At 37.1% G+C, this 288,358-nt stretch overlaps 2 protein-coding genes and 1 pseudogene across 7 annotated transcripts in view; 1 reads left to right on the top strand and 2 right to left on the bottom strand.

Moving 5' to 3' along the window:
• Positions 1-41,574, bottom strand: part of CD226 (CD226 molecule) — a 106,718-nt gene extending 65,144 nt beyond the window's left edge. The window contains exons 1-3 of one of the 3 annotated variants that reach the window (XM_077135255.1): positions 41,257-41,574; positions 3,641-3,801; positions 3,019-3,357 (exon numbers count right to left, since the gene is read on the bottom strand). In XM_077135255.1, coding sequence (XP_076991370.1) covers positions 3,019-3,357; positions 3,641-3,686 — 385 coding nt within the window. In that variant the 5' untranslated portion in view covers positions 3,687-3,801; positions 41,257-41,574. Of the gene's footprint in view, positions 1-3,018; positions 3,358-3,640; positions 3,802-18,736; positions 19,148-25,802; positions 26,226-41,256 lie in introns of those variants that run through there. The other 2 variants (XM_077135257.1, XM_077135256.1) reach the window with 2 other exon arrangements.
• Positions 41,575-56,582: 15,008 nt separating this feature from the next.
• Positions 56,583-259,380, bottom strand: RTTN (rotatin). Of its 3 annotated transcripts, XM_077135252.1 has the most exons (49): positions 259,068-259,380; positions 258,573-258,760; positions 252,024-252,201; positions 250,128-250,217; positions 248,120-248,210; positions 246,875-246,989; positions 245,756-245,906; positions 243,800-243,965; positions 242,162-242,343; positions 239,684-239,799; positions 219,128-219,298; positions 209,676-209,888; positions 208,306-208,418; positions 206,905-207,031; positions 189,100-189,225; positions 188,466-188,582; positions 187,437-187,576; positions 185,501-185,672; positions 183,479-183,578; positions 182,651-182,739; positions 182,169-182,286; positions 177,676-177,772; positions 176,952-177,020; positions 172,569-172,757; positions 171,697-171,936; positions 169,113-169,257; positions 158,334-158,488; positions 154,207-154,426; positions 150,192-150,320; positions 149,623-149,733; positions 148,222-148,380; positions 146,958-147,029; positions 131,874-132,063; positions 125,938-126,029; positions 118,262-118,355; positions 110,700-110,892; positions 107,903-107,993; positions 104,636-104,789; positions 101,019-101,156; positions 97,538-97,755; positions 84,232-84,337; positions 77,199-77,296; positions 75,489-75,566; positions 70,928-71,054; positions 67,257-67,459; positions 64,251-64,518; positions 60,084-60,187; positions 58,940-59,009; positions 56,583-57,876 (listed from the first exon to the last, which is right to left on the bottom strand). In XM_077135252.1, the coding sequence occupies exons 1-49, from the start codon at positions 259,240-259,242 to the stop codon at positions 57,791-57,793; spliced, it is 6,834 nt and encodes a 2,277-aa protein (XP_076991367.1). In that variant the 5' UTR covers positions 259,243-259,380; the 3' UTR covers positions 56,583-57,790. The 3 variants fall into 3 exon arrangements, with proteins under 3 accessions (XP_076991367.1, XP_076991368.1, XP_076991369.1); XM_077135253.1 differs by lacking the exon at positions 101,019-101,156; XM_077135254.1 differs by lacking the exons at positions 56,583-57,876; positions 58,940-59,009; positions 60,084-60,187; ... (2 more) ...; positions 70,928-71,054; positions 75,489-75,566 and adding an exon at positions 75,645-76,767.
• On the top strand, positions 216,216-219,402 carry LOC143661961 (programmed cell death protein 2-like; annotated as a pseudogene). Its single transcript, XR_013165039.1, has 2 exons — positions 216,216-217,266; positions 219,139-219,402. The product of XR_013165039.1 is annotated as a programmed cell death protein 2-like (transcript).
• Positions 259,381-288,358: the final 28,978 nt, after the last annotated feature.

The raw sequence follows: 288,358 nt of genomic DNA, 5'->3' as shown, positions 1-288,358 counted from the left end.
TAAGACCAGAGGAGCCGGGTACAGTTATTTCCTCACAACCTCACTCCACAACCACGCTGGGGAAGGACAGCCTTTGAAGTCTTACCTCCAACTGGCCTCAGCATATTCCCCCATGAAGTAGTAAAACAAGGACATCTTTCTTGCCATTAAGTCTCCCAGATCAGTTGCTGATAAAACATTGCCTCTTCTGAAGTTAGCATGTTTTAAAATAATTTTGCATTGACGCAACTTTTAATCCAGATGAAGATGTCCAATTTTCTCTTCAGTTCTAGGCTGGAAAGCTTGAAGGGGGTGAGGAATGAAAGGAGCCGCCACGGCGACGGCTTCTCCTTCGAGGGCCCCCTGGAGGCTGCCCTGTCCCCCAAAGTTGTCACTTCCAGCCGTCTGATTACCGCGTTAACCTACGAGGTCAAGAATCGTCCACTATGTTCCTCAGTACAAACTTTCTAATAAATTTATCTCCAGCGTGGGAGCTCCCTGAGATTAGACTTTCTAGAAACAAAAAGTGGGAGGAAGTGCAAGGACACAGGGCCCAGGGAGGGGGTGGCATGGCCGTGAGAAGGAACGGGACTCGCACGTGTGGCGTTTGAGGGCTTGGACAGTTACCAGGACTCATCACACGCCACAGTCCTCCTCTGTAAATTCAAGGCTGGATCACACCGAAGTGCGCAGAAGAGTTCAGTGAGAGAATCTACATAAGAGACGGACAAAGTTCCTCACTCATGATGTGCTGCCAGTAAATAGCAGAAACCAATATACTGTGGGTGCATATGGCTCTGTTCCTTCAGCCTTTTGAAGCTGTTACAATCTATTATAGATATTAGAATTTCTGGATGCCAAATCCCATTTTTGATCATCAAATTGATCTTCAACTCCCCCTTTATGTTACAGAAAAAAGGCAACATGTTAGATCCTGGTACACTTTTAACAGAGCATGTAAGGAGATTTTAAGTATATTTAAGGTTAATTTTGAAAAACAGCAATTATAATTTTTTTTCTTTGGGGTGCATGGTCCGGGAATTGAATCTGGGTCTCCCACATGGAAGGCGTGCATTCTACCACTGAACCACCCATGGACCCAGCAATTCAATTTTTAAATTCATTTTCATTATCACTTTTTTAAAAAAATGACTTCCAAATCTGGAAAGCTGGTAGAGCACCCTCACTGAAACTTTACCTCAATCTGTTCTTTGAAACGTAAATAAATAAAAACAACCACAATGAAACATGTATCAGGATGCCGTCACAAAGTATCCTAACTAGTGGGAGAACTGGGCGCCCTTACTCTGATGGTCACTGACCAAAAACATTACCATTGTTTGTGAAAAAAAAAACTTCATGAGGCAGAGATTCACATTTCCTCCTTTAACAACATATCAGAAGCAATACATCTGGATGATAAGAATAGGCAAATATTGCCAAAATTTTTCATATATGATGCTAAAAATCCTACGTTGCTGTTGTAAACAAAACCAATCAATCACCATCCTCTACCTTGAGCCTTCAGAAGACGTCAGCCACCTGCCTTCCATCGGTTGCCCTTTGGACAGATTTCAGAATCCCTAATCAGGACCCCCACTGCAGAGGCTGGTCACAAGAGGCAGGGAGGGGTCCATCTCTACCTTGGTGACTGTGTTGAATGCTGAGTGTCTCATTCTACTTCAAGACTCTCGCCAATTCTCACCTTCACTGGCAGAACTCAACAGTGGATATTCACTAAAAACTTGCAAACAGCACTTAACAGATGACTGCAAACAATACCAACACAGGGAGGGCCTACATGGCAAAATGAATCCTTTGGTAAATGAGTGTTTGACTAGAGATTTTGCTAATTGACTCTATGTAGCCCCACCCCCACCTAGATATGTAACATTATTCTTGAACTTTAGCTACAACTAAAGAGGACACAAAAACTAACACAGGGAATTTTTTCTTACCTTCTGATCACTTTCTACTCCTTATATAACACTGTTAATTGTTCGTTTAGAATATGAACACCTTAAAACGAAAGCATCAAATCAGATGTCATGCAATGTCCTCCACTGAACATCCATGGGCTATAATTTGAGAGACACCAGCTGAGAAACATACAGTTTCAAACTATTTCCTTCCCTAGGCTGTCACTTATATCTGAAAATTTCATCATTAGTCATTTTGTATCAAAATCATAGGAACTTGTAAAAAACAATAATGATAATAACACCTACAATTCTCTAACTACCGTGGGCCAAGTTTTTTAAATATATTATCCCTAACCCATTCAACAAAGAGAAAGGAATTATTGATCTAACTTACTGTAAAGAAACCTGAGATTCAGAGGGACCAAGCAATTAACACAAGGTTATATAGGAAGTAACGGCTATAAAACCCATTTTTCCAATATAACATTCTCACTCCCTGGAGCTGTTACTAGAAGGTCTGCCACACCAAACACCAAACTGAAAAAAACTGCTGCTAGATATAGCAGAAAGCACTCCAGGAAATTAATAGACTCTTTCTAGGACCTTCCACAGAAAGGGACCTCTCTGGCTAAACTTGGATGAGATGAAAACTGAAGTCAGTCTTGGACTCCTGTCCAGCATGCACTGGTAAATGTAAACTGAGTGCTGCAGAAAGGACCCAAACATCCAAGGGCTAAACTAACACAGAACACCTAGTGAAAAGGAATTTTATCCCATCACAGGGATAAAGCACTAGAAGGGGTGATTCCTGTCTCCTGAACCCAAACATTGCCAACTTTGGTTTAATTTGGGCTCCATGTACCAATATGACAGTATAAGACCTGTGCTTTCTCTCATTGCATTCAAATTTTGAGACACTTCTGCTCAGAGATGAAAGCATCTTAAGAAAAATGAAATTGATTTGCATTATTATTCTATTAAAAGAATATATTATAAAATCTATGAATAGAATTGGAAAATGCTATAAAATATGATAAAGTATTTCATCACTTTTCCTCCAGCTTTATAGATTCAGATGTTGTAGGTGGGGAAAGGAGAGAATAAAACTTGCCCTTACCTGACTGAACCACCCAGATCACCTTTTGCCAAAGTCCACCTGGGAAAGTATGAAGACAGCAGGAATAGAAGCCAACATCAGCTTCGGAGGCATTATGGAAGGAGAGAGTCAAGTCATTGGAAGCCATGGTTGAATTTGAAAAGTAAACCTTATCAGCATATGGCTTTCTTATGATCACCCCAAGAGTAGGGCTGAAAATGGCCATGGACTGTTTTGCCGTTGTATTGATCTTGAACCATTCCATCTGGGTTAAGCTGTCCACTGATGGATACAGACATTCTAGAGACATGTTCTTGGCAAGTTTAACAGTGGTGTCCCAAAATATCTCTTCACAGACGGCTGAAATATACAACATCATATGAATTCAATTTGACTTAATGACTGAAACAGCACCTAAATATCCTAATTAAATATCTTCATCTGCTAAGACCCAGTGAGATAATAAATTGAGGTAATAGTAAAGGCTAGCAGTTTCTACCTTGATCTAGAAAAGATTTCCCCACTGATCATTTGCATTTGTAACATTAGCTTTTTTGAACACGTGAGTAATCGTCCAACCCAACTATTGTAGGTCCATAGAGAGACTAATTGCCTAAGATGAAGACACAGAGATTATTTTTACCTTGGTACACGTGAAGAATAGCTAAAAGGAAAGAAAAATAATCCATCTCTGGAAACCGTTTTGGAGGCTGATCGGTGACAATTCTATGATGTTACATGGAGACACCCTGCACGGTGCACTGTTTCCTTCCTCTCAGATGGTATCAGTCGTGTCTTCTTTTTCTGATGTATGAACACAGGAAAAAGGTCTTAGCTTCAAAGCCAAGTCTGTTCTTATACAAGGATGGGTAGATTTGAATTACTTCTCTCTCGGGGAAATAGCTTATTGTCAAGCTTTCATTTTCTGCAAAGATTCATTCATTTGACCAATATTTACTTGCTGCATGCTCTGTGCCAAGGTCTGGGCAGTGAAGACACAGCAATCAATTAAAGAAATAAAATCTTGCTCTTGCGGAACTTATATTGTAGCGGGAAGAGACAGAAACTAAAATCGATAAGTAAAAAACATAGTATATTAAAGGTGGTGAGTGCCATGAAGAAAAATACAGCAGCAAAGCAGGGATAGTGAATTGTGCATAGTCTCCCCTTTTAGGCATGAAGACGGCTCCCAAGACTGAAGCAAAGACCGGGGGCTTTGGGGATGAGCCTCATGGCTCCGGGGGCTTGGGGGCTGAGGAGGTGCCACACAGAATGGACAGCCCATCAGGCAGGGTCTCACTCCCCCTCCACCTCTTTGCTGGCCTCAGTGGAATGGACCACTGGAAGCCCTCGCTCTATGAAAGCTATACCTTTCCCCTGTCTCCCCCAATGGTTATCTCTCACAAAACTATAGTACAAGATCAAAGTGTGATTGAATTTTTAGGTTTAGGATTGCTCCTTTCCCTCTCTCATAAAATAACAGTTAAATTCTTAACTTGTTAGGAACATACTAACTTGTCAGTATGAAAATATACTGTCACCTCTAAAACTAGAGAAGTTGCATGAATGCGTTTGGCCCATGAGAAAAGGGTCAAAATAAAATGTGGATAAAATTTGGGAAAAAGAGAAGCAGGAACCATTAAGGTCAATTTTGCCCAGTGCTAATGCTGAACTTCACATGTAATTCTATCCCTAGGCATCAGCTACTCAATAGCTGCATAGAATGTGGAAAGTGTTTTCAGGAAACGTGAAACCAACTATGGAAACCACTATATAATGACAATCGGAGAAAAATAATGTATTCATATAATAAAGTATAGTGCTGCCCTATTGTGATGGTTACTTTCATGTGGCAACTTGATTATACTGTCCAATTGTTTGGTCAAGCAGTGGCCTGCTTGTTATACTGTGAAGGTATTTCACGATGGGATTTATACCTACAATCATTGATTACATCTACAGTCAACAAAGGAGATTGCCCTCAGCAATATGAGATGTCTCCTCATCAATCCAATTGGATGGCTTAAAGTCAGAACTGAGGATTTCAGAGGTCAAAAGAGGAATTCAGACTCAACTTCAGCACTGGCTCTTGCTGAAGATTTTCAGCCAGCTAGCCTACCCTGGGGAATTCAGGCTAAAGTCTTAGTCTGTCATTGCAGCCTGCACTAAGGAGTTGGGGCTGGCCAACCGCCATGGTCCTGACAGCCAATTCTCTCTCTCTTTTGCCGGCTCTCTATTGATTCTGTTTGTGTGTGTGTGTGTGTGTGTGTGTGTGTGTGTGTGTGTGTTTGTGTGTGTATTCTGTTGCTTCTCTTTCTCTGGAAAATACGGCTAATATTCCTATGTTTATATAAAGTATTCTGTTTTCCAAAAGCTTTCACATTGAGGCTACTATTTTGCCTCTTAATAGTTTCGTTTCCAGAAAATGGCGCAGCTACGGTTTAGGCGTAACCACCGTCCATGGAAGTGGGTCAATGTCCTGCAACTTACCCCCTCCACATAGTGTGTGTTCTCTCAGTGCAACTCCACACACGCACACTCATGCACACATGCGTGCAAACACATGTGCACACCTATGCACACACACGCTGCAGCTGGAGGGACCTCACAAGGACTGTGCAGTCACACCACTCTGGTTTTTTCTTTTTAATGTAAAGATAAAGCTCCTGAAAACAGCCACCAAGAGCCTGAACCCTCAGCCCAGACCTGCCCTGGATATTTCTGCAACACTCTCCGTTCCTTACTTCCAATCACTTCTCTGTCTGTGGCCCCCAGTAAGGGGGCTTGGCTCTCTGCTCCTTCCTCCTTGGGCAGCCTTCCCTCCCACCTCTTCTCAGTGACTCCGCCTCCTCATTGAGACCCCAGAGTCCGTTTCCGCTGAGAAACTGTGCTAACTGCTTGCCTAGAGCCAATGGCTTGAGCACAGACTCCTCACAGAGGTATTATTTTGTGTGTATGCTGTATGACAGGGGTCACATTTCATTCTTCTTCCATGTAAGTATCCCCTTATTGCAGCACCTATTTGTTGAATGTTTTTTGTTTGGTTTTTCACTTATTTGTTTGCTTGTTTGTTTGGGACGTGCATGGGCCAGGAATCGAACCCGGGTCTCCCACATGGCAGGCAAGAATTCTACCACTGAACCACATTTGCACCCCCTCGTAGCAATTTTACATGCTCATACCCACACCCGCCCTTTTCCCCACCATGGTAGCTGCACAGGTGAAGCACTCACTCATTTTTGGCGAATACATGCACATAAAAAAAGGAAGAAACATTGCTCAAGAATATGGGCTGGTGGGTACTGAATTTCCAACCTTTTTCCTGAGGTACAAATGGGAAAAGATGGGCAGATTTTAAGCATATAATATCCCACCAAGTGTTAAACGTTTCAGGTAAAATTAATATATACATTAAGGAACCCTGGAGAGACTCCATAAATTGCCTTACACTCATTCTGGCTATTCTGTGTGTATTTTTTTTTTCTTAGAATAGCTAAATAAAAATATACTAGCTTATGTTTGAAAAGAGGAAGGCAAAAAAATATGACTGCCTTCTGTTTCTCAGAGTTACACTACAAACAAAACAGTATATGACACCTCTTGTTTTCCTTTTCTCTATCTCAGGAAATGGGAACTACTTCGTAAAGAAAAACTGTTTTCCATGGGTGGTGATTCATTGACCTATTCATTATGGAATAAATTTGATTTTGGTCCTATCTGCCTTGAAAAGTTAGTAAGGCATTTGTTTCCCTCGTTTTCTGAATTCTTTGCCCTCAAAATGCTGTGGGTTTTCACGTGTGTGATATTTTCCCAACAACTTGATAACAGCCTTCAGGCTATGGAGCGTGCATTATAATCCAATGTCCTCCCTGGCACTAAAAGTCCTGGGTGCCCAGCACATGTCAGGTGCTCAGAAATGGATACGGGCCCCTCATCGACACAAGCTGGTATGGAGAACAAAATTTCCGAGGCCCGATACGGTGTGCATAAACCCTTGTGGATGATGCTACACAAATGCTCAGAAAATCCTGTCAGTTTCTTTCTTGGGCATCATCACATCTTCTGTAAAGGCAAAAAACACAACTTGCTTCCACGGGTAAACAGAAATGTTGTTTCTCCCCCACATCCATAAGAAATCAGTTTATGCAAAAGAGTCCTTCATATTAAAGGGAAAGAAGATTATATTTGTCTGAAAAGACAAAGCTTTCCTAGAAACCTAATAAATCAACCATTTTTAGATAGCTATGGGAGCAATTTTTAAAATAAAGTTACATTTAACCTTACAAGGAAATAATATATGCATAATCATTGGCAAAATGTGGGACAGAAAAAGTAAAAGAAAAAAAGGCAAAAGTAGAAGTTACTATAAAACCATATGTGAGGATAATTACAATTAAATGTAACTTGTTTTCTATTTATATTTTTACAAAGTTTAAATCATATTCTCACCCGTTTGTTTCTTGTTCACCTGCACTTCCCATGTCATTATCCTACATTATGATATTAAAACTTGGCATTTGCACTTTGACGGTTCCTCAGGAAACTACTACGTATAGAATTGCCCTATGATCCAGCAATCCCAACACTAGGTAAATATTCAGAGGAACTGAAGGCAAGAGCACAAAAGGACATTTACACACCAATGTTTATAGCAGCATTGTGATTGCTAAGAGATAGCAACAACCCAAATGTCCATCAATGGAAGAGTGGCTAAACAAGCTGTGGTATATACATGCGATGGAATATTACATAGCTGTAAGAAAGAATAAAGTCATGAATCATGTAACAAATGGATGAACTTTGAGGACATTATGCTGAGTGAAATTAGTCAGAAACAAAAGGGCAAATACTGTATGGTCTCACTAATATGACCTAATATTAATAAGTGAACTTTGAGAGTTGAAGTTAAGAAAACAGGTTATCAGGAGATAGAAATAGGATAGAGATTGGCATTTGGTATGGAAAGAATACAGATTGTGCAACAGGACTGATTGTAAAAATTCAGAAATAAATAGCACAATACTACCTGATTGCAGCACAATAATATAAGTACACTGAATAGAGCTGAATGTAAGTACGGTGGAGGGAGAAGGGCTGGGGGCAAGTATAAAACCAGAAGGAAAGATAGATAATAAAGGCTGAGACAGTATAACTTAGAAATGCCTAGAATGGGCAATGCTGGTGATTAAATGTACAAATATAAAAAAAAAAATATTTTGAGTAAAGGAGAACAAAAAAATGTCAACATTGCAAGGGGCTGAAAATGGATGGTATACACAAAAAGGTACAATCAATGCAAGCTACGGTCCATAGTGAACAGTAACGTTGTAATATGCTTCCAATGAATGTTAACAAAGGCATTATGCCAAAACTAAATGTCAACCCACAGGCGTCTGGGGAAAGAGCATGTATTCTTTGTGGACGAAAAGGAAATGTCTTCAAATAGATTATGGTGGCAAAGGCATGTCTGTTTACTTGGGTTGGATTACATGATGTGCAAATAGAATTGCTTAAAAATAAACAGAGAGAAACAAGTGCTAGAGAAAATGTGGAGAAAGATCTGTACCTATTCACTGTTGGTATGGAAGCTGAGAGGTGCAGCCGCTTGGAGGGCAGTGTAGTGGTCCCACAGAGGCTAGGGGTGGGGTTGCTATATAATCCTGCAGCCTCATTGCTAGGTATATACCTGGAGGAACTGAGAGTGGGGACACAAATGGACATTTGCACACTGGTGTTTATGGTGGCAGTGTTCATGATCTGCAGTGGATGAGGTGGCCCAAGGGTACAATGACTGAGGAATGGAAGGGGGAACTGTGACATTTACATAAAACGGACTACTGATTGGTTGTAAGAAGGAATGAAGTTGTGAGGCCTGCAACTAGGTGAATGAACCTTGAGGATAGTATGTTGAATAAAATGTCAAAGAAGCAAAAAGACAAGTATTATCATGTCTCACTCATATGGATTAACTATAACATACAAACTCAGAGAATTGAAGTCAAGAGCGTGGGTTATGAGGTTGGGTCTGTTGTAAAGGGCCCTAGATTGTAAGTTCTTACAGCAGTCACAAATATTTAGGAGTTGTAACTAATATTTCTAAATTCTGAGACACTGAGCTATTTGTATATTGTCTGGTTGTCCCTTGAAACTGCTGGTATTTATGTGACACCTGAGATTCAGAGTTAGAGCACTGAAGCTATAAAAATCAGCATTACCCCATTTAGCAACTGTTAGAAACGCTGAAAAAGTGATCAGACTTCATCTAGAGATGTGAATGAAGCTGATCTGGATAGGACTAAAGTAAATCAGAATACTAGATAACAGATGATATGGCCCATATTTTCAAATTTCAACTTCTGTGAGAGACCAAAGGTAGAGATGTTTATTTGGTGCAAAATTTATATTTTGGGTAGCACATTATCTAATTTAACTTGTACAGTCCACGTATTTGAATACCATAATTACTTGGAATCTTGATTAGGGCATGAGATTTTGTGGGTTTGTACAGGTTAGAGTGATGTCCTGATAGATCACAGAGTAGTTTGGGCAGAAAATAAAGAATTTGCAAAGTCCCCTTGAGTGACTTAGGGAAAAGGAGGAAATATTAGACTTCACCTTCCGGGGAATTCCTGATATTCTTACAAGCAGTGGGGACAACCAATTCAACAGGCTAAGCCTCCAATCTTAGAGCTTGGCCCATGAAGCTTATTCCTGTAAAGGAGAGGCTTTACTGATAATTATGCCTAAGAGTCACCCCTGGTATCTTTTGTTGCTCAGATGTGGTCTCTCTTTCTAAGCCAACTCCACAGGTGAACTTACTGCCCTTCTCCCTTTGTGGACATGACTCCCAGAGGTGTAAATCTCCCTGGCAACATGGGACCCGACTCCCAGGGATGAGCTGGGACCCAGATTCCTGGGAATGAGAAAGCCTACTTGACCAAATGGGGGAAGAGAGAAATGAGGCGAAATAAAGTCTCAGTGGCTAAGAAATTTCCAACACAGTCAAGGGGTTATCCTGGAGATTTTTCTTATGCATCATGTAAATGCCCCTTTTTAGTTTATGGTGCATTGGAGTGGCTAGATGGAAGTACCTGAAACTGCTGAACTATGTTCCAGTAACCCCGATTCTTAAAAAAGACTGTATCACTATATAGCTTTTACAATGTGACTGTGTGATTGTGAAAACTTTGTCCGATAGGGTATGGGTAGATAAATTGAAAAAAAAAAAAAGATAAAAATAAATAAATAATAGTGGGAGATAAAGGGCAAAAACTGGGTAGACTGAAATACTGTGAGTCAATGAGAGGGAGGGGTAAGGAGCGTGGGATGTATGAGTTATTTTATTTTTCTTTTATTTCTTTTTCTGGAGTAAAATGTTCTAAAAACGATCATGGTGATTAATACACAACTATGTAATGAAAATAACTTAGCATTTGAAAATAATTCAATTATTAAACTACTAGATTAACTTTCTATGGAAAAATACCAGTTAGCCTACTCATAACTTCTTATGGCTATCATCTAATAATGCTTAGTCATCTATCCCAAATAGCTTTTAATTCACCAACCAGAAATGACTTGTCTGCATATACAACCTCTATGCAGCCTGGTTGATTTTAAGTAAAGTAATAGAGATGGAATCTTATATTGGAGAGAGCAAAATTGTAGTCATTCTAAAAATAAGAAGAGAACATTATAAAAAAAATATTTATTGCATGTTTTAGTTTGTTAATGCTGCCTGAATGCAATATACCAGAAATGGGTTGGCTGTTACAACAGGGAATTATTAGGTTACTAGTTTACAGTTCTGAAGCCATAAGAATGTCCAACTAAGGCATCCAAAGAAAAAGATACCTTCACTCAAGAAAGGCCGATCTGGGAAGGCAGACTGCTGGTGTCTGCTGGTCCTTTGGCTTCTGGTTTCAAGTAACTTACCCAGGGCATTTTCTTTCTGCATCTCCAAACATCTCTGTCTGTGTTAGCTCTTGGCATTTTTCAAAATGGACTCCAGTAAGGGGGTTAAGACCCACCTTGAATGGGAAACCACCTAATCAAAAGTTCCTACCCACAATTCGGTGGGTCACATCTCCATGGGCCTTAATAAAACAATCCCACGCAAACAGTAAGTCTGCCCCCACAAGACTGGACTAGGAAAAAGAACATGGCTTTTCTTGGGTACATAACAGCCTCAACCAGCTCATTATACTTCACACAACCCAAGGTGCCTATAATCTAAAAGACAGCTAATAGCAAGTGTTGGCATATGAAGCAGAGAAATTGGGACCCTCATACATTGCTCATGGGAATGTCAAGTGTTACAGTCCCTTTGGAAAATAGTCTTTCAGTTTCCCAAAATCTACAGTTACCATATGTGCTGGTGTGAAAGGATGTATGTGCCCTAGAAAAGCCATGTTTTAATCCTAACCAATCTTGTGGGAGCAATGGTTTCTTCTAATCCCTATTCAGTACTATAGGTCAGAAACTTGACTAGGTGGTCTCCATGGAGATGTGACTCAACCAGTTGCAGGTGTTAAAGTTGATTAGATGGAGATGTGTCTCCATCCATTCTACACGGGTCTTGATTAGTTTACAGGAACCCTATGAAAGAGGAAACATTTGGAAAGAGTTCATTGAGAACAAAGAAGGAGCTACAGAGCCATGACAGAAGGATGAGAAAACCAAAGTCCACCAGCCAGCGACCTTTGGAGATGAAAAAGGAAAATGCTTCACGGGGAGCGTCACGAAGCAAGAAGCCGGGAGAAAAAGCTAGCAAATGCCGCCATGTTCGCCATGTGCTTTTCCAGCTGAAAGAGAAAGATTGAACATCATGAGCCTTCCTGAACTAAGGTATCTGTCCCTGGATGCCTTAGATTGGACATTTCTCTATCCTTGCTCTAATTAGGACATTTTTGCAGCCTTAGAACTGTAAATTTGTAACTTATTAAATTTCCCTTTTTAAAAGCCTTTCCATTCCTGGTATATTGCATTTTGGCAACTAGCAAACCAGGACACCATATGACGCAGCAATTCCAAATCTAGGGTTATACACATGAGAACTGAAGTCAAATGACCCTATAAAGGTTTATACATGAATGTTCATAGCTGCCTCCTTCATAATAGCCAAAAAGTGAAAACAACCAAGAAAATCCTTCAACTGATGAAAAGATAAATTACAAATGAGTTATATCCATACCATGGAATATTATTCAGCAATAAAAAGAGATGAAGTACTGATACATGCTAAAACACGGATGTACATTAAAAACATGATGCTAGTGAAAAAAGCCAGCCAAAAAAGACCATGTACTGTATGATCCCACTAACATGAAATATCTAGACTGGACAAATCTATAGAGACAGAAAGTAGACTGGTGACTACTAGGGGTTGAGGGAGGAAGGAGAAATTGGAAATGGCTATTAATGGGTACAGGATTTCCTTATGGGGTGATGAAAATGCTCTAAAATTGACTGTAGTGATAGTTGTACAACTCTGTGACTATAATAAATGACTGGAAGGCACACTTTAAATGAGCAAACTCATTGTATGTGAATTATATCACAATAAAGCTGCTATCTTTTTAAAGTAGCAGTTATAATGCCCTTGTTCACTGTGCATTGTGCATTGATCAGGCACAGTAAAATGCACCTCAAAAAATTACTCACCCTACCCTGACCTTTTTTAGTCAGATAACTGTCAGTGGCTAAACAAAAAGATATTTAAAAGGAGAAAAAGGCTTGGTATCTATTTAACTCTATTCAAAGTAATTTTGAGACTGCTATTTTTAAACACAAAATGGAAAAAGATAGCAAACTTGTTAGAGTAGGGCTCAGATCAGATAAATTTGAATATATGAAGTGGAAAGCTTTCAGAGGACCAAATCAGCTCAGTGTGACTGCTTAGTCCCAAAGTTACCCACAATGATTTACCTAACTACTCTTTTTGTTGACTTTTGTCAATGGAATGAAACACTAAGTCTTAAAAAAAAACCTGTTTTCTTTAAAACCCATTAATTAGGTGTTCCTCTTTAATTTACTCCCTTTTGCCCTAGATCAAGTTGATGCTCTCTTTAAAAGAAATTATTCTTCCTAAATCATGTTACTAGCCATATCACTGCTCTGTGCAAATATCTTTAAGAGTCTCCAATACTTCCTGACCAAAATCCTACTCCTTAGTTGGACATTCAAATTCCCTATGATCTGAACTCAGCCAATATTTTCAACCCAAATCTCACCTTGCAGTGAAATTGGACACCTCAACACTCCCTAAGTCTGCTTCCAAACTTTTAAAGTGTTCCTTCTCTTTGCAATGTCTTCCTCTGTAATTAACAGAGATGACCCACAGAGGATGAAAGAAAGAGATGGAAAAAAAAAGACTTGAGTTTCTGGTAGTATCTTTATACTATTGAATCTATCAACTTTAGAGTGTGAGTGTATTGTATAAGATGATCAATACCTTCTTTCATAAGCCAGTTAGGTCACTTTCTGTTCACTGCAGTCATCCTAACTGGTACAATCATGCTGAACACTCTATGAGGACTAGATAGGACAAAGACAAGGAAGGACACTGAACCATTAAGACACCATTGCCAAAATCTGAGCAAGTTGTGATATTGACATGAATTAAGATGATTCCACTGGGAATAAAGAGCAATGAACTGACTGCCAAGACATGGTCTATTATCATGTAGAAACATAACAGTAATAGATATCCTTAACCCTACGTTTCCCAGTTAGGGTCAGGTCAGAAAAGCAGAGTCTGTACTCAGCGGTTCAATGGAGAATGTTTCATAGAAGGAACTACTAGAAAGTATGGGTGACAGGCTAAATGGGGGGTGGGGAGGGAACTCAGAGAGGAGAAATTGGAGGAAACCATTCTCCTCTTAGTGCTAGAAGACCCAGGAGGAGCCAGACTGCCCGTGATGGAGGCTGCCTGGCTGAAGCTGAGATCATGGGAGAGATGAAGCCCTTCAAGAGAAGCTGAAAAAGTCAAGGAATGGATCTGTCAGCAAAAAGGCAAATGACAGAAGAAAAAACTGATGCCCACAGAAATTACTGCTAGTAAAGTGCATTTATGAAAAATCCACAGCTAACATCACACTCAGCAGCTTTCCCCTAAGATGAGGAACAGGACAAAAAAGCTCACTTTGGCCACTTGTATTCAACATTGTACTGGAAACTCTAGCCAGAGCAATTAGACTAGAAAAGAAATTAAAAGCGTCCAGATTGGAAAGGAAGAAGTAAAACTACCCCTAATCACAGATGGCATGTTGTTATAGATAGAAAATCTTAAAGGCTTGACATTTATTAAAAAAAAAAAAAAAAAAAAAAAAACCTCTTAGTGCTAATAAATGAATCCAACAGAGTTTTAGGATAGAAATTCAGCATATTCAAATTTTTGGTATTTTCATACACCTGCAATGAACTACCCAAAGTGGAAATTTAGAAAACAATTCCCCTTGCAATAGCATCTAAAAGAATAAAATACTTAGGAAGAAATTTAACCAAGGAGGTGAAAACTATAAAACATTGCTGAAAAAAGTCATGAATTGGAAGACTTAATATTGTTACAGTAGGAGTATATCCAAAGCAATCTACAAATTGAATGTACCGTCTATCAAAATTCCAATGGTCCTTTTTTGTAAAATTGGAAAAGCTGATCTTCAAATTCATATGGAATTGCAAGGGGCTGAAATAAACAAAACAAAACTGAAGAAGAACAAATTTGTGGACTCAAATCTCCCTATTTCAAAACTACTGTAGAGCTACAAAATCAAAACAGTATGGTATTAGCATATGGAAGGACCGATGCAATAGAATTGAGAATTCAGAAGTAAACCTGGAAGGACCGATGCAATAGAATTGAGAATTCAGAAGTAAACCCATACATCTTATGGTCAACTGATGTTTGACAAGGATGCCATGTCCACTCAATGGGGGAAGAATAGTCTCTTCAACAAATGATGCTGGGACAAATGGATCTCCACTTGCAAAAGAATGAAGTGAGATTCCTTCCTCTTACCATATATATGAATCAGCCCAAAATAGAGAAACCTAAAGATAAGAGCTAAAACTATACAACTGTAAGAAGAAAACATAGGGGTAAATCTTCATATCTTTGGGTTTGGTGACAGATGCTTAGATATAACAGGAAAAAGATGATCAACAAAAGAAAAAACAAGTTGGATTTCATCAAAATTAAACACTTATGTGCATTAAAGAATGTTATTACGAAAATGAAAGACAGCCTACAGAAGGGGAGAAAATATTTGGAAACCATGTATCTGATAAGGGACCATGTGACGAGACACAGAGAGAAGGCCGCATGACTTTGGAGGCAGAGATTGGATTATGCCACAAGCCTGGGCACACTAGGACTGCCCCTATCTCCATAAGCCAGGAAAGAGACATGGAGCAGATAACTCTGTACAAACTTCAGAAGGAGCAGAGTCCTTCTGACACCTTGATTTCAGACTTCCAGCCTCCAGAACTGTGAGAGAATAATGTTTTGTTGTTTTAAATCTTCCATTTGTGGTATTTTGCTACAACAACTCTAGGAAGCTGACACTTTGGCCATATATAGAATGTATAAAGAAAATCTTGACAACCAAAAGGCAAACAACTCTTTTTTTAAAAAAATGGGCAAAGATCTTGAATAGACAGTTTTCTAGTAGGTGTGGCCGAGAAGCCCATGAAAAAATGCCCAACATCATTCTTTAGTCATTCGAGAGATTCAAGTCAAAAAACACAAGGAGATAATACTTTATACCCACTAGAATAGCTATAACCAAAACTATGGAAAATAAGCACTGGAGAGGATCTAGCAAAAATCAGATCCTCCATACTTTGCTGGTAGGAATGTAAAATGGTACAATGTGTGTGGAAAACATTTTGGCAGTTCCTCAAAAAGTGAAAAGATGCATTGCCATATGCCTAGGCAATTCCATCCTAGATTTATACTCAGTAAAATTGAAAAGAAGGACTCAAACAAATACTTGGAACATGGATGTTTTATATAGCATTATTCACAATAGCAAAAAGGTGAAAAGAATTCAAACGTCCAGGGACAGATGAATGGATAAAGACAATGAATGGATAATGACAATGTGGTATCTACATAACATGGAATATTACGCATCCATGAAAGGGAATGAAGTACCAATGTATGTGGATGAACCTTGAAAATCTTATGCTCTGTGAAAGAAACCAGACACAAAAAGACACACATTTCATGATCCCATTTGTCTGAAATGTGTTGAAAAGGCAAATCCATAGTGATAGGACACAGGTAGGTGGCTTCTGGGGACTGGGGGAGGAGAGAATGTGCATGACTGCCAATGGATGGACGCTTCCTTTTGGGTGATAGAAGTGGTCTAGAACCAGATCGAGGTGATGCTCCTCAACATTGTGTGAATGCAGCTAACACCACTGATTTTACCCTTTAAAATGGTTCATTTTATGTTATGCTAATTGCACCTCAAAACAAAACTGCTGCTGATGACTGCAAGGATCCAAAGTCACCCAGTCTTTTCATTGCAGAGACTACGGTGTTGTGCTGTTGTCCACATGTTTATTGATCCACCAATCTGCAGATGCAGATTAAGCCGCACAACCTGTTCTGAGGGTGGGTCCAGAAGCTCACTGCTTGGCCCAACGTTCTGCTAGCACCCAGAAATAAAGGAACATAGTACTGCGAAAGATTATAGTCCTGAGTCCGACAAATGGTTTGTGATATAAAAAAAATCCTTAAGTGCTTACTCAATAAAAGCCAACACAATATTTATGTGCTCACTGCATGTGTATGTGTATATGTTCATTACTTCAAGAAAAGAAAGAGATCAGGGTCGGGTGAACTGTGGCCGAGGTGACAGTAGAGAAGTATGAGGAACAAAAGGACAAAGCAGACCTCTGCCACACATACTGGCCACGGGTCCAAAAAGAAATTAGAGCTAAGATAGCCTCATCCACTCCCGGCAAACCCTGCAGCATGGCCTAAGCCAACGCCCTCCCTGGGAATATCCGGCATGGGGGAATTATTGGAAGTCAGGTACTGACTGATAATACCTTCTAGAAACTCCTTCATGCCCGAGGCATCCAAAGCATTTATATTTAAAGGATGAAGAGAGCCTAAGTGCCTCTGCTTTCTGAAGTGTCAAAAATTGAGGGACTTAGCAGTCACAAGTTCAAATGAAAGGTGCCAAAAGCCATGTGGCTGAAAATAAATTTTAGCTGTGAGGACTTTGATTAAGGGCGAACCCCATTTATCAACATCTGGCCGAAGACAAATAGATACTGCACTTGAGCTATTTTTGTTGTGTAGGCAACCAGTTTGTTGTTTTTTGGGGTTTTTTTGCATGATTTATGAAGGAATTTTGGCTTGAGGTTTTTCTTCTAACAGAGCTGTCTGTATAATAAAAGAGCTTCATCCTCAAGAAAGCCATTAATCAAAATATTTCTGAATTTCTCTATATGAAATGTATTATAGCTAACCACAGAAGTGTTGACTCGTCTCATGAGCTGGCCTCTGACCGGGATGGGAGAGAGACCTGAGACGCACAGTCTTCCTTCTCTGAGGCAAACAGAAACTTTTCCACTCTCAGAGTCGTGAATTTTGCCATCTTTCTGCTTTCCAAGACGTCTCAACCCTTTCTGAGCATTGGGTAGATTCTGGTCTCTCCTCAATTACCCCAGCCCTACCTCCCCCGGCTCTTCCTAAGACACCGAATGTGTATGATGGGAAATTCACTCTAATTCTGATAGCTGGGATAACTACAGACAGGCTGGAAAGCAGAGGACTGCAAAACAGAAAGCCTGGGCAAGATGCTGAGAGCAAGTGACGGGGAGTGGTTGTGAGAGCTTCCTTGTGAAATGCTGTGTCCCTCTCTACTTTTCACACACAAGTCTGACCATGTGCCTTCTGCTGAGATGCTCTAGCCATCAAGACGAGCACATAAGACTTCCTTCCTCAGCCTGGGTCCCTGCTCCCTGACACAAAGGATCTCCTTCAATCACCTTTCTCAAGAGGGCTGGGTGCTTCCCTTCAGGACAGCTTTAGGACCTTGGCAAGTCATAGACCTGCTGCCAGGAGGTAGCGTACCCAAGAAACCCCCCTTCCATGCCCCCCCCAAATGCATTCAATGCAGGGACTCCAGAATCCTTTAGCAGGGAGAGAATTGGCAAACCATGACCTGTGAGCCAAAGCCGGCCCGCTGGCTGCTTTTGCAAATCAAGTTTATTTGTGACACAGCCACGCTCATCTGGCGACCTGTTGTCTACAGCCGTGTTCACATTTCATCATCAGAGCTGAGTAGTTGTGACAGAGGCCATGTAGTCCACAAAGTCTGAGAGATTCACCATCCCACCCTTTACTGAGGAAGTTTGTCATCCTCGGGTAGGATAATAAATCTGAAGGCAGCAAGCATTTATTATTAAGTTCATCCTTACTCAGGCTTTATTGAGCCTGTAGCCCAGGCAGTGGCCAAATTAGCTCAATTTTCTCCTTCTCAAGATCTATACTATCAGATCTATGAGAAATAAAATTCTAGAAATGAACAAATAGCACTACTTCTTTCAACTGAAGTACCATTAAACTTCGAGAGCATCAACACTTCAATGCGTGACAGTTCTTTCCTAGCCCTTTTCTTTGTCCTACAGTTTGATTTGCAGCTCCCGCCCTTCGGCGCACTATTAAAGCATGTGAACTCGGCTACATCCAATCTTCTTCTAAAAGTAGGTTACTAACCTTGAGAGGTGAGGGTTTTGCTCGCTCTAACACGTCTTCCCTGGTCTGCTTCTTGGTTAGGAGCTTCCTGTTTGTCTGAGCCCCTTTCAGTTGCCAAGCTCCCCTGTGCACATCCCACTTGGCTCTGCAGGTCAGCAGGGAGTTTCTGTCCCAGCTGAAGGACCCACTCATTCCCCCTCTTCAGCAAGTCCCTGCTCTTCTCTCCAGCAGAGCTTCTTCAGGCCGGAGCTGCAGCAGAGCACTGAGACTTCGTGAAGCGGTGTTTCTCGGAGGATTAAAACCCATCGAGATGTATACCCATTTCTGGAAGAATCCTACCATCTCAGCTACTCAGACTTATTCCAAATTCAGATGTAATCTTGTCTCGCTCTCCCCCTCCCAATCCCTGCCAAGATCTTACAATTTGAAAGGAGATATTTCCCCTCCTCTATTCTAATTATAAATTTGAAACCACACACAAACAACTTGAAGAGCGTGTCTCTCCCTCTCTCTTCCCCCACTCCCCCCACCTTTTTTTTTTTTTTGCCGATCAAAGCACCTCATATTCAGAAGACTCTTAAGTTCAGGAAGCCTTCTTATCTTTCTTATCTCTCACTAAATCTAAGGCTTGTGGAGATCCTTACTTCTAGATATTCTTTTCTGTCCCCTCCCGTGCTGGGACAGGAAAGGTCTGCATATTGGTGTATCCTAAGAACTCTCCCCATATGTTGAGCTGCTTCAATGGCTCACACACAAAATGGTTTTTAAGCTGTGCCAGAGAACAGCAAAGTTCATTTTATTTATTCCTTTGATTTGGGGGGTTATGGATGTTCACTGTTGGTTAAACTGTCATGAAGGATTTGGCTAAAGCTAGAGTTCATGCAACTCACAGAAGGTACTAGAAGGAAGGACTGCACTGCTCAGGTGAGAAGGGGCGAACCTGCCTGTACATCTCATCATACCATCACAGATGTAGAGACAGCCGTTCTTCTCAATGCCGTGTGAGCCTGAGAGCACGGAGAACCAAACTGAATGCCAACTTTCATTGCACAAATGCTTATTGAGAGCATGCTATGTGCCAGCTAAAATACCTACCTGACATACCCCTTTCCTGGGGTGCCTCAGTGCCCTCAAGTGAATATCCAGCCTTCCCCCTGACTTCCACAGTCCATGCTGAGCTGACTCCTTTTCCCAGCCTCGCATCTTACAGAGCTTCTTTTCCCTCCCACGCTGCACTCCTGGCGCACCCAGCGTCCTGCAGGCGAGGAGGCTGCTCGGTGTGGCAGCCCACACTCGTGTGTCCCCTTGGCCTTGACACCTCTTATCCCTCTGCCATCAGAGCTTGCAGGATCTTCCTTCTGGGTGCCACAAACTGTAACAGAAGGTGCTACTACACCTGTGGTATGAAGGCATGACAGTTTGGGTTGCCTATTCTCTAGTATCCAGAATTATATAAGCTAGGTACTTTATCCAAATTACTTTATCTTTTATGGTCCCTTCTTAATTCCCATGCAAGCACCCACACCATCATCCTCCTTATTATCACCCATACTCCATAATAAAAGTATTGTTATTGTCAGGAAGGCAGAAAGGATGTTTAGATGTTTCTCAGTAGAGATCCATCCCACCTCATTTCTTCAGCTTCTTCTTGGAGGCTCTTGAAATTTTGTAATATAAAGGACCTCACAATTAGCTTTGTATCAGTTCCCAAGGAAGGCAGACGCCCCGAACCCGGTCCCCAGAATGTACTACTACTACTCTCCCCAACATGAAGCTACCTAAGCTTACTTAGCATAAAGGGGAAATAACAGAGGAGAAATTTGAAAGATCACATGGTCTATAATGAATCACAAAGCAAACTGTCAAGGCATGCCAAGATAAGAGAAGATACCCTACGCCCCCAGAGAATAACAACCCTCAATGTTTTAAGCAGAGAACAAAATGGGATGAAGACAATGAAAATTAGTGTGGCAGAATGAAGATCTCTCCCTCCCCAAAAATGAACAAGATTCCTTCCTCTAACTTTCTTTGGCAACGCTTATTAAAGCTTTGTCAACAGTTTAAAAGTAAAACTGTCATGCAAACAAACCTGGAATGTTTGAATGATGAGTTGACATCTTTGAGTTAATTGTTTTGTTTTAGAGAATATTTCATCTGATGTTGATATTATTACACTATGCTTTTTAGTATTCGCTAAGTATTTTTTCTATGCTTCTATTTTATTATGATATATATTTGCATAATTACCTCTGTTTTATTTTGTTGAGTGTTTGAATAGTACACTTTCATCTATCCTTTTGCATTCAGTTTGAAAACCAAGATTGTATTTAAGTCCTAGAGAGTGCAAATGAGGAATATTACATGGCATGATTTATGTTACATTTTAGCAACTTTTTAGATTCTAGATCTTAGAGAGCAAGAGAGAGTTGATATATAATTTAGGGAAATATTACAATAATACCTGGGAGAGGAGATGATTCTTTGAGTAGATGGTAGTGATGGAAATGAAGATGGTTGAGTGATTCAGGGGACCTCTTGATGGAATGGATGGGGAAAGAGATATAAATATTGACCTATGAGTTTTTGGCTCAAATGACCATATAATCAGCAATATCATTTACTGTGATAAGGAAAACTATAGAATTTGGAGACAGTAACTAAAGTTCTAATTTGAATATATTAGATTTAAAATGATTCTTATCTGTATATTTTGAGAATTGTTTGCCTACATGTCCCATGTTAAGAGGAAATATTAATACCCAATTTTAAAGTTGATTGCATAATAATTTAGGACACATGGTAGGATGGGAGTCCCTAAGAAATAAATATATAGAAAAGAGAGGATGTAGAAACAGCTCTGAAAGTATGCTTAAATCAAAATGTTTGAAGAAGGAATTTGAAAAATAAAGTAAGAAGAGGTGATCAGTGTGGTAAAAATCAGAAGTGGTGATGATATAAAATCCAAGAAGGGAAACTGAGGTGAGGAGAATGCTGCTGGGATGTCAAATAAGAAAGTCAGAGATGTGTCATTGGACTTAATAACATGCTATTTTTTATCTCAACAGAAGGGATGTCAGTGAATTGGTTTGAGAGGTGGAAGCTTGAATGACATGTGAGGAAGTGAAACAATGAGCTTAGATTGAATTTCAACATAATGTCTGTCATAGAGAGGATAATAAAATATAGTATTTAGAGGAGAATACAGAATCTTCAATTTTTCTTTTTTGCATGGGCAGGCACTGGGAATCGAGCCTGGGTCCTCTGGCATGGCGGGAGAGCATTCTTGCTTGCTGAGCCACCATGGCCTGCCCAAGATCTTCAATTTTAAGGATAAGATATTCTGAAATGGCAGGGAATCCCCAGCTCTATGGAAGGTTTAGTTTAGCTATGAAAGAGGATATTTCTTCCATTACAGGAGGAAAAAAGAAGCCATGATATAAAGGCACAGGCTTGGGTTCATTTATAGGCTGATTGGTAACACAATGGGATTTACATTTTATAGAATTTACTCTAGCTGCAGTGCAAAGGATGGATCCAATGATTATTTGGTTATTTGAAGTGAGATATAGGGAAATCTTGGTCTAGAAAAAGAACAGAAGTCATGGAAGAAGAAGTAAGTTTATAGACATTAAACAGAGAGAATAAGCAGGACTTGGTTATGGATTAGAGGCAGAAAAAAATGGTAGGAAAAGGAAAAATGTGAGGGACACTCATCTACCAGTTTAGGGGATATGTGATGTTATCTTTTCATCCAGCTAAAGGAAACAAGAGTCAGGAGGGAGTTTAAAGGTAAAAACAAGTTTCATCTTGATCATGTGGAATTGGAGGTGTCAAGTGGAAATGTCCAGATGGCTGTTAGATATATATTTTTAATTGAATTTCCTTACTTTAGACCTATCCAAAAGTTTATGTACAATTTAAGCTGTGATACTATTATTTCAATTAAAATGATAGCAGTCAATTGTCTTTTTAATTATGATTTGTTAAGCCTCTAGACATATAAAAAATTAAAATCATTTAACAAATAAGTTTAAAAATTGCTTCTATTAAATTAAATAAATATTACAATAAAAATAAAAAGTAAAACTGTCATTAGCACTTGTTAACAGAAATAAGAAATAGCAGAAATCACACATCCCTGGATATATAATAGCACATTAGCCTTTTTCTCTCAAAGGTTACAGGCACAATTCACTCTAACAAATGGTAAGTAATGGGAAAGGATCAAGACTTTATCTTGTCTTTGCTGGACAAATTGAATTTAGGGTGACCAAATGTTTGATGAGGGTGAACATCTCTTTATAGAAGAATTCAGCTACGAAGAGGAAGAAAACAAAATATATATTTTAAATCACCCTTTTGCAACCCTTATTAAAATAATGGATTGAGACACGACTCCTCAATGGATGGCAAAACCAGTGTGTGAAAGATTAAAGGGGAACTTTATAAGGAAAGATGCTGCTGATTGACAAAACCTGAGCCCTCTGATCCACCTTCACGTCACTAAAAGGGGCACAACCAGACATCAGGTGCTTCGTGCTGCAATGAGGTAGGAAGGAACCAGCACCGCCTCCGAAGAACTTTAATCGAAGTAAATGTACCTTCATCCAGTGAAGCCTCTTCATATGACCGGGACTTTGTAGGAAGTACAGGGAAGAGAAGAACAGGTTAAAGGCATCATAAGGAAGCAAGTGACTGAACACAGAAAGCAAGAGATGTTACAGAGCAAAAGGCTCAAGCTCTTCCACAACTGAATGGCATTTATAATTAATGTGTGCAAATATCACTGAACCAAATAAATGCCAAAAAGGTATTTGGTGTAATTTCAAATACCCTTTCTTGATAAAAATTCAGAGTAATTTTGGAATTTCCTTCACATGAAAAATAAAACAGATTAAACATCCTACCTTCTGGTGAGAGGATCTCAGTCTGAATTTCTAGTCTAACATAAATTCTTAAATACAACAAAAATGACTGTTATTGCTGCCAATATTTAGCATTGCTCAGAAGATTTTAACTAATGCAATAGGTAAAAAAATAAATAAATAAAAACTGTAAATATTGAACAATGACTTTATATTTATTATTATTTATAGACGATCAAACTAGAAGACATGAGACAATCATATTTTAAAATAACTAACAAAGGAATTAAGCAAGTGTTCAGCAAAATAATTTTATAAAACTGAATAACTTTATTTTCTGCATGATTTTTCCATAAATCTACAACTTCCCTAATAAAAAAAGATGAAAAAAATAAAAATGCTCAATAGCTCCTATTTTATGTCATAGCCAATAAAGCAGCAAAACACATATATGAATATATACACATACATATACGTTTGTGTATGCATTATATATATATATATATATGTATGCACATGTGAATATGTAAGAATACACCTCAAGAAGGTGAAGGAATTATACAAAGGAAATAAAAGAAGTCTTCAATAAATGAGGTACTGGCTATTTTCCTCTACGGCAAAACCTAATTTTGGGAAAACCCTTCAAAGTTATTTTGAAATTTGTCTAGAATTTTATAATCTCTTACAGTATTGAGTAGGCCAGACAATGAAAGACTGAAAAAGCACATTTTTAAAATGAAGAAAAATGAAATGGGGCGCTTAAACTAGCAGAAATCAAAATGTATTAGAAAACCACAACCTTAAAGCATTTAATCCTGTAAGATCCAAAAGCTAAGAAACAGACTAAGGAATTGCAGAATTTCAGTAGACTATAAAGGAGACGTTCATTCAGTAGGGGAAGGACTGCTTGTCTAATACATGGCATCGGAGAAACCGAATCGCCGTTTGGAAACACCTAGGTTTGCTCTCCCCGTGCCCCCTCCACTGCAGCCAGCTTCCTTGGGCAGCTCAACTGCTGTGCACCCATTTGTGCCTGGGAAGTCCCTTCTCTTGGGCCAGATACCCCCTTTGCCAGCTTCCCTTCAAGCCTGGGTCCAGGCACATGACCTGCGCCTGCCAAATGCACGTTTTCTCTCCCAGTTGGAACCTCAGACTGGGTGATTGGAAGCAGGGAAGAAATTGGAGAGGGATATGTGAAAGTTATGAGACAGAAGTACAATAGTTTTTTAATGTGCTTAATTATCAACAGAAAACCCTCAAACACTCTATTAGAAAAACAGGCAATGGACTTAAACGTCAAACCATAAAAGATGGGATAGAAACAGAAAAATTAAGAAAGATAAGAAAGATAGTTCATCTTAGATCTCAGCAGGCATAATAAATGAAAATTTAAACATTGGTATACTAATTTTTGCCTATCAGATTTGCAAATATGCAAACAGAATGAGTGCAACCATTTTTATCAAGCGTGACTGGAGTCACCGGTGATGGAAGTGTACAATCAGATGCCTTTTATAAGCCATGGATATGAAAATTTTGACTTGCTATAACCTCTCCCCCAGCAAAGCCACCTCAAGATATTTTTCTTCAGGAAGGATAAATTGAGATTTAGCAAAGACGAATGTTTAAAAATGGTAAATGTTCATTATTTTCACTTTTATTACTAAAAATTGGAAACAATCCATATGCTTAACATTAGTGGACTGGTTAAATAATTGGGGTAAATGCATCTAATGGAACACTAAAATATTCTTCAATGATTGTGCCACGTTCTATTTAGCCATGTAAAACCTCTACAATATATTAAGTGAAGGACCTTTTTTTCGCTTTTTCTTTTAATGTTTTCATTATAAACAAATACAAACGTTCATGACGTGGTTACAATCAATGGCTCACAATATCATCACATAGTTGTGTTATTCATCACCATGATCATTTTCTTTTGAGCATTTGCATCTCTCCAGCCAAAGAAAGAAAAAAGATAAAACTCATACATGCCATACTCTTACTACTCCCTTTCATTGATCACTAGTATTTCCATCTACTCAATTTATTTTAACCTTTGTTCCCCTTATTTGTTTATTTCTTATCCATATTTTTTTACTCATCTGTCCATACTGTAGACAAAAGGAGTATCAGACACAAGGTTTAAGTAAAGGACTTTTTACAACACATATCCCATAAAAACAAGAGAATAAATGAGCCATTTGGAGAAGTCCTACCTGGAACAGTGATATCCTCCTTCTTACACGGTTTAGCATCACCAAAGGGCACAGGGAGCCTTGCCCAGGTCTCCTACAGCCACTGCCCTCACCTTTCTCCTATCCTAGAGTCTTCTAGTCTTCACTATCCGGATGAGCTCCAGGTTTCAAGGAAATAAATATTTGCAGAGAAGCTTTAAGGACTGGCCTCAAGAATGAGGCCCTGTAAGTGTCAAGTCCTACTTTAGCTGTAGATGACACCAGGAAGCTGCAGAGGACCAGGGCATGCACAGGGATGGGCAGATATCTGCTATCTCTTTCCCACAGGACCAGTCCAATGAGAGAGCACACTCCTTCTTCTACAGATCTCCATATTACTTTGTGCTGCTGTTATTTGATAACATTTCACTCTGCCTCATTTAGTTAGTGAGAGAGAGAGAGAGAGAGAGGAAGAGTTGCTTTCAAAAGGAAGGAGAGTGTGGACTTTGCAAAAGAGATGTGAGCCGTGGGCCTCTGGTTCTTCCAAAGCTGATGGTGACAGCCATCCCTCCTGCCCTCCCCGAGGCACTGGGGAGCACCCAGAAAGGCCAAGCTGTTTTTCGAGCTGTCCTCAGCCAGGTGTGCTCCATCTTTGCCAGGGCCCAGGTGGGGACGTTTTAGGACCCTAAGTAAGTCCTGAAGAGGTCATTTTACTTCTTGCATTCTTGATTCCACTGCACCCCATGTTGTTTAAAGAAATTTTATTTTCCAAAACAGCACAGAACATATGTGCCTAAATTAAAATAAGTTCTTGCTAAATTTTTTTTTTTTGCAAATATCTGAGCTCCTTTAGTTGCTTTTGCTTGCCTGCTCTGCTGACCCTGAGGCCATGGTAGTCAGCCAGTTGGGTAATGGGGTTCAGATTTGAGCTATTTGGTTGGCATCTCCACCACAGTCATTGCCCCATGGCCCCCACCTGACAGGGTGCCTGTGCAAGGGAGAAACTCCAGCCTCAGCCACACAGTGTACAGACTCTTCCCAGGACTGAATTAGACCTGAATAAAGTCCAATCCTGGTAGGGCAACAGCCTTCCCAGGACACCCCTGAGAGATTCCAACATTCACTGGCTGAAGAGCCCTCCATTTCACTCCCAGCAGTGTCCTGGTGTGCATGGTAAACCCCCGGGGCTGAGGGGCTGGAGTCCTGTGATCACCCTCGGTACCAGAGTGAAGCAAAGTCACCTGCTCCAGTGGCCCCCAGGCCCTGGGACTGAGCCCACCACCTTCTCTCCTGGGCAGCTCACTTGGAGGCTATGAGTCTTTCCTACCCCCACAACCCTCATCCATCAAACAGTGACTACCATTGCCAGATCTCAGAGGCAGGGCTGGAGTCTCCATTCTCTTTCTCCTGGCCCATGTGACCCCTTTGACATGTTTCCTATTCTGCTCCCAAGACCATAGCATGTTACATAGCACAAGGTCTCAGGAAGGGCAGGCTGGGTCAGCTAGAACAATAATTGTTCTATAGCTTTACCTGAGACAATGAAAGCCTACTCATCTTTCATTTATCTCCTGAAAACAGAATTATGTTCTAAGGTGACTCTCCTACATTCACTAGAGATAAGCAGCTTTTGCATAATAAATAGAAGAATGAATATATAAATAAATACTTTAAATTCTTCCCAACATGATATCACACTACATGTGAAAGCATTCCCTTTATCTTATTTTTATGTATATAATGTCTTTTTTTGAGATCCCCAACTTGAAAGAATTCTTTGAGGGCAAAGACTGCCTTGTCCACTTTTGTACTGAGGGCAACCAACCATCCTACTTTGCAAGGACCAAGGGCTTCCCCAGGACACAGGACTTTCTAAAACCAAGGCAGTCACAGGCAAACCTGGACTGGTGGTCACCTAAGCTGTCTCCCTAATACCAAGAGCAGGGCCAAGCATAAAGTAGGTGCTCAATAAACAACTGTTGATACTAACTCTTAGCGTGATCTTAACTCTTACTCTGCAGGTTTATTCTTAAAGTTAAAAGAGGGGGAGAAGGTGCTAAAAAAAGCCCAATAAACACAATAACAGCTCAAAGGAGAGTTTAAGGCTTTCTCCTTCAGCTCTGACTCGGTTCCTGGAGAAAATAGGAAGCTGTGGTTGACCATATGTACCATACTGTCTAGGAGCCATTCAATCACCATTTTCTTCTGAAATGTTCTCTCTTGTATTTCAGGTGTTGAAACTCTGCATGCTGCAATGACCAGAATCTCTGCCAGCAAAATTCCAAGTTGGATTCTGCCAATTAAAGGCATGTGCCTGAGATTTGAAAATCACTAGAGAAACAGAATTTAATTTTCATCCTATTGATGTCACACCCTATGTAAATGTGCTCATTGTTATCCCTCCGCTCTGGTGGGCATATCTGAGGGCTTTGGCATTTGGGAGGTTGGAAGCAGTTTCCCTGGATTTTCTTGTATATTCCCTGCATCTGTGCTGGAGGCAGCTGTGAATGGGTGGTAGGGGGTATAGGGGTCCTGCTGTGCCTAGAACTTCCAAACACCTTGAAACCTCAGAGTCGAACTGAGCACAAGAGCCTCCCTCCTTCAAATTTGTGTCTTCAGGCCTGTCATGGTCAGGTTCATGTGTCAACTTGGCCAAGTGGTGGTACCTGTTTGACTGGTTGGGCAAGTGCTGGCCTGTCTGTTGCGATGAAGACATTTCATAGAATTAAATTATGATCACATCAGCTGCATCCACAGCTGATTCCATTTGTAATCAACCAAGGGGAGTGTCTTCTGCAATGAGTGATGCTTAATCTAATCACCGGAAGCCTTTTAAGGAAGATTCAGAAGAACCAGGCTCTCTTCCTGCTTCAGCTGGTGAACCTCTCCTGTGGAGTTCATCCAGACTCTTCATTGGAATCATCAGCTTCACAGCTTGCCCTGCCGATTTTGGACTCTGCATTCCCAAGTTACATGAGACACTTTTATAAATTTTATATTTGCGAGTGTTTCCTGTTGATTCTGTTTCTCTAGAGAACCCTAACTAATACAAGGTCTTCAGTTTCACAACTGCCTAATCTTCTGTTTCGATCCCTGTGCTGGTTTGAAAGGATTCATGCACCCTAGAAAAGCATGATTTAATCTTAAACAATCTTGTTGGAACAACCATTTCTCTTAATCCCTATTCAGTACGATAGGTTGGAAACTTGACTGGGTTATCTCCATGGAGATGTGACTCAATCAATGTGGGTATTAAACTTGATTAGATAGAGACATGTTTCCACCCATTCTGTGTCTTGATTGGTTTTACTGGAATCCTTTAAAAGAAGAAGCACTTTGGAAAAAGCTAGAGAACAACAAAAGAGAAAGCCACAGGATTCTGAGAGAGCAGAGAACACCACAGAACCATGAAGAAGAGAGTCTGCCAGTCGGTGACTTTTGGAGATGAAGAAGGAAAACGCCTCCCAGAGAGATGGAGAGGAAACCAGCAGATGATGCCTTATTCATCATGTTCCTTTCCCAATGAGAGAGAAACCCTGACAGTGTTTACCATGTACCTTTCCACTTGAGAGAGAAACCCTGAACTTCATCAGCCTTCTTGAATCAAGGTATCTTTCCCTGGACACCTTAGATTGAACATTTCTATAGACTTGTTTTATTGGGACATTTTCTCAGTCTTAGAACTGTAAACTAGCAACTTATTAAATTCCCCTTTGTAAAAACCATTCCATTTCTGGTATATTGCATTCCAGCAGCTAGCAAACTAGAACAATCCCCTTTCTGCTTAAATGTCCAGATTTATTTCCATTTTCCTGGCTAACCTTTATGGATAACTCAGATCTAATACATTTTGTTCACTACTGCCTGTGGGGGGAGTGTTAGTTATCCTTGTTGAAAGGGGAAGCCCGTATCCATGGTGCTGGTCTCATTTTCTTTCTGCCCAAGGTTTCCAAGCTCTCAGCTTCTCTCTGGACCCTAGGCACTCAGCTCATGCCATTCTCTCTAGCCTTCTGTTCCAAGATGGCATCACATTCTGGCTATTGTCTCCTCAAGAAAAGATCTCAAGGCAGACAAACATGAACTGTTTCTTCTTGTGTAGCTTTTTTATCATCAAGGAAAGACTTTTACAGCAGACTACCCTCATGCCTCACTGGCCAGAAGTGGAGCACATCTACTGATCTATTTATATATCACTAAGTCACAGATCACCCCAAAACGTAGTGGTATAAACCACAATTCATGACTTCTCGTAATTCGGTGGGTTGACAATCTGGGAAGTCTTACTGCTGTTTTTTCCTAGGTATCTTTGTCTTTATCTCAGCCTTTCTCTTTTGATTGTTCTGTTTCTCTCTCTCTCCTCATTCCCATTTTGCATTCTCTCTCCCTACCCCCCTCTCTTTTTCTCTATCTCTTTGTCGGTAAAACAACGTAGGTATTTGAAGCTGTATCTGTTTTCTACTGTGCTATAACAAATTACTGCAGATTTAGCATCTTAAAACAATGCAAGTTTAGTATTTGTATTAGTTAGGGTTCTCTAGAGAAACAGAATCAACAGGGAACACTCGCAAATATAAAATTTTTAAAAGTGTCTCACGTGACCATGGGAATGCAGAGTCCAAAATCCAGAGGCCTAGGCTGTGAAGTCAACGATTCTGATGGAGGGTCTGGATGAACTCCACAGGAGAGGCTCACCTGCGAAAGCAGGAAAAGAGTCTGTCTCTCCTGAATCCTTCTTAAAAGGCTTCCAGTGATTTGATTGAACATCACTCATTGCAAAGACACTCCCCTTGGTTGATTACAAATGGAATCAGCTGTGGATGCAGCTGACATGACCATGATCTAATTCTATGAAATGTCCTCATTGCAACAGACAAGCCAGCACTTGCCCAACCAGAAAAACAGGTACCACCATTTGGCCAAGTTGACATATGAATCTTACTGTTGCAGTATCTTACTGTTGCATAGTCAGAAGTCTGATACAAGTCTCACTGGGATGAAGTCAACATGTGAGCAGGCCTGCAGTCTTTTCTGGAGGTTCTGAGTAGAATCTGTTTGTTTACCTTTTCCACCTTCTAGAGGCCTCCTGCATCCCTTGGCTTATGGCCTCTTGCTCCATCTTCAAAGCCAACAATGCCACGTCTTTTCAACTCTTCTTCCCTAGCCCCCTCTCCTTCTACCTCCCTCTTCCACTTTTAAGGAATCCACTTGTGATAAACATTCAACCACCTGGATAATCCAGGATACTCTCTCCATCCCAAGACCCTTAGCCTTAACACATCTGTAAAACTATTTGTGCCATGTATGGAAATAACACATTCACAGGTTCCAGGAATTATCTTTGAAGGTGAGGGAGGGCATTATTCTGCCTACCAAACCAGCCAAATTAATTTCCTTCTTTCTCCCAAAGGCACTGAGTCTAGTTTATTCAAAGTTATAGTGCTTGGCACATAAATAGGCAGTATTATCTGGGAAAATTCATTCATTTCTAATGTTTAACACTGTGTTTTAATATCCTGAGGGTGGTTGGAAAAAATGATTTGTTGGAAGAGATAATAAAAAACAGAAGGAAAGAAGAAAAATTTGATAGTTAAGCGATACATGCATACACACATTTAATGTTATTAAAAGATGAAATTAATTTATTTTTATTTAGTCCATTAAATATTTCTCATTCAAATGTTTTTGGAGTTTTTCTTTCTGATAATGGGATTTGGGCTTACAATCCCAAAGGTTAAGTTCCAAAGGCATTATACAAGAAAATGGGAAATAAAATGAAATAAAAATTGAGCTAAATTCAAACTCAAAGTAAGTACATGATTACGAATGCAAAACATGTTAAATTTTATATATTTGATTTAAGTCATTTTACCAAGTTTCCATTTACTTAAATTTTCTCTATTTCAACTACTTTTCTTTCATTCCCTATTCCTTAATTTATATAAGTTGATCTCTCAAGAGACCTTTCCAATTCTTCCTTTTGTATTGTTTCTCTTCTTCATTCTGAGCACCAGCATGCCTTTCTCTCTCTTAATTTTCTCTCAGAGGAGTGATTCTGCTATTTCAGTGCCCTAAATAAAAAGCTGAGATATCTTCAAACTTCAAAGTTGCATCTTGGGCATAATCCCTTGTATCCAAATATAGTGTGTAGTCAAATCATCCCTTTATACAGATTGATCAGATTTCAGTCATTTGTACAAACAAGCTTTGAAGCTCTCGTTTTCCTGCAGCTATTAAAATCAGAACTTAAAACAGCTATCATTTTTTCACTGGAATGCTAAAACCCTCTGGCTAAACATTGATATCCAGGATATACATCACTCACAGCGGCCGACAAACCCATGTCCGTGGTGTCTAGGCTCAGCCTTGATGCCATCCTGGTGTTGTCCTTTTTAATCCCTGAGACTCAGCCACCAAACGCTGAATAACATTCAGGAGAATATTTTTAAAGCAACTTCTTCTCCACTGCCATTCCGACCATCCTGGTCCTCAAGGCTGCCAACGTGAACAACGGGTCTCACCTGCTTCTCACTCTGCTGCTGCCTACCCTTGGGTCAACCTTCCTAATAACTGCTTTCTGTAGCACAATATCAAAAGTGAGGTGCTTTACTAATTATTTCACTAAATCCTTCAACTACAAACAACAAAGGCAATGTCTACTGAATGGTTTCTATATGCTCTTGCTGTATAATAGATGGGATCTAAACACCTTGGCTTCATTTTCAAAGTCTTACATCATTCTCTCCCTCCAACAATTTCTTGTCTGTCTCACCACCTGGGCACTTCCCCCTGACCATGATGCTCACAATGCAGTCTGGATAAATCAGCGGTCACCAGAGAAATAGAACCAATAGGATAAACATAAGATTAAGTGAGATTTATTCCAGATATGCAAAACTAGTTCAACATTTGAAAATCAATTCATGCAATCCAATATATCAACAAGTTAAAGAAGAAAAATCATATCATACCTACTGAAACAGAAAACGCATTTGACAAAATCTAACACCCATTCATGATTTTTAAAAATCTCAGCAAAGAATAAAAGGGAATTCCTTCAACTTGATGAAGATCACCTATAAAAATTCTACAGCTAATATCATACTTAATTATGAAAGACTAAATGCTTTCCTTCTAAAATTGGGATAAGGCAAGTTGGTCTACTCACATCCATGCTATGTAACATATACTGTAAGTTCTACCAACGCAATAAGGCAAGAAAAAGAAATAAAAGGCATAAAAGTTGGAAAGGAAGAAATAATACATTGTTAGAACCCTTCTACTACTGTATTTATCAGAACTCTCTAGAGAAATAGAACCAACAACAGAAATATGTAACTATAAAGTTTATAAAAGTGTCTCATGCAACAGTGGGAATGCAAGAGTCCCAAATCACAGGGCAGGCTGCTAGGCTGGCAGGTCTAATGAAGGGTCTTGACAAACTCCACAGGAGAGTTCGCTAGCTGAAAAAAAAGTGAAAATTCTCATTTTTCTCTTAAAAAGCTTCAACTGATTGGACCAAATGTGGCTGAGTGGATTATCCCATTGGCAGGCCTGCCCTTAGTTGATAGTTGTAGATGTAATTAGCCACAGCTGCAATCAACTGACTGATGATTTAATAAACCAATCATGAAATATTCTTGCTATAATGGGTAGACCAGTGTTTGCCTGACCAGACAAACTGGGCATCATTACCTGGCCAAGTGAAATGTAAAAGAGGGAAACTGAGTTTGTGGAGTTTGTTCTGCTCAGCTGATATTCACCATTATAGGACCTTGGTATCTGTTTGTAAGATGTTACTTACTGACTGCTCCAGACCACTTTGTCTAATCCATTGATTATTAAAGTATGAAGAAATATATTCTTTACACAATTTCTAAGAAAAATAATAACTGTATCCAGAGCAAGATCAGATCCTAGGGCTGAATGAAATGTGCGTATATATATGAGCTTGCCTTGCTTTGAGACTTACTGCCAGGCAGATATGAAGACACTAAGTTGTTTATTACCCAAGAGGAACACTTCACCTTTCGTGAGATTGTTCTCACCACAGAAACCAGCTTAGCTCACACATGGGCAATTGTCCATATCACAAGGTACCAAACAAACATCTAGTGATCTTTTTTTTTTGCTTGTTTGTTTTGGCATGGGCAGGGTCCTGGAGTGACCATTTTGTTTTGGTAGTAAAATGTGCAGATCCAACTGGGAGGGCTCGCTACCCTCGAGATGGGAATGTACTTTCATAAAAATATTTTAGTTCAAGGAAGTTTCTCTTGACACCTAGCCAGACACATGAGAAACACCTGAGCTTGGTCACATAAGTCAGTTGGACTGTAGCTAAAGTTACACTCTACAAATTGCCCACAAACAGCTAAACTTTGGAATCTCATCTGAGAGGAAGACACACCGCTCAGGACCATCCCAGGCAGACCCTGAAAATGCTGTCTCCAGGATTCCCCAGCTTTCTTCTTCCAGTATTGCTGAATTCCCGCCTGATGATGTAACTAACTTTATTTTTCTGTCTTCTTTATATTAATCTTTCTTATTGTAATCAATTAATACTTATTTGTTTAAGTTGGAGAGAGGTATGTTACTCACGAATCCAACTCTGTTCAAATTGAGGCCTCACCCACACTTCTTTTTTTTTTTAATACCGTTTTATTGAGATACACTCACACACCATACAAACCATCTGAAGTGCACAATCACTGGCTCACAGTATAATCATGTATACATCCCCATGATCAATTTTGGAACATTTTCATTACTCCAGAAAGGAAATAAAAATAAAAAATAAAACCTAAATTCTCCCATACATCTTATGCGTCCCCACCAACCCACCCACTGACTGATAGTGTTGTTGTGGTACATTTGTTAACTGTTAATGAAAGAATATTAAATTATTATTGTTAACCATAGTCCTTAGTTTGCAATAGGTACATTTTTCCCCACGTATCCACCTATTTTTTTAAACATTTGTTCCCCCTATTATTTATTTATTTTTAATCCATATGTTTTATTCATCTGTCCATCAGACACAAAGTTTTCACAATTACACAGTCACATTGTGAAAATTATATCATTATACAATCATCTTTAAGAAACATGGCTACTGGAACACAGCTCTACAGTTTTAGACACTTCCCTTTAGCCTCTCTAATACACCTAAGACTAAAAAGGGGATATCTATATAATGCATAAAAATAACCTCCAGGATAACCTCTCGACTTTGTTTGAAATCTGTCGGTCACTGACACTTTATTTTGTCTCATTTCTCTCTTCCCCCTTTCAGTCAAGAAGGTATTCTCCAACCCTTGATGCTAAGTCCCAGCTTATTCTAGGATTTCTGTCCCATGTCGCCAGAGAGGTTTACACCAATGGGAGTCACGTCCCACGTAGAGATGGGGAGGGCTGTGAGTTTGCTTATCATGTTGGCTGAGAGAGAGAGGCCACATCTGAGCAACAAAGGAGGTTCTCTGGGGTGACTCTTAGGCCTAATTTTAAGTAGGCTTAGCCTATCCTTTGCTGGGATAAGTTTCAGATGAACAACCCCAAGATTGGAGGTTCAGCCTATTGCTTTGGTTGTCCCCACTGCTTGCGAGAATATCAGGAATTCTCCAAATGGGGAAGCTGAATTTTCCCCCTTTCTTACCATTCCCCCAAGGGGACTTTGCAAACATTTCTTTATCACTGTTCAAATGACCCACATTTCTTAACAAAACAAAGTTGACACTAGAACCTAACAATAGCAATTACTAATAAGCAAGTTCAGCAAATGTGTAGACTGCAAATCCAACATCAACAACAAAAAAAGCCAATTGCATTTCTATATACCACCAGTGAGCATACGGAAACCAAAATTAAAAGCTCAATACCACTTATAATCACTCCAAATAAAATAAAATAGGCATACATTAAATAAAGCATGCAAGGATCAGTATACTGAAAATGACAAACTGTTGATGAAAGACCTTAATCAATGGAGAGGCACAGCATATTCATGATTGGAAGATTCAAAATAGTAAAGATATCAATTCTCCCAAAAATGATCTATAGATTTAATGCAATTCCTAGCAAAATTCCAGCAAGATTTTGGTAGACATAGATAAGCTTATTCTAAAATTTATATGGAAAAGCACATATAAAATGCCTTAGGAGAGATGAAATAATCTTGTCAAAGAAGAATGAAGTGGGAGGAATCACTCTTCCCAAAATTAGAGACAGTATGGCATTGGCAACAGAATAGATACATAGATCAATGGAACAGAGTAGAGAACCCAGGAACAGACTCAAACATATATGCCCAAGTGATTGTTGACAAAGGATCCAGAGCAAATCAATGGAGGAATTACAGTGTTTCTAAAAATGGTGCTAGACTAACTGGACATCCATAGGCAAAAAAAAAGGAAAAGAAAAGGAAAAAAGAATCTGTACCTAATCCTCAAACCTTATTCAAAAAAATTAACTCAAAATGGATCACAGATTAGTTGTAACATGTCAAAAAATAAACATTTAGGAAAAAAACATAGGAGAAAATCTCCAGGATCTAGAGCAAGACAAAAAGTTCTTAGACTTGGCACTAGAAGCACAATTCATAAAATAAAAAACTGGAAAATCCCACATGAAAAGGATGAAAAAGCAAGCAAACTACAGACTGATACAAAGCATTTTCAAACCACTTACCTGACAAAGGACTAGGGTTTTGACAATATAAAGAACTCCCAATGCTCAACAGTGAAAGACAAACTTTCGAATAAAAAGATGGGCAAAAGACACGAGCAAACATTTCACCAAAGAGGATATACGTATGGCAATAAGCACACCGAAAGAGTTCAGCATCATTAACCATGAGGGAAGTGCAAATTAAAACCACAATCACCATACACTTCTAGAATGGTTAAAACAAAAAACAGTGATGCCACCACATGCTGGTGAGGATTTATACATTGCTGGGTGGATGTAAAATGGTTCGGCCATTCTGGAAAACCATTTGGCAGTTTCTTATTAAACTAAATGTGCAATTGCCATACAACCCAGTAATTGCATTTTGGGAATTTATACCAGAGAAATGAAAATTTATGTTGACGCAAAAATGCGCATGTGAATGTTCATAACGATTTCATTTGTAACAACCCAAAACTGAAATTAGTTCAGGTGTCTTTCAACAGATGAAAGGATAAACAAACTCTGGTACATCCACACCAAGGAAGACTAATCAGCAAAAAAGAAAAAAAAATCAAGATATTATATATGTAGCAACTTATATGAATTGCCAGGAAATCATGCTGAGTAAAAAAAGCCAGTCCCTAAAGGTTACACAGTGTAGTGTTCATTTACATAACACTCTTACAATTACAAAATTTTAGAAATTATAAAGAACAGTTTAGCAGTTGCCGGTATTTAAAGAAGGCGAGGTGGTGAGAGAGAGAAGTGGGTGTGGTTATAAAAGGGCAACCCAAGGATCCTTGTAGTATTGGAACTGTTGAGTATCTTGACTGTGTTGGCATTCACAAAAACCTACCCAGGTGATAAAATTGTATAGATAATACACATACACCTACACAGAAACAAATGGGAAGTGGGGAAAATCTGAATAAGGTAAGTGGATGGTATCAATATCAATATCTTGTGATATTATACTATTATTTTGCAAAATGTTCCCATTGGGGAAATGGCAAAGTGATCACAAAAGCTGTCTGTAGTATTTTTTACAAATGCATATGAATCTACAGTTACATTAACAAAAAATTCAGTGAAAAGAGAGAGATTAGGCAATTGCAATAACGTAACTTTTATACTTCTTTGATGCTCAGACCAGATTCCCACCAAGAGTTAGAATTTGGGACTCATTCACCTTTTAGGTGCCACTGCCTATTTGTCTCCTACCTGAAGCAGATGTGTGATATTGATGTAAAGCAGCATAGGAATCACTAAATCGTGCAGTTCCCTCTTCTCCACAGCTTCTAAGAAAGCTAGAGAATTGTCCAGGAAGAGTTGGAGGTTTTATTTTCTCCTGTTTTCTCCCGAGGTTTGATAGTTAACTTTGGTATCACTAAATATCATCCCCCAGACATACTGCACATTTAGTCATGTTATACACATTGAATATGAATGATTCCTACTTCTTGAACCAAATTTTAGAAGCGTGTAATTATTATGGCAAAAATATTGCTCTTTACAGTAGAGGTCAAGAATAAGCGTTTACTCTTTTGCAAATATAAAACTACCCTGATTTTACGTGATCCCGGTGCAGAGAGCATTCTAGAAATAAGTTCCTCTATTAATTCCTTCCTATACTTCTAAGAATTCTTTCTTCCTAGTGCACTGACATTCCCATTGCTTCTACATGTTAGTTTTTCTCCTTCTGATCTGACACCTCTTATAACACCATTCTTTATTCTAGGCACATTTATTACCAAAATTTACTGTGCACAATCAGTGATGTGTTATCAGATCTGCTTCTAATACTGTATTTGTCCAGATTTAAAATTTTAAATTTCAGGAATGCTATTTATCAATTGATTCAATAAATATTTATTGATTGCAAATGCATTTGAAGAAATATTATACAGTCATTGAAACAGGATTACTTTAACAACACAAAAGTCAATATATATATATAGAAGGAATATATCCATAGGATGAAATCCACTAAATGGCCTTTAGATGAGAAAACATGAGTGATATTCTATTTTCTACTAATGAGTATATTATTACTTCACAAAGGGGAAATTTTTAGAAAATATATGTCACATTTTTCTTGCCACTAGAGGTTTACTTTACTGGGGGATTAAATAATGAAAATGATACCAAGAGTTAAAATGGTGGTTTATATCGATCTGGCTTGGGGTATTAAAAGCAATCTTTTCTACACTGTAAATTCGTGAATGTCTGTTTATTCTGCAAATTTCACATGAGAACATATAACTTTTTACAATCAGAAAAAAAATCTGAAATTAAAAAAGGAATGCATCGTTGCATATAGTTCGGATTAGGAGTGCTGCTGTCAAGTCCCGGATAAGCTGCAGCGGTGGCACATCCCACGAAAACACAAACTCTTCAGTAAGCGCCGATTGAAATGACAAAGTTCTTAGTGCACATAAGTGAGCATAAAAAGTATGTGAGTTGACTTGCTTTTTAGGACAATAAAGTCACTTTTAGAGCAGGAACACTGCGGACTCACTGAGACCTTGTGACTGCTCCCTGAGGTGGGAGTTTGCGCACGGCGGGTGCCGATGCACGTTCACATGGTCTTTACATGCTCCAGCTGCAGGGCATTTCCCGCTGTTCTTCAAAGACCCCAGCCCCTCTCAGCCTCTGCTTTTACACTGAAATGAGGAGGAGGAGGAGGAGGAGGAGGAGGACCGGAGCATCTGGTGTCTGCGGTGGGAGACGTCAGTGACCTGCGAGGTGCCCCTCTCAGCAGCTGGTGCCCCTCTCAGTGACAGAGATTGTATGGCGAGTGCACGGTGACCCTACAGCAAGCTTAGGGGAGACAGCGCCTCGCCCCTGGACTCGGGGACTAGGGGAGAGGGGACAGTGGGGAGGCAGGAAACGCCTAGTAGAAGAGTTCAGAAGGAGCTAACAAAGCTACATATGCACTCACCCTTTGACCTGGCAATTCTCATGCTAGGAATTTGCTGGAGAGAACTCCGCAAATACAAAGTAACACAGAAACGGGCTTTGAATAACGGTGGCATTCTTTCTAATAGTAAAATATTGGAAACAACTTAATGTCTATCCATGAGAAACCGGTTAAATAAACTATGGTCTGTCCACAAAATGGAGCACTAAAAACGAGGACAATTCTGTGAGTTGATACGGAGTGACTTCCCCAATACATTCTAAATGAAAAAGCAAATGACAAAACTGTGTACATAGCATGCTACCCTTTCTGCAATAAAGAAGGAAAAATAAAAATGCATATAACTGTTTTCTTATTTTTGCAGAAAGGAATACAGAAATTATAAACTACTGAAAATATTTACATGTGGGGGGTTGGTAGAAAGGGGTGGGAAAGCTTCGGTGGGAATGAGACTTCTCTGAGTATACTCTTTGATTTTGAATTTTGACCTGTGCATATGTTTTACATATCCAAAAGTAAACATTAAAAAAGGATGGAAAAAGGAAACTAAAACTGAACGTCAAGCGCAACACCAAACTGTATCTACACATGTACATCAAACGCACTAGTATCCCCCAAAAAAGATTTAATTCAAGCCACTTTTGAATAGTTTTCTGACTGTTATAGTCTAAACACCAAAATAATTGCGAAAAAATCGTGAACTTTCCTTAGTCGTAAAGCAGCAGCAACTCACTGGTAGGTAGTGCCACTCAAGAAAAAATTCTAAAACTGTTTTGTGCACACTGCAGGATAGAGGAAGTGAGTCAATACATTCACTCTGATTCAGGAACCGAGGTCTCAATATGGGGATGAGAAATACAAATGTGGACTGGAGGCAAGGAGAGAAAGAAGTCTGTCACTGGCCTGAAATTGAAGTTCTCAGGATAAACCCTGAGGCTAAGGGCCCAGAAGCAATGAGACTCCAGTAACAACGAGCAAACCTACTACCACCTCTTGGTTTCTCCAGGTTGAAGAAACAAAGTAAGTTTAGTGGACTAAAAATTTATTTTTATTTATATGGTTCTATTCTTTTTACTTCCCTCAATACTAATTGCAGCACTTGGACCTCAAGCCATAATATGAGTTAGTACAACCCCAGCAGAGATGAACGGAGACCCATCTGACCTCACTGAGGGTGAATCCGAACTGCTATCACGCCGCCCCCCATTAGTGTCCTTCCCAGAACCTCAGAACGTGATCTTATTTGGAAACAGGGTCCTTGCGGGAGTTGTCAGTTAAGATGAGCTCATTTTGGAGTAGGTGGCCCCTAATCTAGTATGACTGGTGTCTGTAGAAGAGACACAAAAACACCAACACACAGGAGACCACCAGGTAGCAAGAGAGGCAGGGGGGAGCCATGCGTCTACCAGCCAAGGAGCGTGGAAGCTGGAAGGGGCCAGGGGGGCTCCTCCCCTCGAGCCTTCGGAGAGCCTGGCCTGCAGACATGTCTCTTCAGTTCAGGCATCTGACTTCCAGGACCGCGAGCAAATAACCTCCCGTTGTTTCAAGCCCCCCAGTTTGTGGTATTCTCTTAGGGGCAGCCGGAGAAAACCATGACAGTTTCAAAACACCAATGATCACCAAAGGCGCCAGGACCCCTCGGAGAAACTGCCGATACCAGCCCCGGGATAGGGAAAGTACACAACCACTATGAAATCTTGTCTGGGTTCAGACAAAAACAAGGTGTCTGTGCCCACCACATTTACCTGCCCCCCACCCCAGCCAACTCAGCAGCAGCTGCTGCTTCCGGCCCACTCACAGCTTTAACGCGGCTCCACTCTCCCCACCTCCCATCCTTACGGTGCCCCGCACCCAATCCAGGGCAAACCCCCCTTTCCTCCAACCCTCCCTGAAAGGCAGACTCGGCAGACTCACCTAAGACGAGGTGAAGAAGTTCAGGCAGTTTTATTTCAGGAGGAAAGAGAGCCGCCCGGGCAGCGCTTCAGGAGAGGGAGAAAGGGCCGGGGCCGGGGGCCGGGGCCGGGTTTTCAGAACCTGGAGTAGGGCCCCGGGGAAGGCGGCAGCGGGTTTTCATTGGTGGGTTTTGGGAGCTGGAAGCCTTCCACTGGTGACGTTTAAAATGTAAACGCCGCCTTATAACTAAGGCAGGCTTGGAACCGTCGGGCGGACGTTGAGTAAGGGGAGTTGACCACAAGAATGCGTGGCCAGAGGATGGAGGTTGAGTAAGGGGAGGTTGTGTTAAGAGGGCAGCTGCTGGAGGGTGAAGGACGTGCGGGCTGGCGTGGATTGGGGTGGGGTGGGCTTCCTGAAATACCCGCCGGGGCTGCCTCGCCCCCTGGGGGAAGGGGCCTGTCCTCCAGGCCCCCCCACCCTCCCACAGCTGCCACGGCTCCAACGCCTATGTGATGGCCACGCCAACACCCCCTTACTGCGAGTCACCCCACCCCACCCCCATTTTGTCACCATGGGTTGTCTCCCTTCCTGCAGGAAGTGCCAAAAAACTAAAAAGACAAACCAATGTTGCTGGCGTAGGGCAGTGCTCTGTGGTCGTGGGCTGATGGTTCTCACACCTCCCTGCCCACCTCCCGACACAGAAACTTTGCAGCACTAGGTCTTGGGGTGAGGGCCACGCTGGAACAGGTAGGACCACGCGGGAACACGCTTCATGGACCTCTTCTGAGAATTATGCGGCCAGAATGGCACTGCAGTTATTTACCGGAGATACCTCGCTTATCTCCCCACTTTGCTGCTTCCTAGAGACATCCATTCTCGAGGCTTTGGCTGTTTTTCCCTCAGGTCATATTCCTCAGTTATATGCCTGTAAGCAGTTACCTCTTATTTATTAATTTTAGGCATCATCTACTGCTCTCTACCGCATGTGAAAGAAAAATGTGTTCAAACTCAGAGAAAGGCAAAATGATGATTGCTTGGTACTTATCCTCTCATGTCAGAGCATTTTCTCATAAACCCGTTTGAGCTTCACCAGACTCTCTTGGGAAACGTGTCTTTACTTTGTTCACAAAATATTTGACTAACAGCCCTCAGTTGATAGAGGTGTTTTCTTTTATACACATCCAAATTCACTACCTCTTCCCATCCTCCTGACACATGTTGTGACTTTACAATACTGATCATCAGTGTTTGTATCCTTTTGACTCTGGACCTGCTGATCATTCCTTTCTTGAACAACATCTTTAGCCAAGCACCACCCCACCTCCTCTCAAGCCTGGGAAATCCCCTTCTGTGGGCCATGGTGTCCCGGCCCCCCTCTTTGTTCCACCCTGAAAATATCACAGCTTGGTTATGCAGAAATACCACAGCTGGAATGGTATTATATCCTGCTGGTGGCCGAAGGGGGGGGGAGTAACCTCCCCTGACATACACCACAGACAAAGGATCTCCAGAGAGCCATCGAGGCAGCTACTGACCGAGGTCTAGTTGAAATGATTGCCTCACCCATTCGTCTTTATTTGATAAATTGACTGAGATTGATTTAGAAGATCCGGCCTCACTGTTTAAATACATTTGACATAAGACATTAATTCCCTCCCCTTTGGATTGCCGTTAGATGAAAGGAAAGAGCTGAAACCATTTTTTATGTGGGTTATATAGATGCAATTTTATCTTCATTTAGGAGACTCAAAGTCAATTAGTAGTATTATATATCTGATTATACAGTTGGGCATCGAGGCCCCTTTTACTTTAGCAACCCACAGAATAAGGCTAGGTTAATTATCTGAGTCCAATAATCAGAGGTCCTTGGGGAGGAAATGGGAGCAGAAATGAAGAAGGGACGATTTACTGAGAATGCTACTGCTCAGCTTATTCAGTTATGCTATCATTTTGCAAGAGCAGTAGACAGCAGAGGGCAAAATTGTTGCCCATTTAAGATTTGGAAACATTTTTAAAGAAAGGATAGACATGAACTCTAAGCAGTATGTTTTATCCCTCTTCCAACTCAGTCATTTATCTCTCTTTGTTATTCCTTAACTTCGCAGCTCCCTATAAAAATCTGTGGACAAAATGACCCGGAGATCCTCCAGATTACCTCTGGCGAGCCTCTGAAGTCCCTGCACGCCTGCTGGGCAGCTCATCGCTAACTGTTATTGTGTGGTTGTTACTGCATCAACTTGAAAGAATAGCAGTTACAGGGATAAGAGAAAATGTAAACACCTGGATGATTCTAAAATGCATTGCCTGGAAGGTGGAGGAAACATGAATTCCTCAGGGGGATGGGGCCATTTGTTTCTAAAAGGAAAAAACAAAAAAATCAGGCTGCGAGGAGGCAGATGGCTCTGGGAAGGAGCAAACACAGAACGAGGCAAAGTGTTTACAAGCCGATGTGGGGTCTTCCCAGCGGGCAATAACTGAACTCAGAAGTAAAATGACTTCATGGGGAAAGTATGCAGAGGAAAGAGCTGACGAACTTTTACAGTAAAAATAAATCAACATAACCGAGCCAAGCAGCGAGCCTCCACATTTCTAAAGGGTCCTTGAAGGCTCTGATCTTAGGGTGGGTTCAAATTCTCAGAAATGAGAACTAGTTCATTGTTTAGAGGAAGTAAAAGTGAAACCCTTCTATGATTAACAAGAAATAATAATATTTCTCTTCTACAAAACAGAGTCCCAACAGGATATACCAAATGCAGAGGAGATCTGGAGACTAAATAATAAAAACTCAGCCATCCCCAAATGCGAGAATAATAGTAAGGCTTCTCAAGACAGACAGACAGACACAAAAACAGCCTCATGCTGAATTAAAATATATGAAATGTCTGACCTAATAAATCCAAGCAGAGGGATGAATATTAGTCAGTGTTCTCGGAGTACTTGCGGCCTACAATTCTCTAATTATGGATCATAAAGAAAGCAGTAATCTCTTTTTTTATTTAATATCTGTATTAAATTGATCTATAGTCATCAGTTCGAAGCAGGAAGAAGACAGTAACTTTCATAGGCCAATAACACACAATTCAGAAAGTGAAGTTGGTGATTCAGTGCTTAGTGCCCAATCATCAAACGAGACTGAGACCACTATAGAACCCAAAGGGCCTATTGGTGGCAGCTGGGTGGACAGCCGAGCTGGGGGACCAGACAGATATGGCCCAGGACCGGGGCTTTGTTGGGGATCGAACCACGACCCGCACAAATGGCATGTTCCAACCCCTGGGTCCTGTGGGTGCGAACCCACTTGTAAACAGGACCTTTGAAGATGTCATGAGTTAAAATGTACCCAAACTGGGTGAAGGTGGCCTTAATCCAGTATGGCTGAAGTCCTTATCCTCAAAGGAAATTGGACACAGACAGAGAAGCCATAGAGCAGCCAGAAGCTGGGAGCTAAAGAAAGCAGGAAGAAAGGAGAAGGCGGCACAGTATGTATTGCCACTGATGGAAAAGCCAAGGGACCCCGAAGGTTGCTGCCTGGCCGGAGGCGACCAACCCGGGAGGAATGAGCCTTCGAACCTCTGAAGCAGCAAGCTAGTAAATCCCTGTTGTTAAGCCAACCTGCTGTAGAATATTTGTTTTTAGCAGCCTGGAAACTGAAACAGTGTTGGAGTCCCAGGAAGGGCATCTGCAGATAAAGGCAGCCCTGCACGAGCCGCTGGAGCCTGAGCCTGGGAGGAGCGCTTTGGCGCCAGAGCATAGCCTGGCCGGGTCCAGGGACCAGAGCCCCAGCAGAAGCGCCCCCCACAGGAGCAGCTCGGTGGGAGCAGTGCAGCCCGGAAGGAGAATTAAGTAATCAATCTGAAGTTGTTTGTGTTACTTGGCATCACTCCCTAGCTCCCTATATCTTCTCTGAGCTCTGGTATATTCCCAGGAGTGTCTGTCTGACTGTGGATATGTATTTTATGCAAAGGAGGACCCTACTTTCTCCTGGCTAGACAGATCCTGGGGGTCACAGCCACATGATTTCAAGTCTATCCAGACCCCACCGCTGTCCTGTCCACTCTTTAAGATTCAAGTACTTTTATACCCTCTGTGGCTTGTGTGTAAATATAAATTCAAATTGGTCTGTTTTTCTAATCCCAGAAGTAATCGGAATGCGCTGGAGGCTGCAGGCAGCTCCCCTAGAAGCTCTGGGCTTCACACCTCTGTTCCAGGCCTGCAGTGTAGACGTTTTCAGTAAATGCGTGTTGAATTAATACATGGAAAAGTCTGGAAGAATGCACAGGACCTAGTATGTAACATTTCAAAACTAGTTTCTACAATGATCCGTAAGGTATGTCTTAATAAGAATAAAATGTGAAATGTTTTTTCTAAAAAATTATGCCAGCAGGTCAAAGACCTTTGTTCTTTTATGAGTTTTAACAAATACACCATAGTAATGCAAAATGATAATAATAGGGTGGTGTGTGGGAATTCTGCTTTGTTATGCATGTTTTTCTTTAAACCTACAACTACTCTAATTAAAAAAAAAAAAAAAGTTGACCATGGGAGATTTCTCTTCAGAAGCAAACAACATCCATCTTTCTTATTCTAACCAGTTTAGTTTCACATCAATCCACAGTCAGTAACATACATTGAAAACATCTTTTCCCAGTTTATCTGGAGCTATCTGGACCCTCTGTCTGAAAGACTCAAAAGCTTGGTGGAGTCAGTGTCAGGAAGCTGGATGACGTGACAGCTCACTCTCTCGCAGGCAGGCGGGTGAATCCAGCTGTCTGTGGTGCTCAGATGCGGCCACATCCAGAACCTCTGGGCCACCTCTCTGGGCGGGCCCTTGGCTTCTCACAACCTTGTGGCTCTGTTCCATCTGCAAGCATTCCAAGAGAACCAGGCAGAAGCTGCATCACCTTGTAGAGCCTAATTTTGGAAGCTATCACTTCTGCCATAGTCATGACTGTAGACCCAAACTCTGGAGAGAAGTGTAAAAGTCATGTTTTCAGAAAAGTATGTGGCCTTCAAGATAACGTTGCAGCCATTTAGAAAACATAACCTGCTACACAAGTCTGTTTATGAACACAGTATCATACTACATTTTTATGTCGCCTTTAATATTTCTGAATAAACTGTCTGTTGAAAACGGAATCATATTCCCCACAAAAGGCACGTTCGGGTCTCACTGGTCCTTTGGATGTGAATCCACTTGTAAATAGGGCCTTTGAAAAGATTACTAGTTAAGGTGTGGCCAAACTGAATGAAGTGGACCTTAATTCAAAATGGCTGAGGTCCTTATAAACAAAAGAAACTGGACACAGATAAGAGGAAGTCATGGGGAGCAGCCAGAAGCTGGGAGTCAACGGAACACGGAAGAGAAAGAAGATGCCATGATGTCATATGATGGCAAAGCCGAGGGACCCCGAAGATTGCTGCCCGTCCATAAGACACCAACCCTGGAGGAAGCCAGCCTTCCAGCCTCTGAAACAGTGAGCCAACAACTTCTCACTGTTGCACCCACCCACTGGGGCTACTTGTTTTAGCAGCTAAGAAACAAAACTTTCATTTTACTTATAGAAACCATGCACATTTTTAGTTAGATTTATTCCTCAGTCCATTATATTCTCTATCACTATTACCAATGATACCTTCTTAATTTTTTGTTGTTTATAGTATAAAGAAATACAACTGATTTTGAATCTAACCCTTTCATTTTAAAAATAATTTATCTTAGATTGTCTATAAAAGTGATTGATTGTCATCTACAAATAATATCTTTGCAATATTTATGCTTCAGTTCTCTTTATTTCACTGCCTTCTATTTCCAATAATATTTGAATAGAAGTAGTGACAGTGGGCTGTCTTATGACATTCATTACTTAGTGAATTATTTTCTATTTCTAATTTACTAAGGCTTCATCATTAATTATAATAGAATATTATCAAATATTTTTTTCTATGTCCACTAAGGTAAACATATGGATATTTTTCTTTTTTGTTCTCTTGGTTCGATAATAATTTTGTTTAGGATTTTTGCCTCTGTTCATGAGAGAAATGGGTCTATATTTTTCCTTTCTGATACTGTCTTGGTTTAGTTTTGGTATCAGAGTTATACTGACCTCATGGGGTAAATTGCTTTTATTCCCTCATTTTCTACGATCTCATGGAGCTTGAATAATATTGGGATAATCTGTTCTTCAAATGTGCAAGAGAATTTGCCTATAATACCATCTGCTTTGAGTTTTCTTTGTAGGAAAATTATAATCACTGCTTCAATTTCTTTAATTACTAGAAGACTACTGAAATTTTTATTTTTGGTCATTCCTATTAAATTATATTTCTCCGAGAATTTGTGTTTTTCATTTTTTTCCAAATGTGCTACTGTAGAATTATTGATCCTATCATAGTGGTATCACTTTAATTTCTACTTAATCTGTAGTTATACCCCTCTTTACATTCTTATTCGTTTCTTTTTGCTTTTTATAGTTGATCATCAATGACAGAACTGTATCAATTGCCTTTTTTACCCCAAACAATCAATATTCTGCTTTATTGATCCTCTGTATTATACCTGTGATTTCTATTTCATTGATTTCTGCTCTTTTATTATCTCTTTGATTTAGTTTTGTTGTTCTGTCATGAATTTTTCAAACTTCTTGAGATGGACACTTAGCTTATTAATTTTGTGGTCTTCTTTTGTACAGATTTTAACCTAAACATTTCTCTTGAAGAGAAAAGGAGTGAAAGAAAAATTCCACTTTTGTTGCTTCCCACAGGTCTTTATTTCTAGTATTTTCATTATCATTCAGTAAATTTATTATGGTTTTTGTTTTAGCTTATGAGTCTTTTAGCAGTGTGTCTTTTAATTTTCAAGCATGCAGAATTGCTTTACTTATCTTTTTGTTCATAATTGTTAACAATTACATAATAGTAAGAATTGTTGGTCTATCTGATACCAACTCTAAAAATTTTTGAAGCTCTCTTTGCTGCCTACTATTCAGTAAATTATAAATGCTTCAGGTGGGTTGAAAAAACATGTTTTCTCATGTTTGGTTGCAGAGCTCTCTATGTATCCAGTATATCAAGGTCACCAATTATGTTATTCAGATTTTCTATATCCTTTCTGATACATATGCATGAAGATTTAAAGTGATACAGTCAGAGGCTGCATTAAGCAGTGTGAGAGATGCACACAGGCTTCTTCTGTTTCTTTTTCTAAACTCCACACTGCTGGAGTTGCAGCTTACACAATTTTCAAAAAGCTGAAAGATACACTCTACCCCCCAAAGAATACCCCAAGTAAGGCCCCCAGTATGCATCAGGTCCTGTACGTTTTGACTAGCGTCTCTATTTTATGTGGGTACTGATTATGTTTTAGAATCATTATTTATTTTTTCTTTCTCTACAGAACTAAGAAATATTTTTAAGAATTTTCAAGTGTTATTAAGCAGCACTTTCTACTCCCATTCTTTATTTTTAGCAAAAATCTATTCTCATAAAAGAAACACGTATGGTTGTGCATATTTTGACAGTCAGAAGTTTGAGCAGAACATACACCGTGAAATTCCCCATGACTCACTTACCTGGCCTCTAACAGGTGAGCTAAGACTAAGCAATTCTCCCCATTCCCCCAACAAAACACACTGGTGATGGCCAAGCCCGGGAACCCTTGGGGCTGGTGGACTCCCTCTAGCATAAGCCAATCGCTGACTTCCACCAGGTGCTTCATGTTTACCAAGATGCAGCTGTCCTTGTTCCCAGGCTATTCATACCATTCAGCCTTCTTATGGAACACAAAATTTGATTGAATATTAATGACAGTTGGGAGACCTGGGTTCGATTTCCAGCCCATGCACTTCCCCAAAAACAACCAACCAAGCAAAACAAACAAAAATTCAATAAATGGTGCTGCAATAATGGGATACTAACATGGAAAAATAATGAAATGTGACCCTGCCATACAGCATACAAATATATATTAATTACAGAAGTGCAAGGAAAAATAACTGTTTCCGTATAAAACAAAGTTGAGTGCTTTGCAAGGAACTGATAGCAAGCACTTACTTAAAACTTGCTATTGAATTTGGTGTGGCAAGTTTACTGCAAAAGTAAGTTAAAAAAGGAAATATTTGGAAAAATTCTGGAGAAAATGGTAAAATATCTGGAAGAAGTGGGGGGTTAGGATTGCTTAACAAGTCCCTTAGTTTTTGCTCCACTTCCAGAAACTGGAACTGGAAATTGTTCAGATGAATGAAGTATGATTTATGCAAAAAAAAAAAAGAAAAACACAAGAAAGGAATTATATTCAAAAAAGCCCTCCGCTATCAATCAAAAGATAAGGGAATAAATACACATTATAGAAATAAAATGTCAGAGGAACATATACATTTTTAATTTTCCAATTAATTTACTTTTTCAATGGATCGAGCAGCTTTTGACCACTGTTTTGGGAACGCTGGGAGACTGCTCATTCCAGCTGCTGTCTTCCCAGCCTTATTTCACCACCAGCCAGGGCTCTAGGACTGAGTGCCAGGAGTCTGGCTTCACACTGGAAAGTCACCTGACCATCCTCTGGAGTTAATACTTCTAGCTCCAAAGGCATCGAGAATTAATCACAAAGGCTAAATGCAGATTGAATGAATTCAATAAGCATGTCATTTTCTCATTTTTTTCCCAGGGTGATAAGAATTTTAGCCTATATCACATCTTAAGTCAAATAGATCGGTGGCCCGTGTGGAGGACACTGGGTGGTATCTAACCTGTAGAAGGTGGAACTGTCTCCCCCAGAAAGATATGCCCAAGCCGTAGTCCCTGGTACCTGGGAACGTGACATTATTTGGAAAATCGGGTCTTTGCAGGTGTAATTAAATTAAGGATCTCCAGAAGAACGGGCAGCGGCCGGAGCGAGGCGTCCACCAGCCGGGAACGCCGAGGATGGCGGCAGCGGCCGGGACGAGGGAGGGGCGGGACAGGAGCCAGCCCTGCCGACACGACACTGGACCACCCGCCTCCCAGGTTGCAGATGCGTAAACTCGCGTGGCTTAAGCCCCGCGTGCGTGTCCCCTGGGGGCAGCCTGCTCGGACCCCTCGGCAGGGCCTCCCAGAGCTGTGTCATCCAGTCCCTCTGCCCTGTCCCCTTCACCCTGCCCAGGAAGGTGGGTCGCTGGCTCGGTCTGCTGGGGCAGCTCCTCAAAAGGGCGAAGGACAGCTAGGGAAGCACTTCTGGTCCTTCCTTCCTCCTGGTATCTTTGAGGCGACTCACTGAGGGGCCGTGCATCGAAGACCAGAGCAGAAAATGGGCACCGGGGGCCTGAAGACGCGGTAGGGCCGTCCCAGGCCGCACACCTGTGGCCTCTCGGATGGGGAGGAAAAAGAAACTCCTCTCTTATTTAACAGTTTTTTGTTTGTTTGTTTGCACTTTCTACTATATGCAATCTTGGCTTTTCCTAACTGATATAAAAAATAACCTTAAATCAGGTATTATGTTCATTAACAACTTCTTTTCAATTCAATCTTTATCAATATCACCAGAAAACAATTTAAAATAGCTGTTTTCCATTTTATAATGTCTTTTGCCCTGGTAAGTCAAAGAAAGAAAGTTCTAATAAAGCATCTAAAGAAATCATGTTTTTGGAATTTGCACACAGTTGCAAGCAATCTGCTCTCAGGATGCCAAGACTCGCAGGCCGGGATGCACCGCCACGGGACACAGGCACGCCAGACGCACCAGACTGGCAGAGCCAAAGCCACAGGTGAAGTCGCTACTGAAAAAGGAGAAATGCAAGAACGATTTCTTCTCTTGGAAACTACACTAAATGCATATTCTTCTTTTGGCTTTCATACAAAATTAGTTAAGGAGAAAAATTGTCCCCATGTGGATCTTTTGTGGAACGTCATCCTAAAAAACGGATTTTTTTTTTCCTGAAGCAGATTTCTAAAAGGCAGAAGGAGTAAATGGAATGCAATGATGAACCCTGCTGGGAAATTCTAGTATTTTGCTGCCAGTCTCAGAACCCCCAGCATGTTGGCAGGCTCCCTTTCTTCCTGGGCCTACTCTCACCTAGTCCCAGATGGCTATTACTTGAGTTTCACAGGGAATTTCCTCTGAAGAATAACTTTGGACTTACAAAAAATAAACCCTAAAGTCCCCAGAACCAAGTTTCCTAGTTTGCAGAGACAACAGCATTTTATCATCTATTCTTCTGATCACAATAGGTCAATGACTGGCAGAAAGAGGAAAGGAGCTACTCCCAAGGTGATTGACAAAAGACAGTTAAGATTTTCTTTTGGCTCCTAAAGAGATTGTAATTTACTGAATTTTCCATTTTCACAAGTCAAATGAAGGAGGAGCAATGAAGACAACCTGATAAGCAGAAGATTAAGATGTACCAAAGCACCCACACGTGTTAATATCTTTACTCAGGTCTTTGCAAGAAAGAGGTTCTTTTTTTTTTTTTTTTTAATTTTTTTATTAATCAAAAAAAAGAAAAGAAATTAACACAACATTTAGAAATCATTCCATTCTACAAATGCACTCAGTAATTCTTAGTATCATCACATAGATGTATGATCATCATTTCTTAGTACATTTGCATCGATTTAGGAAAAGAACTAGCAAAACAGCAGAAAAAGATATAGAATGTTAATATAGAGAAGAGAATTAAAATAATAATACTAATAATATATATATATAAAGGAAAAAGAAAAAAACAAAAACAAAAGATACAAACACACAAACAAACAAACAAAAAACCATATTTCAGGTGCAGCTTCATTCAGTGTTCCAACCTAGTTACATTACACTTAGGTATTATTGTGCTGTCCATTTTTGAGTTTTTGTATCTAGTCCTGTTGCACAGTTTGTATCCCTTCAGCTCCAATTACCCATTATCTTACCCTGTTTCTAACTCCTGCTGGTCTGTTACCAATGATATATTCCAAGCTGATTCTCGAATGTCGGTTCACATCAGTGGGACCTTACAGTATTTGTCCTTTAGTTTTGGGCTAGACTCACTCAGCATAATGTTCTCTAGGTCCATCCATGTTATTACATGCTTCATAAGTTTAGTCTGTCTTAAAGCTGCATAATATTCCATCGTAGGTATATGCCACAGTTTAGCCACTCGTCTGTTGATGAACATTTTGGCTGTTTCCATCTCTTTGCAATTGTAGATAATGCTGCTATAAACACTGGTGTGCAAATATCTGTCTGTGTCTTTGCCCTTAAGTCCCTTGAGTAGATACCTAGCAGTGGTATTGCTGGGTCATAATCCATTCTGCCATTCTATGTCTTTTGATTGGGAAATTCAGTCCATTAACTTTTAGTATTATTACTGTTTGGATAATATTTTCCTCTACCATTTTGGCTTTTGTATTATATATATCATATCTGATTTTCCTTCTTTCTACACTTTACTCCATACCTCTCTCTTCTGTCTTTTCGTATCTGACCCTAGTGCTCCCTTTAGTATTTCTTGCAGAGCTGGTCTCTTGGTCACAAATTCTCTCAGTGACTTTTTGTCTATAAATGTTTTAATTTCTCCTTCATTTTTGAAGGACAATTTTGCTGGATATAGGAGTTGGCAGTTTTTCTCTTTTAGTAATTTAAATATATCATCCCACTGTCTTCTAGCTTCCATGGTTTCTGCTGAGAAATCTACACACAGTCTTATTGGGTTTCCCTTGTATGTGACAGATTGTTTTTCTCTTGCTGCTTTCAAGATCCTCTCTTTCTCTTTGACCTCTGACATTCTAACTAGTAAATGTCTTGGAGAACGCCTATTTGGGTCTATTCTCTTTGGGGTGCGCTGCACTTCTTGGATCTATATATTTAGGCCTTTCATAAGAGTTGGGAAATTTTCAGTGATAATTTCTTCCATTAGTTTTTCTCCTCCTTTTCCCTTCTCTTCTCCTTCTGGGACACCCACAACACGTATATTTGTGCGCTTCATATTGTCATTCAGTTCCCTGATCCCCTGCTCAAGTTTTTCCATTCTTTTCCCTATAGTTTCTGTTTCTTTTTGGAATTCAGATGTTCCATCCTCCAGTTCACTGATTGTGGCTTCTGTCTCTTTAGATCTACCATTGTAGGTATCCATTGTTTTTTCCATTTTTTCTTCTTTGTCCTTCACTCCCATAAGTTCTGTGATTTGTTTTTTCAGATTTTCTATTTCTTCTTTTTGTTCAGCCCATGTCTTCTTCATGTCCTCCCTCAATTTATTGATTTGGTTTTTGAAGAGTTTTTCCATTTCTGTTCGTATATTCAGCATTAGTTGTCTCAGCTCCTGTATCTCATTTGAACTATTGGTTTGTTCCTTTGACTGGGCCATATCTTCAATTTTCCGAGCGTCATCCATTATTTTCTGCTGGTGTCTGGGCATTTGATCAGATTTCCCTGGGTGTGGGACCCAGCTGGTTGAAAGCTTTTTCTGTGAAATCTCTGGGCTCTGTTTTTCTTTTCCTGCCCAGTAGGTGGCGCTCGTGGTGGTCGTCTGTCTGCACGGCAGTCTGCCCGGGAAACCGCGCGTGGAGGCAGGGGTCGCTGGCCACCGCGGCTTGGGAGAGTGCCGGTCCTAATTGCCCAGCTGGCTCAAAACGCCAAGCGTGACGGAAGAGCCCCGCTATCCAACGTTCCCAGTCAGACCGGGGAGCCATGTGCGTGGAGGGGACCCCAGTCGCCAGCCGCCCCGGCCGGGAAAACGCGTGCCCCTCGGGTATCTCACCGCAGCAGATTCTCCCTGCCTGTTCAGCTGTTTCAGAATGGGGTACGCTGTCTTTTTGGTCTCTGTCGTGACTCCGGGAGCTGTTTTGTATTGTTTCTGTTTCTTTAGTTGCTTTTCTGGAGGAGGAACTAAGACCCGTGCGTCTTACTAAGCCGCCATCTTCTCTGAAAGTCAAGAAAGAGGTTCTTGACAGCACCTTGTTGAATGGCTACGCGATTGGTCATCTCAGGAGGATGGGGACGTGCACCTTCACCAGAAACTGACAATCTTTCTGGAATGCTGGATATTTAGCTTTGAGAACACAACTTACCTCCTCAGACAACACCTCCCCCAACACACACACACACACACACACACACACACACACACACCCTCCAAGGAGAGAAGGGGTTTCCAAGGACAGCAAAGGTTTAATATTTTAGAGATACAATTTTTTTGAGCATTTGTTAAGGTTAATTATTGATAACATTTAAGGAACAACCAGCCATGTACCAGGTTCTGTGCTAAGCACATCAGTCTTCTCAGCACCTAAACAAGGGGGATCTCTTGGATGATCAACTTCATTTGTCAACTTGCTGAGGGGAAAGCTACTCAGACACTAATTTAGGTGTTGCTGTGAAGGTATTTTCTAACTGTGGGGAACATCGATATGCATTTGACTTTACGGAAATTATTCTCCATAATGTACGTGGACCTCATTCAATCAACACAAGACCTTAAGAGTAATAACTGAGGTTTACCTGAGAAAGACTTTTCTGCCTCAGGTCCACAGCATCAGCTCCTGCCCAAGAGTTTCCAGCTTGCCAATAGCCTGATCTACAGATTTTGCACATGCCAGCCCCCACAATCTCATAAACCAACACCTGGAAATCAATCCCTTTTGGTTCTAGTGCTTCTACTTTAATGGTTAGCTCTTGTACAGATCCTTATCCCTATGAGAGCCAAGACTTTTCCATGGTTTCCACAGGTGGGTGGTGGAGAAGGTAGGGTTCATTCTGGGATATAATCCCAGAGCCCTATATTCTTACTCTCTCATACTCTCTCACTCAGAGGTAACTGTAGGCATATCTGATGGTGGCAAAAACAGGAATGCTCCTCATTATTTTCATCCATCAATCTGTGAAATCTGAGGCACATCTTGGATCCGAAGCAGATTTAAGACCCTACCAGCACCAAGAAATAAGGGATAGATAAGCTGCAGTCACACAAATGATGGAAAATTACTAAAAATGTGTATTTTTGATACTACAAGAAAAAATCGGTTATCTGCAGTTAAATGGTCAAAACTCTTTCATTCCATTCATTACAGAACACCAAAGGAAAGTCCAACTATTCATCTTGAAAGGGATTATCCAGAGCAGGAAAAAGTCCAGCTGGGTCATGCTAGTTCTGTTCTCCTACTTGCTTCCTGTTTTCAAAACTAACAGCTGCCCCCTCCACAGAACAGCTCAGGGTCTTAAATCTAGGAACCTCAGAATTAATGTCCACACATTCTATATAAGGAGGCGCAGCCTCTTCATACATCCACGGCATGCAAACACTCCGAAAAACCAAAAATGCTAGAAAATGGAAAACCTGATGATCATGAGGCATGGAATAGTTCCATACACCTGTTTCCAAATCCTTGTATAAAGTGGGTGATGTGCAGAATTTAGGAGACCCAGATTCAAATCCTGATTTCATCATTAAGTAGTAATGAGGTAATTTCTGGGGCAATTTTCTATAAAATCAGGGAGATTATCAATGGTTCTCAAGTTGTGATGCACAAAAAGATCACCTGGAGTGCCTGCTAAAAATTTACCTGGCCACAGGCCTAAGACTTCATTTGGTGGGCCCAGGCATCTGCATTTCGACTAGCAAGCTGGTTGACTCTGATGCTGACATGTCCCCAAAGGAGAGCAAGGCAGCTGATAGGATAGTGGGTCAGTCACCTCAGTGGCCATCTGCTTAAACATCACTGTCATTGCCTGGCTGGACCCAACCTGAGGAGAGACAGGTGGGAAGGATTACTGTCCACTACCTAGGAGGCCGCGTGCTCCTGAGGTTCATGTTCTGAACACCAACAGAGGCAACAACTTGGGACACAAGCAAGTGTTCCTGAAGCCATCAGCCTGCTCCTTCCCCTGGCTTCAGTAGGTAACTCCCCTGAGAGATTTGGACTCCTGGGTTACAAATCCTCCTAAGGTGTCACCTTGCACTTCTAGGGGAAATCATCGATTCCAATTTTTCCTGGCTCCGAAGAGATAAGGCAAAGTATACCCTATGTCAGTAAATCAATGAACCATATAGGAAATGATCATTTCCTTGCAGAGATCCAACTTTTGCAAAAAAAAATGTTGGTTAGCTATAAAAGCAAAGTACCAAGACATGCATTTCACTGAAGGAAAAAAAATAAATGAAAGGGAGGCAGCATTGCAGAGTGGTTAAAACACTTTAGGCTTCTTAGCAGTTCCCTGGGTTCCAACCTCAACTTCACTGTTCACCAGCCACAGACCAGTGCAGATTAACCATTCTGAGCCTCAGTTTATTGGCCTAATAGTATTTTAAAAGAAGATAGATTAAATAATAATTTTCTGAGAATAATGCCAGGGCCATAGAAAGAACTCTTAAATGTAAGTTATAATGAAATTTTTCTCATTTATTCATCAATTATTTACAAGGCAATACAAAGAAAGTGACATGGAATATAAAACACCAAAAGAAAGGGGAGAAATAATTTCTAAGATTACTGATTTAGGAATTGGTCAATTTTTCAGAATATTGGCATTGCTGTTACTTGAAATTAACTCAGGCTATCTAGAAACTTTTTCTTTTCTTGTTAACCATAATGTGTAGATATCTGTACATATGTGTGCATGCATAGATATCATCTATCTAATTGTATATAAATATAGTTCAGCTTCTTTTTTTCTTTTCTTAGACAAATTTCTTTCAAATGTTGGGAAACTGGATGAAAGTGAGTTATATTTGAATTGATTTTAATGTAAGTACTGAGTTCAAAACTCTATGTTAGTTAAGAGCTACATAATAGAGCATTCTGCACATCTGAACAATGCTATGTTACCTCCTACTCTTATTTTCAGAATCTCATTCTCCATAGTTTAGAGATGAGCTAGGATTTGAACTCAAGCCTGTATGACTGCAAATCCTACTTCTTCCTTCTTGAGTAGACAGCAGTTCAGACGCCAAAAGGTGAAAATTATAAAATATAAGTGATTCATAAATCACAAGGGAAGGAGTTAATGTTCCTAAAAGTTGCCTAAAGAATTCCCAGAGCCTGCCCATGCCAAAAAAACAATTGCATGAAGAAGCTACTCACAAAATTATACATGCTTACACACATATATCCCTTCACCCACATGTACACCCTAGACAGTATAAAAGTTTGAAAAGTAAGGTATTATACTAACAGACAAGGGCCAAATTTCATGTTAAAAAATAAAACAAAATAAAAAGGCAATCAGAGCACAATTGCTTCTTTCAATTATTAAAATTTATATTCATGAGACTGATAAAGATTCACAAGCAGCAATTATTTTCAGCTTCCAAAAATATTTTATTTCATTAAATAACTGTTAAATAATCTCTACAAAGCAAATTGCATAGAGAAATGTAAAAATGATTATGTTCCTGGAGCTTTCTATACCTCTTTTTTCTCATCATCTTCTTGTCATATGTACAGAAAGCTGCTGCAAATGGGCAGTGCTGGAAGCCACCAGTTCCCCTTCTTCAGGGGCGCAGTGCTACCAGCAGAGAGGCTTACCCTCAGGCAGCAGGTGCTGCACGCAGCCTCAGGCTTAGCTCCTTGTCAGGTGACTGTCAGCTCAGCTTGGAGCATCTGCTGGCACTCACGAAGAACTAAGCAGCTGCACAAGGTTTTCAAGACATTTCAAATAATAGGCATTTAGAGGATTTTCTTCTGAGGTTGAGAAAGCTGTGACAGAAAAATAAAGGGAATGGAAATACCAATTAATTAAACTTAGTACTACTTAAGAGTAGATACACATAAACATATATGAATAGGATTTATATGTAATTTAAAGTTTGATTAAAGTTTTTAATGTAGTAGCATAAGAATATTTTACATTAAAAATTAAGTTAAAGCATTTATACTTATTTTTATTTTTATTAATAGCTTATCCAAATAGTATAAAAATAATACATCTACACAGTGGATATCAACTATAATTCCAAATGATATGCCATTCTTCTTTTTATGTTCTATTCCTCCCAAAGCATAAACTATAATGTAACTCAATTATTCACTACCTCTAGAAATTACAATGAATTACCTCTAATGTAACTCATTTTTTCACTACCTGTAGTTAGAAATGAACAAAGAAACAAAAAAACATTTTCTTAAAAATCAGACTATAAAAACACAAATAAATGACCAAGAAATCTGTCATAGTTCAGGAAAGACAGTTCAAGTTCCTAGCTTAGCATAAAATAAGTTCAGAGAAAAATGTTCATTGAAAACTTGTGTACTTAAAATGTGAAACTGAGTAGCGCTTAGCAACAACACCTGATCTCACACCATGATCAGGCCATGGGGCAGCCTGGATACAGGGTTAGGGATCTCTTCTTGGCAAACTGTGATTCAACCCCCTGAGGTTACATCAAAGTTTCTTTCCAAGGTCAATTCTAATTGCACCACTTCTTATCACCTTAGAACATACTTTAGCACAGTGGCCCTTGGAAAAGGAAGTTCAGTTCAAGAATAAAATGACTTGGAGAAAGAACACAGACATGTTTTAAGGAAGTATCCCATCTCAAATCTTCATTTATCAGTACATTTTCTCATTTTAAAAATATTACAATGAAAAGTACAGACCAAATATCTGCACATTTTACAATGCTTTAATTTAAAAAGCCCCTCAAATCCTAAAAAAAATCAATGTAAAAAATTGTATTTTGCTGTGGCCTGTCCAAATATCACTTAAATCAGAGAATTTACTTCCAAGTTTAACTATAAATTTCTTAATAATGAAACTTACTTTTCTTTGCTAAGGAATATGCTTCATCCACTCTTCTTTTTACTGACGGATTTTTCAAGGTTGGTTTTGCCTGGAGATAATACAGAATGATCCATTAACTAGATTTATTCTCACGTGTCAAGGACCAGGATACCCCAAACATAATTCTGCTATTGCTGACTCCAGTCATAAACGGGGTACTATACAGTATAATAATGTAGCTAGGGAATTATATATCACCACATCCTACTGAGCCATCCCCCTGACTCTTCTGGAGTCTAAGGCAACTCTTTTCATTGTCTAACCTAGCTTCTTCCTCTACCATCCCATGTTCTTTCTTCCCTCCCCTTAACTCCTCCTCTAATCTCAATTTTCTACTTTAAACTACTCAACCTAAACTATTTACACTCTCTCACACCTCAGATTGCAGATCAATGATAATGAACAATGCCAGTCAGTTGTTCAACAAAGATATATTGAGTAACACCAAAGTGCTAAACCCTGCAACAGGTGCTGAGAACACAGGTGGAAATGAAGATGGCAGCCCCATCCTCACCGGCTTCCCTCTGGGGAGAACAGGCAGCATCAAAAGAAAGCAGGGTGCCCAGCCTTGCGCAGCACCCCTCTGGGGGAGCTGTCCCTCCCACCATGTCACATGGGTGTAGGTTAATCACTCAGTTAATGCTCGGCCCTCGGCTGGGCAGGAGTGAGCTGTGGGCAACAGGGGAGAAGACCAGAGGCATGAGAAGAGCGAGAGAGCAGGTGCGGGTACCCCCTCTGCTCTTTCTGGGCAGCCTATTGCCGCAGGCTTACAAGAACTCAGCTGAGCATAAAGCTGTGAGGATGTTAGCAGAGAAAAAGGGGAAACATATAAATGGATAAAACTTGGTTTTTAGGTTTTATTTGAAGATGTATTTTTCCCTGAGACATCTTTTAGAAGAAACAATTTTGTTAGTATAATTGCATCAATATAGCAAATCAACTGAAACTAACCAGGAAAACTCAAAAGAGAAATACTCCTCTGAACTGAGAAATTAGGTTGGAGTGAGTACAAGAAAAAGATTTCAGCTGAACGGTTTACCAAGTATCTAACTGCATGAAGGATATGTCCTAAGAGGTGTGGTTGCTGGTTCCCACATATTAACAGTAATTAAACAAAACTGACCTTCTGGTAATTGTGAAGCAGAGCCCAAAGTGCAGCAGCTCCAATCCTCTGTACATTTTCATTCTCATTTTCCAGACAAGCAGCCAGCACAGTAATAACTTTATCTAATAATAAACACACACAAAAAGTTCAGCCCTGCACACTTATCTTGGACTAATCAGAGACCCCCTTTTCCCATCAGAATGTACCCAAAATTGGTACATTAGACAATAACAACAACAATCTTTAAACCCTGTGGTATGTGGAAAGATAACTTCAAATTGTTTCATTACAGGCATAGAACGGTCAGGGAAACAGGGATGCCTAACTCAACACAGACACATTCCATTTAACAGAAAGACGCAATCACACAACAAGTTGTATTGATGAGTTAGTAATTATAGCTTCCATTTTCATATGCAGAAAATAGATCTGCTCTCATGAGAAACTATAAAGACTGTTTTACAAACGCATCGCTAGCATGAGCTGAACTGCTAGAATGAACTACTATGTAATCGAAAAATACCATGAGTTAAGCCTTTCAGAAAGGACTAAATAAATGTTCTTAGAAAAATGTTTTTCTTGTGTCAGGATTTAAAGGCATACAGACAAACAAAATATGGCCCCTTTCTGAAAAGCTAGCCAGAGTAGGACTTAGAAATTATCTGTAGCAGCTTACTCATTTTATGTGAAGATTAAAATAAATCCACTCCTAAGGAAATTGTCAGGGTATTTCCAATATGGTGTTTTAAATTCTGGAACTTTATTGCTTCTTCTGATAAATCATTAAATTGTATGAAATGATTTTTCCTCTAAAATCTGTGATTTTTGAAACGTGCTACATTCTTAAGGATGGAACCCTTGTTACTAGGCTCTCTGTGTATGTATTCCCACTGGGTGCAACTAACTGAACTGTCAGTGGGCCACAGGCAGGCTCTGCGCTGACTTGCTGCAGATTCCAACCAGAAGGCTAGCATATTTTAGGAGCACAATAAACACTAGTTAGATGAAAGGACTCAGGATGAAAACAAAAATGCTGTTTAAGTGATTCTATTTAGATTTTTAATTTTTTTAAAGGAAAAGATTTTTAAGTTATTTACAGGAGAAGCCCCTGCTCTGTAAAGTAAACACTAACCGAGCACTGAAGGGCAGTGCTGGTGCCACTTCTCTCCAGACAGCCGTCTCTCCTGCCTGAACATCTTCCCTGGAGTCCCTACACCCTCGGGTTTCCCAAGCCACCACCCAGCCATAATTAGTCCCTACAAACTGCCATCAGATGTGATATCTCTCATGAGAGTAACGGTCAATATTCATTAGGGCCCATCCTCAAATGAGTGTGATTTTTTTGTGTTCCATCTGATTAGCAAATGACTTTTATACATTGTACCCAACCCTCAGAATATACAATCCCTATGCTATAAATATTTTTATATCATAACTCAACTCTGTCAACCACTTACTATTGCTGAAAGATTTCTTAATAAAGTACACATACAGGTCCACTAATGTCGTGGCCCCATCTGATAATGCAAATGGATCAACTTTAAAAACACATGCACATTTTATTGTGAAGTATGTATAACATGCCTACAAAAAAATGCACTCAATTTTTTTTTATGCTTAACAAATAGTTTGAATGAACTCCCATATAAACATGTTAATAAACTAAAGAGAAAGGAAATCGTAAAATGCAGCTACATAATTAGAAAGTTATGAATTTTTAATATTTATTATCTTCTTAATATAACTGACTTAACTATAAGATTGGGGAAGTCATTTTGGTAGTCTGAAATCAATAATAGTGAGAATATTTATATCCTTATCCTAGGACGATGGTTCTTTGGCATTCCAAGCTTCAACTAGGTAAGACCACCAAGAAGACTCCACATCTTGAAGAGTTGCTCCCTCGCCCCTCAACATTCTTGAGCAAAGCCAAGCGAACAAAGATTGACAGGTGTCCTTGAGGCAAAAGAGCTTTCTACAGGCTTCTTGCCCCTCTGGACACAGGCTTTCAATTAAAATTGGCCTGGAAGTTTCCCAAAATTCTTTCAGTTCCTTGAGTCTTGTAAACTTCACTTTAATATATTTTACCCAGCAGGTTTTTGTCGTTTCCAGGGGAAACCTAGCCTATCATTATTAGAAATAGGGAACCCTCTGAATCTATCTATAACAGCGAGGTCAAATCCCACTGCACACTCCCCTCCTGACCATCGAAACCAGGTATTTGGGTGCTACTGATCAAAGACACACAGACTTACCTGGCAGATTTTAAGCTAGCTGACTCTGCCAAGCCCTCCTCTTCAGATCTCTGAATGGAAAAGGAATCAAAGCCTTTGACATCCCCTTCACAGTTCCATACAGAAATTTCACAGTTGCTGACTCTTATCTCACCCCTGCCTTGTAAGTGCACTGATCTCAAGTCTGAGGGGTGGGGGAAGCTCCTTCCTTCCAAAAGTTTGTCCATCTGCTTTAAACTAACAAAGGAGACAAGGTATTGCTGACTACAAGGAAATACTAAAAATAAATCCAAAGGATTTACAAATGAAAAATGTGGACTCTTCTCTCAGTTCCCTAAAAGCTTATCCTTTTTCCAACTCTTTCAATAACAAAATTGCAATAGTTCCCAAAGAAAACAATCTATACAATGAGGGGTGAATAAATAATAAGAGATACTTCTGAGTAACAGATACCACATGTATACTATCTCATTGCCTGAGAAGCAGGGACTTTTTTACAAATGTGTACACAGAAACAGATACAGTGAAAGAGGATGGCAACAACACACTGATCTATATCCCCTTGCGACTGAGAACACAGAATCAGCGGATGAGCAAGGGGAAAGCTGGGCACAAATGCATAGTTAATTTTGCTAAGTTCAAGGCTGGCTGAACCTTGAAAATCTTTCTGTATAATATTTCTAGCAGTTAAATCTAATCGGAAACACAGACTCATGACCAATCCCATCGCAGGGTGGGAAGAATGACTTCTGCCCACTCTGAAAGCTCCATTTATCACAGGGGAGAAAAAAAAAGCCTCCAAGAAAAGACTAAGTGAGAACCACGGAAGGAGAAGAGAATTAACATCTCCTGAGCATCTCCAATATACTGGAAAGAGTACCAGCCCCTTCATGTATGTTTATAAACTGATTCTTACCAGAACCAAGAAAGCAGGGATTAGTTCGGAGATGAAGACACTGGGCCGAGAGACACTGAGCTGCCCAGGTGACGAGCACACAGGAGCTGGCATGTCTCCTCATGAAACACCAAGCCTACTCAACTTGACACATTCCTGACAGAAGCAGCTTATGGTTGCAGAAACAGATCTTTCCATTCCTATATTTTTGCTTCGAGGTTTCTCTGAATCCTCACCTACCTTTCCCTCCATCTAGCCCACATCTCAGGAAAAGAAGGCTTTGTAAAAGTTAACTGCACCATCTGGTCTTGGGCCCTGAATTTAAATGCCTGCTCAGAATCTCTATCCTCTCTTGGCCATCAAATACTCACTGACTGCTCACTCTGTAGCAGGCATAAATCTGGGTGCTGCAGAGACAGCATGAACATAGTAGGCAAAAATTCCTTGAACCTGTAAGAGTTTACATTCTAGTGTAGAAAGAGCAGCAGTATATATATATATATACACACACACATAAAACACATAGTCCATGTGGCTGATGTGATAATGCTATGGAGAAAAATAAAATGGGAAATGGAGAAAAGAGTGTGGGAGGATAGGGGAGAGGAGGCAGGATGAAGGGGTGCTGTTGCAAACAGGCTGGTGGGGAAAGGTTTCACTGAAATGGTAACATTTGTTAAAGACCTAGAGAATAAGAGGGGCAGCGGGAGGAACAGGGAGGGGACACGGGAGAGGGGTAGGAGGCAAGGTCAGCGAGCATGCCTCCTGCTCCTATTCCCTTGCTGCCCCCTGGACCCAATGTGTCTATCTTGAATGACACAGTGTTAGCCCTCAGAGACCTGAGGTAGTTCCTAGAAGGCAAGCCATATGTAATTCATTCCCACAGCCCCTGCCTTCCAGAGTGCCTTGAATGCAGGAGGAGGCGCTTTATAAATGCCTGGCAAATTATTTGTAACATTATTTTCAGTGTTTCAGTCTGAATGGAATAGTATGAATAACCACATATACAAGTCTGTGTATGTTCACATGTCGGGGGTGGACAGTGTGGACACTTACCATTCGCCAATATCTTGGGTTTGTTAGCAGGACTGAAGCAAATATTATGAAAAATAAGAAGAGGTATATAAGGACTGCTCTTATGTTTGCATTTGCTCATCTCTGTCAGTAAGTCTAAACAGCCATCAAGCCTCAGGATCATTTGTTGCCCATCTTCTCCAAATGATATATTCAGGAGGAGCTTCAACCAAAGAATGGCCAGATGACTGAGAGGTTTATTTCCTCCTTTTGGCAATGTCAGAGAGAGAAAGTTCTGTAAGAAGTTACTCTGTGGGTAAACAGAAAGAATATTATTTCCTTCTTCAGTCTTTTTCATTAGTCCCTTGGTGACCAATTAACTACTATACTGGTATTCTTTTCCTCAGTTTTAATTTCTCCTTCCTTCATATACACTCCAGATATTCCATCTGTGTTATAATCAGGTATAAGTGATAAAGGTAAGGAGAACAAAAACAGCACTCAAGTTTTAATTCCTACTAATTCTCTCTTGATGATGAATGAAGTAAATTACAGCCAATTCAATTATTTAAGATTGATAATTCAGTGTGGGGATATTTTCAAGCCTCTTGAGTTTTGTCTTTTTGACTGCCTTCTTGCAATTTTGCCACTCAGTAAAACTAACCTATGGGAAGGAAAAAGAAACAAAACTCATGAAAGTCATGGGTACTAGCTAAAAACTCTGGTTGTAGTGAGGATATTTTGAACCTTAAATATAAGTGCATTTTTAAAAAAAGAACTATGGATACATCTTACAGACACTTTAACCCCAGTTGCTTATCATTACAGATAATTTCTCACGACTATCACTCTAATAAACTTAGAGATAAGAAAGCTATATTACCTGTACTGTGAGAGTCCTTTCAACTTCCAAACCTCTTCCTCAAAATCCCACAAACCCTTAACTAAATGAAAGGCAATAATTTATCGTCTTGAATAATCTACATTCCATCAAAGTTTGAAAGTGGTCTGTCAAGTAGAAGCCCATAATACTTTGAGAAACTTAGCTGGAAATTTCAGTTTGATCAAGGTGCAGAAATGTGATTATTTAAATTTCATAGCTGCCCACAATGTCCCATCTCTCTCTTTTTTTAATAATCTACTCTTCCTTAATCCTAGGGTTCTCCTGTACCTAAATAAAGATGCCGATCTGACTCTACAAAATAAATTTAATGCTTTTACATCAAAGAACTCTGAATATAAGAATGAAATGAGCTACAGAAATATCAGTGACATTACCCAAGCAAAAAGCCAACTGTAAAGCTTTATGCCCATTTCAAAAAACACCTGCTGTCACTAACACCTTCTTTCTCATCTCTCAGCCTAAACGAACGCTTTTTTTTTTTTTTTAACATCTTTACCTTGCCTTTCCCATTCGGCTAGATTTTATCATGAAATACAGATCTGGGATTGGCAACAGGGACTAAACATACAGCTGTGCTTTAAAATGTACATTTACTGCTGGTGTACCTTCTTTTTGCTGTGCCTAAAGATGCCTTTCAACAATTTCCTCCATCAGTAGAACATGTAAATCGTATCATGGGAGAGAAAAACTGGATGCTTTAGCATCTTCATTGTGCAACAGTATTTCCCACCACCTACTGAGGAATGATAGAGAGCCCTGGGGCAAAGGACAACTGGATACAACATAAGAAGTCTCAAGAGATTCTTAATGAGGGCTGAGAAAAGCATCTGGGTTTGCCTCTGAAAACTGAGTCTGACCACACTGACAGAAAAATACTTTCAAGTTTAATATCAGAATCATGGACTCTAAGTTGAAAATCCTGAGATGATTTTGTTTAATTAGTTTTAAAATGAAGAAATTCAAGCTTAAGGGGAATAAGTCTCCCACTCAAAGTTGCACAACAGACTCAAGATTGGTGCTTATATTCATTCCCCCCGGGTGGGGGGGGGGGTTCTACCACAGTCCCGCCCACTGTGCTCTGGCAGGGAAAGAGGAGGAAAGCGCTGCCCAGCCTGCACGATAACATCATGTGCAGTCTCTAAGGTCGAAGGACAACAACCACATACATCCAGTTCAAGATGACCTCTCCTTTTGGAAGTGAGAGAAAACATACAGCCACATGCTGGTAAAGATACCCCAACTGGCTTGCAAAATTTGACGACAACTCATGAGCCAGTGAGAGTTGGCTCCAACACACCAAAAATATCTTTTCTTGGTAAGACTGAGCTTTCTATTTATTTGGTGACTGCACTCAAACTATTTTTCCAGGGAAGGAGAGACAGAGAGACAGCAGTGGAAAAGAAGACTGGATTCTTATTTTGTCTTGGCCTTCATTTAAAAGAAACAGTAACTACAAAATTGCTATGTAATAACAAGCCGACAGGAAAACTGATCATATCCAAATTTTAAAGGATTTTTCTAAATTAAGAATTCTGTTTACTCACATCTAAATATAGACTCAAACTGACCACCTGTACTAGAATTTGTTTAACTTTTCAAAGTATCCTTGTTAAAACTCTGTGATGAGAAGTCAAGTTCGGGCACTGAAGAACCAGGGGACTCAAAAAATTGCCTATTGTCTGTCATAAAGAAGTTAGGTCTAACTAGGGGTAAAGGTGCTTTGATTTCAAAAGCTGCTTTTTTTCATGTAAATTGAACTGAAATTACTACTGCTTAATTTGGCCTATTTAAGGACCACATATATTACTTTTATGATCTGACATGAATATTAGACAGCTATATTTCTAAAAACCCTCATTTTTGAGAGAGATAAAACACAATCTAAAGGCTAAGAAGATTAACTGGAAGGAAATGTTATGATCTCCATATTCTGGCTTCTGTCACTGTTCATGTATCATCTAGCAACTGGATTTAAACAAAGTGAATGCCTTAATCCCTTTACAATCTTTTAAAATGTCTTCAAATCATAATAAGTTAACCCTAGAAACTGAGTTCTAGACTTTTCGCATGAGTCCTTGACAGGAAGGATGGTTCATTTTACTGAGTATCTTTTATATGAGATGAAGGAGAGTTGAAGTGCTTACCTTTTGAATGACTCCTTTACAATCATGAGACAAAGCTAGGTTTGAAAGAAACATGAAAGCTATCTGCTGAACTGCGGGGTTCTCCAGAGGCGTCTGAGAAGCCAACTTGATGATGCACAACATCAGGGAGTTGCTGGGCATGCCTCTCCATGCAGGTGGAAGAGGGTAATGTCCAAAACTCGACCAACAAAGTGAACTGCAACCTAAAGAAAACAGCCTATCATAATGTCTTCTCAGTTCCACTTCTTAGTTCTTATAAGAAATCAAGTGGTAAAGCATGTCTGTCTACCAAATGGCTTGGCTACTAGCCAGTGAAGAGTACATCGGCACTGAAGGTTGGTGTGGATGTCTACATTCAACTTAACGGATCTACTTCTTTATTAAGGGCCTAATCATCTCGAGAGCATTTAAAAACACCAGATTTATTAAAAATAAAAAAGAGGATAACATAAGCATAATAGATGTTTAATAATTCCTTTTAAAAGGACATCTGAATAAAGGCTTCAATAATGAAGAACAGAATTTTAAAACTGGGAATTTTACAGAAAAGAAAAGTGAGGAACTCACTAACCCTGGGGAGGGGGGGGGGGGAGCGGGGACAGGGCAGGAACTGTATTGCCACTTGGCAGATGGAGAGACAGCTCAAAAAGCTATGGTGACTGCTCAGGGTCACCTGACTCTTAAGCAGCAAGAGCTGGCAGTGGAATCCCCTGGTTTTCCAGAGCCCAGTGTTGCTCCAGTAGGTTATGTAAGTATGAGATTTACTGAGGGAGAAAAAGAATCATAAAAGAACTTAAAAATTACAAATATGTTTTAATGTTCCATCTATAAGACTGTACTATAGCATAAACCTGAGACAATTAACTTTTAAAAGTTCATGTGAGGAGGTCAGCTTATGTATGACAAGATCAGAATCAAATATATTCTGTAAAACAAACTCACAAAAGGTGAGCAAGCAAAAAATAAAAAATACAGTGATAGTTCCTATATTCTTAACTTTATAGCAATATCCAAATACCAATATTTCCATTGACTGCTATACAAAACTGTCATTACATGATGCAGTTTTGCTTAGAAACAACCTAGACAAGAAAACAAAGTTTTTTTTTCAGTTTAGGAGCCTAATTACATTCTAATATTGACAAATAATTAAATTAATTAATTAAATAAATACAAATAATTAGAATATAAAAGTAACACAGATTTTAGTTTCAAAAGATTCATATTAAAGTATATGGTTTTTTTGTTGTTGTTGTTCAGTATTTTGCAACTGGTCCTTTTTCCATTCCTACTTCCCTAAACCTTTGGAGGGTCAGGGTAAAGAACAACAATATCCAGATTCAGACCCAGTCTTGTGCTGGGTCACATGAGGACAGACATTAAGCTGAAAGACATCTGAGAGGTGACTGTCCAAGCAGAAGTAAGGAACGGAGAAAGTCTGCAGCAGAATGAAAACGGGACAACCCTGCCCAGGAATCACATACACTACAGTGAAAATTCAGGGTTCAGGGCCTGCACGTCCGTCTCTGCTGAGGGAGCTGGCCAGGTGAAACCTGAGTGGGCTACAGAGAGGGGCAGCCTCAGAGGGGAAGCAGAGGAACAAGCTAGCACCATCATACAGGCAGGGATCAGACAGGCTCTTGACTTCCTGAGTTCTGGTCCTTCCTCCATGTATTCTTGCTATTCGGAGACCCCTGTTGCTGAGCTGTGGAATGTTGCTAGAAGAAAGCATACAAGCCTGCTGATCATAAATTTTAAATGGGTGATTAATGTTGTCAGCCATCCTACTTTACTTTCTCAGTGTGTTTGCTTTCCATCCTCTAAAACAGCTATTTCACACCTTCTCCTCTCTCTGGGAATCATCTAGACCTCTTGCCTTTGCTCACCTTTAGTTGTCAGTCTTATCTCATAATTAATGAAGAAAGCAGAAGCATTCAGTTATGAATTTCTCATCAAATCTACCAACCTCTTAAACTTATATCCATACTCACTGCCTTCCCCCTGCAACAGTAAACGAAGTTCCTCTATTCTTCTCAAAAGAGCTACTCAACTTGTGCTCGGGTTCCCATCTCCTCTCATCTACCCATAAATATCTATACCTTTCTGCACCTCATTCTCCTAATCCTGTAGATTATTACACATACCTCAAAAAAATCTTAAAAACAAACTGAAACCCTCCCGTGACTGCTCATCTATCTCTTTCCATTGCTGCATTTCTCTGTTTCCCTTGAGAGTACTTCACCTTCTCTTTCAGCCCTCACCAAGTCAGCTTCGGTCCCCAGTATTGTACTCAATTTGCTCTAAATTCACCAAGAACATCAGTGCTGATAAATCCAATGGTCACTACTCTGTCTTCATTTTATTAGAATTTCATCAGTATTTGACACATTGAGCATTCCTTTCTCTGGCCTTGTGTAACTGCATCGCAATGTAACTGGCTACTCCTTCTGTCTCTCTAGCAGTTTCCTATCTTTGCTTGGCTCCAAGTATGGCTGTACCCCAGGGCTTGGTCACATGACTCTCCTCTTCTCCATCTACACAACTTCCTTGGGTAATCTCAAACAGATTCCTGGCTGTCAGTGCCACCTCTATGACAGTACTTCTTTTTTTTTTTTTTTTTTTTTTTTTAAAGGGAAACATTTTTAAACATTTTCTTGTTTTATTATATTTTGTTTGTTTGTTTGTTTTTTACATGGGCTGGGGCCGGGAATCGAACCGGGGTCCTCCGGCACGGCAGGCAAGCACTCTTGCCCGCTGAGCCACCGCGGCCCGCCCTCTATGACAGTACTTCTATGTAGGTGGCTTACAAAGACCCCTGCCTTTGGTATTCCCGCCCCTGTGCAGGCCCTTCCCCCCACACTGGATCTGGGTTGCTCTGTGTAACTAACAGAATATGGCAGAAGTAGTGGCATATCACTTCCATATTGGTTATAAAGGAGGGAAGCTTCCATCTAGGCACCTTTACTTCTGATCATTTGCTTGTCTGCTCCTGGGGAGGGCTCAAAGCCACACTGAGGCAGCCTTGTGAAGAGACCCATGTGGCAAGGAACCGAGGCTGCCAATAGCTTAGTTAGTGAGCTCAGAAGTAAATCCTCCAGGCCCAGGCAAGGCTTTGAACAACTGCAGCCCTAGCTGACACCTTAACTGCAGCCTCAGGGGAGGTTCTGAGCTAAACCTCCAGACCCACAGAAACTGTGAGATAATAAGACAGTTGTTTAGAACTGCTAAGCCTTTATTCTTTACAATGCCTGGTCCATCGTGGGCTCTCAATAGAATATCTGTCAAATAAATGAAAGGGGAGCCCCATGTTATCAATTATCACCAGACCCATTATACCTAGAACTTTCTTGATGGTTTCCTGCTCTAGAGACTATACAGGAGTTTACCTTCATCTGGTTTTTAAGATCTTATATCTTGATTTGCACCCTCTCAATTTCCTATGAAACTCCATTTTCCACAACTGTATAGCCCCAAATGTCCCAAGGACATCTCAACATACATTAAAATATCTGTCTACTTTCGTAACACCTATAAGAAAGCTTGCCTTTGAACATGTCCTCAGTAAGGAGAAACATTTTAACATACACATACATTTTTCAAGTCCGTCTTAACATTATATAAAATTAGTATTTCAGTACATTATTATACAGGCAATATTAGATTCTATTTACCATTTGGATAATTTGCAGTATAGACACAAAGTAGCTGCAAGGCAGTTTGCATCAAAGAATCATCCATCAAAAGCCAAGGCCAGAGAGAGTGCAAGACAGGGACAAGATGAGCTTCAAAAGCGGCTTCCTGTTGCAGAAAGAAAATAAGGACAGCATTAGTCTGAATATCTGAAAACATAAAATTAAAATCAAATTTAAAAAATCTGTCTCCACACAAGGAAACAAAACTGAATTTATCTTTGGTTAGTGCAAGCTGACACCAGAATCCTTGCAGCAGATTCAGCCCCAGGTCCCCTGAGCTGGCACAGAGCTGCTCTGATTAGCAGCCTGGGACGAGGCGGCCCTTCAGCACTGGAGTGGCTGGGACAGGCCAGGTGTGTTATAAGTGCAGAAAAGCAGCTTCAGGAACAATTTAAATTAGGCAGGAAAGTGATATTTCACAATGTAGAATAAACCCTTGCAAATGCTGCGATATGATCAGAAATGGTATTTTCTGGTTAAATAAATATTCTGTTTGACTCTGAGTTATGGATGTGTACACACACACACAACAGAGATACATTACTATTTTCAAATACTATGATATAGTAAAATTCAGTAAAAATATCTTCAATCAATAAAATTTGTAAGTATTGCAGAGATCAGTTACCATTAGATAATATTATGGATAAAATACAGCTATTTGCAGTCAATATAGCAATATCTTTTTTAATGAACAGGAGTGACAGGTCATATGTAGGTCCGTGTGCATGGGTGTTTTCATGCACGTACACATGCACACCCTATACAATTTTAGGTAGTAGAATGCAGTGAGGGGGTGGAAGGTGGATGTTATTCCCTACGCTCCCACTCTCGGTAAGCCTGGAGCACAGCCCCAGCAGATGGGCTTCCATACTGTATGCCTTACACAAAGAAGAGAGAAACTGGGGTATGAGCTGCTTCTATCATCTGCTATGCCGCCCACCTTGTTTCTCCATATTCTCATCCATTTGTCCTTTCTCTCTGCCCGTTAGTGAAGGAAAGGGGTCCCTCTTTCCTCTTTTTGTCTGAGATTAATACATCCATCTGCATTTTGAACACCAGCCCCACCTGCCTCCTCAGGGATGTTTATCTGTCAATTATTTCTTTTCTCTCCTGACTCTCTAATAACTAGTCCTCGATTTTCTTTGCTCATGTTACAAGAAACAAACTAGCTTCCTTTAATGCTTCACCTCTTAAATTATCACTGCTCTCTTTTTGACCAAGCTTCTAGAAGTAGTACTCTTGTTGCTGTCATTTTCCCATCTCATTTAATCTTCAGCTCACTGCAATCTATTTCCTGCCCTGAAAATTATTAAGACCACTCCTCCAGCTGTAGCTGCCCAGACACAAGCACTACGGCCACTGCCCCGGTGGTCACAGCCCTTTTTTTTTTTGTGATTTCCATGCTGCTGCATGATCCTGGATGCTCACCAGCATTCCCTTCTCAGTTATTTCTGCCTTCTCAAAATTCTTCATATATCCTGAATATCTGACTCAGGCTTTACTCTGTACTCTCCTGGGAAACTTCAGTGATAGTCATGGCTACAGATATGATCTGACCACGGACAACTCCTAGATCTCACTTTGAATCTCCCCTAAGAGCCCCAAACCACACAACCCACGAATGGCATGACAGTTCCCACCTGGATGTCCTAAAGACACCTCATGTGGGCACGTGCATACCTGGCCACCGTGACCTCTCATGCCCACACACTGCTCTACTATACCCTGATGCCTTGTAAACCGCTTAAACTAGAGTCTGCAAGTCATTTTACATTTATCTTCTTTCTCCATATCTCAAATTAACTCCCCATCCTCCTGCCCTTTTCTACTGGCCAGGTTAAGGTCTCTTCATCTCCTGCCTGCACTCTTTTTGACTGCTGGCCTTGCCCACTCATTGGTTCACTGTTCACTTTGTTTAGCTCAGAGCCACCAGTGATCCTGCCAATATGAAACTCTCTAATGTTACACATATACACACACTGAGGTGCGTGAGGTGTATGACTCTGTTGAATTACTACAACAGTGACCAGCAACAAGAAATGGGAGTATGTCTCACATTTTGGATAAGGTAGGATAGGAAAAAAATTAAGAACCTCAGTCTCATAGGATTATATTTATACTCAAGAGTGATCCAAAAATTTTTTGGATTTATTCCTTGTTAAACAAGGAATGCTTTGACTTATTGAGAAATTATACTGTTATAGTTGACTGTTCTGATGTAATCGTGAGCACCATGTTTATAATCAGCTCTCAGGTTAGCATCGTAAATCTTTAGAGTCAGATTCTACCTGGAAGGTAGGTATTATGGATGAATATTAACTGCTTCCAGTCACAATCATATTATTTGGGATAAGGGACCCATAAATACAATAAATAGCATCTCTATTTTGAGAAAAAAACTCATACATTGTAAGATATATTTTTTTAATTCTCATATTTTTAAAATAATTGTTAGTCATGTCTTAAATTAGCTATGTAATATAGCCTAAGAAATATATGTTCAAGATGCTCTTTTACCAGATACAATGTTTTTTCCAGTTTTACCATACATAAAATCAGAAAAGGTAAGAAATTTTTTAAAAAGGAGACACTTCTATAATTGATGCTTGTCTTACCCATTTGCACAATATTTGTAAATTAAAGCATTGGTCTACTGTCTCAGAATGATCGTATCACTATAGATGAAGCAAATCCAAATATTCACAAGATTACATCCTATGTAGTAACATTAGCACATGTCTTAAACCTACAGTATCAACGCTTTATAGACAAAGCAGAATATCTCAACAGTTTTCAGAGGCTGAGTAAACAGTCACAGAGAATCATCTGCAACAGCTAAGGGCACTTTCTCCACTGAAACAGGAAACACACTCATCTTCTTTTTTATGGGAAAAAAACACCTCCACTTATTCCCTGGAGAGTTGCTCTGACACTCTCCTTTGGACAAATCCAAACTTATAAGATGAACACAGTCATTCATTCCATTCCAGTAAAGAAACAAACTGATGCCTTATTATACTTAATTTCCCCCTTTTGATCCAGAAGGCATTGTCAATCTCACAGTGCCAGGGCCAGACTCATCCCTGGAAGTCACACCACATGGTCAGGGAGATTTTCACTCCTGAATGTCATGTCCCATGTAGGCGGGGTGGGGGTGGGTAATGATGGCCAAGAGAGATCAAATAGAGTCAAGAAACTATGCTGTAGGCTACTCTCAGGTAAGCTTCAGTTAGATAGTGCTAATTGCCATGGTTGCTAAACCCCAAACAACATCACTCCCACTGATTCTTAAAGGGCTCAAACTGAGACTCTATAACGGTTTTGGGTACCAAATTTGCTTTCATGGAACCTATAGTTTCTGGACGGTTCCTAGGTCAGATAAATCCTGAAACCTAGAGGGACAAGCCTCTCCTAGATTATCAATTGATTACATCCCCCTATCCTTTAGTGTCAATACCCTCTTCACAACATGAAAAAGTCAGAATGGGCATTGCCTAAAGATCCCTATAGATTGGGAGAGGGATCAGAGAAGGAGGAAGTATAATAGAGAAAATAGGACTTAAATTAGTATGATTGCTGAATCACTATATTAATATTCCTTCTAGCCTCCAATGTTTTGGAGCAGCTAGAAGGAAAACTCTGAGATGGTAAAATGTGACATGACATGACAAACTCTGAGATCTGTTTTGTAACTATGTAGCACGAAAACCAGGAACGAGACCGCAGGCCTCCAGGACGTTCCGCGAAGTTAGAACAGGCTGAGACTAAGGATCCGTAGTTTCAGGAAGCAGGTTTTATTAGACTTGTGCCCACGAGGACCCAGATGAGTCACCTCCAAAGTCTGAGCCCCAAACAAAAGGCAACCTTAGCTTTTATAGACTTTTTGACATGATAAAGACAAGGTACACAATTGGCTGATTTAAGTTGAGAATGGCCCAGAGCTGAACCGTTGAGAGGCCCCCACCCCAGGAATGTCTTCTTTTGCCTACGTGCATCTTTACCAGTTCCTGAAGGCTGGGGGAGGGGGTTTCTATACCGGGAAATGTGCCTTATCTCACTTGCCTGCAAGGAGAGGGGGTTTGGGGATTTTTCACAGAGATCACAGCTAAACCAGAAAGACAGAAAGGCCTGCCTGCTACAACTACTTGTTGAAAAGTGCTTGGAAAATTAATGCTTTTTCTTTCTTTGCTTTGTATATATATTTTACAACAAAAAAGTTAAAAAAAAAAAAAAGCAGAGACAACCTAAGTGCGTAAAAGTACTGAAAATCTGTTCGCTTTAGCTGCCTGATATAAAAGTTTCAGTAAGAAAGTTAAAACACTGAGGTAAGCAAGAAATATAATCAGTGCTGAAGAATAACAACGCGATTAGGTACATCCATTTTTTAGAATTAATACTGTTTATGGACCAATCAACTGTGCTCCTCAAAAAAAATAAAATTCCAAGAGTTTTCCATTTTCCCTCCTTTCTTATCTCCTATAATAAACTGCATAATACCAGCACCTGCTATCAACATTTTGAGAACAGCTTTACTTACTTTACATTCTTGATTTTGATAAAGACAATTTCTTAGGAGCTGCATGGCAATGCTTAACTCTTTAACAAAACCATCCTCCTGTTAAAACAAAAAACATTGAAAATTGTGAGCATAACAGGATAACCTGCTTTTTGCCTACAGTCATTCCCTCCCTTCTGGGTCATGTCATACTGCAGCAATGCTCTAAGCAGCCCTAACCACCATAACTTTGAGGAGAATGACAAACCAACAATCTCTGAATGATGACCACATCTCAAGAAACTCATCCACCACAAAAAGCCATTTCTGCTCTATCAAGCATGGAGAAATTAAGATGTATAATATGCTCCATGTTTCATCTCAGTAAAGCAAGGCAGGTACTAACTGGTTTTCAATCATCTCTGGTGTGGCCTGACTTTCTCAATGATGAAGTAAAAGGTCACTGTCTAGAGAAGAAAAGGAAAAGAGGCAAGAAAAGAAACTGACAAAAGTAATCCCTTGAATTCGTCAAACTGTTAAACAAGGCTTTGTCTAAGTTTCTTATCAAATGCAGAATCTAGTTAAGACTGCTATTTTAATGGCTTGACCCATACACCTACATATTACCATTTTTTAAATAAATACACACAAATCATAGACATCTTCATTTTCTGAGTAATCCTGTGTGGCAGATATTACTAACCAGAACTATTATTACTGTGATCAATCTAGCAGACTTGGCATTAGAAAGAGACACTCAGAAGTCATGAAAGCAGATGCACAGAGATTAGAAACATGGGCGCTGCTACCACCCAGAGGGAAGGGGAAATATGGATTCATCAATTACAGCTGAGGGACTATTATGTCTTGAGTACTATGATAGTTTGAAGCTGTTATGAACCCCAGAAAAGGCCATGTTCTTTTAATCCATTCTTGTAGGTACAGACCTATTTATTATGAGTGGGACCTTTTAGTTAGGTTGCTTCAATTGTGATGTGACACACCCAATTCAAGATGGGTCTTAATCCTTTACTGCAGCCCTTTATGAGAGGATAAAAAGCAGAAACACTGAGAGAGTGAGTTTAGAAAGACACATCCAGAGATACCAAGAGAGGACCCACAGATGCTTAGAGAGAAAGCCACTGGAATCAAAGCTGAAAGCAATGGAACCTGGGAGCAAAGGACCAACAGATGCCAGCAATGATACTTCCTACTTGACAGAGGAACCCCAGATGGCAGCAGCCTTTCCTCAGAGAAGGTATCTTCCTCTTGATGCCTTAATGTGGGCATTTTCATGGTCTTAGAAATGTAAATCTGTAAACTAATAAATCCTGATTGTAAAAGTCAACCCATTACTGGTATATTGCATTCTGACAGTTTGGCAAACTGAAATAAGTACTAATGAGAAAATAAATATGAAATGCTTAGAATAGTGCCTAGCATACACAAAATACTTAATAAATATGCACATGTGGATAGTCAAAATACAACAAAAATAGATAATGTAAAAATCCTATCTAAAGATCTTCAAGTGAAAATTAAATTAAGACAAAAACAAAACATACAGAAGAATACGCACAAAACCCCAAGCCTGCTAATGTAAAAACTTCATTATTTTATCTGACATGCTGCACCTCTCTTCTAAATTAGATATTCATTGCAACCAAATATTGGCATTATTTACAAGGGTATGGGAGAGATGGCCTCTACATACTCCACCCCTTATACCAGAATTTTAGAATTTGTAGTTACCTTTTTTTTCAATGCTGCTTTCCCTGGCCTCAGAGACTCCAGGTTCAATTGTGCACAAACCTGCTTCATCTGCTCCATGCAGTTGTCTATCAGGTTAGCTAAAAGGCAAAATCTATAACAGTCAAAAGAATATGTCACTTTTCCATGGGACTGAATAATACAGTGAATGCTACTAGGGATGAGGAATATGATAAATGCTTCAAATATAAGAAAGTTTTTCCATAAATTAGAACAAATGTATGTCACTAATACAGAGTGTTAATAGGGTGGGGAAACACCCTATTATATGGTGTATATGGGGGAAAATACACCTAAGGCAATCAATGGACTATAGTTAACAATAATATCATAATATTCTTTTACCACCTATGGTAAAAGTACCACACCAATGCTAAGTGTAAATATTAGGTAGGTATAAGGTGTATGGGATTTTTTTTTAACTTTTTTTATTGTGTAGTATAACATACATACAAAGCAAAGAAATAAAAAACCAATAGTTTTCAAAGCACTCTTCAACAAGTAGTTACAGAACAGATCCCAGAGTCTGTCATGGGCTACCATATGATCCTCTCATATCTTACTTTCTAGCTGTATCAGAACATAGGAGGCTAGAGGGCTTCAATACTTTTTTATCATCATAATAGACTTTTTCTTCCTTCTTTTTTTGTGAACAATAACATATATACAAAAAAGCTAGAAATTTCAAAGCACAGCACCACAATTAGTGGTAGAACATATTGCAGACTTTGACATGGGTTACAGTTTCACAATTTTAGGTTTTTACTTCTAGCTGCTCTAAAATACTAGAGACTAAAAGAGATAGCAGTTTAATGACTCAGCATTCATATTCATTTGTTAAATCCTATCTTCCATGTATAATTCCACCATTACCTTTGATGTTTTCATATCTCTCTTTGGGGTTGTTTGGGCTATGGCAATTCTAAATTTTTTATATTGGTAGGGTCTGTCACTAATATGGGGTAGAGAGATGGAACTATCTGATGTTCTGGAGAGGGTGGCCTAGGTTTCAGGATTTATGTGGATCAAGGACCCATCTGGAGGTTGTAGGTTTCTGGAAAGTTACTCTAGTGCCTGGAACCCTTGTGGAATCTTATATATTGCCCTAGATGTTCTTTAGGATTGGCTCGAATGGTCCTGGTTGGGGGTTGGCAGATTATGATAGTTAGCAAGGTCCAACTGAAGCTTGCATAAAAGCAACCTCCAGAGAAGCCTCTTGACTCTATTTGAACTCTCTCTGCCACTGATACTTTATTAATTACACTTCTTTTTCCCCTTTTGGTCAGGATGGAATTGTTGATCCCAGGGTGCCAGGTCTACATTCATCCCCAGGAGTCATGGAGTCATCTCCCACATCGCCAGGGAGGTTTTCTTTCTTTCTTTTTTTTTAATCTACCCTTTACCATGTTGAGTAAGTTTCCTTCTATTCTTATCTTTGAAATGTTTTAATCAATAAACAGTACAGGATTTTGTCAGATGCCTTTTCTGCATCAGTTGTGATGATCATGTGATTTTTTCCCCTTCAGTTGTTAATGTGGTATATTTATTACATTATATGATTTTCTTGTGTTGAACCACCTTTGTAATATAATCAAAGAGCACATTAAAAGAATTATACACCAAGTGGTTTTTATTCCAGGTATGCAAAGCCAGGGAGATTTTCACCCCTGGAAGTCATGTCCCATGTTGGGGGAGGGCATTGATTTCACTTGCAGAGTTGGACTTGAAGAGAGAGTGAGGCCACTTCTGAGCAACAAAAGAGGTCCTCCAGAAGTAACTCTTAGGCATGTGTATGGGTAGGCTAACCTTCACTACCTACATAAATTTCACAAGAGTAAGCCTCATGATCGAGGGAATGGCCTATTAATTTGGGTATCCCTAAAGTTTAACACAGTATGAGCGGATTCCCTGATGGTAAGGTTTAATAGTTGCATAGTCTTTCACCCCTCCCTCAGGGGACTTTGCCAATAATTTTTGATTATCTCCTTAATATTCTCTAGGATGTTTCCAGGCATTACAATATTCTATACAGGATTAAAGGACCTCTTTCTTATTCTGTGCTTCCTGTGTTTCAGTTGTTCAAATGAGCAATACAGATAGGTTGAATTAGATTATGTACTACAGAAAAATTTCAGTTCCAGAGCAAATAAACCTCTCTTCTGTTGGTCTCAAAAAGTATGTGTGGTTCTAAAATATAGGCACTGTCTTCCTTATCCCTATGTTTTGAATTACTTTAACCCCAACCTGTTCAGCTTCTTCTTATCTCTAAATATCAGGTTATATATAAAAAACAGCCTCTCAAAATCCAAAAATAGGGTAGGCCACAGTGGTTCAGCAAGCAGAGTTCTTGCCTACCATGCCAGAGACCTGGGTTGAATCCTGATGCCTGTTCATGCAAAAAAAAATCCAGAAGTAATAATCACCACTTCAGTGTCTGCTCTAAAAGCTTACAATCTAGGCCCTGTTTCCTGTAAGCATTTTCTAAAGGTGACCATACCATCGTCATTTTTTTGTTTCTGGCTTATTTTGTCTCACCAAATGTCCCACATGTTCATTCACAGCATTGCATGCCTCACAACCACGTTCCTTTATGTAGCAGCACAACCTTCATTCATAAGTATATACCATCGTTTGCCAATCTACTTCTCCATCAGTGCATCCTTCAGCCACCTGCACTCATCAGGCATCATGTAGAGGGCCCAAAGTCCACAGTCCATCAACATTCTCAATTTTAGATAATTTCATTGTTCCCAAGAGACAGAAAACCAATAAACGCACCCTCACTGTCATGGTCAGGTTCATGTGTCAACTTGGCCAGGTGGTGGTACCTGTTTGTCCAGTTGTGCAACTGCAGGCCTGTCTTTTGCTATGAGGACATTTCATAGAATTAAATCATGATCACGTCAGCAACATCCACAGCTATTCCTTTTGTAATCAGCCAAGGGGAGTAATGCTTCTTTAATAAGTAATGCTTAATCTAATCAATGAAAGCCTTTTAAGGAGGATTCAGAAGAGATAGGCTCTCTTCCTGCTTCAGCCGGTGAGTCTCTCCTGTGGAGTTCATCCAGTCCCTCCATCAGAATCGTCAGCTTCACAGCCTACCCTACAGATTTTGGACTCTACATTCCCATGGTAACATGAGACACTTTTATAAATTTTATATTTATGAATATTTCCTGTTGATTCTGTTTCTCTAGAAAACCCTAACTAATACACTTAACAAACAGGAGAAATCTAAACTTCCTCTTGACTCTTCTCCATCAGCCCATTATTTACCTGTTGTTGCTGTGGTAGTGATGATGGTTTCCTTTTGAACACAGCTCAGAGCATGCAATACCAGTTTTCCCCCTACATCCTGGACTTAAACACTCTTTATACAAGAATCATATCTTTGAAGTAATTCTCTTAAGAACTCACTCATATTTCTAGTGTGAGTCAGTGGGACACGTAGGTCTATACAACCCCTTTCAATCTTGTCCATCTTCAATATAGTAATATTATTTCTAGACACACTAGAGAACTGCCTTCACTTCTATCTATTACCTTACATTTGAGTTCAACTTCATTGGCTAACGGTTCACCCATCTCTAGCTTCTACGTATTTCTAAGTCCCCTATATTCTGTATTATAAGCCTCTGATTATACCTTTATGCTGTTCATAAAAGTAGAATCATGTAGTATCTATCCTTTTGTGTCTAGCTAATTTTGCTTAGCTAATTTTGCTTAACAAGGCTCATCCATCTTGTCATGTGCTTCAGGATGTCATTTGGTCTTACAGCTACATAATATCCCATTATATGTATATACCACATTTTGCTGATCCACTTGTCTGTTAATGGGCATTTGGTTTGTTTCCATCTTTTGGCAATTGTGAATAAAGCTGCTATGAACATCAGTGTGCAAATGTCTGTTTGTGTCATTGCTTTCAGCTCTTCTGGGTATATACCAAGTAGTGCTATTGCTGGGTCATAGGGCAACTCGATATTTAGTTTCCTAAGGAACCACCAAACAGTCTTTCATAGTGGCTGCACCATTATATATTCCCACCAGCAGTGCATAAGTGTCGCAGTTTCTTCCCGTTTGTTTAATAGCAGCCAATCTTAACAGCGTGAGGTGGTATCTCATTGTAGTCTTGATCTGCATTTCCCTTATAGCCAGTGAAAATGAGCACCTCTTCATATGCTTTTGAGCCATCTGTATTTGCTCTTCAGAAAAATGCCTATTCATATCCTTAGCCCATTTTATAATTGGATTGTTTGTTTTTTTGTTTGTTAAGTTGTATGATTTCTTTGCATATACAGGAAATCAAACCTTTGTCTGATATGTGATTTCCAAATATTCTCTCCCATTGAGTTGGCTGCCTCTTCACCTTTCTGACAATCTTTTGAGGTGCAGAAGCATTTGATTCTGAGGAGTTCCCATTTATTTATTTTTTCTTTTGTTGCTTGTGCTTTGGGTACTTGTGCTACCTCCTATCACTAGGTCTTGAAGTTGTTTCCCTACATTTTCTTCTAGAAGCTTTACGGCACCAGTTCTTATATTTAGGTGTTTGATCCACTTTGAGTTAATTTTTTTGTGTAGGGTGTAAGATAGGGGTCCTCTTTCATTCTCTTGGCTATTGATATCCAGTTCTTCCATGCCCAATTATTGAAAAGACTATTTTGCCCCAGTTCAGAGGATTTGGGGACCTTGTCAAAAATCAGTTGACCATAGATTTGGTGGCCTATTTTTGCACTCTTGATTCGATTCCATTGGTCAATGCTTCTTTGTGCCTGAACCATGCTGTTTTGACCACTGTGAATTTATAATGGGTTTTAAAGTCAGGAGGTGTTGATCCTCCCATCTTGTTCTTTTTTAGGATGCTTTTAGCTATTCGGGGTCTCTTTACCTTCAAGATGAATTTGGTAGTTAGCTTTTCCAAATCTTCAAAGAAGGTTGTTGAAATTTTGATTAGTACTGTGTTGACTCTGTAGATCAATTTGGGGAGAACTGACATCTTACCTATATTTAGCCTTCCTATCCATGAGCAGGGAATATCTTTCCACCTATTTAGATCTCCTCTGATTTCTTTTAGAAATGTTATGCAGTTTTCTGTGTACAAGTCCTTTTCATCCCTAGTTAAATTCATTCCTAAGTATATGATTCTTTCAGTTGCTACTTTGAATGGAATTTCTTCCTTAACTGACTCCTCAGCTAGGACATTGCTTGTGTATAAAAATGTTACTGATTTTTGCACCTGTTACTGATTTTTGCACATTAATTTTATATTCCGCCATCTTGCTGAATTTATTAGCTCAAGTAACTTTGCGGTAGATTTGTCAGGATTTTCCAAGTATAGTATACCATCTGCAAATAATGAAAGTTTTACTTCTTCCTTTCCAATCTGGATGATTTTCATCTCTTTTTCCTGTCTGATTGCTCTAGCTAGAACTTCTAGCATAATGCTGAATAATAGTAGTGACAGTGGGCATCCTTATTTCATTCCTGATCTTAGGGGAAAGGCTTTCAGTCTCTATCCAGTGAGTACAATTCTGGCTATCAGTTTTTTCATATATTCCCTTTATCACATTGAGGTAGTTACCTTTGATTTCTATTTTTTGGAGTGTTTTTATCAGAAAAGGATGCTGAATTTTGTCGAATGCTTTTTCAGCATCAATTAAGATGATCATGTGATTTTTCCCTTTTGATTTGTTAATGTGTGAAAGTGCTGATTATGTTAATTGATTTTCTTTTGTTGAAACATCTTTGCATTCCTGATATAAACCCCACTTGATCATGGTGTATAATTCTTTCAATGTGCTCTTGGATTTGATTTGCTAATATTTTATTAAGAATTTTTGCATCTATGTTCATTAGTGAGATTGGCCTGTAGTTTTCCTTTGGGATTTTTGTTTTTAGAGAAATGAACATGTTCTAAAATTGTGGTGATGAATGCATAACTCTATGATTATACTGAAATCCACTGATTGTATGCTTTGCATGGATTATATGGTGTGTGAATAAAACTGCTTTAAAAATAATAAAGAGAACAGTTGGGCTTAAAAAAAGAAAAAAAAAAGAATATGCTTTTTTTTTTGCACATAGTTGTAACAACCAGAATTTCAAACATATGATATTTTACATTGCTGACCAACTTCATTTTATTATCGTCAGTGAGATTAATGAGTCAAAGAGGGTGAAAAGCAAAGGGAATTATAATTCTCAAACATGTCTGTTTTCAAAATTCCTAGTAAAATACTCCCAAAATCTAATCTATGTTATTGAATCATGTATAATCAGTTTTAGTAGCAAATCACTTGAAGTTATTATCCATTTTCAACTGTAAGACCTGTGTTCCCCAATGTCCTGATGAGAAATCACAACACTGTAGGAAAGAAATGTATATAAAAATAGAAGATCATCAGATAGTTTGTTTTAACCTTCAAAGCTAAGTGTTTTTTGGGGATGCAAGTGTAGTTCAGTGGTATAATTCTTGCCTGACATGTGGGAGACCCAGGTTTGATTTCTGGCCCATGTACTTTTCAAATCAAACAATCATGCAAACAAACAAACAAAAAACTCAAACAAACAAAAATTCAACAAATGGTGCCTCAATTACAGGATATTCACATGGAAAAAGAATGAAATGTGACCCCCGCCATACAGCATAGAAAGAAAAAAAAAACTAAGCAGTTTTTTTTAGGGTATGCAACATGTTCTCATGGCTATTAATATTTAGCTATTAATGTGAACTTGAGTAATGTGTTACTTTTTTAGCTTCACTAATATTTATAGATTTTCTAAAGTAAGAATCATTACAGATTAAACAAAAATAAATCTACCTGTATGATCTTTGTATTTTAAAAATAATGTAAACTCACTGTGTTTTGATAGGAAGAAATGATTTTTCCAGTGATACTAAGATTGTACTGTGAATTCTTTACATTTGAGTCCAAAGAAAATTAAAATCAACAAGCAGTGAAATATATGAACTGACAACACACCACAGACACAAGTGCTGCGCCACGTGTCTCACCTTTCAGTGCGTGTCTCTGTGCTCTTTGACTGACAGCCAGGAGTGACAGCAATGCATTTGTGGCAACTTTTTTGAGGATATCCTTGGAGGATTTTCCTTCATAAGACTGCAAAAATACAGAGCAACTTTCTTGTAGAAAAAAATTAATCTGGAGCAAAACTGCTGTGAATAAAAGATGTGTTTACCCAAAAGTACTGCTAGGTATTACTTATTCAATGAAATTCACTGGAATCTGATAAAACATTAAGATTGGAGAATGTCTGTCTGGATAAAATTGTACAAGGAATAAGAACATGCAAATGACCAGTAACCATTCTCAAGGTCTCATCACCAAAAGAAAAATCTTTACTTAGTATTAAATAGCAAAGGTACACACTTAGGCAAATTGATAATTTATTAAAAGAGGCCCCAGGAAAACTGCTTAGCGGGGGGTTGGGGTGTCGGTGGCTTCCTCCCTTCTCTAGGACATACTCCTCTCCCTCCATTTCCACCTAGCATGCCACTGTACCTCAGGTATCGTGAGTCTTTCTAGCTTTAATTTCTACAATAACACTTCCCTGTCATATGACATACCTTTTTTCCTTCAAAAAATCTCTTAATTTTCTGAACTGAAGTGAAAAATCACTTGTGATTTTGACAATACCAGTGTTTTTATATCTTTCTTTTATACATTCTTTAGGCTTTTAAATTTTTCATTGTAAAAAATTTAAACACACACAAACGTGGAGAAAACAGTTTAACAAACCCTATATACTCTTCAAAAATTTTGTGATGCATTTTAAAGTAAATACTAGATATCACAGAATGTCATCTTCTGGTATACACAACCATAAAACCATTATCACACCTAACATATTTAACAATAATTTCTTGGTATAACTAATAAATAACCAATCCAAATTCACATTTTCCCTCTGTCAGAAATCAAGACCCATACAACGTATTTGTATGTTTCGTCTTCTCAATTGAGAGCAGCTCCACCCCCGCCCCTGCCACCACCAGGAGTGGGGGTGGTTGTGATTGTGGGGTTGTCCTCTCATGTGACTCAACAAATCATGTTATTAAATAAACCAGGTCAGTAGCTCTACAGAATGCCCCATAGTCTGGGTTTGTCTGTTTGCTTCCTCATGGTGGTTTAGTTGGTCCTCTTGGGGAAAGATTCCCACGTGGAAATACGTATAAATTTGTATTACAATTTCAAGTTCAATTTCAAGGAGTTCATGACTCCCATCTTAAATATAAAGAATTTCTTCATTTGCTTGATAAATATCAGATATAATTCATAACTTTTCCTTCTAGTCAGGAATATTTTTTCAAAATAATCCAGCTCTATAATAACATTATTAAACTTCAAATCATACAATTTTATATAAAATATAGCACAGCACAATTACATGCAGGCAACTTCACCTGTATTAACTGATGGACCTGTACCTGGCAACATGGCCCTGGAAGAGGGACTGGCCCAATGGGGCACTCACTGCTCTAAGGGCCAGGAATTCTGTCTACAATACCAGACTCAGGCTGCTGCCTCTGACCAGGCAGACCCCTATCTGGGCAAGAGGATGCAAATCCAGGCCCAGGATTCTTGATAAAGATTATTCTGAGTGTTACCATACAGAGGATAAAAAGAAAAGCAGAGAACTACTACAAAACAATGAATACATTTGGAGCATAATCATTATGGTTACCTATGAAAACCATAATCATTATGGTTACCTAATTTGTCTATAAACTTAATCTTTACCATTAGTAGGAAAATAACTCTCCTATACACATTCTTTTTGAACCTGCATGTTTAGTGATTTCAGAAAAACCAACCTGATCCCATTAGTATGCACCAATGAAGAAAAAAAAGACCTAAGACTTCTGAGGAAACAGTCGTGTGCACAGATGTGTATTTCATTCCTTCTCAAAATCCCATTAAAAGGAGAGAAATGGATTAAACACACACACAACTCCAAAAGTTTAGAAACTAGAAGGCAGGTAGATGAATGGCAAATGCATCAGAAGGCTTGAAAATCCTGAATTCTTAGCAGTGAGTGGAGAAAGCTGAATGCCATCCCAGGCTATACCACTGAATTACCAAAAGCTGAGGAACTTTAGTACCATGTACCCATAGAAGTGAAGTGAAGGAGGACTGTTTGAAAAACTCTAAGAAGTTATATTCCCAGACACCTACACCTGACTGCTCCCTGCTCTAGTCAACTTTTTGCAGCAGGTAAAATTTCTTTCTTTATTTTCTTTATGTTATTCAGGGAAGTTGTAGGTTTACAGAAAAATCATAAATAAAATACAAAGTTTCCATATACCACCTGTGCTGGTTTGAAATTATGTATCCCAGAAAAGACATTTTCCTTCCTAATCCAATCTTGTGGGGGCAGATATTATTTAGGGTGGAAGCTTTGTTGTTTCCATGGAGATGTGACACACCCAAATGTGGGTGTGACCTTTTGATCTGGCTGTTTCCATGGAGATGTGGCATACCCAATTGGGGGTGTGATCTTTTGACAGATCTAAGATGTGATTCTGCCAATTTAAGGTGGATCTTGATTAGTTTACTAGAGTCCTTTAAAAGGGGAAACATTTTGGAGGAAGCTCAGATGCTTGGAGAACAGTTGCTTCAGAAGCGGCATAGATGCAGACACTTGAAGATACTCAGAGTGCCAACAGAGAGAGCAGATGCCTAGACACAGATGTTTGGAGATACAGAGCCTAGCACACATCGCCATATGCCTTCCCATGAGACACTGAGGAAGCTAGAACCTAGAGTTGTGCCCCAGCAGAACTAAGTGAAAATCCACAGACAGAGAGAAAACCACTGTCATGAGAAGCTGGAAGCAACGAAACTGGGAACAAGGATCAGCAGACACCAGCCACATGCCTTTCTATGTGACAGACATCGGTGTTTCTTGAGTCGAGGTATTGTTTTCTGGATGCCTTAGTTTGGACATTTTTATGGCCTTAGAACTGTAACCTTGTAACAATAAATTTCCTTTATAAAAGTCATTCCATTTCTGGTATATTGCATTCCAGCAGCATTTAGCAAATGAAAACACCACCCTATACAAAATAACACCTTGTATTAATGTGGTACAATGTTACAAGTAATGAAAGAATACTTTTATGACTGTACTATTAACTATGGTCCATGGTGTACATTAGGGTTCACTGTTTGTGTTGTAGTCCTATGGTGTTTTGTTTTTACTTTAATTTTTATTCTGTTAACATATATACAATCTAAAATTCCACCCAATTAACTATATTCCAACACTATTAATTACATTAATAATATTGTGCTACCATAAGTGCCATTCATTACCAAAACAATTCAAACAAATCAACCCAAATAGAAATTCTGTACAATTTAAGCATGAACTCCTCATTCCCTACTACTGCCCAACCTCTAGTAACCTATATTCTAGATTCTGATTCTATGGCTTTGCTTATTTTTATTATTTCATATCCATGAAATCATACAATATTTGTCCTTTTGTGTCTGGTTCATTTCATTCAATAATGTCTTCAAGGTTCATCTACGTTGTCATATATATCAGGACTTCATTTCTTTTAATGCCAGAATAATATTCCAGTACATGTATATACCACATTTTGTTTATCCACTCATTGGTTAATGCACACTTGTGTTGCTTCCATCTTCTTGCCACTGTGAAAAATGCTGCTATGAACAACAGTGTGTAAAATGTCTGTTCAAGTCCCTGCTTTCAATTCTACCTGGAGGTGGGATTGCTGGGTCATATGCTTCCTGAGGAACCACCAAACTGTCTTCCACAGCGGCTGCACCATTTTACATTCCCGTCAACAATGACGGGAACCAACACTTGTTATGTTCGACTTTTTTTAACAGTAGCCATTCTGGTGGGTGTAAAATGGTATCTTGTGGTTTTGATTTGCATTTCCCTATTAGCTAATGAGGCTGAACATCTTTTCCTGTGGGTTTTTTTTTTTTTTTTTTTTTTGCCATTTGTATATCTTCTTTAAAGAAATGTCTATCCAAGTCTTGCCCTTATTTTAATTGGGTTGTCTTTTATTGTTGAATTGTGGGATTTCTTTAAATATTCTGGATAATAAGCCCTTATTGTATATGATAAAGTCCTTTAAGGCACAAAGGTTTCTAATTTTGATGAGGTCTATTTTTTTCTTTTGTTGCTTGTGCTCTGGGTATAAAGTCTAAGAAACTATTGCCTAACACAAGGTCCTGAAGATGTTTCCCTGTGTTTACCTCTAGGAGTTTTATAGTCCTGGCTCATATTTAGGTCTTTGACCATTTTGAAGAGATTTTTGTATATGGTGTGAGTAGAGGCCTATTTGTGAATATGGATATTCAGTTTTCCAAGCACCACTTGTTGAAGAGACTATTATTTTCAATTTGCATGGATTCTTACACTCTTGTCAAAAATCAGTTGGCCATAAATACAAGGGCTGATTTCTGAACTCTCAATTTGATTAAATTGGTCTATACATATGTCTGTCCTTGTGCTAGTACCATGCTGTTTTGATTACTGTGGCTTTGTAATAAGTTTTCAGATTAGAAGTCCTTCAACTTTGTTCTTGTTTTTCAAGATGGCTTTGGCTATTCAGGCTAGCTTACCCTTCCATATAAATCTGATGATTAGTTTTTCCATCTCTGGAAAGAACGCTGTGCTGAATTTGAAAATTTCTTGGGCAGAACTGACATCTTTCTTTCAATGCATGAACATGGAATGTCCTTCTCTTTATTTAGGCCTTCTTTAATCTTCTTTTAGCAATCTTTTGTAGTTTTCTATGCACAAGTCCTTTGCATCCTTGGTTAGATTTATTCCTATATATTTGATTCTTTTAGTTGCCATTTTGAATGAAATTTTTTTCTTGACTACTCTATTAGTTTGCAAGCTGCTAGAATGTGATATACCAAAAATGGAATGGCTCTTTAAAAGGGAATTTAATAAGTTACACATTTACAGTTATAAGGAAGTGAAAATGCCCAAATTAAGGCACCAACAAGAGGTTACCTTCACTAAAGAAAGGCCAGTGGGTCTGGAACACCTATGTCAGCAAGGAAGTCACATGGTTGGCATCTGCTGGTCCCTTGCTCCTGGGTTCCTTTGCTTTCAGCCTCTGTTCCTGTGGGGATTCTTCACTTTGCCTCTCTAGGGCTGATTTTCATCTCTTGGCTTCCCTTGGCTTACTCCAGGTTCTGGCTTGCTTAACACATCATGGTGATATCTGCTGGGCTCCAGGCATCTCCAAATATCCATGTCTCTGTCCTCTGAAGCAACTTTTCTCTAAGCGTCTGCATCTGTTCTCTCTGTTGGCTCTAAGTCTTCTGCTATTTCTGGGTCTCCCCAAAACGTTTCCTCTTTAAAGGACTCCAGTAAACTTATTCAAGACTCACCTGGAATAAGTGGAGTCACATCTCCTCTAATTAATAGGTCACACCCACAACTGGGCATGTCACATCTCTGTGGTGACAATCTAATCAAAAGTTTCCAACCTACAATGTTGAATCAGGATTAAAAGAAATAGCTGCCTCTACAAGATTGAAACAGGATTAAAACATGGCTTTTCTGAGATATATAACATTTGCAAACAGGCACAACTACTTCAGATTGTTTATTATGTGTATAGACCACTTGATTTCTGCATATTCATTTTGTACTAAGCCACTTTGCTGAATTTGTTATTTAGTTTTTTTATTCATTAATTCTTTCACTTCATTAGTTCTTTCGCTTATTAGCTTTCTGAATTTTCTATATATAGAATCATGTCATCTGCACAAAGGGTAAGTTTTGTCTCTGCTTTTCCAGTTTGGATGCCTTTATTTCTTCCTCTTGCATAATTGCTGTATCTAGAACTTCGAGTAAAATGCTGAATAACAGTAGTGACAGTGGGCATCCTTGTGTTTCCTGCTCTGTCAATTTGACAGTATTATGTACCTCAGAAAAGCCATGGTTTAATCCTGATTCAATCTTGTGGGGGCAGCCATTTCTTTTAATCTTGATTTAATACTGTAGCGCAGAAACTATTGATTAGATTATCTTACAGAGATGTGGAGCACCCAACTGTGGATGTGACCTTTTAATTAGATACGACTCTACCCATTCAAGGTGGGTCTTAATTAGTTTACTGGAATCAAAAGAGGAAACATTTTGGAGAAATTTCAGAGCCAACAGAGAGTTGATGTGGACCTTTGGAGATTGAGACAGAAATAGCCCAAGTGCTAAGCAAGGACACATGGAAGTAGCCAGAACCTGAAGAGAAGAAATCTCTGGCCCCAGATACTCAGGTAAGATGAAACCCAGAGTTTCATACTGGAGCAGCTAAGTGAATGCCCACAGATGCTTAGAGAGGAAGCCACTGGCATCATAAGCTGGAAGCAACGGAACTGGGAACAAGGACCAGGAGACACCAGCCATGTGCCTTCCCAGATCACCCTTCCTTGAGCCAAGATACCTTTCTTTGGATGCCTAGTTAGAACATATTTACGGCCATAAAACTATAAACTTGTAACTCATTATATTTCCTTTTTAAAAGACACTCATTTGTGCTATAATGTATTCCGGCAACTGAACAAACTAATACACCTGTCTTAAAGGGAAAGATTTCAGTCTTTCACCACTGCTGAGACCAGTTCAGCACGAGGAGTCAAGGAAGGCACCACAAATATGAAAAATAAAGACATTCACACAGAAGAGTCTTTTAAGATGAGAGCAGGGCCTCATGTCTCAAAGGACAAGAGCCTCGACCCTGAGTTCCTGATCGTATTTATTGAGAAAATTCAAAACAGAAAGTATCTTTCAAGGTTATTAGTAAGTTGTTTTTCGCCCAAACTGCCACATCAACATTAATCTCAGGCAAGCAGTACAAATTCAGAATGTTTCCTTCTGCAAACAATCATGTGTTCACCAGGACAGTGTTCCACCCTGGCAGGACCTGGTGTTCCAACGTCTGCATTATGGAAACATTCTGACCTTCAGCCATTTCCCACACACCACTGAGTATGATGTTTTTCAAATATGCCTTTTATGATGTTGATGAAAGTTTCCTTTCATTGTTAGTTTTCTAAGTGTTTTTATCATGAAAGAGTGCTGGATTTGTCAAATGCCTTTTCTACTTCAATTGATATCAGGTAGTTTTTATCCTTGGTTACCATGGAGTTAAAATTTAACATCCTAAATTTATAAAAACCATATGTGCTTTAATAACAACATATCTTCAAAAAGACACACATACACCATTTCTATACCCCTCTGTCCCTACACCTTCTATGGTGCTTATTACAAATTATATCTTCGTATAATGTATGTTCAAAACCATAGATTTTTCATTACTTTTTATACATTTACATTTTAGCACCTAGAAGAATTAAGAAGTAGAGATACATTCCAAAAAAACACAACAGTATTGCCATTTATAATTACCCATATGATTACATTTATGGGAGGTCTTTATTTCTTTTTGCCACTTTGACCTACTGTCTACTGTCCTTTTGGTTTAAGAACTCTCTTTAGTACTACTTGTAGCATAGGTCTAGTGGTAATGAACTCTCTCAGCTTTGGTTCTATCTGGGAATGTCTTAACCTCTCATTTTTGAGTGAAAGTCCTGTTGGATATAAAATTATTGGTTGACAATTGTTTTCTTCCAACACTAAATATTTCATACCACTGCCTCCTTGCCTCCACGGTTTCTGATAAGAAATTGGCCCTTAATCTTATAGGGATTCCCTTCTATATAACTTATTGCTTTTCTCTTGCAGCTTTCAGAACCCCCTCCTTGCCTGTGACACAAGATAATTTGATGTTATGTGTCTTGGTGTCGTTCTCTTTGAGTTATCCTGTTTGAAGTTCATTGGTCTTCTTGAATGCACATATTTGTGTCTTTAAATTAGAGAAGTTTTTGCCATTATGGAATAGTCTTTCTGCCCCTTTTCTCTTTCTTCTCCTTCTGGGAGCCCCATGATGTGTATACTGGTATACTAGCTGGTACCCCACAGATCTCTTAAGCTATGTTCAGTCTTTTTCTCTTTCTGCTTCTCAGCTGAAATAATTTTAATTGCCTTGCCTTCAAGATCACTGATTCTTTCTTCTGCCACCTCCAATCTGCTGTTGAGACTATCTAGGGAATTTTTCACTTTAGTTTTTGTGCTTTTAATTTCAATATTTTGGCTCCTACTGAGAATCTCAAAGAGATTACCATATCATTCATCGTCATTTTCTTCACATCCTTTAGTTCATTCTCTATGATTTCCTTTATCTCCTTGAGATAACTGAGGCTCTTTTCTTTTCTTTTTAAAATCTCTGTGTAAGTCCAAAGTCTGGTCTTCTTCACTGAGAGTTTCTGGATTTTTAACATATCTCTGGATGCACCATCATTTCCTATTTCCTTGCTTGTCTTGCAATCTTTTGTTGCACAATGTACTTTTTTTTTTTTGTATGGGCAGGCATGGGAAATAAATCCAGGTCTCTGGCATAACAGGTGAGAATTCTGCCACTGAGCCACTGTTGTCTGCCCACAATGTATATTTTTAAATTTTAAAGTGTCAACTCTGGGATTTGAACCCTAAGCTTTTTATTTCTTAAGTTTGTACCCAGCTAGTAATATGACAGAGATGTTCTTAAATGGCAGGAGTTACAAAAAAAGAAAAAGAAAAGCAAAAAGCACTTTTTCACTGTCTTCGTGAATTTTCTCTGCTTTGGCTGTTGGTCTCTTTGAAAGCTTCATCCTCCCATCAAGATAAGTCCAAGGTAAAAGTGAAGTACAAGTCCTCTGTGTCTTATCTGAGCCTGCATGGAACCAGGGAGCCTGTTTCTTTTCCTGGGACTGTGGTTACCCCTTCTACTACCTTTGAAATAGACTTTCACCACTTCCTGCGTGCTTTCTTGAGTGACTTAATACAGGTAGTCCTTTGCCCCAGGCTGCTTCAATTTAATTGTTTCTTACACTGTCCCAGCTATTTGCAAGAGACTTCTCTGCTCTCAGGACAAACTCAGGGAGGCCATGCCCAAGACAAGTTTCAAGCTCAATTTCTCAGACTTCCACTGGATAGACTGGAACTGACACACATGCACAACAGTATGTCCAAAGAGGCCACTCTGCTCCCTTTGGAACAGGGCCAGAGACCCACAGTGGGAGTGCAAGTTGCCCCACTTCACATTATGGAGGGGGTGGGAGAGGAGACAGCAAGAACACCAAAAGCCTATTCTGTGGCTTTTGAAGCTGTTTTTCCTTGATTCAGCACTTGCCCAGTTAATGCAGCCCTTTAAGTGTTTTCTACAGTTTTGAGGAAAATTACTATCTTTAAGATTCTTCCGAAGCCTTTCCCTGAGGAGGGCTGGAACAATGGTCACCCTCAAGAGCCACCCCTAGGAATCTGGAGTAGCTAATCAAACTCAGGGGCCAGCATCAGACCACCTACCACCATGTTTGAAAGACCAGATCTTTATGTCCCATCCTGGCGACCAGTAAATCCTGCCAGGAGCCAGAGCTCCTGTCTGCACTGCTGCCCACCACAAGACCGGGGATAGCAGCCACTGCAGGGAGTTTGGGACTCAACGGGTATTCATTACAATTTATAGTCTCTTCCTCCTCTTCCACCCCTGAAGGTGGCACAGTTTTCTGTCAAACTCTAGAGTTTCAAAATAGTTGGTTTAGACAATTTCTGCCAGTTCAATAGTTACTTTGCTGGAAGAACTAGCTCCCGGAGCTTCCTACTCTGCCATATTTCCATAATCCTCCTCCCTTTCTTCACTTTCTTTGTCTCATACCTTGCTTGTGCCCTTCTAACAAGTGCCTTATAACCATAGTCCACTTTTTATATGACATGAAAGGTATGATTTATTAAGAAACATGGTTCAAATAATTTGGTTAATGTATACATATCCATACAGAATACATAATGTCTTTGTATTTTGTAAGAAATGGAGAGGAAAATTAAGCTAGTCATCAGAAAAATCGGGCTCTAAAATAAGTAATTTTCTTTGATCAAAAAGGTAGTATCAAAAACATTATAAATAGTAACTTCTGGAACGTATAATTAATTTAGAGGAAAGTAAGGGCAAAGTATTTAGCAAATTCCTCTGGCATAGTATTTTTCATTAGTTCTCTATTATAATATGGCTCACCATTCCTACATGGACTCATATTTATCATGGATCTAATCATGGCTCCTAGAAACACAGCACCACTAATAAGCAAGATAAGATAATGCTGGGAAATAAAACAACCCTGGTGTGGCCTGTCCAGAATGCTTCCCATCTCATCAGGTCCAGAAGGACCGGCTGCAGAATGTAAGTCATCCACAAGAATTAAGACTCAGATGACTGGTTTTCTCTTCTCAGAGTCTTTGGGCATTTTGGCCTAGGAAAGGGAGGAAAGAGGTCAGGAAACTCTGAGATAAAAGGATGCAGGACTTAAAGGTCACTTAAAATCCCCAGATGCAAACACGAGCAAAGGTCCTTTCCTTAGGGGGAAACTTTGTTCAAACCAAAGTTAGGAAATTAATAATTAGACTGAATCGTAGGGTGTAGGGGGGTGGTGGACAGTAGAGAGAGGAACTACTTTTGAAATGATTTGAATTTGAGTTTTCCTATTTATATTCTTCAAAAGTAAAAAATCAGACCCAGTTAATTACTGGCATAGAAAGCCTGTTGTTCTCCTGGGAAATGAGACAAAGGAAACAGTGTTCAGTTTATTATCATTTTTTTTTTTTGGCATGGGCAGGCTCTGGGAATTGAACCTGGGTCTCCAACATGGTAGGAAAGAATTCTGCCACTGAGCCATCATTGTACCACCCTGTCTAGTTTCTTTTTAACTAAAAAAAAAGTTAAGAGGAATGAGTGAGATGGTAGCCACATGGAAGCTGTGGCTTACCCAGAAAAGGTGACTTCTAGAGAAATGCTTTGAGGGCTTTTTTTTTCCGTAGATTCAGGCTTCTGAAGGAGCTGCTGGAGACAGATGAGAAAATGTATGGGAGCTGACTACCAGAAAATATGTCTGCTATAATTAGAAGGAAATTTTTTGTCTGAGGGCTCCTGGTCAAGCTCCTTATCCACGCTTTGAAGGCTACTGCAGCATACTGGGCACTGGAGACAAAAGGAGACCCATCCCACCTTCTACAGGGAAGGGTCTAGCTGGGTCAGGGAGCGAGCGGCCCTCACTTCTCTTTTGGTGGGTCCCCTCTGCATTCCAGTACAATCAAGGCTGGTTTTCCAGATACATGGTAGTCATACCAGGACATCTGCATGAAGTTGGCTCTCCCAAGTAGAAAAGGGGAAAAAATCTCCAAATTCTAAGCAAAGGGGGCTGTAATAAATCAGCAGACAAGAACAATCCTTCTGTCTTTGTAAAAGTGTGGATGGCTGGTTCAGAAGCTGAAAAAAATTCTTCAGTGTACAATCCTACTACTTTCCATTTTCAGTTAGAATACAAAACAAAACAAAAAACCATGTTATGGTCAAGTTCATCTGTCAACTTGGCCAGGTGGTGGTGCCCATTTGTCTGGTTGGGCAAATGCTGGCCTGTCTGTTACTATGAGAATATTTCATATAACTAAATCATGATCACATTGGCTGCATCCATAGCTGATTGCATTTGTAATCAGCCAGGGGGAATGTCTTCTGCAACGACACTTAATCTAATTACTGGAAGGCTTTAAGGAGGATTCAGAAAAGACAGTCTCTCTTCCTGCTTCAGCCAGCAAGCCTCTCCTGTGGAGTTTGTCCAGATACTTCACTGGAGTTGTCAGCTTCAGAGCCTGCCCTACAGATTTTGGACTCTACATTCCCATGGTTATGTGAGATACTTTTATAAGTTTTATATCTATGGATATTTCCTGCTGATTCTGTTTCTTTAGAGAACCCTAGCTAATACACACCATGATTATTTTAAAAGAGAATTCTTAATATTGAAAATCTAGTAATATTTCTATTTGTAAAAATACTTGAGGAACCTGATCTTGGGATTTAGTGTTTTTATTGATGATCTATTTATAAAATAATACTACTTTTGTGATTTTAGAGTACTTTTGATGAACAAATTCCTTATGTCATGTTTGGGATTGCAAAACAATAAGTTTTAAGAAGAAACATACAGCTTGAAGGGGTGTTTTCTCATAAATTGTCAAGTAAGTCCACCTATGTCTAGATGCATAGCCACCCACAAAAGCATGTAGTACATTTATAGAAATCAAATCTCATTTCAGTGAATATATTTTCAGAGACATAGATATATCTTCTAAGTGGGAATACATTTTGAATTATACCTGACTTCATGAAACATACTCACTTTGGTCATTGATAGGGGCAATTGTATTAGACTTTTAAGCTGCTGGAAACTAATATACCAGAAATAGAATGGCTTTTAAAAAGGGAATTCAATAAGTTGTGAATTTATAGTTCTAAGGCTGTGAAGATGTCCAAATTAAGGTACCCACAAGAGGTTACCTTCACTCAAAGACTAATGCTGTCCAGAACACCTTTGTCAGCTGAGAAGGCACATGGCACCATCTGCTAGCTTTCTGTCCTGGCTGCTCATTTCATAAGGCATCCCTGGGGGAATTTTCCTTCTGAATCTTCAAAGGTCTCCAGCTGTGTGGGCTCTGAAACTTTCTTTTTTTTTTTTTTTTAAAGGAAAGACAGAGAGAAGGAAGGAAGGATAGAAGGAAGGAAGGAAGGAAGAAAGGGAAACATCTTTAAACATTTTCTTGTTTTATTGTATTTTGTTTTTTTTGTTTTTGTTACATGGGCTGGGGCCGGGAATCGAACCGAGGTCCTCCGGCATAGCAGGCAAGCACTTTGCCCGCTGAGCCACCGCGGCCCGCCCCTGAAACTTTCTTTAAAAGACTCCAGTAAACTAATCAAGACCCACCTGGAATGGGTGGAGCCACACCTCTATCTAACCAAAAGGCCACAACCACAATTGGGCATGCATCTTCGTGGAGATAATCTAATCAAAAGGGTTTCCGCCCTACAATATTGACTCAGCATTAAAGGACATAGCTTTTCTGGGGTACCCAACACTTTCCAAACTGGCACAGTCGTGTTTCAGTAAACACCTAGATTTTGACAACTAATATTTCATTTGGAACTTCTATATCATATTCATTAAAGAAACTGGTCAACATCAGAAGGCAAGACTGGAGAGGAGACGGTTAATTTAACTTTATGTAATTCTGTATTATTTCAATGGTTATGAATATTAATTACTTTTGAGATTCAAATGATTGAAAAACCTTTTATAAGACCAAGACTAAAAGTCAATACATTTAAACAGTACACAAAGTTTGAAAAAAACCAAGAAACCATATACCTGAAAAATAACTTCATTAAGTTGTTCTAGAGATTTCTGATTTTCCTCACTTTTATCAAGAAGTGAAGCCATTGTTGGACTGTGGCATACATTTGGCTTATCCTTATCCTGGAGACGTCCTTTTGCTTCTTCAGTCAAGAGAATAGAAAGGAATTGCAGGCTGGCAGTATACAGAGTAGGGCATGTGACAGATAAACCCACACACTTGCAGAACATATCTAAAAGAGAATTTCAAGTATAAATGTTTTATGATTTCTTTAAAATTAAAGAAGTGAATATGACTGATTTGCAAAATTAAGATTATAGCTCTTCTTATTTCTAATGAAGTAAAACTATCAACAGTTCAAGTATTGCAAATATAAGTCCAGTATTTAAAAGTAGTTTATTCCTAAGAGTCACCTCTGGAGTCCTCTTTTGTTGCTCAGATGTGGCCTCTCTCTCTCTCTAAGCCCTGCAAGTGAAATCACTGCCCCCCCCCCCCAACATGGGACATGACATCCAGGGATGAAAGTCTCCCTGGCAGCGTGGGAGATGACCCCAGGGATGAGTCTAGCCCTGGGACTGTGAGATCAACAATGCCACCCTGACGAAAAGCAGGAAGAGAAGTGTAACACATAAGGTATCAGTGGCTGAGAGAGTTCAAATAGAGTCGAGATGCTACTCTGGAGGTTACTTTTATGAAAGCTTCAGTTAAACACTGCTACTATCATAACTTGCCAAACCCCAACCAAAACCATTCCTGCCAATTCTAAATTCATTCATTAACAAATGAATATGACTACTGAATCAATATATGATATTTCTTTTGGTCTCCAGTGTCAAGGAGCAGCTAGAAGAAAAAATGAAAAATCGTGGAACCGTAACCCATACCAAACTTTAAAATCTGTTGTATAACTACTTGTTAAAATGTACTTGGAAACTTATTGCTTTTTTGTACATGTATTATTTTTCACAATAAAAAAAAGTTAAAAAAAAGTAATACAGTCAGTATTAAGATAATATACTGAATCAAGGAACTGACATAATTTTCATTTAGTTTGGGTTCTTTTCTTCAGTAATAAGTGCTAAGACCCCAAATGAGAGGAATATATATAATATAGATAAGTACTGGTCCCCTAGAGTCTACTGGGATCTACAAAGTCTCTAGACTTTTTAACTTTTTTATTGTTATTTCAGTGCTAAACTTACAAAAAAAAAGCTCATGTAACTATACTCTGGATTGTTTAGATTACCACCATGTAAGTGTGCTTTTATTTCTGTTTTCAAACAAGTTGATGCCAGTTAAGACTCAAAAGCAAGACTTAGCATGCACTGTTGACATGAGGTTGGAACAAAGGTTTCATAGTAGTTCAAACAAAGAACAAGTGTGGTTATGAATTGATTTGCCAACATAATACAGATGGAAAGAACAGGTAAATCAAACTCAAAAGAATCTATAGTCAATCAATCATTATTAATTTCCAGTTGTAGATAATGATTTAGTTTAAACAAAATAACCCTTGTTGCTTAATGTTAACATTGGTTTAAAATTGTGCTGCATTTTATATTTAAGTTATTTTTTATTTATACTTATATAGGGTTATTAGTATAAGAAAATCTACCTAGATTTAGGCTTATACAAATTGAACTAACATAAGAAAAGTAATTTTAGTCAGCAGTGGATTTTCACAAGAATTATGTTCATTTAAGTGAGGTCCAACTATTAGTCAGGTTAGAGAAAAGACTGTTCAGGATAACATAAGTTATAGAGTGATCAGAAGATGTGACAAAGACACATGGGATAGGCAAGATTAAAAAAATAACACCATGCAGGGCAAGGAATGGCAATCATCATTTTTATGAATTATGTTTACACAAATATTACTATTATCAAAGCTGTTTATGTAGTATAATACAATTGATCAGCACATTATATAAAAAATGTGTTTGTATCTTACAGGGAGGTTTTGAATTTAATATGTTCTTATTTTATCACTAGAGAAATCATGCATGTAAGGGGCCAGATAATAAATACAAGTGTAGTGGACCATACCTTGGTTTTTTTTTTTTTTTTTTGCACGGGCAGGCACCGTGGATTTAAAAAAAAAAAAAACAAGGGAAGCAAAGCTGGTTCTCCAGCATGGGCGAGAACTCTGCCACTGTGTCACCACTGCCAGCCCGGACCATACATTTTTTCACAACTATTCAACTCTACTTTTGTAGCATGAAAGCAGCCCTATTCCAATAAAACTTTACTTAGCAAAGCAGCAGTGGGCCAGATTTGGCTAGCTGGCTGAAGTGTCTCACGAGAGTAGATTCTTGCCATTTATTGTTAGTGATTCAGTAAACTGATTTCCTCTTCCATGGATGAAAGAAGAAATCTCAGTCTCAATGACAACCTCTCTCTCAATGTCAGTCTTTTCCATTTCTATCTCTTTTAACAAAACAATGATCAATACGGACAGCCTGCCCTTTGGGGTAGACTGTGAACTCCCACATCCAAGCACCTAACAATTGTGTTTCTTGTTGAATGTATATTTCCCCCTAAATCTTCCTTCACAACTACTACTCTGGGGTGCATCGGTGGTTCAGTGGTAGAATGCTCGACTTTCATGCAGGAGACCCGGGTTCGATTCCAGGACCATGCACCCAAAAAAAAAGCTACCACTCTAGTTAAAAACAACTTTCACATACCTGTGTTTATAGAAAGAATAACTGATAAAATGTGAAAAAAAAAATCTATCAGTTGAATTACTGGACAATTTGGAAACTTAAACACAATTCTGAACTCATGTAAGGGTTATTAAAAAAAGGTAATATACATGTTAGTCATAAATTTTTTAAAGGCTCTATGCTCTGCTAAAATTTAGAATGAAGGAGACCTTCTGAGAAATTATAGCAATTATTTTTTTGTTCATGTGTTCATTTTAGTAGGCAACTATTATATGGGAAGTATCTTATAAAAATAATTAGGGTGGTGCAATGGTGGCTCAGTGACAGAGTTCTCGCCTGCCACGACGGAGACCTGGGTTCAATTCCTGGTCCCTGCCCATGCAAAAATAAATAAATAAGTAATTAACTACATTGTCCTCTTGGAATTCTGTCCTAAAATAAAATGCTGGTGTTCTGAAAGAAGACAATATTTTATTATAACTTTCCATGTTATCATGTATGCAGGGTTTTTTATATGCAGATTTACCCACATATAGCATACATGTGTCCAACAATAGAGACACATCTATACCAACGTAAGAAAATCTCTCATTGTTTTATAATCATGTCATATATCTTAATAAGACTCCCCTCGCTTGTTTTTATGGCATTGTGAAATGTGTTTCAGTTTTTCAAAATGCATTTTTGGACCACCTCACATATACATTATACTTTTCAAAGCCAGAACTCTGGTTTATATTTCACATGTCATGCCATCTAACTGTGAATGATAATTTTCTTAACTTTTATTAGCAGAAAGACCCTGAGCCCTGTGAGACCATCTTCTTACCAATAAGTGCTGCCCAGTGCTTGGCCAGAGCTGTTGTAACAAATGGGAGGGAGACGACACCAGCTTTCCTCAGTAGTGTGGCCAGAAGGTTAAACAAGTGTGCCCACGTGTGATAAAAAGCTGATATTATCTCCATATCTACAAAAGTAATCCAAGCATTTCAAGTTATTAACACAAAGAAGAGAAACCTTTAAAACACTAAACTCATCACAGATACTTCAACATATTTAAAATAAGAGGGATGCACTTGTCAAAGGAAGAGAAAGGTAATTTACCACGATCCAAAAATTATTTCAACTAACTTCTCTTTTCCATTGCTTCTAAAGGCATCTTCCTTCCACCATTCTACACACAAACACACTCATAATCCCTCCTCTTATTAAAGGATATTCAGCAACAATCAGGAAGTATGACAAATTGAAAATTAAACAATAAACTCAGAACTATGTATTTGGCACATTATAAAAACATGCCACTGTATGTGCTACTTCCATGAAAGTAAAGTTTCTCTTGTTTTTTTTTTTAAATCCACTCTAGCAGCTCTGTGCAAGGGGAATGTGCCAAGCTGAAGGCAAAAAAGAGAGAAGAACTTCTCTGAAGAATCCATAATATTACTTCACAAAGAAAACTATAATACAAAAAAGGATTTTGCAGCTTTGCCTGTGGCAAAGAAAGTAGCACTTAACCTTCTCAGGCTAGGATATATTTCCCTTTCTCTTTTTCCTGGGTAAATGGCAGCTGAGAACAGTGGCTACCTTAGGACTTGCTATCTACTCTGGCTAGCTCAGCAGCAATATTTACCATCTTTTGTCATACTCCATTACAAAGTAAACTGAAGACTTCTGTGGGGGTGTTCTTCAGCATTCATTAGACATTTGGAAACAGAATTTGGATTAGAGGAATTTCTGGTTCTAATTCAGTATCTGCATTTTTTTTGTCATTATCAGCTATCTAGTGAGAACTGTTTTCTAATCACCATTCCCATGAAAATGTAATTCCACAGATATACCGTATATCTGTTTATGTACTATACATATACCTATGCTTAAATGTAAAAAGAGTAGGCATCCAATGTAGGTTTAACAATGGCTCAATAAAATATTTAATTGAAAGCTAAATTAAAAATATTTTAAAATTTCAACTTAAGTGTGAGACTAAAGCAAAAAATGTTTATTTGGTACAAAATTTATATTTTGACCAGTGCATTTCCTAATATAACTTATGTCGATAGCTGGACTGAACACCATAAGGACTTGGAACCTTGGGTAGGACATGAGATTTTGTTGGTTTGTCCAGAGTGATGCCCCAACGAATCTCAGAGTGATTTCATCAGTGAGTGAAAAAGTATTTGCAAAGTCTCCTTTGGGGAATGGTGAGAACAGGGAGAAATTCAACTTCCCCAAGTTGAATTCTTGATATTCTCACAAGCAGTGTGGACAACCAAAGCTATAGGCTGAGCCCTAGTCTTGGGGTTTGTTCATATGAAACTTAACCCCACAGATAGGTCAAGCCTACTTAAAATTAGGCCTAAGAGTCACCCCCAAGAGAGCCTCTTTTGTTGCTCAGATGTGGCCTCTCTCTCCAGCCAACACAACAAGCAAACTCACCACCCTCCCCCATCTATGTGGGACATGACTCCCAGGGGTGTGGACCTTCCTGGCAACGTGGGACAGAGATCTTGGAATGAGCTGAGACTCAGCATCAAGGGATTGAGAAAAACCCTAGAATGAGCTGAGATTTAGCATCAAGGGATTGAGAAAACCTTCTCAACCAAAAGGGGGAAGAGGGAAATGAGACAAAGTGTCAATGGCTGAGAGATTCCAAACAGAGTCGAGAGGTTATCCTGGAGGTTATTCTTATGCATTAAGTAGATATCACCTTGTTAACCAATATGTAATGGAGAGGCTAGAGGGAACTGCCTGAAAACGTAGAGCTGTGTTCCAGTAGCCATGTTTCTTGATGATGATTGTATAATGATATAGCTTTCACAATGTGACTATGTGATTGTGAAAACCTTGTGTCTGATGCTCCTTTCATCTACCTTGTCAACAGATGAGTAGAATATATGGAATAAAAATAAATAACAGGGGGAACAAATGTTAAAATAAATTTAGTTTGAATTGCTAGTGATGAATGAAAGGGAGGGGTAAGGAGTATGGTATGTATAAATTAAAAAAAAAAATTGAAACATTAACATTTAACTTTATAGCTGTACTTCCTGAATGACTCAATGTAACTTATTTACTTATGCATATAATGTATCAAATAACATAATCAAATTATCAATTTATATAATACATAATAGTAATATAACTTCAAAATATTCAAATTTTTTCCAACAAAAGTAAAATAATTTAAAAAATTAATTTTTTAGAAATTACTTTTAATAAGCTTAACTTTTGCTAGATATGAGAACATAACTTTAAACTTAACGAGCTGCTAGATATTCATTAATATAATACTGACATTTTTTCTTTTCAGCACTTGACATAACTGATGATTGACTGAATAACTTTCATAAAATTAAACAATACATACTCATTTTGTTTACTGATCCAAAGCCCAAGTCAAACGCAAAAATAAAAGGATCAATACACAACATCTACAAGGCAGCAAGAGGAGCCAACAGACCTGTGTAGCCTTCTCGGACATACAGATGGGATCAAGCTATCAATCAAAAGTCCTCCTATTACAGCCATCTCTTCACCAATAGCTCAGTAGCGCTGATCTTGCATATATTTTATGTGTCTGCCATATATACAACATCAGTGATACTCAAGAAAACCCAACAAGAAAAATTATATACTAAATTATAAGGTTTTTGGGGGTAGGATTGAGCTTTGGAGGGACAACCTTCAAATACAGATATTATAACCGTTATAATATCTAAAAAAAATTATCCTTTTCCCTATCTCAAAGAATCAATTTTTGTTCCCTTGGGAAAGTGGTAACACCCTTCTTGAGAATGGCTGGTCTAATCTAGTAAGCTTAAATTTCCAAGCTAGGGAAGACTGTGCCACTAAGACTTGGTGCAATAATTTTAACACCAAGGAAGCCTCATTTGCTGGGTATCGTAAAATGCTTCACACATCTAACCTACAACCAAGCAAATCCATCAACTTCAAAGGACTACATAAGAATGAAAGGCAAAGAAAACTACCCATCAGTTACCTCATTATAAACTATTTAAACAATAACCAGATTTGATTTTGACCAAGCTTTTACATTTAAAAAAATTTTCTCTACTACTAAGCAATATATTTCATTTTTCATCACAGTATATTTACCAATAATTTAAGAAACTGGGAAATTTTTTGTCATTCTGAATGATTTATTAGTAGCTAATTTGGCCTTAGCCATTGTTTATACAAATAACTGATACCTCAAACTCACTGTACTTTCTAAAATTATATAAACAATTTTGCCTTCATTTAAATTGACAGAAGTGAGATTGGTCCTTTATTATACTGCAGAATCACCTCAAGTGGATCTAAAGACCTCCAAAATATTGGCACAGCACAAACCAAAACATAACTTTGACGTGAATATCTGGTGCAGAATAAGATCTTGTGCCTCGATATTATTCACTCTCATCCTAAATAAAAAATAAAGCCTACCTCCTATATCTTTGGTGCATATGGTGAGAACTCTGATGACGTTTGCGAGCAGAGGTTTCAGGAGATCGCCCTGAATCACAAGGTCAGGATCTGCCAATAAACATGACTGCAGAAGCCTGGACAAAGAGGACAGGTATTCTAAAAGAAAGGTAACCTATTTAAAAAAAAAAGGAGATAAAGGAAAACAAGACATATCATATGAAAAGCCCATCTCAGTGATAAAGTATTTTACTTTTCTAGGCATTATAAAAAACCACTTCTTTGAAAACTAATGAAACAATATAATTTTAAATGATTTAAAATTAATACAAAGCAGACAAAGCATTATATTTTTCATATTATAAGCATGTCACTCAGGGTCATAGTAACACTGACAACTGTAATGACATCAAACAAAGCAATATCTTCAAAGTCAAACTGTGAATTCCACTGAGAGAAAAAAAGCCTTTATATTTTTCAAGTAGCTAAATCATGGAATCAATATTCTGAAAGAAGCTGAAAAGGGCATTCTAAAGCCATGAGGCCTACAATTTTGTAAAATATGAACGATTGTAAAATTCTCTTCAAAATGACAATGGTGGCAGGGAGAGGGGAAGCTAGCCTAACTACTGCTATAAATAAAATGAAAATATGTTCTATTTTTTGCTCCCAATTATCCTTCAACATAAAATATAATTCTTAATTATAAACGAAAAGATTCACTCTTCCCGAATATGATCAACAAAATCATCTCTGGATTGTTGCTTCATACTAATATTACAATAAGTATTAACTGGCAAAGTATTTAAAAAATAATTATCTGAATATATAATAATCTAAAAAGTTTGGCTCATTTATCCATCATCTTCAGGCAATGAGAGAGTCCATCTAACCACGTTTATATAGATATTCTCAACTTCTCTCTTTCTTTATATACATATACTCCCCTCCCATCTTATTTTGATGCTATCTTATAGGACAGTCAGGGACTATTCAGCGACTATTTGTAGAGGAATATGCACCTTTAAAAGGAAATGGCCTCAGACTATTTCAAAACAGTTCTTCTGTCCTACTTCTCCTGATGAGTATGCTCTCCTTTTATCTAATTGGCCAGATTATCTTATATAAAAGTATAAGTAGCTCTACACTTCTCCTATTGGGTAAGATACAAACATTTTGTAAAATTTAATTTTCTTATTGCCATGAATTCTTTTTTGATCACTTTAAAATCTTGCACCAGTGAAGGTGAAGCAAGTCTGACCTCTGAGTGCATGATGTGTCACCATGAAGAGACTGGCCATGAAGGCAAGAGCCAGTAAGAAGGATTAGAAAGAGAAGTTCAATTGCTGAAAAATCTCTTATAATTCCTCATGTACAAGATTAAAATAAAATATTGATATAGTAGCTCATAAAGTCATTCTTCTTATATATGGAATTCCTTCTCCAAGAAACAACCAACCGAACAACAAACCCCATACTCGGGTACACTCGTATCCCAGTGGACTGTCACCTGCAGGGATCTGCCCTAGACGCCTCAGGACCTGTTCACCTCTTTGGGTCGCTACTCACTGTCACTTTCATGAGGACTTTTACCACGACCCTATCTAAGAGGCACAACCTCTCCCCCTACTGACACACCCTTTGACCCACCTGGACTCCAAGTGGACAGGGACCTTTATCTACTCTGCTCATTGATACGTAACCAGCACCTAGAATAGGACCTGCCAGAGCAGATGCTCAAAAACTTTTCTGGAATGAATAAGTAGATGATTTGAGTGAATGAATGATTTTGTGAAAGCACAAAGAACAAAGAGACACTTAACCAACACAAAGTCACAGCACAGTGGTTAAGAGTGACAGCTTGAGAACCAACTTGCTTGGGTTGAAGTCTGGCTCTGCAATTACTGTGTAAATGCCTTTGGACAACCTAGTCACCTCCTGGGGTCTCAGTGATTTCTTTTATAAAGTGAGGGCACTAACAATACTTCAGAGGATTACTGTGAGGATTACATAAATTCATATAAACCAGGACCCAGTAAGGATCTGTGACTGCAATTATTCCTTCATTCCACAAGTATCAACTGAGGGCTGCCACGTGGTGCCAGACACTCAGATGCAATGGCAAACAGAAAACAGCAAGCTTCTAACTCTGCAGGCTTACTGTACCCCTCCAAACCACCTTCCCTCCAGAGTCTGCTCCAGCCATACTGGCCTCCTTGCTAGTTCTTGGATAGGGTCACACACAACCACTCTCAGGGCTCTTACTCAGTCCCAGAGGACTAGGTTCCTCATTACTTGCAGTCACGTGTCCCTATCTGAAAGATCCTCTGTGACCATTGGGTAGAAGAAACCCACCTTCCAACTCTGATACCAGTTCCTGTTCCCTGCTTTAGTTTTCCTCCTAGATGTTTTCATCGTCAGGCATATATGGCTTGTTCAGTGTCTGTCCTCCCAACTAGAAATAAGTTAATGGGGAGGAAGGGTATTTTTCTGATCTTTTATGGAGAACCCCTTAAACAACAGGCCCTAAGTAAATGTTTGATGGGTAGATAGAGGGAGAAGATGGTCATTTTCAAATAAGCACAATCACAAATGAAAACACCACACTGGACCAGCCTATGAAGGATGATTACTTCTATTCAGGGAGCTTAAAGATGACTTCTTAAAAAAAGATCCTGGACTAGTCTGCCTTTAATTCACCACCTCAAATTAATTGTATAGGCCTTCTTAAAAAGCCCTTCATGAGAGCTTAAAAAATCTACCCAAGAACTCTGTTAAACACACCTGTACATATACACTAGCCACAGACAAGAACTAAAAAATGTTTAATATCTATGAAAGATCAAAGGTAAGTTTATTCCTATTAGACTGAGTTTTGAAAATACACAAAGCCCAGCCACTAAGCATTTTAACAAACTTAACTCAGGTGCAAATAACAGACGCAGTCGAGAGAGCCTAAAATGCCAGAAGGGGAGGAGCGCAGTGCCAATTTCCCCTTTCTTTCACGTGGAGGTCACAGATATCCAGACACTTTAAACATTTATAGCTCTTAATGATGGAGTCAGGAATAGACATGGGTCTTCAAACTCTACTTTTCTACCATCCAAAGATACCTCATATTAAAATTTTAAGTAATCTATTTTAAATAACCTCATTATGCCATGTATATTCTGAGAGATTTTCATTCCCCTCCTATGCTTAATATCTTCTTAGCAGAATATCTGTTTTCATACTTAAAGCAAAGAAATACAAAGACACAATGCTGACAGGCTGATGTGAGACCCTTACCTGAGCTTGCGTGTGTTCAGTTGGAAATGAAGAAGGAAACGGGGTCTTCAGTTCCTGGGCACACTTCTCTATTAGGGTTGCATCTGCCATACTGTTAAGAACAGAAAAGAAACCTTTTCAGAAAATTAGTTTGCTTCTTAGTAAAGATTAATAAGTAAAATTTTGAAGTTTGAAGCCAACCTTGAATAGCATTCAAGAGAAAGAATTTTTAAAAAGAAAATAAATCCTTATAAAAAAGATACTTCACAATATATCTCTAAATAGGAAAAGATCTTATTAGATAAATGAGAGAAGCAAAGAATTTCATTGCAGAAAAGATGACAAATAAATATAAAAAAGAAAACAAACACCTCATTGCACATTATAAATGGTAAAGTAAAGGAGTGATCACAATTGAGTGAAGTACAGCAAGGGATGCTTCTTTCTCCTTAGTTTTCTTAATATCCCAAAAAGAAAGAGAAAGCACTATGATTGGCAAAGACATTTCAGACAGTGAATGTTCAAAGGCAGAGAGACAGAGGCAGAGAAATGCAAATGAATCTGTGGTTTAAAAGGCAGTAGGCATGTATGGCTTGAAAAAATTAATCCTCACGATAACTCCATCAAAGAGTACAACGAAACTGAACAGGTTGGGGTTAAAGTAACTCAGAATATAGGGGTAAGGAAGACAGTGTCTATATTTAGAACCACACATACTCTTTGAGACCAATGGAAGAAAGGTTTATTTGGTCTGGAACTGAAATTTTCTGTAGTGCATAATCTAATTCAACCTATCTGTATAGCTCATTTGAACAACTAAAACACAGGGAGCACAGAATAAGAGGTACTTTAATTCCGTATAGATTATTGTAATGCCTGAAAACATCCTAGAGTATATTAAGTAGATAATCAAAAAGTACTGGCAAAGTCCCCTGAGGGATGGGAGAAAAACATGGAACTATTAAACCTTACCATCAGGGAATTCCCTGATACTGTGTCAAACTTTAGGGACACCTAAATCAGTAGGCCATGCCCTCAGCTTACTCTTGTGAAGTTTATGTAGGTAGTGGAGAAGCTTAAACTACCTATACACATGCCTAAGTTACTTCTGGATGACCTTTGTTGTTGCTCAGATGTGGCCTCAGTCTCTCCAAGCACAACTCTGTGAGTGAAATCATTGCCCTCCCTTCTACGTGGGACATGACATCCAGGGATGAAAGTCTCCCTGGCGACATGGGAAAAGACTCCCAGGGATGAATCCAGACCTGGCACTGTGGGACCAACAAATTCCAGCCTGACAAAAAGGGGGACAAGAAGTGTAATTAATAAAGTATCAGTGGCAGAGAGTTCAAATAGAGTCGAAAGGCTACTCTGGAGGTTGCTCTTATGCAAACTTCAGTTGGACCTTGCTAACTCTCATAATCTGCCAACCTCTAACCAGGACCATTCCAGCCAATCCTAAAGAATATAAAATTCCACAAGGGTTCCATGCACTAGAGTAACTTTCCAGAAACCTACAACCTCCAGATGGGTCCCTGATCAAGATAAATCCTGAAACCTGGCCCAGCCTCTCCAGAACATCAGATAGTTCCACCTCCCTTCCCCATATTAGTGACAGACCCTTCCAATATGAAAAATTTAGAATGGCCATAGCCCAAATACCCCTAAAGAGAGAGGGGAATGATTAAAGGTGATGGTGGAATTATACAGAGAAGATAGGATTTAACAAATGAATATGAATGCTGAACATTAAATAGATATCTCTTTTAGTCTCCAGTTTTTTAGAGCAGCTAGAAGCTAAAACCTAAAATTGTGCAATTATAACCCATATCAAACTCTGAAATATGTTCTATAACTAATTGTGGTACTGTGCTTTGAAATTTATAGCTTTTTTATATATATGTTGCAGTTCACAAAAAAGGAAGGAAAAAAAGTTGATTGTGATGATAAAATACATTTAAGCCTCCTAGCCTCCTATACTCTGGAGCAGCTAGAAGGAAAAATATGACAGGATCATATGGTAGCCCATGACAAACTTTGGGATATGTCCTGTAACTACTTGTTGAAGAGTGCTTTGAAAACTATTGCTTTTATTTCTTTGCTTTGTATATATATGTTATACTATACAATTAAAAAAATAATAAGAGTACTGACCCTCCAGAGAGTAATCTAACTTTCCCAAAGATATAAATCCACAGAACAAATGATCGACAATTAGACCTTAGGTCAGCCTGAATTCAACATCTGGACTTTTTCTACTCTGCCATAACAAATAAGAAGATCGGGAAAGAATTATGTCAGAGGTTCAATAATATTAGATAATTAAACAGTAAAACTTTGAAGAATAAAATCATGATTTCCCTAAATTTTATCAAAATATTTCCTGGTGAAAAGTTGGTAACAAAGTATCTCAGTGAATTAAATGAAGATTTTTCAACCCAGGGACATTAATCTGATATAACCACTAGGGTCATGAATCCTCCAACTCCCTCCCATTTATTAAGAATGACCAATGGGATTATATCTTATTCTTTGAGTCTGCTGGAAGAAAAATAAGCTTTGAAATGAATGAATTTTAAAAATCAGGATTTTTTTTGCCCTTAATAGACAACATAACAAACCAATATAAGCCTTTTAGTAGGTGTAAAACAAAACCTGTCGAGACAATTTTGGCAAAAGCAAACACCTGAGGTCTAATGCACCTTAAAAAGGATAGAAATATATTCTCAGTATACATGAAGTCTACACTGAATCACGGATATAGCCTGTGCAAATTTATACTGACCACCATGCCTCCTTCAAAGGATTTCTCTCTTACCTACAGAGAAGCTCTATAAGACGGGCTTGTCGAAAAGCATTTGCAGTATCTCTTGGAGCAAACACCAAGAGGTTGTCTAAGAGGCTGCAGACTGCTGAAAGAAGGGCTGGAGTGACCAAAACACACTTTTTGGGCAAAGGAGCAGAAAGGGATGAATCATGAGCAGGCTGTGTGGGTGAAGTTTCATGTTGACCTGTTATTGAAATAAAGCATACAAATTATAACCAGTATATTTACACTTGCGGCTATGTACAATAGCCACAAGTTCTTAGAGACAGAGAACAGTTCTTGAATATGCCGAAAATGGTTGGGAAATTTCCCTAACACTCAGCTTAACCCTCTTTGTCCTTCCCTCGCCCTCCCTTCTGTGTGTGTGTTCACATGCACATATGCGCACCCACATATGTAGGTCTGTCCCGAGTGAGAGAAGAGCTGAGGCAGAAAAGGCGTAACACAGCTTTGTGCCCCATGCCTTCAAACACTGAGGAATAAAAAGATGGTCCACAATCCATTTTTCTGAAACTGAAGGGACCACAAGTGTTTCAGAATACAAAATACTGGGGATTTTAGAAGAGTAGAAAGGTATAGCCACCATGTATTAATTAACACCTCCAGTGAGATATTGGGCAATACTTCCTAATGAAATAATTTAAATGAATGTAGTACAGCATATGTACAACCACAGTAAGCAGGATAAATAAAGAAACAAATAAAGAAGCAAGTAGGTTTTATAGCAAATGTATTCAGTGGTGGGTAAATTTTGCTACCAAGTAAATTTTAAGAACGCTTTCAACTTCAGGGATTTGGGAATTTTAGAATAGAAAATACAGGATTATGGAACCTTTCAGAGCAGACTCAATAGGGGACTGTTAATAAGAAAGAGAATCTGCCTCAGGCCTTTCCCTGATGACCCTCACTCCATAAGTCTTTCTTTAAAGAAAACTTTCCATTTTTAATAAATGTATACTTACAGAGAAGTACAAAAGTACAAAGCATTCCCATATGCCTTCATCCAGGTTCCCTAAATATTAACATATTACCACATTTAATCTATCTATCTATCTTTTTGAACCATTTGTAAGTTGCAGACATAATGCCTCTTTAGTAAATTAATTTTCTAAAAAACAAAGACTGTCTCTTTTATAACCGCATTAAATAAGGAAATTAACATTGTTGACACACAGTGTGGTATTATCTAATCTACAGCCCTTTTTCAAACTTTGCCTTTTGTCCCACTAATGTCCTTTACAGCAAAAGAAAAAAATTCTTTTCTTATTCGGATCCCATCAGGGTCACTCTCTGCATCTAGCTGTCACCTCACTTTGGTTTCTACTGGAGGAGCTCCTCAGTCTTACTTTGTCTTTTATAACCCTGACATTTTGTGAAGAATATAAACCAGCTTGTAGAATGGCTGATGTTTCCTCATGATTAGACTTTCACTGTAGCTTATCAGGAAAAATGTGATTTCTATTTGTCTCATTATTGCTGATGTTAACTTTTACTACTTGCTTAAGGTGTTGTTTACTAGGTTTCCGTCATATATTACAATTTTTCCCTTTGTAATTAATTCCTGAGGGGAGATCCTTTGAGGGGAGGTACTTTGACATTTCATAAAGCATCTCCCAATCAGTTTAGACTCTGTGGATGATTCTTGACTGAAACATGTACTGTTATTTCAGTTGTCAAATGGTGACTTTCTAATTCCATCATTTCTTTTACATTTTTAGTTTATTTTCTACTGTATGAAAGAGCATTCCCTTCTCCCTTAATCATTCATCTATTCACACATGCATTCATTCATTCATTCACGTCAATATGGTCTCAAGGATTCTTATTTTATTCTGCATGCCATATGCTGTTACTGTTATTATTAATTTTGATGTTGAAATTATGTGAGGATTTAGCCCACTCCCACTATATCCTTTCATCACAGTCTCATAAAAATTGAGCATTTTCATTCTTTATGGCACAGCAATGTCAAGTTTCATCTTGTTCTTTCCTAGCTCAAGTCCTAAAATCAGATTTTTGTTTAGAAGAGTCCTGATGTTTTGAAGTGGAGAATGGTACGTAGAAACGAAGATCTGAACACTAAGTAATTTACGCCACTACTTCTAAATTCTTTCAATGGACAGAGCTAGGAAACATATGTATGCATATATGGACGCCTGCATATACAGAATATCCACTTGTATCTCTATCTACACACTAAAAAGCATGAGTTCTAACCGAAAGCTTCAATTCTAATCTAATGCCTCAGAGTTATTAAATACCTTTCTTTCATATTTGTAATTCCTATATCTGAAAGTTAGAAACCTGGCTTTCACTAGTCACAATATATTTACTTCCTTGCCCAATCCTAGAATACACATTAAGTAATTTCAGAATTGCTAACCCCGTACTGCTACAAAAAATAAAACTATTTTTTATTTTTAGTGTTTGCCTACCCTTTAACGTTAGTCTGAAGATTAAAGTCTTAAGAACATGCGTGAGAGTTTCTTGGGTTAATTCCTCTTTCATTTCAGTGTTATTCATTTGAAACACAGTGAGACAAATTTGTTTGTATTCCATTTTATTTTTTCTTATTCTTTTTTATTTTGTTATAATAAGGTTATAAAAATCAAAAGTATAAAAAGGAATATGCAAACAAGAGTCACTAACCTCACCCCTCAATCCCTTCTACCCTGTCCTATCCTTTCATATTTTCTACCTCACTTTCATGTATCATCGAAACTAATCTCATTAGTTTCTGATGGATCTTTCCTGTATTTTCTTTCCACATAAAAGTAAAAATATATATACATGTACATTTTATTTCCCCTTCTCTTACACAAAAATATAACTATAAATCTCTTCTGCACTTTGCTTTCTTCATTTAACAATACTGCCTAAAAATTACTCCACAAAAATTCAGAGATCCTCCTCAATCTTCTAATGGCTCCATAGTTCTCCACTGTACAGATATAACATTTATATCAACAACTGCTCTCCTACTGAGGGGCACTAGGCTGTATCCTATATTTTATAGTTATAAACAATGCTATTCTGAACAATCTCATGTGTATTTTTCTATTTTTGGAGCTGAATCTTAAGGGAAAATTCACAGAAGTGCAACTATTGAATCAAAGGTAAATATATATATCTAGCTTTGTCAGACTTTGCCAAATTAGACTTTGCCAAATTTCCTTCCAAAAATGGTTCTAAATTTGCATCCCCGCTAATAATGTATGAAAAAGTATTCCTTCTCTACAGCCTTGCCAACAGAAAGCATTACCATTTCTTTTTAAGTATTGGCAATCTAATAAATAAGAAAGAGGATCTCAGTGTAGTATTAATTTGTACTTAATCAGACAAATAGAGCTACTTTTCTATTTCTTTTGTGAATTATCCATTCATGTCTTCCACTCACTTTTCAAAGGCATTTTGTGGTCCCCTCTCAAATAGTAAAAGAGTACATTATATGTTAGGGATAAAAGCTATTTACCTATGTTATATGTTGCAAATATTTATGCCAGTTTGTCAATTGCTATTTTTATTTGGTTTATGGTGTTTATTGCCATGCAAATGTCATTTTTAAATTTTAGTTGTCTGTAGTTAAATTTCTCTTATTAAATCTGGATTTTGGGGCATAATTAGAAAATCTTTTACTATATCCAGGTTATAAGGGAATCCATATCTGTCTTCTTCTAGGATCTGAATGATCTCATTTTTTACTTCCAGAACTCAGATCTACTAGGAGATCACTTCTGTTTATAGTGTTAGAAAGATATCTATTTTATCTTGTTCCAAATGGCTAGCCAGTTTCCAACACCATTTATTAAAATGTACATGCTTGTCCCAGTGATTTGAGATGCCACATTTATCATTGAGGATATATTTTCTATTCTATTCACTGGTCTGTTTTCTCATATGCCAATATCACACTAATTTAATTATGCTCTAAAGTATAGTTTAATATCAGGTAGGACTTTCAAACGATTTTCCTAGCTATTTTTCTCAGGCTTGTTTTTCATATGAGTGCTAACAACTTATCCACCATAAAGAAGTTTGTTGGCATTTTTTATTGGGATTGCACTAAATTTACAGAGTAGGTAGAATGACATCTATTACAATGCTAAGTCATCCTAACCAAAAATAAGAGATATTTTTACATTTGTTCAAGTTTACTTTTGTGCTTTTCAGGATCATTTTAAAGGTTCCCTTTTAGGCATTTTGTACATTTCTTATTAAGTTTATTCCCAATATTTCATCTTCTTTGCTACTACTGTATGTGGGGATTTGTTCAATCATTACATTTTCTAATCGGTTATTATGTGTGCATGTGCATGTATATGTGTGTGTGTGTGTGTGTGTATATGTGTGCGCATAAAAAAGCTATTAATTTCTGTATGTTAATTTTATACCATGCTAGCTTACTAACTTCTTTGACTGTCTGAAAGAATTTTATCATTAATTCTCTAAAGATTTCCAGGTATCCTATCATATCACATATGAATAGATATACTTTTACTTGTTTCCTAATTCTTTTGCCTCTACTTGATATCCATTGTTTAATACCCAGAATACAATTCTGGATATTAGTGGATATAGTAGAAATGTTTCTAATACTTTCCTATTGAGAAAGATTCTTGCTTTAGAACAAAGGCTAAGAAAATATCCATTAATTTCTACTCTCTTAAGTATTTTTATCAGGATTATTTTTCTCATTTTTTTAAGTCATTTGCTTCAATTTCATTTCAATCTCATTTGCCATATCTACTTTATCTAAAATAGTAGCCTGTACTGCTCTCTTCTTTTGAACAATTTTTCATTATTTTAAATACCTTTTATTCTCTCCCCTCCCCTTTTGATTTGCTGAGGATCCATCCTGATAATTTCTACAGCCCTAGATCCCTTTTCCTCATCTGCAGAGTGGAGAAGCTGAAGCCAGTAGTCAGGGTGGCCATGAGAGTGAAGGAGACGGGTGTGAAGGGCCCAGCACAGTGTGCCCCGCCTCATAAGCACTACATGATCCCCACAATTATCTTGAGGTGTGATATGTACAGGAATATTCCTTAATATCAAAACTTGGAAATAAGAGATCAGAGCAGTAAATGTCCTGCACTTAATTTCAAAAATAAACTGGCAACAGAATAGAAACATGTTTAATTTATATTCTGAATAGCTTTCCCTATAGTAAAACTGCATATCCTCCAGAAAGATTTGCTATTTTGAATCAAATAAAAATTTGAAAATTAAATTGAGGTGGTTCCACAGAAATAGTTTAAGAGTTTTCAGTGGAAAAATTTAAATATTCACAAAATATGTATTTTATGGCTTTGCCAGTTCTAAGGCAGACATATAGAAGAAAAAATATTTTTTAAAAAAAAGAGAGAGCACAGCATTAAAAAAAAAAAAGAACAAAGCATTTCAAACTCATTCAAAATATTCAGTAAAATATTTATATTTTATGTGGATACAATTAACCCAGTTATATATTTTATATATGTGTATATATGGTAGTTGTCAAATATATTTAAAATTTGATTAATCCTTTCAACATTGTATATCAAATGTAGACTAACAGATCATGAGAGACTGTTAGAAGTTATTATTTCATATAACAAAATAATTTCTCTTTTACAAAGTTAGAAGCCACATTTAAAAACTAAAATTTGAATGTTTAAAGTGGCCCTAATACATGTGCTAGACAAAATTCTTGTCATCTTGTTCCTAATCACTTCAGGGCATAATAATATCCTGGTTAATCAAGAATTAACACAACAAGAAATAAAAGGAGTAACCAGCTTCAATGCCACTAAACATTTCAGGCGAGGGGCCTAAAATTATATTATCACCAAAAAAATCATATTTTATCTTTTAATACTGTTTTTAAAAGAGGGAATTCAGGAAGATATTTAATCCCCCCAAAAGATTGCTTCAGGTTTTAAGGCTCATTGACAATATATATTAAAAGCCCTGCAGCACAGTTTAAAGATTCCTTTTCAGGTTCAAGAAAAAGGACTAAATGTTTTTTTGTTGTCAAAAATATACACTGTATGGCTGGCACAAGTACGCAATGAATCTACATTCTAAGCACAATCCTCGAAAATAAAATGCACCTGAATAATGACTAATGAAACCAAAAAGAATCCATATGACTGTCCATGAATGTTCACAGTAGCATTATTCATAATAGTCAAAAAGTAGGAAAAACTCAAATGTCCATCAACTGATGGATGAATGTATACATAAAACATGGTGCATTCATACAATGGAATATTATTTGGCAATGAAAAATGAAGTTCTGATATATGCAAATATGAATGAACCTTTGATAACATTATGCTAAGTGACTGAAGCTAATCACAAAAGACCACATAGTGAATGATTCCATTTATATGAAATGTTTGGAATAGTCAAAGCCACAGAGACAGAAAGGAAAGCAGAAGCTGTTCAGGGCTGGGAGTAAATAAGGGGAAATGGGGAGTGACTGCTAATAAGTATGGGTCTCTTGGGGGAAGATAAAAATGTTCTAAAATTGACTACAGTAATCATTGAATAACTCTGTTACTATACTAAAAACCACTGAATTGTATAATTTGAATGAATTGGTTGGCATGTGAATTATATCTCAATAAAGCTGCTGAAAAAGGAATAAATTAACATGCATTTACAGATAAATGTTCACAAAATTCATGATCAAATTTCATTTCACCCCATGTTCTCAGCTATTCAAGCAATGTGAGCTTGCTCCTTCTTAAGGGGAGCGAGTATTTTCTACAATTAAATACTTCTGTGTATCGTTAATATGAAATACTAAAAATCAAAATGGAACATTGCTTAGGAACTTATGGAACAAATATTGTGACGAAATTCATAGAATTTAATCAAGCAAGTATTTCTGAAAATTTTCTTAGCACATGTTAATAATTCAGTATTTAAAATTACCTTCATTTGAGGTAGTACATTCCTGACAGGCCAGGAATTTATTGCTATTGAATAAAGGCTTACTCTAAAATAAATAAAAGCTAAGTTGTGATTCTCAAAATATTTATAAAGTTTAACATAAAAATAATGGAGTTGAAGGCAGTTCCTAATATAAGGGGTAAAATTAATATACTGCTATTAATAAAAGTAGCTCCAAGTCCAATCATTACACACTTCTAATAAAATAATCTATATATTTTGCTTGTTTTTAAATGGAAGCACAGCCTTAGAAAATAAGATGGGAATCTCTTCATTTCTTCATTTTCAAGTAGACATCTATGGTAAATTTAAATGTCTTACCAAAAGGGGTAAAATGAAATTTACTCATTATTCATCAGTCCCCACTTCAAATATCAAAAATCTACACTTAACCATAGGGAGTCAATGGCAATCAGTCTACTTATTTGATAATCAAATTCCCATTTCCTAGTTAAGAGTATTCGTTTTGTTAATTTCTGATACATGCATTTTCATCAAGCTCTGTGACTTATTTAATTAACATTTTGTTCTTATCTGGTCATTTACTTTCAGAATATCTGCATGGACTAACTTGTCAATTTTCTCCTTGAAAGTAGAATATCTTTTTAAAAGGATACCTTGAGCTACAAGCTGATCCCGTGAGGCCTCAGGTATAAGCACTGTTGGTGGCACAAGTACCTGAAACTCGGCACTCCCTGACGAAGGTGTCACCTATGAATCAGCAAAGAAAATTATTTCGGTAATTAATGTTACAAAATGGAAAATGAAATACAAGCAAGATATCCTTAAATGAAGAGCTTTAAAATTAAATTACATTATATGGAACTATTAAAATATGGAACTATTAAACTTTACTATCACAGAATCCCCTGGAACTTTGTCAAACATTAGGGACACCCAAATCAATGGGCAAAGTTATGTATGCGAAGCTTATGTATGTAGCGGAGAAGCTTAGCCTACCAATAATTAGGTACACCTAAGAGTTACTTCTGGAGGACCTCTCTTGTTGCTCAGATGTGGCCTCAGTCTCTCTAAGCACAACTCTGCAAGTGAAATCATTGCCCTCCCCTCTATGTGAAACATGACATCCAGGGGAGAAAGTCTCCCTGACGGCATGGGGGATGACTCTCAGGGATGGGTCCAGCCCTGGTACTGTGGGATCAACAATTCCAGCCTGACCAAAAGGGGTAAAAGAAGTGTAACTAATGAAGTATTAGTGGCTGAGAGAGTTCAAATAGAGTCAAGAGGATACTCTGGAGGGCACTCTTACACAAGCTGCACTTAGACATTGTTACCTATCACAACTTGCCAACCCCCAACCAAAATCATTTCGGCCAATCCTAAAGAACATCTAGGGCAACATATAAGATTCTAAAAAGGTCCCATGCACTAGGGTAACTTTCCAGAAACCTAGAACCTCCAGATGGGTCCCTGGACCAGATAAATCCTGAAATGAGAGGAACCAGCCTCTCCAGAACATCAACTAACTCTACCTCCCTATTCCATATTATCAACAGCCCCTTCCAACATGAAAAAGTTAGAATGGACATAGCCCAAATACTCCTAAAGAGTGGGAGAAAGATCAAGGGAGAAGGTGGAATTATACAGAGAAGATACGGTTTAACAAACGAATATTACTGTTGAATCATTAAATTGGTATTTCTTTTGGTCTCTAGTATCTTAGAGTAGCTACAAGTAAAAACCCAAAATTGTGGAACTGTAATCCATACCAAACTCTGAAATCTGTTCTACAACATACTGTTGTGCTGTGCTTCGAAATTAATGGTTTTGTATATATATTCTTTTTCTTTCACAAAAAAGAAAAAGAAGTCTATATTGTAATGATAAAAAAATATTTATGCCTTCTAACCTTCTATATTCTGGAGCAACTAGAAGGTAAAATCTAAGAGGATGGTATGGTAACCCATGACAACCTCTGGGATCTGTACTGTAACTATTTGTCGAAGGGTGCTTTGAAAACTATTGCTTTTTTCTTTCTTTGCTTTATATATGTTATATTATACAATAAAAAAGTTAAAAAAATTACATTAGTCAGCATAACTAGGAAACCTACTATCTTGATAGTTGGAAGAGTTTTTAGAATGGCTTTTCTAACTCTCATTGTAGGACCTGTTAAAGGTTTACATAAATCAGCAACTCAAAGGAGCAAAGTTTTGATTTGAAGCCCATTTAGGCTTTTAAAGATCTAGGAGGGCCCACTCCCTCTTATTGCCATTATTACAATGGTAAATATTCTCTTTGCGATCAGAAATTGCAAGTGAAAATAGCCTTAGTTTTTGCTTTCATTTTATCATATCAAGTCGCACGCACCCTACCTTAGGCGTTATGATGTATACACAATAAACACACATATACTGTGAGTGTGTGTGAGCTGAAGGGCTAAGATAATGCTGAAGGGCTAAGATAAACTACTTTAACTATAATTTACTGTGTTCTTGAGATAGTTTACATTTCTTCATTCTTAAAAGGATTTTTTTTTGTTTCAAATGACAGTCACAAATTTTAATAGTGCCTTTAAAAATTAGAAGCATTTTCCTATACCTCTCCCCATATCAAAAAAGAACAAAAACAAACAAACAACAACAACAAAAAGAACAGGCAACATGCTGACACCATGTTTCACAATACATTTTTTAAAAACATTAAATATACCGAAATTCTATAGAAAGAAACACAATTTCACTTACGGGTTTATAGATGAGCAGACTGCATGGCTTCCTAAAATTGAAAAAGCTCAGGCTGATGTATTTGGCACCTCCCTTGCAAAAAATACCTTATCTGGAGAGGTTAAATAACTCTTTCTTACCATCAATTTCTTTTCTCTGATATAGCATGAACTTCCTACACCCTGCATGTCAAAACATGCACACAGCATGAGCTAGCAATGTAATTTATAAATCAATACTATTTCAGATTCACATACACTCACAGTATATGTGTGTTTATTGTGTATATTTCATAACGCTTAAGGTAGGGTACATTCGACTTGATATTATAAAATGAAAGCAAAAACTAAGGCTATTTTCACTTGCAATTTCTGATGTAAAAAGAATATCTACTGTTGGAAGAAACAGAGATGAAATTAACATAATTTTTAAAAAACCCTTTTAACTTAAGACTTGTTAATCATCTCTTGCCACTTAAAACATGTATAGAAGGTATGATAACAAGAAATAAGTGGGAAAAAACTGTAGCCAACTAATTAAGTTAAGCATACTATGTGATCTATAAAGTAAAACTGGATACATTTCAGTCTAAATAAATCACTCACAAACAAGTCGAATTAAATACCTTATCCTACATAAATTAGATATAGGAAACAGAAAAAAGTAAATGAAAATTTATTTTTAAAAATATATTTGCCTATGGTTGTCTGAGAGAGACATAAAAAAACTTCCTGTCAGCAAATACCAAGATCAATTTTACAGTTCTGTAAAGAAAGCAATCATGCATCAAGATTAGTATAACAAACTATGTAGGGGCTGACTAATACATCTGGCTTCTGCTACAAATTCCTTTGGTTGTACCAGAAAAGTTAAGGTGATGATGCTGGAATCGTTTATCTTTTCACTGAACATTCTTTTAATTAACAAAGACTAAACGAGTGCCTACTATTGACAAAAATAGAGCAGAGGTCTGGTTTACATTTTAAGTATTCAACACAGGAAAAGGAAGTTCATCCAAAATAGCAGGCTCATCAGAAGATAGCAAACTTGCAATCCTTGACCAAAGGGAAGACATTAATTAAAGCTGTAATTTTCCTCAATATAGCCCAGGGAAGAGACACAAAAATTTAGGAAAGATGTTTTTAGAAAGCATCTACCAAACAGCTGTTATCAACAGCTGTATTATCACTTATCCCAATTGCTGAGGAAACACAAGGGCTTCTTTATACAGTAATATATTGTGTTTTAAAAATTAAGTAAAAACCAAAAAGTATTAAACTCAATTGCTCTAGTTCTATGCTCAAATCCTTGATTTTTGAGAATAATTTCAACAGCTATTTATTACATTTAAAATTGTAATAAATGTTGTAGTTACATTGATATCACCATACAAATATTTTACTTTTTATCTTGAAATCCAAGTAACAAAGTAAACAAATTTTGGAATTTAAGTATTACCTATTGAAAGATGCAGGCTTACGTGAACCTACAAAGCTGTATAGGAAAAAGCTCATCTAGTTCAGGTCCACATTTAGAGATACGGATCGGAAGCTAAGGGATTTGTTCAAGGTCATAGGCTAACTGCCACTTTAGACTCTAACTAGGATTCTCAGTTCAGGACTGCATTTGTGATAACATAAGCCCACCAGGGTCAGAGAAAGCTCTTAGACAAACTGCTTCAGAAAGGTGGCTATCCTTCGTTTAGAGGACATTTAATTTCCCTCCACTCCTTCAGATTCCTTGTGGAGGAACTTCACCTGGACTAGGACTTCTGGTAGTGGGAGCTGCTGAGTTTGGAAGAACAAACTGAGCGTGCTTAGTTCAGTCTTCCCTTCCCTCAACAGAAAACACACATTGCTGTCTGCTCTCCCCCCACAGTAAGTAGGAAACCCAGGCCGAAGGCCTAAGTTGCCCAGGCATAACCGTGAGTCTGTCTAATTTAGGAGTGAAACATGGAAGAGCCCACTTGGATGCATATCTAAAGCTATGTTCTTCAATCAGCTTCATAGGTAATAAGAGTAATATTTTGATTTATGGGTCCCACATTACTATTTCAACTTTTCCTATATATCTAGAATCATGCCAGAAACCTCTTAAAGTGATTTTACATTAAGCATCCCAGGTTGCTTCCTAACAAAGGTCACAAAGACAACTCTCAAGTTCTCCATTGTGAGTGGTTACTTAAAATCAAAGCCAGTGTTATTTCTAACAGTTCAGGGTGGGAGGAGAAAGAGAGAATCTAAGGATTATTTTAATGAAATCAAAAGTTTCTTATTCTTAATCTCAAACTCATTTTTGGCAGTCATGATCTTTATAGCTTATGTGAGCTCATATGTATCACTTGCTCTACTGATTAAAATGGTCTTAGTACAAAGCAATAATATCACAAGAGACATTTTCCTCACTCTCACACCTGCTACATGACATATCATGAGATCTTCAATTTAAAATCTCTTGATAAGACAAATAAAACTGAGTTTTATTTTAATTGGCATATATACATATCACACACACACACATATCTGATGATCTTCTAGCCAGGTCATCTTACTGATACTTTAAAAGGTAGAAAAAGCTTATGAGTATGGGTACATTAATGCTTTAAAATTATTGTCTCAAAACAGATGCAAATATTCCTGGTAAAAACCAAAACATTAATAACCTTTTCTTCAATGTGTTTATAAACAGATTCAATAACTAAAGAAGCTTTCTAAATCATGCTTCATTGTACAATAAGCAGCTACAATTAAGAAAGCCTCTTTGAAATAACAGAAAATAACAGTCATTTACCAATTCAATCAAAGTTGAATTGGAGCTTTAAAAACAAACCAATTTCTACATTGATTCAAAAATTACTTTCCTTATAGTCTGCCTTACAAAAACAAAAAACTTCATTGGATACTTCAATTTTTTTGAAAATTAATTCAGAACATGGATATTTTATTTGTCAAAATGACTTGACTCTTCTCTCATCATAAGCAGTATTGGTGTCTGCATAAGTAATTGAATTAAAAAATTGACAAAAGAGACAAAAGAAGAAAATGAAAAGATAAGGTACAAATCAGATCTTATTTTTTAAACATGGCAAAATATGAAGCATGACAAGTTTCTAAAGGATTCTAGGCTCCATGTATTCAATTTTATAAATATCTTTCTCTATTTGCCCAGGAGCTGAAAAGCTTTGACAAGCTTCACAATTTGGAATTATTAACTCTAATCAAAACTGTAACAAGAAGTTTAAATCACTTCAACGGTTATAAAGTCATGATTCAATTGGATTGTGCTCAAAATGAAAAAAAGAAAGCTGGAGGAATGAACAGATGATGGTGTAAGGTTTTTTCTTGCATGTAGAGCTTGAAGACCATTCACCAGCATGCAGGGGTTTACCACCACCACACCATCCAGAGCTCAGTGCCACACTGAGCAGAACTTAAGAGCACAAGCTTGTCCTATTCCATCTTGTTAGTTTTATGATCTTGGGCAAACACTGAAATTCTCTTAGATGATGTTTCTTCAATTGCAAAACAAAACATCCCTGGGGCGGGAGGGAGATGCGAGTGTAGTTCAGTGGCAGAATTCTCGCCTGCCAAGTGGGACACCCGGGTTCGATTCCCTGCCTGTGCACTTCCCTGCCATCAAAAAAAAAATTCAACAAATGATACTACAATAACGGAATAGTCACATGGAAAAATAATGAAATGTGAACCCCAACATACAGCATACAAAACAAAACAAAAAGGTACCTCCCTCAAATGGTACAAGATTTAACAATTTAACCCATTATAGTACTTAACATGGGTTGCAGCACATAGCAAACTAGGTAATACAGTCATTCTGAACTCAAAAGCTCAAAAAGTTGGCTCTCTCCACGTACCAAAATTTAATATATAAAATGATCAAGTTATTACCAAAATTAAGAAAACAAATTTTGGTCCAAACATAAAATAAGCCCAAAACCTATTTTACTTATTTCAGTTATGGATACTTGCTTAATAAAGTTGCTGAGCTCCTAATTCAAAATGTTTTTTGTCAATCTTTTTTTTCTAATGTTTGCACTTCTTACAGTAGTGGCTATAACTATATACTCATTAATTGAGAAAACATCAAAATATACTAATGTGAGTAAAAATTGTAAGAGAAATAAACAAAAGAAATAGTTACTTGTGCTGACTTTTAAAAAAGAGTAAATATTTGTTGAATACTATACACTGTGCACACTAAAATGAATATTCCATTTTTGCCTGCCATTGTACCCATTCTAATGTCACAACTAAAAATTAGATTAGGAAAAAACTAATGTCCTACATATCAATAACTATCAATATCTATGTTTTATTGAGTCAATAACAAAGGTGATCTAAGATTTACTTTTTAGCACATACTAATGCTGACCTTCTGTGAACTAAATTACCAATCACTACAACTCATTTTGGCACTTAATCATGTTATTATTTCTCTTGAGACAAAGATACATGATACCTAAAGTATGGAAAGAAAAGCATGACATCTAACGGGACTGGGTAATTATTCTACTTTTCCAAATAAAAGTTAAATTTATCCCTAAACACAAACTCTTTTGAGTCTACAAAAAAAACAGACCCTTGCTACTGTAGTACAAATTACTATTCCCTTGAGAAACCTTAGAAGGTATATCTTATTAACGCTTGTATAATTATTATACTCATATTATCTATTTTTGCTCCTGCAAGAAGGGATATCAAACCATGTCTTCCTAAAAGATCCTACAATATAGTAATTGCTCCAGAAACATTTTAAAATTGAACATAATGTTTTTCAGTTGAGAATGAAGTCTAGCATCAGCTCATTATAGGAAATACTTGATTTCTAAAATTTTCTAGGAACAAAGCAACTTATAAATGAATGATAAAGTAAATAAATGAATAAACGAAAGAAAGAAAAAAGGAAGGAAGGACAAAGGCAAGAAGGCAAGAAGGCATACATATATATATATATAGTTTAAGCATATCAGATAATCAAGACCAAATTCAATCTGATGCAAGTATTTAAAAATGTGTTTAAAATCATCACTATTATGTGATGATTATCACATTCACTGACATCATTTGAATGTGTCAAGTTCCCCTAAAATTGCCCTTTTCTTAGCAAAATTTCAGGGTGATCAAGCATTTTTAATCATACGGGAACTATTCTCGTCTTCTACTACTAACAAACGTCTAGAAACTTTGTGGTTCTAATTCTAACAAAAAAGGGAGGCTGAAAATTTTCACCCAAAAGGAAATACTCAGGACAGTCAGTGCAGCTACGGTGGGGCAAGCCGGCCCGGTTTCACATTCCAACTCCACCACTCAGAGGTATTACAGTTACTTAACTTCTGAGCAACCGCCTCATACTTGAAAAAGTACCCATGATGTATGTTCGAAAACCTGAAAAAGTCCCCGTCATCTATGTTTGTTGTATGGATTAGACAAAATAAGTTACGTAAGCATCTAGCAGAATTCTGTACAAACAGTACTTCAAATAAATCACATATGATATACTTAACATTCATACTTATCTCCCAATTATTTAAATTCAAATTTTTCTAGAGATTTAAAATGAAGTACTAATTCATTCTTTGGAAGTACCGTTGTTTCCAAGGTGGCAAGTGAACTTGGATCTCGATCTTGGCTGGACATCCGAGATGGAACCCTCCAAAACTTGAACGAATCATCTAAACCTGCAACAACAAGAAAACTGCTAACATATACCCCCATTCATACGGTACCATTGTTACAACTGATTAAACAATATTATTATAATTATACCATGGTATATATATATATATATATGGTAACTATTTTCTGCCTGATTTTCCCATAAACCTACAACTTCTCTAATAAAAAATTACTTAAAAGAAAAAAAGAAAACTGTTAACACAGACATAATGATTAATGGAATTAATCAAAATGAAGGAAAGAAGTTTGCCTAATTCTGATTATTTTTAATTTATATATAAAGTTAGTTTCATAAAGAATTTGTTGACAATTAGTTGATTTTTCTTTAACTTAATATAACACAAATTATCTAGAGCAACAGCTTTCAAACTTTAAAGTACATAAAAATCATTCAGAGCTTGTTACAGCAGTTTCCTCAGCTTTATTCTCAGAGATTCCAATTCTTTAAATTGGGGTGGGGGTTGAATTTGCATTTCTAATTGCTCACAGAAGATGTCACTACTGTTGACTCAAGGGCCACACTCTGAGTAATACTGACCCGGAGGAAACCAAGCAATAGAATGAGTCACTATCCTAAAAGGAACATTTATTTGGAATGCTCAAAAACCTCAACAAATGTCATTTTCCCCTTAATTCCTAAAAGAAGTGAACAGCAAAGTAAATTAAAAACCTTGTATGGCGGGCCACGGAGGCTCAGCAGGCAGAGTTCTTGCCTGCCATGCCAGAGACCCGGGTTCAATTCCTGGTGCCTGCTCATGCTAAAAAAAACCTTGTAGAAGATACAGAAAGCAGTCCATCAATCATAGTAGGGCTACTATAGGGGGAAAAATCCCCACTTTACTTCAAAGTAAATAGGCCTATCATCTAGAAGTTAAAGGATACACTTTGAATAATTCTTTGGGAAAAAAATGGAAATTACAAACTATGTAGAATGAAGCAGCCCAAAGAACACTAAAACACTAGGGAGCAAAACTTAAAGATGTAGAAAGAATAGTTCTCAGAAGGAAATGTATAACTTAAATACAAATTATGAGGAAATAACAATTTGTAATAACTGAACTTAGCTTTCAACTTAAAATGCTAGGGGGAAAATGATGGAATTAGAAGAAAGTAATAGAAATATTCACAGAAATTGATGTACTAGAAAACAAACACAAATCAGTAAAATGAAAAGCCCTTTTTAAATATCATTAAAACAGACAAACCTTTAGCATGTATGATCAAAAAAAGAAAGACATTAGGAGCAAAAATGAAGGTGTTAACTCCACTTGCATAATCATATAAAATGGAGTGTTTTTAAAAATTAAAATTTCAAAACTTGATGCATAATGTAGAAAACCTAAATAGGACAATAACATAGGAGAAACTGAATTGGCTAAAAAATTTCTATCCAAGCACAATAGGAAATGTACTTGGAAATTTATTGCTTCTTTGTATAAATGTTATATTTCACAATTAAAAAAAGTTTAAAAATAAAATAAAAAAAAAAAAGGCAGCAGACCAACTCTCTCTCTAAACCCAACTTTGCAAGTGAAATCATTACCCTCTCCACTACATAGGACATGACATCCAGGGGTGAAAGTTTCCCTGGCAATATGGGATATGACTCCCAGGGATGAGTCTGGTTCTGGCACCATGGGATCAACAATGCCATTCTAACCAAAAAGAGGGAAAAGATGTGTAACAAATAAGGTATCAGTGGCTGAGAGAGTTCAAATAAGGTCAAGAAGCTACTCTTACGCAAGCTTCAGTTAGACATTGTTATCTATTATAGTTAGCCAAACCCCAACCAAAACAATTACTGCCAACCCTAAAGAACACCTAGGGCATTATACGAGATGCTACAAAGATTCTACACACTAAGATTACTTTTCAGAAACCTACAACCTACAAATGGGTTCCTAGACCAGGTAAGTCCTAAAATACAGACAGGCCAGCCTCTCCAGAACATCAACTAATTTCATCCCCATCCCTTATTATCGACAATCCCTTCCAACATGAAAAAGTTAGAATGGGCACAGCCCAAATAACCCTAAAGAGTGGGAGAAAGATCAAAGGAGATAGTGGAGTTATAACAGAGAAGATAAGTTTTAACAAATGAGTATAACTGCTGAATCATTATATCGATATTTCTTTTACTCTCCAGTGCCTTGGAGCAGCTAGTAGTAAAAACTTAAAATTGTGGAATTGTAACTATACCAAACTTTGAAATCTGTTCCACAACTAATAATATGGTGTGCTTTGAAATGTATTGCTTTTTTGTATGTATGTTATTTTTCAGAAAAAAGGGGAAAAAAGTCAATTATGGTGATAAATGAACAGCTATATGATGATACTATGAACCACTGGCTGCACACTTTGGATGATTACATGGTATGGGAATATATAGAATATATCAATAAAATTGCATTAAAAATTTTTTAAGAAATGAAGGAGGAATTAAGACATTTCTAAATAAACAAATTTGAGAGAGTTCATCACAACTAGATCAGCCCTACAAGAAATGTTAACAGGGAGTTCTGAGGTGGAAAGGAGAGGACACTAGACAACGGGTTGAAGCATGAGGAAGTAAAGCCCTCCAATAAAGATAGCAACATGGGTAAATACAAAAACCAGTACTATTGTATTTTTGGTTTATAACTCCATTTTTACTTTCTACAGGATCTAAAAGGCAAATGCACAAAATATCATGATAAACCAATGGTTCTGGACATGTAAAAACATGTAATTTGTGACAAGAACTACGTAAAGAGGAGTGACAGAGGGATATCGTAACATAGGCTGTGTATGGTACTGAAACTGGTATCAAAGCAAACAAGATTGTTATAGGTTGAGGATGTTCTTTTGGTAAACAAAAAGAAAATATCAGAGAATAGGCAAACTCAGAGACAAAAAGGAGAGTAAAGGCTACCAGGAGTACAGGCAGGGGCAAGGGGGAGTTAATGAAAAATGAGTGTAGGGTTTCTTCCTGGGGTAAAGGGAAAATTATAGTACTGGTTGGTGGTGAGGGTACTGCCACATTGTGAATGTGATTAATCTCACTAAACAGCATGCTTGGGAGAGTTTGGGATGGAAAGATTTATATTGTACATATGTTCCCATAATTAAAAAAAAAGAAAGAGAAACTAAATAATGGAAATTAAATGCAATACACGATACTGGGTGGGAACTAAGAATGGAGGAGAAAAGGTCCAATAGAACATTATTGGGATGTAAGAAAAATTGGAATACAGAATATAAACTATCAACATTAAATTTACTGAACTTGAATACTGAAGTTCAGGTAATTACATAGCTAAAATTCTTATTATTAGGAAATACACATGGAAGTATTATGCATTCTCAGAGTATAATATGTACAACCCACTCTCAAATGTTCAGAAAATGAAAGAATGAAAGACAGACGAAAGAATGATATGACAAAGTGTTCAAATTGGTGATCCTAGGAATATGGGATAGGTGTAGGGGTATAGGGGTATGTTAGAGGTCTCTGTATGGAATGTGTATTATTTTTTGCAACTGTAAGTTTGAAATTATTTCAAAATAAAATATTTTTTAAAAACAAACAAAAAAAAAGGCAGTAGGCCAAGAAAACTCTACATAAACTTTAAAGAATTAAGTAAAATATCAATTGATATAATCTGTTTCACCTTGAAAAAGATGAGCACCAATTCAATTCATTTTATGAGGTTTTCAAGATCCTGATACACAAATCAGACAAGGAAAGCAGAGGAAAAGACCATTCTTACTTGTGTAAACAGATGAAAAACTGGCAAATAGATTATTAGCAAAAAGCTGATCTCTCCATTGTAAAGCTTTTTAATGTTAGAAAACTTATTAGTATAACTCATTAGGTATCTGAAAAAAGAACCAAAAATTCTTTAATCACATGACCAAAAAACAAAAAAAGGGTAAAGCTAATATCCATTAATTATTTACAGAGCAAACAAAATAAAACAAATGAGCAAATAAAAATAACGAATGAGCAACCAAAAGATCTCCTAGCCAACTGGAAATAAAGTGAATTCAGTAGAACTATCTAGTCAATATCTTACTTAAGGGTAAAACATATGAACATGGAAAACCTTTCCTGGAAAGTCAGGAAGAAGACAAAGACACCTGCGACTATTCTCTAGTCTTGCCCCTCCACACTTCACAGGATCTAGCCAATGGATTAAAGATAGAACTAGAAATACAAAAGAATTCTAACAGACTACCTAAAGTTGGAATCCACAGTCCACACCAATGTAAATAAGTAAATAAAGAGAAAGGAAAGCTCTTCTTGACAATAGCTAACCAGTAAAATGTAGAAGGAATGCAGATCAGAACATAGTCACATTTGTCAACCATCATCATAACTGAGGCAAGAACCAAAAATAGATGCCAAAATTAACAGATAAAAATTTGGAGCATCTCAAAGTATATCCACACAAGACACTTTTTAATTACAAAGGGCCAAACAGCAACTTCACAGAAGAGAATTCTAATAAAAGCCACTTTAACCAAATTATCTAAGGCCACATTGCAATTCTGGGACTAAACACCAGCAGGTGCCTCCCAATACGATGCACTGAAAAAAGCCCAGCACCTTTTCTAGAGTATTTCCAGCAAAGTTCTTAGCCTGAATCTAACCAAGAGAAAATATTTCACACACCCAACCTGAGAGGCATTCTACGAAATAATTGTCCTATTCTTTTCAAAAATACCAATGACATGAAATAAAGAAAAAGGCTCAGAAATTGTTTAGAATAAGGAAACTTGACATCTAAATGTAACACATGATCTTGGATTTTCTTTTTCTATACAAGACATTACTGGGACAAAATCTAAATGAGGTCTACTAGATACAATATTCTTTCAACGCTAATCTTCTGACTTTGATAGCTGGGCTGTAGTTATATAAGAGAATTCTTTGTGTTCAGGAAATTCACACTCAAGAATTTGGGGGTAAAGGAACTTCAAGTATGCAATTTCCTCTTTAATGATTCAAAAAGTATACATAAATGCATACATATATGTAAGTAAATAAATTTTATTTATATACACATATATAAATACATATACATGGGAGGCATAAATATAACAAAATGGTAATATATGGGAAATTCAGGTGAAAGATATCTGGTAGTTCTGAGCACTATTCTCATACCTTTTCTGTAAGTGTGAAATATCAAAAAAAGTTTAATTACTTAAAGAAGCTATTTTATTTTCGAAGATTTTTGTTTATTATTATACGAGATATAATTATCACTTTTTATCTATGCTAAGACCTTATACTTGGCAAATCCAAGAGAATCTACAAACAAATGGAAGTAAAAAAGATTTCAAGCAAGATATTTTGGTAAGTAACATACCAAAAAAAAAACAAAACAGTTTTTTGATACATTAGCAAAAGTGAATTAGAAAATTTAGTGTGAAAAGATTTTATTTGGAAGAAAGAAAAAAATCGACTACAGACCAACTAGGAATTAACCTACCAAAAATTTTTAAGACATTCATAAAGAAAAACAAAACTATAAAACTTTACTGAAGGACATAAAATAATTTATCAAACATTAACTAGATATAAAAAATGGCTTCCATAAAGAATTTATAACATAGAAAAATGGAATAAAGAAATGTCCATAAGATATGAACATAATTATGTAAAACAAACAAAAACTATATAGAGAAAGAAGAATAGAAAAAACTACAACCTAACATAGAAATCTCTAGCAGTGAGACTAGGGATAAATACTTTTCCTATATATTTTTCATTACTATCCAAATATCTCGTAATCAACACGTTTTTGAAAGTTAAAATAACTGACATTTTATCAAATAAAGACACATATAATTGTATTTACCATTTAAATCATTGCGTTCTGGAGCGCCATCAAAAGCAGTGCAATTCAAATCAAAAGTATACCGTTCTAGGTAACAGTGCTTCACCATCTGATGCAAATGCTCATAAAAATGGCAGTGATATAAAAGAGCCTGAAGGGCAGGTTTTCCTATGAGGGACAGGCCAGAATCCTCATCATGGACACAGGGGCCCTGCACAGAACGGGGAGGGAAAAAAGAGAGTGGTGGTTTATCACATATTTCTTCAAAAGGATGGTCCAGTCTCTGCCCACATTCCCCCAAAGAAACTAATGAGCCCAGAGGCGCTCACTTCCCCTTCATTCTTCCCCTGTCCTGCAGCTACAAGGGGCATGACTGAAGGCAAATTATGTCATAATACTATAGGTCTTTGCTGCTTAAAATCCCCTGATGGCAGAAAGCTGATCAAGTCTATCTCTGGAGGCCCCATTTAACTTAAAACATTTCTTTTAGCTATACCAATGAAATGTATTAGCTTAAACCTAATAATTATATACATAAGCCACAAAACATAATAAAAGCAGTATTAAAATATTTGAAATAATGCTGTCCAAGTAATTTTGTTTAAAATTATTTTTTATATCTATCATCAATAAGTCAGATAAGAGACTTCCTGGAAGATGGCGGCTTAGTAAGACGCGCGGATCTTAGTTTCTTCTCCAGGACACCTACTAGGGGAGTAGAAACGATACAGAAAGCGCCCAAAGCCACAACAGAGATAAAAAAGACAGCGTACCCCATCCTGGAACGGCTGGCTGGCTGAGAGAAGCAGCTCGGGTGAGATCGCCGAGGCGCGCGGGCCTTACCGGGCGGGGTGGCAAGCGGCCGGAGTTACTCCCTTCCCCCTTCCCGGGCCGGCTGGGAGAATTGGAGAGGCGGTCCCCTGAAACAAAGACGGCTGGCGCCCACACCACGCGCAGCCCCCGGACCAACTGAGAGAATTGGATCGGAAACCCCCAGGCCGCGGAGAACGGTGACGGGTGGGGGAGGCCCCTTCCAAACCCGTGACTCCCGGGGAACGTGCACTCTCTCGGGCGGGCCACTTCCGCTGGCGCCCTCCCGCCACGCTTGTTGCCCAGGGCCGACTAGGAAATTCGGACGGGCTCTTTCCCGGGCTGCGGCGACCAGCAACCCTCCCTGCGTTCGGACCGAGGGCCGGCTCAAGCCGCTTCGGCTAGCGAACCCCCAGGACGGCGAGAGTTTTCCAAAGTTTAAGGTCCCACAGCACCTTTTACTGGTGGGACCCGCAGACAAACGTGTGCCACGAGCGCCACCTACTGGGCAGGATAAGAAAAACAGAACCCAGAGATTTCACAGAATAATCTTACAACCTTGCTGGGTCCAACACCAAGAGAAATCTGAATAAATGCCCAGACGCCAGCAGCAGAAGATAACTGTCCACGCTCAAAAGATTGAGAATATGGCTCAGTCAAAGGAACAAACCAATAGCTCAAATGAGACACAAGAGCTGAGACAACTAATCCTGAATATACGAACAGAAATGGAAAACCTCTTCAAAAATGAAATCGATAAATTGAGGGAGGACATGAAGAGGACATGGGCTGAACATAAAGAAGAAATAGAAAAACTGAAAAAACAAATTGCAGAACTTATGGAAGTGAAGGATAAAGTAGCAAACATAGAAAAAATAATGGATAGATACAATGATAGATTTAAAGAGACAGAAGATAGAATTAGTGATTTGGAGGATGGAACATCTGAATTCCAAAAAGAAACAGAAACTATAGGGAAAAGAATGGAGAAATTTGAACAGGGTATCAGGGAACTCAAGGACAATATGAACCGCACAAATATACGTGTTGTGGGTGTCCCAGAAGGAGAGGAGAAGGGAAAAGGAGGAGAAAAACTAATGGAAGAAATTTTCACTGAAAATTTCCCAACTCTTATGAAAGACCTAAAATTACAGATCCAAGAAGTGCAGCGCACCCCAAAGAGATTAGACCCAAATAGGCGTTCTCCAAGACACTTACTAGTTAGAATGTCAGAGGTCAAAGAGAAAGAGAAGATCTTGAAAGCAGCAAGAGAAAAACAATCCATTACATACAAGGGAAACCCAATAAGACTATGTGTAGATTTCTCAGCAGAAACCATGGAGGCGAGAAGACAGTGGGATGATATATTTAAAATACTAAAAGAGAAAAACTGCCAACCAAGACTCCTATATCCAGCAAAATTGTCCTTCAAAAATGAGGGAGAAATTAAAACATTCTCAGACAAAAAGTCACTGAGAGAATTTGTGACCAAGAGACCAGCTCTGCAAGAAATACTAAAGGGAGCACTAGAGTCAGAACCGAAAAGACAGAAGAGAGAGGTATGGAGAAGAGTGTAGAAAGAAGGAAAGTCAGATATGATATATATAATACAAAAGGCAAAATGGCAGAGGAAAATATTATCCAAACAGTAATAACAATAAATGTTAATGGACTGAATTCCCCAATCAAAAGATATAGATTGGCAGAATGGATTAAAAAACAGGATCCTTCTATATGCTGTCTATAGGAAACACATCTTAGACCCAAAGATAAACATAGGTTGAAAGTGAAAGGTTGGGAAAAGATATTTCATGCAAATAACAACCAGAAAAGAGCAGGAGTGGCTATACTAATATCCAACAAGTTAGACTTCAAATGTAAAACAGTTAAAAGAGACAAAGAAGGACACTATATACTAATAAAAGGAACAATTAAACAAGAAGACATAACAATCATAAATATTTATGCACCGAACCAGAATGCCCCAAAATACGTGAGGAATACACTGCAAACACTGAAAAGGGAAATAGACACAAATACCATAATAGTTGGAGACTTCAATTCCCCACTCTCATCAATGGACAGAACATCTAGACAGAGGCTCAATAAAGAAATAGAGAACCTGAATATTATTATAAAGGAGCTAGACTTAACAGACATTTATAGGACATTACATCCCACAACAGCAGGATACACCTTTTTCTCAAGTGCTCATGGATCATTCTCAAAGATAGACCATATGTTGGGTCACAAAGCAAGTCTTAAAATTTAAAAAGATTGAAATCATACACAACACTTTCTCGGATCATAAAGGAATGAAGTTGGAAATCAATAATAGGCGGAATGCCAGAAAATTCACAAATACCTGGAGGCTCAACAACACACTCTTAAACAACGAGTGGGTCAAAGAAGAAATTGCAAGAGAAATTAGTAAATACCTCGAGGCAAATGAAAATGAAAACACAACATATCAAAACTTATGGGATGCAGCAAAGGCAGTGCTAAGAGGGAAATTTATTCCTCTAAATGCCTATACCAGAAAAGAAGAAAAGGCAAAAATTCAGGAATTAACTGTCCACTTGGAAGAACTGGAGAAAGAACAGCAAACTAATCCCAAAGCAAGCAAAAGGAAAGAAATAACAAAGATCAGAGCGGAAATAAATGAAATTGAAAATATGAAAACAGTAGAGAAAATCAATAAGACCAGAAGTTGGTTCTATGAGAAAATCAATAAGATTGATGGGCCCCTATCAAGATTGACAAAAAGAAGAAGAGAGAGGATGTAAATAAATAAGATCAGAAATGGAAGAGGAGACATAACTACTGACCTCACAGAAATAAAGGAGGTAATAACAGGATATTATGAACAACTTTACACTAATAAATACAACAATTTAGATAAAATGGACAGGTTCCTGGAAAGACATGAACAACCAACTTTGACTCAAGAAGACATAGATGACCTCAACAAACCAATCACAAGTAAAGAAATTGAATTAGTCATTCAAAAGCTTCCTAAAAAGAAAAGTCCAGGACCAGATGGCTTCACATGTGAATTCTACCCAACGTTCCAGAAAGAATTAGTACCAATTCTCCTCAAACTCTTCAAAAAAATCGAAGTGGAGGGAAAACTACCTAATTCATTCTATGAAGCCAACATCACCCTCATACCAAAACCAGGCAAAGATATTACAAAAAAAGAAAACTACAGACCAATCTCTCTAATGAATACAGATGCAAAAATCCTCAATAAAATTCTAGCAAATCGTATCCAACAACACATTAAAAGAATTATACATCATGACCAAGTAGGATTCATCCCAGGTATGCAAGGATGGTTCAACATAAGAAAATCAATTAATGTAATACACCATATCAACAAATCAAAGCAGAAAAATCACATGATCATCTCAATTGATGCAGAGAAGGCATTTGACAAGATTCAACATCCTTTCCTGCTGAAAACACTTCAAAAGATAGGAATACAAGGGAACTTCCTTAAAATGATAGAGGGAATATATGAAAAACCCACAGCTAATATCATCCTCAATGGGGAAAAATTGAAAACTTTCCCCCTAAGATCAGGAACAAGACAAGGATGTCCACTATCACCACTATTATTCAACATTGTGTTGGAGGTTCTAGCCAGAGCAATTAGACAAGAAAAAGAAATACAAGGCATCAAAATTGGAAAGGAAGAAGTAAAACTATCACTGTTTGCAGATAATATGATACTATACGTCGAAAACCCGGAAAAATCCACAACAAAACTACTAGAGCTAATAAATGAGTACAGCAAAGTAGCAGTTACAAGATCAACATTCAAAAATCTGTAGCATTTCTATACACTAGTAATGAACAAGCTGAGGGGGAAATCAAGAAACGAATCCCATTTACAATTGCAACTAAAAGAATAAAATACCTAGGAATAAATTTAACTAAAGAGACAAAAAACCTATATAAAGAAAACTACAAAAAACTGCTAAAAGAAATCACAGAAGACCTAAATAGATGGAAGGGCATACCGTATTCATGAATTGGAAGACTAAATATAGTTAAGATGTCAATCCTACCTAAATTGATTTACAGATTCAATGCAATACCAATCAAAATCCCAACAACTTATTTTTCAGAAATAGAAAAACCAATAAGCAAATTTATCTGGAAGGGCAGGGTGCCCCGAATTGCTAAAAGCATCTTGAGGAAAAAAAAACGAAGCTGGAGGTCTCGCACTGCCTGACTTTAAGGCATATTATGAAGCCACAGTGGTCAAAACAGCATGGTATTGGCATAAAGATAGATATATCGACCAATGGAATCGAATAGAGTGCTCAGATATAGACCCTCTCATCTATGGACATTTGATCTTTGATAAGGCAGTCAAGCCAGCTCACCTGGGACAGAGCAGTCTCTTCAATAAATGGTGCCTAGAGAACTGGATATCCATATGCAAAAGAATGAAAGAAGACCCATCTCTCACACCCTATACAAAAGTTAACTCAAAATGGATCAAAGATCTAAACATTAGGTCTAAGACCATAAAACAGTTAGAGGAAAATGTTGGGAGATATCTTATGGATCTTACAACTGGAGGCGGTTTTATGGACCTTAAACCTAAAGCAAGAGCACTGAAGAAGGAAATAAATAAATGGGAACTCCTCAAAATTAAACACTTTTGTGCATCAAAGAACTTCATCAAGAAAGTAGAAAGACAGCCTTCACAATGGGAGACAATATTTGGAAATGATATATCAGATAAAGGTCTAGTATCCAGAATTTATAAAGAGATTGTTCATCTCAACAACAAAAAGACAGCTAACCCAATTACAAAATGGGAAAAAGACTTGAACAGACACCTATCAGAAGAGGAAATACAAATGGCCAAAAGGCACATGAAGAGATGCTCAATGTCCCTGGCCATTAGAGAAATGCAAATCAAAACCACAATGAGATATCATCTCACACCCACCAGAATGGCCAGTATCAACAAAACAGAAAATGACAAGTGCTGGAGAGGATGCGGAGAAAGAGGCACACTTATCCACTGTTGGTGGGAATGTGAAATGGTGCAACCACTGTGGAAGGCAGTTTGGCGGTTCCTCAAAAAGCTGAATATAGAATTGCCATACAACCCAGCAATACCATTGCTGGGAATATACTCAAAGGACTTAAGGGCAAAGACACAAATGGACATTTGCACGCCAATGTTTATAGCAGCGTTATTTACAATTGCAAAGAGATGGAAACAGCCGAAATCTCCATCAACAGAAGAGTGGCTAAACAAACTGTGGTATATACATACGATGGAATACTATGCAGCTTTAAGACAGGATAAACTTATGAAGCATGTAATAACATGGATGGACCTAGAGAACATTATGCTGAGTGAGTCTAGCCAAAAACTAAAGGACAAATACTGTATGGTCCCACTGATGTGAACAGACATTCGAGAATAAATTTGGAATATGTCCTTGATAACAGAGTCCAGCAGGAGGTAGAAACAGGGTAAGATAATGGCCAATTGGAGTTGAAGGGATACAGATGGTGTAACAGGACTAGATACAAAAACTCAAAAATGGACAGCACAATAATACCTAATTGTAAAGTAATCATGTTAAAACACTGAATGAAGCTGCATCTGAGCTATAGGTTTTTGTTTTGTTTTGTTTTGTTTTGTTTTGATTTTACTATTATTACTTTTATTTTTTTTCTCTATATTAACATTCTATATCTTTTTCGGTTATGTTGCTAGTTCTTCTAAACCAATGCATATGTACTAAGAAATGATGATCATGCATCTATGTGATGATGTTAAGAATTAATGATTGCATATGTAGAATGGTATGATCTCTAAATGTTGGGTTAATTTCTTTTTTTCCGTTAATTAAAAAAAAAAAAAAAAAGAGAAGGGATAATTGGAGCTGAAGGGATACAGACTGTACAACGGGACTGGATATAAAAACTCAGAAATGGACAGCACAATACTACCCAATTGTAATGCAATTATGTTAAAACACTGAATGAAGCTGCATGTGAGGTATAGGTTTTTTTTTTTTTTCTTTCTATTATTGTTTTAATTCTTATTCTGTTGTCTTTTTATTTCTTTTTCTAAATCGATGCAAATGTACTAAGAAATGATGAATATGCAACTATGTGATGTTATTAAGAATTACTGATTGTACATGTAGAATGGAATGATTTCTAATTGTTTTATTAATTCTTTTTTTAATTAATAAAAAAAAAAATGTCTTCCATGTCCATTTCCTTATATACAAGATGGGGATAACTGTACCTATCTCATAGAGTTGTAATGAGGATAAAGTGAGTTAATAAATGTCTATTCACAGTGTCTGGTGCATAATTAGCACTACATGAGACTTTGTCATTATCATAAATTAAGCCTTTACTCCCCAGATTCATATATACAGCCATTTTATATTTCCACTAAAGTTTGTACTTCAAACATTTAAAAGCACATCTCTTGATTTTACTCTCAAATCTGTTTCCGTCTTGGTCTTCTCCAGGTCAGTAAACAGCACCACAATCTGTAAAGATGCTCAGGCCAGAAAGCCTGGGAGTTATTCTTGATTTCTCACCTTTTTCTCATTCCCTAGATTCAATCCATCAACAAATCTTGTTGGCTCAACCTCCAATATATATATATATTCATTACCCCCATCCACTTTTTTCTAACTCATGCCAAACTGTAAGTCATGATTCTCTCCCGCCTGGACTTTGCCTTGGTCTCCTAGATGATCTTCTTGCCTCTACTCTGACCCTATTATAACTCACATTCCACAGTACACCCAAAGTGACGTTCTTAAATATCTGTCATTTCCTATGTTTTCAAACAACCCAGTAGTTTCACGATACAACCGGAGTAAGATCCAAAGACTTTACCAGGTCCATTATAGGATCTGGATTTTGCAAACTTATAGTGTGATTCCAGTAACATCTACATACCTTAAATTTCATTAAGCCTATTTCTGATGTCAAGTAAACATTAGTAAAAAAGATCTTACAACTAAATTGCTGACCAAAATGTGAATTGTGAAGTTTTGAGGAAAGTAAATTGGGAGCATCTGTTAAAGTGAAAATATTTATACCCTTTGATACAGCAAGCCTGTTCCTACAAATCTAATTTATAGAAATAAAAATTTTGTTAAAAAAAATTCACTCAGATGTTTAATATAGTATTGACTACAGAAGCTGGCAAAGTGAAAATACCCATCAATCCAGCAAAATAAGAATAACTGACTAAAATATGATAATGTGTGGATTATATAGTTATTTTTAAAAAGGAATTAATGAGTTATACCAGTTGATACAGACAAATTTTCACTAATATTGGAGAAAAAATAAGCAAGACACAGAAATGTGTATAAAATGATCCATTTTGTAAAACAATACCATAATCCCCTTAATTTATGTTAAAATCTTTGGGTATTAATCTATACTTACACAGAGGGGGGTATCTGTGTTTCTGTGTACACTTGTTGGTGATTATCTGAACAAGAAGAAAACACTAAGGATAAATATTAAAAAATCAAGATGAGTTATTGGCTGATTGGGAGAAATTTAAAACAAAGGCAGAAATATTTGAAAATGCTACAGCTTTACAAAGCACTAAAGAAAAAGCTACAGAATACATGAAGGGGAATCTGGAGCTGAAATGGAGGCAAATTTTCCCAATAGAACCAGAGAGGGTTTTAGATTTTGATACTGCAGTGAAGCCTCAGTTTAAGAATTGGCTTCTGATCTGCTAATCCTGCGAATAAAGGGCTTCCGATCAACATGGATATTAGCTTAATTAAACACAAGGAAAATAAGATGAGTCAGATAATAACAGAGGGCTTGCAAAACGAAAATTAAGCAAAGAAAAAAGGGGTTAAGAATCAACAGAGATAACTTTGAATACTGAAGAAAACCACTAAAACTATAAATATATAAAAAATATAAAATAAAACTAAAAATAAAAAAAAACACTCCAACTGGAATTATGAGAGATTGAAAAGGATATTATATTCACAAAATAAGGACAAGATGCTAAGAAAGATGAGTAATCACAAAATCGAACAAAGTTCTTAAAAAGCAAAAATAAAATTATTAAATTCAAAAAATTCAAGAGAAGGGTTAGAAGATATCAAGAATTATCTCAGAAAAGAATGTAGGAAAGACTAAGAGATGGAAAATATAAAAGAAAAGGAGACAGAGAGACCCATTCAAGAGGCCTAAAATGGGAGACTCCTATGATTCGAAGAAAGACCAAAACAAAGAAAAATGAAAAGTTATGTTTAAAAGAAATAAATATGAAAAAACTTGTCCAAGCTAAAAAGACATAGAACTTCCAAGTCATCAAATTAAGGAGCTTAAGGAGTGGCAAGCAAGAGGAAAAAAAAAATCATCATAGAATTCTGGAACATCAAGAATAAAGAAAATATGCTAAAAGAAACCATTCAGGAAAAAGAATCAGACGGGTATTGGTAGCACTGGATGCTAGAAGACTGTGGAGCAAAATTCTATAAGAAACGATTTTCAACCTAATATCTGGTGACTAGCCAAACTATCAATCCAGTAACATTAAAGACATTTTTGAATATGAAAGAACTCATGAAGTTTTTCTTCCATGAATATTATTAGTTGTAAGTCCAGTCATCCTGAGGATGGTTTCTAGGAAAATGGGCCCTAACTGAAAAGACAGGATAATTAAGAGCTTAGAAAAACTTGAGATATCATATGGATTCACAATACAAGAAAAAACTTAACTCCAAGAAAAAAATCACCCATATCACTTTTTTAAATCCTACACACAGACACACACAAATGTATATAATACTAGGAACACTTTTCTCTGAGGAACACCATAGCCTACTACTAAGTGGCTCTGAGGTAAATTACCATTTTTCAATGTTTAGAAACAACCTATAGGCAAATTCAGACTGCAAAAGAGAATGTAAACATACTCAACCCTCAAAAGGCAAAAGTAAAGGTAAAACTGGTAAGAAGTAGAGAGGAGAGACTCAGGAAAGGGTAGGAACACCTTAGCCACATCTTACTCATCTTCTAGGTGGGGGTCAAGAGATGCAGTACATAGGCAGCAAAACCACAAACGGCAGGGGGGTCCAGTGGAGAAACTACAAACAGTGATAGAACTCAATCAGCAGGAATGATGCAATGAGCTAAATCCTTATGCATCAATGAAGAAAGGAACAAGCCTATTATTACAAGCATTTAGTTATCACTTGTTAGTTAAATTTAATTAGCTAATTTCTAGTGCCTGACAAATTAAAATCAGAAAGAGGCAAAACTGCCTCTGTTAATGGACAGGGGTAGTAAATTCCAGTAGAAGCTCTTTTTTAACCATCTGTGATTATCACTTGAAAAAACAATTTTTCTAAAAACTTCAAACAATAAGTTCTTTCAAAATATTTTTTGACTTCTCAAAAATAAAATCAGATGATCCGGAATATGTGCATATTACATAACCATTACTTATTATTTTTTAATGAAGCAGGAAGTCGGAATCCTCATTATTCACAAGCCAGGTTTCCTGGTGGTGACGGCATCTCATCAGCATAGTTTTCCTCACGGCAATGGAGCAAAGCCCAGCATATGCACAAAAGATGGTCTCACTCAAGCCTTGACTGATGGTACAAGAGCCAGCACAATGGATTCTTTCATGTAGGCACTCGGTTCTGCTCTACAATCTATCAGTAATTCATAGGACTGTCTTCTGGCATAGTAAAGAAATTAGCACAGTCCAAGTGCTCTGTCTAAAGATGTCTATATCCTTACCAGCCTTGGCAGGGAGAGCGGAAAAGGACTGTAGAAAGAAAGGTCCTCAAATCACCAGGTGCTATTCGAAATGAATTTGTAAAGAAAACATAAAATTAATTTTGTCACAGAAAGTGCCAATTAATTTGAAAATACTGCTCTCAAAGATGCAATAAAGAATATTAACTTTAAAACATGTATTTTACTTCCAGTACCACAGTGCTCATAAACACATTATGTATGATTGCAAAATAACTAGAAGCAAACTTAGAATTTACATCTTAAGAACAAGAGAATTAATTCTTTCAAGAAAAAGAAATCCTTTTGACATATATCAAAATTTTTAAATGGTACAATGCAATTCACAGACTAGAAAAAATGACCCCAATGACATCAGAAATCTTTCTGTATATAAATTATGAATACTAAAATGATACTGCTTTTCTGACACGATTTACTGTTTTATGAAATTAGTATTAATGATGATTCATAATGAACACATTAAAAGATAAAATGTGTATATTAATCTATCAATATGAAAATGATAAATACTATAACTATAAAATGGTCAACTATCTATCTAAAATAACACACAAACAAAGAGACAGAGACACTAGCTCTGTTCATGAAGGAGACACAGAAGCAGGAACAATGACTTCCCAGGAATAATAAGCATATCTAGAAGCCAGATCTTGCTCTCTAAACCCATTCTCCACTGGATGGAATCAAGGGTCTTTGGACAAAAATCTGATTTCAAGAGCTGGAGCTGGGAAAGACCTTGCTATGCCAGAAAGAAGGACATACTCAAAGAATGAGGAATACAGGTCAAAGGGATACACAAGCCATTATGAAGGGGCACCCCCCAACCAAATCTGGGACAATCTGAACATCAAAAGAAATAATGGTATGGCAGATTATATGGCATGAAATAAACCCAGCAGTCCATAGTTGAATGAATGCATGAATACATGCATTATACATACAGACAGACATAAATACAAATGACTGAGAAAGGAAAGCTTTTCCTTAGAGTAGAATCAAATAAATGTAGCAGGAATGAGAGAATTAGAAAATTGTCATTTGGCAGACATTATGTAATAATTGTTTGGGACCAGTATCATGAATGGAAGTTAAAACTAGTGCAAGAAAAAAAAAAAAACACTAGTAAAAGAAACTATGATGAGAAACAGATACTTACACATTCTCAAAATGTCTCCACACAAAAGGAAAACCTATAAATCTACCATGGAGAAAGCAGGCAGACAGTACTTTAACCAAGTAATCAAACTTAATATCATCAGTAATGGGACAAAGAGATATGTCTTCTGAGGGGATTCACTGAGAAGAATACAACATCATATTTATGTCTTTTCTGCCAAAAATATATAATCTATATCTACGAATGAGGAAACATCTGACAAACCTAAGTTGGAGGATATTCCAAAAAAATTAATGTCCTGCAATAGTGCAAAGTGCAACCATCACCAAGCATATGCTACTTTATAATGTTCCTGCCTTTGTGTTCATCTTTCTCTGTGGACCACAAGCACCAGAGCCACTAAATCCTCTTAAGAATCCCCAACATTTATGTGCTCAACAAATGTTTACAGAAAGGAACTGAAAAACTACATAAACAATCCATATTATAACCAATTCTAAAATTCTATTGTGATTATTAAATTTGCAGAGAAATGGACTGATGACAATTAGCATAAGAACCATCCAGATTTAAGAGTTTAATTTCATTCAGTTGTGGGAAACCAATTTACAGATGCTCAACAGCTGGGCATTGCAATATAGCTTAGGGTTGCTTGGATACTGATTTAGTTTCCTCTTCCTGAAAGAAGGATGTTATCATTGGGTGAAGCAGAATTTGACTACAAAACAAAGACAGACCAGTATTTATAAACATCCTTCTTTAAAAGAATTGCCCTGGATCTAAAAAGGCTGTATTAAGATAAGGCTTGAAGTACCAGAGTGGGCTTCTTGCACTCAGCAGTGACCTGGCCTCCACGTACCTCTTTGGGATGCTGGGGTTCAATCTACACAAATATGCAAATTACTTAGGAAGATTATTTAAGTGGTAAAAAAATAAAGTGAGGCAGCATAGGTAATATGTGAAAAGAATCTAATTTAATGACATAAACATTAAATGCTAGGGTCTTTCAGAGAAGACAATGATTAAAATGGATTGAAGTGGTTAGTAAAAGTGTTACTTTAATCCTTTTTAAAATAAAAAAAATGTTTTAAATGATTTATGTCTCATTTTGCTTAGGTTTAAGGTCTTTGACAAGGATAGGTAAATTATAACATGATAGTAAAAATACAACTGGGATAAAAAAAAAATTGAATGTATGAAAAAGGTGGTTCCAGGAATAAGGCTAAAAAATATATGCCAGAAGAGCCACATTTGACATAGAAGGGCTCTGAACTTTCTAGCACCAACAATAAAAAGGAAACCCTGTCAGTTATGGAGAAGTTGTTTGTACTTTGGGATTTAAAGTACCATCAAATTTTTTAAAACTGGGGGGGCAAATGTTGGGTTGCTACCTACTTAAACTGCTAAGTGAGCAAATTTAATTTAAAAAAGAAGCAATAATAACTAATAAAAGATTTTTTTAAAAATTATGAGAGGAAGAAAATCTGAGTTTATTAAAAGCACACAAGACTACTCTTATTTTTCTAATTTTGTTTAATACCAGACAAAAGTTTCATCATCAAGTACCATTTGGAAATGAAGTGGCTTTCAAACTTTTTGAACTGAGCCCATTTAAGCAAGGCAAAAGACATCAAAAGCTCACTTAAGAACACCACTTCAACTTTTCAGTGGAAAATAAATTCCTTGATGAAGAGTTGGAGAATAATAAAACCAATAAGTTGTAGTAAGCCATGTCACCAGAAAAAAATAGAAGCTGTTTATTATTTAATTTGTAAAAGAAAAATCTAAATGTTTCTACAAATAGTTTTATATTATAATTTAATGTCCCAAAGGCTTGAATATAATCTCATTATTCTTGCCTTTATATAATTGTGGTAGTTAGGTTCTCAGGTGTCAACTTGGCTAGGTGAAGGTGCCTAGTTCTATTGCTGTGGACACAAGTCAATGGCATGTGAACCTCATCTGTTGCTGATTATATCTGCAGTTATTGGAACCCAGAAGCCTGGAGAGAAGGCCAGCAGAGATTGCCCTGTGCCTTCCCACATAAGAAAGAACCTCAGTTGAAAGTTAGCTGCTTTTCCTTTGAAGAACTATATGTTAACTAAATAAATCCCCTTTTATTGAAAGCCAATCCATTTCTGGTGTGCTGCATTCCAGCAGCTAGCAAACAAGAACAATAATATTAACCTCAACAATAAAAAACTACATGGCCAATATATCCCAAGCCATCACTAGATGTCAACAGATGTCACTAGTTTAATAATGGGACTAGAAATGACTTGTATTTGAATCAAAACAATATCTTTTAAATTCCAATTTTTGGATATTAGACACTAAAACTACTATATTTTTAATATCACTATTATTAATATCATATTAACTATTATTAATATAATAATAATAATATTATTATATTCCTTTTTTATTCCTAAGGTTTTATTAAAACAGAGAATGCTCAAAAGGCAATACTGAACAAATGACTAGAAACCAGTAGAAAGTGGCCTGGGGTTCACAATAACTGGCAGAGCTAACATTCCAGAGTTAAATGCAGTCTGGGCTTTGACAGCCGCTGCCTCAAAGTTGCCTTCAGCACAGCTGGGCTTGATTCAGTAACTTCTCCAAGGAAGTGTTCCAGTGAAAACTTAAAAATAAACGTCAAATTTATATAGGGTCCTGGAGAGTGAGGTGTAACATTATGATAAATAGATACTTTCAGAAAATACATGTGGATAGGCAAAAAGATAGAGAAAGAGCATATCTCATCTTCCCAATGAGAGCATTTTTGCATCCTCTAAATATTTAAAAAGCAATGGGCTATAAGAATGTTAGGTAAATATTTACTGATTTCATATTCAGAGCATGAAATAAAAAATTAATCCAATATAAACCAAAGAAAGATCAATTATGATATTGTGTATTAGCAACAAAGAAAAAGAGGTGTTAATATCAGTGCAAATGTAGTTATAAACAAATCTGTCTATTGTTATTATTATTAAATGAGAGAGGCAATCCAGTGAGGTGGGTGAGAGCCAGGCTCTAGAGTACAACTGCGAAAAGGCTCAACTTCCTTTAAAATGAGGAAAATAATAGTTCACAACTCAAATAATTACAAGTTAATATGTGTTAAGATCTATAAGAGTATCTAGTACTTAGTACACACAATGTTAGCTATTGTTATTGTGTAAAATAATTTAGCACCATGGAGAATTTTTAACTCTCATCAAGCTTAAGAAAGTTTCTACACTCTTTTTTACACTTTATATATGGCTTGTTTCATCAGTAGTGAAATATACATATGCTGAACCTTTATCACCAATTAATCTCAAATATCTACTATGTTGATAATTCTTTAAGTGACTTACCTGCCAAGTATAATCCTTTATGATTTCCGTAGGCATTGGAATTACAAGGAGATTCTGAAGAATGAATGCAGCCTGAAAATAAAAAAATGTCAATGCTGCCATCTTGCTGCCACCTCTGAAATAACCAATACACCATGATTTAAAACAAAGAACATATCCCTGATCAATTACACATTCCAGGAGGTCATTATGAAACCTGTTCAATTGTATTTCTTGTTAGATAAGATGATGACCTAATAGGGAATGAGATTATTTCATCACGAAATATATTTTTTCCTATTTCAGAATTAAGTATTTCCAAAAAAATGATATGTATAATATAAACTATTCTGACAGCATTTAAGAAATATAGTTTCAAGTTTCTATTACCCCATTACAGATATCTCTCTCTCACACACACACATTCTCTCTTTCCTCTCTCACATAAACTCCTTGCAATAAAAACTTGCTAACTATAAATACAAATCACCAATATCCTAATTACCTTGAAGTAATACCTTGAAATAACAGGCCTTGAAAAGGATCAAATTAAATAATCATACTACTATGAAAGCTGATTGTCTATTTAATGCAAGATTATGATTTAACTATAGTGGGAAAATGACAGGGTAATAGGCAAGATTCTAAGAGTCAAATTTTTAACTATCTTAACTGGAAATCAACGGACAAGATTTTAAGTTGATAAATCAAGAGTGAACCATAAGTTAAAGCATTACTATTTAGAAATATGGAGGCAAGAAACAAGGAGACTATAGCCTTGGAGTCTGGAACTAGGGACCGGCTAACACTGGGTCCAGGAGTTGCTGTTTTCTTCACCAGTCCATAAGTACTATTTGATTATTGATTTTAAACTATCTGCATGATTTATCACTTTGATAAAAGTAATAGTTAAAAGAAAACCATAAACTATTTACAAAAATTAAAATAGGATTTAGGAGACTCACAAAGACTGAGGTTAATATAAAAGTAATTTTTTACATAAACTTTTTTTCAATGTGTTATGAAACAGAAGAGTGATTTTTAAGATATACCACATTCTACTTTGATCTAATCATAATAAAGAACTCTGGTTTTCATTTTGAGTTAATACCTTTCTTATTCCTACTGCCATTTCAAGTGGTTTTTGGCACTTTTAAAGGTTTTTGGCAGGTAGGAGAGATAATGGTCAGTGGTTAGTCCATCACATTAAATAAAGAGTTGAAAGCGAACAGATTGGATTTCTAAGGGAAAAATAAGGGGGCAGGGGCTAAGTGGACAGCCATACCTCTCGGCGCACCATACTACATTCCGAATGGTCCAGAAGGATGTTCACCGCAGTTCCCCACAGCCCACCAGAAATGTTCTGACAACTGTTTGCTAAGGCCACACAGCCAGCTTCTAGGGTGGTTAGCGCTGAGCCTAATCCGAGTGATGTGAATCTCACCTATTCAAATTAAAGAGGAAGGTGTCAAACTAAAGTATCTTATTTCTTCACATGAATTCTTCTTAATAGTCCTGGTATGTAAAATATCATATTTTTATAATTACAGCATTGGACGCTTGTAGATGATAGTGCTCTGTACGTTTTTGATGCTTCAAGCAAACAATCATATAGCAAGAAGAAAAAACTGTTTAGTAAAACCAAATGTCCCAAAAACGTGAAACCAGGTATAAATAAAAAGTATAAAAGTTATAGTTCACAAGCCTTTTTCTAGGGAAAGTATAGAGCTTACATATCTTTAAAGAACACGATTCCGATTCATTTTCTTCATCTTAAAGAGAGTACCTATTACAGTATTCTAAAACTTTCTTAATTTGTTAGTGTTTCTTCAAAATAAGCAGTTTAAAAATTTTTGAAAAGGCTTTAAAACAAAGAAGTGACTGAATTATCTTTTTACAACGCATTTAATATTTTCTCTAAAATTACTTTAAAAGAAAAATGCTTGGGTGGGCAATGGTGGCTCAGTGGCAGAGTTCTCGCTTGACATGACAGAGACCCATGTCCGATTCCCGATGCCTGCCCATGAAAAAAAAAAAAAAAAGAAAGAAAGAAAAACCCTTAAAGTAAGATTGATACATTGTAGTATGTTTACCCTTACACTGTTGCTGCTGAAGCTATGCATTTTGGTGAACTTCTGAATTCCAATCCCAAAATATAGTTTCAATGACATACAGCATAACAAAAAATAATGCATTCTTAAAATAATCAAGCAATGAGTTCTAGTTCAATATACCTAAATAATGTAATCTTTAATTTTAGGTTAAATAGTATTTTTGCAATTCAAGGGCTTTTATTAAAATAGAATGTAATCCTTTCCTGCTTGAAATTAGTGGACAAATGGCTAAAACTGGAAAAATTTGCACTGAAATGGTACTGTTCTCTTAAATGACAAATATCACTTTGCTTTTTAACTTAATTCTCAGCTATCCTTTTAAATTGTTTGAAAAATTCATTGGGTTCTTCCAATAATTTTTCACTATTCTTTCTGAAAGTGATAGATTCTATATTCTTTCATATATTTTCAATCTATCTTCTAATGATCTTGATTGGAAAGGAGGGAAGTAAAATATAAGGTATAGCCATAAAAGTAGTCTCATTTTGGAAAACATGAATATGTACATATGTCTTGCTTCATTTTGTTTTTTAAAATCTATAAAAAACAGATTAATTCTCCTTCACACTGACCTCTGGGTCCCGATCAACCCATAATGGAATCAACCAAGCCAATCCTTGTTGAATGGGACCATGTTCCTCACAGTGACTACCCAAAGGCAAAAACCAAAGTGACATCCAATCCTACAAAAACAAAATGGGGAACAGAAACACTTTAGGTAAGGCTCAAAGAATAAATTAGAGAGAGTTTAAAAATAACTAAATTTTTAAAGATTAAGTAAAAATGCATTCAAGACTTGGTTTTAATCTATTATTTACCCAAAACAAGGCAAACAAAAATCTCAACTTTTCCTTAAAATGTTAAAAAAAATAATTTTTCTTTAACTATTTTCCCAAGGTTTAGAAAAAGCATAGCATTTTAGTGCATAGATAGCTCAATCAAATTAAATGTCAAACAAACTTCAGAATTATGTAACATACAACTTCTAAGAAGCTCTTAGTTAAAAAACATTTTTTGTCTCCCAAAAAGAAAAGTCAAAAGAAACAGTTACATGCAATGAGCTTTTCGGCTTGAAATTGTTAGTTACAACACATTCATTTCCAAGTTACTGCTCAGACCAAGCAGCTTGTAATCCTCTCACCATGCTCGGGGCCTGCGCCATCATCTCGTGGGATAAGTGAAGCAAGCAAAGAACTGTGCTCTTTGTGACACCTTTTCCCATGAAGGACATAGCGTTTCCTCCACGCTCCACGTAAAAAGAAGTAATCACCTGAAAAACAAATGTGAACAATTTCATGATGCTTTTACTCTGGTACAGAAAGATGAATATAAATATTCTACTGACTTGTCTGAATTGAATCTTAACCACATAAAGGTAAAATATTCTTAGTTTAAAAAACTTTCCCTTTGGAAATTCGGACAAAGCATTTGTAGTATCATCTTAGGATATTTTTGAGATTTAGAAGATTTAGAAGATGATTATAACGTGTTTCAAAAAGTTACAGTATTCTTTAAACTCTCACTCAAGTCAAAGAATCTACAAATCATCTTGTTGGAAAGTATACACAGAAATTGCTCACTCTAACACCCTTATTGACTGCCAGGCTTAAGCTGGATTTTCTAGAATTATGGTTAATTTAAGTTGACATTTTCCTCACTTCTAACCAATCAGATTTCTAGTGCACATTCAAGTATATGTTTATTAGTTAAATCTTTGGTTCTCATCTTTTTTTCTCCTCCATATATCTAAGAGATTTGAGAAATTACCATCAACAACAAAGAAGTGTTCCTCAATTGTAGGAACAAGCCTTTAATTGAGAGATGGAATCAGAACAAACATGGGAAGCTAGGCCACAGGAGGTTGGGGAAAAGTCCATCCGCCTGACTTTTAAAAATCCTCAGAAATATATAACTCTCCTGGATTATTTCTGTATAAATCATACATTTATGCTTCCCTCCTACATAGTCCTACAAATAGGGGTTCAGTACATATTTATTAACTAAATGAACAAGAACTTTTATAGCTTTTCAACTCTTAAACAAAAAAGAATTTGGAGACAAAAGATTATGTAATTCACAAATTTTTAATAGAACAGAATGTTAACTATATTTAGGTGCCAATATAATTTTGAATTAAAAAATTGTCATAAATCAAAACACTCAAAACTATTTATCTACACTAAAACAACAAACAGCATTTCAATTTATCCAACAAAGCACTCTGAATATGTTTATTCATCATAGAATCCTTCAATGTAATCCAATCTATCTTATAATTGAGTCTACTTTTCAGTTTGGGTTTTTTGAAGCTTATGTAGCAAGACAGATTACAACAAAAGAGGCCATAAATCATATTACGCCCAAGTTATTTAATGAAAGCATTTACGTACAGATAATTTGGGGGGCTTTGACACAAATCAGAGTTTTCACAAAGTAATTATTTTAAATTATGTCTGAAAAATGAAACAATATTGATGGGTTAACAACTGTGGGTGATAGCTGGGTGATAGTTACATGGGCTCTACCATTGCAAATTCTTTCTATATGTATATACATTTGAAACTGTTCATGATTTAAAATTTAAAATTTAAAATTTTTAAGGAACCACTTTAGAAATAAGACACCTGAACAACAAAGACCTTTTTTACCTTCTAAGTCATCACTGCAGAGAGCTATAACTAACAGCTGTTTAATGATTTTATCTCTAGCTCATAAATGATAAGCCAACAACTTTACCTCCTTCCAAGCTGACGTTTTGTCAGATCCCTGGAAGTATATATGATATATACTTAATTAATTGCGATCAACCCTATGTGAGCTATGCCTAATCAATGTGAACCCCTGCATTGGATGCTAAAATGGCCTGGGAGAGTACCAGGTGCTCTGGAAGTAAGAAAATGTGTATTTGCTGGTGGGCTTGGATTTTTCTGTGTTTAATAAGTTAAATCTACTGACAATGTATTTAAATATTTCTGAAACATGTATTTGTGTTCAACCTTAAATGTGAAAGTAAATCCTACTTTCTATAAAAGACAAAACAACAACAACAACAAAAACCTAACTGCACACTGACTCCTCCAAGACCCTTTCCTGAAGTCCTAATACAATTAAGGATCCCAACCTCTGGCTATCATTGAATCTTTCAAAGCAAAACAAGGCAGACAGTTTTGACCAGCAAGCAACCAGTGAGACATTTTAGATTCACATAGTTTTACTGCCTTACATAATCAGCAAAAGCAAGAGCAGCCAGAGGTGCTGGTTCCCTGAGTATCTTGTGCCTTTGTGCCGGGTGACATGGAGGCAAAAAAGGGCAGATGACAACAACAGTAATGTTAGAGCACTTACCTGCTGCAGCTCCTTAGAGGGGAAAGAGCATTTCTGATAAAGGCTAGAAAATCAGTAAGGTAAGTCTCTACCTTAATATCTGAATGAAATGGGATCTCATCAAAGATCCAGTAGACATTTTAAAAATCAGAGGATTTGATGAATAATTTTACAGCAAATTTTATCTGAATTTTCAGCAAATTTTAGCTGAAAACCATAACAAAGACTGGCACAAAAGGAAATGTGATATCTAAATAATTCTAAATCTATTAAAAATATTCATTTCATAATTTAAAATCTTCCTCCCAAAAAAACCTCAAGATCCAAACTGCTTCACCATCAAATACTACCAAACATTTAAGGAAGAAATAATGCCATTTCAAATAAATTATTCCAAAGAAGAGAAGAAGATAAAATAATATAAAGAAAAAAAAGTTATAAATTTTAGAAAGGTTGACAATTTTCATATTAAAACCTGACAAAAGTTTTATGAGAAAAAAGATAGTTGCAATAATTCTAACAACATTTTTTATATAAGAAAATAGCACTATCGCTTCTCGGCCTTTTGGCTAAGATCAAGTGTAGAAAATAGCACTAAGAGACTAAATTCATTAATATGTCAAAAGAATAACACATCACAACCTACTTGAATGTTTTCAGAAATGTAAGGTTGTTCAACATTTTAAAATCAATCAATATAAGTAATAACTTTAATGAATTATAGGAGAAAAAGCATATAACTATCTCAAAAGATGTCAGGAAAAGCAATATACCTTTGTGATTTTATAAAAGCTCTTAGCAAAGTAGGACTAGAAGAAAACTTCCTTAATCTGATTTTTCTTTAATTACTTGAAAAAAAACTTCACCACAAACAGCAGACCTAAAGGTGAAATATTAAAAACCTTTTCTGTGAGATTGGAAACAATTATCGCTGGGTACATGGACAATACAATAAAATCAAAATATAAATCCTTATATCATGGACAGTTAAAAAATAAATTTTCAGAAAAGATACAACGTACACATTTTCACTAAGAGACAGTGCAAGAATGTTCATAGCAGCTGTATTACAAAATAGTCCTAAGCTCAAAGAAAAAGAAAAAACAAATGTCCTTCATTGTTTTAGTATATTCACTTGGCAAAGCCACTGTAGTACCGAGAACATTATATATAAGTGAAAAACTAACTTCACCTACAGGTAGCAAAATGAAGAAATCTTATAAGCATAATGTTGAAAGAAGCGCCAGACACATAATTTCACTTAAACAAAGCAAAAAACAATGAGGAATTATTTTATAATGGACACATGCTTAAGTGGTAAAACTAACAAAAAAATGCAATGAAGTGAACACAACAAAAATCACTGTTGACATAAACCTTTCGGGGAATGAAGACTGGGGGCTGTGGCAATGTTCTCGTCTTAGACTGGGCGGGGGGGGGTTTACAGGTATTCACTATGTGGTCAGCTTTCACTGAGCTACATATTTATGTTTTGTGTATTTTCTACATCTTTTGTATTTTACAAATAAAAAGCTTAAACAAAGTAAGTAAACAGATTACTCTAATGAAGAGGCTTAAAGTTATGCCTTGGTTTACTTTTCTTCAAAATGGGAACATTTATAAAAGTGATCTTACTGACATATTTGTTAATAAAAATCATTAAACTATTTTACCATTATGATGAATTGAATAACGAATAGCAAACTACATTAATTACAGTAATATACATAATGTACTTCATATCATGCCTAAAGTGATCTGTATAAGCAGTAAACCACGTTTCTTGGCAGGGTGATATTATTACTGTTATAAAGTTGGTTATTTTTACTCACCTCAAGGAGGCCTGACAAGTACTTCATACAAACTTCGAGAGGCTTGGTGAGAGGGGAATGTGCGCTCCATCCCGGAACCGATGTGAGGTGAGCCATCCCTCTTAAGGTCCGCTCAAGGGAAGGCAAGCCATAGAAATGGGGAGCATCTGTCACTCTCAGACACTGGAGCAGTTTCAGAGCCAGTTGTGTTTGGAAAACGTAAAAAAGTTCCAAGCACTTCCTGTGGAAATAAAGGGTGGGGGTTAGGATCAGACACAGAAAAGTAGAATGAGCTTACTGGGCTGTCTTCATGGCTGTTAAGGGCTACTTGTAACTTACTCTATCAGAAAAGTAGGACTGGGTGAAAACAGCAGAAAAATTCCCTACCCAAAACAAGACTTTTCAAGGAAAACATAATTAAAAGACTGGCTAGGTATATGATATAAAAAACAATTATTACACTGAAAAATATATGAATGGATTTTGGTATTGCTACCCAATATAACATATATTACATATTTATAATATGTATATTACATTAGATTATATATATATATATATATATATATATATATATATATATATAAAGGTTAGAAAGAAAAACCGCATAATTTAAATGAGTTTAATTGGCATTATTAAAGCTATATTTTAAATCATTCAGTGTCATTAAAAAATCAAATGACTTTTTAATTGGCTAAAATTATTTGTTTTTTTCAGAAAGTTAAACTAAAAGGAAAAAAGGGTTGGGTGCATGGGTGGTTCAATGGTAGATGCTAGCCTTCCACACAGGAGACCTGGGTTAGATTCCCGGACCATGCACCCAAAAGAAAAAAAAAATGGTTTTAATGAGTTTGACAAAGATGTTAGACAAAATTGTCAGAAATAAAGCAATCAAGAAAACATTTCTTGTCAGAAAGAAAAATTCATCAAATTAGGGCACTGGGCATGGAACCAAAGATATAATTCCTGGAAAAATATATCTTTGTGGAGTAAAATTCTGCATAAAATCTGACATTTCTTTGCTTATACAAAGCTTTAGACTTCTAAAATTGACAACTATTAACTTTTATCATTGCCTCTTCCATCATTAGGTATATTACATCTTTAAACATCATAATTGTTATACATCTTTTCATTCAGCTGCTTTTAAAGTTTAGAAACACAAAACTTAATACCAAAACCTAAACAATATTTGTATAACTGCATATTTCTCCCAGGTCACCATCACAGTTATCCAAGCGACCGCATTAAAAATGTTCTTGTGGGCTTGGTTCCCAGACCATGCACTCAAAACAAACAAACAAACAAACAGTTGCTAATGTCTTTTAAGTATAAATACATAATAAATACAAATCACTCACATTGTCTGCTCCTCTTCCCTGAATCACTTCAGACTGAAAACCACACAACCAAAGGGACCAGTGTCACTGCAGATGTCTACCTCCGCCTTCAGTAAAGCTCTGCCTAACTTCAGTCAGTTTCCCCTTCCGGCACATGCAACCCTGCCCAGGCTCAAAACCAACCTGTCTCACTCCTATGCCAGTCCCTTCATAGTGAATGGCCCTACCCACTACTAGATTAAAAAAAAATTACAACTATTAGAAGTGAGATTCCTCAACATTTCTCCCCCACGCCTACATATTTATCCACACACACAACCCTCCTCAGCTTTCTTCTCACTTGTAGCAGCAGCCTTCCTCCTGTACAATTTCTTTCACCGTGCTCTTTATTCCATGTCCTTCCTAGACACTATATACTCAGTTTCCTCTCTCTTCAAAACATGCTTCTCTCCTCCTCCCCTCATTTTCTCATTTCCTCTTCTAAGCCCTTTATCTATTTACCTACCTGTTTCTTCCCTTCTCCATCTCTTTTTCTCTTTCTCACTCCCATTTTCCAATATGGGCACATGTCCAGCATGCATAAATATCTACCACGCTAAAACAAAGAATCCTAACCTATGCTGGGACCCTGAAACACAAAAAATATCGTGTCTCTTGCCCTCACACCGTTCCTTACCATCAAATTTCTATTAGCTTACCCTCTAAGTTCATGAACCCTCTCTTCTACTGTGTCTGTCTTGCTATTAAGCCCATGTTATACTTTTCAGTTGTAGAATCTGCATATAGTTCTTTTTTGTAATTTCCATTTCTCTGCTGCTGCTATCTCCATATTTTCATTGGTTTTGTCCATCTTTTCACCCTATTCCTATTTATTTTGACTATTTACAATAGTTATTATTTATAATAATAACTTTTAACAGTCTTTTCATGTTTGACAATTGTGGATCTACTTCCAATTTTTTGCTCTCAATGATGGGGTCATGTTTTTTTTCTTCACAATTCTTGTCATTTAAAACTATGTGAATTATTTGTTGATAAGAGCTGCTGAAATTGAAGCAGAAAATTTTTCCACAAAAAAGGGCTTGTCATTTAGTTGCACAACTTGAGTTTGGGGATAACTTTTTTTTTTAAATTGTTTAAAATTTACAAAAACTCTATACCCACTAAGCATCAGCTCCCTCTTCCTCCTTGTTCACTCCCCTAGTAATCTCTAACCTACTCGCTTCTACAAATTTGTTGTATCTAGATAGTTCATGTAAGTGAAAACATAATTTTTGCTGTTATGTGTAGAGCTTATTTCACTCAGCATAATGTTTCCAAGGTTCAACTATGATGCAGAATGTATCAGAACTTCATTTATTCTTACAATCAAATAATACTCCATTGTGCCTATGCACCTCATTGTGTTTATTCCTCCATCAATAAGACACTTGGGCTGTTTCAGTCTTTTAGCCACTGTGAATAACGCTGCCATGGACACTGGTATACAAGTACCTGTCTGAATCCTTGTTTTGAATTTCTTTGGGTGTATACCTAGGAGTGGAATTGTGGGGTCACATAGTAATTCTACTGAGGAACCACCGAGACGATTTCCATTTCACATTCCCACCAACGAGTTCCAGTTTCTCCACATTCTCTCCAGCTCTTCTTTTTTCCATTTTTTAATAATAGCCATCTTTGTGACATTTCAGTTATATGATTTGCAAATAATTTTTCCCATTCTATTGGTTGTCTTTTCACTTTTTTATAACATCCTTTGGACAAAAGGTTTTAACTTTGATGATGTGCTATTTATCTATTTTTTTTCTTTCGCTGTATGTGTTTAGTTTTGTATTTGTGAATCAGTGCCTAACACAAGGTCACAAAGATTTACAACTATATTTCCTCCTAAGGGTTTCATAGTTTTAGCTATTACATTTAGGTCTTTGCTCTACTTGCAATTCATTTTTGTGTATATGTGAGGTAAGGGTCCAATGTCATTCTTTTACATATAGATATCCAGTTTTCCCAGCATCATTTATTAAATACATGCTGTTTTCCCTTTGAATAGTTTTGGCAGCCTTATCAAAACTTAATTGATTATAGGCTAATTCCTAATAAAGAATGAGTATAACACATGCTAAAAACATAGATGCACCTGAAACAAATTATGCTAAGTGAACGAAGCCAGACAAAAAGGGTCATACATCATATGATTCTGCTTATACAACATGTCCAGAATAGGCAAATCCACAGAGACAAAACACAGATTAGTGGTTGACAGGGACTGGGGAGAAGAACAGAGAAGGACTACATTATTAATGGGTATGGAATTTCTCTTCGGGGTGACAAAAATGTTTTGGAATTAAATCTTGGTGATGTTTGCAAAACACTGTGAATTTACCCAAACTACTCAACTGTATGCTTATTTAAAATGGTTAAAATAGTGAATTTTATCTTAATTTTAAAAAGTCAAAAAAAAAGAAGTTAACTAGAAATATACATCTGATCATCAGGTAAAAATAGTCAGTAAAGTCATAATAACAGATATGTTTACCAATATAGATGTGTAAGGAAAAAAGAAGATCAAGAACTAAACCCCAAAGAATAACAAAATGTGTGCGTGTGTGTGCACATGCATGTGTGTGTATACAGTGAAAGAGTGAGAGGTGAGAATCAGGCTGTCACAGAAATTCACTGAAACAGATCAACGTAAATGATTATTATGAGTCTTTCTTCCTCCTAATTTGAAAGAAGTAAGAAGGTAAAACTCATTGAAAATAAAAACAAAACTAAATATACCCAAACCTTCAATGATACAAATGGTACCTGTCAGTAACTGCCATGAAATTGAACAGCAAGGTATTGAAAAGAGCAATCAATTCTTTCTGAAGTTGTTGTCTGACAGCAGTCCGGATGTCCTCTGCTTCTTCTCGTGCCTGGGACTCTGTCAGAACCAGCAGATCTAATAGTGGATTTGGATTCTAGAAAATGAAAATTGTAAAAAATACATATATTTATTCTCTAATTGAGCTATAGTGTTATTTTCTATAAGGATTTTGTTGCTAATCATGTTCTAGATTAACTAACAATTACAGTACCTAACTAATAGACATGAATCTTTATTGCAGCATGCCAAATGGTTACAGCATTAGTAGAGATGCTCTATACTCAAAACACACTCAATTTGTTATTTCAACAAAAGGAAAATCTATCCATTGTAGAAAATGGGGAAAAACATAGAGAAGCACAGTAAGAAAAACAAAAGTCACCCATAATCACACCTCACAGAGAAAGCTACTATTAGCATTCTGGCACATAATCTTGCTTTTTTGTGTGAGTATAAATATAAGAATAATCTTAATTATATGTTTTTAGCAAAACAGAATTTTTTGTAAGTTTTTTCTACTTGATATTACCAATATTTCTTCAAAAACATTATTTTAATATCTGATTGTTTTCAATCACAAGAATTCATCACACAACTACTGGATAATCAGTGATTTCTAATGTCAATGAGCTACAATAAACAGTGTGGTCATCTCTAATGATTTCCTATTCACACAGATCTGAAGCAAACAAATTGCTAAGTCAAAACATGATAATCATTTTAATGTTTTTGATAAATATTGCAAAAATGTTCTGCAATAGGGGTGTACTAGGAGTTTACACTAGTAAACAGGGTATGAGAAGGCATACAGCATCTGAACCAATCCTGAGTATTAGTATTACTGCAATCTTTGCTAACAGGCTAAAAAACAAAAGTAAACTAGTATTTTAAATATTTTTTCTATTTTTCCAACTGAAAAAAAAATTGTAGCTAATGAAACATAATAGGATTATTTCTAATAATCTTAAAACAGTAGAAAACACTACAACCAGCAGCATAAACAGACATACAGAACAATTATCCATCACCTATAATGTCAAAGGCTCTGTGCTAAAAGGAGAAAGAACAAGAATTCATTAAATTTTTTATTAAAGTAGAAGGTATGCATTTTCACTCCTATTTTACAGAAGGGCAAACGAGGCTTACAAAAACTAACTGGTAACTGGTTAAGAAACTGGTCGGCAATCATAAAATTGGGAAGAACAAAGATTCAATCTTTGAACTATGAACCTCCAAAACTAGTTCATATTCCATCCTCAGCATTATATCACCTCAATTGCACACATAATGGCATATAAAAAGAGGGAAAATCAAAATGTTATTACTGTTGTTATGAAATCCTTCACTAAAGAACTCAACACGAAATTAACTGTATTAGGTAGAATAGAGAAATAAAAAACATGGAGAGAAAATTCTGAGTTGCTTATATTATGGAGTATGTCAAGAATATTTAAATCGGGTACACACAATTATAAACAATATAATTTAGAGCATTTGGAAAGTACTGAGAGTCTATTTTGTTTTTAACTGATTTTACTATAGTTTCATACCAGAGTAGTATATTTTTTTTGAGCTTTCCTTTTCATCCTGAGGAAGAAGTAACTTGATTAAATGAAGTAAAATGGTATGAAACTTAACTGCAACTTCTATATATGTCATAAATGAATAAGAGAATCAAGATACACATTTAGTAAAATTATAAAAATAAATTTATTTCCTATTTTAAAAATAAAAATACATTTATTGTTAGCCCCAAATAACTCAAGTCTGATTTACACACCCACCCTTCATTCAACTTCTATAAATACAGACAAAATAAATAAGCAGCTTCTAATGGAAACCCCATCTTGGTAAAAATATAAATTTACTAACAAGAATTATTAATTCTGATATACAAATAAAAATTAAGAAGCTAATGATTAATGTATATGCAGATATTGAAACAGTATGTGTATACCTAAAATTAAGATTCTTCTAAAGAACCTCATCACATTAATAAGCTGTAAATTGCTTGTAAACTGCTGAGATTCTTCCCTCTTTACAATATATCTTCAAGTTACATGTTAACAGTAAGATTCAGGGTAGGCCACGGTGGCTCAGCAGGTAGAGTTGTGGGCATGCCATGCCAGAGACCCGGGTTCAATTCCCAGTGCCCACCCATGTGAAAAAAAAAAAATTCAGTGAACCTCAGCTACATCATTTCTAAAGGATAGAATGAATTACCACTCCTCAAGTACAATGGAGACTAGAATAGACATCTCTAGTAATGCCTATTGATCTCAAGAACTTAATCATACCTGAAGCTTTTGTCCTTAGACACTACTATTCAACATTAATCTTAAACCAACTACTTGGGTAGTTACTTTGTCACTGGTGACCTCCAAGAGGCAGCAATTTCTATAATAATCACTCACTTTCTTTATGCATACACTGTTACCATTCATCCTATCCACTCAAGTTTTTGCCTATCTTATCATATACTTTCAAAACAATTACCAAAAAAAATCCAAATTTCCAAAAAAAACTCACAAAACAACTGCTTTGGAAATGCTACCTCACTGATTTTCTTAAATAATTTCTCACTTATTTTACCTACTTCAAATTATAATTAAACTTTAAAAGATACTTGACTTTCTATTTCCAGGCTCCGCTAATCTTGAACACTGATTCTTACACCGATTTAATCCTTGTAGCATAGGACTTAGAGGGTGAACCTTCTTGACAGTGGATGGTTAATTCCATTTTGCTCATGTTTAAAAGTATTTTTATAGCCTTAGTGATAATAATATACAAAGAGATAAAGTAAAAAACTTTCCAAAGAGGGCCCAGATACCATAGGAAGTCAAATACATAAATTTAATTTAAACTGAAAAATCTTTTCTGAAATTGAATTAAAACTATAGTGAAATCATCTAGAATCTAGTCGAAGTTTTTTTTTTTTTTTTGCATGGGTGGGCACTGGGAATCGAACCCAGGTCTCTGGCATGGCAGACAAGAATTCTGCCACTGAGCTACCATCGCACTGCCCAAAATCTCATTTTCATTTCATAACTAAGAATAAGTTATACAATTACATCAGTACTCATTATATAGTACCAAATTTACAATTAAATAAATTTACAGCTTTGACTAGCTATATATAACTTAATTTAAAAATTTTTAATATGTGCAGTGATTTTTCTATTGTTATGCACTGTTAGAGTCTTATAGTCAAACAAATAAGGCCAGTTACTGCATAATTTTTCAAGAAAAGATTCTAAAACTAAATCCATTATATCTGCTATTTTCATAATCCAAACTGCTATAATCCCTAGAAAAACAGAACCTATAACTGAAAAAGGCTATTTTTCAACTTCCAACATCTTTTATTTTTTCTAGAATCTAGATACAATAAACTCATTTATTCAATATTGATATATACATAACTACACAAAAATATTCTATATGCAACACATGGCCTCTATTATAAAAGTTGGCCTTCTAAGGAAGCTTATAAACATTACAAATTACCCGCTGCTTTTCCATAGTAACCAAAGTTGCAATCAACAAAAAGTTTTAGTAAGTACTTAAAACAGCGTATGTCATGATCCCCCTTCTCGGAGGTGAAAAAACCCTTAATTTCTGATCTAAAACTTTATCCTGAACTATTTAATTTCAGCAGATAGAATCACAGAAATAGGTTATGAGCAATTCAAGTCTTTTGCCTAAGCAATTCAAGGCTGATCTTTCAAAAGAAGACACAGATTTCTTATCAAAATTTGTTTTAATGGGTCTCAAAATTCCGTGACTGATTTTTGGTCATTGTTTCCATTTAAAAAGTAATGATTTTAAAAAGTAATAACTTAAAACTGCCACATGAAAAAAAAAGGTCCACAAAACATTCCTTTCCTTCTGAAGGTTTTAAGATGCATTGTTATCATTAACCAGTCTTTTACTATTAAACTTAAATGGTCAATTGAGACAAACATTCCTGAGACCATTCTTCTTCCACCATTGATTCAGACTAGAGTGGCAGGTGTTATGGGCAATATTCACTTACTTTTCTGAGCTTTCTGGGCAGACTTGGTGACCTGTTCAGCTCCAATAGCCTTCTTGCCTCTGCCTTGATGACACCCTCAGCAACTGTCTGTCTCATATCAGGAACAGTAAAAACAACCCAGAGGACAATAATCAGAGAAACTCTCAACACACAAGGGCTTGCTAGGAATTATACAAAGATGGAAGCATCACCAGATTTCAAGAATTTGGGGCCATCTTCCAGCTTGTTGACAAAATGGTGATCAATCTTCTCCTTTAGCTCGGCAAACTGGCAAGCAATGTGAGCTGTGTGACAACTGAGCACAGGCATCTAGCCAGTATTGATTTGGCCTGGATGGTTCATGATAATCACCTGAGCAAAGAAGCCAGATGCTTCCATTGGTGGGCCATTTTTGCTGTCACCAGCCACACTGCCATGAAGAACATCTTCTATAGACACATTCTTGACATTGAAGCCCACAATGTCCCCAGGAAGAATTTCACTCAAAAGCTTCATGGTGCATTTCAACAGACTTTACTTCACTCATAACGTACACTGGAGCAAAGGTGACCACCATGTCTGGTTTGAGAACACTAGTCTCCACTCAGTCAACAGGCACAGTACCAATACCACCAATTCTGTAGACATCTTGAAGAGGCAAATACAAGGGCTTGTCAAGTTGGACAAGTAGGTGATGCAATCTAGAGCTTCAAGCAGCATGGTTCTACTGGCACTGCCATCCTTACAGGTGACTTTCCATCCCTTGAACCAAGGCATGTTAACACCTGGCTCCAGCATGTTGTCACCATTCCAACAAGAAATTGGCACAAATGCTGCTATGTCAAGGTGATAGGCAATTTTCTTGATGTAGGTATTGACCTCCTTAATGATTTCTTCATATCTCTTCTGGCTATAGGGTGGCTCAGTGGAATCCATTTTGTTAACACCAACTATTAGTTGTTTCACACCCAGTGTATAAGCCAGAAAGTCATGCTCTCGGATTTGCCCATTCTTGGATATACCAGCTTTAAATTCACCAACACCAGCAGCAACAATCAGGGTAGCACAGTCAGCCTGAGATGTGCCTGTAATCATGTTTTTAATAAAGTCTCTGTGTCCTGGGGCATCAATGATGGTCATATAACACGTGCTGGTCTCAAATTTCCACAGGGAGATATCAATGGTGATACCATACTCACATACAGCTTTTCGTTTATCCAAGACCCAGGCACACTCGAAGGACCCCTTTCCCATCTCAGCAGCCTCCTTCTCATTTTTCAATGGTTCTTTTGTCGATTCCACCATATTTGTAGATCAGGGGGCCAGCAGTGATGGATTTGCCCGAACGTACACGTCCAGTAATGACAACATTGATATGAATCTTTTCCTTTCCCATTTTGGCTTAAAATATAGCAATGGTTTTCATGACACTTGTGTTCTGGTGACAAACCCATAGTTAAAAAGCAGGATATTTTAGAACTTATTTTTAAAATGAAACAAATGAATAAAATAATTATGAAGCTATAAAAAAATAATTATGAAGCTATTTTTTGGTCTATACATAAAAAAAATGTATAGACCAAAAAATGACTTGAATTATCAAAAACTCATGCAGAGGAAAAGTATAACAGAAATTCCTTTAATAATATTTTAATATTCAATCTCCAAAAGATCTGTCTGCTTGAAACCTAAGAAGAAAAATTATAATGGCATTAGGTTCCACTGTTTTGGTTTATTAAAAATGTTCAGAAAACAACTATGAAAACTTCTTAAAATTTAAAAGAGGTACTTTGAAATTATCCTTGAGAAAATAACAGAGGACCAAACATTATTGAATAATGAGTCTACGTACTTTGGAAGTTCAATTATCTTATTAAGGATGTAATAAATGAACTTTAAATAAATTAGCCCTTTATCTCTCATTTGTGTTATATTTCTCTGTTTATCATGTCTTTTTAACTTTAAGGCATTGCTTGCCAAACATACACAAAATTCAAAACTCTCATATAGATGTTCTCCCATTGACAACTGTTCTATAGTTTCACAAAATAAACATAAAGTTAATCTGGAGGAAGAAAAATAATCAGAGAAAAATATAAAGAATAAAGCCTGAGAAGAAACTTGCAGCAATAATTTTAAAATGTAGTTCTTCAGAAAATATTAGGATTTCAAAGGAATACAAAGCCAAATTAAACAGCCATGTATAGACAAGAAATTACTTTATGATTAAAAAGTAGAGATGATAATTCAAACTAGGGAGATATACATGCTATTGTGAAAACTGCTTAATTCTGAAAATAATCTTAACATACAAAAAATTCCAGATGAATACAAATATAAAGAAAAATAAAACCTTAAAAGTTTCAAAAATACTTTGGAGGGGAGAAGATCTAAGAAGATGAAAAACCACAGAACCTATAAAGAAAGAAACTGATAAATTTGAAAACATAAAAACAACATAGCATTGATTAAACAACAGCCTACTGTTTAATCCTGTCCTCATGAATTCTATATTACTGAGCAGTGAAGTAGAGAGAAAATAAGCAACAATATTCTTCAGGAGGTAGTCATAAGTGTAATGAAGAAAATAAAAAAGCCTAGGGAGGCAGAGGAAAAGAGGGATGGAGGGGCACTATACTAGAAAGGATGGTCAGAGACGACTTATCTGCTAAACATGCAAACAGAGCACTGGCTTAAGTGTGGAGTCAGCCCTACAAATGTCTAGAGAAAGAGCATTCCAGCCAGAGAGGAAAGAAAAATGCAAAGGCACTCACGTGGTTGTGAGTAGCATGTTTGGAAAACAGGAAGGAGGCTACAATGAGTGGAGTACACAGGAGAAAATGTTAGGAAGACACTCAGAATCAAGCTCAAGGAGCCTTGGAGGCAATGGTACATACTTGAGAGTTTAGTATGAATCAGATATGTGGCTGACAGAAGATTTTGATCAGAAAAGTAGCATTATTTGACTTTATTTTCAAAACACCATTCTGGCACCTGTCTTGAAACATGGGTGGAAGCTGTATGCCCTACAATAACCCTGGGAAAGGTGATGATGCCTCAGCCTTGGGTAGTATTTTGGTTTGCTAATGCTACCAGAAATGCAATATACCAGAGATAGATTAGTTTTTATAAAGGAAATTTATTAAGTAACAAATTTACAGTTATAAGGCCATAAAAGAAGTCCAAACTAAAGCATCCAGGGAGAGATGCCTCGACTCAAAAATTAATAAAATTTGACTTAATTTTCAAAACATTGTGTGAAGTTTTGTTTTACTTTGAGTGAGGTGGAAATATTTTTCTGTTTGGGGATTTTTTGTTTCCTTTTCTGTGAATTGTTTACGTCCTTACCAGTTTTACCCCATAATTGGGTTGTTAGACTTCTTAAAAACAACAACATGGGTACTCTTTATAAATTAGGTAGATTAGCCCTTTATCCATGACAGGAATTGCATATATTTTTTCTTTTTGTCAAAAAGTTTCAGTGACTGAGAATAAGCTTAATAAATATTTGTGGTATAAAAGAATGAGTGAATGAAAGGCACATCTATACACGGAACAAACAGATAAAATTATAGAGAGCAAGCTTTGGGGAACCCTCCTAGTCAAAAACAAAAACAACAACAACAAAAAATGCAAATGAACCTTGTGCCCTACTTCCTCTTTGAACACCCTCATGAGTTTCCTTTTGAAATCTTTTGAAATCCCCAACCAAGGCAGCTAGATGACCCAGATGGTCAGTCAAGTTTCTAGTCACATAAACTTGACCCAATACAAAATAAAGCCCACCTAACCTAAATCCACAATTCCCATAAGACAGACAAATTCCCATCCAGTCAATAGAACTCAAGCTAACATCTTTTTGCTAAATAAAAAAATCACTGCCATCACTATAAGATTGAAGTTGCTCCCATTTTCACAAGTGATCCAGGTTCCTTGCTGCAGCAAAAATTTCAGTATCCCAAATAAAATGCTGTAATCTGCAAACTCTCCTCTGCTTTGTCTTTCAACACTGCTTAGTCCTTAGGAAGGATAAGGCATCTCTATATGCATCCATATAGAAAAATGTACTCAATATACTGATAAGTAGGGGAGGAAAAAGGTACAGAACAATGTAAATAATACACTACTATTTGAGGTAAAAAAAGAATATCGAGTGATATAAACACAATAGATAAAACAAACTCAGCCTAAAACTTTAGTTTCTTTCTTCCTAATCCAGGTCACGGCTGTGCTCTTTCCCAAAACCTATCTGCCCATCAACACTCAAAGCTTAAAACTCAGTCTGCATATTACTTGACATATAATAAAAGCCTACTAAACAAAGGAATATATTAGTACCCTTATGCATACAAGATTTTTAAAATAATAAACAACCAACTAATACTCTGAGGGTGTATACTATGTGAAAATACTACACTAAGCACTTGACCTACTTGGAGAAGGCTGCCTCTAGTGTTTTTTCCTTAAACACTCATGTTAATGTAGAATTCTTTTACTTATTTTCTTAAACATTTTTATTAGGAATTATTTCATTTTCTACTCCCATTCTAGTACTTACTGGTTTATCAAAATCCTAAATTTTATTATCATGTTTTCCTATTTGAACCAACCTTGTACTTCTGGGATAAAACCTACTGGGTTTTGCTGAGTAATTCTGTTTATACAGACTTAAGTTTGATTTGTTAGCAGTATTAAGTTTTACAACCTATATTTATTAGTAACCTTGAGCATGGTTCAGTATTTCCATTTCTGTTATACTTTAAGATGATATTAAATTAAGGTTATGTGTATAGCTTGCTTAATGTCATATGCTTATTACTGAGTTAATAAACATTTATCATAAGTCCACTAGGTACAAGCCACTATGTTAGATGCTGGGTATGCAACTGTGAACAAAACAAATTTCCCTATTTTGACGAATCTACAATAAGGAAGAAGATAAAAAAACATGCAGACAAGTTTTATACACTCACATTCATGGAAATACTAAGTAGGTTTTAAAATAACATTCTAATTAAATTTTCTAACTTTTAACAAATTGGCACTTTTATTTTTGGAAGCGACCAAATCTTTAAATAAACTTTGCAAATGTAATAATATATTTGCCTTATAAGGTCTACTATCTTCTATACTGGTTTAGGCCCTCTTTTCAAATTTTATTTGCGTTTTTTTTTCCTTGATTATTTGCACAAAGGGTCATCTTGGCCAAATTAAGTAAATACATGTATTGCAAAAATAACAAAAACACACAGATAAATCATAGATAGCAAGTTAGCTTCCTGGGTTCTTAACATTTCTTAGAACATAGACAACTAAAAAAGTTGACAATAGTAGTGAAAAAGTAAATACTACAGTAAGCATATTAAAACTTGACAACTGCTTTCTTTAAAAATATTTTTATTGAGAAAAAGCCACACACATACAGTCCAACCATATTATACAATCAACGGGTCACAATATCATCATGTAGTTGTGTATTCATCACCATGATCATTCATCACATGTGTATCATTCCAGAAAAAGAAATAAAAAGAAGAAAAAAGAACTCATACATCCCATACCCCTTACCCCTTCCTCTCATTGGGTATTTCAATCTAGCCAATTCTTACCCTTTATCTCCCTCTTTTATTTATTTTTTATCCTAAATTTTTTTTTGTATTTATCTGTCCATACCCTGGATAAAAAGAACATCAGACGCAAGGCTTTCACCTTGCAGTTATATAGTCTTCGTCAGGAATCAAGGCTACTGGAAGATCGTTCAACAGTTTCAGGTACTTCCCTCTATTCACTCCACTACAGCATAAACTAAAAATGAATATCTAAATGATATGTAAGAATAACCTCCAGAATAACCTCTTGAGTCTGTCTGAAACCTGTCAGCCACTGAGACTTGATCTCATTTCTCGCTTCCCCCTTTTACTTAAGGAGGCTTTCTCATTCCCATGATGCCAGTTCCCAGCTCATTCCCGGGAGTCAGGTCCCATTGTTGCCAGGGAGATTTATATTCCTGGGAGTCATGTCCCACATTAAGGGGAAGGGCAGTGAGTTCATCTGCCAAGTTGGCTTAGAGAGAGAGGCCACATCTGAGCTACAAAAGAGGTTCTCTGGGGGTGACTATTAGTCATAATTATCAGTAAGCTTAGCTTCTCCTTTGCAGGAATAAGCTTCATAGGGATAAGCCCAAAGACTGAAGTCTCAGCCTATTGAATTGGTTGTCCCCACTGCCTGTGAGACTATCAGGAATTCCCCAGATGGGAAAGTCAAATATTTCCTCCTTACTCCCCAGTCCCAGAGGGGACTTTGAGCATTGCCTTTTACTCATTCCTTCCAAACTCACCATTACTAATCCCAACTCATTGCCTTGGACAGGCTTGCTATCTTCCTCTCCACAGTCCAACTTGAACTGCCCCAAACACACACACTGAGATCCCTACTTAAAAGCAGTTGTAGCAGAAAGCTCACATATAAAATAAGTTTTGTTAAACACCAAGACTGAAGATCCCATTTAATCTAAGGAATTTTAATTGGATAAACTTAATCACGATCATCTCAGGAAGGCCAGGTGGCTATGAGTCACCTAGTATAGCAGGGGAACTACTTTACTAAGTTAGCCTATATAAAAACTACCCTTTTCTCTACATGATTTTTACAAATGAGTCATCTGTCAAACCTAAAATCCAAATTCCTTAACGATACTTACATGTCTAAGAAGTAATTCTAGAATCCAGTTTAGAAGTTCTACAGATGAATTTTTCCTCTGTTCCTTCATTAACTTATTTAAAAAATGTATAACATCTATTAGTAGTTTCTCATCTTCAATGCAAGCAGGAAGCACTTGTAAAAACCTACAACATGAAGACAATAATGGATTAAATCTCTTAAAATCTGCATATTATAACTCTTCCTCATTGATCCATGCATTCAACACATTTTTCCTGAGAAAGCTATGTTAAGCGATACTATCCTAGGTGCTATGATGAAGACAAAGTATATGCCTTCAAGAACCTAAGCCTGTAAAGGAGAAAATGTGCAGTCAAGTGACTAACTTAAAAACCAGAGGTAACAACAGAAGAGAAAAATATCAAATTCAAAAAAAGTACCCAAGGAGTACAGAGGAGAAAAATATTGCCTTCAACTTTTTCCAACTATGTGAGAAAAGTTGCTGGCTGAAAATTTCATGTTCCCTTGATAAGAAAAATTGATATTTCAATCCTAATTCTGACCAATTAGGAAAAAGAGGATAATACGGTGGGGGAAAAAAGAATCTTGCAAATAAGTGATTAGAGTCTTTAACAGGAAGAGAGAACACTTAATAGATTTAGGAAGGAATATCTTTGAAATTTCAGAAAGAAAAAATACAAATCAATTTTATGAGATTCTTAAAAGAAATTTTGATATAAAAGGCTAGAAGACTAGATAAGAAGAAATCTTTTATTTAAAAAGAGAAGCAGCGTTAAAAACTTTTTAAAAAGGAATCAATGAGAGGAAATACAAATGGCCAAAAGGCACATGAAAAGATGCTCAACTTCCCTGGCTATTAGAGAAATGCAAATCAAAACCACAAGGAGATACCATCTCACACCCACCAGAACGGCCATTATCAATAAAACAGAAAACGACAAGTACTGGAGAGGATGTGGAGAAAGAGGCAACAGAAGTAAACACATATACACACACACACACACATATTTTTCATACCAAGAAAACTGGATTGTTGTAGATATTTTCTGACATATTAATTAGTAAAACATAGTACCACAGAAGAGCATGTGGTGCAGTGATCAAACATTTGAGTTTATAAACCAAATAAAACCATACATAGCACATACACACTCTTTGTACCCCACTTGTGTTAGCTCTGGGGAGATCTACAGTAGAAGGCGATGCCCACAGTCACTGCTCACTAGCACCAAGCACACACTAGAGGCTGCCGGTCAGCTGCACTGACCACTGCTTTAATGTGGTGTTGCACAATATTTCCATGGTTTTAAATCACAAAAGAAGAGAACTTAGTACAGTGATTTCAAAATACAGTATTAGCTTTAACTTTAAAAAATGTTCTTTTGTAAAATGAGAATATATCAAATTTATTTATCCTGTAGATTAGTTTAGCAAAAATGCTTAAAATCACTGGTGGGTTGGTAACATTAACACTTGGCCAGGACAAGGGAGGTGGGAGATACGGAATGGTTGAGTTGATTTGTCATGTTTATCAACTTTCATGGTGTAAATAACCCTACTATGGCTAACTTCAAGTCACCAACACAATATGGGGTTGTGAAGAGATGCAGAGTAGCACCCCATTATACAGCATTTGCACAGTATTGAAATTTTAGATGCAGAAAACCTCAAGAACAGGGATGAATGTAAAATGTTTTAAAATAATTAAGAAGAGTTTTGCAAATTCATTTTTTCCTATAATTTCTTTAATTTCAAGTTTATATAATTTAATTTTAATAATGGCTGTGCTTAAGATTAGCTTCAAAAATCCTAAAATTTGTCTTGCAAGACAATACTTAGTTGGCTCCACTGGAAAATTCTGTCTAATTAGACAAACGAATTTTTAAGGTTAAATTAAATAAAGGAATTTACGTTTCAGAGATTCAACTTAGCATGCTAAAAACTGCATACTTTAGGTTTAATAAGAAAGTTACAACATTTTAAACTAAAGTCACATAAAGACTAAAATGAAATGCTGCTTGCCAAGGCAGCCTGTCAAGTCTTGCTTCAAAAGCAGCCATCTGCTACCAGTTAAACATGTTAAATTTGTAAGCTAGAACGTTCCCAATAGCTACTAAAGGATTTCCACATGGCACTCAACTTCATAAAATGCAGAGTAAAAAGAAAAATGAGATAATTTATTTAAGAATAAAACAAAAGCAGAAAAAAAATAATAGAACAGTCTGCTGCAGGTGTACAAAGCCTAATCCATCCACTGATGTCCCCACTCATTTATCATCTTGGCAGGAAAAACACGCAGTTTGTCCCCATCCACATCTGATCCTAATTATTTAATTAGAAGGTAAAACTTTCTAAGATAAGACAATAAAGTTGTTATAAACTTAATAATTCTTTCCAAAGAGTGGTGATTAAGTTTAATATTTTTCTCTTTTGCTACTATCAGATATTTATTGCAGATATTTAATATCTAGAGTTTTTCTTTCCATTAAAAAACATTTCTCATGATAGCAATAGTGAGAATACATACTTCTATCTTCAAAGGTTTGGCAATAAACCCAAATACGATTCAACCTTTGAATTGGCAACCTTGAGCCCACACTGACCTGTTCAATGTCGTGTGCCAAGCCAAGGACTTCAAGGTAACCCCACAGGGACCAATGCCATCCTTTAACAACAATTGGTCATTCAGAAGATAAAAACTCATCCTAGTGACAGCAGCCCTAACTTCCCTGTGGGCTGCTGCCTGAACGACGCAATGGAGGCAATCCTTCAGCCCACTAGCTGTGTGTGTTATCTTCAGAATGAGGATGTCCTCCGTGGATAACTTTAGTGTATCTAAAAATCTAAAAAAAAAAAGAAAAGAAAGGGCAACGTAGAGCTATTTAAATAAAAGCTCATTTTTATTCTTATTATAATAAGATACAATAAACTCTCTCCAAAAATTATGACATCTTCATTCTTTTCATTAAAGATTTAATCAAAGTAGAGAGAAAACTGTTATATACTGGATAATGTTAAGAGTTTTACACTAGTAACCCAAGTATTCATACTGAATTTTTCCTACTATACAGAAATACAATTTTTATTCATAGAACAGTGACAAACTAAAAAATTTTTTTAATAAATTCCAAATAGTCAAACACAATCATCACCAAGCAAACAATATTTATACACAATGCTGAGCCTTTATTCTAACCCAGCGCATTTTTCCTAGTTATTTACATCTATTCACTGACCAAACTCTATATATATAATCTCTAAAATAGCATAAAAGACAATGCATTTTAATGTTTCCTTGAGATATCTTTTAAAATAATAAAAACATGTAACTTTAAACAGTAAAAATTAAAATAGTTAAAAGGCAGAATCATATCCTAACAAATGAAGAAGCTATCAGACCTAAAGAAAAAGTGAAATCCAATTAGTCATAATTACTTAAAGGTAAATATTTTTTCCACTAAATCTAACAGCTTACTCTTGGACTTGAGTTTCAGAGTTCATTTGCTTCAACAGATTCTCGGTCCCATGATACCATGACAGATTCCAAGCTATTCTCAACATCTCTGTAACCGGCTTCAAGGCCACATATTCAGCAGACAAAGGCAAAACTATGGAGTAAGGACTCACAGCATGATGGCCAACTACATGTACTGGGAGATGATACCTAAAGAAAATGGGTAAGATAATTATAGTCTTCCAAACTCTTGTACGCTACTCAAAAAGATGAGTCAGAAATGAGGGTTCACTCTCTGCACTACAAGGATTTGCCTCTAATCCAAGGCAGTACAAGGATTGCTCTAATAGCCCCTATTCTGAATAGTTATCATGCTTTATACAATATTTCAATCATTCTTTCACCCTCCTCTAAAGTCCCACTAAACATTTTTCTGAACTCTTTTCTGAGGACTTACTGCATCCCATGTGTATCACAGCTGTCTACAGAGATAACTAATGTCCTGGAAATGTTTACACAAAACATGAAGGTTGCTTCATGCCAAACACTGTGGAAAGGGCTCCCATCATGTCATCTATAACTCATTAATAATTACATGGCATGGGAATTATATCCATTTTATAGGTGATGAAAATGAGGCTTAAAGAGGTTAAATGAATTGCCTATCACCAAACAGGTCCCTAAGTGACTGAATCACAATTTACCATTTTCACCAGGGAATATAGCTGCTTCATTAACAAACTCAATCACTATGTATCAGCAAGAGAGCCCAGAAATATTTTTAGATATAAGAAAAAATTCAATGACGCCATGAGGGCATGGAACCTTGAGTAGGACATGGGGTTTTGTTGGTTTGCCCAGAGGGATGCCCAGAGGGATTTGAACAATGAATGGAAAAGTGTTTGCAAGGTCCCCTTTGGGGAATGATGAGAAAGAGGGAAGATTCGACTTTCCCAAATTGAGTTCTTGGTATTCTTGCAAGCAGTGGGGACAATTAGGGCTGTAGGCTGAGCCCCAAATCTTGTGGTTTGTTCATGTGAGACTTGACCCCACAGGGGATGGGTCAAGTCTACTTGGGGTTGGGCCTGAGAGTCACCCCCAGGAGAGCCTCTTTTGTTGCTCAGATGTGGCCTCTCTCTCCAGCCAACATGGCGGGCAGGCTCACCACCCTCCCCCTGTCTGCGTGGGACGTGACTCCCGAGGGTGTGGGCTTTCCTGGCAACGTGCGACGTAGATCCTGGAGTGACTGAGACTCAGCATTAGGGGATTGAGAAAGTCTTCTTGACGGGGGTGGAAGGGTGGGGGGGGTGATTACGGAGTGTCAATGGCTGAGTCGAGAGGTTGTCCTGGAGGTTGCGCTTATGCATTGAATAGATATCACCTTTTTAGTTAGGCTGTGATGGAGAGGCTGGAGGGAACTGCCTGAAGGTGTAGAGCTGTGTTCCAGTGGCCATGTTTCTTGAAGATAATTGTATAGTGATGTGGCTTTCACAATGTGACTGTGATTGTGAGAACCTTGTGTCTGATGCTCCTATTGTCTGCCTTGTCAACAGACAAGTAGAACATGTGGAATGGAGATGAATAATAGGGGGAACAAATGTTTAAGTGAATTTGGAGTGAAGTGCTGGTGATCAGTGCGGGGGAGGGGGAGGGGAATGGTGTGTGTGAATTTTTTTCTGTTTTCTTTTTCTAGGTGGATGTAGGTGTTCCAGGGGATGATCATGGAGATGGGTGTGCGGCTGTGTGATGATGTTGTGAACTGCTGATTGTGCATGTAGAACGGAATGATCAGCACTTACGAGTGTTTACGTTTGTTTGCTGTTTTTGGTATTTTAAGAAAAATTTTAAAATTAATAAAAAAAAATTAGACCTAAAAAGAAAAAATTCAATGGCAATCTCTCTTAAACCAGTCAAATTTAATTTAAGTGTTTAACAAGACAGCAATGCCCAGCATGTGCAAATGCTGAACAATCATTTCACTAATAAAACATATCCCAAGCCTCTACTCCATGTCTTTGTGATTGAGAAATACAATCAGGTGAGATTTCCAAGGGTACCCACATATCCTTTTTCATTTCATGTACCTCAGTAAAAGAGGGTAAGAAAGAGTTCTATACATGAATCAGGGTGGATAATTTAAGTAAAAATAATACTCTTTAAATGTTGGAACTTTCCACTAAAATGAAAGAGAACTCCTTAAAGAAATGTCACCCAACATCTACTGCATACACATCATTTATTATGTTCAAGTACATACGGAACATTTACTAAATTTTTCATACGTTGGGCCATAGAGCAAAATTCAACAAATTCCAAGGGTTTAAAATAAAGTTATATATTTTATGATGATACTATTAAGCTAGACATCACTAATAAAACAACTAGAAAATCCCAAATTGTTTATAAATTAAGCAGTAAGTTTTTAATTAAGGAGTTACGTCCAATAATTCTAAGTAACCCACAGATCAAAGAAGAAATCACAATGTAAATCAGAAAATATTGTGAATCGAATCACAAAAAGACAGCATATCAAAATATATGGGATATACCAGAAGGCATACTTAGAAATACTGATAGCCTTAAATGAAATTTAAGCCTAAAGAATGTATGAGGAAGAAAATCATAAAAAGCAAAAGGTAACATCACCATGATCAGTTTGAGATCCTCTACAAATACCCCAGATAGGCAACAATTTTTAAAATGACAACATTACTGTGAGTAAAGGAATTAACAAAACCTTTTATCGTCTCTGACAAATCTGACCTTGAGCCAATTTTTTGTTTCTTTTTCACAAGGAAACCAGATAAACATGGAATGTCAACAATTTTACAGCAGGCATTTTGCCTGTGGTGAAAATGCCTCTTGCTTTTGGACTGGGAGTCTGGGAAAAAACAGTAAATGTATGGAGAGTGGTCTCTTATAACTATAGGCCCGGCAGGAACCTAGAAACAAGGCCTACAGCACATTTACTCAAGAGCACTGTCTATTTGGGTCATAGGGCTTATAAGCCAGGGTAGCTATTGCACCCACAAATGTGAGCTTGTTCCCTTGCATCACCTGAGCTGTCACTTGATGGGGACAAGAGAAAGCCCAGAAGGTCAGCTCTCAATTGCCATGCAGATGTTATGAAAACTCCCACAAAAAAGAAATTCCTGGTACTGTCCTGCCAGCATGGTGTCTCTCCTTCTAAGTGAATCTGATGTAAATGTGGCCCACCGCAGTCAGCTGAGTTTCATTTAGCCAAACCTAAAGACCATCAAGAGTGGGTGATGCAAATTATAAGGGAAGTGAGGATGCCCGGCAGTTGGCGCTCCTGCCCTGCTGGTGGAAGGTGAACTGGCCAATCATTTTGGAACAATGCTTGTCAGTAACTAATAAAGCTCTCTATATGTGCATTTCCTATGATCCCACCATGGCATATGTTCCAGATGCTCTTATCAGTCATTTGTTCAAAAAGATCTAAAAAATGGAGGCAAACCAAATGTCTGTCCACTCTGGAATGATACATATTGTTATATACTCTTACACAGAATACTCTATAGCAATGAAAATGAACCAACTATTGCTTCATACAACAATCTGCATGACTCTCACAAAGGTGTGCAAAATAAACCAAAAAACAAGGATACTTTCTATTTACAAAATTCAAAAACAGGCAGAAATAATCTGTGGTATTAGAAATCAAAAGAGGATTACCTTGGTAGGTTGGTGGAAGGTAATGAAGAAGCAGGAACAAGGTTTCTGGCATGATAGCCATATTCTATTTCGGGTGTCAATTACACAGTTGTATTGGAAAAATTCAACTAAATCCTTAAGACTTATACACTCTACTGTATGCATGGAAAATTAGGGAGAAATTAGTCCATGTAACAATTATTTTTCTTTGTCTTATATGTAATCATGACCTAGTACTCATGTAGGTTATGTAGGAGAATGTCCTTAATCTAAGGAGAAACATGTTGGAATATTTAGGAGGTAAATAAAATTACATCTAAAAAATTTTCAAATGGTTCAGGAAACAAACAAGTATAAACAAATTAAGTATAAATTTTAAATGTATAAAGTATATATATATATTTAAAAAGAGAAAGAGAAAGCAAGTAAACTCATGTGTTAACAACTGACGAATCCATGGTGAAAGGAATGCAGGTGCTCACTGAACAATTCTCTCAACCTTTCCATAGATTTAAACAATTTTAAAATAAAAAATTGATGACCTAAATAGGATCTGGAAGAGAGAGGACTTCCTGACACCTTCAAAACTGCATTGTGAAAGAAACATGAAAGCACTACATGAGGTGATTTAAATGTGAAGAGAAAATTGTGACAAATTGTAGGTTTTGATTTCTCTTTCTGCAACAATATTTTTACCCTTCAAGAAAATCAGAGAAATAAATGCTTTACCTTCTAAGTACTGAGATGGGCAAACTGAAGACTGATGGAGGAGAAGGTTTATCAGAAGGATTAACAGACCTATATTATAAAAGAAAAACAAAGGAAAGGAACAACTTAGAATATCGTAATTTTGTCTGACAATACAACCTACCTCAGTTTCTTGACTGAAACTTGAATTAAGAGTTGCAGTTAGTTTTATCATTTTCTATAGCTACAACGTAGATTTTTCTGTACTGAATTTGTTTATGAAGAGTAAATTATGCTTTTCTAAAAAACAGAAATAAATAATTCACATAATTTAGCTATTGTGGGCAGATAACTGTGTGTCCTCTCCCATTAATCCTGCTCAATATCAGTATAAATCATAAATGTTTATCATCCTAAACATCATCCCAACATCTGTTAAATAAGAATAATCAAATATTAAAGAGAACAAACAAAATTAAGAGTATGTACCAAAAATATATTTAAAAGAAAAAACACTGCAGTGATTTTTAACTTTTGGACCTTAGTAGTGTTTGAAAATAAAATTTCAGAGTAACTTTTTGAGCAAATTAGCTTTTCCATACTGCTTAATACTCACATCAAAAAAAAAATCATACTACGTATGTCTAGCACGGAAAACATAAGCTTCATAAGTCAGAAATACCCATGCCTTGCAATAAGATTGCATCAGAAATCTTAGATAAATAATTCCTTACATTAAAAAACTTTTAAAATTCTTATAACTCACCACATGTCCATTCTTGATATTTCATCAAACAAGAGAAGACAAAATAATGCTCCTACTTCAGTTACAACAGTACGATCTGCATGAAATATCAAGGAAACTGTAGAATAAAAAGAAACATAATTTTATGAATAGTTTTACTTCTAAAAAGAATAACCTTCATGTTAAAAACATCTTAACTTGAAGGGAAGATATGCCATTCTCAGAGAAAGGCAGATTCAACAACTAAAATAAGGCATCATTAGAGTACTGACTCTCAAACTTTTCAATGTATCAGGATCATCTAGAAAGCTAGTTAAAACAGCTTCTGATTCAGGAGGTTTGCAGTGGAGCCTGAGAGTTACCAGATAAGCTCCCACATGATATAGAAACTTTGAGTTCAGGAACCACAGATCCATTTATTAGATGCTGCCAACTTTTGGCTCATCAGAGGTGAACAGATCCAGTTTCCAGGAAGGATTTATCAATTTTAAAGTTTCCTCATTGGAAAATCTTACTTTATAATTTTTACCCTTTTTATCATATAACTTGGATGTGAGTTCAAAATGTCGTTTCATGTTTACTACTGCAATAGGGTAGGAAAAGGAAAGCACTGTGAACTGAGACAGAACACTAACTTTATCACTTACTATTTAGTTAAGTAGCTTGGTCCAATCTTTTAACATTAATAAGTCTCTGTCTCCACCTCTGGACTGCTCCCAATGATACCAATTTCTCAGAGTTTGGGACTTAAGAAATATTAAACAAACAGGTGTGGGGGTGGTCCCCATACACAGGAATAATAACTAAATGCAGGGTTAGCAAATTCAGAGAAGCAGCAACAGGAAATTAGTTGTTCAAGAGTTTTTCCCTAACTGCATGAAAAGAAAGGCATCCTTAAGTAACTAGCCTGATAAAAACAATAAGGAACTGAAAAAGACAAAAAAACAAAACAGTATCTAAGTATTTAATACTTAGAATTTAAGAACTTTGCTATGTGAATTTGTAGATTATTTCCTTGTTGCCTTAATTTTAAATTGGTTTATGAAACTCACTGCACAAACAGAGGCTTTAAAATTACTTTATGGATACTTTATTTAAATATGCCTATGGTTAAGCTAACTAAGATATCCATTTTTGGTGGTTCTAACCGTATTGTTTGCTTCCTTAAATTAAAAAAAATTAACAATTAAAAAAAGGCAAAGAAAGAGATATATGTAAGAATTTATAATAGACATTTCATATCAGTGAAGACAGCATAATCCACAAGATTTCTGAATGCATAAGAAATTGTTGCAATGCAATTTTCTATAATAAGGAAACAACAGATTTATATTCCTACCATATACTACACAACCAAATCAATTCCAGATAGATTAAAGATCTAAAGGTGTTAAATAATACTATAAACAAATTATGAGAAAGTACAGGAGCATACATTTCCAATTTAGAAATGGAGAGGGCCTTCCTTTTACACATAACAAAAATTCCAGTTGTCATACTGGAAAAGCTTTATACACTTCCATCAAATATTTACTTATTTAAGGGTCAAAGATATAATAAGTACTTCAAAAGATCAGAAAATCTCGAAGAAAATATTAGTAACACAAAAATCAGACAAAGGGTCATATCTAGTTATGTAAAGAAATGCTACAAATCACTATAAATAAGATATTAAAAGCAACAGAAAAACAGCAATTCATAGTCTAAGAAATAAAAATATTAAATAACATATGAAAAAGATAATCGATTACCCTAAAGATAGAAATTAAAGCAATAAGATATCATTTTCACCTAGAAGATAAAAGAAAATTTTAAAATCAGAAATATTTCTGATTTTATCAGAACAGTGTTCGACAAAGTTGTAAGGAAAATACACATTTCCATATACTATTGGGGGGAATGATTTGGGGGGAATCCAACAGTATCCTATAAAATCGTGACGATCCAGCAATTTCAATTACAGTATATTTGCACAAAGATGATCATAAAACATGACTATTTGTCCTAGTAAAAAATTGGAAAAAATATTCATTAGTTTGGTAAACTGAAACTGACATATTATGCAGTATTTTTTTTAAGTAGGTTAATACATATGTAATAACACGGAACAATATTCAAGGTATATTTTTAGTTGAAGAAAGAAGTTACACAATACTGTAGTATGATAATTACAAAATGTATGCATAAAAAAGATCATTTTAATGACATAATCCAAATCATAACTAGAACATTCTCCTCTGTGGAAAGTGAGAAAAGAAAATGAAGGAAAAACTTCTATTACAATTACTTTATATAGTTTTATATTGTTTGAATTTTTACCATGTGATGTATAATTTTTATAATTATATAAAACACAAACAAATAAAGGTAAGGAAGTTTGGATTCTTCTACTGCTTCCACCATTATCTGGGTATGACCTTGGGCAAGTAACTAAATCTCTCTTGTCCTCAATTTCCTCACCAAAAGAAAAAGATGGTATAATATAAATTCTAAGTTCATTTTTAACCCTAAAATTCATGAACATAAAATTTATAATTCAATGCATTGTCTAAGAAGTTATTCGATTACTGTACCCCTTCAATCTATTATTCATGCAACAGACAGAATAATATTTCTAACACACAGACTCCCCCACTTAAAAGTCTTAAAATGGTATCCCAATACAGTTTAGTCTTAACTTACCAGACCATGTATGAAGTGCACCTCATCCCACCATTTTCCCCTTACACTGGACTTCCAAAATTTAACCACATTTAACCAACTAGTCCTCAAATACACCATTCTCTTGCACACACAATACTGGTTCCCCCAACTTAGAACTTAACCTCCATCGTTTCTTTGAACTCCTATTCATTTCTGAAATTTCTGCTTAAATGTCACATTCCCTGGAAGCATTCTCTGATGCTTTCCTATTCCCCAAACTATTCAGGAGCCCTTCCTTTATGAGCACTATTATGCTATATTATGTATTTACTTGTCAAATTCTTCAACTAAATTATAAACTCTGTGAGGGTCATTAGCCATCCTCACCAATATTATCTAAGGGTGCAGAGCAGTATCCAGCACCGTATGTGCTCAAGAAATGTTTGCCGAGGGAATGAATTTTCCATTTGAGTGGCTGGCAAAAAAAAGCTAATTTTGCCCTGACACTAACTCCATTAATGAAATATATTATAATTCATTTTCAGATTAGTTGAAGTACTTTTCACAAACAGTGACAAGAAAGAAAAATTGTTAACTACAATTTTGTTGCCTTAGAAAGATCTTCTGAACCAAGTATGTGTTCATAATAAGTTGAATGGCTTAATAACTTAAATCAAGATTGTAAATGAAAAGGTAAGCCAGGGACTAAATTAAATTGTATAAGGTTAATAGGAAGACAATTATCAGGATTAAAGAAAACAAGAGATCCATAACTGCTGCTCTTCCAGAAAATCAGTGTTTAAGAACTTATAAAAAATTTACACCATACACAAAATTTTATGAGCCTGAACACAACTGAGTCCGTTTAGAACTTTTCCTGGATTGGACCTTCACTGATGCTACTTAAATAAAATTATTCCTAATTATTTGGCAAGCGAAAACCATCAGAAGAAAAGAAATTATTTCATTCTAATAATATATTTTGAACATAAACCTCATTTATCGCCAATGTATGTGGATGCAGACAAGATCAAGCATACTGAGTCATGAGATCAAAATGCCTCTTAGTATTTAAAACAGCAGCCTAAACTTCTACGAAAGAAAGTAGCACAAAATGGGCCCAAGCCCTCTACTGAGAACAGCCAGATGGGAAGAGGAAAAAAAAAAAAAGGTAAAACTACATGGAATTTCTCCATGTAAAGACATTACTACGTTAAAACCTAATTAAAATAGATTAAAAAAAAAACACACAATCACACTTCATAAAATATGATAAATCAATGCCTGGGATGCTCTAGTTGCTGGTCCCCTTCCCAACCCCTCTCCATGCCTGAGTCCACACTCTAAATGTCAGTCTAACAACATAATCAAATACCACATCAAAAGTCCTAGGATCTAAAGGCATGAGCAAAACAATAAAAAGGAACTAGGCACTGGAAAGGCAATAATGACAGCAGCTTTATCCCTTTTTACAGATAACTCTTAACTGTCTGGGCACCAAACGATAGACACATCAAGGTGCAAGGAACACTCAGAGGCTTCAGCTTTTCTCAGCTCTTAGGTCCATTCAGTAACAGGAATATAAGAGAAATTTCCACAAAAGTATTAAGGATTTTCCATTGTAACAGGTTTTTTTTTCTTTTTGCGTGGGCAGGCACTAGGAATTGAACCAGGTCTCCGGCATGGCAGGCAAGATCCCTGCCACTGAGCCACCGTGGCCCGCCCTGTAATAGGTTTTTTTAGTGGCTTATTCACTAACAAACTTTGTTATTCTAATGGTAAAAATGGAAAATAAATGTTACCTACAGTCAAAGAATAAACAATTAAAGCTTAAGGCTAATTTCATCATGAGCAGAATTTATTTTATTCACCTCTGAATAACAGGATCAAGAGAGCAGACTGTTGTGAGAGGGAGGCACGCATGACTGGATCAGCACATAAAACTTTTCTCAAGAGTGTGAGGCATGGTTGTATCATACGTTCTATCACCTGGCCAGCAGGAAAAAACATAGTTATTTTATTACCATAAATTCTAAAGTGAAATAAAATACACTCTAGTATAATCTTACTCTAAATTTTATACTTTTTTCATTAAAATCATATGAAACTAAAATGAAAATAAATAGTAAGAATTATTTTCCACTGAAAATAAGCTATACATATACTTCTGCTTATACACCTTACAGAAACTTTAAATTTTAGAGGGACTTCACTTTGAAAAACAAAAAAATTAAAAAAAAAGAGAGACGTACTGGGTGTTATCCAGGATTTAAAGTCCAAGTACTTATACAAATTCAGCTGAGTTCCATTTCAGATCTGATTAATAATAACACCTTTAAGTACACAGTCTTACCTCACCATCTTGACCCACACATTGATTTAAATACTCAATTATCTTGTCAATTAAGCATAGCCTTTTCACCACAGCATGCATTTTAATATCTGTAAACAAAAAAAAAACAAGGTTCGAAAAGTTAAAGAAGCTATTTTGTAGTTTTAAAAAACTTATTTTGAAATGTACAGAACAGGTATCCATAACTTTCCAACTGTTAAAAATAGTTATAACCGCGTTGAAATTAGAGGACAAAACTTTTAATTTTCTACTTTATACACAGTTGTATAATTTGAAAAATTTTAAGCAATAAGCATACCTTCTTTTGTAATAATAAAAAACTATTTGAGACTATTCTAATTGCTCTGAATGAGAGTGAACGCATAACTATGTGATTATATCAACAGCCATCAAGCATACACTTTGGATGGGTTGTAAGGTGTGTGAATAAAACTGCTTAAAAAAAAGAAAAAAAGAACAAACAAAGCTTTGGGCTTTGGCAAAGAAAAGAGAATATCAGAGTGGAGAAAATAATATTTCATAATAAAGCGATTCCTCCCTTTCTAAAAAAAAAACCTTTAAAAAAGAATACTTATATAAACTACTCCAGATTGAAAGTACTAGATATTCTAGTGTAATGAATGTTCTGTTTTTCACAACTCTTTAAAATAAAAAATAATCATAATAAAAATAATTTAAGAAACACTCTTAGTTTGCAGGCTGGACAAAAAACAAGCCTCAGGCCAGATCTGGCACACAAACCATAGTTTCCCAACCCCTGAATACTAGACATGGCAATCTAAACTGTAATATCTGCAGCACAGCAATCATTTTCCTTAAAGATATTACCTTGCATAATTACAGCTAACTGTTCTGCAGCTGACCGTCTCAAAACAAGATCAACATCATCTGAGATAAAGATTTCATATACTTTTTCAACAGTCTCCACCTAAAAACAACAACAAAATCTGTTATTTTTCACCTGCTTCCAACTGCCCCATAAAATTTCATAATTCATGCTAGAAGAAAAGCTCAAAAGGTTCAATTTACTTACGAATCTAATATACTTATAGTAAGTTTGCAGCAGTGACCTGCCTAGGTAAGAGAGGAACTTAGAATCTAAGATAAAAACCATCATGTCAGATAAGCCTCTCCTTTTATGATTGGGTATTTTTGCTAGAAGGTCATACATAACCCAATATCCCATTAGCCACCTTAAGAACGTCACAGAAGACATCCAAGTTATATAACATCTCCACGTCTGCTAGGCTAACCTGAGAATGGCAACCCCAGACAAGTGACCCCAGGAATTCCCCGCTATTCCTAGAAGCCACTAGAGGGTATTCCCCAGTTCTCACGCTTTGCTTCCCCCTAAGAGAGGCTGAGCAGAAAGTCTCTGGAGCCTGCAACCCAGCACTCCAATATAGCCACCAACACCAGTCCCTGACTGTCACTTCATGCCAGGACAGAATCTGAAGTGGCAAAACTGGCCACATGAAAGAGAGGAAAGGAACAAAGATGATACTCCTCCTTTCTCCCATTCACTCTATCTCCTAGCCCTAAGTATGGACTCACACAAAAAAAAAAAGAAAAACAGTTCTAGAACCTCTCCCCTCCTCCATGCCACCCAAGGCACACTGTGACACCAGAAACCTAGTCTGTGACTGGTGGAAGATTCTCCAGTCCTCCTACCAGGGCTGTCATAACCCTGAACATAAAGGTAGAACACTGAATGTGAGTCCCCATAAAAAAACACATATTACATGTGGCTATACAATTCTACCACAGGATTTGGTGTGCTGGTCTAAATTTAAATAAAAATTGAGAGACTGCACACTGAAGTGACAGGAGAAGCTATAAAACAAAAATGAGTCAGTGAAGATAATGGTTGGCTTTTCTTTATAGAATTCCACATTAGTCTAGAACCATCTGAGTGCAGTCCTTGTTAAAGACAGGAAAATGGATGCTAAAGCTCTGAATGTATGTAAAAAGCTAAGGATTTAGAAAAGAGATTAACAACAAAATCTCAAAACCACTGTGACATTTTAGAGAAAATATCTTTGCCTCCTGTTTTTTTCTTTCCCTCTGGTAGTACAGAGGCTAAAAACTTTAGTCAGAGGATTTTATTTTTATTTTATTGCTATTATAGGCAATTTCCAAGTTAAGAACAAAAAGAATTCCCAACAGATTTAGAGTCAATGGTATTTATTTTTAAAATTCATCACAAAATTTATTTTGGCTAGAATGGCCTTATGTTGTATTTAGTATGCTACTCAAATCAATTTGTATTTCCAGGGTATATACTAAATGAAAAGGGTCATGATGCCTGGCATGTAGCAGTTACTCAAGGAATATTTATTCAGTAAATAAATGTGTTCAGAAGCCAGATGAAACCAGTACACTATTTCAAACCAGCCACGAACAGCCACACCTAGGCTACTTGGTCTCTCCTTCCCTAGGACACACACAAACTTAAGAACACAACATAAACTATGTGATAGACAGATGTATCAAATAATCACACAAATTATTAAATCAAAATATATCCTTCCCATTACATTTTAAAACAGTCACAATAATTGATTAACAGTTGCCATTTCACAGCAATCAGAAAACAGGAGTTGATACAAGTTGAACAAAAAGGTACTTTTTCCTCTTTTAGGAAATAACTATGTAGATATATAGTTATATGCACATATACACACACACATTATCTTTTAAAATTCAAGGTGGTTAATTTACTTCTGTGTTATAAAAAAAATATCTCCTATGGTCAAAAATACTGAAAAAAGCTCAAAGGCTGAAAAAAGACCACATTTGCAAAAAAAAGAAAAAATAATCACACAGAATAAATGCAAAAGTCATAGTCACCTTAATAATTAGCTCTGGTCTATCATCCAATTTGAGTTCAATTTGCTTTTTTACGATAAATAAGTTAGTAACTCTGGAGAGGACTTTGGCATCTATTAAAGGGCGTTTTGTATCAGCCCCTTCTTCATTTGTAAGATGAAAAGCTACAAGCTTTAGTGCTAGGGAACGGACCCTAAAGACAAAAAGTATTTAAGCCAACATTTTATATTACACAAATGTTTATACATTATAAAGGCCTATAATTACAGTCATAATATATCAACACCATGTAATAATTAACCATACTTATTGCTACATTACCAACGATATTTTACTTTTCCTATTAAAAATTCTTAGTTTATAATTTCAATTATTAATTCAGTTTTATACAATTTATAAAATAAACATCAGAAACAAAGAATAATCACAATTATACATGAAAAGACAGACTCACTGAAATTAAATATGTCAACTTCATAATTTGCACATTAAATCTAAAACTGCTGACTTTAATTCTAGTGCTCTATCTTAACCATAAAAGTTATCACAAACTCATGGCCATAGACCAAAAATTGGGTCAAACCTCAAAGACAATAATTAAACTAATAACTAAAGTATGGTATTACTACCATGTAAGAAAATACCTTGTATTAGGTATCCGTTTCCTCTCAAATATAAAAATGCAAAAACTGCCAACTGATTCCAAAAAAATTCTATTTTATCAGGGCTAGATTAGGATTAAGGTAGGGAGGCAGGAGATGTTTGAGAGAAGATTAAATACTGTACACCATCAGACAATGAAATGGAAAACAGAAAAACCATCAAGTAGACAAAGGATATTGAGGTGGGAGATTTTCATACAGCCATGCATCAGTCCTGTGAGGAGTTCTTAAATTACACGGAAATTGGGCACATTTTAAGCAATACTACAAACTATTAGATTTTAAGTATTACTTATCAGCACACTCAGGGAGGCCTTGCCCTACCACAGGCAAGTCCGGGTCTCCCTGCTGTATGTGGTCCTTGAAGTCCCCTCATCATAATGTTTTCTTACTTTCTGACAATAAATTGCAACTGACTTTAAGGTCCATCTTCCCAAGTCCACTTTAAATTCTTGAAGGGCAGTGTCCGTGGCTGTGTTGCATTCTGCTGCATCCCCAGAGCCAACCACAATTCTTGGGCACATGGTACACACTCAGTAAGTTCTTGTCAACTCCATCACCTCCAGAGAATTAATACTGACTCAACAGTGGTATGAGAAGTCAGGTAAACTTTCTCCCTCTCCCATTTGCTGAGTTACCTCGAGAAAGCTTACAAAGCCTTTGTCTTTGTTCCTTTCATTCCTACGAATGATATCTATATTAAAATTAAGGGTTGTCAGTTTAGGGATAGCTACAACACGCAGTAAAGAGGGCTAGAGATGGGATGTGTAAAGCATATATTTATGCATCTCCTTCTCCAGGCATGCAAATTTAGGATCTTCTTAGATTTGGCACAGGATGCCAAAGATCCAGTCATTCCCATACATTCACTTAATTTATTTAATGTATATGAGGCAATTAAGAAAAACTCAATTTCCAGAACAAATGTTTTAGAAAAGGATAATTCGAGGAGGCTATCAATTTCTAAAGAGAAGAGGAGGGAACGCTCTATAATTTTTGCAATCTATTTATTTTCATGGCTCTCTAACCTGCCTGCAGCACTAATGAACAGCACTTAATGCAGCAGCGCTATAAGACAAACTGATCTGACAAAGGATAATTAGGCAGTAAAACGGAGGAAGCATTTCAGAAAAGGGTTAAGAAGATCCTGAATCAATTCAGTTATTAGCTTCTTCTATCTAATGTAAAATCACTTTCTTTACCATCTTTAGTTCTATTGTTACAGATTGACATAATACTTTACTTTCTAAGAATTCTTCATTAATCTCATATTCAAAAGATGACATTATACTTACATTGGCTTTTTTACTAGCAAGAGTCGCAGTACAGATTTTAATCGGGTGGTGGAAGGGAGAATATCTTCTCCTGCCTCAGCACTCACTTTGCTCAGAAAGAGAATGCAGTTACCCAACGTATCTTCTGTATCTGCATAGCCCTAATAGATTTTTATAAGAGACATTATGGTTTGATTTTACACATATTGCTTAATTTTTCAACTTGAAAATAAGAATCCTACTGGTCTATCAAGCAACTCACAAATCTCCTTTGAAACAGTGAATAAAATATTCCTTTTACAAAATCACTTTACATGAAATAAGGAGCCTTAAATAAAACCACATTCAAAGAATAGTACTAGAGAACTTCAGGAAAATATGCCAACTTTCTTGATCTTTGCTGATTTTTCTATTTTCTAAGATTCTAGTGATGTCACCTCACCTACATGAGGCAGTCACAGATCCTCATTCCCTGTTCCTGCAGCAAAAAGATGGAGTGCTACAGACACTATATGCATGGGACTGGACCATGTGAGCTTCAAGTCCCAAGGTCTGGGCTCTCTTTTCCAAAACAGAGTTATACAAGAACAGCTCTTCTTATCTCTATCCCTCACTCCTAGCCCAGGACTGCTAAAAAGGCAAGTTTACAAGAGGTTATTCATCACAAACTCACCCTAATTACATATATACACTCTGAGAAAATTAATGAAGCAAGTTGTATAATGTCTGCTTTAAAACCACTGTTAGCTTTGCCTAAAAGTCTCTATATAACGTTGAGTTCTATTTTTCACTATCAGTGCTAAATGCCTGTACCTCACTTTTTAACCTTCCTTCCAGACACATAAAGCACATGGAAAAATTAGCTGTCCTTGTTTAACCTCCTAACAGAAGCAAGAGACAGCCACACGTTTCTGCCCACTTATCTACAGCATCTTCCTGGCTTTTCTTCATTTCTCTCACAACAGATGGTTCTGCTGTTTGCTTTCTTTTCCATCAGTCACACTCACCCAGAGATAAACCGTATGGTGAAATGTGAATTGCACAGAGTACCTGTAGCACTGGAATGACGGGACAGAGAGACTCAATAAACTTGTTCCAGGTCAGTGCTGTCATCATCAATCGGCCCTGAAGCAGATACAACAGAATGGCCTTGGCAGCAACATTAACCTGCTCAACAACACAGGATAAAATAATCCAACAATGAGGTATTCCACCAGGCCAACTTATACACCTAGAGCATAAAATCTGAGAATGTACTATAATTAAGATCTCTTCTTTCAAATGTTCATATTTCCATAACATCACTTTAGATTCTATTCTCAACCAGTTTTTCTCGCTTAATGATTTCAATTTTCACCTTTAAAGTATATTTTCCCCAGAATAAAAAGTTTCCTTAATGAAATAATCTGTTTTATCTAACTCTTGTATAGTTCTCTATATTGTAGATAAAAAACATGAGTAACAGTTTGCCCCAAATTCTTTGGCAGTATGTTCTGTATTTTGATTCCTGTATTTTCTTTAACACTTCTTTTTATGTAAATAACACTTCAACTAATCCCTATATCAATGATGTTCTTTTCAGTTTCTCATCACACAACCAAGTTATATCAGATTTTTACTCTGACTTAGCTGAGTATCTTTAGAATTACAGTAGTTATTTGCATCTACTTTTAACATGTCATACCTCATATTTGGATTCTTGGATGCCAAATGTGGAGATTTCATATAGAACTTTCGGATGAAGTAGAAAATTAATTCCATTGCAAACTGAGGACACAGATTTAGTGACATTATGGACACCTAGACATTCCTGTAAAATAAAACGAAAAAGTTTTTTAAAATTAGCAACACTGATTTCTGATGTTCTTTTCTTCAGTTTATAATTCACTTTCAATTTGCATTTTCAGTTCACTGAAACTTAATCCCTATCAGTAATTTAGAGCTCAAAAACTTATACATACGTATGTATATACATGTACATATGTGCGTGTATATACACATTATACATACATATATAAAATCATAGTGGTTTGAAGCTATATGTATCCCAGTAAAACATGTTCTTAAATATAATCCATTCTGTGGGAATGAACACATTATAAGTAGGACCTTTTGAGGTTACTTCAGTTAGGAAGGCGTGGTCCCCCTCAATCAGGATGGCTCTTAATTCTATGACTGGAGGCCCTTATAAACAGAAGAAACTCAGACAGTGAGAAACACCAGCCAGAAACTGAAAACAAAGAAACCCAGAACCCAGAAGAGAATGGAGAGGCAGGAGAGGCTGCCATATACCTTGTAATATATCAGAGATGTCAAGAATTGCTGGAAGCTAGCTCCAGAAGGCCATAGCCTTCAGAAAGTATAACTTTGATGATGCCTTGATTTTTACCTTTAAAACCATAAGTAATTCCCATTGTTTAAGCCAAGCCATTTCAGGATATTTGCTTGAGCAGCCTAGGAAACTAAAACATATGTACACACAAACACATATATGTACACACAAACACATATATGTGTGTGGGTACATATGTATGTATATTTATAAATTTTTTCTTAACTTTTAACTTCATGGCACAGACAACAACTTTAGTATTCTATGCCTTTCAAAGAGCTTAAGCTTCAGCCCTAACGTTCCAAAGTAGCTCAATCACTTACTTCTTCGACCTTAAGGTACTTAAACTCTGAGTTTCAGTTTATTCATCCATAAAAATGGGAATAATACCTAATCTTTAGTGAAATATGCTTCTTTATTGGTCATATTCTTACAACAGAAAAAATGATAAGAATCCTGTCAAAGACAAATCCCTATCCATTAAACTGAATCCCATCTCTTCCCAACTTCAAGATCGCTTAGTTCTGCTCCAGCTTCTTCTGTTTCTTTCTTTTTACAGGATTACTCCAACTGGCATACAACATACCCTAATGTGTCTCTGGACCTAACTTTCCTCTACTGCTATTGATTCATTTGTTTTTTTCTTTTCTTTTTGACATGGGCAGACTCCAGGAAATGAACCCAGGTCTCTGGCATGGGACGTGAGAATTCTGCCACTGAGCCAACTTTGCACCACCCTACTGATTTATTTTTTTAGTTTTGATTTACAGCAAAGCCCTTAAAAGAGTTTGCTACACTCAGTCTTTATTTCCTCACTCCCCATGCTCGCCACAGCCCACATCAGCTGGAAAACTGTCCCTACCATTCCACAGGAGCTTCTCAAATGATCAACACCAAAGACCTCTATGATGCCAAAGCTAATGAGCTCATCTCTCAGTTCTCATCTGAAGCCATACTTTGCCCACTTTCCCTCTGCTTCCTGACACTTCCAACCTCTAATGACTTTCTCTTTGCTTCTTCAGTTTTTCACATGATCCTACTCAGTCTCTGCTGATGACTGAAAACCTCACATTTAACCTGGGCTTCACACTCAGAGGTAGATTGAGACAATGGTTAAGAAGATGGGCTTTCATTGACTGTACACCATGTATGGAATGTTTGTATGTTAACGCTTGTTGGTTGTATGTTGTTTTAGCAATAAAAAATTTTAAAAAATAAAAAAAGAAGATGGGCTTTACAAATCTTAAAGAGATTTCAAAAGAGAGAATCCTTCTTTCCACTGCAGCCAGCCAGCCTCTGTGGGGAGTTCACTGAGGACCTTCATTGGAGCTGCCAGCTCATAGCCTGCCCTGCAGATTTTGTACTCCTGTGTCCCCAAAGTTGCATGAGACACTTTTATAAATCTCATATTTACAGATATCTCCTGTTGGTTCTATTTCTCTACAGAACCCCGACTAATGCACTATCCTTTAGCCATTTTTCCACCAGGCAGAGCTGCAACAGTTACTGAAAAACCTGTGGCAGCCTTAGCCAATCACACTGCCCAGGAATTTAATGATTCCAAAATAGTCATCTTTGCTAAATGAAGAAATCACTCAGCTCAGAAAAGTAATTTTACAAAACAGAATGGCCTTATTTATCCTTACTGAAGCACAAGGCAGCAGTGCAGTGCCATGTATATATTCCTGATCATTCACACAATGTTTCACAGTTTTAAATCATATGCAAGAGCATACACACAGTATTGATCAATTATCTGTAGACCCCTTGTCTAAATAGTATAATTCCCTTTCTTGGCCATGGTGGCATCTCTTTGCTGGGTTGTTTTCTCTGTGTGGGGGACACATAGTGCTCTGTTGTCTCTTCTGTTGTTGTTACGGAATACAGCTACAATGTCTATCTTATGGTCAAGGCAGACAGTAGCACAGAAGTGAATTGTGGAGACCCAGGGCTCAGCTAACTTTCCATATGGACAGTAAACTGCTGCACATAGCTGTCTACATAACCAGGACAGAAGTTATAGCATTAAAACTCCTCTCCCCTGATGTATATATTGTTAACAAATTTCCAGACCCCTGTCTGGAATGTGTCATGAGACCCTGTGGAAACTATTCTCATACCCTATGGAACGTCTTTGTCCTTAAACCCTTATAAGCTGCCCTTTACACCCCCACCTTTGTGCGGTACTACTTCCATTATCCAGACTGCCAGCACTGGAGACTCTCTCTTGTTCATAAGTCCTAATAAAACTCATGCCTGTCTCTGAGAAAAAAAAAAGAAGATGAGCTTTGGGATCAGACTATCTAGGTTCAAAGGCCAGTTTTACCACTTCAAATAGAATGATCTTGGACAAGTTCATGGTAACTCTGTGTTCTAGTTTGCAAGCTGCTAGAATGCAATAAAGCAGAACTGAAATGGCTTTTAAAAAGAGGAATTTAGTAAGTTACAAGTTCACAGTTCTAAGCCTATAAAAATATCCAAACTAAGGCATTCAGTGAGAGATAGCTTAATTTAAGGAAGGTCGATGGGTCAAGAACTTTGTCAACTAAGTAGTTACATGGCTGGCATCTGCTGGTCCCTTGCTCCTGGGCTCTGCTGCTTTCAGCTTCGGTTCCCGTGGAGGTTCCTCATTTTGCTTCTTCAGGACTGGTTTTCATCTCTTGGCTTCCCTTGGCTCTCTCTAGGTTCTGGCTTGCTTAACATCTCGTGGCAACATCTGCTGGACTCCAAGCATCTCCAAACATCTTCTCCAAGTGTCAGCATCTCTGTCAGCTCTTCTCTAAAGTTTCTGTTGGCTCTGTCATTTCTATCTCTCTCCAAAATGTTTCATCTCTTAAAGGATTCTAGTAAACTAATCAAGAATCACCTGGAACGGGTAGACTTACATCTCCATTTAATCAAAAGGTCATATCCATAACCAAGCATGCCACATCTCCATGGAGATAAACTAATCAAAAGTTTCCACTCTGCAGCTGCTCCCACAAGATTGGATCACGATTAAAACATAGCTTTTCTGGTGTACGTAATACTTTCAAATCAAAACATTCTGTTCTTGGAAGCAGAGTTGGTATGAGGATTAAACATACACTTTATAAATACACTTACAAGGTATTTCATACATAAATGCTCAACAAATGTTATGTGCTATCATTATTATCATCATCATCACCCATATTATCATTGCTATATTCAACTGTCTACTTGACACCCCACCTGGATGTAAAAAGGCATATCAAACTTAGGTTAAAAACAGAATTCCATCCCACCCACCATCCCATATTTGCAGCAATACAGTTATCTAACTGGTAAAAACAAAACCCAATGTATTAGCTTATTCACTGCCAGAATACAATATACCAGAATTGGAACGGCTTTTAAAAGGTCTAGCCCCACAAATTGGATCAGGATTAAAACATGGCTTTTCTGGAGGACATAATAGTTTCAAACTGGCACACTAAGGACTCATTTTGGATGGCTCTCTAGCCCCTATTCCCATTAATAGCAAGTCCAATCAGTTCTACTTCCACAATACATCCTGAATTCAGCATCTATACTCTCTCTCCACTACATCATGATATCTCACTGGGACTACTACAGTTGAATTAGTCTTCTTGCTTCCACTCTTTTGTGTGTGGGGGGTGGGTGGGTGGTTTTAATAGACTATTTTCTTAGCAATTTTGGTTCAGAGAAAAATTGTCCAGAAAGTCCAAAAAATATCCATATACTTGCTTCCATCTTCCCTGTTTCCTAGCCCCCACAAATGTACTCAGTTTCTTCTGTTATTAACATCTTGCTTTAGTGTGGTACATTTGCCAGAACTGATGAACCAATATTAACACATTATTGGTTGAATCCCACAGTCTACATTAGGATCCATCCTTTGTGTTGTATGGTTCCATGAGTTTTAATAATGCATAATATCATGTATCCACCATTATAGTATTATACAAAATAGTTTCAATGCTATAAAAATGCTTGTGTTCCACTTTTTCATTCCTCCCTCACCCTAACACTCTTGGCACACAGACCTTCATAAGTTCATAGTTTTGTCTTTTCCAGTATGTCATGTAACTGGAACCATACAGAATATGGTCTTTTCGGAATGGCGTCTCTCATTTACCATATGCATTTTAGGTTCTTCCATGTCTTTCCATAGCTTGATAGCTCATTTTTTTCATCACTGAATGATTTTCAGCTGTATGGATGCATAGTTTGTTTATCTATTCATCCACTGAAGGATATCTTGATTGTTTCCAGTTTGGGGCAATTATGAATAAAACTACTATAAACATTCATGTATAGGTTACACTGCGGACAACTCATCTGGGTAAATAACAAGGAGTGTGTTTGCTGGATCATATGGCAAGCCTATGTTTAACTTTGTAAAAAATTGCCAGGCTATTCCATTTTGCATTCTCACCAGTAATGAATGCAAATTCCTATTGCTCCACATCCTTTGGAGCAACAAAGCATAAGCCATGCTAACACATACGTAGTGATATCTCACTGTTGCTTTAGTTTGCAAACCTCTGATGACATATGATGTTGAACATCTTTTCACATGCTTCTTAACCACCTGAGTATTTTCTTTGGCAAGTTATCTGTTCAGATCTTCTGCACATTTTTTAATTGCGTTGTTTGTTTTCTTATTGTTGAGTTTTAAGAATTCTTTGTATATTTTGGACACAAGTCCTTTATCAGATATGAATTTTACAAATATTCTCCCAGTCTGTGGTTTGTCTTTTTGTTCTCTTAAGAGTTTCTTTCACAAAGAAGTTTTAAATTTTAATAAAGTCCAACTTACTTTTATATACCCAGAAGAGCTGAAAGCAGTGACACAAACAGACAATAGCATACCGATGTTCATAGCAGCATTATTCACAATCTCCAAAAGATGGAAACAATACAAATGCCCATCAACAGACAAGTGGATTAACAAAATGTGGTATATACATACAATGGAATATTATGCAGCAGTAAGACGAAATGATATCCTGAAGTGCATGACAAGATGGATCAGTCTTGAGGACACAATGCTAAGTGAAATAAGCCAGTCACAAAAGGATAGATACTATATGACTCCACTTTTATGACCATAGAAAAGGTAAAATCAGAGGCTTATAATACAGAATATAGGGGACTTAAAGATACATGGAAGCTAGAGATGGGTGAACAATTAGCTAATGCAGTTGAACTCAAAGGGAATGGAATAAATAGAAGTGAAGGCAGTTCTCTAGTGGGTTTATAATATTATCATATTATCTTGTTCACCGTATTGAAGGTGAACAAGATTGAAAAGGATTGTATACACCTGTGCATCCCACTGATTAACACTAGAAATATAAATAAGTTCTTACAAGAACTACTTCAAAGGTATGATTCGCGTCAAAGAGTGTTTAAGTTCAGGATACGGGGGGAAACTGCTATTGCATGCTATGGGCTATATTTAACAGGAAAACATGAGCATATCACAGCAACAGCAGGGGCAAATAACGGCATAAGGGGCAAGAGTTAAGAGGAACTTCAGATTTCCTATTTGGTGAGGGTATGTTTGTTGGTTATCTTTCTCTTGGGAACAATGAAATTATCTAAAATTGAGAGTGTTGATGGATGTGGACTTTGGGCATTATTCATGATGCCTAATGAATAAGGGTGGCTGAAGAATGCACTGACTGAGAAGTAGAATGGCAAATGATGGTATATACATAAGATCAAAGATTGTGCTGCTACAAAGTAACAAAGCCGTAAGACATACAACAATGTGAATAAACCTGTGAGACATGGTAAGGCAAAATAAGCCAGAAATGAAAGAACAAGTACTCTATGGTCTCCATTAGAAAATGTTTACAAGAAAGCAGGGGCCTAGATTGTAAGCTCTTACAGCAGACACATTTAGTCCGGGTGGTAATTATTATTTCTGGGTTTTAAGAAGTTGTTTTATATATCTATAACCTGGTATTTAGAGATAAGAACAAAGCTGATTAAGTCGGGATTAAAGTAATTCAGAACACAGAAGTGAGGAAGACACTGTCTATATTTGAGAACCGTACCTACTCTTTGAGACCAAAGGAAGAAAGGGTTTATTTTGTCTGGAACCTAAACTTTCTGTAACATATTATCTAACTCAACCTATCTGGATAGCTCATTTGAACAACTGAAACACAGGGAGTCCAGAATAAGAATGAGGGCCTTTAATAGTTTAATATAACGCCTGGATACATCCTAGAATAAGTAGATAATCAAAAAGTATTGGCAAAGTTCCTTGAATGATGGAACAAAAAATATGGAACTATTAAACTTTACCATCAGGTAATCCTGATAGTGTGTCAAACATTAGGGACACTCAAATCAATAGGCCAAGCCCTTGATCTTATTTATTTATTTATTTATTTTTAATGGCAGGCACCAGGAATTGAACCCAGGTCTCTAGCATGGCAGGTGAGAACTCTGCCTGCTAAGCCACCATGGCCCGACCCAAGCCCTTGATCTTGAGGCTTACTCTTGTGAAGCTTATGTAGGTAGTGGAGAAGTTTAGCCTACCTATAGGTATGTCTACGAGTTACTTCTGGGGGACCTCTTTTGTTGCTCAGATGTGGCATCTCTCTCTCTAAGGCCAACTCCATAAATGAAGTCATTGCTCTCCCCTCTACATGGGACATGACATCCAGGGGTGAAAGTCTCCCTGGCAGCATGGGAGACGACTCCCAGAAATGACTCCAGGCCTAGTACCATGGGATCAACAATTCCAGCCTGACCAAAAGGGGAAAAGAAGTGTAACTAATAAAGTATCAGTGGCTGAGAGAGTTCAAATAGAGTTGAGAGATATTCTGGAGGGCACTCTTATGCAAGCTTCAGCTAGACATTATTACCTATCATAATTTGCCAAACCCCAACCAAAACCATTCTAGTCAATCCTAAAGAATACCTAGGGCAACACATAAATTCTACAAAGGTCCCATGCACTAGGGTAACCTTCCAGAAACCTACAACTTCCAAATGGGTCCCTGGATCAGATAAATCCTGAAACCTAGGGGATCCAGCCTCTCCAGAACATCAGCTAGTGCCATCTTCCTACCCCATATTACTGACAGCCACTTCCAACATGAAAAAGTTAGAATGGCCATAGCCCAAATACCTCTAAAGAGTCAGATAAAAAGACCAAAGGTGATAGTAGAGTTACACAGAAAAGGCAAAGTATAACAAACTGCTGAATCATTAAAGTGATATTTCTTTTAGTCTCCAGTATCTTAGAGCAGCTAGAAGTAAAAACCTAAAATTGCGGAACTGTAACCCATACCAAACTCCGAAATCTGTTCTACAACTAACTGTTGTGCTGTGCTTTGAAATGTACTACTTTTTTGTATGTATGTTATATTTCACAAAAAAAGAGAAAAAAAGTCGATTATGATGATAAAAATATTTACTCCTTCTAGCCTCCTATATTCGGGAGCAGCTAGAAGGAAAAATCTGAGAGGCCCATGACAAAATCTGTGATCTGTCCTGTAACAGCTCTTGTTGAAGAGTGCTCTGAAAATTATTTCTTTTTTATTTCTATGCTTTGTATATATGTTATTATATACATTATATAATAACAAAAGTTTTACAAAAAATGAATATACTTGGAAACACACTGTCATGAAACTGTAGAATGCCAGAAACAAGGAAAAGATCTCAAAAGCAACCAGAAAAAGAAAATACACAGAATTTGTAATTTAACTGAAAGCAGACTTCTTAGCAATGTCAGATATCTAACAAGAATCAAATATAGCAAAGTGTGAAGGGGAAAAAAAAACAGTGAACCTAATTTCTTTAATCAGCTAACCTGTCAATCAGTAGTAAGGTGAAATAAAAGACATTTCAAACACATGTACCATCAGTCACAAACCGCCATCGAAAAAATTTACTTCGGTAAAAGACTAATGTAAATATTCATCAATTTTATCAATAAATAAAAGGTAGTATATTCAAAATATATATGAATCAAAATAAGATGAATGAACTAGTAGAGCTCCAAATACTAATATTAAGTGGAAGAAACAGGCAACACAGTGGCACACAGTGGCAGAGTTCTCGCCTGTCATGTGTGAGACCCAGGTTCAATTCCTGGTGCCTCCCCATGCAAAAAAAAAGGAAAAAAGAAAACACATAAAGATGTACGGTATAAAATTATATCTATTTTTTAAATCATCAAGTAAAACATACGGAATAAAAATAAATAACAGGGAATAAATGTTAAAACAAATTTAGATTGAAATGCTAGGCTCAATGAAAGGGAGGGGTAAAGGCTATGGTATATATGATTTTTTTCTGTTGTTTTTTTGTTTTTCTGAATTGATGCAAATGTTTTAAGAAATGATCATGATGAATATGCAACTATGTGATGATACTGTGAAGTACTACTTATATATATACAGAACGAAATGATCATATGTTAAAAGAATGTTTGTGTTTGTTGTTATATATTTCTTTTTAATTAAAAAATTTATTTTAGAAGATGGTGGCTTAGCAATGTGCGAGTTTTAGTTCGTCCTCCAGAACAACTACTAAATAACCAGAAACAGTACAGAACAGCTCCCGGAGCCACGATAGTGACCAGACACACAGCGTACCCCAGTCTGGAACAGCTGGACCGGCTGCGAGTCTCCGGAACAGTGAGGTCCCCAAGCCACGGTGGCCAGCGCATGGCGCCCCTCCCCAACAGGCGGCTTTCCAGAGGGAAAGGAAAGAGACTCTAACAGTAGCAGGGACTAAGTCCGACCAAACACCAATTGCGGCATTAATAAACAAATTCTGACTACTAAAAATAGGCCCCCAGCTCAGGCGAAACTGGTCAAGGCAGAGGTCGCTTATTGGGCTAACTGAAATTGAGGAAAGGGAACGAAACCGGTTTTTGCAGCTATTTCTACAGAGGCTTGGCTCCCTCTGGATTCAGCAGTGGGACTCCTCAGGCTACAACTGCCCCAGGCATAGGCAGAAACAGACTGCTTTCAGGGCTATCTCCCACGTGTGCCTTTCCCAGGGGAGGGGTGAGCCCAACTTAGGTGGAATCGCTCTCTCAAGGAATTCAGACGCCAGGGCTTGGCAATTTGAAGCCATTAAAACCAGCCTACAACCTCTTCTCTGTCTCCACCACGCCCCCAGCAGGGAGAGCCTTCCAAAGTTAAAGGAGCCACAACATATTTTGCTGGTGGGACCCGCAGACAGACAAGCGCCACATACTGGGCAGGATAAGAAAAACAGAGCCCAGAGACTTCACAGGAAAGTCTTTGAACCTGCTGGGTCTCACCCTCAGGGAAAACTGACGCAGGTGACTCCTTACCCCTGATAGGAGGCCAGTTTAGTCCGGGAAAACCCGGCTCAAGTCTGTAATACCTATGTAGACCCTTCTAAGGGTGGGGAGGGAGAAGGCACCTTACAAGTAGGACAAGAAACAAGAAAACAAGAACTGAAAAATTACCCTCTGTTAAAAAAAACTTAAACTAGAGACCCAGAAAAAGCTGAACCGAAGGTCAAAGAACAGATAGACAACAAAGTCATCTAGCAAGAAAACCCTAGGTAAGATAAGTGAAAGCATCTCCAGAATAAACTAATTAAGGTGATTAAATGTCTAGACGCCAGCAAAAAATAACAAATCACACCAGGAAAACTGAAGATATGGCCCAGTCAAAGGAATAACCAATAGTTCAAACGAGATACAGGAGATGAAACAACTAATTCAGAATATATGAACAGAAATGGAAAACCTCATCAAAAACCAAATCAATGAATTGAGGGAGGACATGAAGAAGGCAAGGAATGAACAAAAAGAAGAAATGGAAAGTCTGAAAAAACAAATCACAGAATTTTATACGGGAATGAAAAATACAGTAGAAGAGATGAAAAAAACAATGGAAACCTACAATGGAAGATTTCAAGAGACAGAGGTTAAGATTATAGTGAACTGGAGGATAGAACATCTGAAATCCAAAGAGAAACAGAAACTACAGGGAAAAGAATGGAAAAATATGAGCAGGGACTCAGGGTATTGAATGATAATATGAAGCGCACAAATATACGTGTGGTGGGTGTCCTGGAAGGAGAAGAGAAGGAAAAAGGAGGAGAAAAACTAATGGAAGAAATTATCACTGAAAATTTCCCAACTCTTATGAAAGACCTAAATATACAGATCCAAGAAGTGCAGGGCACCCCAAAGAGAATAGATCCAAATAGACATTCTCCAAGACACTTACTAGTCAGAACGTCAGAGGTCAAAAAGAAAGAGTGGATCTTGAAAGCAGCAAGAGAAAAACAATCCTTCACATACAAGGGAAACCCAATAAGACTATGTGTAGATTTCTCAGCAGAAACCATGGAGGAGAGTAGACAGTGGGATGATATATTTAAATTACTAAAAGAGAAAAACTGCCAACCAAGACTTCTATATCTAGCAAAACTGTCCTTCAAAAATGAGGGAGAAATTAAAACATTTTCAGACAAAAAGTCACCGAGAGAATTTATGATCAAGAGACCAGCTCTGCAAGAAATACTAAAGGGAGCACTAGAGTCAAATACGAAAAGACAGAAGAGAGAGGTGTGGAGAAGAGTGTAGAAAGAAGGAAAATTAGATATGACATATAAAATGCAAGAAATACTAAAGGGAGCACTTGAGTCAAATACGAAAAGACAGAAGAGAGAGGTGTGGAGAAGAGTGTAGAAAGAAGGAAAATTAGATATGACATATAAAATACAAAAGGCAAAATGATAGAGGAAAGTACTACCCAAACAGTAATAACACTAAATGTTAATGGACTGAACTCCCCAATCAAAAGACATAGACTGGCAGAATGGATTAAAAAACAGGATCCTTCTATATGCTGTCTACAGGAAACACATCTTAGACCCAAAGATAAACATACGTTGAAAGTGAAAGTTGGGAAAAGATATTTCATGCAAATAACAACCAGAAAGGAGCAGGAGTAGCTACACTACTATCCAACAAATTAGACTTCAAATGTAAAACAGTTAAAAGAGACAAAGAAGGATACTATCTACTAATAAAAGGAACAATTCAACAAGAAGACATAACAATCATAAATATTTATGCACCGAACCAGAATGCCCCAAAATATGTGAAGCAAACACTGCAAATACTGAAAAGGGAAATAGACACATCTACCATAATAGTTGGAGACTTCAATTCCCCACTCTCATCAATGGACAGAACATCTAGACAAAGGATCAATAAAGAAACAGAGAATTTGAATATTACAATAAATGAGTTAGACTTAACAGACACTTATAGGACATTACACCCCACAACAGCAGGATACACCTTTTTCTCAAATGCTCATGGATCATTCTCAAAGATAGACCATACGCTGGGTCACAAAGCAAGTTTTAACACATTTAAAAAGATTGAAATCATACACAACACGTTCTCAGATCATAAAGGAATGAAGTTGGAAATCAATAATAGGCAGAGCGCCAGAAAATTCACAAATACGTGGAGGCTCAACAACACACTCTTAAACAACCAGTGGGTCAAGGAAGAAATTACAAGAGAAATTAGTAAATATCTCAAGGCGAATGAAAATGAAAACACAACATATCAAAACTTATGGGATGCAGCAAAGGCAGCGCTAAGAGGGAAATTTATTGCCCTAAATGCCTATATCAAAAAAGAAGAAAGGGCAAAAATTCGGGAATTAACTGTCCACTTGGAAGAACTGGAGAAAGAACAGCAAACTAACCCCAAAGCAAGCAAAAGGAAAGAAATAACAAAGATTAGAGCAGAAATAAATGAAATTGAGAACACGAAAACAATAGAGAAAATCAATAAGACCAGAAGTTGGTTCTATGAGAAAATCAACAAGATTCATGGGCCCTTAGCAAGAGTGACAAAAAGAAGAAGAGAGAGGACGCAAATAAATAAGATCAGAAATGGAAGAGGAGACATAACCACTGACCTCACAGAAATAAAGGAGGTAATAACAGGATACTATGAACAACTTTATGCTAATAAATACAACAATGTAGATGAAATGGACAAGTTCCCAGAAAGGCAGGAACAACCAACTTTGACTCAAGAAGAGATAGATGACCTCAACAAACCAATCACAAGTAAAGAAACTGAATCAGTCATTCAAAAGCTTCCCAAAAAGAAAAGTCCAGGACCAGATGGGTTCACATGTGAATTCTACCAAACATTCCAGAAAGAATTAGTACCAATCCTGCTCAAACTCTTCAAAAAAATTGAAGTGGAGGGAAAGCTACCTAATTCATTCTATGAAGCCAACATCACCCTCATACCAGAACCAGGCAAACATATTACAAAAAAAGAAAACTACAGACCAATCTCTCTAATGAATATAGATGCAAAAATCCTCAACAAAAATCCAGCAAATCGAATCCAGCAACACATTAAAAGAATTATACATCATGACCAAGTAGGATTCATCCCAGGTATGCAAGGATGGTTCAACATAAGAAAATCAATTAATGTAATACACCATATCAACAAATCAAAGCAGAAAAATCACATGATCATCTCAATTGATGCAGAGAAGGCATTTGACAAGATTCAACATCCTTTCCTGTTGAAAACACTTCAAAGGATAGGAATACAAGGGAACGTCCTTAAAATGATAGAGGGAATATATGAAAAACCCACAGCTAATATCATCCTCAATGGGGAAAAAATGGAAACTTTCCCCCTAAGATCAGGAACAAGACAAGAATGTCCACTATCATCACTGTTATTCAACATTGTCTTGGAAGTTCTAGCCAGAGCAATTAGGCAAGAAAAAGAAATACAAGGCATCAAAATTGGAAAGGAAGAAGTAAAACTATCACTGTTTGCAGATGATATGATACTAAACATCAAAAACCCTGAAAAATCCACAGCAAAACTACTAGAGCTAATAAACGAGTACAGCAAAGTGGCAGGTTACAAGATCAACATTCAAAAATCTGTAGTGTTTCTATACACTAGTATTGAACAAGCTGATGGGGAAATCAAGAAATGAATTCCATTTACAATTGCAACTAAAAGAATAAAATACTTAGGAATAAATTTAACTAAAGAGACAAAAGACCTATACAAAGAAAACTACAAGAAACTGTTAAAAGAAATCACAAAAGACCTAAATAGATGGAAGGGCATACCATGTTCATGGATTGGAAGACTAAATACAGTTAAGATGTCAATTCTACCTAAATTGATTTACAGATTCAACGCAATATCAATCAAAATCCGAACAACTTACTTTTCAGAAATAGAAAAACCAATAAGCAAATTTATCTGGAAGGGCAGGGTGCCCCAAAATGCTAAAAGTATCTTGAGGAATAAAACGAAGCTGGAGGTCTCACGCTGCCTGACTTTAAGGCATATTATGAAGCCACAGTGGTCAAAACAGCATGGTACTGGCATCAAGATAGATATATTGACCAATGGAATCGAATAGAGTGCTCAGATATAGACCCTCTCACCTATGGACATTTGATCTTTGATAAGGCAGTCAAGCCAACTTATTTGGGACAGAACAGTCTCTTCAATAAATGGTGCCTAGAGAACTGGATATCCATGTGCAAAAGAATGAAAGAGGACCCGTATCTCACACCCTATACAAAAGTTAACTCAAAATGGATCAAAGATCTAAACATTAGGTCTAAGACCATAAAATAGTTAGAGGAAAATGTAGGGAGATATCTTATGAATCTTATAATTGGAGGCGGTTTTATGGACCTTACACCTAAAGCAAGAGCACTGAAGAAAGAAAGAAATAAATGGGAGCTCCTCAAAATTAAACACTTTTGTACATCAAAGAACTTCATCACGAAAGTAGAAAGACAGCCTACACAATGGGAGAAAATATTTGGAAACGACATATCAGATAAAGGTCTAGTATCCAGAATTTATAAAGAGATTGTTCAACTCAACAACAAAAAGACAGTCAATCCAATTACAAAATGGGAAAAAGACTTGAACAGACACCTATCAGAAGAGGAAATACAAATGGCCAAAAGGCACATGAAGAGATGCTCAATGTCCCTGGCCATTAGAGAAATGCAAATGAAAACCACAACGAGGTATCATCTCACACCCACCAGAATGGCCATTATCAACAAAACAGAAAATGACAAGTGCTGGAGAGGATGTGGAGAAAGAGGCACACTTATTCACTGTTGGTGGGAATGTCAAATGGTGCAACCACTGTGGAAGGCAGTCTGGTGGTTCCTCAGAAAGATGAATATAGAATTGCCATATGACCCAGCAATACCATTGCTAAGTATCTACTCAGAGGACTTAAGGGCAAAGACACAAATGGACATTTGCACACCAATGTTCATAGCAGCATTATTTACAATTGCAAGGAGATGGAAACAGCCAAAATGTCCATCAGCAGATGAGTGGCTAAACAAACTGTGGTATATACATACGATGGAATATTATGCAGCTTTAAGACAGAATAAACTTATGAAGTATGTAACAACATGGATGGACCTTGAGAACATTATGCTGAGTGAGACTAGCCAAAAACTAAAGGACAAATACTGTATGGTCTCACTGATATGAACCGACATTAGTGAATAAACTTGGAATATGTCGTTGGTAACAGAGACCATCAGGAGATAGAAATAGGGTAAGATAGTGGATAATTGGAGCTGAAGGGATACGGACTGTGCAACAGGACTGGATACAAAAACTCAGAAATGGACAGCACAATACTACCTAACTGTAACGTAATTATGCTAAAACACTGAATGAAGCTGCATGTGAGAATGATGGAGGAGGGCTGGGGACATAAATGAAATCAGAAAGAAAGATAGATGTTAAAGATCGAGATGGTATAATCTAGGAATGCCTAGAGTGTATAATAATAGCGAAATGTACAATGTACAAATTTTAAAAATGTTTTGGCATGAGGAAGAACAAAGGAATGTCATTATTGCAGGGTGCTGAAAATAGATGATAATACTTTAAAATGTCACCTTATGTGTGAGACTAAAGCAAAAAATGTTTATTTGTTACAAAATTTAGATTTTGACTAGAGCATTTCCTAATATAACTCATGTAGATAGTTTGATTGAATGTCATAAGTACTTGGAATCTCAGGTAGCACACGAGATTTTGTTGGTTTGTCCAGAGTGATCCTCCGATGAATCCCAGAATGATTTGATCAGTGACTGGAAAAGTATTTGCAAGCCCCATTTGGGGAATGGAGAGTGGGGAGAAATTCAACTTCCTCAAGTTGAATTCTTGATATCCTCACAAGCAGTGTGGACAACCAAAGCTATACACAGAGCCCCCAGTCTTGGGGTTTGTTCACATGAAACTTAACCCCAGAAAGGATAGGTCAAGTCTACTTAAAATTTAGGCCTAAGAGTCACCCCCAAGAGAGCCTCTTTTGTTGCTCAGATGTGGCCCCTCTCTCCAACCAACATGACGAGCAGTCTCACCACCCTCCCCTTCTCTGCGTGGGACATGACTCCCAGGGGTGTGGACCTTCCTGGCAACGTGGGACAGAGATCCTGGAATGAGCTGAGACTCAGCATCAAGGGACTGAGAAAAACCCTAGAATGAGCTGAGAATTAACATCAAGGGATTGAGAGAAACTTCTCGACCAAAAGCGGGAAGAGTAAAATGAGACAAAGTGTCAATGGCTGAGAGATTTCAAACAGAGTCGAGAGGTTATCCTGGAGTTATTCTTACGCATTAAGTAGATATCAACTTGTTGTTCAAGATGTAGTGGAGAGGCTGGAGGGAATTGCCTGAAAATGTAGTGCTGTGTTCCAGGAGCCATGTTCCTTGATGATGACTGAACAATGATATAGCTTTCACAATGAGACTCTGTGAATGTGAAAACCTTACGTCTGATGCTCCTTTTAGCTACTATATCAACAGAAGAGTAGAACACATGGAATAAAAATAAATAATAGGGGGAACAAATGTTAAAATAAATTCAGTTTGAAATAGTGGTAAATGAAAGCGAGGGGTAAGGGGTATGGTATGTATAGTCTTTTTTTTCTCTATTATCATTTTATTTCTTTTTCTGTTGTCTTTTTATTTCTTTTTCTAAATCGATGCAAATGTACTAAGAAATGATGTATATGCAACTATGTGATGATGTTAAGAATAACTGATTGTATATATGGAATGGAATGATATCTAAATGTTTTGTTTGTTAATTTTTTTTAATTAATAAAAAAAGTTTTAAAAAATCACACACAAAAAATATTTATTTTAAAAATTATATCTATTTTTTTAAATCGGACAAAACAATAATACATATTATTCATAAAGGCATGCATGTATATAAATAGTATAGAAAACATGGATGGGAAGGAATTACAACAATTGCATAAGGGTGGTTGCCATGTTAAATAATGGAGGGGAAAATATTGGAAAGATGCTTCAGCTATAACTATAATGTTTTTACTTCTTTGAATAAAAAAGGATGAGAAGCTAAAATGGCCAAATGTTAATATTTGTTATATCTAGGTAATACTTATGAGAATGTTAAATGTGTACTTTGGCAAGAGGACATTTCAAGAATACAGAGTAACATGTACTTTGCAATACTGTTCTAAGTACAATACTCTTCTAAGTACAATACTCTTCTCATTATTGAAATTTTCAATATTCTAATTACTATTATATGCAGAAATATTTCATAATTTAACAGAAAATAAATATTTGTTTAAAAAGAAAAATATTACTAAGAAAATCGATAGTATAGATTTATAAACTAGATTTATAGATTAGTTACAAACTATAATTATATACATATATAGTGAAATAACTATAGTTAGACTATAATTATAAATTATATTTTCTATGAATCTAAACTGTAAAATTTAGGCAATCACCTAAAACTTTTCCTGAGTATAAAAATCCCTTTTGAATACTTGGTAGAACTCAACTTTTCCGTTACTAATAAAGCAAACTTTCCCATCAGTAAATAAAACAACAGAGATACAACTCTTAAGAAACTTTCTAATAAAACAACTCATCACTAGATTCTAAAGTTAAAGGAGTTTAATAGTACAAATTTCCTAGAATTGACTAATCAATACCATCTATTATTACAGAATATAAATTCTTACATTTCACCTGAAAGTTCAAGTAAATTAATTTTGGAGGTATAACTACTGATAGCTCTCCCCCAAAACACCCACCTTAATAATTTCCAAACAACAGCGATATGTTTCAACTTTCACTTGCAGCAATGGATGAGACATCATATGTAGAAGCACTTTCTGACTTTCTCCTTGTAGTAATGGACTGGCCTGTGCAGATTTCCAGCTGGTAAAAAGGAAAAACATTCAAGACATCTAAGGCAAGTAAATTACTAAACAAAAGAGATTGGAAAGCATGGTAGAAGGGATTTCTTCCTAATTCTATAACAGGGGTCTTATTTAACTAACCAATATTAACAAGTACTTACCTGGCACTTGTTTTTAGGCGGAGAATAGTCTCTCTTAAAGACTACAAAAAATAAATAATTGGTCTTTAAGAAAATAAATTGTTAAGGTTATAATATAGTTTATTTTTCTCCTTAAGGCAAGCTTAAAAATCTTTGCCTTTTACTTAAATTTCATAGATCTGGACAATGCCTAGTCACCACCCTTTATTTTATACATACTTTTTCTTAAATTACCATCCAGGAGTAGCTTTTTATATGCCAAAACAAGTAATCTTAAATTCCTTGCTCTATCATCACAAGGTTCATTTTCTAGTTCATTAATGACTCCCTTTTTCTTTCTTGGACGTTTTCCAACTTTTCACATCTTTCAAATTCTACAGCCTTTATTTTCAATCAATGGCAAATGGTAATCTTACTCCTGACATTGTAAAATTAAACATCAGAAATTTTTTTCTTTTCTTTTTTTTATCATGGGCAGGCACCAGGAATCGAACTTGGGTTTCCAACATGGCAGGCGAGAACTCTGCCTGCTGAGCCACCGTGGCTTAACCTCTTTTCATTTGTTTTACATAACAGAATAATACATAAAAGAAAAGTTACTGATGTTTATTACTTCATGGAATTTACTCTTTCTAAATGCCATTAAGTATTAGCTCTAAATTAGAATCTACCTTGATAAGCTGTCAGAAAAAAAATTAATGCATAGTGCTTTTCAAAACTCCATATAAGAAAAAGGTTCAAAGAAATATTTTTTTAAAGTTTCAATTTAAATCATTAAGACTAAAGATAAATTAATAACCAAATGCACTTGAATCCAAAACAAATGTATTATAACTCAAGAAGTATTCACTTTGATTACAGGTGAGACATTTTTAAAGTTTACTCTTGAATAAAACAGTTAGCTATCCTAATACAGCTGAATATATACAAAGGACAGAGACATATAACGACAATTTAAACTAAAATAATAATTTATAATTAACAAAGTAAAACTTCTTAACAATGACTGAAGCCTAACAAAAAGTAAGTACTATCAGCGAATTGCTAAGGAAATTTAAAATCAGTTTCATTTTCACTACTCCTCAGTTTACACAGAGATGTACAAACACATACACATATAATAATATAATCAAATCAGGAAAGAAAATATTACATCTTTGAACAAAGGCAGATGATTTCCTTTATTAGGGGGAAATGCTGATGATAAGAAAAGCTATACAAGGCTTGGTCTGCCAACTCCACTAATTCTAAGAGGTTCTTCTCTCCCTAAAAAAAAACAGAATGGAACAATAAATGTCAAGTTCATGTATTATGAGATTCTCAGCAGTTCACCAAGCAGCTTCAAGAAATTAGAACATTTAGAGACAGTTAGGTGATTCACATTTACTTAAGTCCACTTTCTCAACAATCAAACTAAAAACGTCAGCCCAGGGGGAAAATTTGGGTAAATGCCTAGCTAAATGCTACATTAAACCTATTGTTTAATTCTGAATAAGCTAAAAGATTACAGGAGAGTTGTCAGGCTCTTTGGTTCCCTGTTTGTGGCCCTAGCTTTCTTTTAAATTGTAGACTATAAAGCAGGGCTCCTGTATTTTTATGACTCACCTCCCTTCTCTAACATCCTGACTGATTCTAGGAACCCAGAGGGTATTCAATACAACTGTGATTAATTGTTCATGTAGAATGTAATAGAAATAATTCAACTTAAAGACATGATTCAAATTTCTATCATGGGGGAAACAAGAAGCCACTGGTATTAAAAAGCAACAAAAAGAAAAGGGAAAAAGAAACCACAGTGAATAAATAAAAGAAAATTTATAAATAAGAGGTTCCGATAGATTCTTCCATTATAGGGTCAAAGGACTAAGAATTTTGCCCCTAATTCTTGGAGGTCTTCAGGACCCATTTTGGTATTTTAAGACAATAACTATCACAGCCAATGTTCATACTGAAAACTCATTAACCCTTTCATTGATAATATACTAATAATATCCTAATAGGATTTCTAAAATATATAAATAATGGTGCATAACTTTTGCTACAACATTGCACCTAAAGTCATCCTACCATCTTGCAAGCAATCTAGTTTATGACAGCATTTTAAAAGAAAAGTCAGGCTCTTTATCAGAGTATGTGATAAGGGCCTATAAAATATTAAGGCAAAAATGTATCCACGAGTAAGGACTACTGACCCTCATATTTTTGGTTACCTCAGTTTTCACTCGCTCATAAACAAAAAGTCACTTCAAAGAAGAATTAGCTATTAACTATTAAGATTTTGTAATTACTGCCTTTGTTTTAAAAGCACTGATGCTATAAATTTGCACCATTCATTAATCTATAGTTTTTGTTTTACTTTCATACTAATCACATCCCTACTTTAATCTGAATAATTGACCCAATCAGTAGTATATCCCACCTCTAACAAATAAATTGTTACACAACCATCTATTTGAAAAATATTGGTTAAATTATCTAAATATTTCTTCAAAGAAATTTAAAGGGATAGTACAAAATTTTTACCTCCTTCTCAACATCAGATATGAAGTTACAGGAACATTCAATTGAATAAAGAGCTTCTGCAGTTCGTTTATAAATACTATAGTTTTCAGAATTCAGCTGTTCCAAATAGGCCACAACAGCTTCGTGAATATTTGGATACTCCAAAGAAAAAGGCATATCCAAAGAAAGAAGGAATAATGCTGCTGACATAGATTCTGGTAAAAACTGGCTTGCCTTGATGAATTAAAAAAAAGAAAAAAAAAGTTTATAAAACATGGTCAGCTATAAACTTAATATAGTTCAACTTCCTTTTTATTAATTTTTTTACTGCACAGACTATACTTTAACCAAAAAAAATTCTATTTCCCAACACACCACCTATCTCTTTTTTCCATCCCTTCGTTCAGTGCAACTTTTCTCTGTTCAACTGTCTGAAATTTAAACCCTCTCTCTTTCTCAAAGCCCAGGATAAGGATATTTCCTTCAGAAAGCCTTCCCCAAACCAACAGCAATCACTCTCTGGGTCTGGCACGTTCTTCAAGTCTCTGCATTGGAACTTAAGCCACAAGGTCTTTTTCTCCTAATTATGTTGCATATGTGCAGATAAATTTCCACAATAATGCTATAAACTCCTAAGGACAAGTTCACTTGCCTGTTCCACAGCTGAATAACACAGGCCTTATCAACTATATATTAAATTGAACAGCACTAAACCAAGCAGAGTTATAGATTGATTTGAACAGAAATTAATTTTTTATTTGGTTTTGTTTTTGGAAGGGAAAGGAGAAATTCAATATAATATTAAAATAGTTCTAGAATATTCTCAGAAGATTATTCCTTAAAATCAACAGGCCCAAATGAAATATTATACGTTTTGTAAACCCTGAATCAATGAATTTAAAATTGAAGGAGCTGCTACTTTTGTTTTAATTATTCTAGCTTCATGATAGGATTCCAAGCATCAATTAAAGAAACGAACAGGATTAAAAATTCAACGCTCAGGGAAAATCATTTGCAGAGGACACAATTATGGCTGAAATGCTCTCTTTACTAAAGAAGGTTTGGTCATTACTTATTTTATGGATAAACTATTATAAGGATAATCATTAAATGCCTGAAAGGCTAAGATTAAGAGCTGAATAAGCTCAAAAGCAATGCCTTTACCTGAAATACAGTTGCCAAGTGAATATTAGAATCTACAAGAATAAAATTTTTAGGCAAGTAAGGATTAAAAAAAAAAACAGATTAGTAGCACAGCAGCAATTTAAAAGTCAAGATCAATTTCATTTTCCTGTGAAGAATTCCCCTAGAAGGAAAGAAGAAGAGAAACTAAATTCATGGATCACCTATTAATCACTCATTCAACAAATAATTTCTGGACCCCTACAAGGTGCCCCTACTCTGTGCCCAGCACCATCCCAGATCTTTGGAATATCGCAGGAAGTAAAACAAAACCTCAGCCTCCTGGGGCTGACATTCTAGTGGAGAAGACAGAGAGTAATATGTTGCAAAGAAGACCTATATATTGTTGATGGAAATGTAAAATGGTACTGCTACCGTGCAAAACAGTCTGGCAGTTTCTCAAAAAAGTTAAACATAAAACTACCATATCATCCAGCAGTCCCACTTCTAGGTATATACCCAAAACCAAAAGAAATGAAGCAGAGACTTGAACAGATATTAGTACATCAACATTCATAGCACATTATTCAGTTACAGAAAGGGGAAGCAACCCAAGTATCCATCAACAGATAAAGGATAACAAAATGTGTTATATACACACAATGGAATATCGTTCAGCCATAAAAAGGGATTAAGTTCTGATGCATGTAACAACACAGACGAAGTATGAAGACATCCTGAGTGAAAAAAAGAAATAAGCCAAACACAAAAGGATATAATAAGGTATGCTTTCATTTATATGAAATAACTAGGATAAGCAGTCAAAGACAGAAATTAGAATTCAGTCTGGGGCAAGGGAAGGATTGGGAAATTGATGCTTAATGGGAGCAGCGTTTTTGAATGGAGAGTTGAAGGTAACACAATCTTGTGAATTAATTAATACTGCTGAATTGTATATACTTGAAAGTGGTCAAAATGGAAAATTTTATGTTGTACATATTTTACCACAATATGAATTCACATATACAAAAAATGTAAGACGTTGCCAGAAGTGCTAAGAAGATAATAATAATAATACAGGGGAATGGGAAAAATCTCCAAAGAGGAACAGAGAAGTGACAGGGACAGTGGAAACATGAAGAGTGTTATCACTGCTCTGACAAAAATGAGAGAGATCTCATTTAAGGAGAAGCCTGGAGGAGTGAGGAGTCCTGTGGAAATCTGGGTGGAAAGCAATTACAGAAGAACAAAGTCTGAGACAGGAGTATATTTGGCCTGTTTAGCAGACAGCCAAGAAAGCTGAGGAATGGAGTTAGAGAAGTAGTGGTGGCCAAATCTTGTACGGCTTTTTAGGTCGTGGTAAGGGCCTCCGAGGAAAGCCACTGGAAGACTGTGGGCAGATTTTATGATCTGTCTGCAGGTAACAGATGGTACCCAGCAAAAGTGGAAGCTGAGAGACCAGTGAGGAGGTTACTACAATATTACACAGACAAAAGCAGCAGAAATGATGAGAAGTGCTCAGATTTTAGCTGTGTTCAAGGTAGAAATGACAAAATTTGAGAAGGGATTGGATCTGGGTGTGACTGAAAGACAGGAATCAAGGATGATGTTATGGTTTTTGACTGTTCTACCAGGAGAATGAAGTTGCCATTTACTGAGATAAGGAAGACTCTAAGAACTGACTTGTGAAAGGAAGTAAAGAAGTGGGTTGGGGACATATTAAGTTGGAGATTCTACTACATTCCCAGTGAAGATGTCAACAAGGATGCTGACTATATATGCATTTAGAGTTCAGATGATGCATCTGGTCTGGAAATAAAAATTTGGGAGGCATCAGTGGATAGGTGGCATTTAAAGCCCGGAAACAGGAGAGTACTAAGCAAGGCACAGTCAGCCTGGGGTTCTACCCTTTAAGAGATCAGGAAAATGAAGAGGAATTAGCAGAGGAGACTGGGCCAGTTGGGCACTGTGATGAGATAGTAACTTCAAAGGCATTATGCTCTAGTCCAAATGAGCTTTTTCTGATTCTGTCAGAAAATAAGAACAGTGGTTGTGAGAAATAAACCAGCACTGAGAAGAGTGTCTGGCATATAGCACTCAATAAATTCCCTTTTCTTCCTATTTTCAACCTAACTCAGAAATTCTGATGTTTTCACTTTGCATACTACATACTACATCAAAACTCTTATCTCAGCCATACAAAGCAACATGACAAGGCAGAAATTTATTTCTTGCATGCCCCAATGAACTGACAGGCTTACACCCCAGACCTCAAACAGTTGCCCTGCTTAACATCATTAGTCACAAGTAGGTTGGGACTCATGGTAAAAACATTTCAGTACAAATCCATCACCATTATAAGAGAAAGCAGCCAGCATCATCATCTCATATGTGTAGGGGCTGAGATACTACTGTTTTCTCTAAATCCTTCTATCTAAGTTAAAAAGTATAAGGGCTTGGTTGAAACCCAGACTTTCAGGCCCCACCCCACACACCTAAAGAATCAGAACATGCAAGATCTGATTAACAAGATGTGATGTGTGGGCACATTACACTTTGAGAAGTGCTTCTCTGAATCATTCAGTCTGTCAGTCCAAGGCTTTGCCGTATTACCATCAGGTGCTTTACGAGTTTCTAGGATGCTCTGTGATGCGTTTCTAGCAAAAGCCCGGTATTTTCAGCCATTTCTGATGTATTTCCCAAAATAAAATGCCCTCATTTGGCTTATCAATTTGGTTTATTCAACAAGAACATTTTCCACAAGACTACCAACATACTATTTTAAGCCTAAACTATTCTCAAAAATAATTCAGTTAAAATGCCTATCAAAAGCGATCTTTGAGATCGTTTGGTCAAAACTTTCAAATTCAAGAAATCCCATCATAGATTCATAATCATTTTCTAACATCCAAATTACGTATCTGGTAAGCAGGAACTCAAATAATTTAAAAAATCACTTTCAAAATAGACAACTTCTAAGCAAGTACCAATTCCATTTCTATTTTTGGTGGGCTAGCACAGGTAGATGGCAGCATAACCCTACATTACACAAACCAAAAGAAAAATTCAACAGCAATGGAGTAATATTTTGTTTAGGTCTCATTTCTTAAATTCAATCAAAGCAAATATAACCATCTATAAACTAATACCTGAATTACAATCTCCTACATGAACTTACTTATTGTTCTAAGAAGTTCCAAGCTATATATTTAAAAGAGCTACCAAAATTTAGGTATTGATTTGCCTTCAAAAGCAAATAAAAATAAAAAGTGACTATTGTAGCACTAAACTAAGTCAAAATAAAATTATTTTTATTGTAATTGAATTCTGCCCACGAGTACACACAATACTAAAAAAGTTATAATCAAAAAAGGAATAAACTATGCCCCAATGAATCCCAGAGTGATTCGATCAGTGAGTGGAAAAGTATTTGCAAGCCCCCTTTGGGGAATGGTGAGAACAGGGAGAAATTCAACTTCCCCAAGTTGAATTCTTGATATTCTCACAAGCAGTGTGGACAACCAAAGCTATAGGCTGAGCCCCCAGTCTTGGGGTTTGTTCATATGAAACTTAACCCCACAGATAGGTCAAGCCTACTTAAAATTAGGCCTAAGAGTCACCCCCAAGAGAGCCTCTTTTGTTGCTCAGATGTGGCCTCTCTCTCCAGCCAACACAACAAGCAAACTCACCACCCTCCCCCTGTCTATGTGGGACATGACTACCAGGGGTGTGGACCTTCCTGGCAACGTGGGACAGAGATCTTGGAATGAGCTGAGACTCAGCATCAAGGGATTGAGAAAAACCCTAGAATGAGCTGAGACTCAGCATCAAGGGATTGAGAAAACCTTTTCAACCAAAAGGGGAAAGAGGGAAATGAGACAGTGTCAATGGCTGAGAGATTCCAGAGTCAAGAGGTTATCCTGGAGATTATTCTTATGCATCAAGTAGATATCATCTTGTTATTCAAGATGTAATGGAGAGGCTGGAGGGAACTGCCTGAAAATGTAGAGCTGTGTTCCAGTAGCCATGTTTCTTGAGGATGATTGAATAATGATCCAAGCTGTCACAATGTGACTGTGTGATGGTGAAAACCTTGTGTCTGATGCTCCTTTTATCTACCTTGTCAACAAAGGAGTAGAACATATGGAATAAAAATAAATAATAGGGGGAACAAATGCTAACATAAATTTAGTTTGAAATGCTAATGATCAATGAAAGCAAGGGATTGGGGTATGGTAGGTATAATCTTTTTTTACTCTTTCTTTCCTGTGTTTGTTTTATTTCTTTTCTATCTTCTTTTTATTTCTTTTTCTGAATTAATGCAAATGTTCTAAGAAATGATGAACATGCAACTAAGTGATGATATTGTGAATTACTGATTATGTTGATGTTTTATTTTGTTTCTTAATTTTTTAATTAATAAATTTTTTAAAATTGCATAAAAAAGGAATAAACTACTATACAATTGATAGCAATAAAGCTTTCTATCAATACTTCAACCTACAGATAGACTGACCATTTCATAATATTTAAATACCCAGTTGTTTTTGACCAACTAATTTTTTAGATATATAGTTACTGTTATGTAAAGTGAGGCCCATATGATTTTGGAACGTAACAATGTACATTTTGGAATGTAACAATGTTCTATTTGTTGTTCTGGTGGGGTGGTCAATTTATAAATACAAGTTCTCAATAAAAATGCACTGAGCTGTGTACATTTCTGAATATATGTTACAATACATTTGTATTTAAGCAAACCCAGGTCTCTGGCATGGCAGGTGAAAATTCTGCCTCCTGGGCCACAGTCGCACTGCCTGCATTACAGTATATGAAAAAAAAAAAAATTACCTGAAGTTTTTTAAAAACACCTTTAAAGAATTAATGACGTTTTTTTCCTGATGGTGTAGTAAAAGTCACTTAAAAATTTAAATACCCTAATTAACCTATCATACTGCACGATTTCTGAAACTGTGATTAGCAGTTCATACTGGTACTTTGTATTCTTGTCAAGCTTTCAAAAGTGTTTCTTTTTAATAGTTTCCCCATATGATCACATTATCTTTATCATGTATTACTTTTTCACCCATTCTTTAATAAAAATGATAAAACAGGGCGCGCTGAGGGCCGCGGCCCCGGGCAGCGCCAGGCAGAGATTTGAGGCGCCGGTTCGCCGTCAGCCATGGCCGGGAGAGCCTAGCGGGGCCCGGACACCGCCCCTCCGTGCCCCTTCCCCGCCTCCCAGCCCTCGGCGTCCGCCCGCACTCGGCGCGCTCCCTCGCTCCTGCCGGCCACCGCCGCCGCGGGAAGCGGCTCCCCCTCGTCTTCCTCCACGTCCTCGTGCCCCTTTCCCCGGCCGCTGGCTGCAGCGCCCCGCGGCCTGCGGGAGCCGCTCGCCCAGGCCGGGCCCTGGCCTTGCGCTCGCGTCTGCGCCCTCCTCCTCCGGCCCCCAGGGCCCACAGCTCAGCGAACGGTGAGACCCGGTCCGACCCCTCCGCCCGCAGAAGATGTCGGCCCGGACGCCATTGCCGACGGTGAACGAGCGGGACACGGAGAACGAGCTTTACGAACAGTAGAGCACGTGAAAGACAACGTCAGCGCATCCGTTGAAGAAGGGAAAGAGACTGTTCTTCGTGTTTCCGAGAAGCACATCTGGCACCCAACATGGAGTGCGAAGAAGAAGACTCCGAAACAATACTGAGGAACCAAGGAAAAGTCTCCGTTAGAGGGACGTGTGTCCAGCTGATAGAAGAGGACTCAGGCCATATCGTTTTTAGGAATCAGCTACCCAGGAAAAATGACTTTTACTCTTACGAGCCACCCTCTGAAAATCCACCCCCTGAATCAGAATCTGTCTCCAGCTGAAGTCTGGCACTCATCTCTGCAAGGTTTGTGGATGCTTAGGCCTAAAAACGTGCTCCAGGTGTCATCAGGCACATTACTGCAGTAAGGAGCATCAGACTCTAGATTGGAAACTGGGACATAAGCAGGCTTGTGCACCATCAGATATTTTGGATGATAAAATCCCAGATCACAGCTTCCTTTTTCCAGAATTTGAAATTGTAATTGAAACAGAAGATGAGTACCCTCCTGAAGTTCTGGAAAAGGAAGTCGCCTCAGAGCTTATAGGGAGCATGGATGAAGCACTCGAGGAAGAACTGGATTCTCTGGCAAAACATGAATCCAAGGAAGATAAAATTTTCCAGAAGTTTAAAACTCTAATTGCCCTTGAACCAGAACAGATTCTCAGATATGGCAGAGGGATTGCCCCCACCTGGATTTCTGGTGAAAATATCCCTGAAGAAAAGGATATTCCAAATTGCCCTTGTGGTGCCAAGAGAATATTTGAATTCCAGGTTATGCCTCAGCTGCTCAACTACCTAAAGGCCGACAGACTGGGCAGGAGCGTTGACTGGGGTGTCCTGGCTGTTTTCACCTGTGCTGAGAGCTGTAGCTTGGGCACTGGCTATACAGAGGAATTTGTATGGAAGTAAGATGTGACAGACACAGCTTAAAGCCTTACGAACATTAATAAGCCTTATGCCTTCTATTTCCTAGGACTATCATAAGGAAATAATTATACTATAGTTAGTGATACAGAGATGTTGCTTGGGGCATTGTTTACAATGTCTAAAAATTAGTGAAACAGAAATGCCTAATGACAGGGAATTCAGTAAATTTTGGTACATCCATACAAGAGAACGATGCAATTCTGTATTGACACCAAATAACATATCATCTATATTGACACCAAGTTACCATTATAGATGGTATTTACTGTATGGTCATGTTAGTATAAAAATGTTTACATATGTATATATGTACAGAAATAAATCTGGAAAGATAATATACTAGGTGCTAAGTGGTTATCTATAAATGATCTTTTTTCTCATATGTACATTTCTTTCTACAATAAAAATGGATTATGTATGCAATTAAAAAAATGATAAAACATGTAGAAATGTATTATTTTAAAATCATGCTTAAAGTAAAAGTTTGGTTTGAGCATTTGACAACCTGTGAACCAATAGTGCTCCTATAAGGCACTTAAGAATACAAAATATGAGTAAAATTGTATAGATATCTAATAGCATTATTTATCAAAACATTAGAAATCATCTATATGCTTAATTATTAGAAAAATGGTTATGCAAATTATAGTAAAATGTTACTATCCATTAAAATTTATGAAGTGCTTAGTGAAATGGAAAATAAGTACCATATAATAATAAGTAATGAAAAAATTTTTAATTATTATTTGCATGTCAAAGAACTTGGGAAATGAAGAATGAGAAAAGACATCAACAGCAGGCACTGAACAATAGAGAAGGAAAAGCTAAACTGATATGAATGATGAGAACCAAGAAGACACACTCCCGTAGAGAGCGGGATTTCAATGATTTTCATTCAATTAAAATATACATCAAGTAAATCTAGTGTACACAACACACACTCACGAACACACACACACATCAAGTACTTATCAGGTTTGCTACATGCCTCACACAGAGGAAGGCGTAATGGGCAAAAGCTGTAATAGTATAAGAGACATGATCCCTACCCCTCAAATGGATGCTGAAGTAACTAAAAAAATGAAACTGGGTAGTCAAATACATCTATGTTTATATTAAATATCAGCATTGTGCACAAGACTACAGTTCCATGAGACCAGGGGCCAATTCTAACTTATTCAGTTTATATCTCAGCATCTAATAATGCCAGTCCACCATAAGGCAATTAATAAATATTCACTGAATAAATGAAGGAATTAACAATGTTCCGAATTGCAATAAAGCACACGCCATAAAAACAACTGCCAAATTAAAAAAACTTTCTATCAAATAATTAGACAGAATTGTTCAAAACTGTTAACTGTTTCTCAGTTTCTACATTTTTCCATATACTCTTTGTACCTGTATTTATTTCTAAAATGGTCTAAAGTAGAATGCATTCATACCACAAAATGATCAGAAGTAATTTGCAACAGAGTACTTGTTTACAACATTCAGTAAACTATAAAAAAGCAATGTTACCTGTGCCTCATTGTGATACTAAAAATCACACCCATCATCATATTGGGACTGCCAATTTCTTGCATACATTCTATGGCTGGGCATGTGGTCAGTCTGCACATGAACAACAGCTGGATCACCTTTAATTAAATCATCTCGGGGCACTGAGTTCATTGTCCTAGAACTTGCCTATCTTTTGACTCTGTGGACTATCAGAGTTGCTGCAGATAGGGGAGACAGATTTTGGGACAATGGGCCATCTGGCCTCCTGCTGTGTACCTAGTAGTGAACTATTTCTCCCTTTGAAAATAAAAAAAGTAGTAATGTTGCCTGCCTTACCTTTTCCACAGGAAGAAGTGTTTGTAACAGTCGGACTGTAAAAAGTGAAATGCTGATAAAGGCCATTCTGTGGTGCACTAGCATCACCTCTGGTTGTTCCGAACTGACACCACTTTTATGGTGAGACATGGTTTCTCCAAGTGACCCCAACACTAGAAGGAGTTTCTCTTTCTGAAAACATTTAAATACCAAACAGAAGAAAACAATCAGTTTTAGAGGCCAGCATACAAATGTCACGAGAACAATTTAAATTACTATCACTAAATAAAACAAAAGCAAAGCAAAATAAAAATGCATTCTTTTCTATGAGAATAACCAAAACCTACTGATATAAAAGCATGATACAATGAGCGCATCTCAATTTAAAAAAATTTTTTTATTATTTAATTTAATGAATCCTAACTTAAAACCAATAAAAAATAAACAATATATAATGATGAACCATAATAAAGAGTTTTTGTACAGGTTAGCGTGATGCCTTGATATATCCCAAAGTAATCTGGGCAGAGCATAAAAAAGTATTTTCAAAGTCCCCTTGGGGGACTGGGAAGAAAGGAAGAACTATTAAACTTTTCCATCTGGGAAATTCCTGATATTCTCACAAGCAGTGGGGTCAACCAATTCAATAGGCTGAGCCCTTTCTTGGGGTTGCCCCTATGAAGTTTATTCCTGCAAAGCAGAGGCTAAATCTACTGATAATTATGCCTGAGTCACCCCTGGTCTCTTTTGTTGCTCAGATGTGGCCTCTCTCTAAGCCAACTCCACAGGTGAACTTACTGCCAGGCCCCCAGCCCAGCAATGTGGACATGACTCCCAGGGGTGAGAATCTCCCTGACAACGTGGGATGGAACTCCTGGGGATAAGCCAGGACCCAACATCATTAGAATGACAAAGAATTCTTGACCAAAAGGGGGAAGACAGAAATGAGACAAAATAAAATCTAGTGGCTGAGAGATTTCAAACAGAGTCGGGAGATTATCCTGGAGGTTATTCTTGTGCATTATAAAGATATCCGTTTTTAGTTTATGGTGTATTAGAATGGCTAGAGGGAAGTACATGAAACTGTTTAACTGTGTTCCAGTAGCTCTAATTCTTGATGAAGACTGAATACCTATATAGCTTTTACAATATGACAGTGTGACTGTGAAAACCATGTGTCTGATGATGCTCCTTTTATCCAGGATACAGACAGATAAGTAAAATAAATAAATAAATAAACAATAGGGGAAAATACAGGGTAAAATTTGGGTAGACTGAAATACCGCAGGTCAATGAGAGGGCGGGGTGAGGGTTATGGGATGTGTGAGTTCTTATTTTTTCTTTTTATTTCTTTTTCTGGAGTGATGCAAATGCTCTAAAAATGATCATAGAATACACAATTATGTGATGATTTTGTGAGTCACTGATTACATAATATGGTTGAGCTGTACATGTGGATATTTCTCAATAAAAATATTGAAAAAAAAAAAAGAATTAGACACCAGAACCAAGTGGGTTTTATCCCAAGCGTGCAAGGATAGTTCAACACAAGAAAATAAATTAATGTAATACAGCACATTACCAAATCAAAAGGGAAAAACCACATATCATCTCGACTGATGCAGAAAAGACATTTGACAAAATCCAGGATCCTCTCTTCATAAAAACATTTTGAAAAACAGGAACAGAAGAAAAATTCCTCAACATGATAAACAACATAAATGTAAAATCCACAGCTGACATTATTCAAACTATAAGAGACTGAAAGCCTTCCCTCTAGGATCGGGAACAGGGCAAGGATGCCCACCCACTGTCACCATTGTTATTCAACATTATGCTAGAAATTGCAGCTAGAACAATCAGGTAAGAAAAAGGAACAAAAGGCATCCAAATTGGAAAGGAAGAAGTAAAACTAACCTTTTGGAGACGACATCATCCTATACTTCAAAGGTCCCAGAAAAACTATGGCAAAGCTACTGGAACTAAGAAAGGAGTTCAGTGAGGCTAAAGCAAAAAATGTTTATTTGGTACAAAATTTATATTTTGACTAGTGCATTTCCTCATATAACTTATGTAGATAGTTTGATTGAACACCATAAGTACTTGGAATCTCAGGTAGGACATGAGATTTTGTTGGTTTGTCCTGAGTGATGCCCCGATGAATCCCAGAGTGATTCGATCAGTGAGTGGAAAAGTATCTGCAAAGCCTCCTTCGGGGAATGGTGAGAACGGGGAGAAATTCAACTTCCCCAAGTTGAATTCTTGATATTCTCACAAGCAGTGTGGACAGCCAAAGCTACAGGCTGAGCTCCCAGTCTTGGGGTTTGTTCATATGAAACTTAACCCCACAAAGGATAGGTCAAGCCTACTTAAAAATTAGGCCTAAGAGTCACCCCCAAGAGAGCCTCTTTTGTTGCTCAGATATGGCGCCTCTCTCCAGCCAACACAACAAGCAATCTCCTCACCACCCTCCCCCTGTCTACGTGGGACATGACTCCCAGGGGTGTGGACCTTTCTGGCAACGTGGGACAGAAGGACAGAAATCCTAGAATGAGCTGAGACTCAGCATCAAGGGATTGAGAAAAACCCTAGAATGAGCTGAGACTCAGCATCAAGGGATTGAGAAAACCTTCGCGACCAAAAGGGGGAAGAGGCAAATGAGACAAAGTGTCAATGGCTGAGAGATTCCAAACAGAGTCTAGAGGTTATCCTGGAGGTTATTCTTATGCATTGAGTAGATATCATCTTGTTATTCAAGATGTAATGGAGGGTCTGGAGGGAACTGCCTGAAAATGTAGAGCTGTGTTCCAGTAGCCATGTTTCTTGATGATGACTGAATAATGATGATATAGCTGTCACAATGTGACTGTGTGATGGTGAAAACCTTGTGTCTGATGCTCCTTTTATCTACCTTGTCAACAAACAAGTAGAACATATGGAATAAAAATAAATAATACGGGGAACAAATGTTAAAATAAATTTAGTTTGAAATGCTAGTGATCAGTGAAAGTGGGGGTAAGGAGTATGGTAGGTATAATCTTTTTTTTTTCTTTCTTTCCTGTGTTCGTTTTATTTCTTTTTCTATTGTCTTTTTATTTCTTTTTCTGAATTAATGCAAATATTCTAGAAATGATGAATATGCAACTAAGTGATGATATTGTGAATTACTGATTGTGTTAATGTTTTATTTCATTTGTTAAATTTTTTTAATTAATAAATAAATTTTTTAAAAAATTAAACTTGGGTCTTTTAAAAATATCTTTATTTAATAAATGAGTATGAACGCTGAATCATTAAATTGATATCTCTTTTAGTCACCAGTATTTTAGAGCAGCTAGAAGGAAAAACCTAGAATTGTGAAATTGTAACCCATGTCAAACTCTGAAATATGGTCTACAACTAATTGTGGTGCTGCACTTTGAAATTTATAGCTTTTTTTGTATATATGTTATTTTCAACAAAAAAAGAAGGAAAAAAAGTCTATTGTGATGACAATTTAAGTCCTCTAGCATCCTATATTCTGGAGCAGCTTGAAGGAAAAATATGAGAGGATCGTACGGTAGCCCATAACAAACTCTGGGATCTGTCCTGCAACTACTTGTTGAAGAGTGCTTCAAAAACTATTGTTTTATTTATGTCTCTGCTTTGTATATATGTTATACTATACAATTAAAAAAAGTTAAAAAAAAAAAAGAAATGAGTTCAGCAAAATGGTGGGATACAAGATCATAAAAATCAGTAGGGTTTCTATATACTAGTATTGAGCTATTCAAGGAGGTAATCAAGAAAAAAATTCCATTCAAAATAGCAACTAAAATAATCAAATATCTAGGAATAAACTTAACCAAGGATATAATGGACTTGTACACAGAAAACTACAAAACATTACTAAAAGAAACCAAAGAAGGCCTACTCAAATGGAAAGACATTTTATGTTCATGAACTTGAAGGCTAAATGTCATTAAGATATCAATTCTGCCCAAATTCACCAAATTGATTTAATGCAATACCAATCAAAACTCCAATAGCGACTTCCGGAGAAGATGGCGGCTTAGTAAGACGCGCGGATCTTAGTTCCTCCTCCAGAAAAGCAACTAAAGAAACAGAAACAATACAAAACAGCTCCCGGAGTCACGACAGAGACCAAAAAGACAGCGTACCCCATTCTGGAACGGCTGAACGGGCAGGGAGAATCCGCTGCGGTGAGATACCCGAGGGGCGCACGTTTTCCCAGCTGGGGCGGCTGGCAACTGGGGTCCCCTCCACGCACGTGGCTCCCCGGTCTGACTGGGAACATTGGATAGCGGGGCCCTCCCGTCACGCTTGGCGTCTCGGGCCAGCTGGGCAATTTGGACCGGCACTCCCCCAAGCCGCGGCCAGCGACCCCCGCCTCCACGCGCGGTTTCCCAGGCCGACTGCCCCGCAGACAAACGACCGCCACGAGCGCCACCTACTGGGCAGGAAAAGAAAAACAGAGCCCAGAGATTCCACAGAAAAACCTTTCAACCAGCTGGGTCCCACACCCAGGGAAATCTGATCAAATGCCCAGACACCAGCAGAAAATAATGGATGACGCTCGGAAAATTGAAGATATGGCCCAATCAAAGGAACAAACCAATAGTTCAAATGAGATACAGGAGCTGAGACAACTAATGCTGAATATACGAACAGAAATGGAAAAACTCTTCAAAAACCAAATCAATAAATTGAGGGAGGACATGAAGAAGACATGGGCTGAACAAAAAGAAGAAAGAGAAAATCTGAAAAAACAAATCACAGAACTTGTGGGAGTGAAGGACAAAGAAGAAAAAATGGAAAAAAACAATGGATACCTACAATGGTAGATCTAAAGAGACAGAAGCTACAATTAGTGAACTGGAGGATGGAACATCTGAATTCCAAAAAGAAACAGAAACTATAGGGAAAAGAATGGAAAAACTTGAGCAGGGAATCAGGGAACTGAATGACAATATGAAGCGCACAAATATACGTGTTGTGGGTGTCCCAGAAGGAGAAGAGAAGGGAAAAGGAGGAGAAAAACTAATGGAAGAAATTATCACTGAAAATTTCCCAACTCTTATGAAAGACCTAAATATACAGATCCAAGAAGTGCAGCGCACCCCAAAGAGAATAGACCCAAATAGGCGTTCTCCAAGACATTTACTAGTTAGAATGTCAGAGGTCAAAGAGAAAGAGAGGATCTTGAAAGCAGCAAGAGAAAAACAATCTGTCACATACAAGGGAAACCCAATAAGACTATGTGTAGATTTCTCAGCAGAAACCATGGAAGCTAGAAGACAGTGGGATGATATATTTAAATTACTAAAAGAGAAAAACTGCCAACCAAGACTCCTATATCCAGCAAAATTGTCCTTCAAAAATGAGGGAGAAATTAAAACATTTATAGACAAAAAGTCACTGAGAGAATTTGTGACCAAGAGACCAGCTCTGCAAGAAATACTAAAGGGAGCACTAGAGTCAGATACGAAAAGACAGAAGAGAGAGGTATGGAATAAAGTGTAGAAAGAAGGAAAATCAGATATGATATATATAATACAAAAGCCAAAATGGTAGAGGAAAATATTATCCAAACAGTAATGACACTAAAAGTTAATGGACTGAATTTCCCAATCAAAAGACATAGAATGGCAGAATGGATTATGACCCAGCAATACCACTGCTAGGTATCTACTCAAAGGACTTAAGGGCAAAGACACAGACGGACATTTGCACACCAGTGTTTATAGCAGCATTATCCACAATTGCAAAGAGATGGAAACAGCCAAAATGTCCATCAACAGACGAGTGGCTAAACAAACTGTGGCGTATACCTACAATGGAATATTATGCAGCTTTAAGACAGACTAAACTTATGAAGCATGTAATAACATGGATGGACCTAGAGAACATTATGCTGAGTGAGTCTAGCCCAAAATTAAAGGACAAATACTGTATGGTCCCACTGATGTGAATCAACATTCGAGAATCAGCTTGGAATATATCATTGGTAACAGAGACCAGCAGGAGTTAGAAACAGGGTAAGATAATGGGTAATTGGAGCTGAAGGGATACAGACTGTGCAACAGGACTAGATACAAAAACTCAAAAATGGACAGCACAATAATACCTAAGTGTAATGTAACTAGGTTGGAACACTGAATGAAGCTGCACCTGAAATATGGTTTTTTGTTTGTTTGTGTGTTTGTATCTTTTGTTTTTGTTTTTTTCTTTTTCCTTTTTATATATATATATATATTTTATTAGTATTATTATTTTAATTCTCTTCTCTATATTAACATTCTATATCTTTTTCTGCTGTTTTGCTAGTTCTTTTCCTAAATCGATGCAAATGTACTAAGAAATGATGATCATACATCTATGTGATGATACTAAGAATTACTGAGTGCATGTGTAGAATGGAATGATTTCTAAATGCTGTGTTAATTTCTTTTCTTTTTTTTGATTAATAAAAAAAATTAAAAAAAAAAAACAAAAACTCCAATACCATATTTTGCCGAAACAGAAAAGCTAATTATCAAATTTATTTTTGGAGAGGGAAAGTGCTCTCGAATAGCTGAAAATATCTTGAAAAAGAAGAATGAAGTGGGAGAACTCATGCTTCCTGACTTTAAAGCATATTATAAAGCATGGTATGGTCATTGATCAATATGTCCAAACTCATATGGATCAAGGAATCAAACAGAGATTTCAGAAATAGAACCTCAAGTCAAACTGATTTTTGACAAGGCTTCCATGTCCACTCAACAGGGACAGAATAATCTCCCTAATAGATGGTGCTGGGAGAACTGAATATCCATATCTAAAAGAATGGAAGAGGACCCCCATCTCACACCTTATACTAAAATTAACTCAAAATGGGTCAAAGACCTAAACATTAGAACTAAGACTATAAAACTTTTAGAAGAAAACAGAGGGAAACATTTAACAGATCTTATGATAGGAGGTGGTTTCCTAGACCTTATACTCAAAGTGCAAGCAATGAAAATAAATAGATAAATAGGATCGTCTCAAAATTAAACACTTTTGTACATTAAAGGATTCTGGAACAAAAAGTTCAAAGGCAGCCTATGCAATGGGAAACAGTATTTGGAAGCCAATTATAGGAGTTTAATATCCAGAATATATAAAAAGATATACAACTCAACAACAAAAAGACAAACAACCCAAGCAGTTTCAACCAACCACACCCCCTTTTCCAACTCATTCTCTTTCCCTTTGTAAGAGTAAAAAAAAACTGTCTTTAGCTGCTTGGCAAATCATACTCCTCATCATTTAGGACTCAGTTCAGTCATTATTTATAAAAAGCCCTCCAAGACAGATTGGTAGTATTCAAAAAGACCACGTGGCAATAAGTCATAATGGTTAGAAACAGAATCACAAGGGACCTTGAAAAGGAAACTGTGCCTCAGCTTTTTCATCTGCAAAATGGGGGAAATGAGATTATCTATCTTGGAGGGTCATGATGATGAAATGAGTTAAACAGAGTGCCTAAACAGTGTCTAACATATAGTAAGTGCTATATTTAGTATAAGCTATCTTTATTATTCCTATATGCTTATCTCTGTCTTAGTAGTGTCACATTAATCCTCTATCTCCCACAAGATTGAAAACAACTATATCTTGCTCATCTTGAACCTACACATAACAGGCATCCAGAAACATCTGGTGAACTAAAAATAACTGTCTTTTTGGATTGGAAGATATAGCGGAGAACACATGCCCTAAATTAGAGATCCCACTCACCAAATTATAAAGCTACAATCTGATTCAATTACGCTAACAGCCCTTACTGGGTACAAAGCCCTTCTCTTCATTATTTCACAATCTTCTCAGCGTCACTTAAACACCAACCAGCAATCCCTCCAACATACCTAATGTGATGGTTACATTCACGTATCAGCTTAGCTAGGTTATGGCGCCCAGTTGTTAGGTCAAATACAGGCCTAGCTGTTACTGAGGAGATAATCTGTGGATGGGATTTGCATCTTACGTAAAGGAAATTATCTTTCATAATGTGTGTGGGCCTCATCTAATCAGTCTTAACAGCAAAATCTGAGAGTTCCAGAGGTCTGAAGAATCTCTGCCTCAAGACTTCAACATTGAATCTTGCCAGAATTTCCAGCATGCCAGCTTCAGGACTCAGGACTTCAACATCACCTTTACAAGATTTTCCAGCCTGCAGCCTACCCTAGAATTGCCAGCTCCCATGGTCACATAAACCAATTCTTTATAATAAATTTCTTAATGTATACATATACATACATATATACTGTTAGTTTAGTTTCTCTGGAGAACCCTGACTGATACACCTAGATAGCTAAGTTACCAGCTTACAGCAAATCAGATGAGAATTCAAAAGCAATGAGTCATACAGAAGGAGACTGCTTTTAGATGGCATTGCAATGACAAGAGTGATACAGAGAAAAGACATGACCACACCTGGGAGTGTAAGGTTATTTGGCATGAGGTGAAAAAACTTTCTCCTTGAAATTAACTCATCATGTAAATAAGGAAAAAACATGACCAGATTTGATTTCATGGAGGGGTAAGTAGAGGTGAAATCCTTTATATCAACCTAATTTTTCACATACCTATTAATACATTTTTCATTTTAATAAAATATAATAATTTTGGTGAATACATTTTTTTTTCTTCTATTTACTTCAAGTAAAATTAAAATATTCAATATAATGGGGAGAAGGGGGAGGATTTCCTTTTAATATGTTTATACAAGCTGAGTTATAGAGTGCTAGACATAATTGATGTTATCACTATTTGGAAATACCTAGAGATTTGATTTTATATTCATAGTTATTTAATTTCCGAATTGGTAACAACACACTTATAGTTTTGTTTCTCCAATGACCCAACAACAATACCGCTTCTATCTTCTTAAAATTGGCAAAAGTACAGAAATTAAAATTTCACTTAGTTGCTTCTATTAATATATAGCTGAAAAAATGAGATTTTTCTAGGAGACATTTATTCTCTTTAAACACACAAAAGTAAATCAAAAATACTTGCAAGCAGTACTGTTTTACTTAACATTTCTAATATAGCAATTGGCATTTATACAACAGATTTAACCTTTAAAATAAAAATAATTCATTGAATCATAAAAGATCAGCAGCCAGAATTTAAAAGAGAACCACTGACTTTTAGAGATAAATGTTCTGGCCAAGAAAATTTAATTTAAGAAGCAACCAATAAAGCATTCTTCACACTTCAGAGGAAAAATTCACTTTCTGAAAACCTTCAATATGTAAAAATCTTCTAAAAATACTACAAAATAGTGTGATAACCTTAAGGATTAAAGAAAAACTAAGGTTAAAAACTATAATCCCTAATTGTTAAGAAATGAAGGGAGTAGAAACAACATATTATGCCTATTAGAAAGTATTTGTTTCTCTTTTTCAGGTTTATATTTCTAAACATTTGGGTTTTTTGAAACACAAGTATTGCTACTAAGTAAACATCAGCATTTCCTTTTATTTTATATTTTACATTCTAGCCTCTTCTAAAAAAGATTTGAGCCACTTTGCAATAAAGTTTAATAAAACATACAAAGATCAGAATAACATAAAGAGAAAGAAAATCCAGTAACCACGGAGGGTAAATATATATTTTTATGATTACCAAATTTTGCTTCTAGCTCCTAGCAAGGCAAAAAAAACATGAAATATACGTTTAAGTTACCAATTTATATTTACAGAGAAGACATTACCGCATCTTCAAGCAATGGACAAACTTATCAGAAGACATTTCAAAACAAAAGACACAAAATGACAGGGAGGGAGGAAAAGGGAGCAACTACTTAACAGGCACAGAGTTTTCTTTTGGAGTGATGAAAAGAGTTTGGAACTAGATAGAAATGGTGGTTGTACAACACCATAAATATACTAAATGCCACTATAAATGTTCACTATAAAATAATTTTATGTTATATGAATTTCACATCAATAAAGAAAGGCATACTTCAAAACAACATAAAATGACAAGTTATATATAATCTATTGAAATGTAAAAAGAAATAATATGGTTTTCTATCATATGGAGGCATACGCTGGTAATTTATAGATCTCTTATGTTAGTAAAATAACATTTCTGAGGCTATAGTACATGTGCTAATCATGTGAATGATTACTCATCAAAACATCACTTATCAAAATGTTTTCTGTGTGCTATTATGAAGTTATGTAGCAGAGAAGCTAAGCCTACCTATAGTTATGCCTAAGAGTTACTTCCAGTAGACCTCTTTTGTTGCTCAGATGTAGCCTCTCTCCCTCTTAATCCAACTCCTCAAGTGAAATCATTACCCTCCCCCCTATATAGGACATGACATCCAGGGTTGAAAGTCTCCCTGGCAACATGGATATGACTCCCAGGGATGAGCCTGGTCCTGGCACCGTGGGAATCAACAATGCCTTCTAGACCAACAGGGGGAAAAGAAGTTTAACAAAATAAGGTATCAGCGGCTGAGAGAGTTCAAATAAGAGTCTAGAGGTTATTCTGGAGGCTACTCTTATACAAGTTTCAACTAGATATTGCTATTTACCATGGTTTGCCAAACACCAACCAAAACCATTCCTGTCAACCCTAAAGAACACCTAGGGCTCTATCTATGACTCTACAAAGGTTCCAAGCACTATGATTACTTTCCAGAAAGCTACAACTTCCAGATAGGTTCCTAGGTCAGATAAGTACTGAAAACCAAAGGGGCAAGCCTCACCAGAACATCAACTAATTCCATCCCCCATCCCGTAAAATCAACAGCCCTTTCCAACATCAAAGTCGAAATGGGCATAACCCAAATACCCCTAAATATTGGGAGAAAAATCAAAGGAGAAGGTAGAGTTATAATAGAGAACATAAGATTCAGTAAATGAGTATGACTGCTGGCTTATTCATTATATTGATATTTCTTTCAGTCTCCAGTGTTTTGGAACAGCTAGAAGGAAAAATCTAAAATTATGAAACTACATCCCATACCAAACTCTGAAACCTGTTCTATAACTGACTATTGTGGTATGCTTTGAAATTTCATTGTGTTTTTATAAGTTATTTTTCACACACACAAAAAATGCTTCCTGTGCAAAAAATAATAATAAAATGCCAGGCTTTCCAAAATTATCTCTTCTATATATATAACCAACAAAGAACAAGGCATCTTCCTGGTCTCTCTATTCTCTGCTTCTTCTAAGGTTTGTCCAGAATTTTCACTGTACCATAGTCTCCTGTAGCTTACAAATAAGTCAGCTGCTTACATGATATAATTAAAAGCCTATTCAAAACTTCCACTTCAGACCATGATGGAATACAAGGCATGACCCCCACATGCCAAAAAAAAGCAACTAGAAAGCTGCACAAAATATAAAAAATAATGGTTCTCAGTCATTGGGCATTAGGCGGTACAGGACTTTAATTCTAGAGAAGGAAAATAAGCAATGATAGGGCATACACAGGTAACAGAAATCCAAAGTCTGACACTATTGCTGACTTTTGAGAAGCTGAGATGGTTAGAAGGAGAGATGAAGAAAGGACCAGACAGCAGGGAGCTACTGCAAAGAACGAGCTCTGGAAATCCAAAAAAGGTTTCCTTCAGTCCAAGATGAAACTGGATGGTTCATGTTACTAGTAGAAACTCCACAAATGCAGACCAAAAAAATGGCAATGGAGATTTAAACAGAACAATTCCCAGAATTCATGTACTACAATAATATACTTAAGCTTCCACCTGGCTCCAAGATGGTGGCTTAGTGAGGGGTGGAATTTAGTTTGTCCTCCAGAGCAGCTTGTAAATGGCCAGGAACAGTACAGAACAACTGCTGGGGCCGCATCAGTGACTGGACACACAACATACACCAGTCTGGACAAGCTGGACCAGCTGTGATCCCACCCAGAACTGTAAGTCACCCAAACCACAGAGGCCAGCACCCCTCCCCCACAAGCTGGTTCCCAGAGGGGAAAGGAAAGAGACTTTACTAACAACAGGGGCTAGCATCCAGAATATACAGACTGTTCAACTCAACAACAAAAAGACAAACAACCCAATTACAAAATGGGCAAAAGACTTGAACAGACAGTTCTCAGAAGAGGAAATACAAATGGCCAAAAGGCACATGAAGAGATGCTCAACTTCCCTGGCTATTAGAGAAATGCAAATCATAACCACAATGAGATATCATCTCACACCCACCAGAATGGCCATTATCAATAAAACAGAAAATGACAAGTGTTGGAGAGGATGTGAAGAAAGAGGCACACTTATCCACTGTTGGTGGGAATGTAAAATGGTACAACCACTGTAGAAGGCAGTTTGGTGGTTCCTCAGAAAGTAAGTATAGAATTACCATTCGATCTAGCAATACCATTGCAAGGTATCTATTCAGACCACAGGAGGGCAAGGACACAAACGGACATTTGCACACCAATGTTTATAGCAGCTTTATTTACAATTGCTAAAAAATGGAAACAGCCCAAATGTCCAACAACAGATGAGTAGCTAAACAAGCTGTGGTGAATATTACGTAGCTGTAAGACTGAATAAAGTCATTAAGCATGTAACAACATGGATGGATCTTGAGGATTTTATGGTGAATAAGATTAGCCAGAAAAAAAGTACAAATACTATATGGTCTCATTGATATGAACTAACATTAAAGAGTGAACGTGAAGAATCTCAGTTAAGAACAGAGGTCATCAAGAGATAGAAATAGGATAGATACTAGGTAATTGGAGCTGAAGGGATACAAATGGTGCAACAGGACTTCCTGTAAAAATTCAGAAATATGTGGCACAATACTACCTGATTGTAGCACAATAATGTAAGTACACTGAATGAAGCTGAATGTGAGAATGATAGAGGGAGGAGGGCTGGGGGCACAAATGAAACCAGAAGGAAAGATAAACGATAAAGACTATGATGGTATAATCTAGGAATGCCTAGAGTGTGCAATGATAGTGACTAAATGCACAAATTAAAAAATGTTTTTACATGAGGAAGAACAAAGGAGTGTAAATACCGCAGGGTGTTGAAAACAGTCATTCGTATTTTAAAACTTCAACTTCAATGTGAGACTAAAAAAACAGTTTATTTGGTATAAAATTTATATTTTGACTACTGCATTTCCTAATATAACTTATATGGACAGGTTAATTGAACACCATAAGTACATGAAACCTTGAATAGGGCAGGAGATTTTGTAGGTTTGTCCAGTGTGATGCATGATAAATCCCAGAGTGATGTGAACAGTGAACAAAGAAGTATTTGCAAAGACCACTTGAGGGAATGGGGAGAAGGGGAAAATTCAACTTCCTCATTTGGAGAATTTCTGATATTCTCACAAGCAGTGGGGATAACCAAATCAAGAGGACAAGCCCTCAATCTTGGGGTTTATTCATATGAAACTTATCCCCACAAAGGATAGGCTAAGCCTACTTAAAATGAGGCCTAAAAGTCACCCCCAGAGACCCTCTTTTGCTGCTCAGATGTGGCCCATCTCTCAGCCAAGACAACAAGCAAACTCACCACCCTCCGCCTCTCTACGTGGGACATGACTCCCAGGGATGTAAACCTCCCTGGTAACTGGGAAAGAAATCCTGGAATGAGCTGGGACTCAGCATCAAGGGATTGAGAAAACCTTCTCAAATGAAAGGGGGAAGAGAGAAACGAGACAAAATAAGGAGTCAGTGGCTAAGAGATTTCAGAGTCAAGAGGTTATCCTGCAAGTCATTCTTACGCATTATAATGATATCCCCTTTTTAGTTTAAGGTGTGTTTGACGGGCTAGAGGGAAGTGCCTGAAACTGTAAAGCTATGTTCCAGTAGCCATGTTTTTGGAAGATGAATATATAATGACACAACTTTCGCAATGTGACTACGTGATTATGAAAGCCTTGTGTCTGATGTTCCCTTTATCTACGTTATGAATAGATGAGAACAAAATATGGATTAAAAATAAATAAATAAATTCTCGCCTGCCATGCCAGAGATCTGGGTTAGAGTCCTGGTGCCTGAGCATGCAATCAATCAATCAATCAATTAATTAATTAATTAAAGGGTGAACAAATGTTAAAACAAATTGAGTAGATTGAAATACTAGTGATTAGTCAAAGGGAGTGGTACGGATTATACAAAAAAATGAAAAAGGGGAACAAAGGTTGAAATATATTGGGTAGATGGAAATACTACTGGTCATTGAGAGAGAGGGGTATGGTGCATGGTATGTATGAGTTTTTTTTTTTCTTTTTATTTCTTTTTCTGGAGTGATGCAAATGTTCTAAAACCTGATCATGGTGATGAATATAATACATGATGATATTGTAAACCACTGGTTGTACACCATGTGTGGAACATTTGTATGGTAAGAATGTTTGTATGTTGTTTTGGTCTGTTAATTAAAACATTAAAAAAAATTTTAATTAAAAAAAATTGTTTTAGAATGGTATGATTTCTAAATGTTGGGTTAATTTCTATTTTTTTTTCCGTTAATTAATAAAAAAAAAATTGTTTTTAAGTTTTAAAAAATAAATAAATCATGTACCTAAATGTACCATAAACCTTCTAAAAGAAAACGTAGGAAGTAATCTTTGTTGCACATATTACACAAAGATTTCTAATACACATTATCAAAAACACAAACCATGAAAGAAAAACTGACATAATGAACATTATCAAAATTGGATATGTCGGCTATTCTGGAGGTTACTCTTACGCAAGCTTCAGATAGACTTTGCTAATCATCATGGTTTGCCAACCCCCAATCAACATCATTTCTGTTAACTCTAAAGAACACCTAAGGCTCCATCTGAGATTCTAGAAAAGTTTCATGCACTAAGATTACGTTTCAGAAACCTATACCCTCCAGATGGTCCCTAGGCCAGGTAAGTCCTGAATTGAAACCCAGAGGGGCCAGCCTCTCCAAGAACAACAAACTAGTTCCATCCCCTATCCCATACTGCTGACACTCGTTTACAACATGAAAAAGTTAGAATGGGCGTAGTCCACATACCCCTAAAGACTGGGAGAAAGATCAACAGAGAAGGAGGAGTTATAACAGAAAAGACAGGATTTAGCAAACAAGTATGACTGCTGAATCATTATATTGATATTTCTTTTAGTCTCCAATGTCTTGGAGCAGCTAGAAGAAGAAACCTAATTGTGGTAGCCCACACCCAACTCTGAAATCGGTTCTCTAACTACTTGTTACAATGTACTTTGAAATTTATTGTTTTTTTTTTGTATGCATGTTATATTTCATAATTAAAAATGTTTTTAAAAAATAAAAAAAAAAAAAATTGGAAATGTCTGCTCTTTAAAACACCTTATTTAGGGCGGGCCATAGTGGCTCAGCAGGCAGAGTTCTCACCTGTCATGCTGGAAACCCAGGTTCAATTCCCGGTGCCTGTCCATGCAAAAGAAAAAATTTAAACACCCTATTGAGAGATTTAAAAGACAAGCCACAGGGCAATGTAATCGTGGCTCAGTGGCAGAATTTTCGCTTGCCATGTGGGAGACTTGGGTTCAATTCCCAGATCATGTCCATGCCAAAAGAAAAGACAAGCCACAGACTGAGATGAAACATATGATTTAGAAATAAATAATAAAAAAGTTAGAATAGGCACAGCCCAAATACTCCTAAAGAATGGAAGAAAGATTAAAGAAGACTGTGGAGTTATACAGAAAAGGAGACGGTGGAATTATACAGAGAAGGTAGGGTTCAACAAATGAGTATGACAGCTGAACCATTTTTTAAAATTTTTTTATTGTAGAGTATAACATATAGACAAAGTAATGAAATAAAAAAGCAATAGTTTTCAAAGAACTCTTCAACAAGAAATTACAGGACAGAACCCAGAGTTTGTCATGGGCTACCATATGATCCTCTCAGAATTTTTCCTTCACTGCTCCAGAATATAGGAGGCTAGAAGGGTTAAATATTTTCTTATCATCCAATTGACTTTTTTTTCTTTTTCTGTGAAAAATAACATGTATACAAAAAAGCAGTATATTTCAAAGCACAGCACCACAATTAGTTATAGAACATATTTCAGAGTTTGACATGGGTTACGACTTCACAATTTTAGGTTTTTACTTCTAGCTGCTCTAAGATACTGGAGACCAAAAGAGATTTCAATTTAATGATTCAGCATTCATATTCATTTGTTAAATTCTATCTTCATTGTATAATTCCACCATCACCTTTGAGCTTTCCATCCCTCTCTTTAGCAGTATGCAGGCTATGGCCATTCTAATTTTTTCAAATTGGAAGGGTCTATCACTAATATGGGGTAGGGAGATGGAATTATCTGATGTTCTGGAGAAGCTGGGCCCTCTAAGTTTCAGGACTTATCTGGACCAGGCATACATCTGGAGATGAATCATTATACTGATATTTCTTTTACTCTCCAGTGTCTTGGAGTAGCTAGTACTAAAAACCTAAAATTGTAGAATTGTAAACCATACCAGACTCTGAATTCTGTTCTATAACTAACTGTTATGGTGAGCTTGAAATTTAATGCTTTTTTGAAATACGTTATTTTTCACAAAACAGGGGGGAAAAAAGTTGATTGTGATGATAAATGCAAAGCAATATGATGATACTATGAATCACTGATTGTATACTTCAGATGATTACACGGTATGTGAATATCTAATAAATAGCAACAAATTGCATTAAAATTAACTATATATCTATATAAAGGATAAAGATGCATATGAATTACATGTACAAAATATATAGATACATATATGAATACATAAAGTTATTCAGAATATATAAAGAACTCTCACAACTCAATAAGAAAACAATGCAATTTTTTTAAAAAGGCAAAAGATTTAAACAGATTCTTTACCACAGAAGACACTGAGAGGGCATATAAGCATACGAAAAGATGCTCAAAAGATGCAAATTATCATAATATGGAATAAAAGAGTAGACATAAGAAACAATTTCACAGAAATATAAGATTACAATGGAATGCAATGAACAACTTTATGCCAACAAATTAAACAGCTCAGATAAAATGGAAAAATATCTAGAAAGATACAAATTGCCAAAACCGACTCAAAAAGAAACAAAGTATGAATAGACTATAACAAGTAATGAAATGAATTAGAATTTTTAAATCTTTCCATAAAGCAAAGGCTATGCCAAAGTGGCTTCACTGGTGAATTATAACAAGGACTCAAAGGAACATGACAACCATTAAAGAATTCTTCTGGAAAATAGAGGGGGGAACACTTTCTAATTCATTTTGGACACTAGATTATCCTGATATCAAATAAAAATATTGCAAAAAATGAAAACTACAGACCAATATCTCTCATGAATATAAATGCAAAAATCTGAAAACATTAGCAAACCAAATCCAATAACATACAAAAAAGAATAAATCTTATACCAAGTAAGATTTATTCCAGGAATGTAAGGTTGGTTTAACATCAAAAATCAATTAATGTACTTCTGGAGCAGCTAGAAGGAAATACCTGAGATGATGATATGATAGCCCATAACAAACTCTGTGATCTGTCCTATAACTACTCGTTGAAGAGTGCTTTGAAAACCATTGCTTTTTTATTTCTTTGCTTTGTATGTATGTTATATTACACAATTTAAAAAGTTAAAAGAAAAAATAAAACAAATAAATAATGTAATACACTGTATTACTAGAATGAAGTATAAAACACAAATGATCATCTCAATAGACACAAAAAGATTTGACAAAATCCAACGCACGTTCAAAGCATTCAACAAACTAGGATCAGAAAAGAACTTCCTCAACCTATAAAAGGCATCTACAAGATAGAAGTAATGTCATACTTAATGGTGAAAGACTGCATGCTTCTCCCCAAAGGACCAGGAATAAGGGCCTCCTCACTTCTATTCAATATTAAAATGGAGGTTCTAGGCAGGGCAGTTAGGCAATAAAAAGAAATAAAAGAGATCCAGATTGGAATGGAAGAAATAAAACTTTTTTTATTCACAAATAACATAATCTTATAGATGAAAAATCCTAAGGAATCCACAAAAAAAAAGAAAAAAAAACAGAACTAGTAAGTTCGTCACAGGATATAAGATATATCAGATATATCTAATATAAGTTCATCACAGGATATAAGGATATAAGATAATGTCAGATTGACATGCAAAAACCAATTGTACAGTGATACATTAGCAATGAGAAATTCAAAAATAAAATTAAAAAAATTCATTCACAGTGGCATTAAAAGCAAACAAATAAAATACTTAGGAATAAGTTTTCTAAAAAGATCTAAACCTGTTGACTAAAAACTACAAAAGATGCTCAGTATTATCAGTCATTAGGGCACTGTAAATTAAAACCAAATGAGATACTACTACATATTCATTAGATTGTCTAACATTTTTAAAAGCCAACAGAAAAACTGGCCATACCAAATGGCAGAAAAGATGTAAAACAACTGGAATGTTCATAGGAACCTTATTTGTAATAATTAAAAACTGCAAACAGTCCAAATATACATTAATAAGTGAATGACTAAACAAACTGTGGTATATTCATACAATGGAATATTACTCAGCAATAAAAAGTAATGAACCACTGATACATGCCACAGCATGCCTAAATCTCAAAGTAATTTTGCAGAAAGAAGGAAATGAGACAAAAATGTATATACTGAGCTCTTTTATATAAAATTCTAGACAGTGGCAGAATTCTTGCCTGCCATGCCAGAGACCCGGGTTCTATTTCCAGTGCCTGCCCATGCAAAAAAAAACTAGAAAACACAACATAATATATACCACAGGTATACACTTACGTTAAGAATTATTTAAAATAATAAATGTGAAACTTATGTATCAGTTATACTTCAATAAAGCTATTAATAACACACACACATAGAAATAAACTAAAAAAAAAATAAACTTAATTAAAAATGTACAAAATCTATGTAAGTAAAATATTCCTGAAAGACAAAAAAGTAGACTTCAACAAATGGAAAGAGAGTGCACATTCTTTGCCTGGATATGGAAAGGGTCTTTCAAATTATGATGCAAAATCCAGAACCAATTTTTTAAAAAAAGTAAAGAAACTGATAAATTCAGCTACATAAAAATAAACAAATACATAAAAATTTATACATGCCAAAAAAAAGAAAGCAAAAAAAAAGGAAGTCCTAATTGAGGGGGATGGGGGGGTCGAATACTGTAACCTATTCCCAATAAAATAGTGCAACCCATCCTTACTTATAAAGAGTTGCTAAAAATCAAGAAAAAGAACAGAAAAACAACGACCCAAGAAAAAAATGGATAAAAGCCCTCAATGGTTCACAGAAAAATAAATGCAAATCGACCTTAAAGTTATAAAAAGAGGCTTAACTTTACTCAGAGAGAAGTATAAATTAATACTATACTGACAAACTATATCTCATTTATCAAAATGGCAAAATATCTAACATTTGATTATACACTCTACTGCTGAATCTGTGAGAGAAAACACACACTAACATATCAGTGATGGGTGAAAAAAGTGGTGCAACCATATAGTGGAGTTTAACAATATCTACAATTAAAGACATTTACTTTTTGATATAGCAGTTGTACTTATGGAAACATACTCTTAAGACACCTATATAAGTACAAAATGACATATGCATATTATTTCATAGCACAGAATTTACATAGCAACTGGCATCTTTTATGTCTTATGTAGACAGAAATAAAAATCTATATAGTTATCTGCTGACATTTGCAAAAAGAAATAAAAATTCAATTTAATGGAAAAAAAAAAAACAAGGAAACAATAAATCAGAAAATAAAAATGCCTACCAGTACGGAAAAGAAAGAAATATCTGGGGGGTACAAGGATGACAGAAAGTCATCTTTGAGTTACATTTTTAGAAGAAAAAACAATTTCTAACAGTGAAAACAAAAATGAAACAAATAAATCTAACTGTACACACTAAATTAGTAACATAGAAAATAATTATTTCAAATTATTTTAAGGCATAGTATTTTGACTATATCCTTAGTAGTATTTAGTCTAAATCAGAAAACTACAAGGAAATTTTGAACTTTGTTATTGTTCATAGTGATATTAATATTGCTATTCAGAATCTATTTATGAATGCTGAAAGTTAAAACCAATAAACAATTATGTTACATTGTTAGGAACTAAGATTCCCAGGGTACAAGCAAAGAAATACAAGTTTGAAATCAGAAATGTCAATATGAACTCACGATTTTTAAAATACATATTCATGTGGTGTGTGTGTGTGTGTACACTTCCTAATTGTATTACTGAAAGAAAAGAATGATAACATGGTAACTGTAAGACCTGTAACGGCCTGGTTTTGGTCTCTAGATACCATTCCTCATTAAGAAAAACCAACACCTCTGGAGAAATGGCTATTCCATTCCTGGTACAGAAACTGTACTAAATAAGATAGGGAAATTCTGTGACAGAAAGCAAGAAAACTTTGAAAGATTAATGGGACACTGAAACCAGCTTAATGGGACCAAACTAAGATAAAATATTAATATTATTACCATAACTCAGGGAAAACATTAATTCTCACCATTTCTACAGCAAACAGGCTGTTGTCATCCCAGATATCGGCTGAAATTGCATCACCAATAAGCATTAAGTCCTCTGTGACCAATTCCAGAACTCTTAGTATCATTTGTCTGCTACCTATAAAATATACAAAGAGAAGAGAGATTTAAAAAAAAGGTTACTTAACTTTCAAATAATCAGCTGAGTATCAATCACACTGCTCAATTTTCTAGTCACGTCCCAAAATTCCTATTTCTTTTTCCTGATGTTCTCGGAACTGATGCTCTTAGAACTGTTAAGAGATGACTAGGGAAGTAACAATCTACAACCACAATTAAAAAGTTCTGTTTTGATCACAATGCTATTTAAATAGCAAACCAAATGTGCTCATAGGTGCTCATGAAGAGAAAAGCAATAATCTAACTAAAAAATACTGAGATGGATTAAAATAAATTTCAAAGTCAGAAATCATCCATTTGATATGAAATATGTGACAAATCACCAGGTAAACTTAGAAAATGCATTCTCCTCCCTACTCTAAAGACCAATAATTTCACATTTAATACTAGATGGCCTCTTTATAAAATAGCATTTTTTTCCGTGCAGGAGCTGCCTGGGAAGCTAAGCTTGCTATGGAGCAACTAAAGAAATATCCATTCCTGCCGTAAAACTAAAGAAACTTCAAGAAATTCCATTTGAAATGGTACTCGAGCATATATCCACTCTAAATTTCAAAACCATTCCAAAAGAAACTATGCTATCAGAGTCAATACCACCAGACCAATTGCCTTTCTCCAAAGAAACACAATTATCAAGGAATTCCAATCTCCATAATCAGCATTCAAGCAGGACTGTCACGTTCCATATCCCAAAGGCCAATTTCAAGTGAATAAAAGTAAAACAAGCTAACAGATCATAAGGCTCTAGATTAATTTCAAGTTCTTTTAGAAATCTCTCACGATATTGGGCAATTATAAATCATGCAATAATTCACCACAAAGGACAAGAGAACACAAGAAAATATAACAGGAAATAGCCTCACAATTATCAATCTGACTTTTTATAGCAAATTAAGGAAAGGTTAAATGCAAAAACATCAAATCAAAAACTGTTCTCAGTATATTATGCAGATGAACATACATACTTCATGCTGTCATAGTTCAGATCTTCCTTTGTTTCAGAGTACTATGAATTAAACTATATGTATGCATGGAAATTGGTCTATGAATTAATATGTAGTCCTAACTCCAGGATACTGAGTCATTCAGTCAGTGAGAAGTTAGGGTATTCAGATTTCTTCAGGGGTTAGGTGGGGAGGAAAGGCCCCCAAACATATCCACTCCTTATCCAGTACCAAGCAAGCAAAAAATAGCCACAGGACTTAAAGAACCATAAACAGTTATACTTTTTACTCTGCCAGTATAAAGCGCATATCATGTACTAACAATGACAAGTTTATCAACTACTGAAAATGTATAGGCTAAGACAATAAAGACCACCATTGCTTCTAAATCTTTTAATTTTATTGTTTTTCCATGGCAAATGCTGAAGTGCATAAGCACATGAACTTTGAATTCAGAAAGTTCTTGGTTCAAGTACCTGCTGTTCCAGTTGTGTGATCCTAATTAAATCTAAACCACTCCAATTCTCATACGTTCCTCATTTACAATATGGGAATAAAAATGGTAACTCCTACTGCTGGGAGGATAAAAGGGGTTGGTATGAGGAGTGAATGAAATAATGGATACAAAACGAAATGTGACAGCCAAACAAAGAAGGGCCTATGTATGTAGTGAGTATTGTTTTATTAGTAGATTCTGGTAGCATCAGGCATACTACTATTGTTATTATTCCTAAGATGACCATCAAATCCCAGCGTGGGTTTCAACACCTCTTTGCAAGTGTGCCTAGTATGACTGAGAGAACGTGTAACCCCAGAATATTTTTGGATTTTCTTTTTTTTTTTTAAAGAAAAAGAAATTACTGCAAAAATGAGAGTCCAGTTTTGGGTCTGATTTTGCTTTTAACGTATTTTGTGACTTGAGTAAGAAATGAGTAGCAAGAGTGAACCACCATCTGAGAATAATTCAAAAAGTTTCAAAAGGGTGAATGTCAAAGAGCTGGGCCCCCTCCCCAGTCTATTCCTACCAGTCTACCTTATCTAACTTACTCCATTTGCGCTGCATTTTCACTGTTCACATTAAAAACAGAAGTGGAAACCAGTGCAACGAAAAGTCATGAATGGAAGGGTATATTCTATCTGAACAGTCCTCCATGGCATCCATGTTTATAAAAGCAATAATAAGCATCTGATTAGCTTCTTAGGAACTCGCATCCCAGAAAACAAGCAAACATAAATACTTTCACACAGATAAGAGAGAAATAAAGGATCTCTAGAAAACATACAAAACACACACAGAAATGTTTAAAAAGAACTAACTTTAAAACAACTAACCTCAGTGCCTGCCCATGTAAAAAAATAAAATAAAATAAAACTAACCTGTTCTTAAGAGAGGAACTGCTGATTCCAAAATGGAGACACAGAACTGGGGAAGACTGAGCTGCTGGAATTGTAGCTCCAATGTGTCTTCAGTTTCTAGCTCTGGCAGATCTACATGTCCCAGGTCCAAAGGTGAGTGGACAGATATCCTAGAGTTTATATTGGCATGACTACTACTGCCACTGTAAAATAAACAAAAAATAAACCTTAAATATGGAAACAACCCTCAAACAGATTCACTGCACATCTGTTGCCTCCCATATTAGAAGCTCCATATTGAACAGATCTAATTATTTCATGTAACAATTCTGGTCAGATATTTAGAAACACTGACAAATTTATGAGATTAAATTACAAGAAGATGGCTCAAAATAGTCAGTAAAGCCAAAAATGTGTTTATATTTTGCTTTTCAAATTGATTATAGAAATATGTTACCATTTCTAAAGTAGCAATCAACATTAGCCTGAAAACCCATTCATTTCTAAAGGAAAACAAGCAGATTTACAGCAAAGCTCTTCTGTAATCAACTTAAAAAGATCAGCAAAACTAAACAGTTCATACAATCTCCTAGATTTTCAGTGATTTTTATCAAATGTTCTAAATAAGTCAATGTTAGCTACTGAAGATATTACTAGAAAAACATCATGGAAAATGGATTACTTTATTAAGTACATTCAACATCACATCAGTGATTCTGAAAAAAGCACTTAAAAATAGAACATCCCATCTTTCTTCATTAAGGGTGAATATGAAAGGGCTGTAGAAAGACTTAAAACTTCACATTTACAAAGAACCTTAAAATTTTAATTTATGACATTATGTGCAAATGAAGCTGAATCATAGAGAGATACTAATGCTACTCAGTATTTACAACCCAACCACTGCAAGCAAGAATCAGTGTTAGCCTGTTGCAAGAGTAACAGAGTAGCAGTATCAGGAGAAAATAATCAAATAATCAAGTTCATCTACTAAGCATTTATTAGAAAGAGAATAAAGAACAGACCAGAGTTTTTAAAGTGGCTTGTAGTCTAAAGATGAGGTACATACAAATACCATGCCATCCCCTTTAAGTCAATTTGATATATGAAATCTGTATTTACAGAAACATGTAAGTTTTGTACCTTAAAGGAGTTCTCACTGTATTAAAAAAAAGATTCTCCCATCATTTCTTTTAATAGTAAACACTGACATATTTATTATCAGACTTTCAAAAATGTGTTTAGAGTATTATCAAAAATGTATCTATCATTTAATGCTGTATTTAAATTAGCAAGTCAGAATTATCAATCCTTTTTAATGAAACAGAAAGGGATTGAAGATATTGTAATTGAGAATACAACACATGGAATTAGAGCAATTTTGAAAGCATTTTGGAGGATGCACACACATACATATATATACATACACACAGGCTAAATGTTTATATACTGAGTTGCAATGTAATATTTATTTCTTAAGGCAAATTAGGGCCAAAAAAATGTGAACATTGTTGGTCTAAAACAAGGCCTTTTCCTGAGATGAGATGATGTTTTCTAAAAAGACACCATAAAAGAATTATCTCCCTCTGAAATGAAAACGTGCACACATGGGCACTAACAGAGCTTTTCTAACTGCAAGCAGAGACAGTCACTAGTCACCTGGAAGACACTGCATCCCAATCCTGGCCGTCCCCTCTAGGACGCTGGCCTGTGCGCCCAACCACAGAAGGCCGAGGACTGCTGCTTCCTGGGGAAGGGTTCTGGGAATGATGAATAATTCTTATTTCATGACAGTAAGACAAAGAAGAATTTTGGGAAACTACATCTGGAGAAAAAAAATAAAATAAAATTATCCCTTAGTAGAAACAGATTAAAGTTTATGTGTCATTTATGTGCCATTCTTCCAAAAATAACATTAACAAATCTAAGATAGCAGAAATGCTTCTACAGAAGGTAAAAAAAGTAAAGGTGAACCCTTTCTGCACAAATTCACTGGCACATTTAAAGTTCACATCTAAGGCACCTGATCTTATGAAACTTTTAGCCACTAAGATTCACTTCTAACACTAGAGAAAACTACCAAAGTAGAATGATACTGGATTACGTGCTCCTGGCTTAAACTCTGGGAGCTTCTGATTGCACTTCATAATATGGCCCTTGGCTCTCTCTCTGATTTCATCTTATTCCCCTCTCCTGGTTAACTTACTGGCCTCCAGTCAAACTACTTAATTTCTGTTCCTCAAGTTCACCACATCTTCCTCTGACCTCCCTGTAGTACTTGTCTTGCAACTCAGTCAGATCCCCTCCACTAAGAGGTTTCCCGACCATCATCTCTAAAGTAAGCCATATTCTTCCATTACTGCCTGTAGCATCACCCTTTACTTCTTTTGAGCACTTCTCCTTACCTGCAATTAACCTGCTTATCTGTTTGCTTACCACCTGCCCCTAACCTCTAAAATATAAGCTCTAAAGGGCTGGGACCATACCTGGGTTTTGTTTTTATTCTTTAAATAGTCAATATATTTCTTTTTAATTATTATTATCATAAAATATATACAACATAAAATTCCCCATTTAATCATTTTCAAACATACAACTTGGTAGCATTAGTTACTTATCTAATGTTGTAGGGCCATCACCACTGTCCATTACAAAAACTTTTCCGTCACTCCAAACAGAAACTCTGTACCCATGAAGCATTAATTTCCCATTCTCCCTACCTTCCCCTTCCTTAGGTAACCTGTATTCTACTTTCTGTGTCTACTAATTGGGACCATATCCCCCAGACTACAATATCGACTAGCACTAGTAAGTGATGAATATTTATTTAACAAGTAAATAAATCTTCAGAGACATCAACTGTTAAAAGCATTAGAGCCCTTCCTATGCTGAAATATGGGATACAAAAGCTCACTGTTATCAGTCATTCACAGAGTGCCAAACTTCAAAAAGATAATGAAGAAATATTACTCACTCTGCATTTCAGAATAAAGCCAATGTAAAGCTTAAATATCCAAGCACACAAGATGAGTAAAACTCACAAGATGGATTAATTGTGAAGCATGATGACAAAGCATTGTAATTTAATATTCTTATCGCATAGAAATCCTAAATTACAGAAAATGCTTCCTCAAGGCCAGTCCAGTACTCGATTTAGCCATTAGGTGGTGCTTTTTCCTTGAGAAGTCTGGTTCTGGTATCACCTAATACTTTCACAAGATCATAAGCTACACAAAAATATAGTTTTCATAAGACCCATCAATGTTTTTCAAACCACACATTTATTAATACAATATATAACTTGGTAAAATGCCCATAGGCCCACATGAATAGGCATACTAAGAATACTGACTTCCAACAAGATTCTCCATATGCCTGAGGGAAAAAACAAAAACACTTTGTAAATGTCTCTTATCTAAAAAAAAAAGCATGGATCATGAATGATTCTGTCATTTATACAGTTTATTTTCAAAGATGATAATTTGGTTACTTTTAGGAGTATAGATTTTAAGTTGTAAAATGTATAAATAGTAAGCTCTAACAGTATTTAATGGGGAGTTTTCAGAAAAATCTGCAAATATCGCAAATGGCTAATGACTAAGCAAACATAGATACCTTGTTTACTAGAGAAAAATCCCGGATCTCGGTGGAAGTTGAGTCTGTGCCTCAAGTCAGTGCACAGTTGCTGCAAGCAAGACACTGATTGCAGGGCCAGGCGGTGTTTCCTGTCACCTCCAAAAGGTAGTGTCAGCAGAGATAGAAGGCTCTGGAAGAAAGAAGAGCAATGAAACAACAAAGGAACAAAGTGCCTGACTTCAAAGAAGGATGTGGCACTTAAGGAGCATATGTGAGGAATCAAACAAAACAAATTAAACAGCCAAATATGTATGACATAAGAAATAGGAATGTGCAAAAATGACTTTTTATTATATAAAAAGATAGGTCAAAATGAGATAAAATGTACATAAAATAGTCAGTCATTTTTATTTCTAAAATCTGTTAGTTGAGTATCCATTATGAGAAAACTCAAATTATTCCCCATTCAAGACATTACGTTATATAGAGTTTTGCTTTTTTTTTTAATTGCAGCAAGTCTTTTTCATCTAAACATCTAAATCATTTTACTACGTTTTTGGTCATGAATAGCTTTTCCTCTGCTGTCATCTGACAGCTACAATAGTTAAAACTGTACCAACAAGGGCCATTCATAAGAGTCCATTTCAGCCCTGTGACAGTGGGGCAGGGTGCTGAGGCATTATTAGAGGCTGTGTATATGCCAGATCCCCCACCCTGGATCCCTCTCTCCCTACTATTTAAGCAACAGACAAGACTGGATCCATCTGTATTGCCCATTACTACTATATTTCTCCCGCACCTAGCACTGTACTTTAAACATACTAGACAAAAAAAAAAAAAAAAATGATGCTATTCTTTTCATTAGTAAGGGTTATTGCCACCCAGTCTAAATTTTCTAAAGTCTATTCTCCCTTTCAGGTTACCAATACATGGTAAATTCCAGGTAATGAAGACACCATGTGGCAAATGAGACTATAACCTATCAGAGGAACTATGCTATCCAAAGAAGTTAGAGAATCAGTGGTTTTAAAAAACCAAATACTTCATTATTTAAATACATTCATGCAACTTTCTGTCACAAGGACTCCTACTTTGCAAAATCTGTTTTATGGCTAAAAGTCCTCTATTTCAAAATCTACATTTATCAAGGGTACTCACCTGAACAATTTTGGGCCTTTGAAGGAAAATCTCAGCAGGAAAATCTTGCATGATAACATCCTTCAAGAGTTCACAGGTGTTCCAGATCAATGTGTGGTTACTACTTCTTAAAGAGCTACAAAAAACAGCAAAATCTATTTTTCAAAAAAGTTTATCTATATCAGACACTAATTAACCAGTGGCATAATGACTCTATTAACAATCCTTCTGGTCTCAGCTAAGACATCACTTTCCCTGGTTCCCTGGGGCCTTTCCTGACCTTTCCCCAGTCAATACAACCACATAAGGGAAGTACTTCTTCCACACACCTATAATGTGTGGAAATGTTCACCACAAACTCATGTCATCACTACCTCTTCCTTTAGGAACTGACTCAGAACTAGAGGCTCAAAACATCTCCACACCTCTCACATATGCATGCTATCTGTATTAAATATTTTGTCCCCAGAAGATTTACAAGGCCTTAAAACTGCCTTCATCAAAAATCATTTAAGGGGTACACAAGTAGTTCAGTAGTAGAATTCTCACCTGCCAAGCAGGAGGTTCCATTCTCAGTCCATGTATCACTGCCCCACCCCAACCCCCCCAAAAAAAACTGTGAACAAAATTCCCTATGATAAACACAGCATATATCTGCCTCTGCCTGTGTGTATGTGCATGTATAAAGAAATACATACATAGGGAGACACATTTAAAAAAATCATTTAGAAGCCTCCACTTGTTTCTGACCCAAACCCTAACAAATTTGTTTTTATTTTCCAGCTTATTACCAAAAAACAGACAGACAGCTCAGCTGCCTACTTCTGAGGGTAATAACCAATTAACATTCATTACATAAGATTAGACCAAGGGTTCCCAGCATCCTCAACATCATATAGTTCTTCTCCTAATAGATCCCATGTTTTGAAATACATTGTCTACCAAAAAGACTATATTTATTTTTAATTAATCCACAGCATAAGCAATAGCCAATCAGAGTCTGGTCAATAAGAAATAACTCATGTCACCAAGGAATATTCAAGATTCCAACCACAAAAAAGAAACCTGATATGTAACCTGACTAAAGGTAAAAATAAACTTACTGGTTTGCTTTTTTGCAATACTGAAAATCATTCATATATTCCCATTACTACATTTCACAATACTTAGCAGTTCTTTTCCTGATGTAAATGAACAGTAATAACTATCAGATTTAATGGCTATAAATAAACAATACCTGAAATTGTTCAAACACTGCATTCATACCTTTCATTAGAGGAAAGAACATGTCTGTCTGTCATGGTCAAGGGGAGCCAAGGAAACGTAGAAAATTTCAAACACTTCACAGTCTGATTTACTGTTAACGGAATAACAAAACTTAAGGCATCAAAGAATAAAAATATGATAGATTCTCAACACTAAGAGAAAACCTTTACCTTTAAAGCAATTCCAAAAATAAAAGTTACATCTTATAGTTACCTAAAATATACCAAAAAAGATGAACTGCAAATTTATTCTCTAATGGGATAAATAAAAATCTTGTTGCATAAATAGGACTCATGATATTGAAAGAGCATTAAGCACAAACCAACAGTGAATGACATTTTAAAGTTTTAATTAAATTTTGTTTTCCCCTGTGCTTGACCAAAGTATTGAGCTTAAATTTAACATAAAAGGGCATTTGAAGAAAACCTTTACTTGTAGAAAATAACGATATACATATAATCATATACCATAATTAATTAGTCATGTTCAAATACCCTGTACGGGGTTAGATGTTAGATTTACCTTTTAACTTCAAATCTCTATAAAGATGACTTGAAGACTATAAGGTTGCAGATCAAATATCAGTGCTCAAACCCGAGAAACACAATTAAAAACTACATAGTTCAAATTACTCTTTTAACAGATTTAATATAGTACAGATTAAGGAGGCAGCACTGAAAAATAATATCTATATAAGCTTCCCAAATGGCAAACAGTCTTTCTGCTCAATGCTTTAAAAAGAGCATGAAATCATTAAAAAGAGATAATGGTTTTGTTAAAGTCTTTCAAAAGTGCCAACATAAAAGCAGGGTTTACTTGCTAAGGGAATAGCAAGGTCGATGGAGGAAAGGACAGGCTTACACTGCACACATAAAGATATGTTCAAAATAAGTCACACCATCAATCTGTAACCCTAATCTCAATCTGTTCTTGATGTATTCAACACCTTCACTCAAATACCCATTATTACCAGCTTTGGAGCTACCCATTCCATACAGACATCTCTCACTCAAGCAAGCCACTCAATCACACATACAAAGGACTATCATCTAACCTCAAAAACAAAGCCCTCTACAGGCCTAGTAAACTTTTCCAGAGAGAAAAGAATTAGTACATTATCGTAGTACATTAACAGCCTGACAAGGATTTTGTTCTTTCTTACACTGTCACTCGACCTGTGAGTTTTTATGAAAGATTTTAAATAACAGAGGGATTTTGCCACTTCTTTCTCATCTTGACAATGCAAGCAATAAAATGGTAAGTGCATGCCTAGTTAACTATTCCTAACCTTGTCACCTCAGACAAGTCTTTAACCCCTCTAGGCTTCAATGTCCTAATTAGTAAAGTGGGGATACTAATCAGATCAGTCTCACCAGGATTCAGTGAAGAGGCATTCATTCATCCAAAGAGCACATACTGAGTACCTAATACATTTTAAGCATTGTTCCAGACATCAGGAATAAAGGAGAGTTCAGAGCCATCATGAAGCTTACAGTGAGGAAAACAAGAAGTAAATAAAAACATGATTTCAGGTCATGATATGAACAGTCAAACAAAGATCTGCGAACGAGAGTTCTAGGGGGAGGGCACAAAATCAGACTGTTTTAATCAACGAAATAGTGGGAAAATGGCAAAGAAAAAACTAAGATGCTCCTAAGAATTTGGCTTGAGTAAGTGCATGAGAAATTATAGCACCAAAGGAGCCAGAGAATGAAAAGATGACACTCATATAGTGCACAGTGCCAGGCCTATAAGGAATCGATATTCATTCAGTCCTAATTCCTACTATCTTACTACCTATCCATATAAATACTCAAATACAGTTCGAGTCACATAAAATTGTACCATTTACATGCCACATTCTAAAATGATTTGAGGCAACTGAAACATTCACTTTGGTACTGAAACATCCACCTTTGCCCATTTAGAGTATATCTTCACAATGACAGGAATGGAAACTTATTTCAGAACAGTCAACAACAGAATTTACTTCCCTACATATACCCACCTGCTGGTCGTAGTGGCACTTCCACCTGTTGGAAATTACTTTTATCTTGAGGAAAATATCCTGTTAAGATCTCAGGTTCTCGTGGCAAATCTGAAATGAGAATATGTAGTACCATAATACTGATTCATTATTTGCTAAAAGTGACTTAGTCTCTTCTATTAATGTTTTCTCTCAAGTTTTTGGATCATTTTTAAGGCTGGAAAAACAGTCCAGGTTTTTCCTCTGAATAGTTGATATTCCTATACAAAAAAAAAGTGAATCAAGGCACCCTTGAATTGAGGGGTTTATTTCCCTCTTCTACTGTTAAGCAAATACAATTAATTTTGTTAGAGTGAAAATACATACAATGGGCTTATCTGTTAAAAAGTATTCATGCTTATTTCCCTCTTCTTGTTTTCTCCAATTACATAGTTTCTGATCACTTTAGTTTTATTAATACCCTTAAAAAAAGTTGTTAAAAACAAAAGAATCAAGTATATCTTTCAATATCTTAGGAAACTTCCTGTCACACATGGTAAAATATTCAGCAGTTCAGTTTCAATGACAATGAGGAAGAAGATAAAATAAATTTTATAATTTTGTATTTGAAGTTTTCATGCCAGTAGTTCCTAATAATAATACACATAACTAAAAATTAGACCTAGACCATTCTTCTAGCTCGCCTGCAAGGACTTAGATTGAAAATTCACAATTTGGGATTCTACTTTATGATTTATACTTTAGGCAGGATTGTAAAATACTATTTAAAAAATCACAGGTTTTGGGCAGTACGATGGGGACTCAGTGGCAGAATTCTCACCCGCCATGCTGGAGACCCAGGTTCAATTCCTGGTGTCTGCCCATGCCAAAAAAAAAAATCACAATTTTGTAGCCAAAGTAAAGTTAGAATCCTGGCTTTGCCACAGATTAGCAAACTGGGTAATTTTGGGCAAGTTACTTTATTGAACAACATTTACAAAATGTTTCTCATCTATGAAATAAGAACAAAATAGTATGAAAGTACTATCTCAGTCAAAGAGCTATACAAGATTTGAGATGTGTTTAAATCAACTCATTCAGCACCCCACAAAGAGCTCAATAAATGGTAGCTGCTATCCCCACTGCTGTCATTAACAGAAGAACCAACAGTTGCTGCAGCAGCATAATTAGCAATGGTATAGAGCAAAACATGGCCAGTCAGATTAAGAAATCAAAAACATTCTTTGTACACCTTCACTTCTCAATTACATAAATTTCGGGTGCATTTTTAGTCTTCAAATACAGCCCAAGGCCTTCCATTGCAAGGCACTGTAGTGAGCATTAAATCATCACCACAATACACAGAGGAGCAGCTATCATCCTGGTGCTTAACACCCCACCAGGCCCCAGGCCAAGCACTGCACATTCTCTCACTGAATCTTTACAACGATGCTATAAGAGGAGTACTATCATATCCCAATTTTTGTATGAAAAACTGGAACCTGCAGGAGTTAAGTACCTTAGCCAAGGTCACAAAACTAGTACAGAAGTGGGACTTAAATCCACATCTCTCTAACTCTGATTGTAATCAGTATACCGTGGTGTTTATAAGGTACTAGGAGTTTATAAAGTCCTAGTATTTCCTCAATTTGACTTGGTCACATAAAATCACAAGACAAACATCATTATATCCTGATGTGAAAAACAAGGTCTAAAAATAACATAGAAACCATCTAGAACAATGTCTGGCACATAAGTACTCAATGAAAATTTGCTGTTATTGATAAAGAAGTAATCTATCAAGATGCAAACAAGAAAAACAAGGTTAAGAGGGTATGTAGAAAGAATGTTTTTCATAAACTTAAAATCATTTTCCTTAGAAGCAACTATTAGAAACATATTTAAATAAATGTAGCATATTGATTCCAAAGAGTTTACCAGTTTGATTGATTTGGTAAGAGGTAGAATTTAGCGCAGGAACTTCTGAGGGAAGAATAAAAAGTCCATCCAGAATGCCATCGATTGCAGTCTGCAGATTTGGTTCCACATTAGAACGAAGTTTGGATAAGAACTCCACCGCACCAAGCTCAACCAAGTGCTGGACTGCTGGGGGGTACTAAAATAAGGAGAGGAGAGTCTTGAGAATAAGTATAATATCAGAAATCTCAAAACTTTGCCTTAACACAATCAAAACATGAAATTATTTTGCTACACCAGATATTCACTTTTTTTAATTAAATTTTATATTGATATTATCCAAAGTTTAGAATTTCCATAGAAAGGACAGAAACTATCAAGATATACCTAAAACATCTGATAACAATTATGAGAGTCAAGCCCAAAAACCGGGCACTAGAAATGCATGTTATCATTTCCATTTAATTTACTAAATGGGTTACTAAATGGGTTACTCCCCTCCACTGACACTCTATCCTCGCCAGTCTCCATGCTCACCCCCTCACCCTCAAACACAACTTTCTCTTTTTTGATCATACTCTGATATCCCAACTGCTCAGCTTCTCCTAAAAGAAGAACTAAAAGAGACAAAAGAAAACAGTTCAGGCTGTGAGTTCTCAAAATCACCAACGATAGAAGTAGAAGGAAGAACAAGTTAGAGCGACTGCGGCGGCGGCAGATGCGGGAAGGACGGGCAAGGAGATGCGGCCTCCGTGTCCGCCCAGGGCGTCCCCAGGGCAATTCCAAGTCTCCAGTGAGCTTGGCCCCCGTGTAGCACCAGGCAGTGGTTCAATGCACAAGTCAGACCCCTCTCAGAAACCAAAAGGCAAGCCTGCTGAGTACAGGGAACACAACAGGCAGGCCTATTTCCTGGTCTCCTCCAAGCCCAAAGCGGCAGTGTCCAAGTCTGAACTCAGGGTTTGAGGAGATGCATGGATGAAGTCTCCTACCCAATGCAGAAACACTGAGGCACACTTACTTTTGGCCAGAGGCCTTTTTTTTCTCTTTCTCTTTTTGGGGTTTTAGGGTAAGCATGGAGCTCAACCTCGGGGACTGTGCAAATGAGCCCAAACCAAGGGAAAGAGTTCCTAGAGTCGTGCCCCCACTTTATAGCTGAGGAGACAGAGTCAAAGGGGGACCGGTGTGTGTCAGCAGCTCAAGGCCACACAGCTAGTAGCCGGCAGAGCTGGGGCTTTACTCTTAACCACCAGGCTTTGCTGCCTCTGGGAAAGCTGTAACACACCAGCGAATGTCATCAGAATGGCTTGAAAGGGGTTTGTTAAGTTCTTGTGCCTGAAAACTAGATATCTATATGCAAAGCATGAAGGTGGGCCCCTACCTCACACCATATACAAAAATTAACTGAAAATGGATCCAAGACCTAAATATGAGTACCAACCCTATAAAACTCCTAGAAAAAAACATAGGAAAGCATCTTCAAGATCTTGTGTTAGAGTACATTTCTTAGATTTTACATCAAAAGGCAAGCAACAAAAAGAAACAGGCAAACAACAAAAGAAAATATTGATAAATGGGACTTCATCAAAATTTAAAACTTTAGCGCATCATAAGATTGCATTGTAAAAGTAAAAAGAAACCTTACAGAATGGGAGAAAATATTTGAAAACCACCTATGTGATAAGGCTTTAATATCCAGAATATATAAAGAAATCCTACAACTCAATAAGACAAGCCAATTAAAAAATGGGCAAAAGACTTGAATAGACATTTCTGCAAAGAGGATATACAAATGGCCAAAAAGCTCATGAAAAAGTGTTCAACATCATTTGCCATTAAGGAAGTGGAAAATCAAAACCACAGTGAGATGCCATTTTATACCCACTAAAATAGCTACTATTTGAAATCATGAAAACTAAGTGTTGGAGAGGATGTGGAGAAATAGCAATCCCCATTCGTTATTGGTGGGAATGTAAAATGGTGTGGCCACTGTGAAAAACAGTTTGATGTTTCCTCAGAAAGCTAAATATAGAATTATCATATGGCCTGGAAATCCCATTTCTAGTTGCATCCCATTTCAATTTCCTAAAGAATTGAAAGCAAGGACTAAAATAGATACTTATACATCGATGTCCGTAGCAGCGTTATTCACAATTGCTAAAAGATGAAAGCAACCCAAGTGTCCATATACGGAAGAATGGATAAATAAAATGTGGTTGATATATATATATACACAATGGAATATTCTCCAACCATAAAAAAGGAATAAAGTCCTGATAGATGCATAGATGTACATATGAACACGGATGACTCTTGAAGACATCATGCTGAGTGAAATAAGCCAGAAACAAAAGGACAAACATTGTCCGACCTTACTGATAGGAAATTATTTGAATAAGCAAATTCATAGAGACAGAGCAGAGAATGGCAGAGCCACGAGAAACAGAGTCCACTAACCAACAATCTTTGGAGATGAAGAAGGGAAATGCCTCCCAGGGAGCTTCATGAAACAGGAAGCCAGGAGAGAAAGCTAGCAGATGATGCTGTGTTTGTCATGTGCCTTTCCAGATGAGAGAGAAACCCTCACCATGTTCGCCATGTGCTTTTCCACTTGAGAGAGAAACCCTGAACTTCATCAGCCTTCTTGAATCAAGGTATCTTTCCCTGGATGCCTTAGATTGGACATTTCTATAGACTTGTTTTAATTGTACAATTTCTCAGCCTTAGAACTATAAACTTGGAACTTATTAAATTCCTCTTTTTTAAAGCCATTTCATTTCTGGTATATTGCATTCCAGCAGCTAGCAAACTAGAACACCCATCTTTAAACTTTATAAAGCTTGTTCTAGTTTGCTAGCTGCTGGAATGCAATATACCAGAAGCGGAATGGCTTTTAACAAGGGGAATTTAATAAGTTGTAAGTTTACAGTTCTAAGGCCGAGAAAATGTCCCAATTAAAACAAGTCTATAGAAATGTACAATCAAAGGCATCCAGGGAAAGATACCTTGGTTCAAGAAGGCCGATGAAGTTCAGGCTCTCTCTCTCAAGTGAGATGGCACATGGCGAACACAGTCAGGGCTTCTCTCTTGGCTGGAAGGGCACATGGCGAATACGGTGTCATCTGCTAGCTTTGTCTCCTGGCTTCCTGTTTCATGAAGCTCCCCGGGAGGCGTTTTCCTTCTTCATCTCCAAAGGTCGCTGGCTGGTGGACTCTCTGCTTCGTGGTGCTGCAGCATTCTCTGCTCTCTCTGAATCTCTCTGAATCTGTCATTCTCCAAAATGTTTCCTCTTTTATAGGACTTCAGAAACTGATCAAAACCCACTCAAATGGGTGGAGACATGTCATCCCCTAATCCAGTTTAACAACCATTCTTAACTAAATCACATCAACCAGGGAGATGATCTCATTACAGTTTCAAATATACAGTATTGAATAGGGATTATTCTACCTTTGAGAAATGGGATTTATATTAAAACATGGCTTTTCTTAGGGGGCATACTTCCTTTCAAACCAGCACAAAGCTCATTTTGAAATATTCATTCAAGTAAGATATCATAGTGTTTTCATTGGTACCATAATAAAGAATCACAAAGCAAAATTAAGAAAACTGAAAAAAGAAATAGGAAAAAAACTCTCAGAGAGTTTAACTCTTAAATTTAACTGACAGAACAAATAGATAAAAGTAAGGATAAAAGACATAAGCAGGGCAGGCCACGGTGGCGCAGCAGGCAGAGTTCTCACTTGCCATGCCGGAGACCCAGGCTTGTTTCCCGGGTGCCTGCTCGTGCAAAAAACAAACATGAACCAAACAATTTACTAATCTGACTGAGACTTACGGAACACTATACCCAACAACTGCATGTCTTCTTTGAAAATACACATTGGACATTTACTATATAGACCATATACTTGGCCATAAGGAAAACACTCACAGTGTTAAAAAAAAACTGAAACAGTACAGAATATTACCTTTTATCTGGGGAATCAATAAAGGGAGGGTGAGGTGTCAATAGCTCACCTAAATTGTTCCTATGTCTATTTTTCCTGACAGTTTTTTATTGTGTATTTTGTAGCTCGGTTATTTCATGCATATAAATTTGTGATTTTTTTTAAAATGTCACCTTAATGAAATGACCCCTTATCACTCTGAAGTGATTAACCTGTTAGGATCTTGCTCTGGTCTATGTTATCCTGACACAAATTTAATAAATTAATTTTTCAATTAATGTTAGTATTTTATGTATTTATAACTTTCTTTTAAAAATATATGTTTATAATTAAAACACAATTTTGAAGGTTGCAAAAAAAAAAGAACAAGTTAGGAAACAGACTTGCATCTATTAGTAAGGAAATGCATATCATCCACTTTCCATGTTTCCTGTCACGGCAAAGACGTCAGTTTGATTACCACTCACCATTTCACCATTCTTACAAACAGATTTCATTCAAATAATTTAAAGCCTCGTAAACACGAAATAATTTATAGGATTTCAAAAATTTTAATTGGCCAGGGCATGGATAAATGGCCCACCAATGTTGGAAGTGTAATTAACAGATGTGTTCAGATACTCAATCCGATAACATATATCAGAAGTCTTGAACAGTTCATACTTTTTTACTCATGAATTTCACTTCTGGAAATCAATCAAAAGGAAACAATAATTCATGTGAAGAAAATGTTCATCTCACAGCATTATTTAAAACAGTAAAGAGTAAAAAACAGCTACCTTAACAATGGAGTTTGGAAAAAAATTAGGGCATCCTCATACTATGAACTAATACAGTCATTAAAAATCATGACCTTCAATATTAGGGACATAGGAAAAGAGTTATGATATATCTTTTTGAAAAGCAGTTATAAATCTGTAAATACAGTATGATCCCATTTTAAAAGTGTGTAAGGATCTATTTTAAAATATTAGAAACTCAGCCTTCAACAATGTCATCATGGGTATCATAACCTTAAACTTCTTTTACTTTGTGGATAATCTATATTGAACATGGCTTGCTTTTATAATTTGGAAAGTGTATGTGGTTTATTTTGAATTATGAATATCAAGTGACTAATGTAGCAATGAAAATTCTAATAAAGTTCTATTTGTCTTAAAAAGCAATGTACCAATTACCTGTTTAACCACATTTGTTTATAAACAAATATACAATTTAAAGAAGATGAACCACACCATCACTGTACATTTATAAAATCATTGTCTTATTACCTTTACCTTCAGTGGAAATCTCACAATTTAGAGCAAATGGTAAAGTTTCCAAATGCTAAAGATATACAAATCGATTTCATTTGCTCTCTGGTCTGTTTATCAATAAACTCACTGCAGATGTTTGTCAGCTTGTTTTTAATTTCCCTCTCTAACTAGAAAACTGCAAAGATAGGATTTTGTGGTGGTTGGGAACTATATACCCCAGAAAAACATATTCTTAAACTTAATCCATTCCTCTGGGTGTGAACCTCTGTAAATAAGACCTTTAGCTGAGGCTACTTCAGTTAAGGTATGGCCCAATTTAATCATGACGGGTCTTAATCCTATTACTGGAGTCCTTTATAAGCAGAAGGAAATTCAGACAGAAAAGAAAGCCACAGAGGGAGCAGCAGAATCTGACAGTTAACAAAACTGGAGAGACTGCAATGTGCACTGCCATGTGACAAAAGCCCAGGTCCAAGGATCACTGGCAGTCAGTCCCAGAATGCCAGTCTTTGGAAAGAAAGTATCTCCTTGAGAAGGATTTGATTTGAACTTCAAGCTCAAAACCAAGAGTCAATAAATTCCCATTATTTAAGTCAACCTACTGCATCGTATTTGCTTTGGTAGTCAGAAAACTAAAACAGATACGATTAATCTTCTACCCTAAATTGAATTATTAACTCTACACTAACATGGCAAAAAACTACAAAACAAAGTCAACTGTGTTTTACTCCATATTCTTAACGTGCCCACCCAAACCCATAAGCATAAAAATGTATGCCATTAATCAAAGGGATGTCAAAGTAATAAGAATCAAAGAATCCCTTCTGATCCAATAATGATCTCATTGTCAAAATTTAAACTTGCACTTTGACATCTGTCCCTGACAACTAACTACTCTTGAAGGAGACAAAGGAACATAAATGTGAAAAACAGATATGGGAAAATCAACCTAACATACTTGTGCTATTAATCCTAATCCGTAACATTATTCTTAAATGTGTTCTTTCATACACATATCAAATCTGTAACATGTACGTATCAAATTTGTAACATGCAAATATCAGAACATAACGAAAAAAGAGAATGATAGATATGAACACCTCCAGAGATGATTCCAAAAATCAGAACTCACCAGAAACTCTGAAGGGCACCTGAGAGCATAAGAGAGACGATGTGAAATTCAACATCATAAACAAGAGAAAAGGAAGATGAGCCAAATGTACCCAGCTGAATTAAAATTCAAAGTTCAAGGGTGTTTTCAAAATTTAAAAACTCCCCATGCACCGCTCCTTCAACAACTGCTACATTTAAATATCTAAAAAAAAAAAACATTCGAACGTCTTATTTTTATTTCAGAATGACCCCACCTGAACCAAGTTGCTCAATAAGTTCAGAACCTCTTCTTTCATTGGAACAGATGAGAAATTGAACCATTCCAACAAATGGAGGAAAAGCAGCTTCTCCTGGATGAGATCAGCGTAGCAGATGAGGTCGTGCTCAACCTTACACAGAATACTCCTGAGAGCGCGTTCCCTGATCTCCGCCAGCTGGTGACCTGTCAAAGAAGTCCATCACAAAGCCATTTTATTTTCCGACTCCAAAGAGACTCCTACCCAGAATTTCTTCTGAAACTGCAAGGGGCCGGGGGAGAAGAAGAAAACAAGCCGGTTTTCCGAGAGGCTGGCCGCTGGCGCATTCGGGACGCGCACCGGGTCCAAGAGCGGTGCCCGGGGCTGCCCAGGCGAGAAGGAGAACAGTCGAGGGGTGGCCTGACTGGGGAACCCGACACGCCCATTGTCGGCATGCGACCACGACAAGAGAGCGACTGGAACGAGGGGCAGCGCAGGGTCTCAGACGGTTACCGAGTTTCCTGATCAGCCCGGCCAGAGCCATCTCGTCCGGCTCCACCAGCCGCCGCCGGAAAATTAAACCGCCGCGCCACAGCGTCCGGCCGCAATTAATGTCTCTCTGGAAACTAGGCCAGTCGGACGGCGGGTTCCGCGACGCCGAGGCGAACCCTGGCCAAGGGAGAGGCATTCCTGGACTGTTCTAGGGCTCCGGTCCCCAGAGAACCTTCCCATCGTTCCATATGTACTACCACACAATTCTTAACCATCAGTCTCTCTGTCACAAGAACAGGAAAGAAGGAAGAGGGGAGCAGGGGAAGAAGCCGAGTTAGCTGCGGGGCATGTCGGGAGTTGTAGTCCTCGCCCTCCGTGTTCCACGGCCCGAGTTCCGGCCCCGGCCCTGCGTGCGCACGCCTGGGGTTCCGGCCTCGAGCGAGCGCGGGCTGCTGCGCGGGCTGCGGCGGCCCAGGCAGCCCCGGCCAGGCCCCGCCCTGCCAGCCAGGCTCCGCCCACTGGCCTGCAGCTGCGCTCTGTAGGGGGTTCGTTTCCGCCTACCTGAACCCCCTGCTAGTTACCTGAACCTTCTGTTCCTTGAACTTAACAGTTTAGAATGGAGAATAGTTTGGCTGGGTTTGGTCTGGTTTTTGTAAGGACTCCTCGTTACTAAATGACCTAACCTCTTTAACTTTGAAATGTACCTGCAAAGTTAAGCAGTGTCCTTAGAAACTTATTTTCAGGTGTAAACAACACGCGGTAAAGGAGAGAGAAAAAGAAAAGAAAGTGAACAGACCAAGGAAAGGAAGAAAAAAAAAAGTGGGGAGTAAATGTTGTTTGAATGCCACCAAAGTTGCTTTTTGCGCCGTGTACGCTGATCAGTCTGAACAAATAGAAAAATATTCCAAGCAGCGGTAAGAGCAACAGCAAAATTAAATTCGTAAAATGATTTGCATTTCAGGGAGCATTTTAAGTTACTTGATCCTTTCGGGAGCCTAGAGAAAGGGATGTCCAGGCCGGTTTTCTCACTCTGATTTTGCAAGAGAGAAGTTAACCAGAGGGGCACCTCACTTAACATCCCGCCAGCTGGCAGATGGAGGGCCTGACTCCCGGGTCCTGTGTCCCGTTCCCCATGTGTGTCCGTGAAACAGAGAGCAAGGACATCTGGGCTGGATCTTGAAGTTTTGTTTTGTTTGTTAGACCGAAACAAAAAAAAATGCGGTGAGGGGATTCCTGCCAGAGAAAACAACACATGCAAAGGCCAGGATTCAGAGGGAGAGGGAGAAATTCAGTGCGGCCAGATTAGGTCCCCGGGGACAAGAAGGGCTTCCAGCGAGCTGGTGGTGCTGCATTTCTCCCTGCAGGGGCTCCTCCCGGCTCTGCCAGTCTCTGCGGAAACTGACCTGCCCAGATAAAAGCCCAGCACCAGCCGGGCTCCCGGGCCCTCCGGCTTCCAGTTGGCGGGTGGGAAACACAAGCAGGAAATTGGAGAGTGGGAGGAAAGAGAGGAGTGGAGATCTCACCGCGATCCGCCCGCTCCCAGCCAAGATTTTAACAATGGCAGCTTTGCTCAGCCTGGGACCACGGCTTCTGATGGGCAGTGTGCCACAGGGCCCCGAAAAGGGAGCCAACGGGGCGCTTACACCAGCGCGGAGGTGTCTCTACTTCTGCCCAGGCAGGAAGGGCTTCGCTGTGTATTTGGGAATCAAGGTCAGAATACAACTGACAGCTCAGAGGAATAATGGAATTAATTATTCAGTGACATTTCTGGGATGAACAGTCTGAGATGATGAGAGACTGGGAATGTCAGTGGGTAAGAAATTAATTGATTGAAAACAAGTGTGTTATGAGTAAAATGGGGGTGTTAAACTATTAAATGATCTTATTTTGCCCTTATTTTCTAGTTTTTGTTATTATTATTGAGCGTTTATTGCTTGTATAATTAGACAAATATCGTTACGTGCCTTTCTTTACATTCAGAGCAAAAATTATCTACCACTTTTCTGCTAGGTATTGATTGCCAATCTTGCCCCAAAGAATTAACCTTCAATTTTTATTTTATTTTTTTTAGTATTAAAAATAGCAAATTTGTACATTTCTGAGTAGTCAATGAAAGTAACATTGGTTAAAGTACCTGGCACACAGAAGGCACCTAATAAATGTCAGTTGGTTCTCAAAATAAATGATTTTTTAAATAAAAATGACAACTACACCTATAGGTAACCATTTTATAACAAACGTGTAAATTATTTCACAAGTCCTTTTAATGAATAGTATTTCATCTGTGAGAAGAATTTTCTTAGCAAGATTGCTTTCAAAGTATTTTAAGGCACTGAAACAGATGCCAGCATATCTTATTTTCAATACACTGAAACTAATGAAAAGCATACTGAATAAATATATAGAATAAATAAAATTACTTTCATAACTGCTTATGTATAGTAATTTTTTTTTTTTTTTTTTTTTTTTTTTTTTGGTATGGGCAGGCACCAGGAATCAAACCCTGGTCTCTCTCTAGCATGGCAGGCAAGAACTCTGCCTGCTGAGCCAATGTGGCCTGCCCATGTATAGTAATTTAATGAATAAATTAGAATCTCTAAAATTAGAATTGCATTTCTATTATCCCTTACAACAACTTTCAGGAAACTAAGTGATGATAGTTTGAAACAACTGCTTATTTCAGAATGTTATAACCACACCAAAGGTGCTTACTTATCTTCAAGTTTTCCCTCTCTCGGTAAATTCAGTTTCTTTTCCAAAGTCAAACTGTTTTGAGTATTACAAACATTTAATTAATATATACATTTTTTTTCACTAGACTTAAAACTTTTCAACTTTCAGACAAAGAGCTTTAAAGGATATTCTCATTCTAGAAAACCTTGAGAATATTGTTCACATTAATGAAAGTTTTTAGTTACAAAACTGAATAACCTCCAATCTTTTAATTTTACTGTTTTAAATTACATACACACACACATTCTAAAGTATTAGCTGAACTTTTATTTAATATCAGTTACTTTCTCATTCATTCTTTAGGTTTGTGTTACTGTTCCTTTTATGACTTTGTGACCTAAAGTTTCCATTACCCTTTTCATTCTTTCTAAGAAAAGCTTTAGTCGTAAATCATGAATTTTGCTTTGTAATATTCTAACTATTGCCATTCCCAGCCATTCTGACTCAGCTCTTTTGCTACTTCCTGTCTCATCCAGGGTCCATTTAGGAGGGTGGTTTTTAATTGCCAAGTCATTCTTGCATATACTTTAGTTATTAATTTCTACTTTTATTGCATTATAGTCAGCAACTGGAGCCTTTTGTAATTTTGAATTTGAGGGTAGATATTTTAAGTGATGTCTAGAGACTTGAAACATGGACGATAGATGTCTGGGTGGATATACTGAGAAGTGATGTATGTGCATCTTTGTCAGTGTCTCCTTGTATTTGAGATAATTTTCGCCCTATTTAAAGCTATATTATAATAAAACATGTTGAACTTTGCATGATTGTAAACTTTAATCGTTAAGCTGTCAAAACAAATACGGAATGGGAAAAAGATGGCGGTGGACATCTTACATGTTCAGGTTTGCTTGTCATCGTATACTGTGTAACATTATGGAAACAATATGGGAACCCCTGGGCCCAGGTCAAATTCTACTATGAATTATTAAGCTCCACTTGTAACGCTGGATTGTTCTTTCACCTTAATCATACCCATAAATCACTGGCAGTCATTACCTCGGTCTGCGATATCAGATCACTCAGTTTAGATAAAGATATTTACATCCAAAGTCACAGGAAATATTCCGTTACTCTCCCAGAACTCATATTACCATTTGTTCTGGTTTGCTAGCTGCCGGAATGCAATACACCAGAAAGGGAATGGCTTTCAAAAAGGGAAAGTTATAAGTTGCTAGTTTACAGTTCTAAGGCTGAGAAAATGTCCCAATTACAACAAGTCTATAGAAATGTCCAATTAAAGGCATCCAGGGAAAGATACCTTGGTTCCAGAAGGCCGATGAAGTTCAGGGTTTCTCTCTCAAGTGAGAAGGCACAGGGTGAACACAGAGTTTCTCTCTCATCTGGAAAGGCACATGGCAAACACAGCATCATCTGCTAGCTTCTTCTCCTGGCTTCCTGTTTCATGAAGCTCCCCTGGAGACACTTTCCTTCATCATCTCCAAAGGTCACTGGCTGGTGGACTCTGCTTCTTGTGGCTATGTCGTTCTGTTCTGCTCTCTCTGAATCTCCTGAATCACCTTCATTCTCCAAAGTGTTTCCTCTTTTAAAGGACTTCAGAAACTAATCAAGACCCACCCAAATGGGTGGAGACACATCTCCCATAATCCAGTTTAACAACCACTCTTGATTGGTTTACATTTCCAGGGAGATGATCTAATTACATACAGTTTTGAATAGGAATTATTCTGCCTCTATGCAATGGGATTTTGATTAAAACATGGCTTTTCTTGGATACATACATCCTTTCAAACCAGCACACCATCTGTGGTGATTTATTCCAGGAGAGAAAGAAATGCTTTCTTTTCTTTTTGAAAATACATGTATATTTTGTCCCTCTTTGGACTCAAGTTTGAATATTTGGGGTTGTGGAGGCCTGTCAGTTGTGATCATTCCCCATTCATAACCTTTTCTTCTGGTTAATAATTGACTAAATTAAAGTGTTTGACTTGTAGCAATATGAGATGGACATAGTATTGCAGAGTGCACAGGTTTTGGAACTAGACTGGCATGAATTTAGAACCAACTCTGTGATCTTCTTAATTACATAATTGTGGGCAAACATTAACTCTCTTAATACAAGTGACAAAAACTGTAACTCAAATAAGTAAGCAAAAATGGGTTATTTCTTGTCTCGCTTTAGAGAGGGACTGGGCCTCCGAGACTCAGAACTAGCAATATTGTTTCACTCCATCTCATGGCCAGGTTGCCTTGGTGTGTGCATCTCATTTTCTTCTCTTTCAGGCAGACTCCCCCCATCCTGCAGGAGGAGAGAGGACTGTAGTGAAGACTTCCATCTTTCTATGTTAGTGGCCCTAGAGGAAATAGAAAGTTTCTTTCTCAACATCCAGCTAAGAAATCCATGAACAGGACCCCAGTCAGACTCACCATTCTCAGATTGCCTGAGCCTGGGTTCCTTGTTCACAATCCCTGAAGAGTAGAAAGCATTTTCCAAGGATATGAAATTTAGGGAGTAGGGCACAAGATTTCCTCTAAGGAAAGGGGTGCTATTAACAGAAGATGGAGAGAAAAAGTCTTGGGCTGGGGGAAGAGGAAAATGGAAACTTATGTCTTTATAACCTCTAAGCCTCCATTTCCACTTCTGGAAAACAGGATTACTAATAGAACATACTCAAAGGACTGTTTGAGGTCCAAGTGAGATCATTTAGATAAAGCACTTAGTGCAGGTCCTCCCATAATAGGTAGTTACTACAAATAATTGCTCTCTTTTGGTGGTGGTCAAACTTGAGGCTGCGTCCCCATTCTAGGCTTCAACATAGTTTAATTGTTTTAATTACCATAAGATCTAAGTTTGCACAGAGCAAGAGACAAATACTGGATCAAAGAATTTCACATGACACTTAAACAATCAAATGCAATAATGCCACACCTGTACAAGTACTATAACAGCAAGGTAGAAACTCCCTTCATTGGATTTCACAACCTCAGTGATGGATGCTTCAACCGAAGAGGTGCCCTCAGCTTTGCAGCCGTCTGCAGCCATATCCAGGCAAAATTTCCAGCAAAGAAAGAAAGTGTCCTGACTCTTTTTCCCTTGTTCTTCAGAGAAATTAAATTAGTAGCCCAAGGGGGAAATCCTTCGACAACCTACTTTTGCATTAATTGGCATCCTAATTTATTTATGAAGATACCATACAAAAAGAATCAGCAAGCAGGATTCCTAAACAACAGGAGCTCAAGCCTATAGATATGTGATTGCAATTCCTTGACCCCTCAGGGCAAGCATGCACTCTGTGTGTCTTCCAGGAAAGTACCTGAGCCTCAGCCTACCTTATTAAGAATAAAGTTCATGATTTATTATCATTCTGACCTTTAGAAAGGAAAAATTAATGAGGCCAGAGGTTTCATCCCTACTTATGAATTTTCCTAATCACCCCCTATAACTTCATTCTGTGAATTTACATTATATGTTATTTTTAAGGAGATCATAAAATTCTAAGTTATCCTACCAGTGCCAAAATAGAAAGTTATATTTGATGCCATTTTAAAGTAGAGAGTTTGACAGAAAGTACATGTGTGTTCCATTTCAAATAGTAAAGCAGATGCAAGACATGTACCTTGAAAACTACACATCATTGAAAGAAATTAAACAAGAATTTAAAAATGGAAAGATATCCTATATCATAGATTGGAAGACTTAATATTGTTAAGATGATATCGCAGTCCCCTACCACCAAAATGAAAAAAACTACAACTGCAAACTGAACAGAATCCCTATCAAATTTCCAGTTGCCTTTCTTGCAGGAATTGACGAGTGTATCATAATAGTCACATGGAAATTCAAAGGTCCTAGAATCATCCAAACAATCTTGAAAAAAGAACAAAGTTGAAGGACTGATGCTTCTCCATGCTAAAACTTATTACAAAAGCTACGGTATTCACGACTGTGTGGAACTGGCACATGGACAGAAATATAGACCAAAGGAATAAAACTCAGAGTCCAGAAATAAATTTTCAACCAGTGGGCTAACACAATTCAATGAGGAAAGAATAGTCTGTTCAACAAATAGGACAATTGGCTATACATATGCAAAAGAATGAATTTAGACCTCAACCTCACACCATATATAAAGAAATAACTCAAAATGAATCAAAACCTAAATATAAGAGCTAAAACTATAAAACTCTTAAAAGAAATTCTAGGAATAGATCTTCATGACTGTGAACAAGGCAATGATTTCTTAGACATGATACCAAAAAAAAAAAACTGCTGCCAAAAAATTATAGATTAATTAGATTTCATCAAAATTAAAAACTTTTGTGGCCTGCCCTACAGACCTTGGACTCTACATTTCCATGGTTATGTGAGGGATTTTTATAAATTTTATATCTACAGATATCTCCTGCTGATTCTGTTTCTCTAGAGAACCCTAGCTAATTCAACAACCAATGATAAAACTTTGATACATGTCTACTTCATTCTCTGTGCTCATACAAGAATATAAAGACATGCATGTCATGTAGAATTGTTTATTTTGTTTTCAGTCCATGCTACTTTCATTACTATGCAATTAGCTTTTTTTTCACTTAAGACTTCATGGACATCTTTGCAAGTTCTTATATATAGATCTAATTCATTATTTTTAATATTAGCACAATATATTAAAAGTATTAACCTTTTTTACTGATGTATATTCAGGCTATTTTGTTTAAATCACTACAAATAATGCAGCAATAAACATTATTGTATGTATAAATCTAAAAAAAGAAAAGAAAACGGGCCTAGATTGTAAGCTTTTAAAGCAGACACGTTACGTCTGGAGTGGTGATTATTATTTCTGGATTTTGAGGGGCTGTTTTATATATATAACCTGATATTTAGAGATAAGAACGAAGCTGAACAGGTTTGGGTTAAAGTAATGCAGAGCATAGGGTTATGGAAGACAGTGTCTATATTTTAGAACCACATATACTCTTTGAGACCAATGAAAGAAAGGTTTATTTGATCTGGAACTGAAATTTTCTGTAGTGCATAATCTAATTCAACCTATCTGTATAGCTCATTTGAACAATTGAAACATGGGGAGCACAGAATAAGAGGTCCTTTAATCCTGTATAGATTATTGTAATGCCTGGAAACATCCTAGAGTATATTAAACAGATAATCAAAAAGTATTGGAAGGGAGGGAAGAAAGAATATGGAACTATCAAACTTTACCATCAGGGATTCCCCTGATACTGAGTCAAACTTTAGATACACCCAAATCAATAGGCCATGCCTTCAATCATGAGCCTTACTCTTGTGAAGCTTATGTAGGTAGTGAAAAAGCTTAGACTACCTATAGGCATGCCTAAGAGTAACTTCTGGAGGACCTCTTTTGTTGCTCAGATGTGGCCTTGCTTTCTCTAAGCCCAACTCTGCAAATGAAATCATTGCCCTCCCCACTACGTGGGACATGACATTCAGGGTGAAAGTCTCCCTGGTGATGTGGGAGATGGTTCCCAGGGATGAATCCAGACCTGGCACCATGGGATTAACAATTCCATCCTGACCAAAAGGGGGAAAAGAAGTGAATTATAATGTATCAGTGGCAGAGGGTGTTCAAATAAAGTCAAGAGGCTACTCAGGAGGTTGCTCTTATGCAAGTTTCAGATAGACCTTGCTACCTATCTTAACCTGCCAACCCCCAACCAGGACAATTCCAGCCAATCCTAAACAACACCTAGGGCAATATATAAAATTCCACAAGTGTTCCATGCACTAGAGTAACTTTCCAGAAACCTACAACCTCCAGATGGGTCCCTGATCCAGATAAGTCCTTAAACCTAGTCCAGCTTCTCCAGAACATCAGATAGCTGCATCTCCCTAACCCATATTAGTGACAGACCCTTCCAATATCAAAAATTTAGAATTACCACAGCCCAAACACCCCTATAGAGAGAGATGGAAATATCAAAGGTGATGTTGGAGTTATACATAGAAGACAGGATTTAACAAATGAATATGAATGCTCAATCATTAAATTGATATCTCTTTTATAGTCTCCAGTATTTTAGAACAGCTAGAAGTAAAAACCTAAAATTGTGAAATTATGACCCATGTCAAACTTGAAATATGTTCTACAACTAATTGTGGTGCTGTGCATGGAAATTTATAGCTTTTTGTATATATGTTATTTTTCACAAAAAAAAGAAGGAAAAAAGTCGATTGTGATGCCAATATATTTAAGCACTCTAGCCTCTTATATTCTGGAGCAGGTAGAAGGAAAACTATGAGAAGATCATATGGTAACCCAAGACAATCTCTGGGATCTTCCTGTAACCGCTTGTTGAAGAGTGCTTTGAAAACTATTGCTTTTTTATTTCATTGCTTTGTATATGTGTTATGCTATACAATAAAAAAATAAAAACAAATGGCAGTGTTCTGGTAAACCAAGATGGCAGCGTACTATATTCCAGGGTTATATTCCTTTCCACATTATCTGTGAACACCTAATAAAATCTGACAAAGCCATCTTCCTCAGAACTTCAGGAAAAAGTTAAAGGGTTATAGTAACCAGGCAAATGCCAAATCAAGAAATCACAACTTAAAACAGTAGGAAAATGATGTGTCCTCTCTCTCCCTAAGCCCAACACTGTAAGTGAAAGTCCCCCTACATGGGACATGGCACCTAGGCTAAAAGTCTCCCTGGCGATGTGGGAGATGATTCCCAGGAATGAGCCTGACCCTGGTAGCATGTGATTGACAATGCCATCCTCACCAAAAAGGGGAAAAGAAGCATAACAAAGAAGATATCAGTGGCTGAGAGAGTTCAAAGTAGTCGAAAGGCTACTCTAGAGGTCACTCTTATGCAAGTTTCAGACAGATATTGCTACCTATCTTAGCTTGCCATACCCCAACCAAAACCATTCCTGCCTATCCTAAAGAACACCTAGGGCATTAAATAAGATTCTACAAATATTGCATGCACTAGGGTAACTTTCTAGAAACCTACAACTTCCAGTTGTGTCTCTGGACCAGATAAGTCCAGAAATCTAGAGGGTCCAGCCTCTCCAGAACATCAGCTTGAACTAGTCCCATCTCCCTACCCCATATTATTGACGGCCCCTTCCAATTTGAAAAAGTTAGAATGGGCATTGCCCAAATACCCCTAAAGAGTGGGAGAAAGATCAAAGATGATGGTGGGGTTATATAGAGAAAGTAGGGTTTAACAAATGAGTATGACTGCTGAATTATCATATTGATATTTCTTTTAGTCTCCAGTATCTTACAGCAGCTAGTAGTAAAAATCTAAAAATGTGGAATTGTAACCTGCACCAAACTCTGAAATCTGTTCTACAACTAATTGATGTAATGTGCTTTGAAATTTATTGCTTTTTTGTATATATGTTATTTTTCACAAAAAAGAAAAAAGTCTATTGTGATGCTAAATGCAGTTATATGATGATAGTGTGAACTATTGATTGTACACTTTGATTGTACACTTTGATTGTACACTTTGATTGTACCATGATTACATGGTATGTGAATGTATAATATATATCAATAAAATTTTAAAAAGCAAAAAAAAAAAAAATTTAAAACTTTTGTCCTTCGAAGGACACTGTCAAGAAACTGGAAGACATTCCACAGAACAGGAGAAAACATCTGCAAGTCATACATCTGATGAAAATCCATTATATAGAATATTTAAAGATCTTTTACAACACAGCAACAAAAAGCCTATTATGCCAATTAAACATGGACAAATTATTTGAATAGACATTTCTCTGAAGAAACTAAACAAATAGCCAATAAGGACATGAAAAGATGCTCAACATCATTAGTCAGTAGGGAAATACAAATCGAAACCACAAATGAGATACCTCACACCTATTTATTAAGAAGGCCAAAATAAAAAAGATATGTAATAACAAGGGTTGATGAAGATGGGAGAATTTGGAACCCTCATACACTGCTGATTGGATTGTAGAATGGTGCACTCACTGTGGAAAACAATTTGGCAGTTCCTCAAAAAGCTAAAAATACACTTGCCATATGACCCAGCAATTCCACTTCTGTGTTTATGCCCAAGAGAATTAAAAACACATGTATACACAAAAATTTGTACATTGATGTTCATAGTAGCATTATTCATAATAGTCAAAAAGAGGAAACAACTTAAATGTCCATCAAATACAAAAAAGCTAAAAAAATTATACTGCCTACCAAAATATCAGTTCGTTATAGATTCAAACTTGTAATAAAAATAATAGGTCCTTCACCACATGTAGCTTTGGGACCTTGGTCCTGTTCTCTCAGCACCCATCCTCTTCTCTTGTACCCTGTGACTGTGCCAAATCAAACTATTCGCAGGTCCCAAGTTGTATGAGGCCTCTGGATTTTCCACGTCTTTGTCTTCCCTTATGTTTTTCCCTCTAGCAGGAATTCCTCCCGTCCCAAATTTGGGTATCTGGTCAGTACCTACTTTCAAGGATATTCTCCTCTGTGGAGACTTTCCAGGACCTCTTCCAATTAAAATAGATGATGTCTTGCCAGAAATTCTTGTTTAATCATCTATTTCTGACACACACTGTGCTGGTTTAAAAGGATGTATGCCCCCTAGAAAAGCCATGTTTTAATCAAAATTCCATTTCATAAAGGTAGAATAATCCCTATTCAATACTGTATGTTTGAAACTGTAATCAGATCATCTGCCTGGAGATGTAATTTAATCAAGAGTGGTTGTTAAACTGGATTAGGTGACGACATGTCTCCACCCATTTGGGTGGGTCTTAATTGGTTTATTGGAGTCCTATAAAAGAGGAAACATTTTGGAGAATGGAGATTCAGAGACAGCCAGAGAAGAACAACATAGCCACAAGAGCCCACCAGCCAGCGACCTTTGGAGATGAAGAAGGAAAACGTCTCCCGGGGAGCTTCATGAAACAGGAAGCCAGGAGAGAAAGCTAGCAGATGACACTGTGTTTGCCATGTGCCCTTCCAGCTGAGAGAGAAACCGTGACTGTGTTTACCATGTGCCTTCTCACTTGAGAGAGAAACCCTGAACTTCATCGGCCTTCTTGAACCAAGATGTCTGTCCCTGAATACCTTTGATTGGACATTTGTATAGACTTGTTTTAATTGGAACATTTTCTTGGCCTTAGAACTGTAAACTAGCAACTCATTAAATTCCCCCTTTTAAAAGCCATTCTGTTTCTGGTATATTGCATTCCAGCAGCTAGCAAACTAGAACACACACACACACACAATATTGGTATCTCTGCAAATTACAGTTCCAATACAGAATTTACAATTTAGCGTACTTATTTTTTTATATTCCAATCCCTCTTTGCTAGATTGTAAACTCACTCAAGTGGCCAGGGACCCAGCCCATACTATGTCTTATTTATCTGTTATTTCCCCAGTGCCTGGCAAATACTAGGTGTTAAGAAAAAATACGTTTGAAATGAACAAATGAACTAAAAAAAATATTTTTAAGGATGAAACTAATTGTAGGAAGAAGTAGAGAAACTTAAAGTGATGAGACTAATTCAAAAATCAAACTTGAGGTCAACTAAGACCTGAACCCTAATATCAGGACCTGTGTCAACCCTTCCTCTGTATTCTAGTTTGCTAGCTGCCGGAATGCAAAATACCAGGAATGGAATGGGTATTTTTTCCTGGAATGTCTTTTAAAGGGGGGAATTTATTAAGTTGAAAATTTACAGTTCTAAGGCTGTTAAATTGTCCCAATTAAAGCAAGTCTATAGAAATATCCAATCTAAAATATCCAGGAAAGATACCTTGGTTCAAGAAGGCTTAATGACATTCGGGGTTTCTCTACCAACTGGAAAGGCACATGGCGCACATGGTGATGTCTGCTAACTTTCTCTCCAGGCTTCTTGTTTCATGAGGCTCCCCCCAGGGGTATTTTCTCTCATCATCTCCAAAGGTCTCTGGTTGTGCAGCCTCTCTTGGTTCTCCTGACTCTCAAAGGGACTCTCTCCAAAATGTTTCCTCTTTTAAAGGATATCAGTAAACTGATCAAGACCCACCTGGAATGGGTGGAGTCACAACTCCATGGAAACCATCTAATCAAAAGTTACCACCCACAATTGGGTGGGTCTCATCTCCATGGGAACAATCAAAAAGCTCCCAGCCAGCAATTTTGAATGAGGATTAAAGGACATAGCTTTTTCGGAGTCCATCAAAGATTCAAACCGGCAAATCTTGGTTCATCCTTTGGAAGCCAGGCTACACCTGTAGGCCTGAGGGGATCCATGTGGTGGGAGATGGTAGCAGAGGTGAGAGGAGATACGGACAGGGCTTGAACAGCAGCACAGATGCCCAACCATATTGCTAGGAAAAGGTGGTTGACTACAGAATGTGATTTAAACTAGGCCAAAACTAAGGAATAGGAGGAGAGGGCAATAGTAAAAACTTTCTTCACCAAATAGCACTTTATTAACCCAGCAAATTAACACAGGAAATATCTCTTCTCACAACTAGTGGAGATTGTGATGTATGTCACTGAGCTTTCTTAGATGCAAACACATCATTCCCACTCCCTCTCCAGGCCTCCGTGAAGACAGCACTTACTGAGACGTGGGTAGGTATTATGAGAAAATCCATTCAACATATGTTCATTGACTTACACTTGGTGGGCGGCACTGAATGCCCATCTGGAGATTAGGCATCTGGTTACATGTTCTGGCGTCTTCCCTCAGCAAGGCACCAGGAACACGCGGGGTCTTACGTAGAGAATAAGCACCTCATCAGTTTGTCTCCCCAGCTAGATGCCAACTCCCAAGGACAGGGATCAGGTTTTATATTTATTTCCATTTCCCACCAGGGTGACTTTGTGCCTGGAATGGTTCTTGGCATGTATGACTGTTATGGGGTTCATTGTGTCCCCCAGAAGACATGCTCCAGTCCTCAGCCCTGAGCTGTGAATGGGATCTTATTTGGAAATAAGGTCTTTGAAGATGTGATAAGATGAAGCCGATCTGAATCAGGGTGGGAACAGCTGGGGCCCTTATGAGAAGGGAAGGCTAGATGCAGGCAGACAGGCAGAGGGACCATGCCACGGATTGCCACCAACCCACCGCCAGAAACCAGGGCACAGGTGTGGAGTGGGGCCCCCTGAGACCAGGGCGTGGGCGTGGAGCAGAGCTCTCTGTGCAGACTTCAGAGCAAGCGTGGAGCTGTCAACACCTTGATTTCAGGTTGTTAGCCTCCAGAACTATGAGACAGTGCATTTCTGTTGTTGTAATTCATCTAGCATTGTGGTACTTTGTTACTGCAGCCCTAAGAACCTAAGGCAGCTGCCACCCAATAGGTATTTTCTGGTTAATTCTGTTTCCACAGCAAACATATTCGCTGCTGACAATAAGCAGCATGGTGGTATTCAAGGATGAATAAGCCAATCCTTAAAACCACTATCTAGCAGAAAAGAATGCAACAAATAAACATAAATGCCATTTTTGAGGCACCTATGAAGTACTAGGGCCAAAAGCAAAGGGGGATAAATTACATGGAAGGAAGATGTGCTGGAGTCAGGAAATGCTACTCAGGGCAGAAACATTTGATTTGGGCCTTAAAGGAAGGAAGAAACTGTGTTAATTATGCCATAAATATGTTCATGCAAATATGATTTAGTGAATACTAATTTACCAAAATTTATAGTGTGTCTACTACATGCCAGGTGCTATGCCAGGTGCTATTCCAGGTGGCGAGGATTTAAGTCTACAAATTCAAATATACCTTCACATCTCCAGATTGAAACACGTTGTTCAAAAAAAGATATCTCCTAGACAATTAGAAATTTGAACACAGGATAGATATTTGATGATATCAAGACATTGTTGCTAAATGTTGGGTGTGATATTATTGTGGTCACGATTAAAAGAAGAGCACTTATTGTTTTAGAGATGCATACTGGGATATTTATGGGCGAAATGATAGGATGCCGGGGATGTGCTTCAAAATTATACTGGAGGAAATAGAAGACTTTGAGGTGTCGATAAAACAAGATTGATCATGAGTTGATGTTGTTGAGACTGGGTGACAGGCACTTGGGGGTTCAATATACTATTCTGTACATGTTTGTGTAAACTTGAAATTTGCCGTGATAATAAGTTTTTTTTTAAGTTAAAAAAAAAAAAAAAACAAGAAGAATTACCTCCCAAACTTAAAAATAAGTGTATATCTGCCTTTGTAGGGTTTACAGTTTGGTAGAGGGGAACAAATAATGAATGTAAATAACAAGCAGATTACCTAGTGTGGGAGGTGGTCTTTGGAGAAGAGCCAAGTAGGGGGAAGGGCACCTGATGGTTTAGGGCACCTGCACGGCTCTCTGCGTGTTTAGGAAGGGCTCCCAGGAGGCCTCGCTCCTCCGCGTTGGGGTGAAGACCCGAAGGAAGACAGACGCATGAGAGAAACCTGTTCTGGGCCGAGAGATGCTTGGCATGTAGGAAGAGCAGCTAGGCAAGGCTGGGGCACCCAAGGAAAGGGGGAAAGCAGTGGAGATGAGCTCAGAGGGCCTTTGGGGGTGAGGTGGGGATGGAACGGGCCTTGTCCCTCTAAGTAAGGACCGCTGCTCTGACTGAGCTGAAAGCCCCAGGAGAACTTTGAGCAGAGAAGCGACAGGGTTATCCCAGCTGCCTGTGGGGAGTGGAAGTGGAAGTGGAGTGCGAGGGCAGAAGCAAAGCCCCAGGAGCTGGTGGAATAATCAAGGTGAGAGAGGATGGAGGCCTGGACAAGCATGGGAGAGCTCCAGTTGCTGGGAAATGCTTGGATTCTAGGGCTGTTATAAATAAAACCTGCAGATTTTGCCAGGGGATTGGATGTCACATGGGAAAGGAGAGGATGACTTCAGAGTTTTCCAGAAGAGCCACTGAGGTGGGGAAGACCCAGGAGAGGCAGGTGTGGGGAGCGGGGACAACATATCACGGGCTGGTCTTGGAGCTGTTAAATGGGAAATACATATGAGACTGCTCAGTGGAGACATTGCACAGGCAGAAGGAAATAAAACTCTGGAGTTCTGGGGAGAGATCTGGAGTAGAAATTTAACATTGGAAGGTGTCAACATGCAGATTGCCTTGAAAGCCATGAGACTGGGTGTCCAAGGGCCTGTGTCGTAGAGCAGAGCGTCCGAGCCCAGTGCTAGGGCACTCCGTGGGGAGGAAAGAGGACGCGCTGACCCTGGCACTCCAACTGTGCAACCATATGCCTTGGCAGTTTACTACATGTTAGGCATTGTGCTGTGCTCTTGTTATCTTTTTTTTTTTCAATTAGAGAAATTGTAGATTTATGGGGAAAAAAATGCAGAAAATAGAGAGTCCCTATATAGCCCCACCACACACCTGGTTTCCCTATAATGAGCAATTTACTTCAGTTTGGTACCTTTGTTACCACGGATGAAAGAGTAGTATTTTAATTGTACTATTAGCTATACTGCATAGTTTACATTAGTATTCATTCTTTGTTTTATACAGTGCCATGTGGTTTTATATTTTTATTAAATAAAATAATTTTAATTTTTATAAACAACCTTTTCACCCCAATCAAATATATAATTCAGTGGTGGTGATTACATTCACAACATTGAGCCACACTCACCACAGTCCATTACCAGCACTTTCCTATCACCCCAACCTGAAACTCTGTCCCAATTAAGCACGAACTTCCCCGTTTCCTATCTCCAGCCTGGACCCCTGGTGTGCTGGTTGGAGCTGTTACGTATCCCAGAAAAGACCATGTCCTTTTAATTCATCCCTATGAGTAGGTAAGACCTTCTGGATTAGTTATTTCAATTTGAGATATGACCCACCTCATTCAAGGTGGGTCTTAATCCTTTTACTGGAGTCCTTTGTAAGAGGGTAAAGGATAGAAAAGGCAGAGAAAGCTCAGAAAGAAACACCCAGGGAAGTTTGGAGATAGCTTAGAGAGAAAAGCCCTGGAGAAGCAAGCAAGGACCCACAGAAGCTGAAAAAGCCACTGAAGCCGTGAGCTGAAAGCCATGCAACCATGGAAAGAAGGACCAATGGACACTGACTATGTGCCTTCCTATGTGACAGAGCTGTCCCAGATGCCAGCAGCCTCTCTTCAGAGAAGGTGTTATCCTGCTGATGCCTTAATTTGGGCATTTTCATGGCTTTAGAAAATCCCCATTGTAAAAGCCAACCTATTTCTGTTATGTTGCACTTGGCAGCTTTAGCAAACCCGAACACCTGGAAACCTATATTCCAGTTTCTGATTCTATGAATTTTCTCATTCTAATTATTTCATATCAGTGAGGTCATAGAATATTTGTCCTTTTGTGTCTGGCTTATTTCATTCAGCATGGGTGAATCTTGAAAACATTATGCTAAATGAAAGAAGTCAGACACAAAGTACCACATGTTATATGATTCCATTTATATGAAATAGCCCAAATAGAGAAATCCATAGGGCCAGAAAGTAGATTAATGGTTGTTTAGCGTTTAAGGGCATACGGTGATGTATTAGTCAATGGTCTCCCGAGAAACAGAACCAACATGATAAATACATATACGTGTGCCTATTAAGAGATTTATTATAGGAATTGGCTCATGCAAACATGAGGACTCCATGAGGCAGGCCACAAATTGGGAATTCCAAAGAAAGTTTCAGTAAATTCCCCAAGATAAGCTCGTTCACTGAAGTTGAGATAGAAACTGTTCTTTTGTTCCAGTCCCATTGACTTCAGCTTCTGGCTGCTCTTTCTGGCTTTCACTATAAGGCTCCAATAATAGGATTAAGACCCATCCTGACTCAGTTGGGCCACACCTTAAATGAAGGATCAAAAGGTCCTATTTACAATGAGTCCATATCCACAGAAATGGGTTAAGAGTAAATGGATTTTTCTTTAGGTTGTAGTACCCACATGTGTTAATAGCTAATGTGTGCATGGTTTTCTTTTGAGGTGATGAAAACATCTAACATTGACTATGGTGACGATTGCACATGTCTACAAATATACTAAAAATTTAAATTGGTAAATTATGTGGTACCTGGATTATATTTCCATAATACTGTTACATGAAGAAAAGCAGTGGGAGAAAAATTAATTTAAAACACAAAAACATGCTCTATAAAGGTTTTTAAACACCAAAAAAAAATTACCAAGGAAATTCACAGAATATTTTTTGCTGTGAATTTGTAAGGCTATAATTTTCCATCCACCTGATGACATGCAGCCCTTTGAAAGTGACAGACAAGGAGATGACTTTGTGTGATCCTTAGAGCTTCATCCCCAGCTACCTACATATTTCAGCAAATGCAAGCTCTTTCTGCCCCATCTCCCGATTGCCTTTGGGTTGGGGTAACTGTCCACTCTATCATTTATCTTCTCCTTTGGTAAAAGGAGGTGAGCACATGCTTTCATTTACCAAACTGTGAGATGTCATTACCTGGATGGGAAACTCAGTGGATGGTAGGGAAGTTTAAGTTCAAAGTAATATTTTGTTATTATGTTTTGATTTTATTTCAATATATGAAGTCATACAACCTCATTATCTGAGTCAGACATATGATTCTGGGGAGGTACAGCTCCAAAAAAATAAAAATAAATTTAAAAAAAAGGAAGAAAGAAAGAAAACATCTGTGCCAGTTTGAAACTATTATGTACCCCAGAAATGCCATATTTTAATGCGATTCAATGTTGTTGGGGTAGCCATTTCTCTTCATCATGATTTAATATTGTAGAGTGGAAACTCTTGATTAGATTACCTCTAGAGCAATGTGGTACATCCAGTTGTGGGTGTGACATTTTGCTTAAATGGAGTTGTGACGCCACCCATTCAAGATGGGTCTTGATTAGTTTACTAGAGTCCTTTAAAGGGGGAAACATTTTGAAGAAATCTCAGATGCAGACGTAGACAGACGCTTGGCAGAGCCAACGCAGATGCTTGGAGAACAGTTGTGTGCCGGTTTGAAACTGTTGTATACCCCAGAAAAGCCTTGTTCTTTAATCCTCATTTAATATTGTTGGGTGGGATCTTTTTATTGTTTCCATGGATATGCGACCCACCCAGCTGTGGGTGATACCTGTTGATTAGGTCATTTCCATGGAGATACGTCTCCACCTATTTAAGGTAGGGATGCTTACTGGCTTACTGGAGCCCTTTAAGAGGGACCCATTTTGGTAAAATCTTCAGTGCTGATAGAAACCATACAGCCAGAGACTTTTGGAGATGAAGATGCAAAATATCCCAAGGAGAGTTTCATGAAACAAGAAGCCAGGAGAGAAAGCCAGCAAACGTCACCATGTGCCTTCCCAGCTGACAGAGGTGACCTAAAGCCAAGACCTCAGCATATACCAGCCTTGTGCCTTCCCAACTAACAGAGGTATTCTAGATTCATCAGCGTTCCTTGAGCCAAGGTATCGTTTCCTGGATGCCTTAGTTTGGACATTTTTATAGCCTTAGAATTGTTAACTTGCAACTTAATAAACTCTCTTTTTAAAAGTTGCTTTAATTCTAGTATTTCTGCATTCTGGCAGCTTTAACAAACTAAAACAAGTTATTTCAGAGCTGACAGAGCCAATACAAGACCCAGATGTTTGGAGATGCAAGGCCCAGCAGATGTCACCATGTGCCTTCCCATGAGATGCTAAGCAAGCCAGAACCCAGAGTTGTGTCTTGGAGGAGCTAACTGAAGGTCCACAGATGCCAAGTGAGGAAGCCTCTTAGAAAACAGAGGCTGAAAGCAATGGAGCCCAAGAGCAAGGGACCAGCAGATGCCAGCCACATGCCTTTCCAGCTGATAGTGTTCCAGACAGCATCAACCTTTCTTGAGTGAAGATAACCTCTGTTTGGTGCCTCAGTTTGGATATTTTCTCAGCACTAGAACTGTAAACTTGTAACTTATTAAATTCCCTTTTAATAAGCTGTTCCATTTCTAGTGCATTGCTTTATGGCAGCATTAGCAAACAAATACACCATCTCTTTAAAGATCTAGCAGCAAGATGTATTTTCCTATGAAATTCAGTGTACTCCCATGTGAGTAGCCCTTCTGGATCCAGTTTTAGGAATAATGGCCTGGGTTTCTGCTCCTGCTGAATGTAATATATTTAATTAAATAAAGTTTAAGAAAAAAAAAGACCCTGACTTTCAGCCCTGCCTTGGCTGGCAGCACAACTGTGCTAAATGTATGTTGGGCCTGTAAATAAGATACTAATTCCAGACAGTTCTACAGAGTGCATGTTGAGACTGTGGACATTTTTCAGTGCCGGCTCAGTTTTAGGGTTAAGTATCTCTCTAAAGATAAGTGGGATATCAGTTAAGGCAAAAAAAAAAAAGAAAAGAAAAGAAAAAGCAGTCTAGAGTTTAGACTGGTAATTTTTTAACTAAATTTTTAAGTCCTCTCTTAATTTGTAGAGTTAACGTTGCATGGAATGCAAAAGATTAAATACGGTGTCATGTTAACTCCCAGAAGAAGGAAAAAACATCTTGGAATTCTAAAGTATATCTTTGCACAGGGCCAGGCTCTACAATCTAATATTAGAATTTAGGACTTTTCCTATTGCCCAGGACAGGCTGACCCCAGAAGAGACCTGTAGCCAACTACTTGAAGATGATTCCCCATCTTTGCTTTCCACTAAATCTAATTCCAGTTATCTGCTTAGTAGAGATTCTGATGAATAAATGAACTTCCATCTGATACTTAGAAATACTGAGTTGGTAGTTTCTGTTAAGAAATGAATTATTAAATCTTGAATCAGAATAGACTTAGTCTTTTCGAAAAGAGATTTTATGAAATTGGAAAAATAAACTGGATTTTAAAAATATGTTTCCCCCAAATCCAAGCACTCAGGATAAGTCTCCTTCACAAACTATTAATGTTGGGAGTTCTAAAATGTATACGTCTTTTAGGCCATTCTGTCCACTTTCACCTCTAAAACAATCTCGTTCACATCTTTGGTTCAATTAACATGAAACACACCTGCCTCATAAATTTCTACTTCCGCTTCTCTCTTTTGAAATTCAGACCAACTGCCTACTCAGTTTCTCCACTTGGCAGTCTGAGAGGCACCTCAGACCCTCCCAAACAAGGTCATCCCTCAGTGTCCCACGTTGTGGCCAAGGGCAGCACCTTCTAACTAGTTTTGTGTGCCACACACCAGGAGGAACCATGATGCTTCTTTCTCCCTTGCCATTGGCTTTCATTTCTTAAGGTAGCCATATCAAAGCACCACAAATGTGGGGGCTTAAAACCACAGAGCTATGTTCTCTTACAGTTCTGGAGATCAGAAGTCCAAAAACAAGGTGTTGGTAGGGCCACAGCTCCCTCTCGAGGCTTTGGGAAAGGCTCCTTCCTTGATTCTTCCAGTTTTGGGCAGTTACTGGAAATCCCTAGCATTCCTGCCTTGTGGCAGCAAGACTCCAGTCTTGCCTCTGTCTTCACATCTCTGTCTTCCATGTGTGTCTGTGTCTCTTCTCTCCTTATAAGATCACAGCCACTGGATTGGAGGTCCACCCTACACCAGTATGACTTCATTTTAACTAACTGCATCCCAACAACCTTACTCCCAAATAAGGTCATATTCTAAGGTACTGGAATTAAAAGGTCAACATATTTTGGGAGACACAATTCAACACGTAACATCATTATATAGAAAATATCTCCAGATCCAATGTTGCCAAATCCTATCCCTTTTGCCTCTAAAATATCTCTCAAATACATTTTTTCTCCCCTTGTCTACCACCAGCATCTAAACCTAAGACTCTAACCCAACACTGTTCTCTTGCCTGGATTAACATTGCCTCCTAAATTGTCCATCTACAGAAACACACATGTGCCTCAAATCAACTTTTCATAAGAAGCTAGAGCAGTCTTTTCAAAATGCAAATCTGGTAATACACCACTCCCCACTTCACTGCTTAATTTTCCATGGTTCCCAATTATTTTTAGAACAGAGCAATGTGGTGTTCAAGACATGAAATGGCTCCTCTCTCCATCTTCTGCCTCATTTCATCCCAGGCTCCCTCTTATTCTCAGTGCTCCACTCACTCTGGCCTTATTTAGGCCCAGCATTTTGTCATGCTCTTTCCTGCCACAAAGCCGTTGCACATGGTCGTCCTTCTGTTAGAAAGGCTCTTGTCTCCCATCTTTGCCTAGTAAACTTCTACTTATCCGTCATATCTTCATAGGCTTAAACATTATCTCCTCAGAGTAGCCTTCTCTGACCTCTCTGGTTAGTTAGAATATCTCTGTTAAAAGCTCTCACAGTGCAATATTCTTCTCCTTTGCAGTATCACAACTCCAATTTTACATTTATTTGATTAACATCCATCACCTCTTTAAAAAAGGAAGTTCTATCATAAGTACATGGAACCTTGAGTAGGGCATGAGATTTTGTAGGTTTGTCCAGAGTAATGCCCCGATAAATCCCAGAGTGATTGGAACAGTGAATAAAAAAGTATTTGCAAAGTCCCCTTGGGGGAATGGTGAGAAAGGGGGAAAATTCAGCTTTCCCATTTGGAGAAGGCCTGATAGTCTCACAAGCAAAGAAGGCAACAAAATCAAAGGGTTGAGCTCTCAATCTTGGGGTTTTCTCATATGAAACTAATCCCCACAAAGGATAGGCTAAGCCTACTTAAAATTAGCCCTAAGAGTAACCCCCATAGAACCTCTTTTGTTGCCCAGATGTGACCTCTTTCTCTCAGCCAACACAACAAGCAAACTCAATGCCCTTTCCCTCTCCACTTGGGACATGACTCACAGGGGTATAAATCTTCTTAGCAACATGGGACAGAAATCCTAGAATGAGCTGGAACTCAGCATCAAGGGATTGAGAAAACCTTTTCAACCAAAAGGGGTAAGAGAGAAATGAGACAAAATAAAGTGTCAGTGGCTGAGAGATTTCAAACAGAGTCGAGAGGTTATCCTGGAGGTTATTCTTATGCATTATATAGATACCACCTTTTTAGTTAAGGCATATTGGAGAGGCTGGAGGGAACTGCCTGAAAATGTAGAGCTGTATTCCAGTACCCATGTTTCTTGAAGATGATTGTATAATGATATAGCTTCTGCAGTGTGACCGTGTGATTGTGAAAATCTTGTGTCTGATGCTCCTTTTATCTACTGTATGGACAGATGAGTAAAAATACGGATTAAAAATAAATAAATAATAGGGGGAACAAATGTTAAAATAAATTTAGAAGTTGGAAATGCTAGTAATCAATGAAAGGGAGTGATAAGGAGTATAGAAAAAAATAGGGGAAACAAAGGCTAAAATATATTAGGTGGATGGAAATACTAGCAATGAGAGGGAGGGATACGGGGTATGGTTAGTATGAGTTTTTTTCTTTTTTCTTTTTATTTCTTTATCTGAATTGATGCAAATGTGCTAAGAAATGATCATGGTGATAAATACACAACTATGTGATGATATTGTGAATTATTGATTATATACCAAGAATGGAAAGATCACATGGTAAGAATGTTCATGAGTGTATGTTATGTTTAAAAAAATTTTTTAAATGTAAAAAAAAAGAAAGTCACTTCTATGAAAGCAGATACTCTGTTTTTGCCTACCCAGAATGTAGTGCAGGGCTTAGCTAATAGAAGAAACTAAATTAATTTAATGTATAAATGGATAAATGAGTCATCTTTTCCTATAAGAGGGCATGGTTACAAATAGGTTGCATCAAAACAAAAGAATTATTTTAAAGCGATTTTTCTCAAATGTTCATCCATTTTCAAACGACATGGAATAAAACAGTGTGGAAATAGTGTGAGCTGCAGCTGCTAGGCTGTGAATGACCTATGGTGATATCAAGACTCTATTTAATAATTCACCGTGATTGTGCTAATGCACAGTTGTGACGATTCCTTGATCTTTGCATTTTTGAAACAGTTAACAACTGTTCAAAGTGTTGAATTGAGATATGCAAATATCAATTGTTTGAATTTTTTTTTTTTAAATACCTGTATTCTTTTGGAATTAAGCAAGCTGATCTCTGGGAGCATCATCCTAAATGAGTCAGGACCAGGACCTTCTAGGTAAATAATGTTTTGTTGTAGTCAGCGATAACTTTAAAAAAGTAAACCCATTTTGAAACAGAAATAATCAAAACCCACTATTTTCTAGTTTTATATGCTCCATTTAAGAAAAATCCCAATTAGATGCATTTGGGGGACTGTGGTGGCAATGAGCAGGAAAGAAGATGACCTGCCTGGATGTCGACTTCCTGGAACTGTTAACCTGCCTTCTGTTATGGAGCTGACTCTTCGGTTCAGCATTGGGAACTGTTAGTATGTGTTACTCAGCCCTCCTATGTTTTCTAAAAGGGATTATTTTTAAGAAGCAAATTCTCTTTTGTTTTACATTAAACCTATGAATAGTTAAACATTTTTGACTTACAAAAATGGCAACTTCATATCAATCAACCCAAAATGAGATAAACTAATCCATTGGATGAGTGGAATTGATCCTTATACAGTCATCTTAAAGATGTATATCATTATACAACCATCTCAAAGAAACATGGCTATTGGAACACAGGTCTACAGTTTCAGGCACTTCCCTCCAGCCTCTCTAATACACCTTAAACTAAAAAGGTGATATCTATATAATATGTAAGAATAACCTCCAGAATAACCTCTCGACTCAATTTGAAATCTCTCAGCCACTGACACTTATTTTGTCTCATTTCTCTCTTCCCCCTTTCAGTCGAGAAGGTTTCCTCAATCCTTTGATGCTGAGTCCCAGCTCATTCTAGGATTTCTGTCCCATATTGCCAGGGAAGCTACACCCCTGGGAGTCATGTCCCATGTAGTGAGGGTGAGGGCAGTGAGTTTGCTTGCCATTTTGGCTGAGAGATAGGCCACATCTGAGCAACAAAAGAGGTTCTATGGGGGTTACTCTTAGAACTAATTTTAAGTAGGCTTAGCCTATCTTTTGTAGGGATAAGTTTCATATGAGAAAACCCCAAGATTGAGAGCTCAAACTTTTGATTTTGTTGCCCTCTTTGCTTATGAGACTATCAGGTCTTCTCCAAATGGGAAAGCTGAATTTTCCCCCTTTCTCGCCATACCCCCAAGTGGACTTTGCAAATACTTTTTTATTCACTGTTCCAATCACTCTGGGATTTATTGAGGCATCACTCTGGACAAACCTATGAAATCTCATGCCCTGCTCAAGGTTCCATGTACTCATGGTGTTCAGTTAAACTGCTTATATAAGTTATATTAGGAGAGGCACTAGTCAAAATATAAATTTTGTAACAAATAAACAGTTTTTGCTTTATTCTGACACATAAGTTAAAGTTTTAAAATATGAAGGACCATCTATTTTCAACACCTTGCAATATCAACACTCCTTTGTTCTTCCTCATGCAAAAACATTTGTTAATTTGTACATTTAGTCACTATCATTGTACACTCTAGGCATTCCTAGATTATACCATCTCAGTCTATATCATCTGTCTTTTCTTCTGGTTTCATTTGTGTCCCCAGCCCTCCTCCCTCTATCATTCTCATATTCAGCTTCATCTTGAATCTCTTTTAATAGCAATAATTCTGCATATAACATGGGAGTGGCACTCTGCTTTATCAAACAATGTTCAGCAGTTTAACCTCTTTCAACTTTTGAAGGTGGACAATAATTATAATAGATTAAAAATTTTAAAGGAATTCATAAAAATCTAAAATAAAAGAAAACAAATGAGCTCAAATGTGCAACCAGTTAGTACGGCCACACAGAGAAGAACATATCCTACCGGAATGTATCCTGAAGACAGCAGAACTGAAAAGTTTTTTAACTGTTTTCATTCATCATATTTTTGGTAGTATTATTCTGAGACAGTTGCATATATAATATACAGTAAAGAAAATGAGTAATCATGTGATATCCTATCATCCCTATTATTTGGAGGAAGGGAAAAAAAAGGTACAGATTTTACTTCATGAAAAGAAGTTAAGTAAAAAATGCTGTAGTCCAAATTTTGACTGTGAAGAATCAGTACAAACCCATGACGTATTGTGTATTAAAACAAAAATAGTTTGACAGGATAATTTTGAGACAGAAATATAATTGTTTTGACTGCTTTTCAAATTTGTTTAAGCTTATAGTTTCGTTTTTTCTTTAATTCAAATAAGCACCATATTGCTGAAAGTTTTTTACCTTCTGTTCAAAGTCAGCCAGAGGCTTTGGATTGGGTATATGTTCATTAAATTGACCTTGTCACTGTCTCATTGCTATGAAATCAGTGATTTGTTCTTAGATGGCTGGCATTTCTGTTTTGCTTGTATATTACATTTTTCCCTTTTAAACCGAGTTGAGTCCAGTGTACACTTTAATCCATGGCTAAATCCATTAGCCCCATCCATGCAGAGCCCTGGTCTGTTTAGTTGAATTGGATCTCCCCTTTATCCTCAATGTTCACTCACATTCCCAAGTAACATTATAATCAGTTTTATTCTGTTGAGTGTATTATGACTTGGCTATGTTTGAATAATTTTAAAATATATAGATTGTTTTGATTATTATGTTTCTAAAATTACATCTGTGTTATTTGCTATAAATCTTGTGGCAGAGACTGCAGCTATTTACCCAAACTCTTGCCTTCCTTAGCTTCCTGGTCTCAGAGCTAGACTCCATTCCCCAGCCATGGAATGAGTTTAGAAGGAATGGCATAGGAGCAGGGGAACAGAAGCCACTTCTGGACCCTGCCTGTAATCCCTGCTCTCTCCTCTTTTGAGCTGGATAAAATAAAGGCAAACTCAGACTGAACTTGGAAGATGGCAGAGCATCCATCAGCCAGAGCCTGAAAGCCTGCATGGAGGAGGGCACCCTGCAACATGTTTGCCTGTGCCTTACTGTTACATGAGTAAGAAATAAACTTCTATTATGTTCGAGTTAAAGCACACTGTGTGAGTGTATATATTACAGCAGCTTGCCTATGCAAAAAATGAAGACAGGTCTTGTTCTATCTGTTGCTTTTACATTTAATATTGTGTTTTTAACATATTCTTATTGTCCTCTGCACCTCCAATTTACTACTTTCTGAATGTTGCACAGTAGTCCATGGTATTCATCCCCCACCTTTCCCTAACAACACTCTTAGAGCAGGGCATCTAGGTTGCTCTAACCCTCTGACATCCCAGACATGGTGCCGTGAATAATTTATTATCTGTCTCCTTACAGACCTATGTACCTGTGTCTCTGGAGTACCTACCTAAGAATGGAATGCTGGGTTGTGAGCATATGCACATGCAATTTCACTAAATATTGCCAAATTGTGCTCGAGAATGGCATCAAGGAATGAGGGTTTGCAACTTTCCACAACCCCATGAATATTTGGTACCCTCTGACTCTAATTTTTCCAGACTGGTAAGTGTAAAGATTTGTCTCATTGATTTCACTTTGCATTTCTCAATTACTATTAAGTTTGAATATTTCTTCATCATACTTGGTGTCCTAGTTTGCTATCTGCCAGAATGTGATATATCAGAAACAGAATAGCTTTTTAAAAGGGGAATTTCTTAAGTTGCAAATTTATAGTTCTAAGCCTGTGAAAATATCCAAGTTAAAGCAAGGCTATAGAAATGTCCAATCTAAGGCACCAACAAGAGGTTACCTTCACTCAAGAAAGGCTGATGAAGTTCAGGGTTTCTCTCTCAATTGGAAAGGCACATGGCAAACATGGCGATGTCTGCTAGCTTTCTCTCCAGGCTGCTTGTTTCATGAAGCTTTCCCGGGGGCATTTTCTTTCTTCATCTCCAAAGGTCTCTGGCTACATGGGTTCTCGGTTCTCATGGATCTCATGGCTCTCTCTCTCTAAAACACTTCCTCTTTTAAAGGATCCCAGTAAAGTAATCAAGACCCACCTGGAATGGGAGGAGTCACGACTACATGGAAGCCATCTAATCAAACGTTAATACCCACAATTGGATGTGTCACATCTCCATGGAGATAATCTAGTCAAAAGATTCCAACCTGCTTTGCTGAATAGGGATTAAAAGAAATGGTTGCTCCCACAAGATTGGATCAGGATTAAAGCATGGCTTGTCTAGGGTATATAATTCTTTCAAACCAGCACACTTGGTTAGCATCCCCCACTGAGAATTCATATTCTTTACCTTTAATTCTATACGGTACCTGTGGCACCCCCCAAAAATGTCCACATCCTAATCCCAGGGGCCTGTGACTATGCTAGGTCACATGGATGGAATTAAGAGTGTTAATTGGCTGGTTAGGAAGATTTTCCTAGATGATCTAGAAAGTAGTGTGAGAAGGGCTCAACCCACCCTTGTTGTCCTTGAAGAGTCAAGGAGTGTGGGCAGCCTGTGGAAGCTGGAGAAGACAAGGATGAAATTCTTCTCTGGAGTTGCCAGACAGAAGCTTAGCCTTGCCAACACCTTAATTTCAACCCAGTGAGATCCATGCCACACTTTCAACCTACAGAACTTTAAGATAACAGATTTGTGTTGTAAGCCACCTAGCCTGTGGAAGTCCATTACAGCAGTATATGAAAAAACAAATAGTTTCCTGTCTTTTTTCTTCATTTGCTAAGGTTCCCTGTAAAATCTAGATGTTAATACATGTTCTGATTTAATTATTCCAAATACCTTCTAATCTGTCACACATTCGTTAGCTTTTTCTATGGTTTCTTCATTCAGCAGGAATCCTTATTTTTTGTATAATCAAATCTCCCTCAATTTTTGTCTTCACATATTGTACTTTTGGTATCTTATTTTAAACACCTTTGTCACCACAAGATCTAATGATGGCTCCCTCACTTCTTTCTGTTAGTGTTATTGTCTAACCTTCAGCCTTCTCATTCAGCTGAATAGAGTTTATTTTATTATGTGGTAGGAGGTAGAATCCATTTGGTTAGGCTTTTGATTCAGTGTCTTTAACAGAGCTCAAACTAACCATGTCTTGAGAAAGACGGAAAATCATTAGTTATTAGGGAAATGTAAACCAAAACCACAGGAAGGTAACGCTTCACACCATCTGGGGTGAATATAATAAAAAACTGGAAAATAAGCATTGACGAGGATATAGAGGAATTGGAACCCTCATACATTGCTGTTTCCTCAAAAATTTAAAGGCAGAATTACCTTGTCATTCAGCAATTCCACTCCTAGGTATAAACCCAAAAGAATGGAAAATAGATATTCAACAAATGCACACATGCTCATAGCAGTATCACTTACAATAGCCAAAAGGTGGAAACTACCCAGATGTCTAGTAATGGATGAATAAAACAAGTTGGTGGTCTATCCATACAAGGGAATATTAATTAACTTCTAAAAGGAATGAATACTAATACATGCTACAAGAGGAACGAAACTTGGAAACATGATGCTAAGTGAAAAAGTTTAACAGAAATGGTCATGTATTGTGTGGTTCCATTTATATGAAATATCCAGGATAGGTATATCCATAGAGAGCAATTTGTGTTTGGGAGTGGAAGGAACAGGAAATGGGGAGTAACTTCTTAATACGTATAATGTTTCCTTTAGGGGTGATGAAAAAGTTCCGGGACTAGATAGTGGTGTTGGTTCTGCAGTAGTGTGAATGTACTCGATGCTACTGGATTATTCACTTTAAAATGGCTAAAACGGGGTTGGCAATGGTGGCTCCCTGGCAGAGTTCTTGCCT

The sequence above is a fragment of the Tamandua tetradactyla genome, chromosome 18, assembly GCF_023851605.1.
Source record: "Tamandua tetradactyla isolate mTamTet1 chromosome 18, mTamTet1.pri, whole genome shotgun sequence".
Taxonomy (NCBI): Eukaryota; Metazoa; Chordata; class Mammalia; order Pilosa; family Myrmecophagidae; genus Tamandua; species Tamandua tetradactyla.
This window is presented reverse-complemented; position numbering and strand designations above follow the sequence as displayed.

Excerpts from the sequence above, each read along its gene's own strand:
- RTTN (XM_077135252.1), bottom strand. The coding sequence starts at position 259,242 with ATGCCTCTCCCTTGGCCAGGGTTCGCCTCGGCGTCGCGGAACCCGCCG. Across the intron at positions 132,064-146,957 it reads TAAAGGATTATACTTGGCAG|GGCCCCTGTGTCCATGATGA; the intron begins GTAAGTCACTTA and ends CGTTCTGTGCAG. Across the intron at positions 75,567-77,198 it reads AAGCAGCATTGAAAAAAAAG|GAGGATGGTTTTGTTAAAGA; the intron begins GTAACTACAAAT and ends TTGTTTTAACAG.